The following is a 224,862-nucleotide window of genomic DNA, read 5'->3' as shown; positions in this document are numbered from 1 at the left end:
GCGGCCGGCTCACCTGTCGAGGGGCGGGCTGGGCCGGCGCCCCCTCCCCCGTCTCCGCCCGGCCGGCGGAAGGACGTCACCGGGCGGGCCCCGCCGCGCCGAGCGGCCGCCCCCCTGCCGCGAGAGCCGGGCCCCCTGCCGCGGGCCCCGCGCGCGCTTGGGGGAGGCGGCGCGTCCCTGCGGAGCGAGTCTCGGCGGAGGCCGCGGACCGGAGCCCCCGCCCCAGCCCCGGAGGCGTGGGTGCCGGGCCGTCCGCGCCCCGAGGACGCGGTGGGAGAGGAGAGGTCCCTGCGGGCCGGGAGCTGGGGCGCGGGGGCGGCTGGGGGACCCGAGACGGGGCGCGGCGACGGGGGGCAGGAAGCGGCTGGAGGAGGGCGTGGCGAGGCCGTGTTTGTGTCCAGAGCACCTGCGTGCACGGGGGGCATTTCCGACGGGGAAGACTGGCTTGGGTCGGAGCTGGGGGACGGGACAGAGCTCTGACCGGCAGGATCTGAGACGCCCACCGAGGACGTGTGCGCAGGAGTGTGAGGAAGACAAAGGACCGCAGCCTTGCGGGCCCTGGTGGGCCACGGTCACTCGGCTCAGGGCGGGATGACGTCGAGAGTTCGGGGTGGAAACGCAGAAGCCTGGCCTAGCGCTCCAGCAGAAGGACCGGGGCTTTCAGGCTGGAAGGACTCCCCTGGGCCGGGCTGCGGAAAGGGAGGTGCCCGAGGCCCTGGAGGGCCAGCAGTGTGCGGCCGGCAGAGCTCCCCGCCCGCCTCGCCTGGGATTCTGATGTTGGGGGTGTGGGGGGCCGGCCGATCCGCCACACTTAAGACATTTCCCTATCAACACCAGGCAAGTGGAGAGTTCAGGGTCCCGGGGGAATGGGGAGGATTGTGGGCAACCCGTGAATGGCCGATGTCCACAGCAGAGGTCAAGAAGGGAGTGTTTGGGGAAGGAGTAAGAGATTGTGTTGGCTGCCGCTGAGGTGAAGTAAGCGACAGAAAATGGTGCCCCACACAGCCCTACATCACCCACCTTCCCTGTTCTGGAAGCCACTCTGTGCCCTTGCTTACACCATCAGCACAAAGGCCCTACCTCCCAACGTGCCCCTTTCCTCTTGCTCTCATGCAGCCCAGCCCTGCTCCTGGAGCCTCTCAAATGTGGATGTTTATCTTTTTTTTTTTTTAAGATTTTATTTATTTATTTGACCGAGACAGAGATCACAAGTAGGCAGAGAGGCAGGCAGAGAGAGAGGGGGAAGCAGGCTCCCCACTGAGCAGAGAGCCCGATGTGGGGCTCGATCCCAGGACCCTGAGATCATGACCTGAGCCAAAGGCAGAGGCTTAACCCACTGAGCCACCCAGGCACCCCATGGAGGCAGAATTTGCTGGGAGAGCATGGCCCAAGCCTTTATCGTGTCTTCTGTGAGAAGAAATGGGTGAGGCAGGGTAGGCAAGTTGGAGCAAGCTTAGGATCAGGTTGTCCAGTGGTCTCTAGTTGCCCAGTCCCTGGCCCTACAGTGATTCAGAATGGGCAATATCGGTGTGTGAGTTTGGTAAAGGAGTGTTTGGGGGGTATGGCCTCTGGATTAGTTGGTCTGCATGTGAAAGGTGTGGTCCCAGGCAAGTTGCTATCTTTAGGAATGAACTTAACCCTGGGAGGGGCAGCCTCTCCCCAGCCAGCAAGGCCCCCAAATGTCAAAGTATTGTAAGATACAGAAAATAAGAACATGACCAGTTATGCTCTTGTTCCCATGCTCCTCTCCCCCAAGAACCTTCCCCAGGTGATGTAAGCATCTGTGTCCGATGGCTTCCTCAGTTTGTCTGCAAAGACGTCTGGCAACAACTTCTCCCATCCCTCTGCGTTAGCGCTGCTCCTTCCGTCAGAAGGTAGGGTCCTTGCCCTCCTATCGACTCGGGGCCGGCCCCTTGACTTGCTCTACCCTGCAGAACTGCAGTGAGCGAGATGCCGCATAAGCGGTGGGCTCTGAGGAGGGCCGCTCGTTCTCATTCTCTTGGGGTCCCGAGCTCTCATTTCAAAACACCTAGTTACCGTCCTGGACAGATCAGAAAGAGAGAGAAGGCCAGCACGGGGGAATGAAACCATCTCAGACTGGCTGCCTCAGCCCCACACCCGGAAAGCCTGCGCCTATAGGAGTGACCCAAATCGCCCTGATTTATTATTTATTCTGAAAGTCAGGCTGCATTCAGCCAGGAGGCTTTTCTACTCAGTGTGAGATGCGTGGGGTGTGCTGAGGATAGAGTGTCCAAGATCTCTCTCTCATTTGCATGTCTGATGCCTTGACTGAGGCTGGTCAGGCGTCTCTTCCATGAGGCCTCTCCGCATGGCCAGTTTGGAGTCCTGCACACCAAGAGGCTCTCCAGATGGTGAGACTGATGACCCGGCAGTAAGTCCCCTGGAGGGAGGAAGGTGAAGCTCCCAGTCTGCAGGCCTGGACTCCAAAGTCCCAGAACTTCCCACCACACTGAGTGCATTAAAACAGTCACAGGACCAGCGTGGGGGGAGCACCACACACGGGGAGGGAACTGATTGTGACAACCTGAGACAATCTGCCAGCTGCAGAAGAACCAATTGCTGAACCCAAGTTAAATTACAGAGTCATGAGAAAATAAAGCTGTTGTTCCAAACCACTGCATTTTGGGGTGGTTTACTATGCAGCAATGGATAATTGGGGCCCAAACTGGTACTTAGAAGTGAAATGCTGCCATAATAAAATTCTAAAACCGGGCACTGACTTTGGAGCAGACAGCAGGTGGGCACTGGCAGTGAGAACCTTGACGATGACGGCTGGATGAGGGATGCCGTCCAGAATTGGTGGGCGTCCAGAAAATGGTGAGACCATGGCCCGGGATAACATGGAAGATCGAAAATGTGTCTAAGATCTGATTTTCCTGGCAGAAAACATAAAGGCCAATTGGCTTTGTTCAGTTATGCTAACGTGAAATAAAAGAGAAAGATGAATTAAGGAGGCTGCTGTCCCACGTCCCGGCAGAAGTCAGAGGACATCTTTCCAAGCCAGGCCTCGCTGAGTTGGAAAATCAAAACTCTTTCTCATTTCGAACCTTCCCAAAAAGTTCTGAAGGTAAGAAATGATGTCATGGTGAAGAGTAAATCCGGAGTGCTGCCAGCAAACGTGAGAGTGAAAGTCAAGGGTATGGTTGTATGATCCCTTCTGAAGACTTCTGAGGCTTTTGGGTGGGGGAGAGAGAGTCCTTGTAGACCCCCTCAGCCATACAAAAGGGCTTCTGAGAATCTTGAGGTCATTGTCCCACAGCACCTGACTCCTGGGCCACAGGAGAGAAAAGCCTTCTCAAAGACATTTGCAGTATAGCTTTTGTCCAGTGAAACAGGGTACAGTTTGTTATAGAGAAAATCCATTTTTTTAAATATTTTATTTGACAGAGATCACAAGCAGGCAGAGAGGCAGGCAGAGAGAGAGAGAGAGGAGGAAGCAGGCTCCCTGCTGAGCAGAGAGCCCGATGCGGGGCTCGATGCGGGGCTCGATCCCGGGACCCTGAGATTACGACCTGAGTCGAAGGCGGAGGCTTTAACCCACTGAGCCACCCAGGCGCCCCGAAAATCCATTTTTTCTTAAAGGGTTGTATCGGCTTGAGATAAAATGTAAAATGCACAGATTTTGAAATAAAAAAGTTGCTGGGCCCCTGCTTTCTACCGACAGGAAGCAGGCTGACGAAGGTACTCATCTGAAAACATAGGCCACTTCCTATGGAAAAGAGGGCCATTGCGAGTACAAGGCCCAGTGCCCGGGGGAGGAACCAAGAACCCAAGAAACAGTAGCCAAGGGGCACCTGGGTGGCTCAGTGGGTTAAAGCCTCTGCCTTTGGCTCAGGTCATGGTCTCAGGGTCCTGGGATGGAGCCTCGCATCCAGCTCTCTGCTCAGCAGGGAGCCTGCTCCCCACCCCTCCCGGCCAATTGTGATCTCTCTCTGTCAAATAAATAAAATCTTAAAAAAAATAAATAAATAAAAGGAAAGAAACAGTAGCCAATGGAGCCACGTGCAGGGAGCAGACCAGCCCTGGTCGAGGAGGATTGTGACGGGTGTTAGCCGAATTCCAGAATTGCCGTGGGCCGGTGACTAAGGGTATAACCCTCCTTGTTGGACAGGGTGTCTGTTCACTTGCACTGTGCTTTGCCACTGAATGTTGGCTGTTGGGGGGCAGATAATATGCCCTTGGGGCAAAAGGGGCCACACCCAATGTGCCTTATCCATCTGGCCCTGTTGCACATTACAGCATGTGAGACTCCAAGGCTAGCCTTGATGAGATGGTGTTTGTGGGATCACTTGGGAGATGCACTTTGCAAGAAGGAGGAGCATGAGTCGTTAGAGGCCAGAGGATGGACTGGGGGCAGGCTGCCCCACTAGCAGCCCCCCAAGTGGACCCCCCAAGTGGACCCCCCTACACTGATTTTGGACTTGCTCTGGTGACTAGCTCTGGCCAGTGGGATGCCAGCAAGAACGATTCAAGCAGAGGCCCCATAAATGCTTGCACATGGCTTCCATGCTGGAAGGAAGTCCGGCTATCCTGCCTGGCCACGTGGGGGGACTCTGGATAATGAGACATCACACAAAAACAAGTCACATGCAGACAAATAGGCACGCCAGTGAATTCCCAGCCGAGTGCAACCAGGAGGGACCCAGAAGACCCCAATCACATTAATTCCAAAAAATAATAAATCAATATTGCCTTAAGCCATAAGGTTTTGGAGTGGTTCTTTTGCACAAAAGTATACAGTCATCACCAACAGCCACTGCCCTCATGAGTCCACACATCTCTGGCTACTGCCTCCTGTCCTGCTAGCCCACTCTCTCTAGTGTCATGACTCCTGCAATCCTTGGGACTCCGCTGGGAACCCCAACCCATTGGCCCTGCCCCCTTTGTTGTCCTCTCTCCTTTCTTCATTCAGCTCTAAGGCCACAGGCAGCCGTCTGGGCCACTCTCCTTGAGAAACCGCTCCCCTTCCTTCTCAGCACAACCATGGTTTTAGCTAAACCCAGGCCTCCTCTTTCTCCTTGCCTTCTTTGCAGCAGCCTACATAGGCTGGAGAAACAGTCACACTGACAGGCACCGAAACATTGCTGGGCCATCCTGCTGCCTGTTTCTACTTCTCTCCTAGATCTCTCTCCTCGCTTTGCCAACATCTGCTCTCTTGTCCTCACTTTCAACTGATGTCGTTTTCTACTTATATGAGAAAGTAGAGAGTTCCCATCACCAGAGAACTCCCCCCAAATCCTGCCTGCACACCCCCTTGCCTTCCAGAGACTTTACATCAGACTCTCTCCTTTGTACAGAGCTGAACCACCCATGCTCCTACCTCCCTACCTAGTCCTCCCTTTGCCAGCAATTCTCCTCTATAGGATCACTCCTGTTAGAACCAACAATCTCTCCACTTCCCTTCTCTTTCCAGTTTTGGCCCCATTTCTCTGCTCTTGTTTTTAGCAAAAACACCTCAGAAGAGTTGTCTGTCTCACCGCCTTCAATCCTCTCCTATCATTCCCTTCTAAGCCCTCAGACGGACTTAGTCCGCCATCACTCCATCAAGAGCTGTACTTGTCAAGGCCATCAGTGTCCTCGTCTTGCTCAGTTATCAATTCCCCACCCTAACCTCACAGGACCTACCAGCAGCACCTGATGTGGCTAATCTTTCACAGTCTTACTTGGCTCCCAAGCTACCACCCTCTCCTGGTTTTCCTGACTTGACATCTCCCTCTCTTTACTGGCTCCTTCTCTTTTCAACCTCTTTTCCCCTTTTGTAAGGGAGTACCCAGACCCCGGCTCAGTCTTTGACCCCTCCTTTGCTATCTGCATTTTCTTTCTTTTTTTTTTTTTTGTTAAGATTTTATTTATTTATTTGTAAGACAGAAAGAGATAGAGCAGGAGCGAGGGAGAGGAGCAGAGGGAGAAGCAGGCTCCCCTGTGAGTGGGGAGCCCAACACAGCGGTGCATCCCAGGACCCTGGGATCATGACCTGTGCTGAAGGCAGATGCTTAACCGACTGAGCCACCCACAGCGTCCCTCTGCATTTTCTTCCAATGTGATCTCATCCAGTTGCAAGGCTTCAAACACAAGAAATGTGGGGCGCCTGGGTGGCGCAGCGGGTTAAGTCCTCTGCCTTCAGCTCAGGTCATGATCTCTTGGCCACGAGACGCATCCATCGGGCTCCCTGCTCAGCGGGGAGCCTGCTTCCTCCCCTCTCTCTGCCTGCTTGTGATCCTTCCGTCAAATAAATAAATAAAATCTTTAAAAAGTGAATAAATAAATACAACAAATGTGCTATGGAATGCCGAGTTTGCACCCCAGGCCGGACAGCCCCCCTGAACCCTATACTCATATACCCAATTCCTTTGCAACCTTAACATGAAGCATGAACCAGAAACTCATCTTTATTTTGCTGAGCCGCTGAGAGTCCGGGGTCGTTCCCGAAGCATGCAGCGGGCTACAGAACACTGGCCCCTTGTGTCCAGACACCCAGGATCCCTCGCGCGGCGGCTTGCGCTCCCTTGCTACGTTGCCTCGCGCTGCCGGTGCCCCGCTCTACGGCGCCCCCGCCGGGTCCATCCAGGGAGCAGCCGCTCTTCCATCTACGTCCTCCGACGGCCTCGGGTCTCCCGGTGTGAAAGTCAAAGTCCTCACGAAAGCCCGCCGGCCCCGCTCCGGCCCCTCCTATCCCTGATCTGGGCCCGCTTCTGTCCCGCGGCCCCGTCCGGTGACCACGGACGTCCGACGTTCTCACACGTGCCCCCTCCGGCCCACTCCGCTCGCGCCCACCGCTCAGCCGGGCGTCCCCCGCCCTCCCTCGGACCCCAGCCCCAGCCCCCGACCTGCGCGCGTGCCCTCCCGCGCCCCTAACCGACGCGCGGCCGGGGCCTCCGGCGTGGCGTGACAGCCCGCGAGGGCGGCTGCCGGCCAACGCGGTGCGAGCGCTCGGAGGCCGCACGCCCCGGGGCGCCCGCTCGGGAAGGAGCCGGACCCGCCGCCCCCGCCGCCGGCACGTCCCCGCCGCCCGCTCAGCAGCGGCAGAGCCGGGGGAGGCCGCGGGGCCTCAGGGCGCGCCGCGTGGGCAACCGCGCGCCGCCGGGGTCCTGCGCTCGGCCCGGGCAGGAGGGCGGGCGCGCGCGGGCCCAGGTCCCGGAGGCGCTCGGCCCCCAGCCCCGGCCCCCGCGCGGCGTCCTGCGGAGGCGGGGCCGTTTGCCGGGCGCCGCAGCGAGCCCCGCAGAAACCGCAGCGCGCAGGGCCCCCCGTCGACCCCTCCGCGAGGGAGGTCGCGCGCGCGGGCCGGGTCGCGGGGTCGGGCGTGGGGACGCGAGGCCGGGGGCCGCGCGCTGGTCGCGGGGTCGGGAGCCCGGAGCCGGCAGCGGGGAGCCGGGAGCCCGAGCGCGGCCTCCAGCACAAAGCTTCCCGCGAAACTGACGTAGCGCGGGGCGGCCGCGCAGGCGCCGCCCCTGGCCGCGCCCCTCCCCCCCCCGCACTCCCTCCGCTCCTCAACGCGCCGGCGCACTCTCCCTCCTCCCATTGGCCGCGGCGCGGCGGCGCGCGCCGGCCGGCGCAGTGCGCGCCCCGCGATTGGCGGGTCGGCGGCGGGCGGGGGTGTGTCCGCGCCCCGCCCCGCCTCCGGCTCCGCTCGCGGTGGTGCGCGCGGCGGCAGCGACGGCGGCGGCGGCGGCGGCAGCGGCGGCGCGTGGCAGGTCCGGCGGGCGCGAGGCGGCGGCGGCCCGAGCCCGGCCCAGCCTCGTCCCGCCTGGCCCCGACCCCGGCCCGCCGGCCCGGCCCACCCGGCGCCGCCCCGGCCCGGCCCCGGCCCCGGTCCCGGCCCGGCGCCTCCCGAGGGAGCGGCGCCGCCGGTCGAGCGCAGGCCCGGCCATGACCGACTTCAAATTGGGCATCGTGCGGCTCGGCCGGGTGGCCGGGAAGGTGAGCGGCGCGGGGGCGCGGGGCCGGGGCCGCGGGTCGGGGGGTGCGGGGCCGGGCGGGCGGGCGGGCGGGCGGCGGCGGCGGCGGGTCTCCGCGGGCCAGGACGGGGCTGGCGGCCGCGGGCAGCGCGGCGCCCTTCCGAGGCGGGCCGCTGGCTCGTTGGCGTCTCGGTGCCTGGCCGTCCGCAGTGGAGCTTCGCGCAGGGCTCACGCCGCCCGCGGTGGCCGGGGCTGGACGGGCCTCGGTGGGCCTCCCAGAGCAGGGCCTCCCTCTGCTTCTCTCCCTTACCGGGCCCCGCCCTCCGCGTGGTCGAGGCCGGGGCTTCCTGGCACCTGTGGGCATTGAGGCTTGGCTGTTTCCAGGAGCCGGCCGGCCGTGCAGCTGCACCAGCCACGGACCTTACCCTGGATGGGAACCCTGTTCCCATCACCAGCGGCGGAAGCTTCTGGTGGGAGAGAGGAGCAGAGGCAGTCAGATGAAGGTAAAACCGGCTTAGATCTTAGAAAAAGGCTTTCCGAGCAAGAATGCGACTGGTCCGTTTGGGGGACGTTTCCTGCGTTTCCTGCAAGAGGAACGTGGCACTTTGCCTAGGGAAGGGGGGCTCCCCGCAGCTCCGCGATCCCTCTGACTCGGGGCCGGGCGAGCTAACGTCCTGCCTTCAACTCACTCGGAACGTTTTTGTGAGCAAGCTAAGCGAGCAGCAGCTCGGGGGTACCGCCCCCCACTTAATAAACGCGTTCACGGAAGCCTTCTGGATGTTCCGCCTCCATCCAGGGCCCCTTCCTCTGTTCTGAGCAAGCGCCCTCTCGGGTTGGGCTTACCCGCGCGCTCAGACACACAGCCTAGAGGTCAGCCAGCTCAGTGGCCCTTCGGTTCTCGCACATGTGGATGGGAAGGGAGGCCTGATGTCTGCTCCTCGGCTACAGTCTCCTGCTGTAGGGGGTGGGCTGCCTCGTGCCCCTCACCTGCTGCACAGCCGGAAGGGCCAGTTTCTGTCTGAGGCTGATACTTGGCTGTGGCCCTGAACGTAACATGTTGAAACGTGATTGATTTCAGACCAAGTACACACTGATAGATGAGCAAGATATCCCGCTGGTGGAGGGCTACTCCTTTGAGGTAAGGGTGGCTGTTTCTCGGCTGACGTGCTTTCAGTCAGTGCCGGGGGAGGGTCGCGAGGGGCGGGTTTTATCCCCTGCGAGGGCAGCCTCGCTTTCACCGCCACCGCCACCGTGATGTGCGTCCTCTCCCACTTTCACCCTGGTGGCTGACTCTTCCCGAAAACAGATCAAATTGTGTCACGTTTGTGGTTGAATGCTCAACTGGACAAGCCCTGGCTGCCTAGGAGACTGTCCAGGGCCACCTCGCCTTCCCTCTGGCCGGGCCCCGCCGTCGCTGCTGGGCCCTGGTGCCGTCCATTCTCTCGTCTTCCTGAGCCCCCCTGCCTTCTGCTGTGCTCTTCTTGGTGAGCTTCGGCTCACCCGCCAGTCCTCCCCGACCGGCTCTTTCCCTCCGGAAGTCCTCCAGGGGTCTGTGGAGCCGCTACCCTGTTACCGCCGCACGCGTGCTTTCGCGGTGCAGGTGACCCCAGCACAACGCGAGTTTGAACTGCACGAGTTAACTTAGATGTGGGTGTGGTACTTTTGTTTTTTGGTTATTTGGGGGGATTTTTTGGATAAATACACCCCAGTACTGTAAGTATTTTTTCTCTTTATGACTTTCTTAAAAACCTCGTTCTTTCTCTAACTTTACCTTATTGTAAGAATGTAGCGTATGTTGTGTTTAAAGTACAAAGTATGTGTTAGCTGTCTCTGAGAAATCACACAGATCTTCAGCTGTGTGGGGTTCACTGTGCCTGACCCCTACACGTTCAGGGGTCAACTGTTAGTTACTTGTCCAAGCGTTTTTCTCACTGAATTGTGGGATTTTTCTAAAAATGAGAAAGTTTATTTCTCTGTGTCTGCAGTATTTCTCAGAGTGGGTTGTGAGTGCATGCTTGTTGGGATACAGGGCCGGCTTCTCATGTCGGGGAGCCCCTGCAGAGCCCTGGGTCCCAGAAACAGGCCTCATATATGTGCGCTGGCTTGTCTGTTTCACTTCACTTTCCTTCAGAGGAATTCGGCGTGGAGCTGAGAATCAGGCTTCGTAACAGATCCTCTCCTCATTCCCTCTCAGGCCCGGATGGAAGTGGACGCAGACGGAAATGGTGCTAAGATATTTGCATATGCCTTTGACAAAAACCGAGGAAGAGGGTCGGGGAGGCTCCTTCACGAGCTGTTGTGGTAGGTGTTCTCCGGCTGCTTGCTTCCTGTTTGGGTGCCGCGTGAGCCCTGTTGTGCACAGGGCACCCGGCGTCCGTGGAGCAACCTGCCTTGACACAGCCTCCTCTGGGGTAGGGGGGGCTCGGCTCCCTCCACTGTGTTCTTGCTGAGCCTGTGAGTGGGCCGTGAGGGACGACCTGCCTCTCCTTGGCGCGCGTGGTGGAGTTCCGAAATGCTTGCCGCTGCTCGGGTGGGGTAAGCTCCAGGCTCCGCGTGTGATGCTCGGGGTCCCATCCCGGCTTCTTGCCGCCTAGGTCTTCGGTCAAGGGGCTGAACTGCCAGCATGGTCCATCGTGTTTGGCCACAGTCTCGCGTAGTTGGATTCCTCGCAGCAGCCTTGCTCCTGACTGTCCCCGGCAGTGTGGCAGGGGCCCAGTTCGGGCCCCGGGGCTGCAGTTGGTGGGGGGGTGCAGAGGCGGCAGATGGCGAGAGTTGTCTGTTTCCTAGGGAGCGTCACCGGGGAGGCATCGCTCCGGGGTTTCAGGTGGTGCACCTCAACGCCGTGACCGTGGACAACCGGCTGGACAACCTGCAGCTGGTGCCGTGGGGCTGGCGGCCCAAAGCCGAAGAGACGTCCAGCAAGCAGAGGTGGGTCTCCCCAGGGCCTGCTGGCACCGGCGGGGGGCCTCCGGGGGAGAGCCCTCCTCCAAGCTCTCGTGTTGCTGTGTTTCTGTTTTTTAAAGATTTTATTTATTATTTGAGAGAACGTGTATGGGCAAGAGAGCGGGCAAGGGAGCACAGGGAGAAGAGCCCACACTGAGCCCGACGCAGGGCCCCATCCCAGGACCCCGGGGTCATGACCTGAGCCGAAGGCAGCTGCTGAACTGACTGAGCCGCCCAGGCGCCCCATCTTCTAGGCGCTTGTTACCAAGAGGGCCCATGTCTCTATTCTGTGCTCTGATCTGTGGGAGGGGAGACCTTGGTTATTTTCCTCCAAGTATGGGATCCTTGTTTACTTCATGGGGGTGGGATGCCGTTTTGATGGTGATCTTTTGGGTTGGTTCTCTAGGTTGGCTGTAGTGGGGAGAAGAGCTGTCTGGTGCTTGTACATGGGCAGGACTTCTGCTCCGTGCCCCTGTACACACTCGTGCGTCTTTTTGTCTAAACGTTTCATCTAAGTAGTTAAAAAAAGCAAGACATGGGGGCACCTGGGGGGCTCAGTTGGTTAAGTGTCTGCCCTTGGCTCAGGTCATGTTCCTTGGGGTCCTGGGATCGAGCCCTGTGTCGGGCTCCCTGCTCAGCGGGGAGTCTGCTTCTCCCTCTGCCTCGGCACCCCTCCCTCGTGCTCTCCCACTTGCTCTCTCAAATAAATAAATAAATAAAATCTTTAAAAGAAGCAAGGTAGTGTGGTTTGGGGGCTCTGCTGTTCAGCCTCCACCACTGTGTGGCCCTGCAAACACTGCTTCTGCTCAGGATAGCACAGGTAACCCACTTGGGCAAGTAGGATGCTGAGAGCAGTTACCATGGCCCCAAGAGCAGCCCTGGTATGAGCTTCATGGAGCCCTTGAGAAGAGCTGGGGAACCAGCAGGAGGGGAATTGGGAACCAAAATGAGCCAGGATGTTCTCAGCCACTGTGTACCATCTGTGGGCTCACAGGGGCTCTCTGGGGTTCGTGTATGCCCTCAGGCCTCTGGGAAGCCTTTCATCAAACAAAATGAAGGTGGTGTTATCAACAGAACAGTAAGGGCAACTCGGGAGGCCAGTCAGTGTCCACATCTCCCCTGGGTTGTCCAACATGGACACTTGTTCAGTGGGGGCACTGGGATCTGCCCCCACGACACTGGACAGGTCTTCCCACTGTGGGCCAACAGGGCGCTGTCTACCTCTTTACCCAGCAGTGGATCTGCTCCTTTTAGGAGCTCTGGGTTATGAAGTCTGTCGCTTTAGGCCTTTGTGTGACTCATGGTTTGGCCAACCTATGGCTGAATGTTACATTTACTCATTTGAACATTCTTTATGGTTATGAGATAAGAGAACCACAATTGAAAACACATTTTTGGGAAAGGGTCCTTTGCACCCCAGGCTACCCTGTGGAGTGGTCTCTGCTGGGTCGTGGCCTGGCTGTCCCCATGCTCCTCTAGGCTGCTCCTGGGAGGCCCAGGACTGAGGCTGTGCTCTTGAGGCTTTCTCCTTTGTGACCTCCCAGGAGACAATGAAGTGGTGCCATCCTTAGTTTGTTGTCTAGGGATGGAGACTCCCAGCAGCGGTCACACCGTGGGTCAGAGCTAGCCTGAGTGGTTGTCATGGGTCAGAGCTAGGCTGAGTGCAGCGTGAACTCCCAGCTGGCCTGGGCAGTGTGTGTCCTTCTCTTTCTCAGCTGGTGGCTTCCACATGGCTGGTTCTTGTGGTGGGAATCAACCTGTCTTTGAGGCCGGGAATATGGCCCCATGGATTCTCCCAGGCCTGCACATCCCGCCTGGCTTCCCTTCAGTGCAGCGGCCACAAGGGCGACTCATCTGGGGGCAGGGGTGGAGGGGCTCTTTGTCAAAGCATGTTTTCTTTGCTTTCTGCTTTTAAAAGCCATCTGGGGCCCAAGTGTGCCTCTGTCTTGTAGGATTTCATTGAAAGCTCTGAAGGCAGCCAGCAGACTCCTACATCCCAACTCTTCCCCTTTTCTTTCCTTTAGAAAACTTTTCTCATTGCGGTAAAATGCATGTAACATTTACCATTTTAACCTCTTTTTTTTGGAGATTTAAATATTTTAGAGAGAGAGCATGCATGCGTGAGAGTGTGCCCAAGGGGCAGGGAGGGCAGGAACCGGCAGAGGGAGAGGGAGAGAGAATCTCAGGCTTGGCTGAGCCCGAGCCCCACCTGAGCTGCACCCCACAGTCCTACAGTCACAGCCGGAGCCACAACCAAAAGTCAGACGAGCAACTACGCCACCCTGGTGCCCCCATCGTAACCATGTTTGAGTGGCCAGTTCGGTGGCATCGCATACACCCACCATCCCCACCATCCATCCACCTTCAGAACTTTCCCACTGTCCCAAACTCAGACTCTGTCCCATTAGATACGGACCCGTCCCCTCCCCAAGCCCCCACCTTCCCGTTCTCCGTTTCTGGATCTGACTCCTCTAGGGTCTCCTGGGAGTCCTGTCCTACAGGATTTGTTTTTTCGATACAGGCTTATCTCAGCACAACGTCCTCAAGGTCTGTCGCTGACGGAGCCTTTGTCAGGATTTCCACCCTTCTTAAGGCTGAATGATGATCCATTCTATTTCTCTACCACGTCTCACCTGCTGGCGTGTTGACAACGACCGGCACTTGCGTTGTTTGCACACCTCCGCTGCGGCGAATACTGCTGCGGTGAGCCCGAGAGTTCAGCTGTCTCTGTGAGACTCTGCTTCCGGCTGGTCGGAGTCTGTGCCCCGCAGTGCAGGTGCTGGGCTGTAGGGCGGTTCTCCTTTCACCTTTCTGAGGTGCCGCCACCCTCATTCCCGCGGCGGCTGCGCTGCTCCCGACCCCGCCCGCAGCGCGCGAGGGCTCCCGTCTCTCCGCGTCCTCGCCGGCACTCAGTACGCGCTGGGTTTGCTTTGTTTCCCTCATCCTAATGAGTGTGTGGTGATATCTATCTCGTGTCGGTTTTCATTTGTATTTTCCTGACGATGAGTAACGATAGTCATCTTTTCGTGTGCGTACTGGCCATTTGTACATGTGCTTTTAGAGGAGTGTATTCTGGTCTTTTGGCTATTTTTAGAGATTTATTCATTTACTGGTGGGGGAGGGAGAGAGAGAATCTCAACTGACCTCCCGCTAAGTACGGAGCCCGGTGTGGGGCTCAGTGTGACAACCCTAAGCTCATGACCCGAGCTGAAATCAAGAGTCTGATGCTTAACCTACTGAACCACCCAGGCTCCCCTTGCCTTTTTTTTTTTTTTTTAAGATTTTATTTATTTATTTGACAGTGAGAGGGAACACAAGCAGGGGGAGTGGCAGAGGGAGAAGCAGGCTTCCCGCTAAGCAGGGAGCCCAACGCGGGGCTGAATCCCAGGACCCTGGGTTCGTGACCTGAGCCAAAGGCAGATGCCTAACGAATGAGCCACCCAGGTGCCCCTCCTTTTGCCTGTTTTTAAATCTGGTGGTTTGGTGTTTTTCTTGTTGGGTTATGGGAGATGTTTGTATATTCTGGATGTTAATTTCTTATCAAATACACGATTTGCATATATTTCCCTCATTTTGTGGGTTGCCTTTTTAGCTCTGTGGATAGTGTCCTTTTTTGTTGTTCTTCTAAGTAAGCTCTAGGCCCAGTGTGAACTCTTGACCCAAACATCAAGAGTTACGGCTCTGCCATGCTGACTGAGCCAGCCGGGTGCCCGGAGGGCCTGCATTAAGGTCCTTGATCCATTTTGAATTAATTTTTAAATGTAACCGAGTCTCTCCAGGCCTGGTGCCCATGGGGGTGGTGGGGTGAAGGGGGTGTTAGCCTGCTCCTTTGCAGCCTGGCACCAGGGTGGGCTGCGGACTGCCTGCACTTTCCCCACCCACCCTGTGCTCCAGTGGGGCCCCTCGGGGAGCCTCAGGTCTCACGTCAGGTAGGATTCCTTAGTTGTACGCTTCTGGTCCGCTAAGGGCATAGAGCAGCTCACCGCATCAAAGGGGAGGTCGCTGGGGCAGAAGCAGGGAGGAGGACCGCCAGGCCTTGCTCTGGTGGCCGGGCTTGGCCGGGTCCCGGTCCTGAGACCACGTGTCCTCTCCCCCTGCCGTGTGCCCGTCAGTCCCAGATCAGGGGGTTGAGGAGTGAGGTAGACATAGCCCTGCCGTGTACCGTGTAGTGGGTCGGTCCCTGATGCCACACACAGATCAGCCCCGCAGCGAGTGCTGTGTGGGGGCAAAGAGAAGCCAAGCTCAAGATGTCGTGAAAACCGAGCAGGGCAGACAGTTTGTCCTGAGGTCGCGTCCCCGTCGCACCCCTGCCTTGGCGGTGTCTGGCGGGAGCGTGCTGAGGCGTCTGCTTGTCTTTTCCAGGGAGCAAAGCTTATACTGGCTGGCGATTCAGCAGCTCCCCACGGACCCCATCGAGGAGCAGTTCCCTGTCCTGAACGTGACCCGCTACTATAACGCCAATGGGGACGTGGTGGAAGAGGAGGAGAGCTCCTGCACCTACTACGAGTGCCATTACCCGCCCTGCACGATGATCGAGAAGCAGGTACCAGTGCGGCCGCGCCCCCCGCCCGGCCCCTCCGGTGGCTCCCCGGCCACAGCGGCTTTTCCGCGGCAGCTTCGGTGCATGGGCTCGCCCGGCCCTTTCCGATGGGGATGTAGCATCGGCCCCGCAGCCGGTCCCCTGGCGCTACGGTGAAGCCGTGGTTCTCTGTGTTCTTTCAGCTGCGCGAGTTCAACATCTGCGGGCGTTGCCAGGCGGCCCGGTACTGCGGCTCCCAGTGCCAGCAGAAGGACTGGCCGGCCCACAAGAAGCACTGTCGGGAGAAGAAGCGCCCCTTCCAGCACGAGCTGGAGCCCGAGCGGTGACCGCGCCGCCGGACCTTCCTTGGGCGCGGCAGACACAGACCGGCGGTCGGCCTGGAGGTGCCGGAGGAGCCAGTGGCTCGCAGCCTGGCGGCTGCCGCGGAGGCCACCGTCACGGGGACTTGGTGGGCTCAGTGATCCCCGCGGTGTTCAGCTCCGAGCACAGACGGCCGGGGAGGCTCCCACTGGGATGCTTCTCGTTATTTATATGTTAATACGTTTGTAAACTCATGTACAGTTTTTTTGGGGGGAGGCAGTGGGAGGGTTAGAAATTACAAATAGAATCATTTGCTGTAATTCTCAAATGGCAAACGGTCAGGACACGTGTTTAAAAAGTCTAAGAAGTGTCACGTGACGGAAGCTTCTCTGCGCGGCTGCAGCCCCGGGGAGCGTGGCCTGCCTGGGGTCGCGTCTACAAGGCACAGTAAAGGGGTGGAATCATCGAGTGCCTCGGCCGTTCTTCGTTCTCCTTTTTGCCCTCAATGCCATTGAGCTTTATTTCTGAGTGAATCAGGGTGGTCTAGGGCTGGGGGTGCAGCGTTGCCTTTCTTTCTGGGTTGAGAGAGAGAGGAGGCAGGTGGGCATGGAGTGGGAGACCCAGCCCCACGCTTGTCCTGTGGCAGGGGTGGCCGGGGACGCTGGAGCAGGTGGCCCTGTTTGGCAGGCATGGAATGTTCTCAGCCCCGGCGCAGGTAAACTCTCACCTGGATTCACGCACTGAGCGGCGGGGCTTGTGCCCGGCGGAGCGCCGGAGGTCCTGCCTGTGTGCTGGAGTAAGCAGGGGGATAGAGCGTTGCTTCCCCTTCTGCTCTGCTGGGCTCCCTCTCCCTTCTGGGAGCCCAGGGTCTGAAGGCTGGGCAGGGCCTCTTACACCTCGCAGAATCACTTTAGGACAATAAGCAGGGCTCCGCGCCTGGGAACCTACTAGTTTCCAGATCCAGCCAGCCCGCCAGAGGCTTTACCTCCTGGGAGAAGGGAGGCTGGCCATTCCACCTCCGAGCATGTGTCCTGGGCTGTCCCTTTCCCCACGTTGGTCCCAAGGGTTGCTGCCACTTTCCCTCGTGCAGGTCTTCTGCCTCTTCCGTGTGTCCCATCTGCCTTGTGTGTGCTCAGTTCCTTGGCTGGGGACAGACTCTTGGTGTCCTTGGTTTGTGAGTCGAGCTTCTGGTAGGCTCTTTTGCAGTCCTTGGGCAGTATGTCTTGGAGAGCCAGACTGGGGAAGTCAGGTGAAGGCAACATACAGGGAGCAGGATGGATCCTGAACTCCGAGGGGCTGCTGTGAAGGTGAGAACCCCACCTGGTCCCCCTGCCAGCGTCAGTGCTGCATGCTTTCTTGGTCAGGGACATCCTTGCTCCATAGGTGAGGTCTGCTCTAGGTCTCACCAGACCTTAGGCTGAGTGGTAATGGGGGATCAGAAACCTTCTGGGGAGGGGGATATGTGTGATCCTGAGAGACAGTCCTGCAGACAGCAGTTGGTTTGAGCTCTTGGGACATTCCCAGGGTTGGTGTGACTCCTGCTTCCAGAGGTCAGCTCTGGTCAGGACTGTTGGGTGGGGGGCACCTGTGTCGGCCGGCATGTTGGGTTTTGGGTGGTCTTCCCGGCACAGGACCTTGAGTGTGCTCAGGCAAGTTGCTTTCAAACAAAGGCTCCTGGGATGAGACACCAGACCACAAGCTGTGGTCTTTGCCCGTGTCCTTTGTGTCTGGGCACTTGGAGCCTGTCTGCATTCCGCAACCCACACACATTGTCCTGCGGGCAGCTACTCGTCAGAAAATTACATCGAAAGGTCCCAGCTGACCTGTCGGACACCACACCAGGTCCTGACACACCGTTGGTCTCTTCCATGTGGTGCGGTTTGTCTAAAATAGCACTGGCCCAGGGACTGCTGTCCAGTGTGGCTGCTTAAAGCAGGCGCCGCCCACTGGTAGCTGTTCCCTGTCCGGTGGGCTGTGCCCTGTACTGTGTGTTAGAGACCCCAGCCCCAGGTCTGTGCTGGTGACGGGCTCTGGGCTGGAGCTGTAAGGTTCCGAAGGTGCCTGTGGACTGACTTGTTCCCTATGCCTGCGTCATTGCCGTGGACGCTGTCAGGAAGGTGCTGTAGGATCCGTAGACAGCTCTTACCCCATGTGCGTCCCTTGTCCCTTCTCTGATACCAGCCCCTCGTTTCTTTCCTCCTCCGATGGCCCCCAATCTCTTGATCTTTATAGCCATACACCTGAGAGGAAGGTTAACATTCAGATGGTTAAAATAAGGGGCTTGTGTAGTGTGTGGAGCTGCTTGACTTGGCCTTTTTTGTTGTTTTTTTTTTAAGATTTTTATTTATTTGAGAGAAAGAACGTGAGCGGGGAGGAGGGGCGATAGGAGAAGGAGAAGCAGACTCCCTACTGAGCTAGGAGCCCAAGGTGGGGCTCGATCCCAGGACCCTGGGATTATGACCTGAGCTGAAGGCAGATGCTTAACTGCATGAGCCACTCAGGTGCCCCTTGACTTTGACTTTTTTTTTTTTTTTTAAGATTTTTTTATTTGACAGAGTTCACAAGTAGGCAGAGAGGCAGGAAGAGAGAGAGAGGAAGGGAAGCAGGCACCCCACTGAGCAGAGAGCCCAATGTGGGGCTGGATCCCAGGACCCTGAGATCATGACCTGAGCCGAAGGCAGAGGCTTTAACCCACTGAGCCACCCAGGCGCCCCTGACTTTGACTTTTTAAAATTTAATTGAATTGATTTATTTGAGAGAGGGGAGAGGGAACACAAGCAGGGGGAGGGGCAGAGGGAGAAGCAGACTCCCTGCTGAGCGGGGAGCCCCATGTGGGACTTGATCCCAGGACCCTGAGAGTATAACCTGGGCTGAAGGCAGACGATTCACCAACCGAGCCACCCAGGTGGTTTTGGTTTTGTTTTGTTTTGTTTTGTTTTAAGATTTTTTAGTCTGAACCAAATGTGAGGCTCAAACTCCCAACCCAAAGATCAAGCTTGAATATGCTACAGACTGAGCCAGCCAGGTTCCCCTGGACTATTTCTTGCACCAGGTGCAGGTGTGTGGTTCAGCCGTTTTGGACAGTCCTGTCACTTTTTGACCAGCCTCTTCTGTGGTTCTGCTCAGCCGCCCTCTGACCTGCTGGCTCACAGCTGTATTTCCAAACAAAGCCCTGCTTCCAAACCGCAGGCTGGGTCCCCAGGTATCCGTGGGGAGTGGGGATTTCAGAGTCAGCCTGTCCGGTTCCCTGGAGCCATCCCAACAAAGTATCACAACTACATGGCTCAGAACAACAATGTATCACCCCATTTGTGGAGGTCACAAGTCCCAAATCAAGGTGTTGGCAGGACCATGCCCCCTCTGAAGACACACGGGCAAGGAGTGCGTGTTCCAGACCTCTCCCAGCTTCTGGTAGTTTCAGGTGACCCCTCCTTGTGGATGCATCGTACCACCCCTCCGTCTTCACGTCATCTCCCTGTGTGGGTCTGTCCTTGAGACACCAAATCATCCCTTCAGAAGGATACCAGTCAGGGGCACCTGGGCAGCTCAGTCAGTTAAGTGTCTGCCTTCGGCTCAGTTCATGGGATCATGATCCCAAGGTCCTGGGATGGAGCCCCACATCTGCTCCTTGCTCAGCGGGAAGCCTGCTTCTCCCTCTCCCTCTGACTGCCGCTTCCCTGCTTGTGCGTGCTCTCTCTCTCTCTGACAAATAAAGAAATCTTTAAAAAAATAAGTAAATAAAGGGGCGCCTGGGTGGCTCACTGGGTTAAGCCCCTGCCTTCCGCTCAGGTCATGATCTCGGGGTCCTGGGATCGAGCCCCGCGTCGGGCTCTCTGCTCCGCGGGGAGCCTGCTCCCCCCGCCCCCCCCCCGTCTGCCCTTCTGCCTGCTTGTGATCTCTCTGCCTAGTAAATGAATAAAATCTTAAAAAATAAAGATACCAGTCCTGTTGGACTAGGGCCCACCTTAATGACCTCATTTCAACTGGACGACCTCTGTAAAGACCCTGTTTCCAAATGTCTGTTCTCTGGTGCTGCGGGATAGGACTTCCCGGCTTTCTGGAGACAGTTCAGTCCATCCTTCGCAACGTCCAAAGCTCGCGTTCCCCAAACCCGTGCTGCAGTATATACTGGTTTTCTTGACCGGCGGCAGCATCTCCTCAGCCTCCCAGATCAGATCGCGGCTGTGCGCGGGGTCCTCCCTTACGTCCTAAGGGGCCGACGGAGCCCTGCCCCTGGGGCCCAGACGCGGGCTCCCTTGCCCAGGCCCTCTGTCCAGCACCCCAGCCCGCGGCGCATCAGGCACCCCCAGCTGGCCCTGGCTCCTTCCTCCTACGTCCTGGCAGGCGGGTCTGCGTCCGCGGGTGCCCCGCGCTTCTCGCAGGCCCGGCAGCCCCCTCGGATGGCCGTGAGGGACAGAGGGCGGGCATGGCCCACCCCCTTTGGGGCCGACCCCGGACTCGGCTCCCTCAAAGTCTAGGTCCTTTGCTCACCCCTACTTCCGTGCCCTGTTTCCCTTCTCCCTCCGCCTGTCCCTCTCCCTCCCGCCGCGGTAGGAGCCCCCTCGAACGCCATTCCGTCTGGATACTGGGCTGTCGCCTCCAGCCCCGCGTGCAGCCCGCGGAGGTCCGCCGGCAGGGGGCGCAGGAGCCCGGCCTCTCGCGCGGCGACGGCGGCGGCCGGAAGTCCCGCCCCGGTGCCCCGGAAGTGGGGGCGATTGCGGAAATAAAAAGGGCGGGTTCGGAACTTGGTTCTCTCCTCCCCGCCGACCTCAGCCCCGACCCCGGGCCTCCCCGCCGACCTCCGCCCCGACCCCCGCTCTCCCCGCCGACCCCGGCCCGCTCTCCCCGCCGACCCCGGCCCCGACCCCCGCTCTCCCCGCCGACCCCGGCCCCGACCCCGACCCCCGCTCTCCCCGCCGACCCCGGCCCGCTCTCCCCGCCGACCCCGGCCCCGACCCCCGCTCTCCCCGCCGACCCCGGCCCCGACTCCGACCCCCGCCCTCAACCTGGCCTCGCCACCCTCCCCCCGCCGCCCGATGTCGGCTGTGTCCGGGTCTGACTGCTGCGGCCCGGGAGGTCGCGTCCGGCTGCTGCAGGCGGTGGACACGGAGTACACCGCGGACTCGGTGGAGTGGTGCCCGCTGGAAGGCAGCAGGCACTTGCTGGTCTGCGGCACCTACCAGCTGCAGAAGCCCGAGGAGCCGCGCGCCGACCCCGAGAGCAAGGTGTGCGGTGCCCTCCTGCCCCCGGCGGCCTTGAGCGCGGCTCTCCGGGTCTGCGCTCCCCGAGTGGCATCTTCAGTCGCTGAAACTGGGCTCCTCTTCCAGGAGACGTCTCAGGAAGGGCGGGGAAAGAGTTCAGGCGGGCAGAGCCTTCCACACTTGCTGGGACCTGTCGGGCCTGCGGTGGGGACGGTTGGAAGAGAAAAGTCTGTGTGGAGTCACACAGGAGGGGAAGATGTGACAGTGGCCTTCTGGTCAGAAGGCAGATTAGAGGGTTTTTTTTTTTTTTAAGATTTTATTTATTGATTTGACGGACAGATCACAAGTAGGCAGAGCAGCAGGCAAGGGGTGGGGAAGCAGGCGCTCCGTGAGCAGAGCCCGATGCGGGGCCTGGGATCGTGACCTGAGCGGAAGGCAGAGGCTTTAACCCACTGAGCCACCCAGGCGCCCCAGGGACTTTTTTTTTTTTTTTTAAGTTTATTTATGTAAGTAATCTGTGCACCAGCCCTGAGAGCAAGAGCAGCATTCTGCCCGGACTGAGCCGGCCTGGCTCTGGGAACGGGTGTCCTGAAAGTCCCTTATACACGGGTGTGGCTCAAGTTTCTAGGTGAAGTCTAGAATAAAGAGAAACTGGGAATTTGAAGGAGCTATAGCTAATCTCTTGAAGGCATCTATTCATATGCAAACCAGGCTTTTAATAACGGTAAGTGGCGCTCCAGCGACCTGCCAGAGCTGGGACTTTTCAGGGCTGACTGGGTCCTGCAGTGACCCTGCCATAGCTGCTTCTTGCAAGTCCGCTTAGAAGGAGCGTTCTAGGGGCACCTGGCTGGCTCAGTCAGTAGGCCATGCAGCTCTTGATCTCAGGGTCATGAGTTTGAAACCCACATTGACTGTAGAGATTATTTAAATAAAACTTAAAAAAAAAGAAAAGGGCACCTGTGTGGCTCAGTGGGTTGGGCTGCTCCTTCGACTGGGCTGGTGATCTCAGGGTCCTGGGATCGAGTCCCACATCGGGCTCTCAGCTTGGTGGGGGGCCTGCTTCCCTCCCCCCCGCTCCCCCCCCCGCCTGTCTCTTTGCCTACTTGTGAGCTGTCTGACAAATAAAATCTTTTTTTTTAAATAAAATCTTTTCTTTTAAAGATTTTATTCATTTGACAGAGAAATAGAGAGCACAAGTAACCAGAATGGCAGGCGGAGGGGGAAAGAGAAACAGGCTCCCCGCTGAGCCCAGAGCCCAATGCGGGGTTCACTCTCAGGACCCTGAGATCGTGACCTGAGCCAAAGGCAGACACTTAACCCACTGAGCCACCAACATGCCCCAATAAATAAAATATTTAAAAACAAAAACAATTCTAGGGGCGCCTGGGTGGCTCAGTGGGTTAAGGCCCCTACTTTCGGCTCAGGTCATGATCCCAGGGTCCTGGGATCGAGTCCTACATCGGGCTTTCTGCTCGGCGGGGAGCCTGCTTCTCTGTCTCTCTCTGCCTACTTGTGATCACTGTCTGTCAAATGAATAAATAATAAGATTAAGATTTTATTTATTGAGAGAGAGAAAGAACGAGCAGGGGGAGGAGCAGACTCCTTGAGCAGGGAGCCAGACAGGGACTTAATCCCAGGACCCTGAGATCATGACCCGAGCCAAAGGCAGAGGCTTAACTTACTGAGCCACAAGAGTCCCAGAGTCTTGGCCAACCTTTTCCTTCCTTTGATTCCTTTTTCCCATCCCTCGGGTTCTTTGGTATCTATCAGAGTGATCAGATAGATTACTGCCTTTTCTGTAGAGTGGACTGGATGCTGATGAGCCTCAAACCCGTTTGGGTCGTCTCTACTTGTATAGTTTCAACGAGGAGAACTCTGCTCACCCCCTGCTCGAGGTCCAAAGAAGAGGTACTTCCGCAATCCTGGACATGAAATGGTATGATGTTGGTAAAAATCCGTCTTGTCTGGAATTCGTCGTGAGTATCTGTTCATTTCATCAGGGAGCCTGATGCCTGTCAGCATTCAATAAGATGGGGAAATGTCTGAACTTTTTCATTTCTTTATTGTTTTGCCCACCTATTGGCCCTGGGAGGGTACTGTAGACTGGGGCTCCTTTCAGTTGTCGTGTTCCAAGTCCTCGGGTTGGTGGGAGTCTGGAAAGTGATGCAGGGGAGTCTTGGAACAGAACTGTAGGCTATAGCCTGGCTTTGGAGCTGAAATTTTAGTAAGTTCCTGAGGTCCATAATGCTATCCCGTGCCCTGGGTACGTCCTGTGCTCTGACTGGCATATGAATTCTCCCCGCAGGTGCCACATCCCGGTGGCCGGCCATGCCCTCTTGGGCGTGGCAGACGCTGGTGGGTCCATAGAACTCCTCCGTTTGGTGGGGTCTGAGGTCAGTGACTAGGACCAGGAGTTGGGGGTGGGTGGGTTGGAAAGACTCTGACTGGAGACGGTTTGGGCGTGAGGGTGTGCTGCTGCGAACTTTTCTGTGGCATGATTTCTGTTCAGTGGCAAACTTTATCATAAAACATTCTAATCTAGCGTGCAGTCTGTTTTAAATTACGGGGTTCTGCATCTGACTCTGAGAAGAGGTCACCCGTGTGTCCCCAGTGGAAGGGCTGAAGGGACAGGGCATTCATTCATTCACCTGTCAGTGGGTCTGAAAGTTCTTCTGTATGGAAAGGCTGGACCAGCGTTCTTAGGCTGATGCTGCTGGGGCCAAGAACAGCAACGAACTTCCTATGGGAAAGTGGTACTTGTCACCCATAATCAGGAAGGGATGTGTCTCCCCTGTGGCTTTCTCAGACTGTTTGGTATTGGGCAGTGCCACGTGTTTGCAGAATGACTGCATCCGACGGTCAGAGGCTTGGGAGAACAGGGGATTCCTGTCGTCGAGGGAAGGCAGAGCCCACAAGACCAGCCCTGACTCGGTGGGAGGGACACACACCAGCACAGGTGTGCAGGCGGGACCGGAGCACTTGCTGTTGGGGCTATGGCGGCTGAGGGCTTGTGTGTAAAGGGCCGTGCTGCAGCCCTGTCTGAGGAAGGAGGGAGGAAATAATCCGGGGAAGACTGTGGGCCCATGAACCAGGTTCTGGCAAGAGCACATCACCCTCAGAGAGGACCCTGAGGAAGCCGCCTGCTAGGGGCCTTTTAAGGGAGGTAAGCATCGTCCAGCTTGTCTAGGTCATGAGATACTTACGTAAGTCTTAGAAAAGAGAAACCGCGTTTGATGGCTAGTTGCAGCTTCTGAAATGGAAACTAACAGAAAGATCCCGATGTCACTGTCCCTGAAGACAGAGTGTCCCAGCATCCCTTGAGGCGGGGAGAGGTGGCGGGTGTCTGTCAGTGGCGCTTCCTGGGCCGTGTCTAGGAGCGCACGGACAGCGAAGGGCAGAGACCTGCTTCCGCTCGGGTTGTGTGTAGAGTCCTCCTCCCACAGGTGTGGCAGCATCCGGAGAGCGGGGGCAGGGTCCACAGTGGTCCTCTCATTCTGTGATGAATCAAGGGCTCACACACTTTGTTCGTCTAGTAGTAGAGGAGGGAGTGATGGCCACGTGAGCTAGAGTACTCGGCTTTCTGGGGTTCTGGGCTATTTCCCTTAGATAGCGCTCTCTTCTCTCCGGTAGAATGCTTACACGCTGCAGCCGGTTTCCGGCTTTGCCCTGGGGAAGCAGTGTCTGGCCCTGTCCCTGGACTGGTCCACTGGGGGAGCCGAAAGGTAAGGCCGGCGCTGGTGAGGGACCCCAGGCTTTCCTCGGGGGAGTCGCCGCTCTTCTCGTGCAGAGAGATTCGAAGCCTCGTGGCAGCCGTGATTCCAGCTCCCCAGACCGGGCAGTGTCAGTACCAGTCCTGATCTAGAGAGAACACGTTCCGGCTTTTCAGATAAAAGGAACGGTGTTTTCATCGAGGGAAGCTGACCGGGTTTATTTTAACAAGCTCAGTGGTGGTTTCTGCCCGATGCCCAAACGACTTAACGGGCAGGTCCGCAGACCAGGTCCATGGGGAACCTCTGCCATGAAATGTCGCAAGGTGTCACCCGCTGGGAACCAGGAGAGGGTGATGAGTTTGGGTCAGTGCATAAATTCGGCTGGGTTTCTCCCTTGGTTCCCTGCGTCTAGGGCCAGTGACCAGCCCTTGAAAATCATCGGCAGCGACTCCAAGGGGCGGCTCCACCTGCTGGAGGTGACTGAGGCAGGGCTGCGGGCGGTGGCCACGTGGGCTGCCCATCAGTTTGAGGCCTGGATCGCTGCTTTTGATTACTGGCGGACGGAAATCGTGTATTCAGGTTGGTACTTCCCCGCTGGGTGTTGGCCCCATGAAGGAGGGAGTGAGCAAGTGTGGCTCGTGTCAGGGCGGTGACTGTGGACGCGTTGGGACCTTGAAGACCCTCTGTGGAGACAAAAGCTGTACCTGGTACTCGCGACTTAGCCGTTCAGGCTTCGCGGGGTCTTGGGTAGCGCTGACCGCGTGCTGGAGCAGCAGAGCCCGGCCTCCTGGTGCTCCTGGTATGTGATCCTGTGCTCCTGCTGCGAGAAATCCAGAGTTCCCACGTTTCCCACTGCTGTTTCTGTGTCCAGTATTGACTTTGTGACGCTGGGTTTCAGGCTTGTCTACTCCCTACTTGGATACAGTTTACCTTCCCAAAGAAAAGGCCGAGAGAGAGAGAGAGGCTGGGTTCCCTGGTATCGTGGGTAGTGTGTGCACAGGTCCTGATGTGAGGGTGAGAAATTCCTCGAACTAGAGTTTGCAGGAGCTGGGCGTCTGTGATCAGCCCCTTTCGGCCGAGTGGAGAGGACTCATGGGAGATGGGAGGCAGGGGACACTGGCCGCTGAGAGAAGGTAGAAGGGGGGCTCCTGGATGTGCGGAGAGGCAAAGAAAAGATCTGACCCTTGCTTCCCTCTGCGGCCAGTTGCCAGTAGTGCTCTAGGCTTCACAGCGCGCTCAGGGCAGGGACGTTCTCTTGGACTGTCAGGAAGCTGTGTGGTCCCCCGCCGTCTGCCGCAACCACTCTCACTCGGCGCCTTGGTGGTCTGGTCCCGAGAGCACCCTCTCAGCTACGTTCCTGCGCTGACCGGCGCCGTCTTCCTTGAGTTACCCTGGACGTCTCCTCTGCTGATTGCTCCTTGTTCTACTTCGGGGGCTCCTCCCGTCTGCTTAAAAGTTTTCCTGTCCTCTGGCCTCTGTCCGGTGCGTTTCTCTCTCTGCGTCGTCACTCTCCTGACTTCAGCTACGGGCCCTGTCTTCCAGAAACAACTGCATTTTGGTCGCTTAAGCAGACCTCTTTCTTTCCTTCCCTTCCCTTCCCCTTCCTTTCTATCTCTCTCTTTCTTCCTTTTAAGGAAATTTTTCTTAGTTATTTTAAGGCATCTCTGCACCGAGGGTGGAGCTCAAACTCACAACCCTGAGATCAGAGTCACACGCTTTTTTGACTGAGCCAGCCAGGCACCCCAGGATTTAATTTTTTTAGATCTTCTCGTTCTCGGATTAGTACTACCTTGAGGCTTAGCTAATTCAGAGCAAGGGTATCGTGGCGGCTACGATTTCATAATTCAGCACCAACTCATTTTTTCACCGAATGTTTATGGAGCATGTGCTGTGTCAGTGCAGTGTTCTAGGTGCTGGAGATACATGAGTGAACAGGACAGACAGCAGCCCCTGCTTTCACTGAGCGTACGTTGAGACGAGACACGCAGTGGGCGTGGCACAGTGCAGAGCAGCTCAGAGGTGATCAGTGCTTTGGGAAGAAGAAAGGTAGAGTGGGGGGGGGGGTACTGGGGTGTGGGCAGGTGCCGGCTGTCCTGTCCCAGAGCGCGGTCACTGGGGGCAGAGGCCTGGAGCAGGAGTGAGCCTGCTGCGTGGGGAGAGCTGTAGAACCGGAATGGTGGGAGGAGTGGCAGACAGAAGGTGGGGAGATCAAAGTCCCAGGGCCCTGCAGGCTACGGGGAGGACTTTGGCTTTTGCTCAGAATGAACTGGGAGCCACAGCAGGATGCTGGGCAGAGGGATGACATCTCCTGACTTACATCTTAGAATCCAAGGGGATCTTTTCCACTAAGGTGTTGAGTGTAGCTGCAGGGACGTGGGGGCAGAGCCCGGAGACCTGCCACGCAGGTGGTGGCAAAAAGGCCTCAGACCAAGTTGGGAGTAGGGCACGCAGGGGAAGAGCCGTAGGACTTTGGGTGTCTGTGTGCAGCGGGTCACCAGGGTGTCCTGGTGGATGAACGTGTTGTGAGACAGGAGACACCAGCGTGCGAAGAAGCCGCTACCGGCTCTCTCTGCGAGTCTGCCACCGGACGGCAGCCCCTGTCGGAGGCATCACGCCTGGTGCACCGGTTCGGTCGGTCTCCTTAGTTGTAGGCCGTGTTCATCCCGTCTCCCTTCCGTCTGTTGTGGGAGTCCGAAGCGTGCTCAGAGAGTGTGTGTTGATGGGCAGGTTGAGTGGAGGGGGGCCAGGTGGCAGGCAGGTGGGTATGTGGGAGGGTAGACAGTCGAGTGGATGGACACGGTGGTCAGACCCAGGTGTTTTCGCTGGCTCCCTTCACTCTCCCGTGGGCCTGTGTCCCAGTCCCAGCCTTGCTCCCCTTCCTCCAGGATAGCCACCGGTCCCCTTTACCTGTTTTTCTTTTTTTTTTTTTTAAGATTTTGTCTACTTATTTGACAGAGACAGTGAGAGAGGGAACACAAGCAGGGGGAGTGGGAGAGGGAGAAGCAGGCTTCCCGCTGAGCAGGGAGCCCGATGCGGGGCTCGATCCCAGGACCCTGGGATCCTGACCTGAGCCGAAGGCAGACGCTCAACGATTGAGCCCCCAGGCGCCCCAGTACCGTCTCTCTTGTTGCTGGATGATGGGGCCAGCTTCCCCTCTCTTCCTATTTTTTCAGTCCCTAAGACAAGCAGGGGTGCGTTCTTCTGTAAGGTTACAAAGGGCACTTCCCTTTAAAACACATGGGGGTGGGCGGAAGGTTCCAGAAACGCAAGAAGTGCTCCTGCTTGCCGCCTCCTGCCCACAGCTCCCGTTCAGAGTTCTTTGCTATGGTAGCTTGGGTTTGCGGCGCCAGGACCGCCGACTGCCGGAGCCTGCGGAGCGGCCGCTTCAGCCAGGTCGTGCCCCGGAAACTCACCCGCTAACTTCGTGGCCTTCCCTGTTACTCCTCTAGGCCGAGCCCCTCAGCCTCTCCTGTCTTCCCCGCGGGGCCCTCCCCAAGTCCGGAGACACAGTTCCAGCCCAGGGCTCTTCTGCCTGCTGGCCCCTGAAACCACGGCATCGCCCGTGGACATCAGTGCCCTCCCTGGCGGGCAGTGGCTGCCTCCTGTCGTCAGTGCCGTTGTCAGCGGGCCTTTCTGTTTCCACGCAGGTGGGGACGACGGCCTTCTGAAAGGCTGGGACACCAGGACGCCTGGCACATGTGTGTTCACGAGCGAGAGGTGAGCTACCAAGGGACCAGCCCTCGGCGTGTAACACCAGCGCCCCATCCCCCCTCTGTGGACGTTCCCCTGGGGTCGGGACCCTGCGCGGGCGCCGGCTCAGACCTCACACTTTTGCCCACAGACACTCCATGGGCGTGTGCAGCGTGCGCAGTAGCCCCCACCGGGAGGACATCTTGGCCACGGGAAGGTGAGTCCCTTCGGGTTGTCCCGGGCTCCGTCTTCCTCGTTTCACTTCTTTTCTCATGGTGACCATCGCGCTGCTGTTGGATGGGCCCAGCTGTTCACCAGAGTGTAGAGAGCTGGGCTTGGGAAGGGCCTCCGTCCCAGACGAAGGAGTGGCGTGGGTGTCCCTGGGAGGTGGCCCTTGCACCTAGGGGGCTGGGGGGAAAGCAGCTGTGGGTTTTCCTGCGTGCGCCCCGTGGTTTCAGCTACGACGAGCACGTTCTGCTGTGGGACACTCGGAACATGAAGGAGCCGTTCGCAGACATGGCCGCGCGGGGCGGAGTGTGGAGGCTCAAGTGGCACCCTCTCCGCCACCACCTGCTCCTGGCAGCGTGCACGCGCGGCGGCTTTCAGATCTTCAACTGCCAGAAGGCGATAGGCGAGTGAGGGCCCCGTGGCAGGCAGGCCTGGGGTGGGGGTTCCCGGCGTCCCTACTGCCTGGCTCTGCCAAGCTCCTCCTGCACGCTCTACACATTCCCCGGCTCACACCCTAGTCCCACCGAGGCCCGTAACTGGGCCAGGCCCAAACTCGGTCTGCGGCGCTCTGCTCCTTCGCCGCAGTCCTCACCTGACCGGCTCGGTCACCCGGGTACCTCCCGCTGGTTGGCTGTCCTCTGCCCTGTTAGGACTCCGCTCTGGAAGCGTCACCAGCTGTCTCTTCCGTAGCCGTCCTTGGCCCGCTTTCTGCCACGTCCCTCCTGCCTGTGCACGGTCTGGTCTGGCTTCCCCGTGCTTCCCACGCACTTCAGCTCCCTCCCTCCTGCTCCCGCTCTCTGGGCAGCACCCGGTTCCACGCGGGCCTGACCCACTTGGGGGCTCTCACTCTAGGTTGGTGTTACGGTGGGTTCTCGGAGTTGCCAGGCAAACCGTGTCCTTTCTGTAGCCGGTCATCCTTTCCCGGGAACTTTTGCACATTTTGTTCTCTCTTCTCAAGCCCCCAGCGCCCCCCTTTCCCTCCTCATAGTCTCAGTCTGTGACTCCTCCTCCCTCCTTGTCCACACGAGGAAGCGACTGAGAGACGCCACCTCTACCTCGTCCGTGTGGCTCTGCGGCCTGGTCTCCCCTGCGCGGGGCTGCGCTCCCGGCTTCCTGTTCTGTGTCTTCGGTCCCGCCGTCTGTCGCGCGTCCGCTCTGGCAGTTCCATGCACGTGCAGTTCTCAGCCACGTGAGGTCTTGTGTTTAATGAGACGTTGCTCTCTGAGACGTTGCCCTCTGAGCCCTGCTCTCGCTGCGTGCCATCAGTTTTGGGGTGTGGTATGTTTTCACTCATCTCAAAGTACTTTATAAGGGCACCTGTGTGGCTCAGTGGGTTAAGCCTCTGCCTTCGGCTCGGGTCATGATCTCAGGGTCCTGGGATCGAGCCCCGCATCGGGCTCTCTGCTCAGCGGGGAGCCTGCTTCCCCCTCTTTCTCTGCCTGCCTCTCTGCCTACTTGTGATCTTTCTCTCCGTCAAATAAATAAAATTTTTTTAAAAAAGTACTTTCGGGACGCCTGGGTGGCTCAGTTGGTTAAGCGGCTGCCTGCAGCTCAGGTCATGATCCCAGCGTCCTGGGACTGAGTCCCACATCGGGCTCCTTGCTCTGCGGGGAGCCTGCTTCTCCCTCTGCCACTCTGTCTGCCTGTGCTCACTCTCTCTCTCTCTTTCTCTCTCTCTCTTTGACAAGTAAATAAATAAAATCTTAAAAAAAAAAAAACTTTCTAATTTCCTTTGTGATTTCTTCTTTGACTCATTACTTATTGATGAGTGTGTTTAATCCCACATTTTTGTGACTGTCCTAAATTTCTTTTTTTTTTTTTTTTTTAAGATTTATTTATTTGTTTGACAGAGAGAGACCACAAGCAGGCAGAGAGAGAGAGAGAGGAGGAAGCAGGTTCCCCGCTGAGCAGAGAGCCTGGTACGGGCCTCCATCCCAGGACTCTGGGACCATGACCCAAGCTGAAGGCAGAGGCTTTAACCCACTGAGCCACCCAGGCGCCCCTGTCCTAAATTTCTGACACAGATTTCTAATTTCATTCCTTTGTGGGTTCCTTTAAGTTTATTGAGACTTGCTGCTTGCATTTGTGTGTGGTTGGTCCCAGAGAGCGTCCTGCGTGCCCTTCAGAAGAGCGGGTTCGGTGGCTGTGGGCGGAGCGCTCTGCAGATTCTCTTCAAGGGATCTGTTGATTTTCTGTCTGGTTGTACGTTAGTTTTTTATTTAAAAATATCTTTTTCTAAGTATTCCCTATGCCCAGCGTGGGGCTTGAACCCACCACCCATAACCAAGAGTCGCAGGCTCCACTGGTGGTTCGTTATTTTTTTTAATGTGTCTTTCATATTTTCTCATTTTTATTATTTATTTAAAGATTTTTTTACTTATTTGAGAGAAAGAGAGAGTGCGTGCATGTGTGCACACTGTGGGGGGAGGGGCCCAGGGAGGGAGAATTTCCAGCAGACATCTCCCCCGGCCCCGGGCGTGGGGTCCCCCAAGATCATGACCTGAGCTGAAACCCAGAGCCCGACTCTCCAGCGACTGAGCCACCAGGTGCCCCTGTTCGTCGTGGAAAGTGGGCAGTGAAGTCTCCGGCTGCTGTGCTTGTGTCGTGAATCTCTTCCCTCGTTTCTGTGTCCTCGTGTATTTTGGGGCTCTGTTGTTCGGCGTTTGTCTGTTTATGCTGTTTGCATTTTCCTAACGAACTGACCCGCATGGTGGTGAGGGTCCCTCCTGCCGCCTAGGGACTCGGGGGCTTCAGGGCGCCCTCTCGCGGCTGCCGTTGGCACGGCATGTCTGCGCGATCTTGCTTTCAGTCAGTTCCTAACCCGGAGTCTGAAGTGTGTCTCCGGGCCGGGGTTGTGGGTTTTTGTCAGGAACGTCACAAAAATGACGTTCTGCCTTCCTTAGTGGGCTTCATCAGGGGCCACGTGATGTCACTTTGTCTTTTTCCCGCTGATGAGGCTAATTTGGTCCCTTGGTTGAGGTCTCCCCTGGGCTTCTTCACTATAAAAATGCATTTTTCCTTGTGTAATTTGTACTAATTAGTCTGTGGTTAGTATTTGAACCTTTGTGTTCTTCATCAGACTTTCACTCAACACATGATGATTCTTGCCTGAACAAAATCATTACCATAATTGCGAAGATTTTCTATTTTCTTTTTCTTTTTTTGATTTATTTACTTATTTTAGAGAGAGCGTGAGCGAGCATGCATGCATGTTCAGGGGGGAGGGGCGGAGGGGGAGGGAGAGAGAGTCTTCAGCAGACTTTGTGCTGAGCACGGAGCCTGACACGGGCTCTCACAGCCCCGTGATCATGACCCGAGCCAGAACCAAGAGTTGGTCGCTTAACCGACCGCACCACCCTGGTGCTCCGGTATCAGTTTTTCCTCTTTTTTTTTTAAGATTTATTTATTTATTTGACAGAGATCACAAATAGGCAGAGAGGCAGGCAGAGAGAGAGGAGGAAGCAGGCTCCCTGCTGAGCAGAGCGCTCGATGCGGGGCTCGATCCCAGGACCCTGGGACCATGACCCGAGCTGAAGGCAGAGGCTTTAACCCACTGAGCCACCCAGATGCCCCAGTTTTTCATTTTAAACTTAGCTTTTTTATAAGGAAGAACCTTCTTCTCTCCCATATATCTGTACTTATTAGCTGTCCATATAGATTCATGGACTTTTATGTTACTGAGTGGGCCATAAAGTGTTGTCATTACTCATTATACCGTTCACATTATCGTAAAGCTTTCCCATGAAGACCTCCGGAAGCTGTCTCCTGTGTGTGTCAAGTGTCCCCACTGATTTTTGAGTACTTCCCTCGATTTTTTGGCCACCAGGCCTTCCAGGTGGGGACAGCCAAGGCCACACCCCCAGCTCACTGGCCCCTAGTTTTCTGGGGCTGGTCTTGCCATCCGTGGCCTTGTCCTGGACCTTAGACGACCGCGGGTTCGGCAACACCTTATCATTTCTTTTGCTGGTCACATGTTGCTTGTATACTTTTTTTTTTTTTTTTAAGATCTTATTTATTTGACAGAGAGAGAGAGATTGCAAATAAGCAGACGGAGGGAGAGGGAGAAGCAGGCTCCCTGCTGAGCAAGGAGCCTGATGCGGGGCTCAATCCCAGGACCCCGAGACCATGACCTGAGCCGAAGCCAGAGGCTTAACCCACTGAGCCACCCAGGCACCCTGCTTGTATACCTTCTGCAGCGAGACTTCTTTCCAGTCCCGCCCTCCAGCCTCAAAGGTGCCATAGTGACTCACCGTCAGGAAAACTGCCGAAACTCTTTAGTGACTCCTTTCCAAGCTGAAACCCAGACTTTATGGAGCAGGCACTCCAGACATTTGTCCCTGCTCCCTGGTGGCATTGCCTGGCCACTTGTTTGTGGTTGCCCAGACGTGTCCTGTTGCTTCCCACGTGCTTGTTCTCCTTGTTGTTCTTAGCATCCCTGTCGCTCCCCTCTAGCTAACCCTTTGTCCTTTGCTTTGAAGTCTTCACTGAGAGACTTCTGCCCAGTCTGCCTGCTTGGAAAGGCACCCTCGCCCGTGTGCTTCTGGCCGTGCTGATTGCTCTCTGCACACAGGGTGCGCTCACTGCAGGTGAAGGTCTGTTTTCTTCTCATCTGTCACATCTCAAGGGTTCCTTTGCGTGATGCACAGTGGTTGCTGACAAACGAGTGGCTGCTTTTAGCAGAGTCTCCCTTTGAGAGTGGGCAGGGGCCATGGGTTGGAAGTGATGAGATCAATCCTGGGTAACATCACATGTTTGGTCTTATTCCAGAGGAGAAGCAGGAAGCCTACACGGTCTGTGTGTCTCACACGTTGTCCAACTCATTGGTGTATGGAGCTGACTGGTCCTGGCTCTGTTCCGGCAGCCTGTCCCAGATCCACCAGCCGTGCTGCTTGGGGACTTTTCCCTGCGGCAACTCAGGAGCCAGAGCCGCACCTCTCTGTAGCCTGAAGGCTGTACACCCGTCACCAGCAGCCTCTTGTCATCATTTAGCAGAGGACAAGGAAGAGGGTCCTTCCAGACTCCAGAGTGGCAGCAAACGGAGGAGTCCTCTGCAGCCACTGGCAGAGGACATGACGGAGAGCGAGAGCTGGCGGCACACTGCAGGGACCAAGGTCTGTGACTGTGACCTCTGTCTGGAAGCAGCGACCTTGAACACTGACCTCCTAGCTACTTGCTCCTTCTATGATCATGTTCTTCACCTCTGGAAGTGGGAGAGCAGCTGAGCTAGGGAAGAGTTTGGTTGGTTTGAAGTCATAAAGGCCATTTCCACAAATAAAACCCAGTGTGACTTTGTGAGTGCACTTCACTCAGACCCTCGCACTGGGTCTTCTCCTCCGCAGGGGACCGCACAGGGCCCAGTGCCCTTCATGGGCTCTACAGCGCGAGGTCAGAGAAACTGCTGGCTTCTCAGTCCGCGGGGGCATTCCACGGCGGTGACTCTGCCTGGCGGCAAGCGGCGGAAGGGTCTTGGTTCCCAGCTCTGACTTGTCAGTTTCTTGTGTGAATTGGACATTCAGTTCTTCATACTTACTTAACTAAAGGAAAGTGTGCTTTTTTCCCCTTAACTTTATTATTTTTTCCGTGTTTCAAGATTGTTTATGCACCACACCCAGTGCTCCATGCACTACGTGCCCTCCTTAATACCCACCACCAGGCTCACCCAACCTCCCACACTTTTTTTTTTTAAGATTTTGAGAGAAAAGAGAATGAGCACCAACGGGGAGGGAGGGTTAACGAGAAGCAGGCTCCCCGCGGAGCAGGGAGCCGGATGCGGGGCCCCATCCCAGGACCCTGGGGTCATGACCTGAGCCGATGGCAGACGCTTCACCGAGTGAGCCCCCAGCGCCCTGAAAGTGCGTCTGTCCTTAAGGCGACTTGACGGCAGTTTTCCGCGAACTTTTACAAAGACGCGGCACCGGAAGTGCTCACACTAGCCTCGGCTGCCGGCGGGCGCAGGCAAGTGTGTACAGAGTTGCCGCAGCGAGTCGTCCGCCTGAACGGGGTAGCGCGGCGGACCAGCCGCCTTCCCCCTAAGGAGCCTGGGACTCTGACTCCCAGGCTCCCCGGTTCTGGAAGAAGCGGAGCGCGGTGCAGGCGGGGGACCGGACCCGCGCTGCCGGGGCGCAGACACGCGGCGTGCGCTCTCCTTTAGACCTTTCTTAGCGTGTGCGCCCGCCCCGCCCGCCGAGCCGGGGCCCCAACACCCCGAGACTGTGCCTGAGCTCAAGGCAGGCACCGGGCCGACGGAGCCCCCCAGACGGCCCAGATACCACGTCTGCCTTTTGCCTTATTTCCCGACGAAACCCGTAAGAAACCGCCGCGCCGAGTGACGGGCTCCCAGCCGGCGGCGCGCTCGCCCCGACACAAGACTCCGGGCCGTGTTTAGGGTTTAGCGGCGTTTATCTAGGACTCGGCTCTCCCCGGAGCGCACGCGCCCGGGGCGACGGCTCCAACAGGCGACGCCAGCGGCCGCGCCGGACCCCGGCCTCTGCCCCGAGCCCACGGGGAGGACGCTCGCGGCTTCCCGAGGGGCGGCTCCGCGGCGGCCGCGGCTGCTAGCGCGGGAAGTTCCTGGGGTACAGCTGGAAGAGCCTGCCGTCCTGCGTCGGCTCGAAGCCGTACTTCTCCAGCCGCGCCGGGTCCACGGTGCCGTCCCTGAAGTCCTCCGCGACGGCCGGGGCCGCGGCCTCCCGGAACAGCTGCTCGGCCGTCAGGGGCACGTCCGGGCCCGCGGCGGCGCGGTAGCTCACGTACGGCCGCAGCCTGAAGCCCGCCAGCTCGGGCACCACCAGCTCCGGGACCATCTCCTTGACCTGCACGAACTTCCCGTTGCGGCCGTGGACGCCGGTGCCCTTGGCGCCGCGGCCCTTGTAGAAGGTGCGCGGGCCCCGCTTGCTGGTCCACCGGCTCATGCGGTCCGCGCCGCGCACCAGCGCGCGAGCCGCCCCGCTCAGGAGGCCCATGCCGAAGCCTGCACGCCGCGGGCTCCCCTGCCGCCCCACACGCGCCGTGACCTGCCGCCCCACACGCGCCGTGACCCGCCGCCTCGGCCCCCGCTTCCGGCGGCTCGCACGACTTCCGGCGGTTCGCGCGGCTTCCGGCGCCCTGCGCGGCTTCCGGCGGCCAGCACGGCTTCCGACCCCCGCGCCGCAGCAAGAGTAGCTCCGATTGGTGGCGCTGCGTCCAATGTACAGCCTCGGCCCTGCGAGTGGGCGGGACCTCTGGGCCCCGGCCAATGAGCGAGGAGGTGCGACCTTGACTGCCGGGCGGCGGGGGTAGTGACGGGAGCGCGGGCGTCGGGAGCGCGCGGTCCGGGTGAGTCGCCGCAGAGCGCCCGGAGGTAGCGGGGGCTGGTCTGGCTCTGCGAGGAAGGGTACCCGTCAGCGCCCCCAGCCCGTGCCGGGGCGCACACTGCCCCACAGGCCCGCCCGGCCCTGCGCGGTGGGAGGCGCAGGTGGGGGGCGGAGCCCGAGTCCTCCGGCCGCCCCGGACGTTAACCACCACCCCGAGCCCCCAACTCCGAGGTCCCCCCGCCGTCAGGCCCGACCCCGACGCCTGTCAGCCCCCAGCCTCCAGCCCCGACGCCAGTAAACCTCGAGCCCCCGGCCTCGCTGGTCCCAAACCCAAACCCCTCACTCCGACGCCCGTCAGCCGCGGCTCTCCAGCCCCGACGTCGGCCAGCCCGGGCGCTTGTCCACCCGAGGTTCCCCAGCCCTGGTGTCCACCGACACCGACGCCCCCAACCCCGATGACCCCCTAAAATGACACCCCCCAACCTGGACGGCCACTCACCCCGGTGCCTTCCCGACCTTGCAGCCCCCCTGCCCCCGCTTCTGTCGGGCCGTGTGCGGTCTGTGCCCTCGCCGGTGCGGGCCCTGAGCTCTGCCCCGCGCAGACACGGAGCGAGGGGCGCGTGGGGAGACTGCCTGGTCAGGGCACCAGCAGGCCTCCCCGGACTCCCAGGTCAGGGCTGGGGGCGGGCGCTGCCGGCCCTTCGGGAGATTCGGCGGAGAAGGAAGGGTTTTCCATGTGGGTGGCAGAGGACACAGGACGTTTGACCCAGGAGCAAATGCACTATGGCCCCGCATCTGCCTTCTGCGCCTGACTTCTCTGGTTGGGATTTTGGGAGAGACACGCTCTGGGTTGCTGCTGCTTTTCTGAGGGGCCTGGGACACACGGGGGGCGGGGGGGGGGGGACAGCCCCAGACCTGGCTCCTCCCCACTGGATAGGGGCAAGGTGAACCAGCTCCCCAAGCTCATCCTCTTAAGGTGACACATCCACCTCGAGGACTCAAGCCCACTGGCTAGAAACCCCCCTGAGGCAGGCCACTAGGTTGTCTCACAGTTGCCCTGTGGGAACCTGTGCACCCCTATCCTGCCCCCAGCTACAGCCCCATCCCTGTGGTCCTGGGAGCTCCTGGCCGCACTAGGCCTTGGCTGAGCCGCCCACGCTTGCCCTTGACCTGCTGGGCCAGGAGCGGGACTTGGCTGCAGTTGTGGGTTCCTGGGCGGCCGCAGGAGAGCAGCTCACGGAGATGGGAGTGGCTTTGGTGGAGAGCGCAGCTTTCCATCAGGGGTTTCCTTTCAGTACAGACAGACTTTGAAGAGAAAAGGAGCCCAGCAAAAAAGCCTGAAAGCGTTGCTCTGCCCTGTGAGCATGAGTTGGCGGGACAGTTGCCCTCCTTTGAACCAGTCTTTCTTCTTTTCACCTTGACTGTTTTTTTCATTTTTAGCCATGAAGCAAGAGGAGGATGCCAGCCCAGAGGTATGGAACTGGAGGGTTCCGGGGATGCATCAGAGCCGCAGAACTCCCAGCGAGGGGCTTTTCTGGACCCGGAGAAAGGGTCGTTTCCACATTTGCATTGTGGGCTGCTCTTCCAAGTCAGCTGAATGGGAGTGGCAGCTTGGGCCCCTTTGTCCCCTTGTCAGAGTCGAGACTCTGCCTCTGCCGCTTCTTCCCCTGAGGTCACAACTGTCAGTCCCCTTAGGACTTCTGCTTGCTTTGACTCGAGTCTTTTCTCCGTGGAACATCTGTAGCCGTATCACAAAGCCTTTATTCCTAAAGCAGAAAAGTGGATGCATTAAAACAACTCTGAAACGCCTGAGGCGCTCAGTACGGGAGATTGCATAACTAGGTTACGGGCCGCCTGTGTGACCCTTTCCTTGGTTATCCTTGGTTGTCCTTGACGGGGTGGCTGAGCTCCAAGGGACGCACCTAAGTGAAGAGTGGGTTGTGGGTCCCGTCCTGGCGACAGCTGGGCACCACTCTAGGCCAGGAGAGGCTCTGTGTCTTGGCTCTGGAGGAGCAAGCTCTCACTGCTTCCGTGTGTCTGCTGAACCAACCTCAAACACCTGGTTTTCTGGGCCACTTGCTTATCCTGGTTTGCGGCACCTTTCTGCTTTTGAGCCTTGCTTCCAAATGCCCTTCCACTCCACTGGGTTTTCTGGCCTCCATGCTGCGTCTGCTGCTCTCTCTGAGCGTGGGACAAGCTACTTTAGTCCTTGGCACTTGGGGCTTGAAAGGATTAGCAGGTGCCCCTGCCCCAACCCGTTCCTGGCTGCCTGGGGTGGGGGGGGTGGTATGTGGAAACCAGGAGGAACGTGGAGTGGCTGCTTGTTTGGCTGCTTTTTCTCGTTCGTTTTCATCTTTTTGGGGAATCCGCCAATATCCATGTAGGTGGCCCCAGGCATCTGCCCATTCACCATCCTGTGCTTGTTTTCATCTCTTCCTCCTCCCTCCCTTGGGTCTGGGCTTCTGAAGCCGCACTGACTCCTTCCCTGGGAGCTGGGGGGGGGGGGGGTGGGCAGGCACATAACCTTTCCCTGCTATGAGCTGGTATTCAGGGTTCTCAAAATCCAGAGGACTCCTCTGGGTTTCTGAGCATTGCTGTGGTGTCGGCTCCCATGTGCCCCGTTGCCAGCAGCACACACACAGTCCTGTTGGTCATCGCAGGGCACTGAGGGATGGCCTTCACGCCCCCTGCGGCCAGCCGGCCTTGCTCCTCTAGACTTGGGTGTGAGGAACCCGAAAGCTGAAGATTAGGGTTCACATGTGATAAAGATGCCTGTGATTTGTGGTCGACACAGCACAGCTCCTGGCCCTGCCCAGCTGCCTGACTGTCCCCGTGTCCCGTGGGTCACCGTGCGAGACAGGTTCCTCTGTCTCCTGAGCAGCCGTGCTCAGAGGACCTCAGCAGCCGAGAAGATCACTTCTTCCCGGGCTGCCGGCTCCCTACCCAACCAGCAGCTCTGTCCTTGCTGCCCTGTGCAGCCGAGGCCATGCCTGTGTTGGCCCTTCCTGACCACAGCGCTCTGCCCTAGGCTGACTTCTGTTTGGGTTCTGCCCTACAGTCCTGGGGCCTGCAGTTGACGGAGCAGCACTCACAGTCCACCATGGTAACCACCCCCTGTGCTTCCTGGTGGCGGGGGGCCCTGGGGTTCATGGTCCCTTGCGCTCCAGGCTGCTCCTTTGTGGCCAGGGTGGGGAGGGGCTCTTTGGCCGTCTTGCTGATGGGTGCTCTGTCTTTGACCTTGCCCAGCTGATGGGGATTGTGATTGGAGCCCTGCTGGCCCTGGCCCTCGTTGGCATCACTGTCTTTTTTGTGTACAGAAGGGTTAGCCAAGTCCGTGAGTATCTCGCTGCAGATTTGAGCTCTAGGGGTAAGAAACAAGGGCTTGGGAGGGTGGCAGAGGTTTGGGTGTCTTGCCCATGTTTGGAGCTCCTAGGAGCAGCTCTCAGACCTGTGGTAGCTGTTGTTGGGAACTACTGGCCTGTCCCAGCTGAGGCTGTGCACACTGGACCCAGGGAATTTGCATATGTCCCCAGCTTTTGTGGCTCACGTTTCTGAGCAAGACTTTGGTAAGAAATGACGCGAGTCCTGCTCCCTGTGAGCCGGCCTGTGCCCGCCCGGGCCCAAGAGGCCACGTGCGTTTCCCCCACGCTGTGTGCCACGCAGGGGCAGAACAGGCTCGGTGTGCACACCCTACGGGTTGCCCGGCAGAACCCTCCTGCCTCTCTGCGGCTTAGCAACCCCCTCTCTCCCCTTGCAGGGCAGGTACAGCCCACTCCTCAGTACAGGTTCCGGAAGAGAGACAAAGTGATGTTTTATGGCCGGAAGATCATGAGGAAGGTAACCTGCGCCGCTTCCCACAGGCCCCGGCACAGTGCGGCCCCCAGCAGCCGGTGGCTGCCCTCACCCTGCAACGCCGCGGCCTCTGTACCCTCAGAGACTGTTAGCCAGTGTGGGGAGACGGGGGCCTCATCAGCCTGTGTCCTGGGGCACAGCAGGTCCTGGCTTTCATGCTGAAATCGGGGGTCCTGCCGAGATTGGACAAGGGAAGGCCTCCCTTGTCAGCATCAGTCCCCGCGTGGAGAATAGATGGCCTGGTCCAGTCCTTCCCGGTCACCCCCAGCCCCCTCCCACCCCCTGAGGGCAGGAAGGGACTCAGCACTGCCCAGGGCTTGAAATACGAGTAGCTGCTGCCATTTTAGAGCTGCCTCTCCTTGCCACTTGCCCTGGGTTCGCCGCTGCTGCGCGTTCTCTGTAGCGAACTCGAAATCCCACAGCAGGGGCACCTGCGGGGCTCCGTGGGTTAAGCCTCTGCCTTCGGCTCAGGTCATGCATGGTCTCAGGTTCCTGGGATCGAGCCCCACATCAGGCTCTCTGCTCAGCGGGGGGCCTGCCTCTCGGCCTACTTGTGATCTCTGTCTGTCCAATAAATAAATAAAATCTTTTAAAGAAGAATAAAGAAATGCCACAGGGAAGGCCTGTGAGTCCTTGTGTGGACTTCACGTTCTTCTCAGCCTCAGGCGGTGACACGGAGGCGCACCGGCGCTGCCGACAGGCCGTGGCACGGGCCTCGAGCCTAAGCACGGTCGCCTCTGCCTAGTGAGGGCCACGTGCGCTGACCTCAGGCAGGTCTTGAAGGCAACTGCACGGGCTCGAGTTGGGAGGCAGTTAACCAGTGGTTCCACTGAGGACTGCAGTGGCCAGACTTGGGCTGAGGAGGACAGGAGAGTGGTCCAGTGGTGCCAGGTCACCCGGAGGGAAGGAGGAGTCGTGACCTCACATCTCGAGGCAGGTGCCGCTCGGGGAGCAGAGGGGCAGTGGCTGCCCACGGGGGGTTGCTGACATCCAGGAACCAGCGCTCTCCACTCTGACTGCCACGCTTACGGAGGGACAGATGAGCTAGCCTGGGGGGTGGTGAAGGGGCAAAGACTTTCTAGACCCAGGATGATCACACAGGGACTCGATTCTGGGGGAGTTCGGGGCTGGGACAGGCGTAGGACAGGACGGGGCTAACTTTATGTATGTATTTGTTAGAGAGAGGTGGCGTGCGTGCATGAGCAGGAGAGGCAGGGAAAGGGAAAGGAGAATGCCAAGCACACTCCATGACGAGCACAGAACCAGACACGGGGCTCGATCTCACAACCCTGAGGTCATGACCGGAGCCAAAACCAAGCATTACATTCTTAACCAACCATGCCACCCAGCCGCCCTGGGGCCAGCTTTCAAAAGGCTGTGGAAAGGGGCTGCTGTGTCCGTGTAACAGAGGAGAGGCTGAGCCTCAGGCTTGCCCGCAGGGGGAACACAGGCCTGAGGACCTGGTGCTCTCTCGAGGGCTTCACTGTCCCCAGTACCAGGGATGGTCCCCGTGTGCTGGGCAGGTAGGCAGGCAGGGCCGGATCCTGGGAGCTGATGCCATGCCTGCAGGCAGCCCCCAGGGCAGGTGCTGGGGGCTGAGACTGAGGCCAGGTCCATTAGGTCCTGGCTCAGGACTTGGCCTCTCCTTTTGCCCTGCAGGTGACCACGCTACCCCACACGCTTGTGGGTGGCACGGCGATCCCCCGGCAGCGGGTGAGGAAGAGGACCAAGGTGCTGTCTTTGGCCAAGAGGTACTAGGAGTGTCCTTCGGACCACACGTGCCCCAGCTGCCCTCCCTGGAGGGCACTGGTGAGCCTGCTGGCCATCGCCGCTGCCCCTGGCTGCCCTGCCTCTGCGTCCACCGTGCTCATGCCATCTGCTTGGAATGCCCTGGGGCTCCAGATGCGAGGATCTCTGCTTTGTAGGATTCTGCGTTTCAAGAAGGAATACCCAGCCCTGCAGCCGAAGGAGCCCCCACCCTCCCTGCTGGAGGCTGACCTCACGGAGTTTGACGTGAAGAACTCGCACCTGCCGTCAGAAGTTTTGTACATGCTGAAGAATGTGCGGTAAGACAAGGAGGCCCGCTGCAGGAGGGCCTGGGCCGCGCTCCCTTTCCTGGGGCCGCCCCTGCAGCCCCTCGTGCTGCTCTCCTTGCCAGCATTTCCCTGTTCAGGAGGAAACTCAGAGCAGGTGCAGGGAGCGCGAGGCTGTGTTGAAGCTACAAGCCTTCAGTCTCGGGCTCCCTCCCGTCTCTGCCTGGAAACCCTGTTCCTCTTTCTAGCGCTGCTTTGCCGTCCTGGGCTTTTGTGCGCGCCTCTGGCTCAGATTCACAGTCATGGCTCAGGAGTTCTTTAAGCTGGTGGCAGAGCAGTTTATGGAAATTCCCGAAGTTTCCGCTTCGGTCCTGATGTGGATCGGGCGGCTAGTGCTGACTGGCGGAGGCGAACCCCTGCTCTGCGGATCTGGCCAGTGCTGACGGTGGCAACGGCCATACTCCATCAGCCTCCTCCTGTCCTTCCTGGAAGGTCTCCCACACGTGCTGTGGTTTCGCAGGGTCCTGGGCCACTTTGAGAAGCCACTGTTCCTGGAACTTTGCAAACACATGGTCTTTGTGCAGCTGCTCGAAGGAGAACATGTCTTCCAGCCAGGGGAGCCGGATACCAGCATCTATGTGGTGCAGGATGGGCGCCTGGAAGTCTGCATCCAGGACGCGGTAAGAGTGCCTGGCGGTTGGGGGGGGGACCCGAGGGGGAGCAGGGTGAGGTGGACAGTGTGGGTCTGCTGTGTTGTAATTGTTAAGTCAGCTCTGTACGCCATGTGGGGCTTGAACTCATGACCCTGAAATCAAGAGCTGCACCCTCTACCATCTGAGCCAGCCAGGCGTCCCCGTTGTGTTTTTACTAATATGTCTGCCATGTAAAAGGTTCCTACTGAAAAGTTAGTATAAAATTTTAAGTTTCTGTTCTTTGGGGGAAAGGCATACTTTGCTATCACAGGCGCTGGCGCAGGGTCGGTGTGCCCTTGACATCGGTGTGCTGGCTTCACTCGCGCGTGGGGCGTGCCCGTCACTTACTGGGCTCAGTGGCGTTTGGGGGTTTCCTGCACTCCAGCTGTTCCTGGCCCTTGGAGGCGCCGCGCCTGTCTCCTTAGAGTGCCCCAGTGGCCACCCACTGTTGTTGGAGCAGACTCTTGGGGGCCCCAGACCGCACAAGGTGGCCCCCTGACCTTAAGGAAGTCCCTACCTGCCTGAGCCCGGGGGGTGGGCTCTGAGCCAGCAGGGCTCCCACAAGTCCTTTCTAGACACGATGCTGTCTGTGTGTGGCTTTGTCTACGCTGGACTTGGTGGGGTGATGAGAAAGGAAATGGTCTTCATCCAGCCCTCAGCGTCCAGGGCTGTCATCAGCCCAGCTGGTAGGCCTTTCCTGGAATGGAGCCTTTGGGCCAGAAGGAAGGGTTCTTGGAGGCTGACCTGGGCCAAGTTTGAACAGGTTCAAAAAGGGTTTTCCCGGGTCAAGCTGGGATGAAGTTCTTATACTAAATAAACCACCAAAGTTCTCACTTCTGTTTTAATGCAGTGGGAAAGTATATCAAAACACTATGATTACAGACCGTTAAGAGACTCTTTATCTCACAAACGAGGGTTGGGGAGGTTGGGTTATGGACGTTGGGGAGGGTGTGTGCTATGGTGAGTGCTGTGAAGTGTGTAAACCTGGTGATTCACAGATCTGTACCCCTGGGGCTACTAATACATTATATGTTTATTAAAAAATAAAAATATTTTAGTATATGTGCTGCCGAAGCGAGCACTAAAAAATAAAAATATTTTAAAAACCCACTATGATTTATAGCAGTAAGAACTGAATTTAGGCCTCACAGCCTTCTGTTGAGATCAGCAGACTCCTTGGGTTTTGTGAAATTCAGTCTAAGTCCTCCTAGGCCATGGCTTGAAGGGCCCAGCTCCGCCTGGACTTCCTGACTGCTCGTACTCAGCCTTGTGTTTTCTGTCCTCTGCTTTGGACATTATCACATCTGGGATTGCCGGAGGTCCACTAGGGCATGACCCAACTCTCAGGACAGGAGGTCAGGTGGCCCAGCTGGCCCGGGCTGGGCGGAGCCTCCGGTCAGCGGATGACTCTGCTCTGCTTCCCGACCGCAGGACGGTGCTGAGGTGGCGGTCAAAGAGGTTCTGGCCGGAGACAGCGTCCACAGTCTCCTCAGCATCCTGGACGTCATCACCGTGAGTCCCCTGGGTCCACCCAAAGTCACCAGGACAGCAGGTCCCCCACGCCAAGGCCGGTTCTCCCCAGTGGCGAGGGGCTGGTGTATGGACTGGGGTGCGTGGGACTCCCCATAGGCCGAGGGTGTGTGTAGAAGCAACTTTAACTGTGTGTTCACGCGGAACTGGCATTTGCTTATGCATTTTGACTGTCTTTTCAGCGATGGTTTTTTGGACTGAGTGGTGTATGCACGTGGTCTGCGATTCGAAAGGGACAACCGCTGTGTAGTGAAAACATTCCTCTCATCTCTTAGGCCCCAAGGCCCCTTCCTGGGAGGGGTCCTCCTGTGGGCTTCTGTGCCAGCGGGTATCTCTGTTGTCCCCCAGGCTTCTGCTGAGCGTTGTGGTGAATGGTTTTGTGTGCACACTCTTTCACGTATCTGGCTGCGGAGACGACCTGGGTGTGAGGGTGTGCACGCTGCCCCACGCCTGAGCCACAGTCCTGTGGTAGGACGCCGTGTCCTCACCCACCAGCCAGGCAGTCATCTCGTATTTGATCTTCGTCAGTGCAATTACAAAATAACACCTCGTGTTATCTTGTGATGTTTAAACTTAGTGGCCTGGAACTTTTTTTTTATTTTTTTTTTTAAGATTTTTTATTTATTTGAGAGAGAGTGTAAGCAGGGAGAGGGACAGAGGGAGAAGCTAACCCTCTGCTGAGCAGGGAGCCCGAAGCCGGGCTCCATCCCAGGACCCCGGGATCATGACCCGAGCCGAAGGCAGTCGCTCAACCCACTGAGCCCCTGCAGGCGCCCCGTCGTCGGACATCTCAGACATATGCAGAAGTAGACAGGATAGTAAAATCAGTTATGTGTGCGTCACTAGCTGCAGAAAGTCTCAGCTCGGCAACCTGTTCCTTTCTCACTGACTAGAATTCACTCTGATTTTCTCCTCCAGTGTCAAATCTCTACACAGTGAAACAAATCTTAGGCGTGCGCCGCCCGAGCTCTGATAATGCACACGCCTGCGTAGCTCTAAAGGTGTACTTGATTGTCTCCTTACCTTCCAGGCTCTACTTCCTGCTTTCACTTTTAGCTGTTCACCAAGGCCACGTGTACCTCGGTTTCCCCCAGACACTGCACAGAGGGCTCTCCAGAGTGGTTTAACAGGCCTTGGCAAGGATGCATCCATGTGGGGCCAGGAGTTTCGGTATTTGGGTGACACTCCTGATGGGTGGGGCCCTGGGTGGGTACCCTGTGATGTAGCCCGGGCGCTTGTGTACAAGGGGGTGACAGACTCGAGGCTTGGGGGTGTTTGTGGTGCTCCCCCCTCCCTACCAGGCTGGCACAGACATGCTTTGAGCTTTGCCAGGGCCCGGGGTGGGGGTGATGCCAGGACTCCAGCATCTCGCTCTGCCCCCAGGTCCTGGTGTGTCTTCATAAGACGCTTGGCCAGCGCTGAGAGAGACACCGCTTCCTCTGAGCGAGGCTAAGCTGCCTCGAAAGGCCAGTGCCTTTGCCTAAGGCGCTATGCTGGGAAGGGGCTCCCAGGTGTGCAGGGCGGGTCGCTTGTGGCTCTGTGGGACTCTGGCTGGTTTGTGTCAGAATCTGTGAGGTGTACTGTGAGTCTGAGATGCCCAGGAGGTGTAGACGGATTGTGTATCTCCATGGAGACCAGCCGGGGCGTCGTGCAGCTCTGTGGCCTCCCTCTGCCCTGGTGAGGGTTAAGTAAAATGTAGCTTTGGTGGAGGCTCTTCCTGGTGCTTCTTGTCTCACTGTGATTTCAGGCGTGGACAGGAGATGCGCGCTGTGACCAGGCCTCCCCGACCTGCTGCGTCCCTGCCCTCCTCCTGCGGTGGGAGCCCGCCTCCCTTCAGTGGGGCAGGGTGAGGAAGCAGGGCTGATGTTTGAGAGAAAATTATTCTCTGTTGTGATTAATTGATCATCTGGGGGGACATCATTTTTGCCTAATCAAATATTTGTGTTTGTCACTTAAAAAAATTAATTCTATCCAAGTAACAGATTCTTTTCTTTTTTTAAAGATTTTATTTATTTATCTGACAGACAGAGATCACAAGCAGGCAGAGAGGCAGGCAGAGAGAGAGGGCGAAGCAGGCTCCCCACTGAGCAGGGAGCCCGATGTGGGCCTCGATCCCAGGACTCTGAGATCATGACCTGAGCCGAAGGCAGAGGCTTCACCCACTGAGCCACCCAGGCGCCCCAACAGACAGATTTTAAAAACAGTTTCAGTGTTTTATGAGTCCGTCCGGCTGCCCCCTGCCCACGTCTTCTAGGGCGTCTGGGGCAGTGGGGGAGGTTTGGCCCTTGGCTGAAGTTTGCTGTCCTGGACAGTCAGTGTTACCTGTCAGGACTAGGTTGATCGGGCTCAGTGGGGGCGTAACATTCCTTTGAGTGCTGGATCTATGGACTAGTGATAAAAAGAAAAGTAGCGCGAGCTCCTTGGAAGCCGGCTGTGAGCCCTGTACTCAGGGTTTGTCCTCCGGGGTTCACTCGGGAAGGCTGGCAGGGGGCCCACAGGTCACCATCGGCAGGTTTTCTCCTCTAAAGCCAAGTCTCAGACAGGAGTCTGCCAAGGTCCCGCCATCGAGGAAGTGGCTTGGGGAAGGAGCGTGGGCTTGCCCCATGCAGGCGGACACTGTCCTCCCGCCCAGGCGTGAGATGGTGCCCTGCCCTTGGCTCTGCTGAAGGTCTAGGTGCTCTGACCCGTCTGCTTCACCTTCTGCAGGACCCCCGCGGCCCGCTGCAGGGTGGGGAGGGGGCTCAGGCCTTCCCAGGAGGGTGGGTTTCACCATCTTGGCTCTGTACCCCCAAAGGGAACGGTTCAACTTTCATCTGACAGTTGGGTCAGCTGCCACTCTGTCACATACTTTGCCCTAGCTTCCAAAAGGCGGCTGACATGTCTCGTCTGCTCTTAGCTTTTGTCTTAAATCTTGGCGGTGTCTGTCTCCCCCCCCCCCCGCCTAAATATTTTATTTATTTATTTGACAGACAGAGATCACAGGTAGGCAGAGAGGCAGGCAGAGAGAGGGGGAAGCAGGCTCCCCGCTGAGCAGAGAGCCCGATGCGGGGCTCGATCCCAGGACCCCGGGACCATGACCTGAGCCGAAGGCAGAGGCTTCACCCACTGAGCCACCCAGGCGCCCCCTTGGAGGTGTCTTTCTAACAGAGCAGAGATCAGTGGGCCTGCCGTAGAGATGCACACTCCCCTTCAAACTACCCTCTTTAATGGGAGGTGGTCTTTGTTATTATTTTTTCCGACTGAGGTAACAACATATTCTTTGGATACCTAGGCAGTTTTGGTTCTTTTAGTTTTTTTTCCATTCCACTGAGAAGCGGTCGGCACGCGTGCCTGCGTGTGTGTGGTGCGTGCAGGGCGTCTTGGTTTACCTCTGCTGTGACGTGATCCCCACCACAGGTCCAGCTCACACCCATCATCTCCCGGAGACGCATTTACACGAGCTGTGATGAGCTCCTGAGGCCCCTGCTTCCCAGCGTTCCTCCGCGCCCTGCGGCAGCCACGGGCACCCTGGTGCTCACCGTCCTGACGCTCGAGCTGGAACTCGGAACTCTGACCACGTCACTCCAGCTCCCCTTCCCTTACTATGTTAACTTCTACCAATGTTATGGAACATTCCACAGATACAGAAATGGACGAGGTAGTAAGCAGGCGCGTGAGCTGTCACACAGGCATGTAGCCATCGCCAGGCTGCCTAGCTGTAAACCCGCCCTCCAGCGTCCCTCTCCTTTCGTCAGAGGACAGCTTCGCCCTCGGCAGCACGTGGCACGGAGGCTCCCGCCCCGGCCCTGCGTGGCTTTATGCTGCGCGTGGCTCCTTGGCTGCCGGGCCTCTGCGGGTCGGTGGGGCCAGGCCCCCGCGGGCAGGCCGTGTCCCGGTCCGGCCGTGTCCCGGTCCGGCCGTCCGCACCGCCGTCCCGCCGCCCACTGTTCAGCTTGTTTACGGTTGTTTCTCGTTCTGCCTCTGCTGCTGAGCACGTTTGGAAAGCGGGAAGCGATCCTGGGCGTCTGCCCCTGCGCCTTGGGCACACTCTCAGGTCAGGCTCTCTCTGTGGTTCACACAGGTTTTCGATCTGAGGTGAGGTTGGAAGTGTTGTTTTTCTAAATAAGTCAATTTGGAAATAAGTAGCCCACGAGCTAATTTTAGCAACAGTGGCTAATGGCCATTCCCTTTCCCCACCTTTTCCCCAAACGTATGCACCTGCTTTTCTCTCTGATTCTTGGACAGAGATGAGAATTGCTGATGGGGTTTGTGGGGTCCTCCCTTGGCTCTCCTGGGACCTCCTAACTGCTTGACTGCTTGTGAGTGGGAGACTGGGTGAGGCCACATGGAGGATACACCCTCTACCCGCTGTGTGCCGACAGAAACAGTGCCCACTCTCTGTAGGGTGGCCGAGTGGTGCGTAAGCGATGAGGGGGTGTGCGGGCACCTTTGGCCTCACGAGGGGGCAGGGAACCCAGAGCCGGCCTGTACTTTCTGTCCTTTAATCCCTGGCAGGCGACTGCTCTGTGGTCCTGTTTCTTGTGGTGTAGTTGTGGTCTCCCGGGGACACTTTTTTTTTTTTTTAAGATTTTATTTATTCATCTGACAGAGATCACAAGCAGGCAGAGAGGCAGGCAGGGGGGGCGGGGAAGCAGGCTCCCCGCTGAGCAGAAAGCCCGATGCGGGGCTCGATCCCAAGACCCTGAGATCATGATCTGAGCCCAAGGCAGAGGCTTCACCCACTGAGCCCCCCAGGCGCCCCTCACTTTTCTTTTTATAAAGGATGTGAAATGAGCAGAAAAGGGAAGAAACATAACGGAGTCGCAGAGCTCACTTAGAGTGTTTTGAGAACCACATGCCCGGGTTCCCGACGCACAGGGCTTGGTCAGGACTACCGCAGCTCCCCCGCCGTGGGCAGCCTTCCCGGCGTGGCCAGCCCCGTCCTGGGACTGCCAGGCCTCCCCCTGTGAACACAGACGTCACTAGCTGGGTGAGAGGCTCCCCCCAGGAACCAGAGCCAAGACTGGCCACGTTCCTCACCATTCAGCCCTGGTAGTGCAGCCGTGGTGTGTGTGTGGGCCACAGAAACCCATCCGTGGCTGGGGCGTGGCGCAGCGTGGTGCAGCCACTGTGGAAACAGCGTGGTAGTTTCCTGGAAGTTAAAGATGCGTATACTGGGCGGCCCAGAAGCCGTATGTGAACATTTATGACAGCTATCTGTATAATTGCCAAAAACTGGAAACAAGCCAGGCGCCCTTTAGAGCAGTATGGCAGGCCTCAAGCTGCCGTCTCAGGGAAGGGAGCCAGCCCTGTGTGATGCCATTTATGGGACGTTTCGACAAAGGCAAACCGTCAGGACAGATGGACGCCGGAGGCTGCTGGGAAGCATCGGGGCCGGCTCGGGCGGTGTCCTGGCGGGAGAATCGGGCTCCGCGTGCTCCTGCTGGGCGGGGGCCCCTTGAGCGCGGCGAGGGGCAGTGGGGCCGTGGCAGGCGCTTCCGTGTGCGGCCACGTGCTGCTGTCTCGTCCCTTCTGGGGACGGGGGTGCTGGGAGCGGCCTGACCTTGGTGTCCTCGCAGGGCCACACCGCTCCGTACAAAACCGTGTCTGCCCGCGCTGCTGTCCCTTCCACCGTCCTCCGACTCCCAGCGGTGGCTTTTCAAGGCGTGTTTGAGAAGTATCCTGAGACCCTGGTGAGGGTGGTGCAGGTGGGTCCCGTGCAGGAGCCCCTTCTGGCCCTGGAGCCGGGGTGCCAAGCGCTTACCACAGCTGCGGCGCTGGTTCCGAGGGCCGCACACCCGGGAGGGCACGTCCGCTGCAGGTGCAGCAAGGACTAAGGGGGTTTGTAGCATGTTTTAGAGTCAGAGTTAACACTCGTGACCTCAGAGCGGCTTCAGAGCTCCCACTTGCCCCCCAAAGAGTTGGTTTTTTGTTACTAAATTTGTTGTTTTGAAGTAATCTTAGATTTATTGACAACCTGCACAGTCAGTGCAGTTTCCCTGCGCGCCGACGGCTGCCGTCCTGGGTGCGCACGGGGCACTGTCAAGCCCCGGGGGCTTCAGGTCGCGCTGGGGCCGGGGCCCGCGGGAGGCCTGGGCCCAGCACAGCCGGCTGTCCCTCACAGATCATCATGGTGCGGCTACAGAGGGTCACCTTTCTGGCTCTGCACAACTACCTGGGCCTGACCACAGAGCTCTTCAACCCAGTGAGTGTGGCCTCGCGGCCTCGCCGTGGCGCCGGGACCCTGGGCCTGGGGAGGGGTTGGCGGGGCTGTGTTTACTCCTCTGCCTTGAAGCCGGGGCTGGCGGGTGAGTCGGCAGCTCGATTCTCGCGAGGCCGTGCGCTGAGAACTGGCCCCACCTGAGAGATTTGGGGGATGGGGCCCCTCCAATGCCCATTCTGGGAGAGCCTATAGTTTGGCCTGAATGTGGCTCCTTCAGTCACCTCGATCCATAAGGTCTCCTGCCCCTTTCCTGTTGTGCACTGGGCACACGCTGCCTGCCTGCCCGTGCAGGCAGCCCCCTCCCGTCCCTCGGGGTCCCTCCTGTTGGCACTTGGGGCGGAGGGGCCAGCTTGCTCCCCGCAGAGCTGCTGTGAGCAGTTGGTGTAGATGAAACCCTCGTGGCTCCTGCTTCGAGGGGACCTGGATGCTGATCACTCATTCCTGGGGTCAGCCCTGCACGGGGGGGTTCTCCTGGATCTGACGGGTTTTAGGGTCTATCGTCTTCCTTCACTGGTATTTTAAGGCAGACCCTTTTGTTTTCTGCATTACCTTTCTTCTTAATGAAGGGCGTTAAGGCGTCTGAACGGTGTTGACCACCATTTAAATTTGATAGAGTAGCCAGGATAAAGCCCACTGGGCTCCTGTAGCCTCAGCACACGGCTGGTCTCTGTGCTGGTCGCCACCCCTCTTGTTCTCCCAAGTGTGGCTGCTGAGAGCGCTAGCTCAGGTGCGACCCTGGAGCACCGGCTGCTCTCTCCCATCCCAGGAGAGCCAGGCCATCCCCCTGGTGTCTGTGGCCAGCGTGGCTGCCGGGAAGGCCAAGAGGCAGGCGTGCTGCAGCCCCGAGGATCGTCTGGAGGGGCCCCTGCGGCCCCAGGAGACCTGCGACCCAGGTACAGTCCCCAGACTGGCCTCCAGCCTGAGTCCGGGCCCCCTTCCCACCCCAGCCACCCCCCCCCCGTCTCCCCCGTCTCTGTGGGAGGACTCGGCCCCACGGAAAAGCCGTCGGGAGCAGATTCCGAGCCTCCTGCTGCTCTGAGCTTTTGAGAAGGTTCCAGATCTGGGGGAGAAACTGTCCATTGAGGCTTCTTGGCTACGAGTCACCTTCAGGGTGACTGTGACGCACAGCCACGCTGACGAGTGCGGCGTAGCTCACCTGTGTGTTTACAGACTCATGGACCAAAGCTGTGGTACGCAGCTCAGAGCCTTCCCAGAAGGTGGTTTTCAGGCTCGTTCACCTGAGGAGCCGGTGGAGCACCGACGTGTGCCAGGCTCATGCCGAGTGTGCCGAGATGGTCCCCTCAGCGAGGGCCGCCACTGGGAAGGGGACCCGCAAGTCCTCAGCCTGGTGGAGGAGGCTGGCCGCGAGGGGCAAATCAGTTCAGGAAGACCTAGGAGAGGCAGGGCAGGGCCTGCGCCCGAGGCCGGCATCGGCCCGCCATGCCTCGGGCAGGCGGGTGCCGACGCTGAGGCCTCGGGCCTTGAGACGTGAGCTCTGTGTGCCACCGTGAGAACAGAGGCCTGCCTTCCTACCTGTCCCCTCCCAGCGGGTCGAGGGGGCAGCCGTGCAGCGGGCTCGGGGCCGCCGCTGAAGAGGAGCCGGTCCTTCCCGCTGCCTTCCGTCCACGAAGAGACCCTGGATGAGCTCGGCAAGGCCCAGGCGGGAGACCAGACGCCTCTTGTCCCACCAGGTGAGGCACTGGACGCCCTGAGCTTGGAGCATTTATGGGTGGGCAAGCTCTGAGGCCCAGAGGACCCCGTGCCCACACTCTGGCTCAGTCAGGTGCGGTGGTGAGTGTCTTGCTGCCCCGAGCATCCTGTGAGCTCCTCTCTACACTGCTCTGTTTGACCCTTGCCTCGCGTCTGTGTCCCAGGGGTCCTCATCCCTGAGGCTGCGCCGGGCCGCCGTGGGAGCACCTCCCCCAGGGCCATCCTTTCTCCCCTGTGCTGGGCTGTGCCCGCCAGCACACCGCTGTGTGGCATCCTCTGCTGAAATGGGTCTCCTAGGCCCTCTGTCCCTTCAGCTGCCACCAGGACCTGCTTTCATTAAAGCCAAGTTCTCAGGGCGCCTGGGGGGCTCTGTCAGTGAAGCGTCTGTCTTCGGCTCGTGTCATGATCCCGGAGTCCTGGGGTCTGGCCCCGCATCGGGCTCTGCTCTGCGGGGAGCCTGCTTCCCGCTCTTACACTTCCCCTGCTTATGCGTTCCCTCCACCTCTCTTTCTGTCTCCTTTTGTTAAATAAGTAAATAAAATCTTTAAAAAACGAAGCCGAGCTCTCCAGGGGCTGTCCATGCGGGCTCCTCCCTGCTCTGCCTCTGCTGCGCTGTCTCGGAGGCTCTCTGCCCCTCTCTGGGCCCCTTGCCCACAGGGACCTGGTCATGGGCTCCGTGTGCTGCAGCCTGGACGCTCTCCCGGGGCGACCCACGGTGCTGCCAGGGATTCTCACGCTCACCCCACTGTCTGCACAAACTAGCTCGCTCCTTCTCACCTTCTAATTTTGCTCTTACGTTGGAGAGTCTGTCTTGTTTTCGTGCGCTCTCTGAGCTGTTGGCAGGTTTCATCGTCTGGTGTGTTTGAGACCCATTTGGGTTCCCTCTTCAAGAACTGTCTGTTGGGTGCGTGGCTGGCTGGGTCGGTAGAGCGTGTGATGCTTGATCTCAGGGTTGAGCTCGAGCCCCACATTGGGTGTGGAGACTACTTTCTGCTTATATTCTCTGCCCGTTTTCTGCAGGGTTTCCTGACTCTGTTTCCTTGGTCTGCATTAATTCTTCATGTGCTCTGGATAGGGCCCTTCCGTCACTTGTAATTGTTGAGACGCCTGTTTCTGGCTCCTGGAACAGGAGGCACGATGCCGGTGTACTGCGAACCGGCCGCTGCACACCCTGTGATCGGCGTCTGGCGCCTTCCTCCTTGCTCTCGCCTCATTCACTGGGGCGTAAGCGCGTCCTCCCAGGGCCTCTTCTGCAAGCTGCGCGGCCCGTCTCCCGCACAGACGGGTCCTTCCTTGGCCATTCCTGCTTGTTCGAAGTCAGAGATTCAGCCTTTCCTTACTTCGTGTGGTGATAATTTACACGGCGCCATTCACGAAACAATCTTTTGTTTCCTATTGCCTTTTTTGGTGCCATCTTTCTTTGGTGTCAAATTTCTGAATATACGTTTGTTTTTGTGTTTTTTTTGAAGATTATATTTATTTGACAGAGACACGGTGAGAGAGGAAACACAGGCAGGGGGAGTGGAAGAGGGAGAAGCAGGCTTCCCGCTGAGCTGGGAGCCTAAGGCGGGGCTCGATCCCAGGACCCTGGGATCATGATCTGAGCCAGGCAGATGCTTAACGACTGAGCCACCCAGGTCCCCCCCCCCCACTTTTTTCTTTAGTAATAGTTTTTTATTTTTTTCTAAAGATTTTATTTATTTATTTATTTGACAGACAGAGATCACAAGTAGGCAGAGAGGCAGGCAGAGACAGAGAGAGGGGGAAGCAGGCTCCCCGCTGAGCAGAGAGCCCGATGCGGGGCTCGATCCCAGGACCCTGAGACCATGACCCGAGCTAAAGGCAGAGGCTTCACCCACAGAGCCACCCAGGCGCCCCTAGTAATAGGTTTTTGGAGAGATATTTCACATACCATTGAGTTCACTTTTTTAAAGTGTATCATTCATTAGTATATTCGCAAAATTGCCTCGATCCGCACTACGTAATCCCAGAACGTTTTGCCAGCCAGCAGAGATGTCCCGTCAGCTCTGCCCCGGCCCCAGGCGGCCCCAGGTCTGCGTTCTGCCGCTGCGCCTCGCCTGCTCTGGGCGGTCCATGACTCGGATCTACTCTTCAGGCGCCTTGTGTTCTCCTGGGATGTTCGCCCGCTGCTGCCCGGGCACCAGGTCGTTTTCAGTTCTCACCGACCGTTTCTGCCTGGGTAACGCTCGCACAGGAGGTGTAGATGGTCAACGGGCCGTGGGGCCGTGGCTCCCAAACGGCTCACCTGTGAGGCCGACGCCCAGATGCAGAAAGCAACCGCTCCGGTCCCCAGCGGCTGAGACGTCAGGCTCGCCCCCTGTCCCGCCGGGCTCCCTGCTCTCCCGAGTCCCGGCAGCGCGAGCTGGGGCCGGGTTGCGCTGCTGCCGTGCAGCTGGTGTCTCGTGCGCATCCGCATCCGTGTCGTGTGCAGCGACACGCACCTGTTCTCAGCGGAGGGTCGTGGGGTGTGGTGCGAACGCACTGCGTTTGTGTGTCCGTTGAGCACACGTCCCTGCTCCCGTGGGAAGGGCTGGTCAAAGAGCGCTTGCCCTCGGCTCAGGAGACGTGGCGCGCGGTCTTCGGGCACTGCTCCGGTGCGTGCTTCCCCGCCCTCCTAAGGCTGTGTCGCCCAACACGGGGCCCCAGCACGTGTGGCTGTCAGCATTCGGATCTGGGCAGTTCGGGCCTCTGTCCCACTCAGGCGCTCTTGGCCTTCTGTGTCAGTGCCGCTGGCAGGAGGCCCCCACCCGCCCGCTGGCTTCTTCCTGTCTTCCTCACACCAGCTCCTCTGGCCCAGTGGGCCCCGCGGTGGCCGCTGCCTGTCCTCCTGACCACTCCTGAGCCCTAGGACTTGTCACCTCCATTGGGATTGACTGCATGGTCTTTTGTGTGCCCTCCTCTCGGATCGTCGCCACTCCTGATGGGTTAATGGTTCTTTAGGTCTCTGTGCGAGTCCGTTTGGGGACGTGCGTGGAAGGTATTTTCTGCTCTCACGTTTCACGTGCCTCAGAGTGTCTTTTCACGGATAGAAGTTTGTAAAATTAATGGAGTCCAATTTATCAAATTTTCTTCTTCTGTAATTAATGCATCTTTTGTCCTGTTTAGGAAATCTGCCTGTAAGATTTAACATTTTACCTTTCATATTTATCTCTCTAGGGTTGGCTCTTTGATCTCAAGTGCGTACAGGACATGATACACTTTTTTCCATATGGCTATTCAGCTGACCTGCCGCATTTTAAAAAATGTGTTTAGCAAATTTTTCAAATAAAAAAACTTCAGTGACAGATAACTGAGAGTAAAAGCAGTCCACCTGTCCTAAAGTTCAACTCTGGATCACGCAGTTCTGCAAACACGCAGGCACATTCGCCTGTCCTCGGGCCCTGCAGGCGGTGCCCTGTGTGAGACCTGAGTCTGCAGAGAGCGGAGGTTCTCAGCATCTTACGGGCTGTCTGCACCGCATGCGATGTGCGTAAACTGACGTTCAGAGCAGCACCGTGTAGAGCTGTGTGACCGTTACCGTGCGCATGGGTTAGTCACAGGGACCGTGATACAGTTTTATTTTTAACAATATTTTTTTTAAAGATTTACTTATTTAAGAGTGAGAGCACAAGTTGGGGGGCAGAGGGAGAGGGGGAATTTCAGGCTGACTCTGTGCTGAGCACAGAGCCTGACACAGGGCTTGATCGCCTGACCCTGAGATCACAACTAGAGCCGAAATCAAGAATTAGACATTTAACTGACTGTGCCACCCAGGCGCCCCAGCTGGGTTTAATTTTTTAATTTTTTAATTTTTAAAAAAATATTTTACACATTTATTTGACAGAGAGAGAGAGCGCACAAGCAGGCAGAGAGGCAGGCAGAGGGAGAGGGGGAAGCAGGCTCCCGGCTGAGCAGAGAGCTGGATGCAGGGCTCAATCCCAGGACCCTGAGATCATGACCTGAGCCGAAGGCAGAGGCCTAACCCACTGAGCTGCCCAGGCGCCCCAAAACAATAACATGTTAATAAGATACGTAACATGAATACATTGTCACATAATATAATGATACAACAGCAAATACTGGGAATGCACAGTGTCTTGGGATTAAGAGTTGGTTGTGGAGGCGCCCAGCTGGCTCAGCCAGTGGGGTGTAGGTCTCTTGATCTCAGGTTTGTGAGTAAGAGCCCCACGTTAGGTGTAGAGATTACTTAAAAATAAAATCTTAAAATTTTTTTTATTTAAAAAAATAAAATAAAACTTGGTTGTGGGTCACAAGAGAGCATGCGTGCCCGCACGGTGGCTGCAGTCCAGGGACCCGAGTCTCACCTCTCAGGGTCTGTGCTGCTCCGCCTGCGGGGGGAGAGCTCAGCCTGCCCTCCGCCAGTGTGTATGGACCCACGTGTCCGGCGGGTCAGCACAGTGTCCTGAGTCTTCCCTCCATTTGTAGGGAACATAGCAGGGGCTACCTCAGACCTGAGGATGGCATGTGACCGTGCCAGGGTCCTCCTGCAGGCGGAGGAACGCCCTGGGAGCGCCATGGCCGGCAAGGTAGGTGGGGACCCTCTCTCCTCTATCAGGCTGTGCTCTGCCTTGGCGTAGTGCTCCCTGCGGGAACCTTCTCCCTGCCACATCCCTCTGACCACGCTGCCTGTGCTCTTTTCAAGTCCAAGAGGAACGTGACTGTTGCAGACGCTCCCTCTGCAGTCTTCCGCTACTCGGAGACGAACTCCGACGAGACTGTCTGCGGCAGGAAGACGGACGCCATCTTCAGAGCCGCCAAGAAGAACCTGCTCACTCTGATGAAGCTGGACGTAAGTGGCTGCCCTCCCGCCTTCTCTCCAGCTGCGGTGAGCGGGGAGACTCGCACAGTCTCTGCAGGGGCGGGTGCCGACTCCCACAAACTGTTCTTTAAAGAACCCACTGCTTTTGGGCGTTGTGTCCTGGGTCGGGGCTCCCTCTGGGACTGATCAGGATGGCGTCCTGCTGCTGCCGGCTTTGCACACCCTCTCCCTGGCACCGTCTTCTCAGCACCCCTTACCCTCCCCTGCGTGCTTGCAGGGGCAGGAACGGGCCGAGCATCCTGTGTGCTCTGCACACTTCGGACACCCCCAGGATGCCCTGTAAGGGTTAAAAGTGACCCTCTCCTGACCAGTCTTCATCACGCTCCCGTTTTCTCTTTATCCTTTTCTCCCCTCACATTTTAAAAAGAGTTGTGGGGGGACGCCTGGGTGGCTCAGGCGACTGCCTTCGGCTCAGGTCATGATCCCAGCATCCTGGGATCGAGTCCCACATCGGGCTCCTTGCTCAGCGGGGAGCCTGCTTCTCCCTCTGCCTGCCGCTCTGTCTGCCTGTGCGCGCGCACTCTCTCTCTCTCCCTCTCTCTCTCTGACAGATAAAAAGAGTTGCGGGTACCCTGCATACAGAAGAATGTGGGTGCCCACGGAACCACCATGCCAGGGACCAAACTGGGTGCCCTCTGTGGCCCCGGCCCCTCCTCTCCAGGAAGCACTGCCCAGCGCCCGCGTGGGGACTCCCTGTGCATGACTCATCCCGTGTGGCCCCTGCGCCTGCTGTTCCTTGCTTGGTAGCCCCTCTGTGACTTGCTCACATGGCTGCTGGTCCGGGAGGCTCTGCCAGCCAGGACTGAGTGTCCATCCCTTGTCCACGCTGTGGAGGGACATGAGTGGACATGTCTGTGTCCCGGGGGTTGTGCGTCACCTCTCGCCCAGATCGGGGGCTCCTGTGGCCTTGCACGCATGACAGCGTCCAGGTTTTCAGCCTTTTCCATTTCAGATACTACGGGCACAGTGTTGAGTACGGCTTTTTTTTTTTAAGATTGTATTTATTTATTTGACAGAGATCACAAGAGGCAGAGAGCCAGGCCGGGGGGTGGGGGTGGGTGGGCAGGGAAGTAGGCTCCCCGCTGAGCAGAGAGCCCGATGTGGGGCTCGATCCTAGGACCCCGGGATCACCACCTGAGCCGAAGGCAGATGCTTAACAACTGAGCCACCCAGGCACCCCTAGATATAAATATTTTTTTGAAAGACTTTATTTAGGGCGCCTGGGTGGCTCAGTGGGTTAAAGCCTCTGCCTTCGGCTCAGGTCATGATCTCAGGGTCCTGGGATCGAGCCCCGCATCGGGCTCTCTGCTCAGCGGGGAGCCTGCTTCCCTGCCCACCCACCCCTACCCCCTGGCCTGGCTCTCTGCCTCTTGTGATCTCTCTCTGTCAAATAAATTTTTTAAAAAAATCTTTTAAAAAAATAAAAGATTTTATTTATTTATTTGACAGAGCTAGAGAGAGAGCACAAGACAGCAGAGCAGCAGGGAAAGGGAGAAGGAGAAGCAGGCCTCCTGCTGAGCAGGGTGCCCGACGGGGGCTCGATCCCAGGACCCCAGGATCCTGACCTGAGCCGAAGGCAGAGGCTTCACCAACTGGGCCCCCCGGGGGCCCCTGATTATACATGTTTTTGCTCATGGGTTCTTGGTTGGCCCGGCATCCTCGTTGGAAAGTCTGACGTTCCCTGCCAGCCAGCTGCGCCCCCGTCATAAGCCTGTCTGTAGGGCTCTCCGTCGGGGCTTCTGGGACTGCTCTCGGTGGGCGCACGGCAGTGCTCTGCCCCTGGCTGCCCTCCTGGAGGCCTTCCCCCCGCTGCAGGAGCTGCCTTTCCTGGCCCTCTGGTCCGAGAGGATGTTTTCATGACGTTTTGTCCCTTGCGCCCACAGCTCAGCATAGCATCTGACTGGGTCAGATTTCAGGCCAGAGTTGGGGCTGAAGGAGGGCAGAAGCCAGGAGCCTCCCGCTGTGCCTCGTGCCGCTGTCTGCAGCGCCGTCGGCCGGTCCTGGCATCGCGGTAGTTTGGCGACTCTGGGACAATGGTTGGTAGAGAACAGGCGACGGTGGAGGGTTCAGGAGCACCAAACAGTTTGCTGGCCAGGGCGTCGGTGGGGACTGCAGAGAGAGAGAGAGCGGGCCAGTCGGCGGGGCGGCCGGGGCTCTGCCTTCTGTCCCCAGCGACACGGAGGCTGTGTGCGCGGAGTCCCTGCGGCTGCCGGCCTGTTCGAGGACGCGGCGCTGAGGTGAGCGCTAGGCGACCTGCTGGCAGCCGCACACAGTCCCTGGGCCCAGTGTCGCCGTGAGAAGTCCTGTGCTGGAAAAAAAAAAAAAAAAAAAAAAAAAAAAAAAAAGAAAAATAACTTTTCTCTTGCTGCTGTGAAGATGTTTTGTTTGTTGGGGCGCCTGGGGGGCTCGGTCATGTAGCCTCTGCCTTTGGCTCCGGTCCTGATCCCGGGGTGGTTGGATCGAGCCCCGCGCGGGGCTCCCTGCTCAGCGGGGGGCCTGCCCCTCCCTCTCCCTCTGCTCTTTCTTGCTCTGTCGCGCAAATGGATAAAAAAAAAAAAAAATACTTGTTTTTGGCTTCCTGCGGTTGCGGAACCCGGCGCGGATTTTTTTCTTTATCTTACATGAAAGGCTTCGGGCTTCCGTCTGGGCCCCTGAATTCCTTTTGAAAAATTATGAGCATTTTCTCTTCAAATACTGCCACGGCACGTTTTCTCTTCCGAGACTCCACGGGGCGTGTGGTGTCCGGTCTCTTCTGCGTGTCCCAGTCCCTGTCAGTCCCCACCCGGGGCGCGCGTTCCGCTCCGCGGTCGCGTCCGTTCCCCGCGGCCGCCTTCACCTGCGCCGCTCCCCGGGCGGCCTCGTTGGCCGCGGCCTCGCTTCGTCCGCGCGCTGTCCGTGTGGCGCCGTCTCGGGTTCCCAGCCGGCCGGAGAGGAGCGCCGGGGCCGCGCGCTCGGGGCCGCCGGGGACCCCGCAGGGACGTGTCACCGTCCCCAGCGTCCGGAGCGTTGGCTCGGGGCTCGCTGGGGCGCGCTGTGGGCGGCCCCCCGCGGCGCGGCTCCCCGGAAAGCCCCGGTCCGGCCCCTGTCGCCGGCCCCTGTCGTCCGCCCCTGTCGCCGGCCCCCGTCACCGGCCCCTTCCGGCTTACGGTCGCTCCGTGTCCCTTCGGGCCGAGCAGGCTGCTGGCGCCCAACAGAGCCCGCTGCCGGGCGGGGGCCCCGGTCCGCGGCGCACGCGGCTCGCAGCCCCCAGGTTTGGCGGCTGCACTGAACGTCCCGGGCTGCCGTTTTCAACTCGTTGGCGGAACAGTAAGAGCCGAGGGCCGCCCTTCATGGTAAAAGTAGGGTTAGTTTTGCAAGACACCCCCGGACTGCAAGCCCCCGGCCTCGGGGCAGCGTTGCGCGGCCCCACGTCGTCGCCGGCGTCCGCGTCCGGGACTGTCCGTGTCCCTGCGCGAGGGCACCCGGCGGCTCCCCGAGGGGCACGGTGGCCCGTCCCTGCTCCGGTTTGCGCTGCCTTGATGGCGCGTTTGCCGGTTGCCCTCTGTGCCGAGGAGTCTGTTAAGGTCTCGGCCCCTTGGCAGCCAGGTCGTTGGTTTCCTTACTGTCGAGTTGTAACACCGGTGTGTTTGGGACAGCAGCCTTCGTCACCTGTGCCTTTTGCAAATGTTTTCTTTTATCTGGGGCTTGTCCGTTTACTCTCTTGACCGTGTCTTTCACAGAGCAAGACTTTTTTATTTTAATGAGGTCCAGCTTATAAATTTTTCCCTTCATGGATTACGCCTTTGGTGTCATATGTAAAAAGTCATCGCCCGACCCAAGATCATATGGATTTTCTCCTGTGGTATCTTCTACCAGTTTTATTTTGCATTTTGTTCTTAGGTCTGTGATCCATTTGGGGTTCCTTTTTTTGAAGGGTATAAGGTCTGTATCTAGATGCATCTTTTTTTTTTTTTTTAAAGATTTTATTTATTTATTTGACAGACAGAGACCACAAGTATGCAGAGAGGCAGGCAGAGAGAGAGGAGGAAGCAGGCTCCCCGCTGAGCAGAGAGCCCGATGCGGGGCTCGATCCCAGGACGCTGGGATCATGACCTGAGCTGAAGGCAGCGGCTTTAACCCACTGAGCCACCCAGGTGCCCCTAGATGCATCTTTTTTTAAGATCTTATTTATTCATTTGTGAGACAGAGATCACCAGTAGGCAGAGAGGCAGGCAGAGAGAGAGAGCGGAGCAGAGAGCCCGATGTGGGGCTCGATCCCAGGACCCTGAGATCCTGACCTGAGCCGAAGGCAGAGGGTTTAACCCACTGAGCCACCCAGGCACCCCAGTATTTCCTTTTCTTGCCTATTGCACTGTCAAGGACTTCCAGCACAATGTTGAAAAGGAATGGTGAGGTGACATCCTTGCCTTGTACATGATCTTAGCCGGAAAACGTCGAGTTTCTCATCATTAAGATGAGGTGATGTAAACTGTAGGTTTTTGTGGATAGTCTTTATCAAGTTGAGAAAGTTCCCCTCTGTTCCTGGTTTACTGAGAGTTTTTGTGACGATTGGGGGTTGGGTTTTGTCGCGTGCTTGTCTGCATCTATTGATATGACTGTGCGATTTATCTGTTTTGGTCTGTTGATGGGATGAATTACATTAATTGATTTTCAAATGTTGGACCAGCCTTGCATACCTGGGACAGACCCCACTTGGTTGTCGTGTATTAATTCTTTTTATATGTTGTTGGATTTGATTGGCTAACACTTTGTTGGGAATTTTTGCACCTGTGTTCCTGGGAGGTGCTGGTCTATTGTTTTCTAGTAATGTTTTCCTCTGGTTTTTATGTTGGGGAAATTCCAGCCTCATCGAATGAGCTAAGAAGAATTCCATTTTCTGAAAGAGATTATAGAGAATTTTTTTAAGATTTTATTGATTTATTAGAAAGGGAGAAAGAGAGAGCTTGAGCAGGGGGCAGAGGGAGAAGCAGGCTCCCTGCAGAGCAGGGATCCCAACGTAGGGCTCGATTCCAGGGTCGTGGCCTGAGTGGAAGGCAGAGGCATCCCCGACCAAGCCCCCCACATACCCCTATAAAGAACTGTTACAATTTCTTCCTTAAATCTTTGGTAGAATCTGCCAGGGAACCAGCCCATCTGGGCGTGGTGCTTTCTGTTTTGGAAGGTTATTGATTGCTGATTGAATTTCCTAATAGATAGAGGCTTATTCAGGTGGTCTCTTGTGTGAATTTCGGTGGATTGTGTCTTTCAAGAAATGGGCTCATTTCATCTCAGTCACCACGTTGTTGAACATAGAGTTGCTCATAGTATTCTTTTATTATCCTTTTACTTTGTGTGGTTTCTGTAGTGTTGACCTGTCTTTCATTTCTGGTATGAATGATTTACTTTCTTTTCCGTTTTTCTTAGTCTGGCTACGGGCTTGTCAGTTTTACTGATGAGGGCTCTGCGCTCAGCAGGAGTCTGCTTCTCTCCTTCTGCCGACAACCCCCACCCCTCACTCTCTCTCTGAAATAAATAAATAAAAATCTTAAAAAAAAAAAACAAAAAACGGAAAGGTTTGGGGCGCCTGGGTGGCTCAGTGGGTTAAAGCCTCTGCCTTCGGCTCAGGTCATGATCCCAGGGTCCTGGGATCGAACCCGCATCGGGCTCTCTGCTCGGCGGGGAACCTGTTTCCTCCTCTCCCTCTGCCTGCCTCTCTGCCTACTGGTGATCTCTCTCTCTGTCAAATAAATAAATAAAATAAAATAAAAATTAGACTGACGTAATTAGAAATAGATGCACTCGTCTCTGCCCGCAGCTCCTGACAGCCCGAGGGGACAGCAGACAGGGCTGGTCACACTCCAAAGCTCGGCACTGGCGGCCCGACCCCCACCCTCCAGAGAGCGGAGAGGGGCTGCGGACCCAGTTAACAATCTGCCATGCCGCCACAGAAGTCCCCGAGCTACGGGGTTCAGAGAGCTCCCAGGTGGGCAACACACCCACGTGGGGAGGGCGGCGCACCCCCAGAGGGCACAGAAGCTCCGCGACCGTCCCGCTGACACCCGGCCCTGTGCCTCCCTCCCACGGGGCCGCTCCCGACTCGGGCCCTCCGTAACAGACCAGCGACAGCGCGTCCGCGGTTCCCTGAGTTCCGTGAACCCGAGGAGGGGGCTGTGGGAGGCGCCAGTTCACAGCCAGGCCCTCGTGTAGCAAGTCGCGTGCGCCCGGGGACCCTCGACTTGGGACTGGGGCCTGGTGGGACCGAGCCCCTAGCCTGTGGGTTCAAAGCGGAGCCGGCCTGCAGGCTGCCCGGCAGGCCTCGCGGAGAGCGGGAGACCCGCCCGGCGTGGGGAAGCCCGCCGCAAGGGGTCGGACGCCTTCCGTATGTAGCGAAACGGAGTTTTCCTCGTAAACACTGTACTGCTTTGTAGAGTGTGGGAACTTGGACCCATAACCCTGACCCGCCAGGCCTTGGGTCACAGGAGCTTGTACAACCGGGTACAGCATTGCTGTTGCCGTGTGGAAGGTCAGTTAAGAATGAGAAAAGGGAGGGGTGCCCAGTGCCTCCCTCGGGAGTGTGGGACTGTTGTTTTTTTTTCTTTTTTTAAGATATTATTTATTTATTTGAGAGAGAGAGAAAGCACATGTTGAGGGTTGGGTCAGAGGGAGAAGCAGACTCCCTGTTAAGCAGGAAGCCTAATGTAGGGCTGGATTCTGGGACTCCAGGATCGTGACCTGAACCGAAGGCAGATGCTTAACTGGCCGTGGAGCACGTCACTCTTAATCTCAGGGTTGTGAGTTCAAGCCCCACACTGGGTGTAGAGAGTACTTAAAATCTTAAAAAAAGCAGGGATACCTGGTGGCCTCAGTTGTTAAGCATCTCCCTTCAGCTCAGATCCCAGGGTCCTGGCATCGAGTCCCCCATCGGGCTCCCTGCTCGGCGGGAGGCCTGCTTCGCCCTCTCCTTCTCCCCCTGCTTGTGTTCCCTCTACTTGTGGTCTCTCTGTCTCTGTCAAATAAATAAATAAAATCTTAAACAAACAAACCAAGAAGGACAGTGCAGGTGTTTGTTTTGCACTTTGATGGATTCGTGTCCTGTACTGTTTCTCTGTGGAGGTCCGGGGCCCGGACCTGGACCGTCTTCCCTCGGACGGGGTTCTCTGCACGTCTGGCGAGGCAGGTCTGCTGCAGCAAGGTCCCCGGTTCTCCGTCATTAGGCAGCGTCCTTGCTCCCGCACTTTGAAAGGATGGTTTCACCGGGTACCGAATTCTAGGTTGGTGTGGTCTTTTCTCTCAACATTTTAAACATTCGACTTACTCTTTTCTTGCTCACGTGCTTTCCTGAGGGACGTCGATACCATTCTTGTCTTGGTCCCTCTTTGGGTCGGGTGTTTCTTCCCTCTGGCGTCTTTCAGGATCTTTATCTTTGATTTTCTGTAGTTTGAAGGTGCTGTGTAGGCCTGGGTGTGGCTTTGGCGTTTATCCTGCTCGGTGTTCTCGGACATTCCCCGGCGTGTGGTTTGGTGTCTGACATTAATTTGGGGGGACTGCTGGCCTTCCCGCCACGTGTGTGTTACGGGTTCGGCGTCGTCCCCCTCGAGCGTCCTCGTCTGCGTTCGTCAGTTTTGTTTGCTTTTCAGGTTCAAGCTTTGTGTTGCTGTGTCCGGTCCGCAGACGAGCTCGTCAGAGGCGCATTCCTGCCCTTCTGTCTTACCTCCAGCTCTCCTCTCTGGTTCCCAGGAGACCTGCTTCCGTGTCGCGCGCTACTTTATCCTACAACCCTTAGCCTGTATTAGCCACAGTTGTATAAAATTCCGGTCTGAGAATTCCACCACCCCCAGCAGGTCCGAGTCTGATTCTGATGCCGCTCTCTCTCTTCCGTGTGCGTTTGTGTTCTTTGTGTGCCTTGTGGCTGTTTCTTGATAGCAGGACACGACGTCCCTGGTCAGAGGAACTGCGGTCTCCCTCCACTTCACTAGCGTGATCCAGGCAGGGGATGGCTGGGGTCGGGCCCAGTCCCTTCTCGGCCCCAGAGCCGCTGCCGCAGAAGCCCCCGCGGGGCCAGATGGAAGGGGAGCTGAGCAGCCAGCCCCTGCCCAGCCGGGGTGTGGAACCTGGGGTCCGACATGCGGCTCCTGCTTGGCCTCTGAGGGTACAGCAACCTCCGGGGCCTGCTGTCTAGGCTTCGGGAAGCACAGGCCGGCCGGCCGCCGCACACCCACACCGCCTCTGCTCGTGCTTCCCAGGGGCTCTGGGCTTGAAGAGGGCCAGTGGGGGAAGGAGGCGTCTTCCTCACTTGGGCCGTCCGCGCACCCTGACTCCACACCCCAGCATTTCATCAGTGCCGGCTGGCCTTGTGATAACCCTCTGCACCTCTGAACAGATTCATGGTTTTGAACTGTTGCTTTGAACAACACTGGTTACATTAAATTTATCATTGATAGAGAGAAGGCACTGCAGCCAACAGAACTTGGGTCCCACAGCGGTGAGGCATGGGGAGCAGGGCACGCTGTGACCCCTCCGTCCGTCTGTCTGCAGTGAGGCCCACGCATCCGGGCCGCAGTCCTGCTTCACCCCGACCTCCCCTTCCCCTGGTTAGCGAAGGCCTTCTGGACTCCAGCAGCCTAGGCTCTGCTGAAATAATTTACCCCAAGGGCAGGCCTGTGGAGCAGAGAGTGCTGGGTGGGTTCAGAATGTTCCTCTCCTTCCCGCTGCTGGAGGCCCGAGGGCATTTTCTCCGCTTCCTGCGGGAGCCCGGGGAGCCCGCCGGAGCTCCTGGAGGTATAGCCTATGAGGCGCCAGGGCCCCATGACGGGGTGTCCTACGCCGAGGGCGCCTGTTTGCCATGGGCGGCTGTGCAGAGTGCGGCCTGGCAGTGGTCCTCCGCACGGTCCGTCTGCGTTCCTCGTGGGGGCCGGGGCCGCCTCCTTGTGTTGACCCCTGCGTTGTTTGTAGGACCCCTCGCTCTTGGATGACCGGGTGTCGCTGCTCCACGTTCCGGGGGGCACGGTGGTGTCGAGGCAGGGAGACCAGGTGAGCCAAGGGCCGCGGTCGGAGGGAGCGGTCCCCAGGGCTGCCCGGCGCTGGTCACGTGATGCAGGGCCCATGGCCCCTGGCCCCGGGGCGCTCCTTACCCCGGGCTGTGGGGGTGTCTGCGGACATGGTGCCAGTCACCCTGCCCGTCCTCGAGGGGGAGGGTGCGTGTCCACGCTCACAGACGCGCGTGTCCGCACGTTTGTACGAGAGTCATCACCGATCTCACAGTCTGGTGCAGAAGGGAAGCTTTTGTTTTCTCAATTCTCAAATCCAGATACAGGTGGAAAACAATTTTTTTTTAGTGAAATGAACCTGATTTCTGGTTCTGAAAGCCACATTCTGCTGGGCAAGCAAAAATAATCTCCACAGCTCCTGCGCTCCTCCTGCCCTCCACTGCTCCAGCTCGTCTCTGCCGCTGCTGGCATGGCCGGGGCGTCTCTCTCTGTAGGAGTTGCGCTTTCTCTGGCCCCTGCACTAGCCTGGTGGACAGTGTTTTGTCTGGTTCGCTTTGAGAGCAGCTTGGATGAGACGACGGGTCCCTCTTGTTGGGTGAGCGGGCCGAGCCTGGGCCCTCCACCCGTCTCAAGGGGTCTAGGTGATGGCAGCCAGCTGTGCGGACCCAGGGGCAGGACTTGGGGACAGACGTGCCCAGGCACAGGCGCCTGTAAGCCCTGGATGGGGAAGGCTTGGAGGGCCAGCCCGGGGGCGGGGTGGCATCGGGCCCCCAAGGGGGTGCTCTGCAGGTGTCCGAAGGCATCAGTGTCACTGCCTCCCTCTCCCCCCCTTCTTCCCTCTGGTCTGTGCCATGACCAGGAAAGGCTCTTCCTCTCCCCAGAGGAACCACACTGCTGGCTGACTCTCTTGTGCCCGGTCAGTCAGGGCCAAGGGTTAGGAGAGCCCTCGCCTGCTCACAGGTTCAGTCCCTGCTACCGCCTTCTGTGGCACCCGGTGCGCGGGGACCCCTCAGAGGCTGTTTGGGGGGTACGGGGTGCGGAGCCGGCCCGTCTGCCCCTGGCCTCCCAGACCCTGAGGGCCAAGCCTTGCTCTCAGGCCTCCCAGAGCCCTGCACTGCCCCTTTCCTGCTCAGACCAGAGAGGAGTGGTCTGACCAGAGCAGGGGTGAGCAGGTCTGGAGATAGGCAGGTGATGGACACAGTGAGGTTGGCCTCGGAGTAGTCTCACGGGCACGCCTGGCAGACGTGTGATGTGTGTGGGGTCAGGGAGACTCAGCAGGGCCACGTGGGGAGAGAAGGGAGCACATCTGGAGGCCTCTGGACGGCTGTCGCCCCGGCAGCAGAGCCGCGTGGCTGCATAGGCCAGCTGATGTGCGGGGGGGTGTGCGTCTGGGGCCAGGCTCTCTGCCGCCAGAGAACTGACCCCTGTGATTGGTCATCAAACGGTGAAACCATGGACCCTGCTGACACTTCTGGGAGAGCCCAGCCCAGGATCAGTGACGTGAGACGGCACAGGCGCAGGAGAAGCGCCGCCCGCAGCCAGCCCCGTGGTCTCCAGCCCACACCCCTTGTTTGGTCAGGACGTGAACATCCTATTTGTGGTGTCGGGGCTGCTGCACGTGTACCAGCGGAAGATTGACAGCGAAGAGGACACCTGCCTGTTTGTTGTGCGCCCCGGGGCGATGGTGGGCCAGCTGGCCGTGCTCACGGGAGAGCCTCTCATCTTCACCATCAAGGCCAACAGGGACTGCAGCTTCCTCTCCATCTCCAAGGCCCACTTCTATGAGTGAGTCCGGCCCGGCCTGGGTGGCTCCTGGGCGGGTGGTGGCCGTGGCAGGGCCCATGTCGGGCACCTCTCGGGGTCCTGCCTCTGGCCCTTCTCACGCTGGAGACAGGAGTTCCGGGGACGAGGGCGAGGCCCGTAGGGTGAGGCGGCAGGAAGGGGCTGTGGCACTACGGGGTTAGCCCCGGAGGACTCCAGCTCCTCTTCGGGAAGACACAGTCCACGTCATCGCTAAGCCTGGGTGCGGGCAGGCCCTGCTCAGCCCCGTCCAGCCTGCCCCGGCCCAGCGGTGTCCTCAGCCTGACTCCCTGTGCGTGTGTCGGCGTGCACGGGCCGGCAGCACGAGTCTCCTGCCGCCGGCAGCTCCCGCCCTGTAGACACCGTCTGGTGGGTGTCCTGGGTGAGCTCGTCCGGTCCTGGGCCTCCCCCCGGACTTCGCTCCGGAGTGCAGGCTTGTGTGTCGGCCTGCTGTCCTGACACCCGTCTGGCGCACCTCAGGGATTCCTCAGGCTGTCGTCCGAAGCTGAACCGTCGACCCCCCCCCCCCCCACCTTGCTCCTGCTTCCACCTTGCGTCTACTCGGGGACTGGTGCCTCTTGCCTGCCATCGCTCGGGCCGAGTCCTGGAGTAGCCCCAGTCCCACTGTGACCCCTGAGCTGACCACAGCCCTGCTGCTGCTCTCCAGAAGCCTCCACAGTCTGGGGCTGCCCTGCTTCCGCCCTCGCCCCCAGCAGCCTGTCTGTGCACGGCGGCAGGGAACCGGAGCCGTCGTGTTCCCGCTGGCCAGAGCCTGCCAGGGACTCCATTGCGCCCGGGATCCTCTCAGCGCCTTTCCTGACCTAAGGCCCCGCCTGGTGGCTGCCCTCCAACCTCTCAGCCTCACCCTGTCTGGTGCCCTTCTCACCTCCTTTCCCCACCCCCTCTGGAGTTCACGGCACATTGTCGGGGGGCAGGGACTTCACATCCCACTACCGGGTCGGGCCCCCACGTGAGGTCTGTGCTCAGAGCACATCTGGGGGGCAGATGGCAGTGGGCAGGGGGCCCCGCGGCCTGTCCCAGGGCTGCCAGCAGCTGTCCGTGGGCCACGAAGGAGCAGGCGGCTGAGAGGGCACTGCGCTCTGTCCGAGCCCTGGGCCCGTGTCTCTGTCACTTGCGACGTGGCAAGTTTGATGAACAGGGTATGGGTCCTGCCACCTCTCAAGTGCTGTGGCCTGGAGTGCAGGGGTGGCACTGGCGGGAGTGGCTGCCGGCCGTGGTGGGGCGGGCGTGACTCTGGGCTCGCCGGCAGAATCATGAGGAAGCAGCCCTCCGTGGTCCTGGGTGTTGCGCACACTGTGGTGAAGCGGGTATCGTCCTTCGTGCGGCAGATCGACTTTGCGCTGGACTGGATGGAGGTGGAGGCCGGGCGCGCGGTGTACAGGTGGGGCCCGCGGGGAGGCAGGCTTGCCCTCTACACGTGCCCTCCGGGGAGGCGGTGCCGCTGACGGACTCAACTCTGCCCCCTGCAGTCACCACCCCGTGCGTGTGCACACTTGGACACACACGCTTTCTCGCGGGCATCTCCCCGCATCATTCCCTGCACGTCCACGCTGCCCTTGGAGGTGGCCCAGCGGAGGTGACGCTAAACGGCGCTGCTGAAAGCACCGGTGCACTTGGTGTCCCTGCGATCTCGTCCGGGCGCCCGCAGCTCTGTGTCTCGGCTGCCGCAGCCAGGGACACAGATAGGGTTACAGCTGTTGACTTTCGTGATAACTGAAAATTCAAACTAAGGAGATTTTAAGTATTTCGTTGTTTATTTAAAAACCATAATAAGCCATTTACGTATTAGCATGTGTGTTTTTATTTATTTATTTTAAAGCCCTTTATTTTTTTTTTCAAAGATCTTATTTGAGAGAGAGCCTGCTCATTAGCGGGGGCGGGGGGGGCCAGAGGGAGAAGCAGACTCCCTGCTGAGCAGAGAGCCCGACATGGGACTCAGTCCCAGGGCCCAGAGATCATGACCTGAGCCAAGGCAGACATTTAACTGAGCCACCCAGGGGCCCCGAGCATTTATTTTTTTTAATGTGAAACAACTGTGTTTCCCAAAACAAAATAATTCAGTGAGAAGATTGCATTCTCCACCCTCCCACCAGTGGTGGAGGGCTTCCTGGCCTTGCCTCTCCAGTCCAACAGCCTCTGTCCCCGCAGGCAGGGGGACAAGTCAGACTGCACCTACATCGTCCTCAGTGGCCGGCTGCGCTCCGTGATCCGCAAGGACGATGGCAAGAAGCGCCTGGCGGGCGAGTATGGCCGTGGAGACCTCATTGGTGTGGTACGGCCGGGCTCCCTCCTCACCATGCCCTGCCCTGCGGTGACTGCTGGCCCACTGCCTGGGTGGGGGGGAGCCCTGGAAGTGACCTGTGGAGGACTCTCCCCCCCACCTGGGGCGCACCTTTCTTGGGGGGCTGACACGCATGCGTCCACCCAGGCTGCCGCACCAGGGGTGGGACGGCCCCTTCGCCCCATCCAGGAAAACATGCCTCGAGGTGGTTCCTCTGAGACTTGCGTGTAGGATGAGGCCCTGGCCGGTCTCTTCTGGGTGCCTGACCCGGGTCCCGGCGCTGCCGGCAGCACGCGCTCTTGCCAGCTCTCACTGATGCTTCTCCAGCCGCACTAGCCCCTTTTCCTCCCGTTCCCCACCATACACCGCATTCCAGGAGGGTTGCCGTGTGCTCTGCCTTCTGGTTGGGTTCGGAGTGCGGCCAGCTGGGCCTGCGGGGCTGGCGCGCGTGGGCAGTGTGGCTGTGCCTCCCCAGCCTCTCTTCTTCAGGTGGAGACGCTCACCCACCAGGCCCGGGCGACCACAGTGCATGCTGTTCGGGACTCGGAGCTGGCCAAGCTTCCGGCGGGAGCCCTGACCTCCATCAAGCGCAGGTACCCACAGGTGAGCACTCCTGTTGCCGGCCGCCTTCAGGGAAAAGCCCGTGAACTCGGCCTTTTCAGGCACAGGACTGCGTTCTTCTCAGTACCGAGGGAGGTGCGGATTGGAGTGACCCGGAGCAGGCAGGTTGCACATTTTAAAGGAAGTGTCCATGTGGACCAGCACGTGGGGGAAAGGGCCTTGGGACAGGTGACTTGGGCACTGCCAGGAGGCAGGAGGGGGACGCGGGGATCCAGCGAATGAAGCCTGCCTGGCCCATCCCACAAGTCGATAGATGTCCCAAGTGGTGTTTAAAACCATCAAGGACTCCCAGGATACACAGGAGCGAGCCCAGGGAGTATGCGGTTTCCGCAGCACAGGCCTTTCTCTGCACTTCCTTACGAAGGGTGAACTCGGAATTCGGAGACGGCAGATGGAGCTTGGGCCAGCGGCCAGCCGCAGGGTGAGGGGAGTCTGTTCTGCTCCGGGGCAGTCAGTGTGGCTGGCTCTCCGGCATCGGCCTCCCTGCTCTGAAGTAGTAGGTGTGCGTCTGGGGACAGGGGAGAGCCTTTGAGCTCAGGGCTGGAGAAGATTAGCAGCAGCGAGACGGCCTGTCCTTCCCCTCGGCACCGCGTGCGCCTGTCCAGTGCGCCTCTCTGCTCTAGAACACGAGGAAAATCCCCCAGTTCATTTTATGAAGTCAATTTTAATTTGAAACTTGATAAAAATACGGAAAAGCATTTGGGGCATAGCTACAAATACTCTAGGTTTGAGTAAATCAACAATAAAAAATGCTATTTAATTAGGGTACATTTAAGGAATGTTAGTCCAGTGTCAGAAAATTATTAAAACGTAATCAATTATGGAAAAAAGTAAAAGGAAGATCCTTAGGATTATATCAGGGCTTTTGGCAGAATTCAGCCACAGGTAGTAAACACTCGGAGTAGAAGTGAAGAAACCTTCAGACTAGAACAGACGATTAACTCTGGAACTCCTGAGTCCAGGACGGACAGGCCCCTCCTCCCCTAGCAGAAAAGGTTGAAAAATGAAACGGCCGGTGTCCACTTGGAAAAGGGGTACTCGTGACATTTGCAGAGAACGTGGGTCTTGTTAGCGGAAACCTCCAAGGGAACGGATCAGGAGAGTTTACGGGACGGCAATAGAGCTGAGACCCCTGTGTGCCCACGGGGCCTCCCGGTCAGAGTGGCAGGGCTCCTAAGGGCACAGCCAGTTGGGAAGCCACACTTTGCAAGCAGGGCTTGGCCGGAGGCCCTGATGCATCCCCTGTGGGCAGGCCCAGCTCCATCACAGCGTGGGTCTTTCCAGTGGGAAACCAGGGACGGGATGTCATTTTGTGAGCCGTTTAGAGTGCCTTCCGGGGGCCCCTTGCACGCCAGGAGTCTCACCTGTGGGCTGCCCAGGCTCCTGGGCACGCAGAGCTGTCCCGGGGAGAGGGACCCCCTGGCGGACCGCCATAGTTCCCGTGCTAGCTGGACGGCTTGTAGTCCTTTCCTGTCATCTTCCATCTGGGTGTTTGTGCCCCAGATACGGTCCCTGGGGGCCCCTTGGAGTCTTTCTGATGTGTCCTGTGCGTTTCTGGCCTGGAGACCCTGGTCCCTTCGGTGGAGCTAGGCCCGCCTGGGGGCCCAGCACAGGGGCCCTCCCTTCCCATGCCAGCCCCTCCCTCTCCAGCGGTGAGAACATCTGCTCCGATCCTGAGCCGCTCAGCAGTGTGTGCAGCCCCTCGGTCAGGACCACCCCCTCCCCCATTCCACAGTGTTACCCCCCCAGGCTGCCACCATCCCCTCACACCCTGTCACTTCCAGCTCCCCAGGACTCTTGCCCCTGCTAGACGTGGGCAGGGAGTCCCCAGCCTGGCCCCAGACTCACTGTCCCGAGAGTCAGCTGGGGAGGGCCACCCCCTTCCTCCCTCCCTCAGGGAGCAGCACTCCTACCACGCTCTGGCGTGTGGGGTGACCTGGGTTCAAATGGGAGGGCTTGGATCTAAACCCCAGGAGACCCCCGAGAACAGCAGGACAGTTTGGAGGTGGCTGGGGCCAGTCTGCCGGCCACCAGGAGCTGCGGGGTCGCTGGGAGCAAGTCTAAGCCCGGCCACTGCCTCTCCTGCAGGGCCGCTCCCTGGTGAACCCACAGAGGGATGCTCTGCTCATGCCCACGGCCCCGGGGTCCGTAGACTTCTCCATGGGCGGCTCCCAGGGGCCCAGGGCCTGTCCTGATGCTTGTCCGTCACACTCGGGCTGCTGTGGGGCCCACGGCCTCTCTGGGCAGTCAGGCCCCATGGGCGCTCTCGCACAGGCACAGGCACCGGCCTTGCCCCAACCCCAGGCTTGCTCTGTGCCCTAGAGCACAGGGGGCCCTGCCAGGGTGCTCTTGCCAGCCAGCGTCCCCCGCCCCTGACCGCTGCCCTCTCTATCTGTTCTGGAGTTCCACGTCAGCGAGGTGGCACAGAGCACAGTGTTCTCTGGCGGCTTCTGTTGCTTGCCGTGGTCTCTGAGGCCTGCGTCTCATGGATGTGGTCTCTCTTTTTTTTTTTTAAGATTTTATTTATTTATTGGACAGACAGAGATCACAAGTAGGCAGAGAGGCAGGCAGAGAGAGGAGGAAGCAGGCTCCCTGCTGAGCAGAGAGCCCGATGCGGGGCTCGATCCCAGGACGCCGAGATCATGAACTGAGCCGAAGGCAGAGGCTTAACCCACTGAGCCGGCCAGGCGCCCCGTGGGTGTGTTCTCTTTACCGCAGAGTGAAACGCTTGCTCACCTGTCGTCCTGACGGGCACGTGTGCTGTTCCCAGCGTGAGGCTGCTACGGAAAGGCTGCTCTGCACGGGTCTGTGGCCCACTTTCCGTCTCTCCTCAGGGCTGCCGGAGGGTGGCGTGGCAGGGGCAGGGGGGAGACAGATGCTGAACTTTTTCAGAAACTGCCGACCATCCCCTGTGGGCTGGTGCCAAGTGACAGTCCCAGCCCCGCGCAGCCCCAGTCACTGGGCAGCTGTCGTGCGCTCGGACCCCCTTGACGTTAGCCGCTCTCGTGGCAGGACGTGCTCGTGGGATGGGCGTTTGCGTTCTCCTGACGACTGGAAGTGTTGAGCGCCTTCTTGTGTGCTCATGGGCGTCTTTTGGTTTTTTTTGTTTTGTTTTCTTTTGTTTTTTAAAGATTTTATTTATTTATTTGATAGAGATCACAAGTAGGCAGAGAGGCAGGCAGAGAGAGAGAGGGAAGCAGGCTTCCTGCTGAGCAGAGAGCCCGATGCGGGGCTCGATCCCAGGACCCTGGGATCATGACCTGAGCCGAAGGCAGAGGCTTTAACCCACTGAGCCACCCGGGCACCCTCATGGGCTTCTTTTGAACCTTTTCACTTGATGTAGAATTTTTGAAATATATTTAATTGTTAAATTATCTTTAGGATTATTATAAATCTGTAATTTGACAACTATATCACGAGTATGTTTTTGAAGGCTCTGATATTGACGGATTAAGTGCTGTGTTTCGGATCAGCCTGAAACTCTTGACAGTGTAAGCGAACGAAGCTTTCGGGGGGTGTGTGTGAAGCAGGTGGCTGCAGCCTGGTGAGGGGGCGTGTGGCCACTCGCTCTCCCCTCACCTGTTGTGCACTAAAATTTTCCATAATAATGTGGGGGTTTTTTATTAGCTCCAATGAACAGTTTAATGCTAGATTAGTTAAAAAAAAAAACCAGACTCCTTTTTAGCTTCTGTTTTGGACCACTCCTCAAACTGTTTTTGGTCTCACATCCTAAAATGAGGACAGTCTCACTTGCCTCCTGCATGGGTGTTTTCACTCCAGCGTCCTGGGGGTAAGAGAGGCTCTCCGAGTCGGTTTGCAGGTGCCGCTGGGTCCTGGAGCCGGAGGTCTCAGCCTGCTCCCTGCACAGTCAGCCCCAGAGCTCCGGGCCGTGGGCAGTCCGGAAGCCAGCCTGACGCTGGGGTCTGGGGGCCGAGTGCAGGAGAAGCAGCCTCCGAATTACCCCATCTGTGCTGCCAGTGTGCTCTCTAACACAATTTAGGTTTTACTGAGGCTGACTCTCTTCAAAGCAGTGATGCGGAGTGAGGCTGCCCGGACAGTACGTCCTCTGTCACCTGTAGACCCAGCCAATCAGAAAATCTAACTCACTTTGTTTTTATGCAAAAGTATTGAAGTAAATTACAGATATCTTGGCGTTCCAACCTTAAATACTTTGTGACTCTAAAAATTCAGTATTAATGTGGCCATGTACTACTTTCTAGATACGATGTAACACCAGCCCATGTCCTGCCCAGGCCAGGCTCCCTCAGGAGCGCCTGGAAGCCCTTCCTGGTTCACCTGTGGGGTGGTCCTGGCCGCCCCTGGTGCTTCCCTGCCCTGGAAGTAAAAGGAGACCCTGGCCTGGCGCCAGGTCACAGGACATGTGCCCCTCACACCTGCTGGGCCCCAGTGGGCTCTCTGTGGTGCAGACCCTCATCCCACAGAGTGGGGGCCACTGCCCGGTGACCAGCCTGCCAACCGCACCACTGCCCTCAGCCCCGAGGGGTCTGCAGACACAGTGGCTTTGCAAATGGGGACCCAAGGTGCTTCTCTTCTTGGTTTCAATGTGTGGCCTCCTTTCCTTCTCTGCCCCCCAGGTTGTGACTCGGCTGATTCACCTCTTGGGTGAGAAGATTCTGGGCAGCCTCCAGCAGGGAACTGCGACAGGTGTGTCCTTGGGAGCTCCACCCTCCTGGCCCCGAGGCCGCACCTGCCCCGTGGCTGCCACAGACGGGGGTGGGCGGTGTGGGAGGGAAGCCCTGGTCCCTGTTGGACGCGGACTGGAACCGAGCATTGGGGCACTTATGGGCGGCCGCGTCTGCCCCGTGCCGAACCAGTGACACGGTTCTCCAGGCTGGGACTTTCCCTGTCAGCTTATGTGTTCTCTTCTGGTTCTAGTTCAGAGAGGGTGCTCTGTGAGATGCTCGCTGGCACCTTGTCCTGGTCCGCAGTGGCGGGAACCACCCGCACCTGCCTTGGCCTGTGGTCCCCTCTGCCAGAGCCCCTCATCAGAGCACCACACCCTCCTGGCTGCCCCAAGCCCTGCACCCCTCTGCTTCCCTTTTCCACTTCGTTTCAGCCCCTGACTTATCCTGCCGCTCCCTAGTCGGCCCCTGTGCAGTCTGTGCCCCATGCCGGCTCGGGCACTGTGGGAGGGCAGCCCTGTGTCTCCTGGCATCGACCTGGACACAGAACTGTGCTTTGTGGAAGGACTGGGGTGGCCAGCGTGCCCAGTGGGACCACAAAGTGTGGCGGTGCCCCCCTGAGTCCGCTACATCTCGTCTTGATTGACTTTGTCTGCAAAGACCCATTTCCAAACGAGGTCACACTCTGAGGTCCGCGGTGGACATGGAGGCACAGCTCAACACGTGCTGTGTCTTCACGTCACCTCTGACCACCTGCATGGTCTGCTTGACGCGGGTTTCTTGTAGAAAGCACATAGTCAGATGGTATTTTTATCATCCCGCGTGACAACTTGGTATGTGTTTTTTTAAGATGTTATATATTTATTTGAGAGACGGCCAGCACAAGCTGGCGGAGGAACAGGGAGAGGGGGAAGCAGGCCCCCCGCCGAGCAGGGAGCCCGACGCAGGGCTCGATCCCAGGACCCCGGGATCCTGACCTGAGCCGAAGGCAGACCTTCACCGACAGAGCCCCCAGGCCTCCCCGCCTGACCGCTTGTTCAGTCGGTGTGCACACGTCTGTGTTGAGCACGATTACTCCCGAGCTGGGATCGGGGCCTCTCCCTGCAGTGTTTCCTGTCCCCCCACCTCGTCGTCTTTCTCCTTCCGTCCACTCTCGAGTCCCTCAGCCCCTCCGAGCGTTCCAGCGTGCGTCACATGGCGCTCTCCGTAGCCGCTGTGGGGTCGCAGCTCCCCTCCCTCACCATGACTCCCAGGGTTGTGCTCGGTGAGCCCCTCCCACGGCCCGGGAACTGCTGCCTCGGCCAGAAAGCACCGCCGCCCTTCATCCCGGCTTCCGGGCGGTCCAGGGACGCGCCTTTCACGGCGGCCCTCCCGGGCCAGGTCTGCTGGCCGCCGACTCTCTGAGCTCCCTTCTCGCAGCCGTCCGCGTGTCACCTCCATCCCCAAGACGCGTTTGCCGATGCGTGGCCGGCCCCGGGGAGCGGCCGCCTGTGGCCGCCACAGCTTCTGATGAGAAGCCCCGATGGGGCTCTTCCCACGTCCACGTCTCGCCCTTTCTCGGGCCGCGTTGAACACTCTTCGTCCTTAGTGTGTAGAGACTACGTGCTCGTCTGCTGGGATCCGTAGATGCGTGTCTTTCGGCAGATGGGGGACGTTTTCAGTGTTTATTTCTTAAGATACTGCTTCAGTTCTGTCCCCTTTATCCTTCCGGAAGTCCAGGGACACAAATGCTAGACCTTCTCTTACTGTTTCTGAGGTCTTGGGGCACCGCCGGCTTTTCCCTTCCCCCAGTGTTGAGATCGCAGGCCTTCTCGTGATCTGTCTTCTGTCTCCACCGCGACTGTGCACCTGTGCTACTGGTCGTGGCTGCTGTGTCGCCGCTGCCTTTCTGTCCTTGTCAGTAATTCCAGATTCTGTGACCTGTTGTCACATTTGTCCGTTGTTGTAGGCGAGGTTTTCCTGGCTTTTGGTATAGCTGCTAATTCTGGATTATATCCTGTATTTCGGGCATGATGTCATGATGTCATGGGACTCTGGTCCGGCCTCTTCTGTTCTAGCCGACTGTCGGTGTGCTCACGCCCCCAGAGCATGTCCTGGCCCTGGCTGTTCGTTAGTTAGGTAGGTAGTTAGACTGTTTCTTAGGATGTTAGTTCGGTTCTCAAGGCCTTTGCGGGGTTACCCCGGTCTGCCCTGCCACGTGCTCCTCAGAGCCGCTGTGCGGTCCTGGCTGGTTTCACGCGTGGGCCGCGCGGAGGTGAGTGAGCCCAGGACTGCTTGCTGGGGGTGAGAGAACTGTTTCTGCTTCTTCCCTCTGGGATTTCCCTGTGCTGCAGGGCCTGGAGAGTTGGGGGGCTCCAGCTCCAGCCCACTGTGTCTGCAGCCTGGCCACCCTGGGAAAGAGCCCTGGAGGCGGCCCCTGGCCCGGGGGAGGGGAGCGGGGGAGCCTGCCTGGCTATAGCGGGAGAGGGGCAGGGGCACCGCGGCCTCGGTGGCCTCGGTGGCCTCGGTGGCCATGGTGGAGTGCTTCCCAGGGGTGGAGGCCCCAGCCTGGCCGCTCTCCTCTCTGTGCCCTCCAAGCCGCCTCGGGACTGCTGGCAGCGGTCCGGTGGCGTGTGCCTGCCCCGTCTCCCTCTTGGGCAGAACCAGAGCTCCCAGTGCCCCGGCGAAGGCTGAGGGAGAGCCGTGTGGAGCTGGCAGGAGAGTCCCCTTTGGCTCTGCCTCAGATGGAGGGTCCTGATATCAGAGGTCGCTAGAAAAGACAGAGAGGAGGGGAGCCAGGAAGAGAGCCCTCGGGTGTCCAGGCTGCTTGAGACCAGGGTCTGTCTGGGGTGTGGCCGGCAGGAGGGTGAGGCTGACCCCGCCCCCTGCCACTTCCGTGAGAACAGGTGCTGCTGGCCCAGAAATGACCATTGTTGGAAATAAGCTTCCAGGGACCCTCTGATGGGTGACCTTGTGGGTCAGCGGGTCTGTGGTTCCTTCCCTGCTCCGTGGGGGCCCCAGGGCCGCACGGAGCTTCCTGGGCCTCGCATCTAGAGGACGGAGACTCTGTGGTCCCAGGGACAGGGGCTCTTACCGCACTGGCTTGTCGCCCCGAGCTTCAGGCTGCCGTCCCTCACAGGTCGCACTTACTGGTTCCAGAGCCCATGGTGGGAACACCGTAGGAGGCCTCACCCGGCAGAGCATTTGGACTCTCCGAGGCTTCTCTGGGTCACAGGGTCTTTCCCTCGCGCCACGCCTTTCTCATCAGTGGGGCCCGGGGCCCGGAGTGTGTGAGAGGCCGGGTGCTCGCAGTGCGGCCCGCTCCTTCAGCGGGAGGGGCCGGCTGATCTGGTGGGCAGACGCGGGGCACTTGGGTTAGGGAAGCCGGGAGCGGACCCTGGGGCCTTTTCCTCTCTCCCAGGCCCTTGTACCCTGGGGCATCAAGAAACAGAGACACTGTGCAGTGCCAGCCCAGCCCCTTAGGCCGACACACGACCCTGTGCTCCACAGGTCACCAGTTTGGGCTGCACGCCGCAGGCAGCAAGTGGGACTCAGGGAACCCCGCCAGCAACCTCTCCACGGTGGCTGTCATGCCTGTGTCAGAGGACGTGCCCCTCACCGCCTTCGCCCTGGAGCTCAAGCACGCCCTCGGCGCCATCGGTAAGTCCTGCCCAAGGCCAGCTGGGTCCTCTGCAGCCTCCTCTTGCCCCGTGGTCCTTCTGGTTCCTTCTGCCGGTGCGCCGGCGTCCTTCACAGCTAACCCTTGTGGGCGCCGGGGACAGGGCTGCCGCGGGAGCAGGAGGACATCTGCATCTGCTGACGGTCCTGGTGCTGGGCACGTCTTGTGGGCCGAGGGCTGTCCCTCCTGCACCTGTGGCTCAGGGAGCCTCCTACCCGGAGGGGACGGTGCGCGGCTGCAAGACCCGGCTGACCGTGTGGGAAATGCCCTTGGTTGGGCTCGGGGGGCTTGGGTAGTATTTCCGAATCCCTGACAGCTGTTCAACTTTGGAATTCAAGAACAAGGAATTGAAGTTTTGAGAACTCTTAGAAATTCCCCAAATCATGAAGTGTTCTGTATTCTCTTTTTTTTTTTTTTTAAGTTTTATTTATTTGAGAGAGAGTGAGCGAGCGAGGGGGCAGAGGGGGAGAGAGAGAGTCTCAGACTCCCTGCTGAGCACGGAGCCCGACCCGAGGCTCGATCCCCCCACCCTGAGATCATGACCTGCGCCAAAGTCGAGAGTCGGACGCTCGACTGATGGGGCCAGCACGAGCCCCAAGGCGCTCTGTGTCCTCAATTCTTTACGAGTTCTTCTAGAACCGCGAGCGACGGTAACGGCAGCGTGTCAGCCTTCTGTGAGGCGGGTGTACTGGAGATTTCAGGGCTTGTCTTTTGAAAACGCGGCGCGATAGTAAACCCAGTGAGTGTTCTGTTCCTGTCGTGAAACAGCGTGAGAAGAGTGTATATTTTCACAGTTTCTACTTGATGTAGACATTCGATAATAGAAAGCATTAAATAAATACCAAATAAAAATGATTTATAAAATTGGAAGATACTGCTCTAGGTCCTTAAAACATATTCTGAAAAAATTCTGCAACACAGAAGGCATCATTGTCCCGTCCGTCTTGATCTTTGCCTCGTAACAGCCACGCCCAAAGCCGGGCTCGTGCTCCTCTCCTGTGGGCGCCACTCATGCCATCTGGGGCCGACAGCGCATCTCTGAGTCCTACAGCACAGATGTGTCACTTTCATAAAAGCTTATTCTGTTTAAAAATAAAACAACAACTTTAGGGGCGCCTGGGTGGCTCAGTGGGTTAAAGCCTCTGCCTTCGGCTCAGGTCATGATCTCAGGGTCTTCAGATCGAGCCCTGCATCGGGCTCTCTGTTCAGTGGGGAGCCTGCTTCCCCCTCTCTCTCTGCCTGCCTCTCTGCCTACTTGTGATCTCTGTCAAATAAATACATAAAATCTTTAAAAAAAACAACTTTATTCTGTAGTAATTACAGATTCACAGGAAGTTACAAAAATAGTAAAGAGAGGATCGTGTCCCTTTTCCCCCAGTTAAGCGACTGCAGCATGCTGTCGAGGTCAAGAGGGTCACTGGTGCGTCTGCAGAGGTCCCTGGTGTCGGTGGGCGCGCTGTGCCATGGTGACTGCCAGGGAGGTTCCTGCTGCCACAGCCAGGCGCAGCGCCCCGCTGCCCCTCTGGCAACCCTAACCCTGTTCTCCCGGGTCGTCTGGTTCCGAGGGCGCCCTGAGAACGGAGTCCTGCGTGGGTGACCCTGCAGACAGGCGCACTCGGCTCAGACGACGCCTGTGTCCGTCGTGTGCTCCCCTGCACCGCGGGGCGACGGACCGGACACACCTGGTTTCTTGAACCTCTCGCCTGTGGACGGGCTTTCTTTGCTTTGGGGGTTTTATGAACGAGGCTCTGTGACTCTCTGGGCAAAGGGTTCTGTGTGCACGTGTGGGCATGGGGTGCGTGTGGTCGCGTGCCTGCCGTCGTCCTGGGGGACCACCCCCCGCCCGCTCCCGCCAGCACGGCGCCGCCGCCCCACGCCTCCTTGTCCTCGCGGCCCTCGGAGCTGTCGCTGTCTGCTGTTAGTTGGAGGAGGTGCCACGGCCGGTGTGGTACCCGGTGCGGGCCTCGAACTCCCGACGCAGAGATCAGGATCTGAGCCGCAGCGGAGAGGCAGGCGCCCGTTTCTGCCGTTGTGGCGGGTGGGCAGTGAGGGCGCGTCGCGGCCCCAGCTGCATCTCTCCGTGGTGGACGCAGCGGAATGTCTCCTGTCCTTTCCGCCATCTGTGCGTCCTCTCCGCTTTTGCTCTTTTTCTCACTGGGTTCTTTGTTTTCTTACTGTGGAGGTTTGAGAATGCCTCGCCCCGAGCGGACACGGGCTCTTGGCTGGGCTGCGGGTACGGCGGCCCCCGCGCTGCCCCGACGCGTCCACGGGGCCGACCGCATGCCATGGCCGTGTCCAGCTCACCCTGGTGTCCTCGTACCTCCTTTTAGCTCCTTTCCCCTCTTCGGTAGCGTTTCTAAAAACTCTGCACCCAGCCCTAGGGCCTAGATTCTCTCCCATGTTTTTTCAAAAGGCCTGAAGTTTTATGTTTATTTTTTAAAAGATTTTTTTGTTTATTTGAGAGAAAAACGTGCGTGCTTGTGGCGGGTGGGGAGAGACAAAGGAGAGGGGACATCTCAGTCAGGCTCCACATCAGAGAGTCAGACACTTAACCGACCGAGCCGCCCCGGGAACCCCCTGAAGTTCCGCATCTAACGTAATTATCTGTTTGGAGGCTCATTTTTGTAAAAGGTTTGAAGTTTAGTAGAGATTTATTTTTTTGCTTATAAATACTCCGTTTTCCCGCTATCATTACTGAGGAACCACCCGCCTCCCCCCGAGTGACGCCGGCACCCGCCGCCGGGAACCGGCTGCCACCGCCGCGGGCTCGTTTCTGGGCCCCGCTCTCCGCAGTCCGCGGTCCGCGCGGCCGTCTCCAGGCCAGCGCCGCGCCGTGCTGACCGCGAGCGTCGAGGCGGGTCTGGAGTCAGGAAGCGGGAGGCCTCCGGCTCCGTCCTTCTGCGGGGTGGTTCTGAGCGCTCAGGGTCCCTGAGATCCGCAGGAATTTCAGGACTGGTTTTTCTCCATCTCTAAAAATGGCACTGGGACTCCGACAGGGGTCGCGCGGACCCCGCGGGTCGCCCCCCGTGTGCGGACGCTTCGGCGACGTTCCGTCTTCCAGCCCGTGAGCACGGGTCCCGTTTCCACACACTCACGTCTTCTTTCGTCTCTTTCAGCGATGTTCCGTGGTTTTCGGTGAACAAGTCTTCTGTTTCCTTGGTTACGTTTATTCCTTATGTTTTGCTGATCTTGATGCTATTATAAATTACTTTCCTTAACCTCTTTTTTTCCAGATGGTTTATTGTCCGTGTATAGGAACGTAACCGACTTCTGTGTCGTATTTATGTCCTACAACTTCATTTATTACTCGTGCCAGTTTTTGGTGGACTTTCTGGGTTTCTTTACATGTAAGATTGTATCGTCTCCAAGCACAGATGCTACTTTTCCCTTTATAGTCTGACACCTTTTGCATCTCTTTTCTTTGCCCAAGTGCTCCGGCTGGACTTCCCACACGCTGCCGAACAGAAGCGGCGAGGGCAGCGTCCTTGCCCTGTTCCTGATCATGTGGGGGAATTCTTGGTCCCGCGGCGCTGACCGTGATGTCTGCTCAGGTGCTCGTGTGTGGCCTTTAATAGACGGAGGAGGTTTCTTCCTAGTAAGAGTTGGTGGGGTTTTTTTTAAGGTTTTGTTTTTTAAGGAACCTCTACACCCCACGTAGGACTCGAACTCACAACCCCAAGATGAAGGGTCACGTGCCGCACCGATGGAGCCACTGGGCGCCCTGCACTTTGCTTCTGCCACATCAGTAATGTTCCACTCTCGTTTCTGATTTTAATCGTTTAATCTCCTCTCTTTTTTCTTTATTCGTCTAGCTTAAGGTTTGTCAGTTTTGTTGATTCTTTCAAAGAACCAACTTTTGTTTTCCTTGATCGCCCGCATCGTTTTTCTGTCCCGTCTTGTTTCTCTCTGTTCTGACCCGACTGTCTCCTTCCTCCCATCTGCTCTGGGCCCCGCGGCTGTTCTTTTCCCACTTACCCAAGGTATAAAGTTCCGTGCTTTGCAAAGAACTTCGAGTCTCAGCACACAAAGACCTGGGTGCACGGCGAGAGAAGCCAGTCCGAGGAGCCGCACACCGCGGGGCTCCCGCTCTCTGGCGCTCTGGAAAAGGCGGAGCCGCGGACACGGTGCCGAGATGGCGGTTGCCTGGGGCCAGGGGACCGGAGGCGCGGAAGCGGGGCGTGCGGAGGACTTTTAGGGCAGTGAAAATCGTCTGTGTGATAGCACAGCGGTGGACAGGTGTCATTCGCGTCTGTCCAGACCCATACAGGGTACGACGTAAAGGACCCTGACGGGCTGACTTTAGTTCGTCTCGATGCGTCAGCCTTGGCTCGTGGACGGTGACAACGGACCAGATTCCTGCAGGAGGCTAGTAGTGGGGCGGTAGGGGACAGGAGGGTGTGTACGGGAACTCTCTGTACTTTCTGCTCAGCTTTTCCCTAGACCTAAGTACATTTAAAAAAATAAAGTCTATAAATGGTTGAAAGAAAGAAAGAAAGCTGGGTCCCTGATTTGAGACCTTTCTTCTTTCTTTGAAGCCCGTTGGTAGCTCTGGGCTCCTCTCCACAGCCGACGGCTCCCTCCCTGCGTTTGGGATGCTGTGTTTCTGTTTCCCTTGGTGTCCGGGTTACTTGTTTGACCCCTGGGAAGTTCAGGAGGGCGTCACTGAATTCCCACACGTTTGTGAATCTTCCGGTTCTCCTCTTACTGATTTCTGGTTCCATACCGTTGTGGCCAGAAAACGATACTTTGTATGGTTTCACTCCTAAGTTTGTTAAGACTGGTTTTGTGGCCCAACATACAGTCTGTCCTAGAGAGCGCCTTGGGTTATGTTGTTGTCGGTGAAGTTCCCTGCCCGTTGTGGGGCTCAGACTCACGACCCCAGCACGAGGTATGGCCCGCTCCCCAGGCAGAGCCAGCCGCGCGTCGCGGGATGAAGTCGCTGGGGAGGTGTGTGGCGGGCTGCTCTGGGGGGCACTCTCGTCTCTGTGCGTTGTGGTACGTGTGTGGCGGCCTCTCCCTGCGGCTTCGGTTTCTATCTGCCAGGGACCAAGACGCTGGTCGCCCAGCATCTGTCGGGTTGCCGTCTTCTCCTCGGTGGTGGTGGTGGGCGTGGTTCTTTACGTGACCCGGACACAGGCCCGTGTTTGGGTGCCAAGACTGCACGCATCTGTCTCCCTCTCTGGTTTGACTTTTTATTCTTCTGATGATGTCCTTTGAAAACAGAAGCTCCTAACCCTAATTCAGGCCAGTTTATCGACTGTTTGCTTCCATCATCACTGCTTTCGCGTTTTCCTGAAGGAACCGCGCGCCGCCCCAAGCATGAGGATGTTCTTCTAAACTCTCCAGTGTTGCCGTTCCCGTTCAGTTTACGGTCCACTGGGGATGGCTTCTGGGGATGATGGGAGGTAGGACTCAAGATTCACTTTGTCCGCAGTGATGTTCAGTGACTCAGACCCGCCCTTCGAGAGACTGAACTTGGCCCACTGCTGTGCTGACGCATTTGCCGAAAGCCCAGTCCCCGTGCTTATGTAGGTTGCTTTCCCTCGTGGAGGAAGGTTCTAGGCTGATATCAAGCCATCCTCTCGCAGCCCTTGGAGGTGGTGGTCCGTTTCCTCAGCTTCCGGTATTTGGGAAGGAGGCAGCCAGGCAGCCAGGCCAGAGCAGGCTGGAGCAGCATCCCGGCCAGAGGCCACTTCGGCTGTGCCCCACGGAGCCACAGACGCAAGTGTGGGGGAGCCGTCTTGTTTCTCCTCCCTGCCCTGGTCCTGCCTGCCACCTGGCCTTCAGCAGAGCCCTGCTAGGGACAGGGCTGGTCACCACAGGAGCTGCAGCCCACCTTTGCTGGCTCCACACTTCCCTAAGGGGTCCCTCAGGGCCCCCCTGAGTCTAGGCAGGGGTGTCTACACGGGAGACACACGCCAGTGGGCAGGGAGAGCCCAGCCTGGGGTCCCTGGAGGGCCTCAGGGCTGGGCTCCCTGGTGTTCCTGCAGCTAGACACAGCCTGCCAGTCCCATCGCATCCCATATGACGTCCCAGAGAGGTGGGCAAGACACATCACTGTGGTGTCCAGCAGGGCCCATGAGGCAGCCCAGCCCTAAGAGGTCTCCCTCCCTCTGTAGGAGCCCTGCCAATGACCAACCGAGCTTGTAGCCAGGAGTGCAGGCCCCAGCAGGACGAGCCCCCTCACCGCAGTCCGTGGGGGGAGTGGCTTCCCTGCTACTTAAGTCTGAGGCACCTGTGCGTGTGCACCGGTTGGACCAGATACACACCCCTATTCTGTGTGCCTCTAGGAAAGCAGATGCTGCCAGTTACAATACAAGGCAATGATTTCTCATGTCTCCACTTTTTTTTTTTTTAAGATTTTATTTATTTATTTGACAGACAGATCACAGGTAGGCAGAGAGGCAGGCAGAGAGAGAGAAGGGAGGAAGCAGGCTCCCCGCCGAGTAGAGAGCCCGACGCGGGGCCCGATCCCAGGACCCTGGGACCGTGACCTGAGCCGAAGGCAGAGGCTTAGCCCACTGAGCCACCCAGGCGCCCCCTCATGTCTCCACTTTTAACTGAAGCTCTTGGAGAGCTCTGTACAAGTGTGGGGGTAAGAAGGAGGCCCTCAGGACTTCTGGGTCCTCTCCAGCCCAGGGTTGTGGGTGCGCCCCTGGGGACCTGTCTGCCGATTCTGGTGCTGGTGCTCCTGGCTGGGCAGGCCCCGGCACCTGTGTCCCTGTAGGCATCATCAGACACAGGGGATGTGAAAAGATGTGCATCTCCACATGGCTGAATACGCCAGTACACATGTTGGATCCAGCCAGCCCTGCTCACCGGGGTTTGGGCCCCCAGCACACACACAGTCTCAGTGTTGCAAAGATCTGAATGCTTTCTGTGTAGCCAGGAGACTGGGGGTCAGAGAGCCCCGTCTGGAGGCCCTGGGGCTGCTGGTCCCGGGAGGTGGGCTGCCAGGGCAGTTTTCTGTAGTTTGGGTTTGTGTTTTCAGGCCCCGTCCTGCTGCTGGCCAGTGACAATGTAAAACAACGCCTCGGCTCTGCTGCCCTGGACAGGTGCGCCAGCCCTTGTGTGGGACAGCTTCCGGCTCCCTGGGGGTCCAAGCACAGCCTTGAGCTGCACCGTCCACGCGCACCCCGCCGTCTGCGTTCCCCTGACCCCCTGGAGTCTGTGGGCCCTCCTGCCCCGTCTGCTACACCGGGGCCTGCTCACCCCGTCTGTGCTCTGGCATTGGTGTCCCTCCACGTGTGTCTTCCAGTGTCCATGAGTACCGGCTGTCCAGCTGGCTGGGGCAGCAGGAGGACATCCACCGGATCGTGCTGTACCAGGCGGACAGCACGCTCACACCGTGGACCCAGCGCTGCATCCGGCAGGCTGACTGCATCCTCATCGTGGGCCTGGGCGAGCAGGAGCCCTCAGTGGGCGAGGTGCGCCGGAGGGCGGGGGCGGGGCCTCGGGGCGGGGCCTCGGGGCGGGGCCTCGGGGGCGGGGCCTCGGGGAGCGGCCGGCAGTGCCCCCCGCGAGGCAGGGCTGCCGACTGGGCAGGTCCTGGCCCTGGCCCGCTGCTCTTCACACCCCTCTGTTTCTCTGTCTTTTCCTTTGAATGAAATATTTCAAGAACTCAGGAAGAGACATCATAAAAGCCGACACCCGCAGCTCTGGCCTGCATGTTTTGGAAACATCTTGCTGCATTGACCTCTGGTGGTTTTAGCACAAAGCAGGGCATCTGCTCTGAAGTGGCCCCCGGGGGGCCTCTTGTGAAGTGGAGCCTTTCCTGTTCCACTATGAATGTGTTCAGCGCTGGTTTTCAGGTCTAAATTTGATAAAAATCCTGTCCTATTTTATATCACTTTGAAGGGTCCTTTTTTCTCAACACTTAGGGGTTTAAGCTTTATCCATATCGTTTCCCTCATTTTTATGACTGTTGAGTCTCCTCTGTGTGAGCACCCGCCATCTGTCTGTTCTCCGCTGTGAGGCGACATCGCCGGCCCACTTTGTCTCCAGCTTCAAGGCTGCGGGGTGTCGGCTCCTTCCGTGCACACTGCGCTCCCCGGCTCCTTCCTCTCTGACCCCGGGGCAGCTAAAATTGCCCGACTCTGAAGCAGGTTCCTCTTCTGCGGGCAGAGCCGCAAGGGAGCGTGCCTGCAGGTAGTGACCTTCACTGAGAAGGTCACAGTGTGTGCCCACGAGGTGCCGTGAGAGCCACAGACAGGGAGGAGGCCCTCCCCTCCTGGCCACTCTCACCCAGCCCAGCATGAAGCAGTCACGTGGCCAGGCAGACCCCTGGGTCACAGCTTTGACCGCCAAAGGGCAGAGCACCGCACAGCCGAGCTGGCTCCCAGGACCGGGCTGCCACCTGCCGGGACCCTCCTGCCTATGGGGGCGGGTCCATCGGGCAGGGGCTGGAGTGGGGGCCTCCGTGACTGCCCACCTCTGGCGGTCAGCTGCGTCCTGCCCGAGCCCTCAGGCTGTGCTGTCCCGCAGCTGGAGCGGATGCTGGAGAGCACGGCCGTGCGTGCCCAGAAGCAGCTGGTCCTGCTGCACCGGGAGGACGGGCCGGCACCCTCGCGTACCGTCGAGTGGCTGAACATGCGTAGCTGGTGCTCCGGCCACCTGCACCTCTGCTGCCCTCGCCGCGTCTTCTCCAGGAGAAGCCTGCCCAAGCTGGTGAGGTCTGGGCGGTGGGCTGGCCCCCCGGGAACTCCTGGCCTCCAGGGCAGCCTCCCTGACTTGCTCTGTGACGGAGGGGTGCGGTCCTACACGCTCCCTCTTTGGGTCCCTGTAGTCTGAGCTCCCCGGGCCACTATGAGGCTGGCTTGCCTCTCTGTGAGCTCACGTTTTCCTGAGCTTGACTTCTGGGGCCTGTACCAGGGAGAGGGACGTGGCCCCGTCCGGCAGCAGGCGTCTGTCTCCGGGGCCGCAGAGGGGAGGCATGCTGGCACGCACGTACCTCCACAGGAAGGCAGGGGGGAGGTCACCGGAGCCCGCCAAGGGGCGGGAGGAGAGCCTCCTCAGCCCTGGGGGCTTGGGGCCTGGGCGCCCCAGAGGCTGCCCACATGCCACAACTTGCCTGGCCCCACGGCTCAGTGGACGGTGTCCTCATAGCCCTTGCCCAGCGCAGCCTCCATTTGGGGGACTCGGGGTGAGGGGCGCTCGGTGGTCTCCTGCTGGGCCCTGGAAAGGGCTTTGGGTCTGGAATAGAGGAAACCACCCTGGTCAGGCCACAGCGTGTGGGACTTGGCCCAGCCCTCCCTGGCCCCTGGCCCCTCTCTCAGGTGGAAATGTACCAGCGAGTCCTCCAGAGGCCCCCAGACCGGCACTCGGACTTCTCCCGCCTGGCTCGGGTGCTGACCGGCAACGCCATTGCCTTGGTGCTTGGGGGCGGGGGGGCAAGGTGAGTCCCCACGTGCAGCTGCTGTGTGTGCGCGCGCGCGTGTGCATGCTGATGAGGAGGGCGCTGAGCTCGTCCTGGCCACAGGCCCCGCAGGTCAGCCCCCCGCACGAGCAGGCACGTCTCCGCGCCTGGCTCCGCCTTGCCAAGCAGTGCTTCCCGCAGGCTCTCCCAGCTTTTCCCGGTTGCCAGTACAGTAGAAGATTCCTGTCTTGTTCTAACAGTCTTTGCTGGAATGTCTGCTTGTCTGTTAGCCATCCGTGCCTCCCCTGAAAACTCTGTTCTCACCGTTTGCCAGTCTTTCCGCTGGGCCCCGGGTGAGTGTCTTTCCGTTTCAATACACGCTTTATAGCGCGCTGGCTTCATCTGCTCGCCAACCTAGCGCGGCGTCCCCGAGTTCTGTGGGCTGATGAGTTCCTCAAGTGACCGATGCCCCTGTTTGTCACTCTGGCCCTCGCCGCCTTTCCCCTGAGCTTCAAGAGGGATCCGCACCTGGAGCAGCTGTGGATCCGGGGCCGCCGTCAGGAGGTGCAGTGAGGCCCAGGCCTTCTGCTGGCGAACGAGATGCTCACGGAAGGGCAGAGCAGCGCCTGCCACACCCGTGCTGGGCCCTTGCCCCTCGGAGGGGGTGGGGAGAGCAAGGGGCACCCGGCCTGAGCGCTGGGCTGCGGGGTGCACGTTTAATGGAAATTTAGTTTAGTCAAAGTAATACTTAGTTTAAAAGCCCTGTGGCCGTTCCCTGAGGCAGTCCTCTGCCCGCCTAGCCCTGACGGCGCGTCCGGAGGCATTCCCGAGACTGTGACCCGCAGCGTGGCGTTGGCTCTCGCTCATCTGCATTCCTATTCTGTGTGTTTGGGTTTTTTCAGTTTTTCTGTCCATCCATCATCTACCGATCACCTGCTGTCCATCTACCTATCACGGCTCGCTTATCTGTCTGCCCGTCCGTCTGTCCTTTGTCCTCTGTCCTCTGTCTGTCCGTCCCTCTCCCTGCTCACCACTCCCAGTCCCAGTATGGTTCCCACACTGGTCCCGCTGGTTGTCCCTGTGTCTCTTAGTCTGACGACGTGGCATGCGTCCTTGCACAGGTGGGGCTGTCTGTCCTTCCTCGTAGCTGCTGTGGGCTGGGTGTCACGGATGGCTGCCCAGGCCGCCCCCGGAGCACCCACCGCCTGTCAGTGCGCTCGCCACCATCCTGGACGGCTTCTGCTTCACCATGTGTGGGAACCACACCCCGCCCAGGCCTCCCACCACCTCTGGGCTCTGCTGGTTGCTTTCCAGTCTGGCTGATGGGACACGGTCTTGGAGTTTCCCTTCGCTGTCATCGTGGGACACCTGCCTTTGTCCCTCCCGCGTTCGGCTTATTTTCTCAGTTCCACGGCTCCCCCTTTCCTGACACGTTCCTGATTTGGGTGGCGTTCCCGCTCTTCACATTTCCTCAAGAGAAGGAGGAAAAGTTTTAAAAGGCTGCATAGCCGAAAATGTCTTCCGGGATGATTTGGGTCTGGAATCCAAGCTGGAAGTAATTTTCCCTGAGAATTTCTACAGGTGCCGCCATTGCCCTTGGAGCTCCCAGTGTCCCTGCTGGGACTTGGCCATGTGCCTTGGGAGCGGTCCATCCATCCACTACCCTGGCTGGGCTCAGGGGCCCTTCCACATTTGGAAATCATGACCTTTGGCCCCGAGGAATGTTCCGTGTGTTCGCCCACCTGGGCTCTGTCCTCTGTTCTGGCGCTTCTGGCGCTCGGTCAGGCGTCTGAGATGGGCCCCCAGCCCTCCTGGCTTTCATCTCCCTTGTTTTCCATCTGTCTTTTTGTTCTGCTTTCCAGGTGATTTTTCTCAAATAGGTCTTCTGCTAAAATATTTCTAATCCCTGGAGCACCTGGGTGGCCCAGTTGGTTAAGCGTCTGTCTTCAGCTCAGGTCGTGATCCTGGAGTCCCAGGATCGAGTCCCACATGGGGCTCCCTGCTCGGCAGGGCGTCTCCTTCTCCCTCTGCCTGCCGCTCCCCTCTGCTTGTGCATGCGCTTTCTCTATCAAATAAATAAAATATTTTTTTGAAAACCTTCAAAAACCATTTCTCATGTCTGAGTGCTCTTCCGTGGTGTCTTCTCTGTCCCTCAAGTGCAGTGCTGACTCGCTCCGAGGATACTCACGCGGGCATCTCACTGGCCTCACTTCCCTGCTCCGTGCAGGCTCGCGTGTGGCTTTGCTCGCTCAGCCCTCGGAGCGCAAGGCCACATCAGTGGTCCTGCTGATCGCGGTGCACCGTCTGCCACACTGCTCACCCCGGTCCTGGCCGTGGTCACCTGAGGGATTGAGGGGGAACGGCTGTGACTTCTTGCCGAAATCTTCCCGCAGGCACCGCTCTCGCCTCTCCTGCTTGCGGGGCTCAGCGTACGCTCCGCGCCCCCACCAGCGGCGTCCGGCGTCCACGCTCCCGCACTTTGCCGGCCCTCGGTGTTATCAGGACTTCGAACTGTTGCAGTGCACACGCTGGGGGGGGCTCTTCCTGGGGACTAACGAGGTCATGTGCTTGCTGTGGCCCTTCCTGTCCCTTGTTTTGTTTCGTAGCGTTTGCCTCCCTCGCGCGTATCTCCCTGGTGGCCTGTCTTTGTTACTGATTCAGGGGACTCGTTCATGGAGTCTGAACTCTGTTAACTTTGTCTCTCAGTCTTCGACTTCTCGTTTTCTCAGTGGTGTCTCTTCGATGAACGGGTTTTAATGTCGATGTATATGAGCTGCCGGAGCGAGCCCAGTGTTTAGTTTCGCTGAAGTGTGGTTTTCCATTTTTACGGTGATTGCTTCTGGTGTTCTGAGTGCCCTTGCCTGTCCCAAGGTCACAGAGGCTTGCTGTCCTCCTCCGGGAGCTCCGTGCGTCCGGCTTGTACGGGTCTGTGGCCCACCTGCCGTGGCCTCGTGGCGGCCGAAGCTGTTTTGTAGCCGCTCCGGTGAAGGCCTCCCGGCCCCTGAGGTCACCGTGTCACCCGCATGGCTCTGTCGTGTGTGTGTTTTAGGACGCCCCACACTGTCTCGACAGCCTTGTGGTAAACCTTGACTTCAGGCCCTGCACGTCCTTCCGTTTTGTTTTTTGTTTTTTTCAAAATTGTCTTTGTCTGCTCAGGTGCTGGCACACACAGCTAAGCGTCTTACGGGCTACTTTTTCCCGTGGTAAATGTCATACTTTGAATTTCAGGCTCACGGTGTCGTCACCAGCGCACAGAAGCACACAGTGGGTGTGTGTACCTCGCAGCCGCATCTTACAGCCTTGCTAAATTCACGAATTCTAGTGACTTTGTTATAGGCTTTTTTTTTTTTTTTTACATTTCCTGTATACAAGTTATATCTTTTGAGAATCAAGGCAGTTTTTCTCTTTCTTTCTGAAATATGTTTATGTCTTTTGTTTCTTCTTCTTCCTGCCTTGTTGCCGGGGGAGGGAAAGCGCTGGCTTCTGTCTCGAGTGTGGTCTTGCCGCAGGCTGGGTGTCGGACGGAGCAAGTGCCCATCCTTAGCCTCTTGCGGAGGGTGCGGCGTGAAGGGGTGCTTTGGGTGTCTGTTAAAGTGCTGAATTACACTGATGTTTAAACAGAAACTAACACTTTATTCTGGGGAGAGACTCACTTGCCCACGATGTGCCGTCCTCTTTAAACCCTGCTGGCCTCCCTGTGAATCTGGGTGCGCTTGTCCTTTCTTGAGACATGTGTGGGTTTGTTTGCTGGCTTCAGAATTGAGTTGGGAAGTGCTTCTTCTTTTCCTATTTTCTGAAATTTTTATATAAGATCTGTGTTACTCTTCCTTACATGTTCAGTAGCGTTCACTAGTAAAACCATCTGGACATACGATTTTCTTTGTGAACATTTAAAAATCAAAGGCTCAGTTATGTTGACGGTTATAGTACGATTCAGATTTTCTCGTGTCAGATTTGGCAAGTGATGCTGTTCTACGAACGTGTCCTTTTCATCTCCTCCCACCTCGTGAGACTCACACCTGCTTCTCACTGCGCTAACTGGGGCGTCTGTGCAGATGTGCGCTTTCTCGCCCCCGACAGCCTCCCCCCGAGCAGGCCCCTTCCGCCGTGTGTTTGTTTCCTGGTTCCTTAATTTCTGCTCTTCTCTGTATTATTTCCATAATTTGACTTGGTTTAAACCGTTGTTCTCGTGCGAAGTGGTGGCTTGTGGATGTTGTGTTGTGACCTCAGAGGACAGAGAGCCCAGTCCTCCTGCACCACACCCGTGGGGACAGCCTTCTGTTCCTGGGCTGCTTGCTGCTGGAACTTTCTTTCTGTCTCGGGTTTCCAGCAACGAGCAACGGTTTTCTTTTGATTCATGCTTGGAGTTCGTGGTGCTCCTTTCACTGGAGCCTTGAAGCTGATGGTCAGTTCTGTCCAGACCACCGTCTGTCCCTGCAGATACTGCTTCTGCCCCACCCCTTTCTTCTCTTTCTGGGCTCCTCTGCCGGATGGATCCCATGCGAACTCTAGGCGCTTGGACGTCTGTTCTGGGGAGCGGTCTCCATGGTCGCCATCCCGGGGTGTCCTGTGACTCAGTGAGCATCTTCTTCTGCCGCGTCTGTGGGGGGGCTCTCGTCGGTGTGCCTGGCCCACTGCCCGACCCACCGGTTGCGTTCTTCACATCAGACGCTGGATCTCCACTTCTTTTTTTTAAGATCTCATTTTTATTTATGAGAGAGAGAGAGACAGCGAGAGCAGGAACACAAGCAGGGGCAGTGGGAGAGGGAGAGGCAGACTCCCCGCAGAGCAGGGAGCCCAATGCGAGACTCAATCCCAGGACCCTGGGATCCTGACCCAAATCAAAGGCGGACGCTTAACCACTGAGCCCCCCAGGCTTCACCCCTTCTCTCCACTTCTATTTTTAGTATATGTGCTGCCGAAGCGAGCACCTTCTCTCCACTTCTAAAGTTGCTGTTTGGCCTTGTCTTACAGTTTTTCGGTTCTATGCCAAATTATCAATCTTGTCTTTAATTTCTGGAAAATTTTTTTAGGCTTATACCGGAGTGTTCAATTTTTTTGTGGTGATATTAAATATTCTTATTTTTTATTTTTTAAAGATTTTATTTATCCATTTGACAGAGAGAGATCACAAGCAGGCAAAGAGACAGGCAGAGAGAGAGGAGGAAGCAGAGAGCCCGATGCAGGGCTCGATTCCAGGACCCTGGGATCATGACCTGAGCTGAAGGCAGACGCTTTAACCCACTGAGCCACCCAGGCGCCCCTTAAATATTATTTTTAATAGTGTTAAAATATGCATCCCATAAAATTTACCATCTTAAATATTTTTGACTGTGAAATCCAGTGGCATGAAGTTCATCCGGGAGGTCGTGCGAGCAGTACTGTTCATCCCCAGGATGTTCTTCTTCCCGCACTGAGCCCTGTTCTCCGCCATCTGTGTGTGTGGGCGTGACCCCTCCAGGCCCCTCCAGTGAGGGACCCTCGTCCTTCCGTGTCTGGCTTCTCTCACCAGTGGGAGGCACTCGCGTTCGTCCACGTGGTACTTTTCTGAGCCAGGCCACGTCCCTCTAACGCACGGGCAGTGCTCCTCCGCTCCCTCGTCCACCTGTCAGGCACACAGACCCCTTTGGGCCCCGGGGCTTGCTGGGCCCAGCTCTCTGGAGCCTGTGCCGCGTCTCTGTTGCCCAGCTCCCTCGCGGCCCACCCATCTTGCTCGTCCCCTCCTGGCTGGGGTCCCATGGCCTGATCTCCTCTGTGACGGGCGACTTGCAGTGGGCATCACCGAGGAGAGAGGAATGGTGGTTGGAGGCTCAGGGCGGCGGCTTCGGTCCCACACTGGCTTTCCTGTTCCTGCACGGGCTCGTCCGTGTCCACCCCACCCTCATCAGGAGCCCCCTGTGGGGGGCCTCTGGGTGTCTCGCATCCTCCCAAGTCTGTGCAGAGCCTGTTCAGCTTCACATCCCAGCAGTGTCCATGGGGCCGTGTCTCTGCCCATTTTCTGTGACTTACGCAAGGGGCAGGCACTGAGGAGGAGGGGGTGGCCCGGGAAGACCATTTCTGCCGCCTTTGCTGGCGCACGGCATGGTGCCGTGCCCGGTGACGGTGCCCTCCGTGCTCTGTGCTCCTGGTGGGTGTAGAGGCTGTGCCCAGGTCGGCATCATCCGGGCCCTGACGGAGTGTGGCATCCCCGTGGACATGGTTGGAGGGACGTCCATCGGGGCCTTCATGGGCGCCCTGTACGCCGAGGAGCGGAACTACAGCCAGATACGGATCCGGGCCAAGCAGTGGGCTGAGGTGAGGGGCCTCGGCCCTCCCTGGAGCTCAGCCCCAGGTTCCCATAGTGCCACAGGGGCAGGAGGACACAGGGAACTCGGGCTCCTGCTCGCGGCTCTGCGGGCTCTGGCCTCAGAGCGGGGTTTATGGGGTGGTGGGGGAACGGGGAGCACAGAGCAAGAAAGGACGTCAGTGTTGGGGACTTGGCTCTTCATTTATCAAGGTGACTGAGGTCAACATGGAGAGGTCAGCACCATTGAAAGGAGAGTTTCATGTTACCTGTCGTTCAGCTGAGGGTCTGGTCACAGGCCAGGCAGACGTTTCCCTTCCCTGCTTCTGCTGGTCTGCTTCAGCTGTGGGAACGGCCGCGGATCTTTGGGTCTGCTGCCCTCCTTGTCCTCAGTGTGTGTTGGGTCATGGGACCCCCTGGGAAGCCGCTCTACAAGGCCGGATGGGCTGGATCCCGTCCAGGCTGTCCTCTGTCCCTGCCTTTCTGGGGGAGCCTTCGACCTCCTGCCGCGATGAGGGAGGTGGGGGGGGGGCCTCCAGGCTCTGCAGGCTCTCTGGTGCTAGACGGGGGTTTCTTCAGGAGTGAGGGCCTTGCTAACCACGGACGACCCTGGGGGTGCCACGCTGTCCCGAGTTCCTGCCCTGCAGCAGCACACTTGTGCCCTCTGCTTGTCCCAAGGCAGGGTCTGCGTTCTGTTCATCTCCGTGGGAGCACACTGGGGGGCACCTCACCCTCAGCTGGGGCCCCACATCACACATGGCCTGTGCTCTGGGTGTTTCCGCCTCGGCTCTGGCCACCCAGCGGCAGGTCACATCTCTCCTCTCCATCCCCAACCCTTAAGAAGTGAGGCAGCCTTGAACCCGCGCATTCTGGGGCAAGGCCAGGGCTGCCTGCCCAGTCACGTGTCCTGCTCCTTGCAGGTCGAAGCGGCCCCCGTCTTCATTGAGGAAGGATGGGCCTCAGTCCCGCCAGAGAGACAGGGTTAGGGAGTTTTGGCAGACAGGGCCCTCAACAGCGCCACCCTTTCCTGGACCCCGATGGGGTGTCTGCCGTGGTAGCGGTCAGCGGTGGTGGAATGTGAGGGTCAGCCCCAAGCACGCTGGGGCAGGGCAGCTCCCCCTCCAGGGGAAGCCTTGATGGGTCCTACTTACCGCTCTTGGGGACCCCAGCAGGGAGCTCTCTTACACACTCACCTGTTGGCGTCGGCCCTGGACGGGGCTTCGTCCGGAACTCCCTGAGCAGGCAGTGAGAGCCAGGTGTCCGCGGGTGTCCTTGTCGGACCCCCAGGCCCTGCTGCTCATGCCCTGGCGCTAGCCCCCTCCCCAGACACCCTTGCTGTGCTCACAGGGAGCACACGTGTGTGCTCCGGCCCCGCTCCCTTCCCAGACTGGGGCCCCGTGGGATCATCCACTGCCTGTGCCAGAAGGTGGGGTGAAGCCCTCACCCTCTGCGGGGCTGTCACGTGTGCCTTGCCCACTCAGGATATGACGTCGATGGTGAAGACTGTGTTGGACCTGACCTACCCGATCACGTCTATGTTCTCGGGCGCCGGCTTTAACAGCAGCATCTGTAGCGTCTTCAAGGACCGGCAGATTGAGGTACCCCCCCCAAGCAGGGGTCTCCCTCATCTCCTTGAGCCTCCGGGGCTGCAGGGTCGAGGGCTGACAGCGGGGGAGGATGGCCCTTCTGAGTCGTGCCGTCCCCTTGCAGGACCTGTGGATCCCCTACTTCACCATCACCACGGACATCACAGCCTCTGCCATGAGGGTCCACACGGATGGTGAGCACCTCCTCCTTGGGTCCCCTGATAGGGGCTCAGACATGCATGGGGGCCCAGGCCCCCTCCCCCCACCCCGCCCCCACCCCTGAAGCGTGGGTTGGGGCAGGGGTGCTGAGGAGCTGCTCAGGGGTTTGGGGGGGCGGGGGCAGGCAGAGAACCTAGAAGCTGCCTGAGCCAGGGGAAGCGCCGAGATGACCCGAAGGCGGCCGCTCAGGGAAGTCTGGACCCAGAGAGGATCCTGCCGAGAGCGTGTGGGACGCGAGATAGCAGTGTGAACTGAGAGCAGGGACGGACAAGGCAAAGGGCACTCTTGTACGCGGGGTGGGGGGTGGCAGAGGGCACATGGAGGGCGTGTGTTTTGTGGGCTCCAATCAGCAGTTGCGGGGAGACTGCTGGGCCGGGGACCGTGAGGTGGCCAGTAGGTGGGTGGCGGCTGCGGGCCCTTTTCTAGGGCAGGGTGGTTTGTAAGCTGAGCGCGTGTGTCTCCTTGGAGGTGAGTGGCACCATGGGGCTCACAGAAGGCTTTGGCACACACGGCACAAGGTGGGGAGCCTGCAGAGCCGGCCGGGCCTCCCCTGGGCCTCTGGCCCTCTCCATTCTCCCTCCGCGGAGAGAGCCTCTCTGGGGGAGGAGGGAGAACAGGAGGTGTGTCTGTCTGTCCAGGCCTGGTGCCGTCCACCGGACGTCAGACGTGTAGACTTCAGGACCCCGCGCTGTCAGTGCTCTTGGCCAAGGGTCTCGGGCAAGAACCCGGTGTGGGCAGCGAAAAGCTCCCCTCCTATCCCCTTGGCAGGCCCTGGTGGCAAGCCCTCCGCCCTCCCTCTCCCCCAGGCTCCCTGTGGAGGTACGTGCGTGCCAGCATGTCTCTGTCAGGCTACATGCCTCCCCTCTGCGACCCCAGAGACGGACACCTGCTGATGGACGGGGGTTACATCAACAACCTCCCAGGTACCGTGGCCGCCTACCCTCCCGGGGAGCCGGAGGCACACAGTTTCCTCCACGTGTGCTCCTGGAGCCCGAGAAAGCGCACAGACGCGTGCAGACACAAGCCCTTGTGCGCACACTGGGCCGTCGTGTGCTCCCAGCATTTGGCCGTTTGGCAGCTCAGCCGTACCCGGAGCGAGGGCCAGGCAGAGGCGCTGAGAGCAATGATGGCCCATCTGCATCCACAGTCAGAACTAACAGCCAGGAAGTGCCAGGGCTGCCGTGGGTGCGTCCCCTCCTCGGGCACACCTGTCACCTGTTGGATAGTTCTGTGCATTAGTCCGGGAGGGACACTGGACCCCAGTCCTCTGGCCCCTGCAGGCTCTGCCCCGCCCCCCAGCCCTACTCCCCTCTGGGGCTCTGCAGGCCTGTCCCAGGCGGTAACCACGGCTGTCTCCTCCCCAGCGGATGTGGCCAGGTCTATGGGGGCGAAGGTGGTGATTGCCATTGACGTGGGCAGCCAGGACGAGACAGACCTCACCAACTACGGCGACGCACTGTCTGGGTGGTGGCTGCTGTGGAAACGCTGGAACCCCTTGGCCACGAAAGTCAAGGTGGGGGCAGAGCTCTGCCCGGGGCCCGGGCGGCCAGGGGCTCCTTGTGGCTCCTCTGTGCCTCTGTCCCCGAGATGCCCAGCATGGTGCTGTGGGCAGAGGAGGGCTGCAGTGGTCTGTGGCTCCAAGCCAGCGGGGGTGCGCTCACTTGCTCCCTGCCCGTGTCAGGAAGCCTGCCTGGACCAGCGCTGGGGAGGGGGGCAGGCCCGTTACCCGCCAGGACCCCTTCCCAGGAAACCTGGCTGGGCACCGCCCTCCTCCCAGGCCTAGCAGAGACATGTCTCCCCTTGGGAGAGGGAGGGCAAGGGTTGGGCAGGGGGCCGTGGGGCCGGGGTGGCCCGCACAGCCCGGCTCAGACGCCGTGAGGGCAGCAGGTGTTGAACATGGCGGAGATCCAGACGCGCCTGGCCTACGTGTGCTGCGTCCGGCAGCTGGAGATGGTGAAGAACAGCGAGTACTGCGAGTACCTGCGTCCCCCCATCGACAGCTACGGCACTCTGGACTTCGGCAAGTTCGACGAGATCTGCGTGAGTGTGGCTGGGGCGCGGTGCCCACCTGCCCTCCTATCCAAGCCCAGAAGTGGGGCCTCCTGACTCTTGGTCCCCGGGTCCCTGGTGTGTGTGCAGGAAGTGGGGTACCAGCATGGCCGGACGGTCTTTGACATCTGGGGTCGCAGTGGTGTGCTGGAGAAGATGCTGCAGGACCGGCAGGGGCCGAGCAAGATGAAGGCCTGCGACGTGAGCGCCCGACCTAGCGCCCTCCCTCCCTCCTGGGACCAGCCCTCTGCCCGGCTCAGCGGGCCTGAGCGGTGCAGGGCTCCTGCGGCCTGCGGGACTTTGGCACGCACCCCCACCGGGGCCAGAGGATGGGGGCACGGGTGCGGCCCTGTGGGAGCTATCTCTTGGCCTCTGCCCCGACATCCCTTGTTTTTCACTGTGGCGCTGCTGCTCCTGGTGGGAAGGGATGGGGATCTGCTCAGGCCTCTGTGCTTCTTCTAGGCCCTGCCCCGCCCCAACTCCAGGGGGCTGGGCACCTCAGCAGGCTGAGACCACAGAGGGTTGCAGAGAGGGCCTGGGGGACCGGCCAGGCAGCCAAGGGCTGTGGTCTGGGGACCAGGGGAGCTGTGGCCTTGGCCACATGTCCCTTCCACCTCCGCCCTCCAGGTCCTCACCTGCCCCAACGCCTCCTTCACTGACCTCGCGGAGATCGTATCGCGCATTGAGCCGGCCAAGGCAGCCACGGTGGACGGTGAGTCGGGGCTTAGGACACACACCCGCATAGCTGAGGGTGACATTGGCAGTGTCCCCTTCTATAACCTTTGGCACACCCCACAAGCCGCCCTGGCCGCCAGGCCCTCCCAGCAGCCCCGGGGCCTGATGACCGCTGTGGCACGGCCCCTGCCCTTGTGGGGACCAACACAGCCCTCCCCTGTCCCCAGACGAGTCTGACTACCAGACGGAGTATGAGGAGGAGCTGCCGGACGGCCCCAAGGATGCATACGCGGACTTCCAGAGCACCCCGGCCCACGCAGGCTCGGACTCGGTGAGCTGTCCGGACCTGCCTGCACGCCTGGGCTGAGTCAGCTCTGAGGGCTCTGGGCAGGCTAGCTGCTCGCTCCCTGCTGCCCTGCAGTGCGGAGCCAGAGAAACCTGGCCCAGGGTCAGCCGTCCAGGGTCACCCCCACCCTGACGTCGTGCTGTCTGCTTCCAGGACGACGAGTCCTCCCTCCGGCATCGGAACCCCCATCCGGCTTCCCAGAACTGCCCCCGGGCTGCTGCTACCCTTGGCACTCAGACCGCGATGGAGAGAGGTCTCCCCTCCCATGCACCCTAGAGCAACGTCGGTGGAGGGCCTCTCCCCCAGCCTGCCAGCGAGACCTGGCAGGGAGCCCCCTAGTCGGCCTCCCCAGTGCTGGAGGCCCAGCTGCGTGGGCTGCCTCTGGCCCCTCTGCACTGGCAGCTTCTGGTGGGGCACTGGGTGCGGACAGCAGTCCCTGGGCTGTGCCTGCCACTGTGGGGCCCGGTGCCTCGGAGAGGTATTGGAGTACCCCTGTGCACCTGCTTAATGGGTCAATAAAGGTAGATCCGACTGTGTGTGGACGTATGTCTCCCCAAGTCCCTGTGGCGGATAGCGGCCCATGGGCCAGGGAGCAGCCTGGCCCCGTCACTGGTGCAAGGGGGGGGGGCAGGGAGCATAGCCCACTGTCCTCTGAAGTCACCACGGGAGGGGGGACCCCAGGCACGCCGCCCCCCCCCCCGTGACCAGGCAAGCAGGACGCCCAGGGTCCTTGCAGGGCTGGGGAGCCCCCCAACCGAGGAGCCCCCTCCTGACCTGTCCGGCATCCTCTCCCGCAGAACTATGCCGCCCACAGAGACCCGGGAGCCCTTCTGTGTAGGAGGGACAACTCCGGCCCCGCAGCCCTTGCAGGTCTCCGGGGGCACGGAGCCCCCTAGCCCGAGGGCCTAGGCCCTTGCCGTCAGGGGACCGCCGGCCTCAGTTTCTCCGCGTCCCCGCCAACCTCCCCCCGCCGCCCCCCCCCGCCCCCAGGCCGGCACGGTGGGCGGAGCCACCTCCCCAGTCCCCTCCGGACGACCCCGCCGGGCACCGGCGTCACGGGCGGCCACCCCCAGGCGTGACGTCGCGGTGGGCGGAGCCGCGGGCCCGCCCCGTCCGTGACGCCGCGGTGGGCGGAGCCGCCGCCCCCGGCCCCGGCCGCGCTCTCCGGGTGCGGCGGGACTCGCGGACGGCCCGGCGCGGCCATGCGGGGCCCGGGCCCGAGCCCCAGCCCCAGCTCCGGCCCCGGCGCGGCGCGGCTACCCCGGCGGAGGCGGCGGGCGCGGGGCGCGCTCTGAGGCCGGGGGATGCGCCGCCGCCGCCGCGACCATGGGCGCCGCCGCCTCCCGGAGGAGGGCGCTGAGGAGCGAGGCCATGTCCTCGGTGGCGGCCAAAGTGCGGTGAGTGCGGCGGGCCGGCCGCGGGGCCCCGCGCCCGCCCCTCCCCCGCGGCGCCCGCCCCGCGCCCGCCCCTCCCCCGCGGCGGGGCTGCTCGCCGCGTCTCCCTCCCCCCGCCCCCCGCCCCCCGCCCCCCAGCTCGGCGCGGCCGCGCTCCCGAGACCGCTGTGGGCGACGCGCCCGACCTCACGACCCCCGCCCGCGGACCCCGCTCGCGGAGTGACGGCGGCCGGACGGAGCGCCCACCCCGGCGCCGGCCACGTTGCCCCGGGACCCGGGGCGGGGGGGGCTCCCCGGAGCTGCGCCCTGCCCGCGCTGGGTTTTCTGGGGGCGGGACGGCACGGCCGGCCGTGAGGGACCCCGGCCCTTCCTCGGCTGGTGCCCAAGGGCTGGGTGGGGGTGGGGACCCCAGGTCCCTTCTGGGGAGCGTCCAGAGTGACCCGGGTGCACTGAGAGCGCACCCCGCTGTCCACCCTTCAGAGCAGCCCGAGCATTTGGCGAGTACCTGTCCCAGAGTCACCCTGAGAATCGGAACGGTGCAGGTAGGGGCATTGGGAGAGGTGCCCGGACGGGGTCGGTCCGCAGCGCACCCCCCTCCCCCACCACCCCCACAGCCTGGGATGCTGTCCCCTGCCCCAGGCCTGGCCCAGCTCCAGGGCCGGGAGCAGGCAGCAGGAGCTACCCTGCTGGGCTGGCTTCCTCACGCCCCCTGCCCTCCCTGGCCCAGAGCCCCAGGAGGAGCTCAGAGTCACTCATCACCATGGCACCCACCCAGCCTGGGCCGTTGGCATGGCAACAGGCCTCCTGGCACCCCCAGGGTTGGCACCGCTGTCTCTGGGGGCCAGCTGGTGGGGGGGAGGGGAGAAGTTGGCACTGGGCGCATGGGTGCAGCGGCAGGCTGGGAGGTGGCATGTTCATTCCTGTCTCCGCGCGCCCCCCCCCATCAACCACAGGTAGCATAGCCTGTCACCCCCACGCACACACACCCAGGGCTTGGGGCCCAGGTAGGAGGAGGGTGGGAGCCCCTGAGAAGAGTGCGCAGGTCACAAACACCTTTTCTGAAGATGGCGGGGGCTTAGAACTTGGTCACTGGGGCGCAGCCCCAGTCGTCCCCCACCCCCCCACCCCGCCACCCAGGCCAGGCACTCACTGGGAGTTCTCTGCCCTCACCACACCAGGAGAAGGGGAGGGCAGGGCCAGAGGGCTGCCGTTTACCTGGCACCTCTCCCCCAGACCACCTGCTGGCTGATGCCTACTCTGGCCACGACGGTTCCCCCGAGATGCAGCCAGCCCCCCAGAACAAGCGTCGCCTCTCCCTCGTCTCCAATGGCCGCTACGAGGGCAGCCTCTCAGAGGAGGCTGTCAGTGGGAAGCCGGCCGGTGAGGGCCCCCAGCCCCGCGTGTACACCATCTCCGGGGAGCCGGCCCTGCTGCCCAGCCCGGAGGCCGAGGCCATTGAGCTGGCCGTGGTAAAGGGGCGGCGGCAGCGGGAACGGCACCACCACCACAGCCAGCCCCTGCGTGCCAGCCCCGGGGGCAGCCGCGAGGACGTCAACAGGCCGTGCCAGAGCTGGGCAGGCAGCCGCCAGGGCTCCAAGGAGTGTCCCGGATGCGCCCAGCTGGCCCCTGGTCCCAGCCCCTCCCCTCGGGCCTTTGGGCTGGACCAGCCACCCCTGCCTGAGGCCACCAGCCGCCGCAAGAAGCTGGAGAGGATGTACAGTGTCGATCGTGTGTCTGGTGAGGGCAGGCTCGGGGGCAGGGTGCCGATGCTGGGGTTTGCCGGCAACAGCCACTGTGAGGCTTGGACAGGTGGGGGGTGTGCAGGTGCCCAGCGGCACCAAGTCAGTCAAGGAGTGCTTCCTGGAGGAGGGGGATTAGGAGATTCTCCAGGGTGGAGCACCCAGAAAGTGTGGCTTAATTAGAATATCGGGCTGCCTCTGGGGAGTCCTGGGGATCCGTCTCTGCCCTGGGCCCCAACAAACAAAGTTCCCAGTAACCTCGGGAAGGCGCAGCGTCTGGGGCCTGGCCGGGTACTGTGGTGCGGTGTGGGCGGTCGGCGAGCCCCGGAGGCTTGCTGTGTGGAGAAGAGGCCTCTCTGGGACACCTGAGCAGCCCCACGCCTCCCGGCTCTGGGGTCACCTCCTGAAGAGCAGCGTGCCGACTAGCTGTGCCCTCACGTCGTCTCAGGGCACCTCCTGGTCTTCCCAGGCTGCAGCCTGGGCATCAGGGCACAAGCCGGGGGTGTGGGCAGTTCACCTCCGTGACCTCATGCTCCAACGATGGACGGAGCCCAGGGGTTGGGGCCGGGGTCAGGGTGAGAAAGTAGAGCAGATTCTCATCCGCCCCGGGTAGGAGCTGCAGGGGTCCTGAGAAGGGGCAGCCCCCAGCAGGACCGTCTCCACACCGGGTGAGGGCCTCCCCCTCCCCCTCCTGGAATGGTCCAAGGGAGTGGAGTGGGCGGCCTGCAGAGAAGGCCCCGGAGCCCCCAAGCGAGGCTGCAGCCCTTGTCCCCGGCCTGTGCCTCCTCTCCGAAGGGCAGCGAGGTGAACCCTCTCTCTGGGCCCCTGGACACAGGCTGTGCTCGCAGAGGCGCGCTCTTCCGCGGTCGGCAGCCCCAGGGGGAGCCGGGCAGGGACCGGCCGTCACGAAGCCGCTGAGCTGTCTCGGCGTGAGCCGCTGAGCCACGTTACCGTACAGCCTCCGGCCAGCATCCGCCCCCCAGGAGAGGGCTAGGGGACCCCACTGGCTTGGGCAGAAGCATCCCCTTCCCTGGCAGCCCAGGGAACCCCCAAGCCACCCTCGCCCCTCCTCCTGTCTTGCAGACGACACCCCCATCCGTACGTGGTTCCCCAAGGAAAACCTCTTCAGCTTCCAGACCGCAACCACAACTATGCAAGCGTGAGTCGTGCACCTGCCGGGGGTCCACGGCGTGGGGCCTGGGCCTGGGGCTTCTTCTTGGTGCTCAGGAACTACTGCCAGACCCTCTCCCGCCTGCGAGGCCCACCCGGGCGGCTGTTTCTGAGCAGCCCCACGTGCCCCTGTCCTGCCGTGTCTGCCAGATGTGACAGCAGACGGAGGGAAGGCAGGGCTGGCTGCTCTCCTCCCTCAGCCTCCCACTGCCCCTCCCTCGCCCCATCCATCATCACCCCTCCCTTCCCCACTGCCCTGCCCTCTGCTCTCCTGGCCCTTCCCTGTCCTTCTTGGTCCTCTGGGGACCTGGCCCCGGGCTGCAGCTGCTGCAGTCTCCGGTTGGGGTGGTCCTCCTGGGGCACTGCCTCGTCTCAGCTCCCGAGACAGTGGCCTCCTTGTATTTTGTGCACCTCGGGGGGTCACACCCCAGGCGTCCCTGCGGGGGCCTGCTCTTCTCTCTCTATGACACGTACCTGGGTTTTCAGACGCGGAGTTCCTTTCGGAGAGGCACTGTTGGCTGCAGTGTCCCCCTTATGCTACTCCGGGGCACCCATCACCACCCTCAGGCTGGCTGGGGGTGGTCACCTTGGCCACCAGGCCCAGAGCCAGCAGAAACAGGCCTCTGTGCCCGCCTGACCGTGTCATGGCACCTGGTAGCATGGGCCCATGACCTCCTCGTCCACCACCGTTGCGCGGGCTTCCCAAGCATAGCTGGTACCCTGCTCGAGCCTGGAGTATGAGTGAGGGTCCCCCGGAGTCAGTGACGAGGGCAATACCAGGGAACCTAGGGGGCCGTGGGGTCGTGGCTCACTATGTCTTCTTTCTCACGCTGCCCCTTCCCGCCGCTCCTCCAGCATCTCGTAAGTACTCTGTGGGACCTTGAGCCTAAGAGCACTGGGGTTGTCCCTGGGGGACCCTCCCACCCCCAAATAGGTTTGGGCAGGCCAGGGACCTGGGCCTTGACTGTGAGGGAGTGCCACATACCAGCAAGCACCACGGCCACAGCAGGGCCTGCCAGGAGCCGGGCGGAGGACAGGGCGAGACAGGCCAGGGTCCTTCTGCCTGGCCCGGCGCCCTGGATGCCCCTCCAGGCCCTGTGCTCACGCCTCTGTCCCCACGTCTCAGTCCCTCCTACCTGCGGCCAAGGGCAGTGCTGACTCGTGGTGGTTTCTCAGGGTGTTCAGGGGCTGCGCGGAGAGGAAGCGCCGGAAACGGGAGAATGATTCCGCGTCTGTAATCCAGAGGTAGGGCCTGCCAGCCACTCGCCACCAGGGTCCGTCTCTTGTCTGCGCTGGTCTGGTCTGGGCCCACTGGGCCCTGGCAGACCTGATGGGGGAAGGGCGGTGGCGACCACTGGCCTGGCCCTGCTCTGGGGACGCAGCAGGCAGGAGAGGTCATGGAACCTGGGCCCCCAGGCCTGTGTTTTGGGGGTATATTGACAGTGGAACTACAGGCAGCTAGCCCACCCATGACTCTCTCTGACCCTTGAACCCCAGAGCTGTGGGGTCAACAGCAAGGCTTATCCTCCCCGAGCCCCACCTCAGAGACGTGGCCAGAAACCGTGTCCGTCTTGGACCCTGGACCTTGGTAGGGCACACATTTGGGGGTAAAGACGACCTGTCTCTGAGGTGGCCCAGGGCCGTAAGAGCAAGGAGGGAGTGTCCACAGGCCCCAATCCTACCTGGGGTTAGTGCAGACAGTTGCGCTGAGCACAGGAAGCAGGAGCCCTTGACCACTTGGCGAGGGAGGCTGGTGGAGTTCAGAGTGGGCCCAGAGAGGGAATGGAAGGGTGGGCAGTGGGGGTGGGTTCCTGAAGGCAGGAGGGTCACCAAGGGCGGGGTCCTGTCATGGGGCCAAGGGCAAGAGAAGGTTTGATCATTGTGCCTTTGTCCTAGCAGCAAAGGGGAGCCCTGCAAAGGTGTCAGCATGAGGGACGGAGTGGGATTTGCTTCTGAGTGGGCGGTGGGCGGTAGGCGAGTAGGGGAGCGCAGGGGCGTGACGGCACACCCGCCGGCTGCGGGCAGTAGTGCCAAGCAGGGAGAATGGGGGACTGGTCCACCGCCCACCCACTCTGGCGATCCTCACCAGCCCCCCGTGTTTCTTCCCCAGGAACTTCCGCAAACACCTACGCATGGTCGGCAGCCGGAGGGTAAAGGCCCAGAGTAAGACCCAGGGCAGGAGGGTGGGCAGGCGCGTGGCGCTGCTCTTGGCTGGCTGGGGCTTTGCGGGCTGCTCGCTGCACCAGAGAGACCGGGGTCCTAAACCCCCACCACAGCCCCACCAGGGAACCCTGGACTCTGGCCCTGCCCCAGCCTTGCGACAGAACCCCTGCCTCAGGCTCAGCTCCGGCTCCAGGCCCCACCCCGAAGCTTGCAGCACAGCCCCGCCCCAGGCTCTGCCCCTCACAGATCGTCGCAGGGGCCCCGCCCCCAACCATCTGCACAGATCCGGCCTCCACCGGTCCTAGGGTCCAGACCCTACTCTTCCCTCCCCAACACCCACTGGGGTCTTGGGGCACTAACCCCTGCCCCAGCACGCCAGACTTGGCCCACGGGCTCCCCGGACTGACGCCCTCCAACCTCCTAGCCACGGACCCTTCCTCCCGCTTTCCCAGGTGGTGCCCCAGAGCCAAGAGCCAGCCCTGTCCTGGGTTGCCGAGGCCCAGGGTCAGCTCAGGCTCTGCCCCTCCCACCCCCACCCCCCACCCCGGTCCCAGTCCCGCTGCTGACCCGCTTTGCTCTCACTGCAGCGTTCGCGGAGCGGCGCGAGCGGAGCTTCAGCCGGTCCTGGAGCGACCCCACCCCCATGAAAGCCGACACTTCCCACGACTCCCGAGACAGTAGGTGCCCGGCACAGGCCGGCCCACCTGCCCCCAGAGGCCCCCCCCAGGCCCCAGCTCCCGCGCTCCACCGGGCAGGCCTCCTGCCTGGGCGCTAGGCTTCTGCGCTTCTGCTCTCCAAGCCTCAGCTTCCCCATCTGTGAGGTGGGGGCGCCTGGCCCCTTATACTTCGTGGGCAGGGTGCTGTGTGCTGCGTTGGGAGAGCTGAGGGGCCAAGGGCTGCCCTGCAGGGCTCCTGGTTCCAGCGCCCCGGGGGGCCTGCCCCGCTGACGTTGTGCGGGGGTCCACAGAATGGCCACATATGGTGGCAGCGGCCAGTGTTGCCAGGCTGCCGGTGGCCTGTATTGGTCTCTGTCGTCCTCCCTGGGTTACTTGCTGACCTGGAGGACCCTCGGGAGCCTTTGTTGTGGATTCTGTCTACTGCTCATGTCTGCGGGTTCCAGCTGGGACTGGAGGTGCTGCTAGGGGTCCACAGCCCTGGTGACCCGTCCTGCCCCTCAGGTAGTGACCTGCAGAGCTCACACTGCACCCTGGGTGAGGGCTTCGAGGATCTGGACTGGGAGACCGAGAAGGGCCTGGAGGCAGTGGCCTGTGACACCGCGGGCTTTGTGCCCCCCAAGGTCATGGTGAGGTCGGGTGTCTTTATGATCTTTCTGTTCCGGCCAGTCGTAGGCTGGTGGGGGGTTCTCTTTCCTCCAGGAGCCCAACAGGCTCTACCTGGAAATGATGTAGCCATCCCAGGCTGCCCAACAGTGGGGGGTGACCTCCTGGGGCCTCCTGCTGCCCACTGGGTCTGAGGCAGCTGGGCCCTGAGCCGCCCCCTGTGCCGTCTCCAGCTCATCTCCTCCAAGGTCCCCAAAGCTGAGTTCATCCCGACTATCATCCGCAGGGACGACCCGTCCATCATCCCCATCCTCTACGTGAGTCCCTCTGCGCCAGCCCCGGGGCTGGGGGTGGGGGGCCGCGGCCTGAGAGGGGCCCTGACCAGAGTGTGGCCCGTGTCTCTCGCAGGACCACGAGCACGCAACGTTTGAGGACATTCTGGGTATGTGCCCTGTGGCCCCACTGTCCTCTGATCCCGTGTGGGGCTTCACCTACAGGCCGCGGGGGGCGAGGGGACACGGGGGGGAAGCTCACACTCCTTCCTCCCTAGAGGAAATAGAGAAGAAGCTGAACATCTACCACAAAGGGGCCAAGATCTGGAAGATGCTGATTTTCTGCCAGGTAGGGCTCAGCCCCTTCCTGCGGGGGGGCGGGCTCTCGACAGAACGTGCAGCCTTCGCGCACCAGTGAACGGGCACGTGTCTGTGTGATGGGGGCCGCGAGCGGACGCCCTCTGTGTGCACCTCACGTGGCCAACCCCATCTCTGACAGGGCGGCCCGGGACACCTGTACCTGCTCAAGAACAAGGTGGCTACCTTCGCCAAAGTGGAGAAGGAGGAGGACATGATCCAGTGAGTGGGCCGCCCGTGGAGGCGGCGTCCGTGTGCGCACCCCGTCCCTGCAGTCCCTCCCCCACGATGCTCCTGTCTCCGGAGCCGGGTCCTGGGCCCTGGCCTGCCCCTCCTCACATGCGGGGCCCTGGGCTGGAGGCTGCTGGTGACCCGGCCCCTCCCCCACCAGCTTCTGGAAGCGCCTGAGCCGCCTGATGAGCAAAGTGAACCCGGAGCCAAACGTCATCCACATCATGGGTTGCTACATTCTGGGGAACCCCAACGGGGAGAAGGTACAGGGACCCCCCAAGCCCTGCTCCAGGCCTCTGGAGACCCTGGACCCACTACAAGAGTTGACAGCCTTTCATTCTTCCGTTCTGCTCTCCCTTCAGCCCCTAGAAGCCCCTTGTGCCTGAGCCCAGTCAGTGGTCGGGGGTTCCTGCTCCCCGAACACCATTCCCCCACACCTCCCCTCCCCCGCCCTGAACTCACGGCCCCGCCCTGCCCTTTCAGCTGTTCCAGAACCTCAGGACCCTCATGACCCCTTACAAGGTCACCTTCGAGTCCCCGCTGGAGCTGTCGGCCCAAGGTGAGCTTGCCAGGGCCAGGCTGGCTCCCCGCCTGAGCACCGGGGTCCGGGGGTGAGGCCTGAGCCGTGGCCTTTCTTCTCCTGTCCCAGGGAAGCAGATGATCGAGACCTACTTTGACTTTCGGCTGTACCGATTGTGGAAAAGCCGCCAGCACTCGAAGCTGCTGGACTTTGAGGATGTTCTCTGAGGGCCGGGACCCCCACCCGGCTGCTGCCGCGGACCAGTGGCTGGGGCTGGGCCACTCGTGTGCGCCCCGGGACCACGTGGGTCCCCACTTCAGGGCACCCCCAGATGTCGCTCAGGTTCCCTCCTGGGGGTCTGGCCCTCCCTGCACCACAGTCCACTGAGGTCAGAGCCCCTGCGGCCCGGGACCAGCCTCGCCCCCGTGGCCAGGGCTTGCTTGGCGGCCGGGCGCCGATGGGGCCTCGGCCCTGCCCCCGATGGGGCCTCGGCCCTGCCCCAAGGCGCCTGCTCTGCTCGGGTCCGTAGACATAAGTGCAATTTCCACAGCCCCGGAACAGTCGGGAGGGAAGCAGCGCGATTAGTTGAGTAGCCGAGTGCTGCGTTACCAGTTGCGGTGTAGACGACCTAGCCCCGTGTGCGTCCAGGACCTCGTCTGCTCCCCGCTCCTCTGCCCTGCCCTATTTGATCACCAGCACCAGGGCGGCCCGTCGGGGGAGCAGTGTTGCCCGGCTGCCCGGCCCGGCCCCGGCCTTGGCCGAGTCCCCGACGGTGTGCGCTTGTACCCTCTCGCCGCCCCTGCTTCCTCCCACCTCAGCCGCGCCAGCCCGGCGGGGGTGCCTGGGCAGCAGGGGAGGGGCGCACCTTCCCTTGTCCCCGAGGAGGCTCTGGGTTGAGCTGGGCCCCCCCGGCTCCCCGTCCTCCAGCACCCGCCCGGCCCCCTGATGCCGTGGCGCGGCTCAGCTTTTGCCAGCCTGGGTCGTAGCCCTCTTCCAGTGCAAAGGTTCGCCAGGGGCGGGCCGGGGCTGGGCCCCGGTGGGTGGGGACCCCGCGGCGGCGCTGAGCCACGATGGACTTGGGGCGTGTGGCCACCTGGGGCCCAGCGGGGCCGGCTCTTGTATGTAGCTGGGGCTCGGGGGCAGGCCCCCCTCCGCAGAGCCTGGGTGTGAGGACACCTGGCTGTGCCCTCAGCTAGGGGAGGAGCAGGGGCACGTGCTGGGCTCTGAAGGATGTACGATACCCCTTAGAGTGACCATTAAACCCGACCCTCCGCTGCGGCCGCCTGGCTCTTCTCTCTCAGCACCGCCCGCTACCTTCCGGGACCCAGAGACCTCCAGGCCCGTGGGTCCAAGTTTGCCACAGTGGCCCCTGGACAGAGAGGCCAGGTGGGGCCCCTAGGCCTTCCCTGCCAAGGTCACGCTCGGTGAGAGGGTCTGGCGGCAGCGGGGATGGAGAAGAGCAGGTTCTAGCCAGCGCCAGGGGGTGGAGGGTTGTGCTCCCACAAAAGAGTCAAGAGGGCTCGGAGCTGCGAGCAGAGGGACCCCCGTGTGGGCTGCCGCAGGCTGTCGGGAAGCAAGCGCGGGCCCGGCCGGTACCCTCTCCCGCACGAGCCCGCGCTGCCGCTCCGCCGGCGGCAAAGCTGCTGATGCTGGGCCCAGCTGAGCCTGGCTCCCTGGCCAGCCCCTGGTCTCCGGTGGTCCAGGGAGGGGCAGCAGGTTCGGGCTGGGCAGGACAGGAGGCCACCAGTGGACAACTTGGGAAGAGTCTAGGAGTCGTGAAGCCTCAGGTGCCGGGAGCCCGGAGGTCAGCGGCCTCTCCTGGAGTGGGCGTGCCGGCTCTGGGGGCGCCCGGCCCTGCTGCCTCCCACGTGCCCCCAGGGCGCCCCCTGCAGGGCCGGGTGGCAGAGGGTCGGAATCCACAGGAATGGGTAAGCTGGTAGATCAGATGCCCGTCCACGTGCTCTTGCGTACAGAGTCGTGTCACTGGGGACTTTGAGCGCTCTCGGGGCCTGAGCCTGACGCGTCGCCCCCGTTCCTCACAGCCGCGGTCTGCGCAGGCTGCCCGAGTGTCTGTGGGCTCTTGTTTGACACGCGCGGGCCGGGAGGCTGGCTGTCCCCAAGATGCCCGCCCACCTGCACACCGCGGCTCAGAGGGCACGTTAGCTGTGCTGTCCAGCCCTCAGCCCGGGGCCAGCCAGGAGCTCGATCATGTGCCCCCTCCCGCACCTGCCACCTGGGGGTCTGGCTGGGGCCTCAGGGGCAGCTGTGCCGGAGGAGGGCTGGGAGGTCCGCCGGTGGGAGGCTCAAGGCCTTCGTGTCTGGCTCGCAGGGTTCTTGGCCCCGTAAGCCCTGGGGAGGAGCGCGGTGGGAGAACCGAGGTCGGGTGTGGGAGCACCTCCGCCCAGGAACAGGCCCAGGACGCCGCGGATGAGCGTTGGGGGAAGGTGGTGGCAGACGTGGGGGCCGAGGCTGGCCGGGGCCGCTGTGGCCCTGACCCATGCACCTGCCCCAGTAGCTAGAGGTGGTGGTAGAGGCAGAAGATCCTCGGCAGGTGAGGAGTCATTGTACATCAAGGACAGCAGCCGGGAGGGGAAATGAGTGACGGTCTCAAGAGCTAACGTGGGAGAAGAAGCCACAGAACCTTCCCATTAGGGACCCCTGAAGGCCAGCAAGAGGGATGACCTGTTGCTTCTTGCCTGTTGTGTTTGGCACAAATACTAGGACATTCGTGCCCTATGTTGGTAAACGTGTGGGGAAAAGGTCACGTGAATTGTTACAGCCTTTCAGGAAGAAACTCTGGCCGCGGCTCTTAAAATCGAACTGATGTGGCCGCCTGGGCAGCCGGGCGGCCGGGCATCTGCCTCTTGGTTTCGGCTCAGGCCATGACCCAGACAGAGCCCCGCGTGGGGCTCCACACTCCGCGGCAGTCTGTCTGAGGGTCTCTCCCTCTGCTCCTCCCCCAGCGCTCACACACACACTCAAATAAACCTCGAAATTGCACGTACGTTTATCTGATAAACTGACCTGTGTGGAGCCAGCCCCTCCCTCCGGGGAGCTGTCCACTGTCCCCGTTCATGCCATAGTCAGGGCAAGGCCAGACCACAGGGTCGGCTCTCCCGGAAGGAGCGGATGGTTCAGAAGTTTTGTCATTTAGGGGGAAGTATGGTCAGGCGTCTGTCTATAGGGAGTAGGTAGGTGAAGACGGGTGGGAGGTGTCCCGCCCGCCGCTGTGACAGGTACACCTTCGTAACTCCCCAGGAGGCCAGGCCTGAGCGCAGTCCTTGTCGCCCCAAACAACACGGGCCCAGGTGGTCCCAGCCTGCCCAGCTCCCCCACGCTGCCCTCGTTGTGCCCCACTCACCTGCCGCGGGCTCTCCTTGGCCCCAGATGGATGCCCTGCTAGGGCAGAGCTGGGCATGATGCCCGGCAGGGTGTGGGAGCGTCTGCCATCCCACGGAGCTGTGACTCCCATCCCGTAAAGTGGAGGAGAACAAGCCCTCTCGGTGGGGTAAGTCCGCGCCGTGACTGCAGGCTGGGAAGGAAGGTTCCTCTCTCCCGGCAGTAGGTGTCGCGGGGGGCGGAGGGGAGATGACGCGCAGCCCGCCCCTGAGGACGGCAGAACGGGCCGGGAAGCCGCCTCCCACATCTCCCCGCGGGCAGCCTCCAGCCCTGGCACTGGCCTCCAAAGTGGCCGCCACGTCAGCCCCCTGGGCATCTTCTCTGCCTAGGAACACAGGGGCTACGTCGGCCTTGTCTGGAACTTTCTGATGCTCCCTCAGTCTGAGAATGAAGCACCTGCCGCCGTCCTTGCCCCCCTGCTTCCGGAAGGGACACCTAGTGCCCACAGCTTCTTACTAAGTCTGTGCGAGCGAGGGACAGAGCTTCCGCTTGGAGCGGTCTCCGGAAACCGGGATTGATGGGGGGGGCGGGGGGTGTCGAAGCCCCTGTGGGAGTGGCCCCTGCCGGTCCCACCCTATGCAGCCACCACCAAGCAGGGCCGGGGTCTGTCCTTGGCTCGGGGAAGGCCGCCATGTGGGCTGGACGTGGAAGAGGCCCCAGGAGTGAGCCGGGCGGCAGCGATCTAGGAAGTGCCAGGAAGCCGCCAGCAGAGCCGTGTGTGGACCCTGCACCCGCGGCCGGGCCGGCAAGGAGGCGACCCTGACCGATGTCCCGTGCGTGGCCTCCTCCCAGACTGGAGGCTCGACCAAGCCAGGTGATGCGGTGAAGGAAGATGGGGTGACAGGGACCGAGGCTGCCGCGGACGCCCCGGTGCCGTGCACGGGCTGGAGGCCGGACCCGTGTCCCGCAGCGGCCCTGGGGGTAGCGCCCCGGAGGTGGGACAGCTGGAGAGCCCCGAGAGGACTGGCCAGCGGGGCGGGGGCCTCGGGCGCGGGGCAGCCGGAAACCCGGACGCGCCGGTCGTTCCCAACGAACCAGCAGGACAGACCACAAAAGTGCCAGCACGCGGCCGCCCGGTGGCCACGCAGAGGACACTGGCCCGGCCCGAGAAGGCCGGTGCGGCCTCGGCACCCCCCCCGCCCCCCCGCTGAGGAAGCTCACGTCCGCGGGGACCGGGCCACGGAGCCCCACACGCCGCAGCTGCCGCCCGCACCGAGCTCGGTGGCCGGTGACCCAGGCGCGGGGCCGGGAGCGGGGGCGGGGCCGGCCGGGGTCCCGCCGACAGCGACAGCGACAGCGGCAGCGGGGCTGTCGCAGCTGCGGGGCCGCTCGGATTCCTCGAGCCCACGAGGGCGTCAGAGGCTCAGCGGCGAGCGACCTGGGGACCGACCCCGACCCCCGACCGGACGCGCCGGCGGCCAGCGCCGCGGACCCCACGCTCCTCTCCGGGGCAGACGAGGCCGCAAGACGGGCCTGAACCAACTGGAGGGGACTGAGGTCGGACCACGAGGGTGGGAAACGAGAAATTAATTAAACAAAGGAAACTGGAAATTTCAAAAACAATGTGGAGATTAAACAACGTGGTACTGAACGACCCATGGGTCAAAGAAATCAAAGGAAAATGTTTAAAAATACCTTGAGACAAGTAAAAATGGAAACACAACATACCAAAATTGATGGAACGCAGCACAAGCAGTTCCCGGAGGGAAGTTCATCATGGCAGATGCTCCCTCAAAAAGCCAAGAAAAGGCTCAAGTAAACCACCTAACGTTACACCTCGAGGAACTAGGAAAAAGAACAGATGAAAGCCAAAGTTAGAAGGAAGGAAGGAAATCGCGATCAGAGCAGAAGTAAATGAAATAGAGACTGAAAAGATAATAGAAAAGATCAATGAAACTAAGAACTGGGTTTTTTAAAAGATAGATAACATTAACAACCTCCAGCGAGATTTAGCAAGAAAAAAAGAACTCAAATAACATGAGAAATGGAAGAGAAGTTACAGCAGATGCTGCGGAAATACCAAGGGTCCTAAGAGGCCGCTGGGGACAATTACACACCGGTAAATCGGAAAACCAGAAGAAAAGGATAAATTCCTAGAAACGTACAACTCACCAAGCCTGAATCCTTGGATTCAATGGAAAATTAATGGAAAATCTGAACAGACAGGTTACCAGCAAGGAAATTGAATCAGTCATCGAAAACACCCCAGCAGACAGCAGTCCGAGATCGGATGGCTTTCCAGGTGAACTCAACCACACGCGAAGAACCGTCAATACCGATCCGTCTCAAACCCTTTCAAAAATGGGGGGGCGACTCTTACATTTTAGGAGACCCTCATCACCCGGACACCAAAACCAGGTGAGGATGCCACCAAAAAAAACTCAAAACAACGAAAACAATGTCCCTGATGAACACAGATGCAAGAATCCTCAACGAAATTTTAACAACCCAAATCCAACAATACGTTAGAAAAGATCATACGCTGTGTTGGAGTGGGATTTACTCCAGAGACGCAGGATGGTTCAGCATCCCCAAATCAGCCCATTTGACATACCACGTCAACAAAACAAGGGATAAAAGCCACATGTCCATCTCAATAGATGCATAAAAAGGGTTGGAAAAAGTTTCACATCCACCGAAGATAAAAATTCACCAAAGGAGGCGTACAGAGGATCCACCTTGACGTAACAAAGGTCGTGTGTGACAAGCCCCCGCCAGCTTCACACTGGGGAAAGGCTGAAAGCTTTCCTCTAAGAGCGGGAATAAGACAAGAATGTCTACTGTTCCACTCAGTTCAACATAGAATTGGGAGTCTTAACAAGAGCAATGAGGCAAGAAAAAGAAATAAAAGACTTCCAAATTGGAAGGGGAGAAGTAAAACTATCACTGTTTGCAGAGGGCGTGATGTGTACAGAAAACCTTAAAGACTCCATAAAAAAAAACAAGAACAGAACCAGAACAAATTCGGTAAACTTGTAGGATACAAAATCAACCCACAAAACTCTGTTGCTTTTCTTTACACTAATAATGAACCATCCGAGAAATTAACAAAACAAACCCAATTACGATTACATTGAAAAGAATAAGGGGTGTCTGGCTGGTAGTCGGTGGAGAACGGGACTCTTGTCAAGGTTGTAGGTTTGAGCCCCATACTGGGTGTACAGATGACTTAAAAATAAATTCTTGGGGTGCCTGAGTGGCTGAGTGGGTTAAGCCTCTGCTTTCAGCTCAGGTCATGATGCTGGGGTCCTGGGATCGAGTCCCGAATTGGGCTCCTTTCTCAGCGGGGAGCCTGCTTCTCTCTCTGCCTCTGCCTGCCACTCTGCCTGCTTGTGCTCTCTCTCTCTGACAAATGAATAAACAAATCTTTGAAAAAAAAAATGCAGCAGCAAAGAGGAATGCAGGCCAAACAGAAAAATTCTGAAAAAGAGTAATTTTAATTTTTTCTTTTTTTTTTAAGTAGGCCACAGGCCTAGTGTGTAGCCCAGTGTGGGGCTTGAACTCACCACCCTGAGATTAAGACCTGAGTCCAGATCAAGAGTCAAACACAGGGCGCCTGTGTGGCTCAGTAGGTTAAGCATCTGCCTTCAGCCCAGGTCATGATCTCAGGGTCCTGGGATCGAGCCCCACATTGGGTTCCCTGTTCAGCAGGGCGTCTGCTTCATCCTGGCCCTCGGCCCCTCTTCCCTGCTTGTGTTCCTTCTCAAATAAATAAATAAAATCTTAAAAAAAAAGTCAGATGCTTAACCGACTGAAGCATCCAGGTACCCCATAAAATCGGAGGGTTTTTTTGAAGATTTAACTGTATTTTAGGGGCAACTGGGTGGCTCAGTTGTTAAGCGTCTGCCTTAGGCTCAGGTCATGATCCCGGGGTCCCGGGATCGAGTCCCACATCGGGCTCCCTGCTCAGCAGGAAGCCTGCTTCTCCCTCCCCCTCTGGCCCTCCCCTGCCTCCTCCTCTGCTCTCTCTCTCTCTCTCAAATGAATGAGAGTTTAAAAATAGACAGATAAATAGATAGATAAAATCTTTTAAGAAAAAAAAATAAAATACTTGGGGATAAATTTAACCAAAAAGATGAAAGACCTGCGTATTGAAAACTCAAGACATTAATGACACGAATAAAAGATATTTCATGGCCATGGTTTGGACGAATTAATATTGTTAAAATGTCCATACTGCCCAAGACAATCCACCCTGTCATTGTGATCCTTATCAAAATTCCAATGGTATTTTTCACAGAAATAGAACAGTCCTAAAATTTGTATGGAAGCACAGAAGATCCTGAAAAGCCAAAGCAATCTTGAGAAGGAATGAAGCTGGAGGCATCGTGCTTCTTGATTTCAGATTATTTCCCAAAGTTAGAGTAATTAAAACATTATGGTACTGGCACAAAAACAGATCCAGAGATGAACAGAACGGAACAGAGAGCCCAGACAATCCCACGCACGTACGGTCAATTAATTTACAACTGAGTGGGCGAGAATATGCAGTGGGAGAGGCCGTCTCTTCGGTAAACGGTGTCGGGAAAACTGGACACTGCCCTACACCACACCCAAAGAACACTCGAAATGGATTACAGACTTGAGTGTAAGATCTGAAACCATGAAACCGTGAAACTCCTAGGAGAAGCTTCCTGACATCTGTCTTGGTGATACCAAGAGGAAAAGCAACACGAGCAAAAATAAACAAGCGGGACGACATCAACGGGAAGTCTGCCCAGCAAAGGAAACGGTCCGGGAGCTGGGAAGAGCACCCGCGGAATGAGGGGGCCTAACCGCAAATCCTGCGTCCGCGAGGGTCTGGCGCCCAGAGCTCACAAGCTGCACAGCAGAAAGACAGGGAAGCTGATCCCCACACGGGCGGAGGACCGGGACCCACGGAGCCCCGGCCCGTGGTGCGAACGGCTAAAATGAACAAGTCAGGCAACGGGCAGGTGTTGCCGACGGTGTGGAGAAAGGGGAGCTCTCGTGCGCGGCTGGTGGGAATGCGAGCCGGTGCGGCCGCTCTAGAAAAGAGTCTGGAGGGTCCTCAGGAAGTTAAAAATAGAGCTGCCCTAGAAGCCACGATTGTACTGCGTATGTATCGGAAGACGACAAAAATACTGATTCAGAAAGATATATGCTCCTTCGTTGCAACGTTACTCACAACAGCCAAGATACAGAAGCAGTTTGTGTCCACCGATGAATGAATGGGCATAGAAAAACGTGGTGTGCGGGGCGCCTGGGTGGCTCGGTGGGTTAAGCCTCTGCCTTCGGCTCAGGTCATGGTCTCAGGGTCCTGGGATCGAGTTCCGAGTCGGGCTCTCTGCTCAGCAGGGAGACTGCTCCCTCCCCCCATCTCTGCCTGCCCCGCTGCCTGCCTCTCTGACCACTTGTGACCACTCTCTCTGTTTCAGATAAATAAATAAAATCTTAAAAAACAAACAAAGCTGGGGGGGGGGGCTCTGGGTGCACAGCGGCGAGGCCCACACGGGCGGCAGCGGTCAGCACGGACGCACGGGGAGGTGGACGCAGCAAGGACCCAGAAACAGGCCCACACAGGGGACCACCATGCCGAGGTGCACGAGAGTTCAGCAACGGCGGCAGCGATGGGACGCAAGCCTTGACCTAAGCCGCGCGTCTCCCACGAAGATTAGACGTACTGTAGCTCTAAACGCACATCATGGGACCAAAAGCTTTTAGGAAAAAGAAATCTTCAAGGCCTGGTGTTAGGTGAGAAGGTCCCAGCAATGACGTGAAAGGAGCCGTCCGCTGGAGAATACATCTATAAACCAAATTTCATCAGAATTCAAAGTTTTGCTGTGAGATGCACCGTTAACAAAGTGAAAAGACCAGCTACAGACCCAGAGAAAAAATTTGCAAACACGTGCATGACAGGGGGTTAGATCCAGAATACGTAAAGCACTTGTGGGCTCTAAACGTGGTGTCTCTCCCGACCGGATGGGGCCCAAACACGGGGCCGCCGGCCGGGATGGAAGCCGGTGGAGCAGGAGGCGCACGAGTCCTCCTGACCCCACGGCAAGGGACGGCGGCCCGGGCCCCAGAGGGGAGGCCGTCAGCCCCGCGGCCGTGGTGAGGGCTGTCTTGAAAGAGGGAGGACCGGGAGGTCTGGCTGCGCACAGAATTTTCCCGTGTTTGGTGACGGTGACTGGTTGTGAGCAGCCCGTTGGGCAGTTCGGCCCACGGATACTTTGAGGGGGTCTCCTGATGGGCTTGGCTGTGCTCAGCCAGGGGCCGCTCAAGCCTGTCGGCCTGGACGCCGCCTCTACAGGACACCCTGAACTTAACACGAAGAACACAAACAATCGATTTTAACATGGGCAGAATGTGACGCTTCATCAGGGAGGATATATGTGGGCAAATCAGCGGTGGGAAGGTGTCCAGCACCCGGGCCATGGGTGCAAGTTAAAACCATAACGAGGTTTCTCTGTGCACCTATCAGATCGGCCAAAATTAGAAACCGCGACATCAAATGCCGGGGAGGGTGCAGGGAAGCTGGACGTCACTCAAGAAACCGGCAGTTTTGAACCCAGTGAGACATGACTTGGCCACACGCTCAGCGGTCTGTCCCCGGGTGAGACCCAGGCGCCGAGGTCCCCGGCCGCTCCTTGCAGCCAGATCAGGAAGCCCCGGATGCCTTTGACAGGGGCAGGCCATGCACACTGAGGCAGGTCTATACGGACTGACCGGGACTGACGCGGGCCGGAGGAGGGACTGGGGCGCAGGCGGTGGCTGCCGGGCCTCGTGCTTCCCCTGCGTTGGGGAAGCCATGCTCTCCCCATCCCCGGGGCCTTCTCCCCAGACGGAACGGTGACCAGAGGCCATCGGCAGTGGGGCTGGTGGGGGCAGGGCGCGACCCCAGGGGGCACAGGAGGGGTGCCGGGTAATTCTGACTGGTGGTGTTCCAGGGAGTCTATACATGGGCACAAACATGGGGCAATTTTATCGTACGCTTGGAACGACTGAAGACAGCCGCACTCGGCAGCCACATCTCTCCGTCCTGCCTCCTCCAGCCTTCGCTCTAGCCAAGCCCTGGGTCACCAGACTCCGACCTGCCGGGAACCGGCTTCCGGTGGGGAGAGGGCAGGGTTCAAGGGCAAAGTCTGCTTAGCTTTTGGGAGGGTGGAGGCCCACCTGGACACACACCAAGTGGGGCCACAGGAGAGGGGATGACTCTGGGTGGGGGGGTGCGCAGAGTGTGACCCTAGGTAGTGGGGGGTGGCCCCCCGGCAGGGGCCTGAGCTCGACACCCCCTGAACCGCTGTCGGCCGTCTGTGAACTGGGGGTGGGCAGGACCGGCTCACAGGGGTACCTCGCCCAGGCTCCGTCACTGGCCGGGTGAGGTGCAGGTGGAGGTGGGTGGTGACTAGCTGACGAGGAAGAAAAGGCAGGAAAACACCTGGCAGGCGCCTGAGCGACCGCAGTCCACTCTCTCCTTTCTGCAGCCGGCTGTCCAGCAGCCCAGGTGAGGGGCCGCTCTCAGTCTGGGGGGGCTGTCCTGGTCAGGGAGGGGCTGTCCTGGTCTGAGAGGGGGTGTCCTGGTCAGGGAGGGGCTGTCCGGGTCTGAGGGGGGCTGTCCTGGCCAGGGAGGGGGTGTCCTGGTCAGGGAGGGGCTGTCTGGGTCTGAGGGGGCCTGTCCTGGCCAGGGAGGGGGTGTCCTGGTCAGGGAGGGGCTGTCCTGGTCTGAGGGGGCCTGTCCTGGTCAGGGAGGGGCTGTCCTGGTCAGGGAGGGGCTGTCCTGGTCTGAGGGGGCCTGTCCTGGCCAGGGAGGGGCTGTCCTGGTCTGAGGGGGCCTGTCCTGGCCAGGGAGGGGCTGTCCTGGTCAGGGAGGGGCTGTCCTGGTCTGAGGGGGCCTGTCCTGGCCAGGGAGGGGCTGTCCTGGTCTGAGGGCGCCTGTCCTGGTCAGGGAGGGGCTGTCCTGGTCTGAGAGGGGCTGTCCTGGTCTGAGGGGGCCTGTCCTGGCCAGGGAGGGGCTGTCCTGGTCTGAGGGCGCCTGTCCTGGTCAGGGAGGGGCTGTCCTGGTCTGAGAGGGGCTGTCCTGGTCTGAGGGGGCCTGTCCTGGTCAGGGAGGGGCTGTCCTGGGGGGTGCTGACCAGTCTTGAAGGGGGTGTTCTAACCATGGAGAGTGTGCCCACCCTCCTTGACCACCCACTGGGGGCCCAGGCTGGGGGTCTCACAGTACTATATTCCTTGGAGATGGGGTTATGAGGTGGGGTTCCAGTGTCCTGAGCCCTGCCGTGCCCTGGGTGCTGGTTGGGGGCACAGGCTGGGCCCCCTCGGGGCTGGACTGACTGGCTCAGACCGGTCACCAACCCTCTGAGTCGCTGCCTTCCAGCCGCGGAGTGGGGCCCGAGCCCCCCAGCCTGTCCCAGAGCGCGTGTGTGCTTGTGAGGCTCCCGGAGGGCTGCGGGGACCCGTCTCCCGTGGGCCGCGGCACCGAGGCTCCGGACTGTTGCAGGTGCGGCCCTGTTCGGGGACGTTTGGGGCCTGCAACAGGCCCTACGGGGACCCTGCGCGGCCCGCATTCCCGGCTCTGCCTCCGCCTGCTGCCCAGAGCCTGTCTGGAGGCAGCAGAAAACCAGATCAGAGAAAGAGGTTGGGTTTTCAAACAGAAACCGGTGTCTTTGTTAAGAACCCCCTGACCTCAAGGTCCTTTTTCATCAAGAAAATGTGCTCCTCGGGGCCCCGCCGACCTCACTCACTAGAGCCCACGGGAGGCGGCCTGGCAGGAAGCAGCCGTCCGCTGGTCACCTGTCCCCACGGCTCAGCCTGCCCTCGGGGCTCCCGGAGGGAACACGGTGCCCTGGGCCGCAGAGCGGGCGGCAGGCCGGCGGCCAAGGGAGGGTCCTGGGGTCCCCGACTTCGGTCTGGATCTGACCTGCCAGGCGGGGGCTCCTTTTCCTGGGAGGGTGGGGGGAGCGGGGCTGCGGGAGAAGGTGGTGGGCGTAGCTGCGCCGGTCCCCGGTGCGGCATGGGGACGGGGCTCTTCCGGGCCCCATCGCCGCTCGCTGTGTGTGTCTCGGGCTAGCCCTGCTGCCTTCCTGGGCCCCGACCCCTCTGCGGCCCATGGTCCCCTGGGCAGGCCTGGCTCCTAGTGTGTGGTCTGCGGCCCTGCCCCCGACCCAGCAGGGTGTTCAGTGTCCCAGCGAGGACTGGGCACCTCTCCAGGTGGCCGTGTCTGCAACCAAGGAGTCTGGGTGCCCCCTGCTGCCCCCCTGCAGGTGCCGGCCCCTCATGGGGCTGACCTGGAAGAAGCGGGTCCTGGCGGCCCTGCTGGGGGCTGCGGTGGCCTCAGGCCTCACCACGCTCATTCTCATCCTGGTGGAGGCCACCAGTGTCCTCCTGCCTTCGGACGCCAAGGTAGGCGCCAGGCCCTGAGCAGGGGGAGGTGGGGCTGGCGGATGCTGGCTGGTGCCCGCCCTCCTGACCTTGCTGTTACCCTCAGTTTGGGGTCGTGTTTGACGCCGGGTCCTCCCACACGTCCCTCTTTGTGTACCAGTGGCCGGCGGACAAGGAGAATAACACGGGTGTGGTCAGCCAGGCCCTGGCCTGCCAGGTGAAAGGTTAGTCGGCAGCTAGGTCAGCGGTGGGAGGGCTGTGCGGGAGTCCCCGCCGGGTGCGGGTCTGGGGGTGGCACGGGCTGGAGTGAGGTGGGAGCAGCACTTAAACCCTTAGCATATCGGCCAATCGGCCTAAAGGAAAAGTGGCTCAGAGAGGTTGAATGACTTACCCCAGGTGGCCCGGCTGAGCAGGGAGGTCCCGGGCCAGGGTGTGCGTGGGCCTGCAGAGAGCAGGCACAGCGCCTGCGCAGCCCTTGCTGCCTCTCCCATCTTCTGGAGGCTCCGGGCACTCCCGGGCTCGAGGTCCCTTCGCTCCAACCTCTCGCTCCAGCGCCGCGCAGCCTTCTTCCTCGAATGTCCCAACGCCTCCTCTCCTCTCTCACAAAGGACCTGGGCCATCGAATTTAGGGCCCACCTGGAGAATCCAGGCTGACCTCATCTTAAGATCCTTAACTTTATATCTGCAGAGACCTGTTTTCCGAACAAGATCCCACTCAGAGGTCCCAGTGGCGAGGGCGTGCTCGTATCTCCTGGGGGGACACGGTCCGTGGCGCCGCGGGCCCTCCCAGCCCAGCTGGCCCTCAGGCCTGGAGCCACGTCCTGCAACGCTGTGTTTCAGGGCCTGGAATCTCCTCCTACGCCTCGGATCCCGCCCGGGCTGGCGAGAGCCTGGAGGACTGCCTGGAGGAGGCGCTGGCGCTGGTCCCGGAGACTCGGCGTCGGGAAACGCCTGTGTTCCTGGGGGCCACAGCCGGCATGAGGCTGCTCAGGTGAGGTGGGCTGGCTGGGGGCATGTCCAGGAGGAGCAGCTGGGAGAACGGCGGTGTGGACCCCTTGGGCCGGTGGGCAGGGTGTGGGCTGCGGGTGTCCCACCAGCTCCGGCCCTTTCTGCCCAGCCAGAAGAATAGCTCCCAGGCGGGAGACATCCTCGCGGCGATCAGTCGGGTCCTGGGCCGGTCTCCCCTGGACTTCTGGGGTGCTGAGCTCCTGGCTGGGCGGGATGAAGGTGCCTTAGGTTGGATTACCATCAACTACGTCCTGGGCATGCTGGTCAAGGTGCCATGGGCAGCCTGCGGAGGGGGCTGGGTGACGAGGGGCTGGGGGTCCATGAGGCTGGTTTCAGGACTCGGTGCTGCCTGTCTGTCCTCAGTATTCCTTCTCTGGAGAATGGATCCGGCCTCTGGAGGGGCCCCTGGTGGGCGCCCTGGACATGGGTGGGGCCTCCACCCAGATCAGCTTTGTGCCCAGAGGCCCTATACTGGACAAGAGCACCCAGGCCACCTTCCGCCTCTACGGCTCTGAGCACAGCGTCTACACCCACAGCTACCTCTGTTTCGGGCGTGACCAGATGCTGACCAGGCTCCTGGCTCAGCTGCTGCAGGTCAGCTGGCCCCCAGAGGAGGGAGAGGGGCGGTGGGATGCCTGTGGCCCTGGGCTGGGCTCAAGGCCCCCTCCCTGTCCTCCCGCAGAGCAGCCCCGGCCCCCTGATCCGCCATCCGTGCTACCACAGTGGCTACCGGGCCACGCTGTCCCCAGCGACCCTGTATGAGTCACCCTGTGTCCACACCACACCCCCCCGAGGCCTGGCCTGGAACCTCACTGTGGAGGGAACAGGGAACCCTGGGGCCTGCATCTCGGCCGTCCGGGGCCTCTTCAACTTCTCCAGCTGCGAGGGCCGAGGACACTGTGCCTTCAATGGGGTCTACCAGCCCCCTGTACGGGGCCAGTTCTACGTGAGTGGGAGCCCTCTACACTGTCCTCCCCAGGCTCCCAGGCCCCTGCCGGAGCCCCAGGGGCCTGATGCCAGGCAGGCCCAGGGCGAGCCCTGGATGGGTGGGGGACTCTGGGTCCCCAAGTGTGTGGGGGGGTGGGCGGAGACTTTGCCTGGTTGGTGCTGGGGCTCCTCTGACCCCGGCCGACCTGGGCATCGCCCCAGGGCAGGCACGCCCAGCTTCCTTCCCCGCCCCCAGGCCTTTTCCAACTTCTACTACACCTTCCACTTCCTGAACCTCACCTCCAAGCAGCCACTGGCCACCGTCAACGCCACTGTCTGGGAGTTCTGCCAGAGGCCTTGGAAGCAGGTGGGTGGACCCTGGGACCACCAGTCCCCGCCAGTCCCCACCAGCGCCTGCCCAGCATTCTGGGCTGCCGCTGCCCCAGGCACTGACCTCTGCAGGCAGGGCCTCGGCAGGACCGCACCCCGCGGGGTGTGGCCAGCAGGGCGCGGGGGATGCCGAGAGAAGGGAAGACCCAGGCAGGGGACCCAGGGGCCCATCCTTGGGTGGGATCTGCCTCCGGTGGGCCGGGAGAGGCGGCGTCACCTGGCTCCTCACCTGCCGGGCCCCCAGGTAGAGGCGAGCTCGCCCGGGCAGGACCACTGGCTGCGTGACTACTGTGCCTCGGGCCTGTACATACTCACGCTGCTGCTCGAGGGCTATGGGTTCAGTGAGGACACCTGGTCCAGCATTGAGTTCCGGAAGCAGGTGACCACCTCCCGGGGTGAGGCCATCCGACGCAGGGCAAGGGGGGCGGTCGGGGACTCTGGGGCAGCGGCCACAGCCCTGACCGGCCTGCGTGTCCCACAGGTGGGCGGCACGGATATCGGCTGGACGCTGGGCTACATGCTGAACCTGACCAGCATGATCCCAGCCGAGCCCCCCGCCCGCTGGCAGGCAGAGAGCTACGGCGTCTGGGTGGCTGGAGTCGTCTTCGCCGTGCTGACTGTCGTGGCTACCCTCGGGGCCGCCGCCGTCCACCTCCTCTGGCCCCGGGGCTGAGCTGGGCTGCCCCCTGGCATTGGTGGGGCGCGGGGGTGGGGGGGCTGCCCCAGCCTGGACGGCTGCACGGGCCAGAGCCTTCCAGTGAGCCCTGCCGGGTCTCCCTGTGTCGTGGGCTCTGGCCCCGTGGTCAGACGGCCCCACCCAGCCCTCAGTGTCACTCTGGCCAAGCGGGCTGTATTGTGGCCTCCCCATCCTGACCCCCCGCGTTCCCTTCTCCACCGCGCTTCCCAGGACGGCAGGTGACTTCCTGCACAAACGCTGGGACACAGGGCCCCGCAGCACTCAGGGCTGTGTGATCTATGGTGTTGTGGGACGTGAGGCCCAGTGACTGCGGGAGCAAGAAGGGCTCCGGCTCCCTGGGAGAGGCCGGCCGTGGGGGGTCTGGGAGCGCAGAGCTGGTGGGCCCCCTGCTGTTTCCCGGCCTGAGGGACCGTCTCCAGGATCCGTGGCTTCTCCTGGAGTGGCCGCCCCACCCCCACCCTGGACGCCTTCGTCAGCCCTCCCAGGGGACAAGCCCAGATTACAGACCACACCTTCGTGGGGCGGGGGAGACTGCTTTATTAAAACCCTCCTTGCCACGGGACGGCTGGTTTCTTCACCGGGGCTCCGCGGGGTGTCGGGCTCCTCACACATCCTGTCCAGCCGGGCCCACAAAGCACTTGGGGAAGATGCCGACGCGGCCGTCGCAGTGACCCTCCAGCCAGGCCCGGTCCACTGTGTGTGAGGGGGCCAGGGTCCCTCAGAGTGTGTCAGGCGGTGTGAGCTCACACAATCTCCTCGTGCCCCAGAGGCCCACTGACCTTCACACAGCACGTCCACGACGTCCCCCCGCCGCAGGGCCAGGTCCTCGGGCCCCCGGGCATAGTAGCTGTGCTGGGCCACCACCTGGTAGAGGGCAGCTCGGCCGCCTGCTCCCTGTGGCGGGAGGAGGGGGCGCAGGGCGGGCAGGGCTGGAAAAGGGCCCTGGGGGTCCCTCGTGCCCACCCCCACCCCCGGCCACCCGCGCCCTCCCGAGGCTCACCCGGCACTGAAGCTGCAGGGCCCCGGCGCCGGCCGCCGCGTCCCGCCAGGCCCTCTGCAGCGCCTCCTCCCCGGGGAGGGGGACCCAGCGCCCCTTGTTGCTGGGGTCTTGGTAACTGCAAAGAGACTCCTCAGAGTGGCATCGAGTGGGCGGGGCATGCTGCTGGCGGGCGCTGACCTCTGTGGTCTGCAGCGCCGCCCCCGGCCCACCCGCTCACCTGAGCTGCGCACGCTGGGCCTGGCGACCGAGGGCTTGGCTCAGCAGGCCCCGCAGGCCGGCCAGGTCCACTCCTCTCGGGACCCTCAGGGCCAAGGTGAAGGCACACTGCGCGGTGACGGTCACCAAGGACGCAGGTTCCTCCATGGCCGCTCCCTGGGGCAGAGCAGCAGGCAGTGTCGGTCATGAAGCCCCAGCCCTGCATGCCCAGGGACCGGCTGGGGTGGCCTTTGAGCCACGAGGGTGGGAGGGGCTGGCGTCCCCAGGGCCTAGTCTCTGGGCCCCAAGTCCCTGAAAAGTGGGGGTGACATGAAGGCCTGTGCCTCTTACCCCAGCACCCAAGGGATCCTCCGAAGGGCGGGGGTCCGGTCCCCCGGCCACCGGCAGCCCTGTGGAGGGTGACAGAGCAGGGGCTCAGGTGGCCCACACCCCGGCTGGGAGGCCCAAGGTAGCCAGCTGCCTCCCTCGGGGGCGAAGAGGCTGCTCCCAGCTCCCCAGATGCCTGCCCAGGACTCCCACCACCACGGCCTCTGCCCACCACCTGCGGCTCAGGGGGTCCTTACCTGGAGGATCCTGTCTGCCGACCTGCTCCACATGGGGCCTCTGCAGGAAAAGCCACAGGCTGGGAGCAGGGGCCAGGGGTGGGGGCCCCTGAGGTCCGGGCAACTTTCCCCGGCCTGGAGTTTGTTGCAGCAGACCCCGTGGTGAGGTGTGTGGCCGGGGAGTCAGCCGGCCAGCAGGAAGCCGTAAGTACAAGCTGGATGGGGGTGCGTTCAGGGCAGGAACCAGGTCCCTACAGGCCTGGAGCCCATACTGCCTGGTAGGGGTGTCCTCCCAGCACTGTGGCCCCTGCACCCCCCTCCCCACGCAGGGCCTGGGCTCATTCACCTGTGTCCCCGGTCCAGAGCCGACCTCTGTCTCTGCCTCAGGAGGCATCCTGGGACCGCAGGGGCTGGCCGTTCTGCAGGGGCCTGAGTCTCTGGCCCTGGGGGGCAGGGGGAGCCCTCATTGTGAGGACTGGCCCAGCTTGTGCCTGTTCCCCCCAACACAGCCTGAGAGGAACCCCAAGTGTGGAGATGAGGGGCCGTGGCCCTGGGTGGGGGCCTGCTCGGTGTCCCCACACCCCGTGTGACGTTGAGCTGGGAGGGCCCCACCTGGGAGGGTCCAGTCTGGCAATGCCGGCCCACAACCCAGCAGCACCCTCCTTGAGCCCCTCGGTTCTGAGCCTCGGTGCTGTGTGGGGTCGTGGCGACCTGACGTCTCAACTCCCCTCTGGTGCCCACCGAGGCCTAAGTGACGGTTCTGTGGGAAGGGGGCACAGGGCTCTTCGTCCTGCAGCAGGACAGGCTCAGGACAGACTAAACCCAGGGCCTCTGGACAGAGGGGGTGCAGGGAGGGCGGAGAGAGGCTCTTTCCTGGCCTCAGGGGCCACGATGCAGGCCTTACTCCTGCCCCAACCAGAGAAACACGCACACGGAGGGGAGACCCACTCCTTCCTACCATGGGGCGGCTCCAGGTCTGCCTTTGCTGTCCGCACCCCGAACCTGTGGGCACAGAACAGCGCGCTCTCTCAGGAGGCAGGTCCCCGGGGCAGCGCCAGGGCAGGGAGCCCCAGCACTGCCTTCCCCAGGTGAGACTCTCGCACTCAACAGGCCTGCCACTCCCAACTTTAGATCAGAGGGATGTTGGGAGCCCCTGCGGAGGGCTCAGGGCATCTCCCTCCCTTCACAGGACAAAGGTCTGAAACGCCCAGGCCTGCAAATGACAGGTGAGAAGTCTGGGCTGGCTGGGAGGCGACCCGCCCACCTGGGGCTGCTGAGGCTGGTTGTCCTCACGTTGGTCATCGGGGATGGCGGAGGAGACCACCTGGTGAGGGACAGCAGAGGGACAGCTGAGCTAGGGGCCCTGCGATGTCCGCTCCCAGCCCCTGCTGCCCACGCCACACTCCGGAGGGGCCCATCCGCCGGGGACTAGGGGGGCTGCCCATGCCTGACCGGGGGCTGTCAGACCACCACAGTGGGTGCTGGAAGGCAGAAAAAATAGGTCTCATCGAGGAAAATCCCTGTGCTGACAGTTTTAAAAATTTTTTGAAGATTTTATTTGTGTATTTCTCGGAGAGAAAGCGAAAGCGTGCACATAAGCACAAGCCAGGGCAGAGGCAGAGGGAGAAGCAGGCTCCCCGCTGGGCAAGGAGCCCGATGCGGGACTCGATTCAGGACCCTGGGATCCTGACCCGAGCAGAAGGCAGCCGCGTAACCGACTGAGCCACCCATGTGCCCCTTAACTTATTTTTAATACAACTTTTTAAATGTCTTTACTTCTTAGAAGTTTGTACTGTGACAAACAGACTCTAAACTCACAGATGCACGCAGCTCAGGGCCGCCCGGCCCCTGCCAGCGATGTCTGCAAAGCCCAGGTGTTTGGGGCACATGACCTCACCAGCCCTGTTCCTGGTCACACCAGCGCACCGGCCCTCGGTGACCTCGGTGGGTGCTGAGGCTAACGCAAGGGCCACCAGCTTGGAACCCAAGTGAATTTTCCTTTGTGAGCCCTGGAGTCACTTCCTTGAACCCCAGCCCTGCTCCCCAGTGTTCTGTGATTTTGGTGGTGCTGCCGGGCCCTGGCCAGCCGACCTCGGCCCTCACTGGGATCTCACTCTCTGTAGCACAGATGCAGGGAGACAAAGAGACAGAAAAGCACAGGGAGAAACTGAGGCCAGAGGAGTGTGGCTGAGGTGGAGGGCAGCGGGGAGCACTGCCGAGAAGCCATGAGCTCCCTCGTCTGCAGCCAGCCTCCGCTGGGGGCTCTGCCTCCTGGTTCCGAGAGCCCAGGATCTGTGAGCTCCACGTGGAGACACGGCTCCTGACCCAGGAAGCTCAGGCACTCTGCCGTTTGGGGGTGGCCCCGGGCCCACTCTCCTCCCACCCACCGAAGCCCTTCTAACGACACAGACCACACCGCGTGTGCCCCTGTGAGCTCGGCACCTGCTGGCTGCTGCCAGCCCCAAGCCCCTGCCGCAGGAGGTGAGAGGCCGCCCCCTTACCTTGGCCTTGCCCAGGAAATCCACTGGTTCCAGATGCTCCAGGTGCCGCCTGTGGGGCCGAAAGACCTCACCCCTGGGGACCTGCCGAGGCTGCAGGGGGACCTGCTTCTGGAGGGGGTCCGGCCAATGCAGACCTGAGCATCTGACCAGGGCTGTGGCCTCACCCTCCACCTACTTCTCAGGGGACCCGGGAAGTCCTTCCCCAGCCCCCACACCCGGGCACACGGGGCCACCTCCCTCTAGAAATTCCTTCATCGCGTGGACTGGGTCTTGGGAGCCTGTGCAGATCGCACGCCAGGACTGTGGGCCACGCGCCCAACAGCGCTCACGGGGGGCGGGGTGGGGGGCGGCCTGCTCCCCCCTTGCCCCCTCACCTGCAGCTGGCCCAGGGCGGCGCGCAGGTCATCGCCGGCCCCCTGTGGCCCCTTCGAGAGGGCTTCCTCTAGGCTGCGGGTGGCCTCAGCCCAGAGTCCCAGCCGGCACTGTGCCGCCCCCACGTTGAAGAGCACCTGGGAGCGAGGTGGGAGACGACAGCCTCGCTCGGTTCCCCGGCGCCGGCCGCACCCCGGCCCCACCCCTACCTCGGCCCTTCAGGCCTCAACCTCCCCCTCTGCCCTCCAGCCCTCGCCCGCCTCTGCTCCGGATTCCAAACCAGGCCGCGCCCCCAGTCCCACACCGGGTCCCCCTGCTGGCCCCGCCCCCAGCCCCACCACCTGGCCCCGCCCCCGATCGCCTCTGGCCCCGCCCCCGCCCCTCCCGCCCCTCCCGCCCCTCCCTCCAGCCCCGCCCCCGCCCCTCTCCGGACCCGTCGCGCCTCAGGCACCGCCCCCCCCCCCGGGCCCTCGGGGAGCCCAGGCTGAAGCTGCGGGCGGCCTCACGGTCCAGGCCCCGCTGCGGCGGCTCGTCGCTCTGGCGCTTCTCGGCTCCCCACGTCGGGGGCAGAGGTGCGCGCTCCGCGAGCGTCCTCCCCCCCCGCCTCACCCCCTTTCCGCATCCGGCCTGACCCGTCGTGCGGCCCCTTCCCCGGCGTGCGGCCCTGCTCGGTGCCCTGCTCTGGGTGCCGTCCCAGGAGCCCTTTCTCCGTCCTGTCCCCTCCCTCACGCCCAACCCGGCTGGGTTAAGGCCGTCGCCGGCGGGACGCGCTGGGGGCAGACGCGAAGGTGCCCGGTGCCCCTGGGAGCCGCCGCGGCCCGCTGACCCCTCCGCTGCTGCGGGGACAGCGGGGGCTCGGCCGGCTCGGCCTCCGTCAAGAGAAACCAAGCCGCTCTTCCCGCGGCGTCCGTCCCCATGGCCTGCCAGGGGACACCACACTCCCAGAGCCGGGGGCCACCCTCTGGAGATGCTGTGGCACGGCTGGGTGGGGGGCCCCGCCCTGCACTCTTCCGTGCCCCGGGCAGAGCCGGGGGCCCTGATGGGCTGCGGACCCCAGCCGCAGGGCCTTGCCCACGAGTTGCTGGTTGCAGTACAGATGGTTTGGAGAAGGCTCCAAGGCAGCATGTTCCGGGGGCGCTGGGGGTGTCCTCTTGATCCCCCTCCCTTGGTGTGGCTGACACACGGGGAGCCCAGGGTGGGGGCCCACAGGCAAGCCGCGTGTCCTTCTGACCCCACCGGCCTCTCTCTGCTGACTCTGACCCGCCCCAGACCTTCTCCTGGCGGCCTCCCACCTCTTCGGCCCCTAAGCTTCCTCGGGGTGAAAGTGTGGTCAGCAGGAGTAGTGGGGTGTCTCGGGCCAGAGGGAGCGTATCAGCCAATATGGCCCCGCCCGTGACAGTAACAAGACAATGGGACCCAGAGGGCGAGGCCTAAAGGGGCACCTGGGCCTTCTGCGCCCAGACAGCACCCCCAGGGCCCCCAGCTGGTGCCCCACCTTGGAGGCCAGCTCCCTGCCCAAGTGTGGCGCGCGCTCACCTCCCAGGCCTTCAGCCTGAACCGCAGGCCCAGCGGCGCGTAGTCGATGGCGGCGTTACCCCTGAGCTGAGCCAAGGCCAGCTGGAAGTCAGTCAGGGCCTCCTGGAACCTGCAGGCAGTGAGGGGCTGTAGGGAAAGGGCCAGCCCTGCCCCAGCCCGCCCCCCCCCTCCCCGCACCCAGCTCCACGGACACCTGCTAGGGGGCAGTGGTGGCCACCCAGGTCCTAGCACATAGTAGGCACTCAAGTCCCAACCAACCGGTCAAGGAATCCATCAAGAGACGTGACTGTGGGGGGTGGAGAGGGCACCACGCCTGAGGTGTGAGGTGACACCAGCTCTGATCCAGCTCTGCCTTCTGGAAACTCCCTGCCTAGACTCCCTGCCTCGAGCCCCTGTCCACATCCCGGACCCTCTTCCGGCCCTGGCTGCGTAGAGAGCCCTGACACTTCCCTCCTGCTTCTCAGGACTCCCGTTCCCTGCGGGCCTCCCTCTGCAGAGACCTGCCGGAAGCTCCTCAGGCCCCGCTGGACTCCCCATCTCCCGCAAGCAGGGACCCCCAGAGTAGGCCTGCTGGGCATGGAGCCATCTGTGGGGCTTGTCCTGGGGGCTCGGTGGGGGAGGGGCAAGATGAGCTTGTCCCCCAGAATGTTTCCTTCTCTGGGAAGGACCACAGTGCAAAGAACCCGGGCAAGCATTGAGGATCCCAACCACCTCTGTGTCCCAGGACACACCCTTCCTGCAGCCCTGCTCTCGGTTTCCCCGTCTGCAGAATGGGTGTAATCACACCATCCCCGCTACAGCAAAAAAACGGAGAGGAACAGAGGAGGGGATGCCCATGAAAGCACTCAGAACCTCAGCACAGAGACAAACCTCCTCATGTGGCCCTGCCCGTGTCCTGCTCCAGCACGAGCACAGGACCCTCTCCAGGCTTCCCTGGGGCTGCAGAGGAGGGGGTTGGCAAGAAGAGGTGACCCAAGGGAGAGAGGGGGAGGAGGGGCCTAAGAACAGACTTCGCAGAGAAAAAGGGCCGTCAGAGAAGAAACAAGGCTGCCCTGTGCTCACCTCTCCAGCTGGAAGTTGGCCACTCCTCGCTGGAAAAAGCCAACAGCCAGGCAGGCGTCCTTGGTCACTGCTTGGTCAAGTGCCTGGGGACAGAAATGCCCATAGATTGCCAAGGTCTGCAATTCTATCACTCCTGTGTCACAGACACAGTCCAGGCAGACGACCAGTGGCAGGGGGCCAAGGAACTCCATGGGCCCCAGCCCAGCCAGCTGCGGATGGAAGGTTCCTGCCCTGGTCCTGGGACCTCCAGAGCTTGTGCCTGGGCACCTGCATCACCATTCGGTCTCCCTTGGTGCCACGAACAGAATGAGCCCGAGTTCCCGAAGTGCAAAGAGCACAGTGAGGTGTCGTCCCAAAGCCACCTGTCTGCCACGAGGACCAGGGGGAAAGGCAGCACATTATAAGTTACCTCTGGGGCATGGATTACATAAGATTTTTGCCTTTTTAAAATCCTATTTCTGATAGTTCATACAGAATGACACGCTTCCTCTATTAGAATCAGAAAGATGGGTGCCTGGGGGGTTGAGTTGGTTAAGCATCTGCTTTCGGGTCAGGTCATGATCCTGGGGTCCTGGGACTGAGTCCCATCAGGCTCAGTGGGGAGTGGGCTTCTTCCTCTTCCTCTGTCTCTCCCCCCACCCCCCCGCTCATGCTCTCTAGTAAATAAATAAATAAATAAATAAACTCTTTTAAAAAGTATTAGAAGAAGAACACAAAAGTCTTAGTATGTGTGTAAAGTACAGCTTTTCCCTTAACTTCATTCAAACGCAGTCAGTCGACCATCAGTTAAACATGGGTAACAGGAGGGGCACCACAGTCTTACAAATCTGGGCAAATGGGAGGGTTCCTGCAGAACTGGGATTGACCTCAGGTTGAAGGTGCGCGCAGAGGCACTGGTGGGGGGCACTGACGGGGGGGCACTGGTGGGGGGGCACTGATGGGGGGCACTGGTGGGGGGGCACTGATAGGGGGGCACTGATGGGGGGCACTCAGTGCCAGAGAGACCCATTTGTTTGCTATCCTACCACGCAGAGCAGCCAAGTCTAGGTCACATAGGGTTCCTACCAACAGACTGCGGCTCTGGCTACAGCCCTGCTCGCCCTGCCCTGCTCCCTCTGCCCTGTCCTCAGAGAGTTTTATTAATCGTAGCTGTTCCACCTGCTTTTAGAAATCTCCATATTTCCAGCTAATGTGCCCATGCTATTACTTAATTTTATTGACTTTGGACAGTCTTCCCTCTTCTCTTAGGGTCAAGGATTTAATACCATATTCTTCTGCTCACCACCTCTGTCCCCTCTCTAGTTAAATCACAGTTTATAGGGGCGCCTGGGTGGCTCAGTGGGTTAAGCCTCTGCCTTCGGCTCAGGTCATGATCTCAGGGTCCTGGGATCGAGCCCCGCATCGGGCTCTCTGCTCAGCAGGGAGCCTGCTTCCCTTCCTCTCTCTCTGCCTGCCTCTGCCTACTTGTGATCTCTGTCAGATAAATAAATAAAATCTTTAAAAAAATAAAACTTAAATTGTTACTGAGAATTGTAGATTCATATGCAGATGTAAGAAAGGACAGAGGAGCTCTCTTGTACCCTTTACCCAGTATCCCCCACCCCCACTCCCGAGGTCAAGTTTTCCAAGATGCTAATATTGTTGCTCTCCTACAACATCTAATTCTCTTTGCATTTGTGTCATCTTCCAGGCAGCTGCCTGATCGTCTCAAACACTGAAGGATCCTGGTTCCTTCTGTTGGAGACATTTGGGGACCGGGGAGATAAGCCGGGGCTGCTGCATTTTTGTATGCACCTGGGGAATGTGCATCACTTTCAAGAACACGAAGTGTTTGAAGGGAAGAGAGTGGTTCTGTGCTACCCTCTCAGCAGAGGAGCTGTGTGTTCATGCCCACGTGCACTCTTAAACTCCTGGTTCTGTTTTGGGGGACAGACTGGGAAAAAGGTGAGTACTTGGATCTGGGGTCTGGGTACCAGCCAGAGACACCTCATCTCCTTCCCATTGCCACAGGTGTCTGATGAAGTCCTGGCTCTGAACTCCACACCCTGGGAGGCAGCAAGCCCCTTGCAAGCAGGATCCAGCCTCCAGCCGATCTCCAGGTGTCACGACGAGGAGCACCTGAGCCAGTGGCACCCCAGTCCTTCCCCGTGACCAGAGAGTCTGGCACAGGGTCACCATCTCGAGGAGATGGCGAGGGAGGCCGCACCCCCCGTCATGCCCCGAGTTCAGGGTGGGGTCCCCCGACTGCACAGCTCCTACCTGCCTTCGGTGTCCACTGAGGCAGAACACGGCGGGGGTGGGGGGTGGCCATCCCCAGATGACCGTCAGGAAGAAGGGACCCGGGGCCCACCCCTGCGGCTGGGTCGATCGCACGGTAAGTAAGGTTCCCCAGAGCCACAACCCAAGGGGTGGGGTCTCTTCGACCAACCCTGGGGGCCGGGCTGTCGGGTCCCTGGCTCACCCGCAGCGCGGCCTCCGGGTCCCCGGCCAGCAGGTGCACGCAGCCCACGTTGAAGCACATCCTGGCGGGCGGCTCTGGGTCACCCGAGAAGAGGCGGAGGGCGCAGCCCCAGTCCCCGCGCGCCACCGCCTGCACGCCCCGGTGCCAGTCGCGCACCAGGTCTCCCCGAGAGGGCATGGCGGCGCGGACGCCCGCCGGACCGTGTCTGCTTCCGGGCCGGAGCGCGGCGGGCGAGGCCGACGGCTGTAGGGGCCCCCTGAGGGGTCCGGCGGGACCACCGGGGGCCGAGGGCCCGGAGACCCGCGTGGGGATGTGAGCCCCCCGCCCCTCGGAGGCCGGCAAGGGGTCCGGACCGAGGGGGCGCTCGGTTGGAGCGCGTGGACTCCGCGAGCCGCCGGTGCGCCACGCCTCCTGCCGCCCCACGGCGCCCCCTGGCGGCGGAGCGACCCCGCCCCCGAGTCGGCTCCGCCCCGCCAACAGGCCCCGCCCCCACGGGGACCGCCCCCGCGGCATCCGGCCCCGCCCCTTCCGCCGCGCCCCACGGGACTTCCGCCGGGAGCTCCCGGAGTTGGCCTTTCCGCCTCCCGCAGCGCCTCGGGCCGTGCGGGTCTCGGTGCGTCGGGGAAAGCCGGCCGGGCCCGCCGCTGCCGCTGCTGCCGAGGCCGGGCCAGGGTTCCGGGCGGACCCCGCGGGCTCAGGTGAGCGGCTGCCGGGGCGCGGGCCGCGGGGGGCGGGCGCGCGGTCCCCCGGGGCGCCGGCGGGCAGGGCAGGGCGAGGCCGGCAGGACTGTGGGCGCCCGGCCCGGGCTGTGCCCTGCAGCCGCGGTGGCCCCGAGGACCTCCTGCCCCGAGAGCGTGGACGCTCCGGGGGCCGCGTGCCCGAGCCCTCCCTGGACGTCCGAGTGGCCCGGGCCTCGGCTTTCCCCGAGCGCGGCCCCGCTGACACCCCGCGTGCGTCCTGCCTGTGCTGGCCGGCCCGGCCCTGTACCCCGTGTGCGTCCTGCCTGTGCTGGTCGCGCTCCCGGCCCTGCTGACACCCCGCGTGCGTCCTGCCTGTGCTGATCACAGCTCTCGGCAGAACAGACCCGGCAGGTGCACTAGCAGGTGCGCTAGATGGACAGCCTGGGAGCGGGTCCCCAGGCCAGACCCGAGGACGAGCCCCTGCTGCCCTGGAGTCGGGCATACAGTCCCTCCTGTAGGGACTTCAGACCCTCAACGCCCCGTCCGCCCTCACCTCCAGTCCTGGTGCCGGGGTAGGAAGGGTCGCCGGCTTCCGACAAGTCTGCCGTTGCATCTGTTGATGTCATAAAAGACTTTCCGTGCCTGGGGGGCTCAGTCGGTCGACTCCAGCTCTTGATTTCCCCGCAGGTGGTGATCTCGGGTCCTGGGATCGAGTCCCACCTGGAGCTCCGTGCTGAGCAGGAGTCGGCCTCCCCTCCCTCTGCCCCTCCATTCCTCCCCTCCCCCCCATGCTCTTGCTGTGTCTCTCTCTCTCTCTCTCAATTCAGTGAATAATACTTTCCCAGCAACCCGTGACTGTTTGACCAACTCTGTGGGCACCTGGCCTTGCCAGGGTGACACGTGAAAGGAGCCATCACAGCCCCAGCCCCAGAAACGCTCCCGTAGACAGGCTCTGCCCTTTTGTTTCCGCACGAGAACGTGCAGGGGCGGCTTGTGTCCTCCGTGGCTGTCAGCCGGAGCTCAGCTGTGAGCGCGACCCGGCCGGCCTTCTTTGTTGGCCACCTCCTTCCCCGGTTGGGCCTGTGGGTCCTGGGACCTGGGAGCCACTCCGCTCTCTTCTGGCCGAGTCTCCTCCCTGTGTCACCGGGACCAGCTCTCTGACCCTGCAGGCTTCCTTAGCTGAGGAACAGGGGTGCTGAGTGCTGGCCTGGCGCACCTGTCAGGGCTCACGCCTGTGGCACGCCCGGGACGGCAGCCTCCTCAGTAAACGTCTGGGAGCCTCTGCCCTGAGGACCTGCTTCCCCACCAGTGGGGCCTGGGTTTCCTGACCTGCTGGCCTGGAGGTGTGTGGGGACCCAGGGCGGGATCCTGTCCTTCCCGAATCCCCCCCTGTGGACATCCCTCCCACTCCCCACTCCCCATCCTACCTACCTTCCTGACAACATTCGCTCAGGGCCAGTCCTGCAGCCCTGCCCTTCTCAGCCCACCGGCCCACCCGGGTCCCCCCTGGGGCTCCTCAGTGTTGACAGCTGCAGTCCCCACTCCCCGCGCATCCTGGCAGCTCACACCTTCGACCTGATACCCCCTCACCACCCATAGCTCCAGTCCCACTTCCTTCATCGGGGCTGCAGGAGCCTGGCCGAAGTGCCGGGTCTCTTTCCATCCTCAACACAGGCCTCAGGTGGGTCTACTGACTCCCTCCTCCTATGGTGGCCTTCCTTCCCCCTCCCGTGTCCTCAGCCCCACTCTGCCCTGTCCTGCCTCCCAGTCCAGGACCTGGCTACCTGCTTCCACAGAAAATGAAAGCAGCTGGAAGGGACCCCCCCCCACCAGGTCTACACCCACAGATCTGTCTCCTCCCCCACCCTATCATTGTCTCCTCGCTAGGGTCAGCCTATCAACATATTGTGATTCTTTCCATCTTAAACCCCTTTCCGAGCTCTCCCCCCATTTCTTTACCCCCATGTGCCGCAGGACTGCCTCCAAGGGTTCTCAGTGTGTTAGCACCTTTACTGTGCACTTTTTAGGAACTGAGATGTAATTCGAGTATCAGGAAATCCAGTCCTCAAGGGTGCAGCTCACTGTTTTTCCGTGTGCGCAGTGTTGTGCAGCCAAACCCAATGATTCTAGAGTGCTTCTTCACGGTCGCTGGACGCCGGGGCCGCCGCCCCAGCCCCTGGCAGCTGCTGGTCCTGTCTTTACGGGCTTGCGGCTTTGGGGTGTTGGTGTTAATGGCCCCGCACGGCACACCGACTCTGCCTCTGTCTTCTCGCTCAGCATCACTTTTTTTTTGAGGTTTATTCATGTGGCCTGTGTCAGAATTTTGTTCCTTTTGAAGACCGGGAACGTTCCGTTGCAGGGGTGGCCCTGCTTTGTGTACCCGTCCACCCACTGATGGGCAGCGGCCACTTTTTGGCTGCCACGAAAAATGCTTCTGTGAACATCTGTGTACGAGTTCTGTGCGGACGTGTTCTCAGTTCTCTTGGGTACACACCTGCGCGGGGCCGCTGGCTCCTGCCATCACTCCGTTCCAGGTGGCTGCCCGGCCCCATTTCCATCGTGCTGTGGTCCCTGAGCCGGCTCCAGGCGGCCTTCCCGCTGCTGCTGTACCCAAAGGCTTGTCAGGGTCACCAGCAGCCTCCCCTGGGCCTGGGGCCCTGGGCCTGGCCCGTCCTCCCCACTCAGCCCTGACCTCCAGGACGTGACCTCCTCTGGGTCCCCTCTGCCCCCAGCCGGCCCTCCTGCCTCCCCTGGGGCTCTGTCCTCACCTCCCTGTGCACTCCCTGTCCGGTGCTCCCGTAGTCAGGGCGGCCGCGGGGGCGCCTGCTGCCTCTGCTCTTAGACTGGCTTTATTTCCCTAACAGGAGGGTGGAGGCGGCCCGCCCCCATCACCTCCGTCACCGGACGCTCTGGGCCGTGTCACCTCTGGTAGAGCCTGGACTGGACGCCCCCAGACATCCCGCAGCGGCTGCGTCCCCATGTGGAGGACGCTCCGCGGACGACGGGTGCAGGGCCCGCGGGCCTTGGGAGCAGCAGGGTGAGAGAAGGTCACATACTCTGACTCCGTTCATGAAACTTTCTTAAATGACAAGTTATATAAGTGGAAAACAGATGCGCGGCCGCCGGGGGCCACTGACAGATGGACGCTATGAACGGGCAACGCTGCGGGGTCCCAAGGACAGGCGCTCTGGGTCGCGGTGGGATCCATGTCAGGCCCTGCTTGTGACGTTGACTACGGTGACACCTGAGGGACCGCGTAGAGCGCATATGGGGCAGCTCTTCTCTCTCCCAAGTGCGTGTATCTATCTTCAGTTATCTCAGAATAAGTGTCTAAAACCATTTTTTAAAAAAATTTTATTTATTTATTGGACGGACAGAGATCACAAGTAGGCAGAGAGGCAGGCAGGGGTGCGAGGAAGCAGGTTCCCCACTGAGCAGAGAGCCCGATGCGGGGCTCGATCCCAGGACCCTGAGACCATGACCTGAGCTGAAGGCAGAGGCTTAACCCACTGAGCCACCAGGCGTCCTGTTTAAAACCATTTTTAAGGACGTTTCAACGATAAGTTTTTCTATTTAACGGACGTCCTGAAGGTTGAAACGATTAATGAGCCTAAGATTCTTCCCAGCTCTGAAATTCAACTGCTTAAATGTTGTGCAGAAAATTTCCTTCTGTCTGAGCTAAAATCTGTTTCCAAGCAGGTGTTGAGGCGTCTGCAGTGGCCGCAGCCCACGGCCGACCTGAAGCTGGCCTTTACAGACGGGCGGCCCGCTGTCCTGAGGGTGACCATGTCAGCGCTCTGGGGAGGCCCGCCAGGACCGTGAGGCTCCCACAGTTGCTCCATCAGTGGGAGAGTCCAGAAAAGGGAGTCATTTCTAAGGTAAGACTGTGACTCAGCTAGCGGTCAGCGTAGTGCTGGCACTTATTTTTAAAGGAACGTAATAGTTGTGGTTCATTCTGGAGCACAGATGTCAAAGACATGGCAGGAATTGGGTTTAGCCCAATACAAAGAAGTGTGTGGGTTTTTTTTTTCTTTCTTTTTAAACAACAGGCACTTTCAAAGAAAAAAATAGAATGAAAATAAGATTTTTCTCTCAGGAAGTAAAAATAACCTTGGTGTGATGGAAATGCTTGGTGTCGGAGACCAGCTTCCGGAGACCTGGCCCCGACTGGGGCTGCGCCTGATTCAGGGCCGCAGAGCGCGCTCCGTGGAGGGTTCCGTGGGGAGGCGCCTGTCGTCAGCCACAGCTCTGAAACCCACCGCCACAGCCGTTTCACAGGCTGCTGACCGTTGACTCGGGTGCTTATACATCTGCCGCCCCGGGGAAGCTTCGAGAGGAAAACCAGAAGGACGCAGAAGGCAGCTGTGCAGACAGGAAGTGGCCCACGATTCATCCCCTTTCAGGTTCGGAGCCGGGACTGTAACCCTGGGAGAGCTGCAGCGCACCGCTGCGGGCCTCTGGTGGTCCGGGGCTCCCTCCTCCGTGGGCACTGGGCCGGCAGCGCCTGGCTCTCTGCGCTCCCGGACCCAAGCCAGCACCCGTTACCTGGCCTTGCAGCTTCGAATGGAGAAACGTCTTGCTGCTGGTCCCTGAGCTCGTTTCTACACGCGGCCCTTCCAAGGTGGGTGTCTGTCTGGGCCAGGACCGGCAAGTCAGATAGAAGACGGTCCCTCAGCCGTCCGGGGCCCTGCAGCAGGCCACTCCGAGCACCCGGGCGTGTCCCCGCGCGCGAGCCGCGGGCTGCAGGGGACGGCGGGGAGCCGGCCGGGCTGAGAGCCTCGGAGCAGACCCACAGCCTCACGTGACGTCCGACGAAGCCGGTGAAACGGCCCGCGAGCGAGGGGGGAGTGCGCCTTGCGGAAGTGAATGCGCAACACCTGGAACATGCGGGGTGCGTCCTGAGCGCCAAGGAGAACCCGGAGAGCGATAGCGGGTCATTTGCCAGGGAGGGAGAAGCGGGCCAGCACAGCAGCTCTGGAGGGCGGAGGAGGCAGAGCGTCTCTGAAGGACACACGACCCGGGGAAGCCCGACTGCAGCCAGAGGGAGGAAATCGCGCCCAAAGAAGTGAAAAACAAATGGAAGAAGAGGGAGTTGATAAAGAGAAAAGCTTAATTCAGTGAGTGATTAAATCGGGAAGTACAGAATTAGGAAGACTGAAAAATAGTCCTTTTTTTTTTTTTTTTTAAGATTTCGTTTATTTATTCGATGAAGAGAGCGTGAGCACAAGTAGGGGGAGGGGCAGAGGGCGCAGCAGGCTTCCTGCTGAGCAGGGAGCCCGATGCCGGGCTTGATCCCAGAACCCTGGGGTCATGACCTGAGCCCGAGGCAGACGCTTCACCCACTGAGCCCCCAGGTTTCCCTGAAAACTAGCTCTTAGAAAGACCAGTGAGGGGCGCCTGCGGGGCTCAGTCCGTGAAGCGTCTGCCTTCGGCTCAGGTCATGATCCTGGAGTCCCCGGATCGAGTCCCGCGCCAGGAGTCTGCTTCTCCCTCTGAGCCTGCCCCCCTCATGCTCGCTCCCTCTCCTTCTCATTCTCTCAAATAAATAAACAAGATCTTTAAAAAAAAGACCAATGAGACACACTTCTGAGGAGGCTAAGGAAAAACAGGACCGGGGGAAACGACACTCAGTGTTAACGGAGGGGCCCGCGTATTTGCCCCATCCGCGGTGACACTGCCGTCACGGCGGGACAACTCCTCGAGAAGCGGGACGACCCCCCGGCAGTCCAGCCTGTCCCAGCAGCCCGGCAGGCGACAGGAGATCGGAGCCGGACGCTGAGCATCAGAGACCCACAGGCTGTCGGGCGCCAGCCGCGCGGGCGGTGGGCGGCCCCCGGCCCCCGCTGAGCCTGGAGACAGCACAGGCCCGCCTCATTCTGGCTGCGACCCCCAGAGACCCGGAGCAGGACGCCGCGGTCAGGCCGCTCCCTGCGTCTGACCCCGCGCGGGACGGTCAAGGGTCGTTCTGCTCTAAGCCGCCGCGTTTGGGGCCACGCGTTCGGCGGCAGCGCCGCGGGCCGGATCTCGAGGGCAGAGCCGGGGCCGCGGGCAGCCCGGGGCAGACCACGCGATGGCGAGAGCGCCTGGTGTCCGTGGGGCGGGCCTCCTCCCCACAGCCTGGCGGGGCTCTCGGAGCAGGTGGCCCCATCTCCTTCCCGCAGCTAAGGTTTCCTCGGAGTATAAAAATCTTTAAAAGGTTGTAAACTTTATTTGAGAGCGCGTGAGCCCAAGTGAGAGGCACGGAGGGAGACTCTCCCAGGCTCCGCGCTCAGTGCAGAGCCCACCACGGGGCTCTGTCCCACCACCCAGAGACCAGGACCTGAGGCGACGCCAAGGGCCCACGCTGACCTGACCACGCCGCCCACGCACCCCAAGTTTAACTTTTAAAGTATCATTTGTGATTTTCTTTTTTCATGACTACGAAGTGGCCGTGTGTTCGATACATGACATGTAGCAAATACAAAAACAAGAAACAGAAAACGGAAAGGGCGGCCTGCCCCCCCCCCCCCCGCCGGTGCCTGCGTGGCTCCGTGTCCATCTCGTACTGACGGGGCCGGGGTGTCCTGCGGCCCACGCTGTAGTGCGGTGGCTTTCCATCAAATACAACTGTGTGCCACGTTGTGAGGTCCTTTTTTCCCAATGACATTAAATGTTTTTGTAGAATGTTTTTAAGTAGCCATTCATCAGTCACGTGATTTTACCCCATTATTGGACAGTGGGAGGCCTGCAGCAGAGCGGGCAGGGGGCTGGAAAGCCCGGCTGGACGGTGGGGCCGGTGACCTCTGGCTCGTGCCCTCTCCTGCTGACCCCTGCACCTGGTGGGAAGAGGCCCAGGAGAGGCGCTCCACCGAGGCCCCCAGACGGGGCTGAAGCCGACTTGGCCAACCGGAGTGACCCTGACAGTGTGCGTGCCGTGGCGGGGTGCAGCCCAGAAGCAGTGGGGCACCTCCCACAGCTGCTCCAGAGGGACCCCCACCCCCCACGTGGCATCTCTGGAGGGTACTTTCTGGTGTTTTAGATGGTGATCCTAATGTTTAAAGACAGGAGCAACTCTTAGGTCAGTAAGTTAAAAATCCCTCCCGGGGCGCCTGGGTGGCTCAGTGGGTTAAAGCCTCTGCCTTCGGCTCAGGTCATGATCCCGGGGTCCTGGGATCGAGCCCCGCATCGGGCTCTCTGCTCCGCGGGGAGCCTGCTCCCTCCTCTCTCTCTGCCTGCCTCTCTGCCTACTTGTCATCTCTGTCTGTCAAATAAATAAATAAAATTTAAAAAAAAAATCCCTGCCACTCGGCTGGGTGAGATGGAGAGGGACAGACGCCGAGGAGCCTGTGTTGGCAAGGCCATGCGCGGTCGGGCCCTTCGTGCGCTGTGGCGGGAAGCAGTGTGGCCGACAGCGTGGTGTCTTTTCCACTCAGCCCAGCCCTTTCCCCCGGGAACGGGCAGCTCGGGCCCACGGGAACATCGGTGTGCGACTGTCCACGGTGGCCACAAGGCAGAACCCAGATGAGTGTGGTCCAGCCGTGGGAAGGAGTAGATGCCAGCAGGTGCCACAACGTGGACAGACCCTGAAAACAGCTGAGGGAGGGGCCGGACACAGACCGCATACGGTGGGGCTCCGTGTGTGTGAGCGTCCACAACAGGCAGGCCCCCGGAGGCAGAAGGTGGGCTCGTGGTTGCCAGAGAGGAGTGTGGGGAGCAACAGTTAGTGGGTACGGAGTCGTCTTTTTGGGGTGATGGAAATGGACTGGAAATTGGCAGTGGTGATGTTCTCCATACCTAAATATGCTAGAAGTGCTGTGTTGTGCTGTGTGTATTAGATCAATAAAGCTTTTAAAAAAAGCACTGAGATGTGTGCCCAGACATTTAATTCAGTTTGCAAACCAACTGAAACAGCTTTCAAATTAGCATTCTTGTTGAACCAGAGACACGAGTGGCCCCTGTTTTCAGGGGTCCAGGCTGTGCCCCCCCACCCTGTCCCTTGGGTGCAACCCCATTCCCCCTGCATTTGGAAATTGGGGGCAGCAGAGGGAGTCCCTGACGCTGTTGTGCAGGGTGGTGGCTGTGTGGGTCTGGGCGCAGCTCCTCCGCTGGGCGTGTGGCTAGGCACCTGACGGCTGGCCGGCTGCTTTGTTGAGGCCAGTGTGCCCAGCAGAAATATGTGACCCCACACGTGACTTTAAATTTTCTAGTATGAACACTAAGAACGTAAAAGGAGAAGGTGAGGCGCTGTTGGCTGGCTCAGTTGGTAGAACGCGTGTCTCGATCAAAGGGTCATGAGTTCAAGCCCCAGGGTGGCCATAGAGCTTACTTATAGAGAAGTATAAAAAAATAAAGTTAATAATATATCTTAACTGCAGGGGTGCCTGGGTGGCTCAGTGGGTTAAGCCCCTGCCTTCGGCTCAGGTCATGATCTCAGGGTCCTGGGATTGAGCCCCGCATCGGGCTCTCTGCTCCGAGGGGAGCCTGCTTCCTCCTCTCTCTCCTCTCTCTGCTTCCTGCCTCTCTGCCTACTTGTGATCTCTCTCTCATCAAATAAATAAATAAAATCTTATATATATGTGTGTGTGTGTGTGTGTGTGTGTGTATATACACACACATAGACTTATATATATCCTGACTCCAGCATTCCTTGAATATCTTCGTTTCCACCCATAATTGATATAAAAAACCGGTACTGAGACATTTTATGCTCTTACCCCAGGTACATTTTGCACTTAAGGCAGGACGTGGCTGACCATGGGATGGCGCAGGGCGAGGAGGAGACAGGGCCTCCCTGTGGGGGCGACGGCATCTGGAGTCCGAGGCTGCTGCCGACCCCCGGCTGCCCGTGTTCCTGCCCCGCGTTCCTGTGGTGCACGCCTTGTTGGTCACATGGGGTGGCCCAGGAGGGCTGGGTGCGGGTGCGGTGGCCCGGGCAGGAGTCACACTCTCGGAAGGGCTCTGGCACGCTGAGGCGGCAGCCCCCCCTCACTCTCTCCTGGGCCTCGGCCACCTGTGATGCAGGGCACAGGAAGCACCTGTGGGAGTCACACAGCCGCCACCTCTGTACTTGCAGGAAACAGCGTAGGACAGCGGTGTAGGAAGCACGACCTGGCGTCCAAAGGAGAATGCTCTGATGACCTATTTAAAGGTCGCCTCCGTGAACCGGAATGTGGAGGAAACTCCATCCTGTGCCACGGCCCGCTCTGCTGGGACAGGTGGACAGCCGGGCGGAAGGCTGAGCCCCGGCCCCGCTGGGCTGCTTACACCCTCAGCGGCAATGGAGCTTCTTGTGGGTCCTTTAATTTCTGCTCTTTGCCTTCAATTGCCAGCTTTCTGGGTTATTCGTCGAGGGGCAGCTTTATGTCCGGAGACATCTTGAAGCACCTGGGAGCCTGGTCCTCTGGGCCTCTGGCAGGGTCCCAGGCTTGGCTGCTGTGTTCCTCCCGCGCACGAAGCCTGTATTGGGGAGACCCCGGGCCCTGCACTTCTTTCCCTCCCATGGAACAGGGGGACAGCCAGATCGCAGCCAGTGCTGGGCAGGCGTCGTGAGCCCTTGCTCTGTGGTTCTCAATGCCCTCGCTTAGCCCACAGGGCCCGCTTCACGGTGTGGCTGGACCGGGACCCCAGCCTGGGTGGTGCCGATGCTGGGGGCTCTGTCTGGAGGGTGACCCTGCTGAGGTGCCCTCTTGCCTCCGGCTGGGCCTGGTTGAAGGGCTGGGTTCCAGGAGGCCTTGGGTCCGGCTTGGTCAGTGTGCCGAGCGGGAGGCCGTGGGGCATGGGGCTGGAGCATCCCCAACCTATAGCAGATGCCAGCCTTGGCCTGGGTCAACCTCTGAATTAAAACAGCCAGTTATTTTACCAGCAAAATGGGTTTGCTGGGGGATGGTACGGGAATTGGAATTCAGGACAAGCAAGCTATGGCAAACCCCCAGGCTGGTCTGGAGAACACAGAGGAGGTCCCTCGGAGGGAAGTGAGGGCTCGGGGCGCCCGCAGCTTCTCACTGAGTTTGCAGGGCAAGGACGGAGCCGTCCCTCCTCCTGCTGAGGGGGGACGTAGTGTGGACGGTCATCGGGTCCAGCCAGGGCAGCACGGCCAGACGCTCGGGCAGAGAGCTCCCCCTGCTGGCCGCCTGGCTCCATGGAAAATGAGGTTTCCTTTATTGGGTTTGAAGCCGCCAGGGGTCTGGCTGGAGGGCACCGCTCCCAGGTGAGCACCCAGTTAAGCTCCCGGGGCCCAGCTGTCAGAGGAGGCAGTCTGTCCTGCCCCCTCCTGCAGGTGGGGGCCTGGGGCACCCCGCTGCGGGGCAGGGGCAGGGGGCGGGTGGGCTCTCTGAGGCCCGCGTTCCGATGTGTGGCTCGGTTCCCGGCAAGAAAAAGTCGTGAGGCCTGAACAAGTTGTCCGTGTTGACCGTTCATTGTAGACGGGAGTTCCAAGGTTTCCAGGAGGCCGTCCCGGTGGGCTCCGGAAGGCCGTCCCTGGGGAGGCCTGGTCTTGGTGTAGCCTCCAAACCCTGAACTGCATTTTCAGCTCAAGACAATTTGGACTCCAAGCAGATTTTTTTCTCTTTAAAATGAGGTCAATTGAAACAGTCTGCCATGGGCTGAATTTGACTCTGGTCTTTGCCGTCTCAGAAGCCCGTGGGCTTGTGGATTTCGGATTCCAGGCTCCGGGGCAGAACAAAGCTTGTGTGAGGAGAGCTGAGCTGGGTTTCCCGTGGCCTCGCCCTTTCCCAAGGAGGAGGGTCTGGGTCTGTCTGCCTGCCCTGGGGCTCGCCCGAGGACACAGCCCAGCGCCCCCGCCTCTGGCTGCCACACTCCCCAGAGGAAAGGGGACGGTAGTCTGGGGCGGATCTTGGAGTTGTAGGGGTTTCTCCCCTGAAGTTAGAAAAAGCCCCTCTCGCAGAAAAGAGCCATGTGGTCCTCTGACCCCTTTGCAGGCGGACCAGCAGAGCGGGTGGCTGCCGTGCAGAGGAGGTCATCAGGGTCATGGCTGTGTGGACAGAGTCTGGCCCCAGGGGGTGAATGGACCGCAGGGCAGCGTTCCTTCTGGGGCGACCTGACTTGCAGGGCTCAGAGGGACCTTTGCCCTGCACTGATGCTGGTCGTTACTGTAAGTCTGATCAGAGCGAGGCTCCCTTTTGAAAGAAGAGCCCACAGGCCCACACAAATGTGGGGATGGCCAATGAGATGGGGGTGGCCTGGGGGTCTGGCTCTGCTGGGGGGGCTCTGGAGGGGGCATGTCTGCGGGGCCACTGCTTCCACCTGAGCCCCTTTAGCAGCCCCCCAGAGTGGCCTGCAGCTCGGGGGAGCATAGGGTGCCTGCGGTGGGGCCCAGAGACGGAGGCCGGGAAGAGCCACTCTGAGGGGGCCCTCCGTCAGCCCTGCAGGAGGCGGACGCTTGGCCCTTGTTTGCGGAGAGCCCTCATCGGGCTGTTTGCTCTTCCTCCGCCCCCACCCCCGCCTTCTGTCCAGGCCCCAGCATGCCTGGGCCTTTCCCCACCCCAGCCAGGAACTCACTGCCCCCGGGGGTGGACCCTGCCAGAGGGGCTGTTCGGGACCCCTTTGCACCTGCTGTGAGGTGGCAAGGGCTCCAGAAGTGCTGAACGAGGGCGCCGGCACCGTGGGGCGCGCAGGCCAGGCTCTGGTCTTGCCGAGGCTCGTAGGCAGCTCTAAGTCGGCCGCACGAGGACCCGGGGTCTGGGTGAGGCATGTCCGTCGGGCTGAAGGAGGGACTAGAGGAAGGAATGGGCAGGGCTCCTGGCGGCTTTTCAGAGAGGGACCCATGCGACGGGGAGTGTGTCCAGCGTCCCCTCCTGGGGATGCTCTGGTGGGCCCAAGAGTCATCCTCTGACCTGAGGCCAAAGGAGCCAGAGGTCTCCTCGGCATGGCCCACGGGGGGCCTAACCCCCAGCACCTCAGAATGGGATCGTGTTTGGAGATGGGGTCTTTCCAGAGGTAACTAAGGTAAAATGAGGTCAGTAGGATGGTGTCCCTTGTGAGAAGAGGAGAGTGGGCACAGACACAGGAGGAGACAGCGTCTGTACACGGGGAGAGGCCTCAGGAGCCGCCGACCCTGCCAACACCTCGATATCGGACTTCCAGTCTCCAGAACTGGGAGAAAGTGAATTTCTGTTGTTGCACCTTCTTGTCTGTGGTGCTTTGCTTTGGCTGCCCTAGGAGACCCCTGCTTCCCTCCAGGGGCCCAGTCCGTGGGCTGGGTGGGGTCGAACGTGCACTGCGGGGACCACCCCATGCCACAGCCCCGTCTCTTCGGCCGGGCGCCCGCAGATCCGGGCTGTGGCGGGTGGAGGTGTGCAGAGCCCCGGGGCAGGGGGGAGTGATTTCCAAGGAGAGAACAGTGCAGGCCAACAGCCGGGATGGACTACGGTGCAGAGCTCCTGCAGCGGCGGGCCGCGTGCCGTGCGCAGGGCGTGTGTCCCGTGGGAGGTGTGCTCGTTGCCAGGGCGCCGGGACGGCGGGCGCTGGCTGGGGCCGCTCCCCCCGCTGCGCTTGAGACCCATTAAAAGGGCAGCAAAGACATTTTAAAAAGACAGCTTTGCCTTTTTCATAAAGGCAGAAGCTCGTGCAGGCAAAGAGAAGGAAAGAGGTGCAAGGCCCCGTGGAGACGGAAGGAGACGGATGGCCGCCGCCGAGGGTCGCCCTCTAGCCGCCTGGGGACCTGGGGTGCGGGGCAGGGGGTGGCCCCCAGCCTGGCCACAGCTCCCAGAGCAGCTCCAGACTGCAGACAGGGTCTCAGGAGGTTTTCAGGGGGAAGGGTCGGACCCCGGCCCCCTGGGGACCTGGGCTGTGGCCGCCCAGTGCCCACCTGCAGGTGAGGGTGGGGGCGTCTCTCCCTGACAGATGGGCCGAGGCGCGACCTTCGGGGCCCAGGCCCCAGGTACCTACAGTGAGCCCCCCCGTTCCCAGGGCTCCCCCTGCCCGGCACCCAGGCAGCTGCTCTGTGTCCCTCTCGGTCTCCAGACGCTTGAGCAAAGCTTCTGAGAGGAGAGACACACCGGGTGGGCAGGAGGCGGGCAGAGTGTGCAGGAAAACAGACCGAGCCGTGAGGTCCTCCGGGGCGAAAGGAGAAACTGATTAATACAGTTTCGATAGCAGAAATGAGTGAGTCGGTGATCGTTCTGCAAACTAAAGTTCAGGAAATCCCTGCTGAAGGCGGAGAAGGGGACAGACCCGGACACGCGAGGCCCTTCCCGGAAGCGCGGCATCAGGAGACGCGCACCGCGGGGCGCCGGGGGCTCAGGGACGTGGCTGCCTTCGGCTCAGGTCAGGACCCTGGAGGCCCAGGATCGAGCCCCGCGTCCGGTGCCCTGCTGGGGGGCTGTCTGTTTCCCCTCGCTCTCTGTGCTCTTTCTCAAATAAGTAAGTAAAATCCTTAAAAAAAAACACCACTCACGAAACAGTCCTTACAGCCCAGGGTGGAGAACAGGGAGGCCAGGACATTATCAAGGAAAAATAAAAGACACGTCCCAGCACCGCGGAATGTAAGAGCCCCTGGCAGACCCCACGCCGTCCCGCCCTGAGACGTGGTGCTGTTAAGGGCCCTTCGTGAGGAAAAGACAAGCATCCCGTGTGATGTTGGGAGTCAGGTGGCTTCAGACCTCTGGGCACCGACATGAGGGCCTAGAAGACAACGGGGACCATCAGCGTCCCACATCCGGGGGCTGGCCTGCAGCCGAGAGCTGCAGCCCAGTGAGGACACCTCCCGACAACCGGACGCTTGGTCAGTGTTCCTCCCGGGAAGATTCGGGAGAGTGCGCCCCTCTGGAAACAGGAGGAAAACAGAAAGGTGAGGACTTGGAAGTCAAGAAATGCAGGACACACCGAGAAAGAAGAGAGAACGGGGCTGGAAGAGCCTCTGTCCAGACGGAGACGGTGGACAGTGGCTCGAGACGGGATGTCGCTAAAACCGAGTGCTAGGCTTCCCAGCTTGTTCAGACCCGCAGAGAGAGGGACCGCAGTGCTGTCCGAGTCCCATCAACCACAGCAGCGCCGAACAGCCTGCAGTGACGGGAGCGCGTAACGTGTTCCCTCTTCTCCTCCCTCCCCCACCCTCTAGAGAGGACCATCTCCGGTGATCTGTCCTCAGATTCACTGACTCATCTGCCATCTCCAATCCAGTGATCTCTTCATTTCAGTTATTAAACTTTTAAAAATATATTTTTTACTTATTTATTTGACAGAGAGGGACACAGCGAGAGAAGAACCACAAGCAGGGGGAGTGGGAGAGGGAGAAGCAGCCTCCCCGCCTGGGGTCATGACCTGAGCCGAAGGCAGACGCCTAACAACTGAGCCCCCCGGGTGCCGCTTCGCACACACTTGTAGTAGTTGTGTTTATCTTTGATAAACCCCACATCTGAGCCATTTGGAGTTGGTTTCTATTATCCGGGTGGGTTTGTTTTGTTTTGTTTTTTTTCTGGCTTGATTACGGGTCATAGTTTCCTATATCTTGGTAGATCTTGTGATTTGTTTATTACGTGTTGCATATTGTGAGTGAAGCAGGTGGCAGCCCTGGATTCTGGGTTCTGTTATGTTCCTGTGAAGAATGTTGATTTTTATTCCAGCAGGCAGTTAATTTCTAGCTGATCACCTTGAGCAAGTGAGCATGGCTTGACATTTCGTTAGGGTGGATCTTCGTCTTGCAGGGACCCGACCTACAATGTGCCCCAATGTTGATTTTCTTGGGGCTTGGTTTGATTTTCTTGAGGGCAGGTCAGAGTGGGGCTCAGTCTAGGCATTGTCCTAAGGCATGGCCTTTCTGGAGTCTTGGCTGGTGTTGGCTGGACTGGAGTCTAACACACCCGGCAGGCTGGAGTGCTCGTGTCTCTGTTACCCTCTCAGCCCTGAGGCCGCCGTTTCTGGGGGCCCTGGGCTCCTGCTTCGCTCGTACGCACTTGCGGCGGCTGCGGTCGCCCCTCTTAGGGGGCCCTGTCCCACAGAGGCTCGGCTGCCTCCGTCACCTGGAGGGAGGCTGTGCTCTCTGGACCCCGGGTCAGTGGTCTGGGCCAGGAGCTTGTCCCTAGGTGGGAGCCGGTCACCCCGGGGTGTTGGGCACTGTCCTGCTGTCAGGAGGCGTGTCGTGCCCAGTGGTTCCCAGTGAGGGGGCGGCCCAGCCCGAGCGCCCTGCGCGGCCGGAGCAGAAGTCCGGAGCGAATGGAGCAGGAAAGGAGAAACCACCACGGCACACACGGCTCGGCGTTGGGAGGTATTTCTGCTCGTGTCTTCTATTAATAGTGAGCCAGAGGAGGGCTCTCGCAGAACGGCTGTAGGTGGGCGGCCCTGGGGTGCGAGAGCGAACTCTTCCCTTCACGTTGGTCAGTCACACGCCGGACTGGAAGCTGAGCCGTCAGCACACGGTTTAGAAACATGAATGGGGCGCCCGGGGGCTCTGTGGGCCAAGCATCTGCCTTCGGCTCAGTCCTGAGCCTGGGGGCCTGGGATCGAGCCCCACGTCTGGCTCCCTGCTCGGCGGGGAGCCTGCTTCTCCCTCTGCCTCTGCCGCTCTCCCTGCTTGTGTTTCCTCTCGCTGTATCTCCCTTTCGGTCAAATAAATATATAAACTCTTTAAAAAGGGAAAGAAACATGAATGTGCTACCTAAAGGGACACCTTAAGAGGGCTCCTGGAGTTTCGGGGGACGAAGCTGAGCGGCTGCCCTGAGCCTGTGCTCCGGGTTTACATGGGGGGCCCTGCCCGTCTCACGACGGGGCCCAGGAAGACCACGTCCAGGAACAAAGTCTTCCCGAGGCCTCGCGGAGCCCATCAAAGGAGGAGAACCAGCCGTCCCCATCAGCGTAGAGAAGCGGGTTGGGGAGGGTAGACACTCGCTGGGCCCTGGGCAGAACTGCCTGACCCCACCGGGGTGTTTCGGGGCCGGGGCGCTCGTGTGGATCGTCACGGCAAGCCCGCCTCTGCCGTCAGCTCTGAGCACCCCCGGGCCGAGGCTGCCTGGGCCCCCGCGCCAGGACAGCGTGGGGACAGAGTGTGAGTATCGCTCGTGGGACAGAGTATCGCTCTCCACCAGGTCCTCCCTCCTCGAGCTGCCTGTCACCTCCCTGGCCCCGCCTTGAGGATGGACCAGCCAGACACAGCTGGAGACCCCACCGGCGACCCTGTTGGGACCGAGGGCTGTTCTGCGGGTGAGTCTGTGTCCCCGATGGGCACCCGTGGGCAGGGCCGGGTAGCGGGGACGTGTGAGGAGTGCAGGCGTGTGTGCCGGCTGTGTGGACCGTGTGTGTACGTGGGGCTGTCTGTGCATGGGCACCCCAGGCGGAAGGCGTTCCCGTGCTCCAGCCTCGTGTGGGGCGTGGACGCAAGCATGCAGGTGACACAGCCTTCCTGGCCTGAGGGCTGCAGTACGCACTGCTCTGTGCCCTGTGAAGGGGGCCACCGGCTCCCAAGGTGCACGCTGTGTGGTCTTGTTGTCCCCAGGTGGGCTGCCTGCTGGCCACTGGCTTGCTCGCTGCCAGAGGACTGTGTGACTGGACCAGCACCACAGGGGAGGACAGAGCCCCCCATGGCAGCGGGCGGGGACTGGCGGGAGGGACGGGAGTTTCTCCGAGTCCTGGCACAGCCCCGCTCACCGCGTCTCTGGGCCGGACTCCGACGTTGTGTTCATCTTGCCAAGAAGCAGCAAGGAGGGGAGCGGGGTGTGTCTGAGAAGTAGGGGCCTGGGTCAGCTGCAAGCGTGGGAGCCCAAAGCCGCCTGTGGCACTCCTGCCCTATGCCCAGGCCTGGGGTCCTGACCGGAGATGAGGGGCCTGTTTGGGCACAGAAACCTCCTCGGTGGGGAAGGGAGGCATTTTCGCTTTGGTGGCCGTGGCTGTGGTCTTGTTTCTACCCTAAGAACTGGTCCCACATCCCAAGACACGGGCCCCCCTCCCCGGGGCATGCCGTCAGCAGAGCTGGCCCCTCCCGGCATCAGGTGTTGGGGGGAGGGTCTCCCCGGCCTCTGGGGCTGTGGAGCCATGCTCGGGCTGTGACGCGAGAGAGCCCGTGAACCCAGGCGGCGCGCACACACTTTGCTCGCTGTGTGATTGTGGGAGAGCTGCTCAGCCACTCTGTGTTTCCTGGTCTGAGAGAGACGGTCGTGCTGGTGGGCTGCCCGTACCTCCCTGTGTGAGCACTGAGTCCAAACCTGCCTGGGAGGCGTCCGGGAGGGGTCCGCTGTGGTCGTTTTGGTCCGGGATCCAGATGGGATCGATTTTGCTGTGAGATAGGAGGTATGGGCCCGACTCACTTGTATTTCTAGAAGCCCATTCAGGGGACAGTCGTCTCCCACCCCCCAACGACCACATGCTGGGCTCCCCTGTGTTTTGGGTTCGGCTCCAGCTTTCCGCTCTGGTCTCCGTCCGCTCGTGAGCCGACAGTCGCAGTGACCGCGGTTTTACGGCGCTTCTCCCGCGGGACCGGCAGCTTCTGCCCTCCGTCCCTCCCTCCCTCCCGACGTCAGAGTGAGCTTGTTTGGTTCTGAAAAAATCCTGTAGTCTCACTGAATGTCGCTGCGCTGGTGGGTGGCCCCGGGGTGCAGCAGCTCGTCTGCGGTGCGGACCGACCGGGGCTTCTCTGCCGTCCTGCCGCAGCGGTTCCTTCCCTGAACGCCGCTTGGCCTTGGTGGCTACTTCTGATGAGTCGAGGTGACCGTTCCCTGAGCCCAGGCGCCCGCCGTGCTCTGCTCCTGACCTGCAGGATTGGGACCATGGACATGACCCGTGTGTGTTTTGGGTAGAAACGGGAACACACCTCAAGGACAGCGTTTGCCTTCCGGCTTGTTCTTTTGTTCTTAGCTGTGCTTTTTACCGAATCGATCTCCCACGTCGTTCCTCACTGTTTTAAACCTTAAAGTCCTTAAAGTCCTGTGGTTAGTAGGATCCTTTCTTCTAGCAGATTTTCTAACTTGTCCTTGAAATTGGGCGGTCTCCGTGTTTTCACGGGCACGTTCACCTGCGTGGGTGCCCGTTGCTGGAGGAGCTCTCCAGGTGTGTGGTGACGTCGCCAGCGGCGGGGGTCGCCGGCAGTGGGGGTCGCCGGCAGCGGGGGCTTGCCTCTGTGTGGACGCCCCGGCTTATCAGCACTTCCCACAGCCGGCCTGTTCCTTCGGGGCGCCTGGGCTGAGCGGGGGAGGGGGATCCTGTCTTGGGGGCTTGTGATTTGTTGGAGGAAGCAGGACGGCAAGGCCTTCTCTTCCCACTTCCCAGATGGGGCGGCCCCCACAGGAGACCTCATCCTGCCTGTCGGGTGGGGGTGCTGCTGGGGGGCCTCTGCAGGGTTTGGACTTGGGGGCTTTGAGGAAGGCCCTTTCTCTCTGCCTGCCACCTGTCCTCACCACGTCCTGCTCGGGAAGGGCTGAGCCCACCATCATGCCCTGAGGAGGGTAGACCCTGGAACCCGGGACCGAGAGGGACAGAAATGTGATCTGGAGAGAGTGGCAGTCCCCACCTTTGCCAAGGAACCGCGTGCCTGTGTCCCGGGAGGCAGGACGTCGCCGACCCCGCAAGTCATGTGGACTTTCCCGCACTGGGCGCTGCGGAGTGCGGGGCGGGAGACCGCATCTGGGTCTGCAGATGCGACAGTGGCTGGACACCGGCGCTCTGCAGCTGCCCGAGGGCCGGCGGGGTCAGGATGGCCGTCCCCGGGGGTGGAGGTGGACACAGCAATGCCCAGCAGAGACGGTGGGTCTGGATGGGCAGCCGGGCTCGGCGCGTCTGGCGCTGCCCCCGGCTCGTGCCGAGTGGGACTCCAGCCTGGCCGAGGGAGCCTCTGCGGGTCCTGGCCCGGGTCCCTGGAGGAGGGCGGGGGGCCTAGGCGAGGGGCCCGCACGGAGACCGCGTGGGGGAGCGGTGTGCCCCGCACAGCTCAGCCCCACCTGCCACGGCCCCTGCTCCCCTGAGAGGAAGGCCCGCTTTGTTCATGTTCCCTCTAACCCCGGATTCCAGATGGGAAGAGGCAGGTGGTCGCTGTGCTCGCCTGGCTGCTGGGTTATTTTCTAGAACGCATCTGTTTCGTGGAGTGAGGGCCACCGAGTCAGCTCAGCTCTCTCCCCCCTGTCAGCTCCTCAGGAGCCCCCCCGGGCTGCTGGCAGCTCTCAGTGTCCGGTGGGCACTGGGGAAGCAGGAGGATGGGGCGGGGGCAGGGCGGGGGGTCACCCTGTGCCTCCTGGTGCCTGGCCCCGCACGGCGGGAGCCTGAGGCCCCCAGACCCGTGTGCTGGAAGGCTGCTGGCGGAGACAGCCTGTGAGGCCCACATACTGGACAGAGAGGAGCAGCCCAGGCTGTGGGTACGGAGGTTTGACCCCTGAAACCGAGCTGCTTCTTGGTGTCCCCCTGCACAGAGCCTCCTGCCCCGTCCCCACCCTCATGGTCCTGGGATGGGGTCAGGGACCAGGCACAGACCAGAGGCCATCTGACTCCGGCCCCCAACCTGCTGTCTGATCCTGTCAGCAGGTGCAAGATGTCAGGATGGGCGCTAGCCTGGGAACTTGGGCTCGGCCCGGCTCCAGGCCTTGGGGGAGAGGTGAGGGCCCTGCCAGGCTACGGGCATGGCTGATGTCCATCCTATGGACAGAGGCCCCTCGGCACCAGGCTCCCACGTGCCCTCCTCAGCCCGGCCTCCTGCCAGAATCCCTAAGTCAGAGCTGCCGGGCCCCAGGCCCTCCAGGTCGCTGCATGGTGACACTTAGCTTGCTTATCTGTCCCTTAAGACAGACGCCTCCCGATGCCCTCCTCTCTGTGTCTTTGGCTGGGGGTCTGCCTGGGAGCCCTGCTCAGCCTAGGGGTCCTCCCTGCCCCACCACACGCACCCCACCCACATCTCTCTGGCTGCCAGGCCATGTCCTTGCCGTGCCCCACCGTGCCCAGCCCTGCCTCAGGTCCTCTCCAGCTGCCCCTTGGGCTTCCAGGGGTCTTTCTGAGGCCACTGGAGCTGGTGACCAAGTGTGGGCACGCACAGCTGCCCCAGGCACCGTCCCCAGCTCACCGTGGAGCACCCGTCAAGGCCCAGACCACAGCTTCGAACAAGGCCAGTGTGGTCACTGCCCAGGAGGGACAGATGGCAGGTCCTCGGCTGGCGGCAGTGCCCCGCTGTGGGGGCCGGGTAGGGGGCGCGCCCAGGGCAGAGCTGTCCGGTGGGTCCGTGGTCTCAGACAGCCTTCGACGGCGGGCCGACTCTGGATGAGGCCCAGGCAAGACATGTCCTGCAGTTTCCTGCAGATCCTTTTAATTAGTGGGAATCTTGTCCGAAGTTGTATTTTTGGGGAGACCTCTCTGCCCGGAGGTCATCAGGATGTTCTCCCAGAGGCTCTCTTTGTCTTTCATGGTCAGCGAATGCAGGCGTGAGGCCAGCGATGCTCGGCGCCCTCAGTGGGGGCACGGAGTTCCTGTGCTCCGCGGCCGCCCAGGTCACGCATCAGGATCCCTTGAGTGCCCACTCTGGCCCTGGGTCTTTGCGCTGGCCCGTGGCTGCCCCCTGTAGGCCGCTCAGCCTTAGCGAGGCGGTTCTTGGTGCCAGGTGGGGTAGTCTTGGCGGACCTGGGACGGGGCACATGTAGGCACACCCACCCAGCCCGCCGCTGGGGGTACAACAGCACGAAGTCTCCTGACCAGCTATGGGACGGGCGACAGCTTCTCTTCTTTAGTGTATGGAGCGGCTTTCCTTCATTAGGTCTTTTAATTTTTTTCTCAATGTTTCATGGGGTTTGGGGGGGTTTTTTTGCATGAATTTCTTTTGTTAGGTTTATCCAAAGAAATTTGAATTTTTTTGCGCTGTTGTAATTGTTTGTAATGTTTATTTCTGTCTGTTACTTGTATACGGGGGAACAGTGGGGTTTTAGCATTGGCCTTGTGTTCCGTGTCCAAGCTACAACCAAGTAACCCTAACCCTCCCCTTATTTACTCTTCACGGTCGCACTTGGAGCAGGGGCGCGGCGGAGGGAGAGACGGAAGCCCAAGCAGGCGCGGGGCTGAGCGCGGAGCTCGACTCAGGGTTCGACCTCACGACCCCAAGACCATGACCTGAGCCGAAGTCAAGAGTTGAACACTCAACCGACTGAGCCCCCCAAGCGCCCCTAATACCTTCTCTTCAGATTCTGCGTGTCCTTCCACAAAATCATGTTTCCAGTGAGAAGTAATGTTTTACTTTCTTAAAAGATTTTGTTTCTTTGTCAGAGAGGGAGCACAAGCAGGGGGAGTGGGAGAGGGAGAAGCAGACTCCCCACTGAGCAGGGAGCCCGATGCAGGGCTCGATCCCGGGACCCTGGGACCACGACCTGAGCTGAAGGCAGAGGCTTAACGACTGAGCCACCCAGGCGCCCCTTTGCTTTAATTTTTAGAGACTTACCCTTTCTAGAGCAGTGTCAGGCTGACAGGAGAATCCAGAAGGCACAGCAATTGCCCGTGTCCCCACCACGCACGGCCTCTCCCACCAGACACACCCCCTCCCGCGTGCGCGCCGCATGGCCCCCTGCAGACGCGCCGGCACCCGAAGCCCACCGTGGCCGGCGGGCGGTCCTGCGGGCAGGGTGCCCTGTGTGGGCGCGGGCAGGGCGCGGGGACACGCGTCTGCGGGGCGGCCTCGCACACTCGGCTGCCCCGGCGGCCTCTCCCGGGACGGCCCGGAGCCGGGGTCCTGCCGCGTGCGGCCCGTCCGGACGGCCCCGTCCTCTCGGGAGAGCAGGTGCCTCCGGACCGTCTCCCGGCCCGGCCGCTGGTTCCTTCTGAGCGCGGAGCCGACTCGGCCTGTGGACCGACCAGTTTGTTGGAGTGGAGCGGGGTGCGGGCTCCGAGCTGCCAGGGCCCCCGGGCCGTGCTCCGCGGGCAGCGGGCGGCCTCGGGCTGGCCCCGTCTCCCGGGGAAGGCTCCCGGCTGCCCGCGTCAGGGTCTGCGTCTGCCGGGGTGTTTCTCACAAACATCCTCCATCTGGGCGAGGGAGTTGTCTCTATTCCGAGTTTGCTGGGTCGTTTCCTAAGTCAGGAACAGAAATTCCTTTTACGAGATTTTTCTTCTGAGGCTGCCGAGAGCTCCCGATTCTCGCCGTGCTCCTTCCGTGAAGCACGCCGGCCCCCCGCCCGGCAGCCCTGCTTCTGGAACGCTCCCGGGGCGTCACTCCGTCTCCCGCGCCGTGCGTCAGTCTCCGCCGCTGTCTTGTCCGGGTGTCCAGGTCTGCGTCCTCAGGGGGGCGGCCGGCCCTGCAGGGCGTGGTCCGGGTGTCCCCGCCTTCCCGGCCCGAGCGGCCGGCGGCTGGCTGCCCTGCCTGTGATTCTTGGCTGGACTTGCGGGTGAAGTGCCCCGAGCTCCCGAGCCCCGGTAGGACCTGGGGCATCTGTTAGGGACCTCCCCTCCCCCAGTGTGTGGGCTCCGGTCCTGACTCTGACGGCCGCCACGTGACGGGCACGGCTGGGTCCTGAGTCAGAGCACGGCTTCTCCCAGCTCCCTGGGCTGGGGCCGAACTCGGGCTGGTCTGGCAGCCCTACTGGGCCCTGGGCCCTGTAACACCCTCATGGGCTCTTAGGTCAGACAGTGACTGGCCCTTCACCTCAGGACTCGCCGGGTGAAGAGGGTTTTCTGCAGCCCTGAGGCCTCGGGGCAGGTGCCCACGGGGGTGGGGCGGGCCCTCCCGAGGCAGCCAGGGGGCGCTGGTGGCTGTGGGTGACTCCGAGGCCCCGTCCTTTCCCAAAGCGCAGAGCAGGCCGCAGGCACCCTCCCAGGCCAGCTCCGCCACCCCCCCCACCGCCCCCAGCCCTGGCATTGACCTGAGACCGGGTCTGAGGGCACAGTTCCTTTTCCAGCATGAGGGGGAACCCAGCTTTCCCTGGCGCTGGTGTCCCCGTGGGGTCCCCATCCTGACCAGCTGTCCCGCACCGTGCTGGGGCCTTGAGCGAGCAAGAGAGGACCAGGGCTGTGGGTGGTCAGCCTGGGTGCGACGCCCCAGGGGCCGGGGGAGCAGGGCTGGGGAGGCAGAGCACGGGACCACTCTAGGGCCTTGCCAGGGGCTGCAGGCCAGACTCGGTGGGCCGTGGATGGGGATGGGCTGTGACATGACACGGAGGGTGGCACCCGGACGGTCAGTGCTGCGGGCTTGGCCCTTCTGTCCGCTGCCCCTTTCCTGCTCACACGGTGTGGCCAGTCCAACCTCCAGCTCACCCCCGCTGAAACATGAGGCCTGGGCATCCCCCGAGCTGGGGACAGAAGCCCATCCCAGTGAGCACGGCAGGTGGCCAGGCCACAGGTCCCAGGGAGGGGGCAGAGGGAGCTCTGGCCAGAGAGGGCCAAGAGTCCACAGACACCAGATGGCATCAGTGGGGAGCCCCCCGCCTTGGTCAGGGCGGAGTTGGTGGGCTCTGCATAGCCCTATCTTCTCCCCCCAGGCCCGGACCCGCTTCTGTTCCTGCAGGCCCTGCAGACGCTGTGGTCCACGCGGGAGCTGCGGCAGGTGAGACAGCGCGGGGGCTGGGCCCCTCCTCCGGCCTCAGGGGCCGCCCTGTCTGAAAGTTCTGGCAGACACGTGGGGGCCGGAGCCCTGGGCTGACACCCACTGGACACCGGTACACACAGGCCCCTGAGGCTGAGAGCACGAGGCAAGGGCCTGTGGCCACCACCTGGCTTCTGCACAGCACGGACCCAGGGGCCCGTGACCACCTATGCACCCCGTGAGGCCGGGGTACTCACTGTTCACACTAGCCTAGGTTCGTGGCCTCCTGTCCCGGGGACAACCTATCTGGCCACTGAGGGATGCGTGTGGCCCTGGAAGGGAGGCTGTAGTGGTCTCTCATGGTGCTCGGTGGTCCTGCCGTGGCCTTGGCCTGGAGGGTGACTTTGCCTGACCCGTGGGCACCCCTGCCCTGCACTTTGCTCCCAGAGGCAGCAGAAGGATGAGGTCACCCTAGTTCCCAGGGAGAACGGACAAGTCAGGATAAGGCCCGTGTCTTGTGTCTTGCCTCCTGCTGCTGTCGGAGGGTGGGCAGGGTGCCCAGACCCGGCCGAGCTCCCTGGGGCGGGCATCCCGTGCAGGTGCCTTCCAGGAGGGGCTGGGGGCTTGTGGACGAGAGGCGTCTGTGAGCTGTGGAGGCTGAGGGTGCTCCCACCAGGCCCAGGGCTGGCTTTGTGGCACGGGGGACCACCGTCTGGCTTGACAGGTCCCCGACGGTGTGTGAAGTGGGACAGGCCTGGGCTCTGAGGTAGCCATCAGCTCTCTCTCGACTGCACACACGGAGGCTCGGAGTGGATCCCCCCTCAGCTGGAGAAAGCCAAGGCTTTTGCAAAGCCCAAAGCTCTTTTTAATGTTTGTCTCCCGTGGCTTTGCGCTAATGCGGAGGCACCGCGACCGTGTTGTTTGGTGAACCAGCTTCACGGATTCTGCGTTTCCACGGTGTGTCCCCTGTCCCGGTGCGCACGCGGTGTTGGCGAGGTTTGTCTCTGCCCCGGGGTCAGGGTGAGCTGACCTCATAAACTGGGTTGAAATCCTTCTTTCTGTTTCCGTTCCCTGGAGCCACTGGTTCCACAAGAACTCCTGGTTCCTGGAGGGTCTGGAAGGGCGCAGACTGTCCTGCCTTGCCGGGCTTGAGCCGGGGTCGGGGATGACCGTTTTGGGGGCTTTCTGCTTCTGGTTTCTTGCCCTAGGAAGCGGCCCCCTCTCCCGTGTCCTCGTGTCTGCCGGCTGGAGGCTCCTCATCCGAGACTCTCAGATGTGGGGGTCGAGGGCCTTGGGCGTTCCAGCCCCCTCTGGCTGTCTCTTCCTGCCCAGGTGCTCGCTGACAAGTGTGCCTGTCCCGCTACAGTCCCGCGTCACAGGTCTCTGCGGGTAGGGCTCCGTGGCCCGTCTTCATGACCCTCGTGATGGCATCCCCTCAGACCGGCGTGTTACTTACTTCCAGTCACGCGCGCGGCTGTCTGAGATCTTCCACGACCGGCTTCTGTCCGTGAAGGAGCACATCTGTGTATTCTCACTTTCGGTGCCACAGAGGCCTGCGGGGGGCAGGTCCCCGTGCGCCGAGTGAGTGTGCAGGGCAGGGGCGCTCTCCAGCCAGGAGCCAAGCTTCTGCCCGAGGGGCACGTGCTGTCTCCCCGGGGTCCGCTTGCCAGAATGGAGCCGGGTGGGCGGGCTGCTCAGTGTCTGGGCTCGGACCGGGTGATGCCCCGGGGCCAGCGGCAGTGGGCGGAGGGTCCCCAAAGGAACCACGAGGCGGTAGGCGGGCCGCGAGGGGAGCCGTGCCCTGAAGGCCAGCCGTGCACAGGGAAGTTTCAGGGTCCCCCACAGGACAGGACAGGGAAACCGGAGGCCGGATTCGGAGGGTCCTTCGGGAGCTTGTGAGATCACGAGGAAGGAAGTGGGATGGTGGGGGTGCGCGGGGGGCTGTGGTCCCTCCTCTAAACCCAGAGGGAGCCGAAGCAGAAGCAGCGGGCTGGGGGACCGGTGCGGGGAGGGAGGACAGAGGCTGCAGGCGGGGGAGGTGGGCCGGCGTGCTGTGGGGCCTGGGAGGACAGGCAGTGGGTCGGGGACTCCTCAGAGCCCCTGGGGTGGGGATAGCCGGAGAGATGAAAGACAGGAGAGGCGAGCAAATGGGCAGGATGGGGCTCCCCAAGGTGGCACGGCCCTGGCAGCTTGTGTGAAACCCCGGCCCCGCGGGGGCCGCACCAGGTGTCGGAGCAGGGCCGCGGGGGCACCGGCTCCGGCCAAGTCCCAGAACCACCAGGGTCCCCTGAAGCCCGGATGGGGCGGCTGACTCCCCTCTGGAGCGCGAGTTGGGGGGAGCAGTCAGAGGGCAGGCGGGAGGGAGGGAGCAGCAGTCAGAGCTCTGGGGCCAGGGTCCAAACGGCAGTCAGCGCAGGGCCCGGACCGCCAGGCCACGGGGCGGAGCAGCCCTGGAGATGGGGCCATGGCGCCCGGACTGAAATCTTCCAGGACGAGGGGCGGCAAGTGGCCAGTGCGTGCCAGAGAGTGCGCGAGGCCCGCCCTGGCAGCCGCAGGGGCCGGAGGGGCTCTCGGACCGCGGTGGGGGGCGGCAGCACGGGTCCAGCTACTCCTCGGGGCCCCGTGGTCATCACTCACAGTGACTCGAACGTTCCTGTGTGCTCTGCGGCCTCTCGCTGAGCTCCCGTTACCGACGCTGTCTCCCGCGGGGCCCGTGCTGTGGCCAGGAACACACGCAAATGCTGGACGGCTGTGATGTCCCAGCCCCAGGCGGCCCCCCTGTGCCCCGTGTGCCCCACGGCCTTCCCGTTCCCCGCAGCACCCCGTGGGCCTCCTTGCTCACGGCCCCCTCTCCTTTCCTGGGTGTTTGCCGAGGGAGACTGGCCAGGTCTCCTGAGCTCACCTGCATGCTTGAGGGGAAAGCCAGCATCTCACTTCTGGGGAGCAGAGGCCAAACCGCTCGGCACAATGGTTTGGACTGAGGGGATCGTGCTCTGAGAGTCCCGGGGAAGCATCAGCCACACGGGGTGCCAGGGCCAAGGCCCGTGTTCCAGCTGTGCACCCTGCTTCCTGCCCACTGCTCTGTGGGTGGGGGCCCTGGCCTAGGGGTGCCGGGCGCTCTCCGAGCACAGCAGGGGCCTCTGTGCGGAAGGGGGCGCACACGGACAGGACGCGGTGCCTCTCCGAGTTCCAGACCCAAGAGGTACTGTCCAAGGAGAATGTTCTGGCCTGGCCTGGCCCCAGGCTGCTCCCAGGGCAGAGACGCAGGAGGGGGCCATGGGGAGGGGGCCGTGGGGCCACTAGCAGAGGGGTCTGTCCCTCCCTGATGACTTCCCCTCCACAGTCCCTTGGTCACTGGCAGTGGGGAGGCAGTGCCTGTGCCCCGGGCTTGGTCCGCAGAACCCTGGGGAGGTCCCTGGGGGCTGCTGGAAGGCCTCCTCTCTCCAGGGACGATGCCAGGGGGCAGCAAGGAGCTACTCCTGGTGGCATGGCTCTCAGCAAGGCCCGCAGACCCCCACGGGGTCTTGACTCCTTCGGGGCTGCACCTGCCTTGGCCCTGGGCCAGGTGAGTGTCGCCTGCACACGGCGGTCCTGGGGATGGGGCAGGGCCATTCCTGCTTTGGGCGCTGGAGCAGAGATGTGCCACGCCTCAGCCCCCTTGACTCTGGGGGCCTCAAGCCATGGGCTGAGACGCTCCCAGAAGCAGGAGGAGGCCCAGTCAGCGGCCATGTCGGGTAGGTCAGGATGAGCCCCCGCGCTTTGTGCTCACAGAGGGGGACAATCCAGTGTCCCGGGGACCCTGGAAGTTGACAGCCATCCAGCTGCACTCCTGAGCCTTCCCCTAGGAGGGGACAGAGTCGCCACGGCTGCCGCTGCACCAGCAATATGCAGTGGCCATCTCGGAAGGACGTGCCCCCTCGCTCCCCTTCTGCTGGCCGCCAGGAAGCGTCCCACCGTGAAGGGCAGCTGGGTGACCCCAGCGGAAGGAGCTGGCCCCACAGTTGACCGCGGAGTGGGTCTGGGGGTTCCAGGGGCCGTCCTACTGGGAAGGGGTCTGTGTGGCCTCTTGGGCAGGATTTCTCCTTCCTGCCGCCTGCCCTGGACCACGGCTGGCTGCACGCCCTCTGCCCGGCTGGTGCCCAGGGGCCGGGCAGGTGGGGACTGCCCAGGGAAGAAAGGAGACAGGTGTTTACCTGAGCTCACCTTCCAAGGAGAAGGGCGGGCTGGCTGGCCAGTAGGTAGGAGCCACAGGTCCCAAGCACACGGCCTCCCCGCTCTGCTCTGAGCCTCTCTGAGCTGCTCTTCAACGGCCCTGAGCGGGAGCCGTGCACACATCAGGCCCCAAGACCAGAGCCGCATCTCTCGAGACCTTTCCCTCCGTGAGCAGGCGGTGGTGGCGGCTCAGCCTCCGGTGTCTTCTTTCACACCTTCCTGGCAGGCGTGGGGTCTGGTGGAGATGGGGACAGTGGGCCTGTGGGCCCTGACACCCCCGTGTGGGCTCTGCCCACCTGTCCCAGGGCATGGCAGCGTCACGCGTCGGAGGCTGTCCTCAGGTCCGCCCGTCTCAGGTCTGCAGGGGCAGCTGGGGCCTCAGCCCCTCGCTCCCCGCAGAGTGGCCCCGGGCGTCAGGGTGTCTGTTTCTGAGCTCGCACCCCACAACCTGCAGCTCTGCCCTCGGGGTGGCCGGGCGAAGAGTCCGGGGCTGCCAGCAGACCCGTCGCTGCAGGGTGTTCCAGGGGACAGCGGAGTCAGGCAGAGCGAGCCGCGCGCTGGGGGCCGAGGTGGCACTCGGGCGACACCCTGCTCCCCCGAGGGAGAGGTCTTTGTTCCTTCGGCTCCCACGTGTTTCCAGACCTTCCGCGGTGCAAGAGGTGGGAAAGTCAATCAAAGGTGTTTTTCAGTTTGCGTTTTTTCCTCCTTTTTTTGGTTTCTCATTGCTTGCTGGGCCCCGCAACCAGGTCCCTGTGTCTGAAGGACCCGCGTGCGTCCCCCGGGCAGCACACAGGTCATGGGGCGAGGCCCAGCGGCTGGAGCCTCTCAGAGGGGCCCCGGGTCAGACCAGACCGGAGCGCCGGGGAGGGGAGACAAGGAGATGAATGGCACCGGAGGCCCGTCCCCTCTCTCTGCCAGCGGCGCTCCCACAGTGCAGGTGGGGAGGCTCTGCAGGGAGGTGGGGGGCAGGACCTCCTGGGGCCGCAGCGAGGTTCCATGTCTCCGCAGCTCCGGGAGGAGGCCCGGCGGGGCTTCGCAGCCCTGGTCGACCCGCGGACGATGCTCCTGGACGTGCTGGAGAGCAGCGGGGGCTGGCGGCGGAAGGGCCGCTCCCTGGAGGCCTGGCTCACCTGGGAGCTGGCGCACTGGCTGCCCGCACAGCCGCTCTCAGGGCGGGCCCAGGTGAGCCCTGCCCACGGCCCCACCGGCTACGTCCCTCTCAGCACCATGGGCTCCCGGCCAGCCTGACCCGGCCTATGTAGCCCGCTGAGCTCCGGCACCCCAGGTGGGCAGGGCCTGGCACCTTGGGATTGACTGGGCTCCTGCGTCCATGGGCGTGACCCTCGGCCCCCCACAACCACACCTCGCCCTCGCCTGTGCCTCTAGGCCTGGCCTGTCTGGAGCGTCCACTGTGGACACAGGGTTGCAGGTGCCGGACTCCTCAGCCAGGTCTGCCCGGCCCCGTGACCCTGGCTGCAGCGCCCTTCCCGCTCCCCGGCTGAGGGCAGCTCTCTGGTCTCCCAGGGCAGCTCGGGGCTGAAGCAGCTGCAGGCCCGGGCAGTCAGGGTCCTCGCTGAGAGCCCCCCTGGTCTCGTGGAGCCGCTGATCAGCATCTTCCAGCTGCAGGACGCAGACCAGGGCCCCCTGCTGACTCACGTCCACTGGCTCCACCAGGAAGGCAAGTTCAAAGAAGTGAGTGTGAGCCCCGCGTGGACCGGGGACCGGGGACCGGGAACTGGGCCTGCATGTGGGCTCAGGCAAGGGCCAGGCTGAGTGGGCTCACAGGACCCCCCTGACGGTTTCCTCTGGGCCCTCCCCTGTTGGGGGCTGCCCAGGGCTGAGGGGCATCGGGTCTGGTGCAGAGGGTTTCAGGGACCAGCCCCCCAGCGGCCCAGCTCAGGGCTGAGCCAGACGTTGGGGCCCTAGGAGACACTCCCACGCACTGAGCTGGAGGATTCTGGGAGCGGCCCCCGCACCTGCCTGGCTCTCGGCCCCCGCACCTGCCTGGCTCTCGGCCCCAGCACCTGGTGTCCTTCCTCTTGAGGTGCCACCGGGTCCTCAAATGGGGTCCACAGCCCAAGGACACCCTGGCTCTGGCCTGGTAGCCCCATGGGCCAGCCGCTCGCCCAGCCTCATTTGTCACTTCCCAGGAACACCTGTGGGGGACTACGAGGGTCAAGGGTGTGGGGTCCCTCTGCACACAGTCCCCACCCCTTTGGCCACCCCTGCCAGCCCAGACCCTCCCAGGCCAGGGAGCACCCACATGACTGGACGGGGTTGGAGGCCCCCTCGCACCCACTGGCAAAGTCACTCGGCCTCTGTGTTGTCGTGGCTTGGGGGCGAGCAGCCTGGTTCCCTCTGGGCCCAGCTACTTCCAGCTGCTGCTGACCGAGGACAGAACTGTCCCTTTGTGTCCTGGTGGGGGGCCCACAACTGCACCAGGCCTGGGGACTGGCTGCTTTGCTGCTATTCTCACAGCAGGGTCTGGCCACAGGCACAGCCCCTCAGTGGCCCTGCCTGCTGGGCCTGCCACCTCCCTGGACCCTTCAAGAGGCCCTCCCCCCACCTGGGATGGCCCGACTCCTGCTGTGTGGAGGCTCACTTGGGTCAGCTCCGACCAGTGGGGGCGCCCCTGTGAGGGTCGGACACCTGGAGCGTCCTGCCAGCTCCTTGCTGGACCAGGCTGGCCGGAGCCTCATCCTCACTGTGCCAGGGATCCCCGGGACCGGCCCGGCCTGGTGCCCGTGTCCGTCTGCGGAAGTTCGGTATGGGGCATGGGTTATGGGTCGTGACAGCAGAGTCCTGCAGAACGTGCGGTGCTCCTGGACGCGGGCTGTACTGCGTCGGGTCGTTCGGCTCCTCTGTCCCGGGAAGGCCTAGCGAGGGCAGATGTGGGGACGTGGGTTCAGGAGCCTCACGGTGCTGGTGGGGCTCTGGAGGTCTTGGAGGTGGGCCAGGAGTGCCGGGAGTGGCTCGGGTCTGCGTGAGGCCGGGGAGCAGGGCTCCGCGGTGTGGAGGGAGGGGCGGCTGCGAGCGGTTGCCGCAGGCCCAGGGGTCCCCGTGGCATCTCTGTGTCCTGAGACCTGAAGGCCACCCCCTGGGGAAGTAGGTGGTGGAGAGGTCCTGGGGCGTCCCGCTCAGGGGCACGCTCTTCCCGAGTCCTAGGTCTGGTGCTCTGGGGTGTCCAGAGGCTCGCTCCTGACTCACCTCTACCCACTGCCCCATCGGGCCCAAAGTCGAGCCTGACTGGGGGACAGCGCTGCTCACGGACACTGCTCCCCATACCTGTGGCGGCTGGGGCTTCAGTGGGCCCTGAGGCAGGATCCTGGGCCCACCCCACGGGGACCTCCTTCCCCGAGGGGCAGTCCCCGCCAGGAGGCTCATGGCGAGGTCGGCCTCACCTGGACCGCCAGTGCTCGGTCCTTGGAGGTTGGGCCGTGTGTTGGCGGCTGTCATGCCCCGGCCCAGGCTCTTGTCTTGAGGCTGGTGAAGGGCGCTGAGAAACCAAGATGACCACGCCAGGGACAATGTGGCAGGGGCTCCGCTCCTGGGGCGCAGGGCCATTCTCCGCAGGCTGAAGGGGCGGCCGGGCTTGCAAGAATGCGGGAGGCAGAAGGCAGGCTAGTGTTTCGGCGTCTTCTGTTACACCCGGGCCTTTCAAAGAGTGTCTAGGGCCGGCTGAATGCACCTCCCTCGCGCTCCAAGGCAGGAATCCCAACACAAAGGGGGCTCTTGTCCCGCACAGGCCCCTTCTGCGAAGAAAAGCCATTGTCCCCAAGCGGGGCGGCCCGGCAGGCGATGCACGCTCCAGTGCCCACCGCCGCGCCCGGCGAAAGGGGCCGCATTCAGGCCTGTCCGCTCGGATTAGCAGGGACTCACGACTTAATGTGCGCCGATATTTCATGTCCAGGGCGGCGGCTGGCTCCGGGCAGGATGAATGCCCGCTTTTGTCTACTGAGTTATTTTATTTACATTTTTTAAACAGCTTATCAAGGTAAAAAGATAGCTTTGCTTCGGGGGAGTGGGGGGGAAGGCCCCTTGGCTCCAGGCCGAGCTGAGCTGTGGAGGTAGGAGGCAGGCCCGTCCTGGGTCTGAGGCTGCGGAGTCTGGGCTTGGCTGCCTGGGCACCTGCCTGGAGCCCCTGTCCAGCGGAGTGGGCAGCCAGGGGGCCCGTGAGCGCTCTGTCCGCTTGGCCGCCAGGCCCCCCTGGGTTTCCTGAGTTTCCCCCAAGGCAGCAGCTCTGGCACTGTCCAGCCAGAGGGGTCCACAGCCTCGCTCTGCCCCAGCTGCTGATCAGCCCCATGTCCCTCTTGTTAGTGGCCCCCATGCCAAGGCCAGGAAGGCTCGGGAGGGGCCGGTTCCTCACAGTTTCCTTCTGTGGGGCCTGAGCCCCTCCCGCCCCCCCGCCTGTCCCACAGGCCTGAGTCGGCAGGTGACCTTCCCATGCCCGCTGGGGCCCCGTGCGTCCAGGCAGTAGGCAGCGGACAGCTTGGTCTGCTGTCCCCATAGCAAAATCTCGGGCAGAAAAATGACCAGAGACGGATCCTAAGCCGGGCCTGATGACAGTGGCTGATCTACATGGACACCCCCCTCCAAAGACAGAAGCCAGCCCAAGGGTTCTGCTGTCAGCCGTCCCCCCAGGGCACCCACCCCGGCTGCCCCCTTCCTTGTCCTGCGCCACCCTGCCCGCCCCACCCCAGGGCTGCTGGTGTGGAATGGGGGCATGTCCCAAACTGTCCCCAGGATGTGGGTGGTCACCCGGCTCTGGGCACGCTGGTCGTGCCCTGCAGCACCCACGCGGGCTGAGAGAGGTCACCCCGAGCGCCGGCTGGGTGGGAAGCTGGCGACTGTGGAGGAAGGAGAGAGAAGAGAAGGGCCGTGGGAGCCCACTGACCCCTGTCGGGACAGAGGCACTGTGTGGCCAGGTGGGGTGTGTGCCCACGAGACCTGAGCTGCCCACCTGGGGTGCGTAGGGCTGGGCTCCAAGCACAGCCTGAGAACCTCCACCCAACCCCCCCCCCCCCGAAGCCAGCGGGCACCACGGACAAGGACCCTGAGGGCTGGGATTGGCAGAGGGGCCCTTCACTGGCTCCTGGAGAGAGAGGCCGTCCCCGTGGACAGAGGGAGGTCGGGGACTGGGCAACAGGCTGCCGTCTATGCCAGAGCTCCTCGTGCTGTGGTGGGGGGCAGTGCCCAAGCTCCCTTGGCCCCGCCCTGCCCCCCTCCACCCAGGCCGCCAGTCCCCCACACCCCAAGCCTGATTCACCCAGGCCCCGCCCCAGGATTCAGAGAGGTTGTTGGATGGGTAGGGGGCAAGGGTCCCCCCACGCCCTTCTGAGGGCTGGGGCCTAGAGCACAGAGGAAGTCTTGTCCTTGGGGGAGCAGAGGTAAGGACGGCAGAGGCTGACACCCCAGCAGAGGCAGTGAGGGGCGGGGGAGGCCGGGCCCCCCGGGTCCTCTCTGCGGCCCCCTCCGGCCCCTTGCGTTGTGGCTCCTCCTGCTTCATCCCTCCCGGGGTCACTGGCCCCCACCCGCCGCTTGGTCTGGAGGGTGGGAGGGTCCCAAGCCCCCAGGTACCCCTCCCACAGCCCCTTCCCCGACAGTGGCCTGGCCCGACCAAGCCCAGCTCAGGTGTTGACCCCAGAGGAGCCCAGGAGCGAGCCGCACGGGGCGGATGCCGGACTCGTCAGCGGGGTCGTGACCACCCCAGTTTCTGGCCATACGGGGCCATGCAGGGGTGGGGGACTCCCGGATAAAGGTTGGGTGCTCCCTTAGCTTCTCAGGGGGTCTCCCATCCAGAAGTGATGTGGTTCCCCCTCCTCCAGCCCTGGCCCCGCCCCCTCTGCATCCTCCCCTGGCCCCGCCCCCTGTCCGGCACCCCCACCCCCACCTCTGGGCCCCCGGGGGCCTGGAGGCCGAGGAGCCCTGGACCGCAGCCAGGCTGTGGAGGCACTGGGTCAGCTCCACGCAGGGAAAGGCCCCTGGCCCTGTGCCCCCACCCCGCGCGGTCCGGGCCGGAGGCCGGAGCGAGCCTTTCCCAGGCCGCTATTTTGGTCCTTTGTGTGAGCTGCGTGGGGCGGGGCGCCCGGCCCTCTGTGGTTATTTTTGCTCATAATGGGAGCACGATGTATGGAAATTATTAATAGTAGCCGGGCCTGCGCTACGTGCGGGCACTCAGGGTCCCGGCACTCTCTGCGCCGAGTGTGAGCGAGGCCCCGCGGCTCAGGGGTCTCAGCACCCACGTCCCGTTCCTGGGGCCGCTGCGCTCCCTGCCTCACCAGGACGCAGCTGGGGCCAGAGCCTCTTCCTCTGTGGACCCGAGGGGCAGCTCTGTGTGTCCCCCCAACACACACAGACCACACCATGTCCTACTCCAGCCTCTCCCCTTGGACAGACAGCTGTGCAGTCATTTGTGGTTTGGGGGTACACGCAGAGCAGGCCTTGTGCAAAGTGCTTGGAGGGCTCTGCACCTCCGACCCTCAGGGAGGACAGCCCTGGCTCCGGGCTGGAGCACCGTGACTGCCCGTGCCGCCTGCAGGTAGAAGACGCCCTCCTGGGAGGCGTGGGGCACGCGAGAGCAGGTGTGGGGGAGGCACAGTGCGCCGGTGTCTGGGGAAGTGACAGAGCTCCTGCCTCTTATCCGCCCTCCCTCTGCGTCCTCAGTCCACTCAGCAACACCCCTTGGGCAGAGCCACTGCGGCCCAGGGCCCAGCCTGACGCCCCATCTGGGCCACACCCCAGCCTGGCAGGGCCCCCCCAGCCGGGTCTTTCCCACCTGCCCCCCTCCTGGAGCCTGGCTCGTCTGCTGGGAGGCTTCTGGATTCCAGGCCCTTGGGCCTGTGCCCGCCATGACTGGGAGGTGTGGAAGGATGGGAGGGCCCCACCACGGTGCCGCCCGCTCCCCACCAAGCCTGGTGTGACCTGCTCCGTTGGTGACCGCCAGGCTGCTCTGCTGGGCCTGAAGCTGAGGCTGCAGCCGCTACTCGATGTTGAAAAGGTAAGGGTCCTTCTCACGGAAATCACTTGGGTTCCAGCTCAGATAAAGCCTGAGTCTCGAGAACCGCGAGTGGGGGGAGGGGTCCTCCTACCACTGAGCCCTGGCCTCTGCTCCTGGGGGGGGGGCTCCCCTGGGAGCACCTGACCCTGCAAGGAAGGCCCATGGGGGCGGGGCCCTGGAGGGCGGTCGCTGGACTTAGGTGGGACGGGCTCCAGAGCCATGGCGGGGGGCTCTCAGGAACGGGGCTCCCCATGAGGACCACCCCGAGGTCCCGACCTAGGAGATGGGTCCCTGAACGGTCTGGGCTCCAGGCAGCCTGACCTGTGTGGTCGCATGGAGAGGAGAGGAGCTGAGGAAGGGTCTCCTGTGGGACCACTGGGAGGGGCTTTGTGGAGGCCTGGCTTGCCGTGGAGATGGCCTGAGCGTCCCGAGGCCGCGTCCCTGCCGGGGCCTTCCTCAGAGCTTCCTGGTGGGCTTGGGCAGCTCAGGGCCTTTCGGGGCCCATGCACAGCCGTGCCACCTGTGCCAATGAGGCCACCGGGACTGCTGCCCGTGGTTGGTCTCCCTCACGCCTCCCACCACAGCTCAGTGAAGACAGGGGGCAGCTGATCTTTCCCGGGACCCCCCTTGCTTCTTGGGGCCTCCAGTCCTTTGTAATGGAGACGGGGATGACCACAGAGCCCCAGGGAGCCATGGGGCGGGTGTGTATGGGTAGAGTATGGGTGTGTGGGGGGGTGTGGAGAAGTGCAGGCCCGGGGTGTAGGCTGGGGTGAGGGCACCATGCCCTGGGAGCCAGGAGACATGTGGCTGGGCCTCTGCCCCCCCAGCAAGGGAGCCAGGGCACATGGACGGGCCTCTGGTCCGCTCCGTTCTGAGGCTCTGGCTACTCCCTCCCGTGGGCTGGAGGAGAGTCCGGGGTCTCGGCTGGGGGTGGAGGGGCCAGGTGCCGCAAGGCTGTGACCTGAGGACGTGCCCCCTCACAGATGAGCGCCCCGCTGCTCCTGCAGGACGAGATGGCCCTCGCAGAGCGCTACGTAGCTGGCTTCCCGGACCTCCAGAGGAGGCTGCTGGCCCTCCTGGACTCCTGGTGCCAGCCCAGCTTTGACATCAGAGTCGTGGCCAGGTGAGCCCCGTGGGGGCACAGGGTGGGGCACGGGCGACAGGCCCTCGGGAAAGCCACGTGTGTGGCCCGCACGGGTCACAGCTCAGGCGGCCAGACAGAGACCTGCTTCTGGAACCCAGAGGCTGCACCTGGCTGGAGCCGGACGAGAGACCGTTAGGTCCCTTCAACGAACAGAAATAATCTTCCACGTCACGTGAACAATGTGTTACACACGGAAGTCACACTGTCCCTTCGCCTGATAGGTCTCATCTGTGACACACGTGGAGCCCGTGGGGGTTTCAGCTGTGCGTGTGTGTGAGGCGAGGCTGTCACCCGGGCGCGGGGCTGGGGGCGGCCGCGGGCTGAAGCGGCTCCCAGAGGACCGTGGAGGCTCCTCGGGCGCCGGCCTCGTGCGGGCCGCGGTGGCTTGATCCCGCGCCACGAGCCGCCCAGCCCTGGGACCACCGCCCTGAGATGCGGGCCCTGGGCGCTGGGGTGGACCTCCTGGACCCGGAAAGTCCTTTCGCTTCCCGAGTTTATTTCCTTTGCCCTAAAATAGCACGAAGCTCGCCTGTCTCACAGGGTTGTGGGACTCACCACAAGACGAAGCTGACACGGCGTGCGCGGCCCCCAGCCCAGCCCCCCTCGTGTGGCGTGTCATCGCCGTTACTATGAGTCTGGGAAGGGACATAGAGCAGGACCTGACTGGCTCAGTGGGTGTGGCACGAGGCTGTCGATCTTAGGGTCTTGGGTTCGAGCCCCATGCTGGGTGCGGAGGTTACTTACAGATAAAGTTTTGGTTTTTTTTTTTAAGATTTTATTTATTTATTTGACAGACAGAAATCACAGGCAGGCAGAGAGGCAGGCAGAGGGGGGCGGGAAGCAGGCTCCCTGCTGAGCAGAGAGCCCGATGCGGGGCTCGATCCCAGGACCCTGAGATCATGACCTGAGCCGAAGGCAGAGGCTTCACCCACTGAGCTATCCAGGCGCCCCCAGATAAAGTATGTTAAAAATTGAGAAGACAAGGGGTGCCTGGGAGGCTCAGTCATTAAGTGCCTTCAGCTCAGATCATGACCTCAGGGTCCTGGGATCGAGTCCCGAGTCAGGCTTCCTGCTGGGTGGGGAGCCTGCTTCTCCCTCCTCCGCCGCCGGCTGTGTGCTCATGCTCTCTCTCTCTGTCAAATAAATAAATAAGTCTTTTAAATGAGAAGACAAGGGTAGAGTGGAAGAAAATATTTGCAAAAGATGCAACAGCCTCCTTCCTAGTGGCCAAAATGGAAACGTCTGGCAAACCCAACGTTAGGAAGGATGTGCAGGACCTGGAACCCCTGTGCCGCACTGGGGACAGTGAGCGCACCATGGCCACTCGAGGAAGCCGGCCACAGCAAAACGTGTGCTCGGGCCACCACCTCAAATCCACCGTTGGAACGAAGCCAGGAGACGTGGGTGCGTTGTCTCTGAAGAGACTGGAATGCTCGCAGCAGTTTTATTCCTGGTCCCCAAGCACCAGACGGATCCCAAGGACTGTCCACAGCCCCACGGCCGAAGCACACACGTCACACACGTGACATGGAGGAATGTTGTGCGAGATGGTCCTGACCAAGCGCCCAGACCCCACGAAGCCATCTGCAGGAAGTTCAGGGCCTGGCACGTGGTCTCTGCTGGTCAGATGCGTGGCTGGGGGCAGGGCTGCGCACCCCGTGTTGAGCTGTGGGCGGTGGGTCCTCAGGTGCGAGGACGCCCAGGGTCCCTGCTCCTCACGATGGGTCAGTTACACCTCGATGACACTGGTTTGCGGAGAGTGCTTCTGGCAGAGAAACAAACATGCATTATCATCTGCTGGACAATGAAGACGACGTTTTGGGAGAATGAGCGAGGCAGTGACTGCAGGGGAGTCTGGGCACGTGGCAGGGGGTCAGACCGTGGTGCTCCGCGCTGGAAAGCTGAGCCTGCAGCCCCCAGGAGCACGTGGGGTCCGGCAGAGAGCCCGAGGAGGGCCCGGGAGCCGAGGCCCCACACTGCTTGGCCGTCAGCCAGACCCCGGGGACCGTGGGCCGTGGTGTGTGCAGGCATAGCTAGGACAGGGCTGAGGCTCAGTGCCAGTCAGGGGAGCTCAGAACACAGAACAGAGCTCTCGTCAGTAAAATGCACAACGACAAAGAGAAAAGCTCAGTAAAGTTTTGGAGGGTCAATTTGATGATGTCTTCCAAAAAGTGCAAAATGGATGAGCAACGAAGGGAGAAAAGTTGGAAGATTAGAGATCAAGAAGGGCCGACATGGGCTGCGGGCCCAGAAGGCGAGAGGAGAGGGCGGCGTTCGTGCCCGAGGGGCCTGGGTCCCGCGCAGCCAGCGTGCGGGGCGGCCGCAGCCGATGGGACCCCCGCTGCAGACTCAGGGCAGAGCAGGGACCACACGGGATTCTGGGAGCATCGTCGGCCCCATGCGAGGGGCGGGTTCAACCCCAGAGCCCGAGCTCAGCCAAACCGTCCAGCCGGCGTGAGGCAGAGCCCAGGCCTCCGCGGACCCCATTTCCAGCTCATCTGCGCACATGCGGGGGGCGGCCTGCTCACCTCCTCATGGGCTCGGGGTGAGGGTGGTCGGGTCCTGAGGCCTGGAGACCAAGGAGGCGATAAAACCAGACAAGCACTAACCCTAAAGAGAAGGGGTCTGGTCTGCGCTGGCCGTGTCTGCCACACGCGATGGCTTAAACACGGTGTGTCCTGACTTAGGTGGGAACGTGGCCACTGCTGGGGGCGGAGGGGCGGCGGTGGAGGGGTGATGGGGGGCGGGGGCGGAGGGGTGATGGGGGCCGGGGGCGGGGCGCCTTCTGTGGCGAGATGTCCGTGCGGAAGGCCTGACGCTGGAGAGCGAGAGCACACGTCCAGGCTCGCTACTTGGAAACCGAGGCAAATACCGGACGTGACGGAATGGACGTGCGAGTGGCGGGAGCGTGGCGGGCGGGACACGGTGACGGGCTGCTCTTTCCGCGGGGCTCAGAGAATGACCTGCGTGTCCGACCATGCGCGTGTGCGACGCCAGGCAGCAGCCGTGTCTCTCTCCGTGCAGGCAGCTCCCGCAGGTGACCCCGCTGCGGCCGGAGAGGCTGAGCCCCGGAGTGCTAAGTCGGCAGGTCCTGAGGCTGCTGGAGCGGCAGGGCCTGGACCCAGGTGAGCAGGGCCCCGTGCCCTGGGTGCCCCCGGGGGTGCCGGGGCTGACTGCCATCCACCGACGCCCCTTCCTGTCACCTGCCCACCGCCAGGGGCCCTGGGCACTGGGCAGCGGACAGAGGTCTGCCAGCCCTCTGCCACCTGCAGTGACCCCTGGGAGTAGGGGCGGAGGCTGGTCCCCTCTCCCTTCCCCTGCCCCTCCCCGCTCCTCTCATTTCATGTTTTTGTCCAGTGGTCACCCTTCTGATCTGCATCTCCCTGGTCATTAGTGACGCCTGGACCATTTCAGGTACCGGCTGGCCATCTGACTGTCTTTAGAAAATGTCTATTCAGTTTCTCTGCCCGCTTTTAAATTGGGCTATTTGGGTTTTTTGGTTTTTTTGGGTTTTTTTTGCTATTAGGTTGTGTGAGTTCCTTATGTATTTTGAATATCCACCCCTTATCAGAAACGTGGTTTGCCAGCATTTTCTCCCACTCCGTAGGTCACCATTTCATGTTGTCATGAATTCTTTGTCGTGCTGATCTGTCGTCTGAGGGAGTGCGGCCGGGGACCGGACGGCTGCTCCCTGCCCTCGGCTTCCGGTTCTCTCTGCCGTCCGCCTGCCCCCCCCCCAAGCTAAATGTCAGCCTTCTTTCTCCGAAAATACTCTCCACATTCCACGTTTATGTTATTTCTATTACTGCGCAGCTCAAGATATTTTCTAATTTCTACTATAAGTTTTTCTTACTTTTTTTTATTTTCTTAATTTCCAAGCCAAGTGACATTTTTCTTCTGGGTTTTCGTTCGTTTGTTTGCTTTTGTTTTTTTGTCTTGGTGTGAGCTCAGTCTCACCGTGATCAGAGATCATGCCTTGTACGATGTCAGTCCTTTGGGTTGAAATGTGTTATTAGGAAGAAATCTCCCCTCTTGTCTCTGAAAGCTCTCTCTTTTTTTCCCCCTTTGGCTGTTCTTAGGATAATCTCTTTGTCTTTGATGCTCTCGGCCTCCCCGAGAGGAGCCTAGGAGGCGAGCCTAGTTACAGATGCGTCCTCCTCGCCGGTATTCCCGGTATTCCCGGGGCTTTGTGAGTCCGGGGCTTGCTGTCTCCAGTAAGTCACGATCTCACACGTGGCTCCTCCTGCTTCCTTGCGCTGTTCTCTCGACCCTTATGTGGATGTGACCTCCTCCCCCACCCTCCAGTGTCCTCCTCGTCATCCCCTCAAGTGATGTCTCCTCTTTCCCACTTTGCCAAGCCTCTCCTCATCCGCGTCCCTCGGAGGACAGGACTCGCCCACCGCTTACCTTGCGATTGTTGTATCTTCCGCTCTGGAAGCTGCCCCGTGGCGTCCTCCAGATCTGCTGTCCCACTTCGTGCGCCTGTCTGATGCTTGCACGCGTTTCTGATTTTGTCTTTTCTTCGGCTGTCTTACCCACCGTTGTTCTGGGGTGTGTACCCACGTCCCGGCCCCGGCCCTGGTCAGCATCTGTTTCTCTGTGTCCCTCGGAGGCTCGTCATCACGCTTGTTTCTGTCATTCTGGAGAAATTACACGGGCTCTCTGGCCCTTGGATGAAGGTGCCCGCCTCCAGAGAGGAGGGCCGTCTTTGGGGCTTTTGCACAGAGAGAAGCACATCGCCAAGAGGCTTTGGTTTCTGATTAAACAGCCCACCTGGCTGCACCGGGGGGGTACATGGGGAGAGCAACAAAGTGTGTGGACGCCTGTGGGCTGCCGTGCTGGGCAGTCAGGGTCAGCGAGGGGGACCCCACCTCTGAAGCGTATGAGCCAGGTCTAGGAGGACCAGCCAGCCGGAGGGACCCCGGGGGCCCTGGGGAAGCGCGGTGGGAAGGAGCCGCCCTCAGCCACAGCATGAGACCTGGCGGGTGTTTCAGGTGCTCCAAGGAGGGTCCCAGCAACAAAGACCTCTGGGGGTGTCGGGGTCTGGGGAACTGGGAGGTCTGGAGTGTGGGGCACCTGTCCCAGCATCTGGAGAGCAAGAGCACTGTATTGACACAAAGGAGCGGCCCCCCCGGAGAGCCCCCCGGCACAGGGGCCTCCAAGGTCACCTGCGCGCCAGCCGTGGGTGCTGGGTGGGGGAGCCCTGCTGGCGTCCCCCCAGTGGGAACATGGGCGGTCACCCAATTCGGGCTGCCTGCCAGTGCAGCTCCCACGGGCTCTCCCCATGGAATCACTCACGGAGTCGGTGGTGGCCGCTGTGAGGCTGTCCCCATCTCCCTGGGGCTCTTCCCACCCAGGACTCAGGACTGAAAGGAGCAGCTCGGGGAAGTCAGGGCTGGTGGGCAGGTTGCGTGGAGGTCTGAGGATGCTCTGGGTGAGGCCGTCCATCCTCCCAGCACCTTCCTCCCAGCAGCCCTGCGGTGCCATTGTTGACCCCCAGGGTCCCCACCTGAGGGTCAGGTCATGGCTGTGGTGGGCCCAGGGCTTGGGGCCAGAGGAGTCTTTGAGGGTGCTGGGCCAGCCTTAGCCCGGCACCCCTCCGTTCAGGGTGTGTCCCTTTGAGGTCCACCCCACCCCACAGGTCTCGGCTGAGCGCGAGGCAGGAGCAGATCTGGTGTGCAGACACCCCTGCACCATGGGGACATCCCCCACCTGTATGCACAGTCTGGCGGGCTGTGGGACAAGAGGGGAGTGGCAGGTGCTTTCTGGGGTGCCTTGCTCAGGGTCCCCGCTCAGGAGTGCGGAGGACACCCACCCTCCTGGGTCTCCCGTTCCTCATGACTGTGCGCTGTCAGGCCCCGTCTGTGGCCTCCCGAGCTAGCCCCAGGTCCCCCCCACACCAACGTCAGACCCAGAAGGCAGGCTGGGGAGTGCTTGCCTCTCCACGCCGAGCTCCCCACCAGTTCCCCCCCAGGCCCGGGTCCCGGGTGGAGCCCGCCAGGGAGTCCTGGCACAGATGAGCCCTCTGCATGCTGTCTGGCTTGTATTTGGATTTTGTTACATTTTCGGGTGTTCGGCGTGTGCCGTGTGGCCGGCCTGCTTCCCCTGTGCCTTTCCTTTAAAGGTTTGCGTTCGGGTCTGGGCCGGTTGGCCAGGCCGCCTTTGAGGTCCATCCTTGGGGGGGTACTGCCTCCACGAAACTTTTGGACACAGTACCCACTGGCAGAGTGATGCTTGAAGAACGTCCGAGAGGCCGGCTTCTGTCTGCAGATCTGAGCCTGAGCGGGGCCCAGAGAGCACGTCGGCTACCCCGTGCCCCGGCCGGGCGGCTGCAGCTCCTGTTCCCTGCCTGCCCACCCGTCCGTCCCTCCCTTCCTCAGGCTCTGTCCCCCTCGCTCTGCAGTGTGGCCCCAGGTTCCCAAGCGGCCTTCTGGGGCCTGGAGCCCTCAGGTCCCGGGCAGAAAGGAGGGGGAGCAGTGCGCCAGAGTCACCGGCTGGCCAGCTGTGTGTGGACAGTGGCCCCACCATAAGGGCACTCCCTGTGCTGGAAGTGGGTGCTCGCGGGGCAGGCACTCCCGTGGAGGGTCCTTAGAAGACCAGGTCCCTGGCTGTCCTGTGGCCAGCATCCCATCTGCACTGCCAGGCTTCAATGACAGCCGGCCCCGGGAGCAGGGAGCCGCAGCCGGATGGCTGGACAGCGGGATGGGTGGACAGGGGGTGCCCTTCCTGGGAGCGAGGCCGACTCGTAGGCATCGGTGTGTCAGCACATGAGCGAGACGGCCTCTTCCTGGAGGACTCGCAGTCCCATAGAAGGGTGGGACGGAAATGCACCAGCCCAAGGGTCCTGCCTGGAGAGTGTGGAGTGGCGCCTGGAGAGACCGGGCTGCCCTCCCTTGTCCCCAGGGTGGAGGGAGGGGCTCCAGGAGACCCCGGAAGTGGTTGGAGGCTGGGAGTCCGGCCACCCGTGGCAGGGCGTAGGGTGCAGCCCCTGTCCTGCCCTGAGCTCTGTGGTCTTTCTGCAGCGCTGTGTCCCCACGCCGTCGCCCAGCAGCGCCTGGCTGCCCTGCGCCACCTGTGCCATGAGCATTTCGTGGAGGTGCGTGTGTCCTACTTAGAGCCCGCTCCAGGGCGAGGAGGAGGGGGCGTGCTCCGGGCGGGACAGTGTCTCCGGCTTCTAGGCTTGTCCCTCACTCTTGCAGGGCAGCTGGTCTCAGGAGAACTGGACTGAGCACGTGCAGGTGAGTCTGGAGGGCACTGGTGAGCTGGGTGAGGACCTGGCCCTGAGAGCGTGCGTGCACACGTGCGGACTGGGCGTGGGGTGCACACTTGACGTGTGTGTGCTGCGGCCCAGACAGCTTTCCCGTTGGCCCACGAGCTGGGTCAGGTCCCCCGGTGTCCCTGGTGGGTTGGGGAACAGATGGTATAGAGAAAGGGCTTCTCCCTTCCTGACGTAGGTTCCTGGACGAGGATCCAGACACGGAGCCTCAGGGCCGCCCACCCCACTCCGAAGCTCCGAGAGGCAGATCCTGACGGGTCAGCTTCGTGTGAGGGCCCCATCCGGGTGAGGCAGGGCCAGAGCGGCCAGGGGGCCTGGACCCTCCTTTAGCCCTCAGTGGACAGAGCCCCAGGCGGTGGAGGACATGAGGTTTGCTGGAGGCACCACAGTATTGCCCAAGGGAATATTCTAGACCACCTTTGAGCGCTCTCCTGGTCCAGGGCTCTGTGCCCCCTGAGCCCCAGCCCCGAGAAGGAGGCAGCTGCCCCTCGGGGTGCTGCGAGGGTATGGAGGAGGCTGGACTGCAAGGCCGCTCCTGGGCGTGGGGACTCCAGAGCCCACCAGGACGGCAGCCTGGATGGAACGGTCTAGTAGCTTCCGTCCTCAGGCATGAGCTGGAGGTGTGGCTCGTCGTGGACAGAGAGCTGTCCCCAGCCCTGGGTGAAGCCGCTCTGCAGGGCAGTGGGGGTGTGAGGGGTCCCGGGGGCAGCACGCATGGCGCCATGGGCCATTTGGTGGGCAGGGGGCCCTCCCCCCAACCCCCCAGGGATAGTCTGGCATCGGGCATCCAGCGGGGGGCAGCCCTGAGCCAGCCCTGGAGTGCTGGGTGTGTGGGGTGGGTGGTGAGTCACCGGAGAGGAACGTGGACCCCCGGGGAAGGCCCGGAAGGCTGGTCCCCCCTGGGTGCCAAGGCCGAGGCAGCCGGAAGGGCAGCGGACATCCTGAGGAATGCGGAGGTTTCCGCATATTGTCCGCGTGGGAACCCGCAGCCTTTGGGAAGCGGATGGCCTGAGGCTGCTGAGGCGACGGGCTCGTCTGGGAGGGGGCCCGGCCTATCAGCCAGCAGGGGCTCCTCAGAGCCGGAGATCAGGAGGGAGAGAGGCTCGGCCTCCGGGGAGGACGGGGTCAGTCCCCTCCCACCTGAGTTACAGCAGCCTCTGACCTTGTGGACCCAGGGACAAAGCCAGGACAGAAACCCTCCTTCGGGGCCCTGTGGTACAGGTGGCCCCTGGGTGTCCCGAGACTGAGCTGACACATGTGGGACACCCAGGGGCCGCCTGGGTCCCTCTGCGTCTGTGCTGGCCGCTGGTGTGGGACACACAGCCTGGTGAGGCCCCCACGTCATTGCTACTCCGAGAGCTGCTCGCCTGCCTCCACTCTCCGGACTGTGGATTCAGGAGTGTCCCACGGGCCCACCCTCCCCTGAGAATGTTGGCCAGCCCCGGGGCGGGGGCGAGGAGACCTGAGGGCAGCCCCAGGCTCAAGAGCAGGCCCCACCGCGCGAGGGTGGAGAGGAGCAGGGCCAGGCAGCGTTCTAGAAGGACAGGGCAGGTCCCAGGTCTGGGGGCAGGACTGTGTGGGACCAGGGCCTAGAGACGGACAGATGGGGCGAGGCCGTTGGGCTGGGCTGTGGACACAGGACGGCGAGTCTTCAACCCAGCCGTGCAGGGGCCCTCGCTCAACAGCGGGGTCGGCACAGAGCCACGGGCGTGGGCGCTTCTGCGGCCTTCCTTCAGGGCACAGCCCCCTGTTTGGGGACTTGTGAGGTCTGGCAGAGTGGGGGGGCCTGAGGGACTGTCCACTCCCCATCAGGGCAGAGCCAGGCTGCACAGCCCCTCCCGTGTGCCCCGCAGGCCCTGGTGGGACGGGACGACCGGCTGCAGGACGAGCTGCTGCGGTGGCTGGCCTCTGCCGACAACCAGGCTGTGGCCGCCCGGTGCGCCCTGGACCTCTCGCTGCCCGAGGCGCAGCTGCCAGCCTCGGTGGCCGCTGAGCTCCACCGGCTCAAACTCCAGGGGCGGTAAGCACCCCAGGCTTGGCAGGCCGGTGAGGGGAGCAGGCGCTTGGGCCCCCATCCCTTGGCAAGTGGCCCGTGAGGCCTGTATGTCAGCAGTTTGGGGAAGGACGCTGCCAGCCCCCCACATGCCCCCAGAGAGCCCCCCCCCCGCCTCTCCGAGGTCTGCCCTGGGCCCGCTGGGCCGGAAAGGGCTGGGCTGGGGGGACGGGTGCAGGGACCCGCAGCCGCGCTTCCTGCAGGGCTGCTGAAGCCCGTTCCGAGAGCCGGAGGGATGATTACTACCAGCTGCCCATCGCCAGCGGGGACGTCCATTTCCTGGCCTCCTGGGAGGACCTAGCCAGGCATGAGGAGGCGCTCCTACAGGTGGGTGGCTGGCTCTGGGGGCTCTGTCCACACCGTGAACCACGAGGCTCTCCATCCCAGCCCCCCAAGCGCCCCCGTAGAGCCGGGCACCCATACCAGACCATCTGGGAGACTCCGGGCCTAAAGCGCCAGCACTGGGCACCTGCCCATGGCCGTTTGGCACTGGACCCCCCTTGCGGCAGCTCCACACCTGTGCCATGGCTGGTCTGCACCTGAGACCAGGCCGCCCCAACAGACTGCCTCCCTTCGACTTCACCCTCAGTGGGGCCGTACCCTCAGCCCCAGCCCTGTGGCCCCCGGGTGGGCCTCACCTGCTCATCCCAGCTCTCTATAGCCCGGCCAGGTGCTCGCTGTGGACCTGGAGTGGCGACCCTCGTTTGGCACAGGGGGCCGGCCCCAGGCGTCCATCATGCAGCTGGCCGTGAAGGGCCGTGTGTTCCTGCTGGACCTGCCTGTGCTCTCACGGCCGGTGGGGGGGCAGGTGTCCCAGGCCTTCTCCAGGCTGGTCTCCCAGATGCTCTCGGATCCCTCCATCACTAAGCTGGGTGAGCGGAGCTCCTGCCACCCCGGGGGAGGATGCTGGTGCGAGGCCGGGGCCCCTTCCTTAGGTGCCCGTCGCACGGCCCGCCCTCCCCGCAGGTTACGGGATGTCAGGGGACCTTCGGAGCCTGGGTGCTTCCTGCCCTGCCCTCGCTCACGTGGAGAAGCGGCTGCAGGGCGGTCTAGATCTGCTGCGGGTGCACAGACAGGTCAGCGGGATGGGGGGCGGGGGCGGGGGCCCTTAGCACAGGCCCGTGTCTGTGGAGCGCTCGGGCCTTGGAGCATCTTGCGGTCGCCGAGGTCACCAGGGCCCTCCCAGGAGTGGGTGTCCCCACGTGTCCCCACACTTTCCCCAGAACCAGCCCGGCTTCGGGCCTCTCTGAGTTCTCAGCACATTTGGGGGACTGAGCTGTTAGCCCCAGAGCTGACCTGTGGGCAGGTCACCGCGGTTCTGAGTCCCTGCGCCCACCCGCCGGGGCATCCGTGCCCTTCCTTCTGTGCGCGGTGCCTGTGGAGGCTCAGAGCCTTCCCCAGGCAGGGTCCCCGTGTGCGACAGTGATGGCACAAGTGGGGGCCATCCCTCCTCCAGGGCAGGCCCCTCACCCCCTGAGAGGCTCTGTCTTGGCAGATGCGGGTGGCAGACAAGCCAGCTCTAGGCAGAGGTAAGGCCAGGGGGCTGCGGGGCCTCAGCCTCCTGGTGCAGCAGGTGCTGGGCAAGCCCCTGGACAAGGCGCAGCAGCTCTCTAACTGGGACCGGCGGCCGCTGAGCGAGGGGCAGCTGGTTTACGCAGGTGCGCACCCTCTCCCCTCCCGTACACGCCCCCTGCCCCACAGCCCCGCGCCCCACAGCTGGAGGCTGAGGCTGCCCCGTGCCCCCCCAGCCGCCGATGCCTACTGCCTGCTGGAGGTGTACCAGGCTCTATGCAGAGAACCTGCCCGGTTCTGCCTGTCTGAGGACCTGGCCAGGAGCCTGAGGCCAGCAAGCAGTGAGAGGTCAGAGGCCTGGGAGCCACCCAGCCTGCGGGAGGCCTCAGCCTCGGCTTGGCTGGTGAGTGACGCCCCTCAGGTGCCTTCTCTCAAGTTCTCAGGGAGACTCACTGTCCTTAGAATGAGGTCCTTACAAGGGAGGAGGCCTGGGGTGGGGGTGGTCAGCGGCTTCCAAGAGGGCCTGGGTCCCTCCACCCGGAGAGAAGCAGGGCCCCAGGCCAGTGTCCTGCAGGAGGAGGAGAAGTCCCCAGCCCTCTCCTGACGCCAGGCCCGAGCTGCTCCCGCCGAGGCCCAGGGCAGTATCTGGCATGCACCCCGAGCCCCTTGCCCCGCTGTGCCGTGCACAGGCCCCCCACCCTCCAGACCCGTGCGAAAGCCCTGCTGGGGCCCCGGGGGCAGTGGTCGTGCATCATTGTGTTAGTCTGTCCTGCTCTCTCCTACACTGAGCACAGCGGCTCCCGATTCTTCTCAGGGTCGGCCCTCAGAGCTCTCACCCCCATCAAGACCAGGGAGGGGGCCAGGGGCCCGCGGGCTGCCGAGCCAAGCCGCATGGCAGGAGCCTGTAGCTGAGAAGCAGGACGCCGCCCCCGAGATCCCTGTGAGGGCCTTCCGTGCCGTGTGCGACAGCATGCTCCATGGGCTGGCCCGGAGCCTGCGCTGCCTGGGCGCCGACGTGCTGACGCTGGGCACCGGCGAGGACCACCGCAGGGCTGCGGAGGTGAGTGGGGCCTCGTGCCCACCCACCTGGGGTTCCGGGCCCTTCTGTCTCCCCGTCCTTTGGGAGCAGTGGCCGTGTCTGAAGTTTTTGGGGCGGAGGATGGGGCTCCCCTGGGTCCAGGGGCAGAGATGTCTGTGGCTGCCCGGCCCTAGGGTCTGCCAGCGGGAACCCTCTCCGCTCCTTTGGGCAGGCCCCCACCGTCCACCCCTTGTCGTGTGGCCCCTGGAGACACCGCACAAAGGGGTCTGTGCTCGCAGCCGCGGTGGGGTCCTGCTTGGGGGGACACCAGCCCCCGGGGCCACGGAGAGAACCTGGGTGGGGGGTCTCAGAGTGCTGGGGTTGGGATGTGGCGTGTGGGGGCAAAGCCACACACGGGTCCCCCAGCCACTCTGAGGACGTTTTCTCGGCCACGGTTGCGGTTCTGCCCGCGCTGGCGCGCGATCTGGAAGGCTGGCCTCGCTCATTCGCCGCCACCTCTCGGGGCTCACGGTCATTGTAGTGTGTGTTCGTGCTTCGTTCCGTTGTGGGGCCCCGTAGCGCTCTGTTCACAGTGGACCGTGTCAGGGTCCCCGCCCTCCCCGCGCGAGGGACAGTCACCTGGGCTGCCTCCAGCGACGCTGCTGCGCGCGACACACGGGGCTGCCGCGTCATGGTTATCGTTCCTGTGTGGTTTCTTTTATGCGTTTGCAAACATGCTTCTGACAGAGGGTCCCCCAGCTCAGCAGACGGCGGGCTGCTGCGCCGAGACCACAGAGCCGTGGGCCTGGTCTGCCACCAGGGTCCTGCGACAAAGGGGGCCGTGGCTCTCGCCCGACCACACAGGGCCCAGGTGCCCTGATGCCGCCAGCCCATGTGGGCGGGCACTTCCTGCCGCCCACCCCCCACTGATGAAGAGGCCAAAGCCAGGAGAGTAGCGGGAACCTGCCCTGTGCTGGCCACCGCCACCCCCCGCCGCCCGGTGCTGAGGCTGCAGGAGGGAGGGCCAGAGCTGGGAGAGAACAGGCCCCGCCCGGCCAGCCACGGACACTCAGGACAGGATGCCGGCTCTCCCCCAGCTCTGGCCCCTCACGGGCTGTCTCTCCCACGGGCCTGGTCCTGGCGTCTGAGGGAGGAGGTGGTTGTGCCGAGCTTAGCCTCTGGCACAGAACACCTGCTTCCAACCCCGGCTGAGTTGAGCCTGCGGGGGGCTGAGACCAAGGCGGCCAGCCTGGCTTCTCGGGGACTCCACGCCAGGCCTTTTGGGTCACGGAATTCCGGAGCCGGGGGGCAGGGGAGGTGCCCTCCCGCTGGCCCCCGAGAGTTCACGGGGCTTCCAGCGGACCAGGGGCAGGGTTCGGCTTCCCTGCTCCTTACCCTGCTGTGTTGCCCGTGACTTTCTACATCGCATGACAAATGGGATTTAAAGACATAATTTACTAACCAACTGACCTTAAAATAGGTTATTTTAAATGACTCGGGTGGGCCCAGCGTGGTCACGTGAGCCTTTTGAGGAGAAGCAGGAGGCAGGAGTCGGGTCAGACCTGGGAAGGTGCCGGTGCCCGAGGCCCCGTGTCAGGCAGGGGGCTGGATCCTGCCGGCCCCTCGGGAGCCCAGACTGGGTTCTTCCCCGGAGTGCGGAGTGCGGCTGCCAGCAGCCGGATTTTGGCATGAGCCCTCAGCAGGGAGCCGGCGGGGCCAGCGGGACCAGCCTGCCGCAGGGCGGCGCCGAGGATTAGCAGCGGGATCGAGTAGTGGCTGCGGGCTCGGGGGGCTGGGGTCTCCCCAAGAGACGTCTGGCCAGCCTTGGGGGACTGCGAGTGGAAGGCGCTGAGGTGTGAGACGGGCAGGGTCTGGAACGTGCAGCGAACCCACGCGGGACTAAAAACGCAAGGACCTCCCCGTTCCTAGGGGCCCAGGAGGCGGTACCAATGGGTGGTCATACTTGGTGCCACACACCGGGGAGGTGTGAGCCAGACCTGGGCCGTGGGCCGGTGTCAGCCATAGCTTCCAAAATCCCTTTAACTTGGTGCAAGTAGGCCTTTTGATCCAAGCTTTTAAGGAATTCTGGTTTTCAGTACATGTCTCCAGAGTGGGAGACTTCAGGCGCTCGTCAGCGGGTGTAGACGCTCTGGGCGGTGGAGCAGGGCTGTGTCCTCTCGCAGCCGGGCCCTCGGGCACCTTCTGGAGAGAGCACTGCTGCCGGTGGGAGCTGCTGGAACCCTTCCGCTGTCTGGTGTCCTCCTTTATGGATCTTTCCAAATCATGTGTTTCCCCATCAAACCTCCTGGGTCGATGAACCCTGTGTTTTGTACAAAAGTAGGTTGTCGAGGGCACGTGGGTGGCTCCACCGGATCTGTGTCTGGCTTGGCACCGAGCGCGGAACCTGCCTGGGGTTCTCTCTCTCCCTCTGCCCCCGCCCCATGTGCACACAGCTCGGTCTCCACAAAAAGAGAGAAAAGCAGGTTGTACGGAAGAGTGTGCCACGTGCTATGCCGTTCGTCTCACGCGTGCTGGTACACTGACAAGCACGTTCTGGAAAAGAAAGGGCGCTCTGCCACTGAGGCCCAGGGACGCGGGGGGTGTGCTCCCTGCAGGGAGGTGGGCACTGAGGGGGCACGGTGGCACTGTGTCCCTCGCTCGCCGGGCAGGCTGCCCACAACGGAGGAGGTCTCCACACCCGGTGCCTCGAGTGGGAGAGGACAGGGGTCAGCCGGGGGAAGGTCTCGTCAGGCGATGCGGGAAGTCTCAGTCTGGTGCTCGGCGAGAGATGCCGAAACCGAGTGCTTGATTCCAGAAGCGTGGTCTGTTGGGGGCTGGGCCTGGCCACACAGAGGACAGAGAATCAGTTTACGGAAGGCTAGCGGGGACTTGCTGGTCTCCCCCAAGCCTGAGCCCGCAGTCCCTCCCTGGAAGCCAGAATGCACAGAGGAAGTCTGTGTCCGTAGCGATCCCACGGCTTGTGACCTGCCCCGACACGCAGTGGACTTCAGGTGCACCTGGCCAGGTCCCCACTTACACCCCCGACGGCTGTTGCTTCCTGGGGTGACCCTCACTGACCCGCGGGGGCCGGAAGTGGCTCCCGAGGACGGTCTTGAGGGTGCGGTCTCTGCGTGGGGTCTGGGACCTCTGGCTTGGTGCTCGAGACCAATGAGGCGGGAAAGCACTGTGTCCCATGGGAGCGGGGGCCCCAGTAGTCTGGGGCCCGCCCGTGGATGCCCGTGGCCGAGTGCCTGTAGAAGGAGAGATTCGGGTGAACGTGCGTCTGCCACCTCCGGACATTTTCGTCCAAGTGACGAGGATGTGGGCTCAGCGGCCGCTCTGACTGCGCCGGGCAAAGTGGCAGAGGAAGGAATGGGTGTGGGCGCCACGTTTCCCGCTCACGGTCGCATAGGGACTGAGAGCTTCCGTCTCTGCCCCAAGAGCGAGCCCCGGGCCGTCCCGCTGCGGGGAGCTGAATGACGGCACGAGTCCCCTTCGCCACGGGGGCCCGCCCGCCCGCCCGCCCGTCTCGGGCATCTTTTGCCACGTTCACCAGCTGCCGGGCCTCCAGTTCCGTGTGGAGCTTCGTGAGGAACTCGCTGAGCCCGATGCGGTCCTTGGCCCGGCCTGCCCGAGAGGCGGGACCCTGGCCCGAGGCGGTGGCTCCCGCGCGCGGGGTGTTCCTCTGGGAGTCAGCGTCTGGGTGCCTGCGGGGGTGCCTGTGTGCCCAGCGCCGGGACGGGCCTCTGGCGCCCTGTGTCCGCGGCTGTCCCCGGAGATGGCGCTCCCTGTCGCGCGGCCGTGTAGGGGCAGAGCGGGAGGGCAGCACCGCCCCGGGGGGCTCCTCGTGCCCCTGCCTCTCACCCGCACACTGATTGTGCCCCGTGAGTGTGACTCCACGCTGAGTCCTCCTGGGGACCCTCAACACGTCTCCCCGAGTCTTGTCTGGGGCCTCTGGCTTTCCTCTTCATCTTGGCCGCCGACAGGGTGAGCCTGTGGCCTGTCCTATAGGAGCGGCCGGGGCGTGGGCCTTCGCTCCGAGCCCCGTTGACCATGACCCCCGGGGGGAGAAGGCGGCGTGCTCACAATACCCTGTCTTCCACCCACGAGCGTGCGTCTCCGTCCTCTCCCGTGGCCTTCAGACACGGGTCGCGACCCTCTCTACGAGCGCCTGTGCCTCGTTGGTCAGAGCTGCCCCAGGAACTTGGCCTAAGGGCTGGTCTCCCACCCAGAAACCTAACGAAAGTGTCCTCAGTCCTGCCAAGCGGCTGCCAGCTCCTCGGGGACGCGCCACCCACAGACAGCGACGCTTTTCTTCCTTTCCAAACCTTTCAGTTTCTGGGTCTTCCCTGTTCCCATCATGTTCACTCAGACGTTGGCTCCAAGACAGTGGCGCCCAGGACCAGAAGGGGGGCCGTCCTCACCCTGCTTCCTTGGGCCGAAGTAGGGTGACAGCTGCAGACCCAGGCCAGCCAAGGATGCCTTCCCGCCGCCGGTCCCCACAGCCACTCAGATAACCACAGAGGCCTGTCCCCTTTCCTGTGACACTGTGACCGCCGGCATTCTCCATTCCGGCCTGACCTTGCACGTCCAGGTTGAACCCATCTCGGCCCGACCTGTGACCCTTTTCCGACACCCCTGGCTGTGGTTTCAATTTCTTTTTTTTTTTTTTTAAAGATTTTATTTATTTATTGGACAGACAGAGATCACAAGCAGGCAGAGAGGCAGGCGGAGAGAGGAGGAAGCAGGCTCCCCGCCGAGCAGAGAGCCCGATGCGGGGCTCGATCCCAGGACCCTGAGGTCATGACCTGAGCCGAAGGCAGAGGCTTCACCCACTGAAGGCGCCCCTGGGTTCAAGTTCTTCTTTGGGACGTGTGGATGGCTCCTGAGCGGTGTCTGACGTCGAACTGTCCTTTCTCATCGCCACCTGCTTTTCTGGCTTCATCCTAAACAAGTGGAGGAGCTTTTCCTCCTGCAACTTCGGGTAATGCCGGAACCATCTTCTCCTCAGATGCTGCCTGACGTCCTGCAAGGCTCCCTGGCCTGATGTTGGAGGGGAGGGAGGGACTAGTGAGAATTCTTTTTCATTTACTAAAAGTACAGGATTAGTTAGTTGTCCGTATCTTCTTGAGTCTCTCTGGCAATTTCCGCCTTTTTCTGGAGCGCGTCCGTCCCGCCGCACGTCCCAGATGCGCACGGATGGTGCTGCTCCTCGTGGGGGCCCCGCCGCGTCCGCAGCCGCGTCCGCGCTCGCTCCGGTGCGCGCTTGTGCCGCCTCTTCCGTGGCCGGCAGGGTGGTCAGCCCGGGACGCGCTTCCACGTGACCGGGGTCTGGTCCGTGTCCTGTTGGTCTGTGTCTTCTGTCTCGCCGACGTCTGTGCTCATTGTCATCGTCGCCTTCCTTCCGCTTTCCCGGGGTTATTTCCCAGCGGAGTACTTACCTCCTTCATTTTTAGCCTTTTACTTTTACGATGTAAACATTCAAGATCATAAATATTTTCTTGCAATGCTGTTTTCCCTGCATTCTGTCAGTTTTGATGTGTAGAACTTCTATTAGTTTGTGCTTCTAATGATCGTTGAGCGCCCGTGATAATTACTTCTTTAGCGCGTAGAGGACTGGCTTCCAATGTCAGAGAGCTTAGAGTTTTGGAGCTTTTAGGGACTCTTTTAAAGATGGGTTTCTAGCCTAACTATGGGGTGGTCAAGGGGCAGAATCTGTATACCCCCGCTCAGGTATTTGTGGGAACTTGCTTTGTAGCCGAGCAGATGACCCTGTAATGGTCCGTGTGGGCTTTAAGAGGAGACAGATTCTCTTATGCTCATTTCCGTCTCTCTCTCTCACAGACATACACTCTCTCTCTCAACAGATCAAGCTTAATTAACGTGTTTCTCAAATCATCTGTATCTTGTTTGATTATTTTTCTGCTTAATTCTCTGTGCCGAAGTTCCCTAGGGTGGTGGGTTCCTCTTGCGGTTGTGTCAGAATTTGCTTTATATGTTTTTTAAATGTGTTATTACGTGCGTATGCATATATTTTTTAGAATTATTGTATCTTCCTGTTGAGTGAAGTATTTTATAATTATGAGGTAAACCTCTTTGACTCTAATAATGCTTTTTGCTATGCCGTCTGTTCTAACCAACGTGGGTCTCGTTTCTCTAGCATTCTTCCGTTCGTGTTTGTATAACATTCCTCACCTTTTTACTTTGAATCTTCCTTTATGCTTCTATGTTAGATGCATTTCTTATAAACTGCTTCTAGCTGAATGTAAGAAAACGTCTAGTCTGACAGCATTTGCTTTTCAAATTATTAGTTTAGTCTGTTTACCCTCAGCGTAGCTGCTGACGTACTCTGGGTCCAGTTGGACTAACCCTGACATGTGCTCTCTGCTGGTTTTACATCTTCTGTTATATTTTCCCTTTGTTTCTTACCGTTCTTCTAGTTTGTTTATCCTTTTTATGTTTCCTCTCTATTAACTTGAAAGTTGTATTTCCATTCTTTTAGAGATTGTCCTAGAAATCTTACCGTTATCTGAAGTTAAAGTTAGGGCAGGGAGCTCAGAACAAGTCAGTTTTCTTGTTCCTTCCCAACTTACTTACTAGCATTTTCTAGTGTTTTAACACAATGTTGTTTTTCTTAATTCTACAAATTAGACGTTATCATGTTTGTTTTACGTAGTGGATGGTTTTTGGAGTTTATGATGTTAGATGTGCGTATGCGCGGGAGACCCTGCTCTAAGGAGAAACAGCTCTTTCTTGCTGAAAGAACGGCTTTTGCTACGTCCTTTCATTGGGGCTGTTTTCCCCTGAAAAATCTGTCTTTTCTCTTACGAAAGAGAACGTTGCTGGGTTTGTAATTGCAGTGTGACAGAACTCCGAAAATAATACGTTGTTTCCCGGCGTCCATCGTCACTGCCGGGACGCCTGTCGCCGGCCCTTGGTCGTTTCTGTGTGACTAGTCGTGTTTTCTCGCGACCATCGCTCGTTTGGTTCCTTCCTCACCTTGACTTCAGCTCCGTGTGTTTACTTTGGTTTTCATTCATCCCATAGATGTGTGTTTGTTATCACTACAAAGTAACCACTTTATTGCTTCTTTTCTTACTTTTAGTAGTAAAAGATGCAAAACGTATCCTTTCAGCCATGTTCCAGCGCAGTTTAGTAACATTCCGGGCACTCACAGTGCTGTGTGCCCACTATCCGGCTCCGAACATTTTTCATCACCCGAAACAAAGGCTTCGTCCCCATTAAACCATCCCTCTCGACCTGCCTCCGGCACCCACCGTCCCACTTTCTCGCTCTATGCATCTGGCCTCTGCAGTGCCTCGTGTGCACGGAATCGCTCGTTGTTTGCCTTTTTGTGTCTGGACGCTTGCGCTCCGCGCGATGTCGTCAGAGTTCATCTACGCTGTGGCGTGTGTCAGAATTTCCTTAATTTTTAAAGCTGAATGAATTCCAGGGTGTGTGTGTGTGTGTGTGTGTGCGCGCGCGCGTGTTTGGGCCGGAGTTTCGCCCATTCGTCTGGTGATGAACACGCGGAACACCGGGTTCCTTCCACCTGTCGGCTGTCGTGAGCAATGCCCTGTCCGCCTCGGTACACATGCATCTGTCCGAGGTTCTGCTCTCGGTTCTTGTGGGTAAACGCCTACAAGTGCAATCACCAGATCATATGGTAATTCTATGTTCAACTCTTTGAGAAACTGCCACTGTTTTCCAAAGTAAATACACCATTTGATTACAACTGGCAGTGCACGAGGGCTCCATTTCTCTGTATCCTTACCAATACTTCTTTTCTTTTTTTTTTTTTTGAAGATTTTATTTATTTATTTGACAGAGAGACACAGCAAGAGAGGGAACACAAGCGGGGGGGTGGGGAGTGGGCAGCAGAGGGAGAAGCAGGCTTCCCGCCGAGCAGGGAGCCCGATGCGGGGCTCGATCCCGGGACCCTGGGATCATGACCTGAGCCAAAGGCAGACGCTGCCTAATGACTGAGCCACCCAGGCGCCCCCCAACACTTATTCTCCTTAAAAAAAGAAAAGCCATCCTGGCGGGTGTGACTATGTATCTCACTGTGGTTTGGTTTGCATGTCTCTAATGATGAGTGACGTTGAACGTCCTCTCGTGTGCTTGTTGGCCATGCGTATGTCTTCTTCAGAGAAACGTCTGCTTAAGCCCCTTGCCAACATTTCACTGGGTTATTTGCTTTTTTGTTGTTGGGTTGTAGGAGTTCTTTATGTATTCTGGATATTAATCCCTGAACAGATACATGATTTGCAAATACTCTCACTCACTCTGTGGGCTGTCTTCTCACTGTTTTGGTGGTGCTCTCTGAGGTACAAGAGTTCTTTATTTCCATGAAGCCCAACTTTTCTATTTTTAGTTTTGTTGTCTGTGTTTTGGGTGCCATGTCCCAGAAATCATTGCCATACCCAACACTGACATTTCCCCACCACGTTTTCTTTTAAGATTTTTGTAGTTCGGCTCTTACAGTTTTGAGTGGCCTCTCGCATTCTCCGGAGGTAACCGGTGGTTGTTTAGAAATGAGCCGAACGCATCGATGGAGCCTTGTTGGGCGTTTCCGTGCGCGGCTGCTGTCGCCACATCCCAGCTCCTTTGCCCCTGCAGCCTGTGACAGCTGTCATTGCATCCCGAGTCCCTTTGCTAGGACACTTGTGGGCTCTGATAACTTCTTTGTTTTCTGACACGACGAGACATTCCAGCTTCGTTGGGTGCATTTTCTGCCTCAGACCCGGAATCGGCTGTTTCTCAAAAAAGTGCTGACCCCTCCTCCCTACATGGAAACCAGTCTGGGCACAGGCTGCTCCTGGCTCTAGGGTGGGTTCTTACCTCTAGGCCCATACGGTCGCCGGACTGATGAAGTACTTCTCAGTCTACACGTGTAAGAAATTCACACGGAAGCTTCCATTCGGGCCTGAAGCCCATTTCCTTAGTTTGAACTCGCACCCCCTCTCCCAGCCGAACCCCACCCAGCACCGGCATAACGCGTCCATTTTTGTCACAGCTCCCACGTGCACGCTTCTGAGGGACGCCGCCAGCACGGCCACCAGGAGTGCCGCCGCAGGGTTTGCATCCTCGGTCTGTGGTGGGCACCTGGACACGCACAGACGCCGCGCTGGGCTTTCACGTCCCTCAGAATCCTCCTCTCCGTGCCGCTCATTGTTTCATCTTTGGATCTTTAGAGATGGCTTTTTAAATTGTAATTTTGTTTGCAATGATGCAAAATGTCTGTAGGATTCTAAGACCAAATCTCTCCAACAAGGCAATGCCCCACGACTCAGGCTGTGGGACCTGCTGTTTGCTCGGGTCCCAGACAGGGGCAGCCCTGGGGGAGGGGCGGGAGGCGCCTGGGGAAGACGGGGCAGGGGGGCAGAAGCAGCCCTAGTGGCCGGCACCAGTGCGCCCCTCACCTGTCCATCTGCCTCCCGCACAGGTCGCCAGGCAGGAGGGAAGGATCGTCTTGACGTCAGGGCTGCCGTACCACAAGGTGAGGGCCCCGAGGACGGCTCCCATCTGAGCCTCCTCTTTCCAAGGGAGCCTCAGCCCGGCCCTTGGGCCACCCCCACTTGGGGTCTTACATGGGGCAGATGGTAGTGGGGGCTGACCTGACCCTGCGGTCCCACCCTGGGTGGGCTAAGGGGAGGCTCTTGGCCCCTGCGCTGGGGGAGGGGAGGTGCCGGGCCTGCAGCCCAACTGCCCCACTCGCCCGCAGCTCCGGGCCCAGGTCGGGGCTGGGCGCTGCCTGGCGGTGGACTGCTCCCTCAAGGCGCGGCAGCAGGCAAAGGCCGTGCTCAAGCATTTCAACGTGCGCGTCACCCCTGCTGACATCTTCAGCCGCTGCCAGGTGAGTCCTGTGCACCCCGGGCCTGCCTTGGGCTGCTGTGTGAGCCCGGGGCTGTCGGGGAGCCGCTTCCGCGACGGGCGGGACCCAGCACGTCTCTGGCCGGCAGCCGGAGACCACGTGCTTTGGGGTTTGTGTTCCTGCCAGCCGCAGCCACCAGGACCCCACGTTTCCTCCTCTTCCTCCCACCCCCACTGAGGCCAGGAGGTAGCAGATGCTGGGGCGGGCACGGCCAAGGGGACAGCTCATGTGGGACACCAGGCACTTCCTCCCCGTACAGGGCTGGGCTCTCACCGGGCTTCTAGGTGAAGGGAAAGGAGCCTGTGGAAGTTGCATCTGGGCGGGGGGGGCATGTTCGGAGGGCAGTGTCCACGGCCACAGATGGCCACTGGGTCTGTCTCAACATCTGGAAAGTTCTGGGTGAAGAAATCGCCAGGTCTGGGCAGCCGTATCCAGGGTTAAGTTCAGGGTCTGGGGCCTGGGTACCATCTGCTGATTGGGCCAGGGAGGGGGCACCTGGGAGCTCTGCACTCTTCTAGCCACCCCCATGCCGTCCGGCTGAGCGGGAGGTGATGATGCACGCTGGGGCCTCCATAGGCTACAGCCAGCAGAGGGCCTTGGGGTCAGTCCTAGCTCCCGTGGCTCCTGGTGCAGAGTGATGGCTAGTCCCAGGATATTTTGGGGCGGGAGCCACGACAGAACGCCGTCCTCCCCAAGCCTCGTGGCTCGGTGGACGTCGGGCCTCCCGTCCATGGTGCAGGAGAGGGACGGCCTCCAGCGAGGCCCGTGGCACCTGAACCCACGGGACTGAGTCAGGAGATCCGCAGCCCCTGCGGTGTCTGTGTGCCCCCCAGGACAGGCATGCAGCGGAGTGGGAGGGAGGGGAGAGGGCCTGGACCCCCAGAGCCAGGCCTCAGGAGCAGTCTGTGCAGATCCCCCGGCCCCCAGCCCGCCCGCACGGACAGCGGCTGACCCAGTGGCGGGAAGTGCGCCCTGGGGGCTTTTCCTTCAGTGAGCTCTGGGAGGACAGGAACCTTGTCTGCTGCCTCTCTTTGTCTGTGCTCAAGCCGACAAGTGTTGTAAAGACCCCAGGACGTCCGGGATGCCTGGGAGGCATTTTAATGAGCTTTTCAGAGCCTCTGCTGCTAAGTGTTCTTGAGAAAACAGGAAGTTGGGTAGTTGGGAGGAAACCCCCACCGGCGCCCCGGGAAGCCTCGTGCTGGGGAGCAGCCTGACCTCCTTCAGGCCTGTGAGGGCAGCAGGCCACCACCCTCCTGCACAGGGAAGAGCGTCCCCGGCCTCGTGGCCCCGTCTGTCCTGTGCGTGCTCTGCCTCGTGGCCCCGCAGTCGGCAGCCCGCAGGCCGAGGTCCCCCCTGCCCTGTCAGCCAGGAGGCTTGAGAACGCCTGGGGGGCTGCCTGCCGTCGGCTCAAAGGCCAGGGCACAGAGCTGCACCACCCTGATGGGGGACCAGCCGGCGCCCAGGCCAGAGAGGCGGCACTCAGCCACCCCAGGACAGAGAGAGCCTTGGGGGGGCGGGGCACACGGAGGTGCTGGGGTCTGTTCTGGCTGTCGCAGGTGGGACACATTCGGGGGGCTCTGACGATCGGGTAGGGAGGTGGGAGACCTGGCAGCACCCGCTGGGTCTAGAGCACCTGCTGGCGCCAGAGCAGAGGAGCGTGACCAGATTCAGAATGCGGCGTGAGGCTGTGCTGGGCTCCGAGCTTGTAGGCCCTGCCCCTAGCCAGTGGGTCTGGGCTCCCTGGGATCTGGTCTGGAGGCAGATGCACCGGGCTGGGGAGGGGCATGGGGAAGGGGAAGGCTCAGCCCCCAGCTCCCTGCTCCTCTGGGGGCTCTGCCCAGCAGTGTCCCCACGAGGCCAGCCGGTTAGGACGGAGACAGGGACCGCAACTTGGGACCATGCAGCTACGCTGGCCCAGGTGCAGAAGGCAGCTTCCCTAGTACCGAAAGGCGCACAGGGCTGGAGGGGTGCGGTGGGGTCCCAGGCAGAGACCTGTGTGTGTGGCCACAGGCAGGGGCTGGCCACCGCGTGGGCAGCCAGCAGGGGCACAGGTAGGAGGCTGTGTGTTGGCACCTGCTGGGCTCTGTCAAGAAAGGGCCCGGGAATGCCTGGGTGGCTCAGTGGGTTAGGCCTCTGCCTTCGGCTCGGGTCATGATCTCAGGGTCCTGGGGTCGAGCCCCGCATCGGGCTCTCTGCTCAGCGGGGAGCCTGCTTCCTCTTCTCTCTCTGCCTGCCTCTCTGCCTATTTGCGATCTCTGTCTGTCAGATAAATAAATAAAATCTTAAAAAAAAAAAAAAGAAAGAAAGAAAGAAAGAAAAAGAAAGGGCCCTGGGAACCTTCCGGTCCTGGGGTGGCCCATGGCCTCCATCTGAGCTCAGCTCTACAAGAAAGTGCTCTGGCTGTGCCCCAGGGCAGGATCCTCCCTGGGCCTGTGAGTGTGCATAAGGACCCGAAAGGCCAGCATTACTGGGCCCGGTGGGCAGAGAAGGGGTCTCTGAGAAGCCAGAGTTTCTAAATTTGGACCCAGCCGTAGTCACCAGGGAGGCGACTGGGAAGGGTAGGAGGGCTGAGCTCACTCGGGGTCGGTGAGCTGGTAGAATTAGTGCCTGTTCTCAGGCCAGACACCCAGGTGTGCGTGCCAGTGCTGTGTGAGCCCCAGGTCCGGGCAGGCGTCCGGCCACATCCCTCCCACGTGCCCCCAGAGCCCCTCTACCGTGGCATTCCCAGCTGAACCCGAGGAACTCGCCCTGAGCAACAACCAGGAACGGCTGGCCTCCCCGACTCCCAGCCCCGTGTTGGGGTGGAGGGGATGCCATTCTCGGGGACGGGCAGGGTGGACCAGTAGCAAACCCCAAGAGGCACAGAAGAGGTGCCCCACGGACACTCCACGGTGATAGCCTGAAGCTCAACACAGTGACGAGCCTGGCTCTGCGGGCTCCATGTTGTTCCGTGGGGTTCCGTGGGGCTCTGTGTCATTCCGTGGGGCTCCATGGGGCTCTATGTTGTTCCGTGGGGCTCCGTGTCATTCTGTGGGGTTCTGTGGGGCTCTGCGTGCTTCTTTGGGGCTCCGTGGGGCTCCGTGTCGTTCTGTGAGGCTCTGTGTCATTCCATGGGGTTCTGGATGTTTCTGTGGGGCTCCATTTCATTCCGTGTCATCCTGTGGGGCTCCACGGGGCTCTGTGTTACTCCGCAGGGTTTCATGGGGGCTCCGTGTCATCCTGTGGCGTTCCATGGGGCTCCGTGGGGCTATTGGCTTGCAGGCCCATCTAGGCGTCTGAAGGTGCTGTGCACTGACCAGCAGAGAGCACCACATTCAGGACTGACCCCGGGAGGGCCTCTGTGCAGTGCTTGGCCTTCAGGGCCCTGTCCCATGCTCCGGTGGGCCTGAGCCCCAGCTGGTGGCTCAGAGCCTCTGCCGCCCCTGGCCCCGGCTGCAGCGGGCGGCCTCCCCGGAGACCTGCCTCTGCCAGGCTGACTTTCCGCTATCCCTCCCTTCTTCGTGCTATTTTAGTGCCGTTCCCAGAGGGAAAACCCACTTGACACACAGAGCATTCCCAGAGCACGCCCGGCCACTCCGTGGGCTGGTGCATGGGGGTACGAGGCTAGACGTGCAGAGGGAGAAGGCCCAGGCCAAGGTTGGCCAGGTGTCTGGCCAGGGGTCTGTGGCCACGCCTCACCCTAGCACCCCTGACCCCAGGCTGCGTGGACGTTCCACGCGGCATGTGCCCTGGGCCCCACGGTCTGCCTTCTGGGGCGTCCGCCCGTGAGGACAGAACGTGCCAGGGCCAGAGCCAGGTGGTGGAGGCCCAAAGTGGACAGGGAGATCGCCCACCTGCCCACACCAGGGATTTGATGGGTCTCACATGGGGGCAGGATCGTGACCCCTGAAGCTGGCGACCTGGGCCCGGGATTGTCCATCAGGAACATCCGCCAAAAGGACATTCCCAGTGCTGTCCACCATGGGAAAATATTTTATCAAAGAAATATGAGTTTAAAAAAAAAAAAAGCCTAAGTACGAACCCCTGACATGGCATAATGTCTATTTTTACTGTCCCTCTGGTCCCCCTCCGCTGTGGTGGGGAGCAGGCTGTGGCCCCGTGTGGAAGTGGGGGAGGGTTCTGGGAGCCAGTGACGTTGGCCTCCAGGAGTGGGCACCCGGGGGGGAGGCCTCTGCGGACAGTGACCCTGCCTTAGGGAGCTCTAGGGCGGTGCTGCCCACAGGATCCCCGGGAAGGAGACAGGCCAGAGAGGGGCCCACAGCTAGGGGAGGCCGCACCTTGGGCTGCAGCCTCACGGGCACCCAGGAGGCAAGAGGGCTGGGCAGGGACCCTGGGACAGAGGTGGACAGCAGCCCAGACTGACCCATGACAGGGGAGGGAGGCAAGCAGAGGGCTCCCAGGGCCTGGGGCGGGGGGGTGAGCAGGACTCCAGGGCGGCCACCCCCCAGCACCCACGCCTGGAACCCAGGGCCAGCCGCGGCACCTGTGCCTGGGCCTGTCCCTGGGCCTGCAGACCCTCCCTCTGTCCCGATGACCAACTCCAGACCAGGGACCAACAGGAAGAGAGGCAATGGCCACTGACCCCGCCCCTCCCCAGCCTTTGTGTTCCGTGGCCCCCAGCCCCGTTCCCACGCTCGGTGCCCTCAGGGTCACACAGGCACAAAGGCTGGGGAGGGGTGGCCACCACCTTCCACGGGGAGAGACCCCGGCCCGGCGGCTCTGAGGCCGCAGGAGGAACGGCCGCGGGGACTCTGGAGGAGGGCGGGTCGGACCAGCTGGCGTCGGGTCGCCGCGCTGCCGTGAGACTCGAGGACGGTGGGGTCCACCGGCAGGTTTTGGCTGGGACTGAGGCCAGCCCCAGACTCCAGAGTTAGCCAGGATGATGTTCCGCAAGCCAGCGCGGTTCCCAGGGGAGGCCGCCTCCCGGCTCTCCCCACAGCTGGTGGGGCCACCCCTCCGGCTCCCTCCCCTCCAGAGAAGCCGTGGGTCTCAGCCAGAGCCCCAGCCTCTGTTCCCACCACATGGCCCTGGGGTGTTGAGGACTTGGACCCCATTAGTGCCCTCGGTCTGACCCCGGCCACTTCAGAAAGGTCCTGGGCCTGCCTGACAGCCACACCTGCACCGCCGACCCCGAGGCACGGCCGCCAGTCCGTCTGGCAGCCGGCGTCACGCGACACCGTCACCCGCAGGGGCGCCTGGGTCATGTGTCCTCACCAGGCCCTCTGCCCCCTGCCCACCCCTCGCTGGGCCGTGTTGTCCCCTGGAGTGGCCTGGGCTGAGAGGAGGTCTCAGGGCTGGTCCCGTGCCTGTGGCCTTGAGACCTGCTGCGGCTGCTCCGGGCAGGCGCCTGGGGAGGCTGGTACGAGAGTCCCCAGCCTGGCCTCTGGCAGGTGCCCAGCCCAGCACCTAGCTCCTTTCTCCTGCTCCGTCTGCCCGTGTGGCGGGCGCCCCAGGACCCAGCCGACAGTGATTCTGTGGTCCTGATGGCCCTTCCCCCCGGCGGTGTGGGGTCCCCTCTGGACAGGGCTTCTCCGGCTGCACCCCCGAGTGTTGACACATGTCCTGTCCGTGCTCAGAAGGGGTGGACAGGCTTAAAGTTGGACTTCAGAGGGCGCGATGCACCGCAGGTGGGACGAACCCCCGAGCCAACAGTGCTCCCAGCTGCACGGCTGGTGGGAGGGGCCGGAGCGCAGGTGCGCAGACATTCAGGGGGCGGGTGGAGGGTGGGTGGCCTGGACAGTCACAACCATGGCCCCACGTCAGGCCACTGGGAGTGTGGGCAAAGGACAGCAGGAAGGCTCCCCAAGCACGCACTGACCGCCTCGGGCAGGACGGTGCAGGCCCGGCCACCCGGGGCCAGGGTGTCATCTGGGCTGGTCAGCTAAGGTCAGAGGTGGAAGAGGCCGGGCGAGGCCGAGGGGGCCAGCTGGGCACCCTCAGCGTCATCCTGTTGGGTGACTGTCCCAGACTCCTCCAACAGGAAGACAAGGCCTGGCCCCCAAAACATAAAGTCTGGAGGTGCGGCCATGTCTCTGGGGACCGAGGTCCTTCCCCTCTCTGCTCTGTGCCTCCGAGGGCTACTGTCACGGTCCTACTGCCTGAGCCATGGCACTCTCCAGAACCTCGAGGCAGCCGTGGGGAAAGCCAGTCCCAACCCTGCCACTCACCAGCCTCTGGCAGTGCCTGAGCACCCACCTGTGAAGAAACAGAGGAAGCCGGACCCCCTGGTGCCGGGCCTTCCATGGGGCGAGGGGCCCCCGCACAATCTGGGAGACCTGAAGCTTAGGGAGAGAGCAGCACGGCCCCCCCCAGCCAGGGTGGGGGTTAGTGGCAAGTTGAGACACATGCCCTGATGTCAGCACACCGCAGCCTGCGGCTAAATCATGAAATTCAAATTTCAGCGTCCATAAATAGTTTTCTTGGCCACAGCCCGCCTGTGTTCCCACATTGCCCACGGCTGCCTTCTTGGGGACTGACATTGCCCACGGGCCCTTGCAGGGGACTGACCCAGGCCATGGGCCCCGGCTGGCATCTGATGGGGGGAGGTGAGCACTCGTCTTCATTTTGAGCAATTGCCAGCCCCGAGCAGAAATGGGGCCCAGGAACCAGGGGACAGTTAGCGCCTTGGTGGGCCGCCACGGGGCCTGGATGAGGACAGCAGGCCTGATTTCCACAGACCCACTGTCCACTCAACCCAGGATACGGGAGGCAAGACAGGTCTGGCTGGCCTCAGGGCTGCAGATAAAGGAGGCCACGGGTGGCCGTGGATTGTGTCTGGGGGGTGGGGGGGTCCGCCAGGCAGTGACTGCTCCTTCCGTGTCCTGATGGGGCAGGGACCAGCAGGTGGATGGCCGGTGCTGCGGGGCGCATCCCCTGCCAGGGCTGGGGATTGGGCTCTGTTCCCCTCCCCCTCACCTCGGGGTAGCCCGTTCACTGCCCACCCGCTGAGGTATGGCCTCTGTGCATGGAGCACATTCGTGACAAACGTAGACCGCAGAGGTGTCTGAGGGGAGATGGGGCATCAGAGAGCATGAGACGGGGCCGGCCAGAGACAGGAGGGGCCTCCGGATAACCCTACAGGGAGACAGGCCTGCCCTGCCCAGCCCTGCACCCCTCCCTGGACGGGGGGAGTGGGTGGGGAAGGGTCTCCCAGAGTATGGGGGAGGCAGGCTCTGGCAAGGACAGCTTCTTCCTCCCCCAACTTGGAAAACCCATTTCAAGGCACAGGTGGTGGTGGAAGGGGCCACCTTTCCTGGCCTGACTCAGTGGCCCTGGGAGGAGGCAGGAAGGAGAAGGGCCAGGGGACCCCTGCCCTGAGCTCAGCCCCCTGTCACGCTGGCTCCCCACCATGCTGAGCTCATCATACTGTAGCTGCTTGGCACCTGAGCTCCCACTCTCTCCACCTGGTCTGCCAAGCCCCGGGTTGGCTGTCACTTCCTCCAGGAAGGCCTCCAGGCTCCCAGCCCCATCCCTGGAACATAGCACTTCCTTTGGAGGAGTACTTTGGGGCTCCTCTCTCCCTTGGCTGGGATCACAGTGGGGCAGGGCTACTGGGAGTGAAAGACAGGCCCCGCAGGCGCTCAGGCAGGTTTAGACCCCGGGGTACAGGGCTTGGGGTCCCGGGGCGCCGCCTGCTCTGAGGGCCTGGCTCCACTTGGCTAAGGAAGCGGGACGAGCAGGGCTGCTCCCTAACTTTCTTAGCCCGCCCCCGCTGCCCCCCGCGGCCCCAGGCACGAGGGGTCCCCCAGCCCCCCTCGCCCTGGGTCCTGGAGCGGGAAGGCAGGCACAACCGTTTGCTTTTGAATCTCGCCGGTGTCCTGAGTGGCCCTTTCAAAGGCCGGCCGGGGGCGGGGGCCGTTCCCAGGCGCGCCCCGCCCTCCCCGCCCGCCCCTCCTCCCGCTTTCCCACGCAGCCCGGCCGCCGGCTGGTTCTCACGGCCCGCTGCCCCTCCCCCGTCTGGGAACGGCCGCGCTGCGCCCGCCGCGGCTGGGGTGCCCGGGAGCCCCGGGATGGGCCGGGCGCCGAGCGGGGTTCCTGGAGGGGGTGCCGCCCCGGGCGGCCGAGGTGGCCCGAGGGGGTCGGACGACAGCCCCCTGACCCCCCGGCCCTGAGGCTGGAGGACATCCTCTGGCCCAGATTCTATGTGATCTGACCCAGGGCAGGTGGCGACAGCCCCCCACACCTCACGGAGGGACCTAGGGGGCCCTGGCTGTGCCTGCCTTTTGCCTGGGGACGGTGAGCACTGACCGCTCCCTGGGGTCTCCCTGACCCAGGAGCGGGAGGTGGGGCCTCTGTTCCTCTCCCGATAGCCTGGAAAGGCTGGGCGCCCGTCCTCGCAAATGCCCGAAATGTGACTTCGGGAGACAGCGATGGCCTCCTCACACAGAAACGTGTCCCACGCTGTGTCTGAAATTCACATTTAGGGCCCGAGTTCTCCCCGGCCCCTTGGGGTGGGGAGGGGCTGCTCCGACCTTCCCATGTCAGGCTGGAGGAGGCGGCAGGACTTGGCCACCTGTCTGGGCCCCGCCGCTCACACCACTTGGTTTGCCCACCCGAGTGAGCTGGAGCGGGGGCTGCCACCCACCCGGCCATCGACAGCCTGGACTGGGTTGTCGATCCCACTGCCCCCGACACAGTGGGGTCTGCACGTCCGGGTTCTGAGCGGGCCCTGGGCTGTGGCTGGCGCAGGGGGAGGAGGGGCTCCCAGGAGCTAAGGCGCCGGGGTGGGGAAGGGACCCCCAGCTGGAAGCCCACCGGCTCATCCTGCTTGTGGCCACCTTCCACGCTCGGGCCTGCAAGCCCCCGAGGGGCCTGGGGGAAGGGCTGTGACCCTCCCATGTGTCCCTGGCCGGAGTGACCTGGGCAGGCAGTGCTTCCCGGGCACGCCCTGCTTGTCATGCGTGCCGTATCCTGGATACTGTGTCTGTCCTGCCCGGGGCTTTCTTCCCATTCCACCCACTGCCCTTTCCTCTTCCCTCGCCATCAGAGTGACCCCGCAGGCTCAGGGATGTCCGGGACCTCTTAGGAGCCACGGCTGCAGGGCCCTGGCCGCTGGTCTCCGGCAACACCCCCGTCCACCCTGCAGGCCTGACCACAGCGCTGGGGGCAGGTCCTCAGGAAGTCAACGTGGCCCTCCTGTCCCGGCAGCAGGAGGCGAGCCCGGCGGGAGGCTGGAGGGTGGGGGGGTCTGGCTGCAGAGGCCAGGTAGACGCCTCCCTCTATGGCCAAGGTCCCAGACCGGGACTGGCGGCCCGGTAAGGCTGCTTCCGTCTGAGCCTGTGCTCTCCGGAACAGTCTTGTCCTCTCCCCACCTGCTCGGGAGGTCCCCTCACACCCATAGCAGCCCCGGGAAGGAGCTCGTGTGCTTCCCAGCGCGGGCACACAGCCTGCTGGCTGCGCATACACAGACACACTCCTGGGGCTGGGGAAGCACGGGACGTCCCCTCCACTCACCCTGAGACACCCCATCACACCAGACCTGTGTCCACACCGCGGAACGCCCAGTCCCACGCACTCCCACTCGCGCCTCCGGCCACGGCTCACGTGCAGACACACGCTCAGCCGCTCTGGGCTGGGTGCCCACGAGAGGGACACCTGCGGACCTCCGGCCCAGCCCACAGGCCCCGTGCGGACCCTCGCGGGGGCTCGATCGCGCCGCACGCTTAGCCCTGTAGCCCCTGGCCCCACAGAGGGGAAGCGCTGGGCCCAGGGGAACGACCTTCCTGGACCCGGGGGCGGGGCAGGAGCTAGAGCAAGGCCCCCCGGAAGGCCGCCGGCCCAGGTCACGGACATCCGAGGTGGCGGCCACCGGAGGGCCACAGCCGAGAGCTGTTGCTGTCCTCGTTTTTACGATTTTGTTCATTTGATAGAGCGCGCCCACCGAGCCGGGGTGGGTAGTGGGCAGGAAAGGGAGAAGCAGGCTTCCTGCTGAGCGCGGGCTCCATCCCAGGACCCCGGCATCCCGACGCCTCACCCACGGAGCCCCCCAGGCGCCCCTGGAGAAGGTTTTAAAACCCAACGATAAGGAGCGCCTGGGGGGCTCCGTCGGTGAAGCGTCTGCTTTCGTCTCCGGTCGCGATCCTGGGGTCCCGGGGTGGAGCCCTGCATCGGGCTCTGGGCTCAGGGAGCCTGCTTCTCCCTCTCCCGCTGCCCCTGCTTGCATTCCCTCTCTCACTGTCTCTCTCGCTCTCAAATAAAATCTCTAAAAAACCAAAAACTTCCAAATGGTCCCAAGAAGACCAGTGCAGCATTTGCAGCCACGCACTCCCCCCCACCCCCCGGCGCCTGGGGCCTGGCCCTTCTGCCCCCAGCACGTGCCCCCGGCCAGTGGGACGGCAGTGACCCCCCACGGATGCCCTGTGCTCCTCAGCTGTGGGCCGTCCACGACTCTGCAGGCCCCCGGCCCCTTGGCCTGTCCCCAGTGGAATATCGGGCAACATCCCAGGCCAGGGGCCGGTGGGGTCTTCACGGCAAAGCTGGCCGAGGCGCTCATCTTGGAGGAGGGTCGCAGCCCCAGCAGCCGTCTTGTACTCGGAGCGGGGGGCGGGGGTGTGGGGGGCCCCCCGGGGTGTTGCCGGGACAGTGTGGGAGAGCGAGGTGTGGAGTGGACGCAGGCCTCAGTGCTCCCGCCCCGTCCGGAGAGGTGTCAGGCCAACACCCCGGGCCGGGGTTCTTTCATCCCAACCCTTTGGCCATGCACCCGGCACCATTTGTTGGGGTGGCTCTGGCTGGGTGGGGGGTCGGGGGTCCAGGGCAGACAAGCCAGCCTGGGAAGGCCTCAGGACCTGCCCATCTCAAGGCAGCGAGTGTGGACAGTGAAAGGAGGCGGCACCTGGCAGGGGCCAAATGGGCAGAAACCACCGTGGGAACAGGGACGCTGGTGTCCTGTGGCTGAGCCCTTCTGGGCCCCACCCCCGACGTGAGCCTCCGAGACGCCAGCGGCCCGTAGGTGGGCTCTGGGAAGGCGGTGGTAGGTGGCAGGTGCCCTTCTCGGTGGCAAGCTGGCTTTTCCAGGTGGCGGGTTGAGGGGACGTCGGTTTTCTTCCGCTTTTTTATGTTTTGCCATTTTCCTAATTTGCTCTAAAGCCCCAAGAGATGACCCATGACTCTAGAACATGTCACAGCTTCTGAGCCGAAACCCCCATTGGCCCTGCCTGTGGGGTCAGAAAATCCCAGACCGCGGCCTTCCAGGGCCTGCGCACCAGACGGACTGACCCCTCTATCCGGGCGGGGCTGGGAGCCGCAGGCGCTGGCGGGACCGTCTGGAGCTGGAGCCCGAGCCTGGGCAGCGCTCGCTGTGAGGCAGAGGCAGGGTTGCTAAGAGCCCAACCCTTGCTCGGAAGAGTGGTGACCGGTGACAGCGGGACACCAACGTGGCCCCGGGCCCAGTTCCCAGCTGCGCCAGGTGCCCCCGGGGCAGGGACAATGTGGCCAGCCTGCAGCGGGGAGCTCAGGTCACGGGCCTGGCTGCTGGTTGAGGCCGGAGCTTCCCCCACAGTCTCCTCAAGAGTGGGTCCCTCCGCTGGGCTCCCAGCCGGGGCAGGTGCCCCGCACCCTGGGGAACGCGGGCTCCCTCTCGGGCTCCGTGCCCTGAGGAGCCCCAGGTGTGGCTCCTGTCCCACCCTCCTTTCTCCCTCTACGCAACCAGCAGAACGCAGCCCTGAGAGGGGCTGGCAGGCTCCGGGCAGTGCCGCCTCCCAGCTCCTCTCCACTGCGTACCTCTGGACCAGCTGTCCTCTGGTTGTGCACACCAGACCCCTGCAGGCCCACACACTGCGGCTGCATATGTGTAGCCTGTGCGCCCGGGGCGGGTGGGTATTCAGAGGAGGTGGGTGCCCAGAGCAGGTGGGCATCTGGGAGGGGTGGGCGCCCGGGACGGGTGGGAACACAGACATTTCCAGGGACATAGAGCTTGGGATGGGAGCCGTGAGCCTGCCTGTCGCTCAGCTCTGCTTCTGCCGGCCACGACCACTCCCATGGGTGGGTATGGCTGTGATTCCTGGGCTTGGAGCGGAGAGTAGACCCTCGGGCATGGCTTCCCACACCTGGGAATGGACCCCTCAAAGCCCCCCGCTGCCCCCTGCCAAGTCATGTCAGAGGAGTGGACAGCTAACCCAGGTGCCTGCTCTAGCCTTTCCTCACATGCCCGAGAGCCCAGAGAACAAGCCTCCTGGAGGAGTGACCAGAGCAGGCCTCCCCCCCACCGACCCAGGCCCTAGCCGGGAGCAGGGGGCTGCAGAGGGCGGACCAAGAGTTCGGGCCTAACTCCACGCCCGTGGGCCCCGCCAGTCCCCAGGACCAGTCCCTGCTGGCGGCCCAGCCCCCAGGAGACAACGTCCCAATTGCGGTTTTGTGTCCCTGCCTGAGGCGCACCCCCCCCGACCCCCTGGCAGAAGGAGTTCCCCGAGCTGGCGTGGGTTCCGGGCAGCTGTAGGAGCTGTGGGAAGCAGGCAGGCAGGTGGACCCCCGGGACAGGGAAGCCAGAAGCCTTCCCAGCCCCTCCTGCCCCTCCCACCCAGCCGGGCTCCTGGGGTGGAGGCCAACCCTGCCCTCAGGCTCCCAGACTGAATGGGATGCATGGGACCACCCAGCCCCTGTCCAGGGCCTCCCCCAGGACCCCCACTGCTGTCTGCCCAGACCCACGGGCATCCCAAAGCTCGGGTTTGTATGTCCCCCAAGGGGGAGTGGGCGTGGCTAAGGCCACCGCACCCCCCTCTCCTGGGGTCTGTGTGAGGACCTTGGTGTGGGGCCCTCCCGAGCCGAGGGCCCTGTGACCGGGAGCAAGTTACTCAGCCCCTCAAGAAGCCCCCTTTCCGCAAAATGAAAGGGCAGCGGCTCTGCCTCTGTGGTTCGGGGGCGGCCTCTGCTGGACTGGCACCAAGTCCCTGACCAGACACGCGCTAGGCCCTGAGCCCCAAAGGGCAGGGTGGGCCAGCAGGCGGTCAGGCAAGGGTCGCCGGGCCCCACGGTGGATAGGAGGTGGATGGAGAGGCCCTCGGTGCTGGCCCTTCCTGCAGATGGGGGACGCGGCGCAGAGAGGACGAGCAGAACCGGCTTTTCCAGGTGGAGGTGGGGGGCGGGCAGGGCCTCCCAGGGCCCTATGGGGTGACAGCAAGGGCCCCGACAGTGGGCAGCGGCCGTGGGAAAACCGGCCCTGGTGGTTCCCGAGGGTGGGGCCAGGTCCTGGGGATGGCACCGGCCGTTTGTCTGTGCGCAGTGACTCAGCACATGAGCTGGCTGCCCCGCCCAGGTGTGCACACCAGGCCAGGTCCCGGGGAGGCTGGCAGAGCCAAGGGGGTCCCACCCTCCTGCCGCTGCTCTGTCCCTCTCACACCTGCCAGCTCCAGCCCCGGGGAGGCCTGTGCAGGGAGAAGGGGGGCCTCTGTGGTGGGCAGCCCAGGGCAGCAGCGGAGGCTCTGCTGCCCCCTAGTTCCCGCTCCTTCCCTAGGCGGGCCCCCGACCCTAGGAAGGCCCCTGGATCCATGACCAGGAAGCCAGGTGCCCCCCTGTGCCCCCCCCAGTCTCCCTGGGCCACAGGCCGGCCCAGGCTCTGGTTGGCAGAGGCGGCCAGGGGGGACAGGAGGCCCCCCAGGGAGGCAGGAGGAAGGGTCCTGCCCGGGATCAGCCCTGGCCCTGCCCCGCCCCGGCCTCCCAGCCGAGGCCACCGCACCCATGCTGCGCTCCCAGGCCCGGCTCCTGAGGCCGGATGTGGAGCCGTGAGGCCACAGGTAAAGCCAGCTCAGTGTCGAAAGGCCCGTGGGAAAAGGGCGTGTGGGGGTGGGGGGGCGCCGCCTCTGACGTGGGCACACCCTGAGGCTGCAGGGGCCCGTGGTGCCGCCTAACCACCCAGCCCTGGGAGCCATGACATCCAGGGCACTGGCCCGGCACCTCCGGGAGGGGGCCGAGAGGGGTCCCGTGAGTACAGGTCATGGCCCCCTCCCGCCCGAGGGCGGGGGAGCCCCCAGGCCCTGCTCTTGGCTCCACTTCGTCCAGCTCTGGCGTCGGGACGGGCTGTGACCGCTGTGCATGTCTCCACGGGCACCTGTGCCCACCTGCCTGCGAGCCGGGTCTCCAGGGACCTGGGTCCTCCTGCTCTCCCTCAGGGCCCTGCCGACCTCCCGTCGGGAGCCCTGGGGTCCTTCACCCTGTCAGGCAGGACCCACCGGAAGGCGAGCCTGGGGCAACTGTGTGGGGAGGGCAGGATGGCCCCCCAGAAGCCCCCACCTCCGCCAGGGTCACTGTAAGGTCAGCGGGGCTGGGCTCAACTGACAGGGGCCTGTGGCATGTTCTAGACAAGGACCCCAAACAGAAGCAGAACTGGCTTCCTTCTTGGTCCCTCACAGATGCGGTGCCCCGTGGGGACCGTCAAGAAACAGGCAGCGTCGGGAAACGTGGACACTGAAATGGCCTGGCTCACCCCAAGACCAGTGGAGGGATCAGCCATAGGGCTGTTTACCCCGACCCTTTAATGCTGGGCCCTGTGTCCCCCACCATGCGGAGCCAGCCCAGGGCTGCCCAGGCCTCACTTTGCCCTCGAGACTCGGGGGTTTGGGGCAAACAGCCCAGGTGGCAGCAGAGTGCCACGGGGTCTCAGGAGCTAGAAGAAGCTATCCAGGGTCCACTAGGATCCGGAGCAGTCAAGGAGGGGTCCCAGGAGGTGGTGTGCCCTGTCTTGCGGAGACGGGAAGGGATGTGTCGTTGGTGTCTGGGAAACCCCCTAGCCAGACCCAGAGCTGCAAGGGGCATACCCTGTGGGTGGGAGGACAGAAGGAGCCCCACCTGACCTCGGCACCCCCTCTGTCCCCAGGCCTGTAACTGCGACCAGTACCTGAAGGTCTCCAAGGAGATGATGAAGCAGCTGGTGTGGCTCGGCAGCCACCGCGAAGGCCCCAGCAGCGCAGGTGTGTGCGCCCCACGTGGTTGGCCTCGGGCCCCGTGGGGGTCTGTGGACAGGGGCCCAACAACGGGTACTCCCAGGACCAGAGTGCACGTGTGGCCAGGGGCTGGGGAAGGACAGCACACGACGAGCTAAGGTCACAGGGACCGGGGAGCTCCGACACTCAGCGTCCCTCTGGGGGGGCCTCCCCACCCTCTGTCCAGGAGGCCCTGCACGGGGAGCACACACGCACCCACGCAAACCTTTCGTGCAGAGACGCCTGCACCCTCGCAGGCCAGCGCACACGCACCTGTTCCCTCGCACACGCTTGTGCACACATGGGCATCTGCTTGCACACCTCTGCACCCCGGGCGCTCGCTAAGCCATGTGAAGGCAGTCTAGCGTGGACAGACAGCAAGGAGGGCAAACCCCAGAGGTGCCCCCCAACGCCCAGCCAGAGGCCCAGCCTCAGTTTCCGTGTTTGTGAAACGAGAGAGGGTGCAGAGCAGCGGGAGACTTTGAAGTGGCTGCAGGGTCCTGCGTGTGCCCGGCCATTCCTATCACTGGCACCTCCGCCCTCTGGAGAGGAGGGCCCCGGGGAGGGGGCACCAGAGGGGGCCTGGCTGCTGCTCCCTAGGCTCCCGGCCCTTCCTCATTGGAGGGCAAGGATGGGATGGGTACAAGCGCATCTTGGGACCCTCTCTGGGGGCTCAGCCTGAGGCCCGGGGCCTCTCCAGGATGCTGACCTCCCCACTTGTTCTTCCCGCCTCCCTCTGAGGTTTGGGGCCAGAGCGGGGGGCCACCCACTCTTCAGGTGAGCCATCGTGATGGCCTGGGTCGGGCCCCAGCAGCTGTCCTCTCTCCGCTGGGGGCCCAAGGCCCGGGCGGGCAGGAGCCGAGCGTGCGCAGTGCCGTCCGTTGGCGCGGGGCTCCGGTCCCCTCTGCGCCTCCCGCCCTCCACCCAGAGGGCCATCCCGGCGTGTGGTGGTGGGCAGCCCTCCCGCGGGCCCCCTGGTACCCCGGGGGCCTCCAGGTGGAGGCTGAGACCGGCCAGGGCAAGCTAGGGAGGTCGTGGCCTTGCTGGGTTCCGGAGGGCCGTGGGGCTGGGGTGAGGGGCTCATCCCGTCAGGCCCCCGCTGCCGTTGATCTGGAGCCAAGTGGGAAGGTCAGCGGGACCCGGGAGGACCCTTCTCCCACCCGCTGGCCAGTGCTCCTCGGCCATCACCGCCTCGGCCTGGCCAGCTCCCCGGCATCTCCCTGCGCTCCTACTGGGGGTAGGAACCCTCTCGCGGCGTCAGGAGGTCGCATCCCAGGGTCTCTGCTAGCACCCCGAGCTCCAGCAGGGCCCCTGGGCCCCCGCCCCGCTGAGGGCTGTTAGGAAATGCGCTCCCCTGGCAGGGGCTTATCTGCTCATCGCTGGGGCGGACGGTATGCCCCCGCCCCTACCCGCCAGTTCTCAGGCCCCCAAGTGCCCTAATTGGCCAATCTCACGCCCAGAACTTGTTTCCCAAGGACCTTTGAGCCCCAAGAACATTCCAAGGTGTGCGTTCCCATGGGAGGGGCCCCGGCTGGCACCAAAGCCCCTTAGCCCCCTGCCCTTTTCCCTTTCTGCTAAGGGTGGGGGGAGGGGCCGGGTGCCCCAAGGTGCGTTGTGGGCCCTCGGGCTGCCAGGCCCCATCCTTAGGACGACCCCTGATGTCCTTGGTTGATTGGCAGGTGATGAGGCCAGCCCCAGCGCAGACTTACAGGAGGCAGGTGAGTCCTGGGACCACTCCCTGAGGACACAGGGCCCCACCCCAAGCCAGGGTTCGTGCCCTGGCCCAGTAGAGAGGATGATCCTGTGCCCTAGGTGAGGGGCGGCGGCCAGTACCAGCGGGGAGGGCCACGGGCTCACGGGTAAGACGAGGCAGAGGGTTGGGTGGATGGGGCAACACAGGGAGGAGCCGACGGAAGGAGTGGGATGGGGGCCGGACACCCAAAGGCTGCGGGGTGTGAGTGTGCTTCCCCCTCTCCAGGCTCAGCCCCGGAGGAGGCCCCAGGGAGCTGCACCCATGACCTGCCCTGCCGCTGGCTGGAGGCGGCCGACCTGCAGTCCCACGCGCCCGCCGTCCTGGGCAACGGCACCCGGCTGCGGCTGGCGGGGGTCCCGGAGGGCGTGCTGCGGCGGCCCGGCCCACGCCCCTTCTACTGCTGCACCGGCTGCGGCAAGGTCTTCTGGGAGGGCTCCCACCTGGGCCGCATCACCACACATTTCCGCGAAGTCCTGGATGGGGTCTCCAGGCCCTGCCCCGCCAGCGGCCCCTCCTGAGGACAGGGCCCCGGGCCCCGCTGGCCTGCATCGCCCTCCCAGGCTCCCTGCACACACCCCAGTGCTCCCCACCGGCGTGCCAGCAGGGTCCCAGCCCCGCACAGAGGCTGGAGCAAGGTGGAGGGATCCAGGTTTTCCACACGGGCAGGACGCTCGGACCCTGAGCCGAGAGCCACCTGACATTCAGGAATGAGGCCGGCGGAAGGTGGGAAGGACACGCCTGGCAGAGGAAACCGCACAAAGGCCCGAGGGTGGTGACCTAGTGGCTCCCGGAGTGCGGGGCTCAGTGGGCCGGGGGGGGGGCACAGGCCCCCCACCGTGCTGGTGGCCCAGTCCCTTTGCTGTAGCAGCCCCTACCCGCCCCCCGCTCCCGCCACTACCCCACTCTGCGGGCATTCTCAGGCCAAGGGCCAAGCCTCCAGGCCAAGCAGGACAGGACCTTCCCCCCGTCCCCCAAGTAGTTCCCAGCCAGGCTGGCCCTCCGGGGCCCTCCGATTCCTGGGGAGTAAGATGGTGGGGGGGAGCTTCCCGGGGACCGGGACCCAGTCCTGCCTGGTGCCAGGCGCAGGGCAGCCACCCTCTAGGAAGACATCCGTTGTGTACTGGAGCCGTGGCCTGGAGGGGAGGCGGCCCCTCTCAGTCCGTGGCTCTGGCCCCCTTGCTGGCCTCCTTCCCCCACCCCCGGCCCTCCCCTCCCCTGCCACATGGAGGCTGGGTGGCCTCCTCCCGTAAAAGAGGCAGCAGCCGAAGTCAGAGGGGAGCCTGCACACAAGACCCTCTCCCACGACTGCAGGAAGCAGCTACTTCTTCACCCGCTCGGGGGGAAACTGAGGCGCAGGCACCCGTGGCTGGCACCCCGAGGGCCCATGGGCACTGGTGCCAGGTGGGCAGGGAGAGGAGCCTAGACAGCACCTTGCCCTCGCTGCCTCCTCCTGGCTCACCCCCCAGGAATGTGCCCCCCACACACATCCCTTTCCTGTCCTTCCTGCCTTGAGCGGAAACTGGCTCAGATTTGGCTGAGGAGCCCAGGCGGAAGCTTCAGGGCTGCTGGGGCCCGGGAGCTGGGGCGGGGCTGCCGCCTCTGCCCGGAGCAGGGCGCACCTGCAGGCCCAGGTGTGATGGCCTCAGGTACCAGGTGGGCACTGGCCATGCCAGGCCTGCCCCCACCCGGGCTGGGGTCATGCTGAAAGGCCATGCAGACGACCTGCCACATGCCCCAACCTCTTCTTTCCCTGGAAGTGCCCCCTGTGCACCAGGCGCTCAGCCCCCAGCAACTCTGGGGTCACTGCACAGACGGACGGAGAGGCTCCGAGGCCAGGGCCAGGCTGGGTGGGCTCTGTATCAGGGCCAAGTCTGAAAACTGGCCTCCCCCACCTTTTGGTCACTGCTGAGCCTGAGGGTCGAGCTGGGCTGCCAAGGTGAGCGGGCAGGCCAGACCCCCACCAGGGGTGGGGGACCCTCTGTGGTTGGGGTGATGCTTCCAAGAGCCAGACCGCCAGTCCTGTCCTAGGCGGCAGCCCTGAGCCTGCTCTCCTCCGGCAGGGTAAGGAGGAAGCCACCGGGGTGCTGGCCCCGCTGCCGGCCCCAGCTGCTTTCTGGAAGCTCTCCTCCGACCCAGGGCCCTGCGGTTGGTTGCAGCTGGCCCTCAGCAGAAAGAGGCCAGAACAAGGGACAAGCGTGGGGAGACAGGAGACCAAGTGTCTTTGCTCTTCCTCCGGGCAGGCCCAGCCCCAGCACCCCTCTGCCCTGTGTACCTCTAGAGGGAGACGAGGACGGCCAAGTGGGGTCCTCTCAGTGCGCCCCTCACAGCGGCGCTGGTGCCACCCAGCCTGCCCTCCCACCTCCCACCCCTCTGCTGCCCAGGCGGGCTGTCTCCCACCGGGGACGCTCCGGGGACCCTCCGGGGCTCACGTGCTCGCTGCCCTCCTAGCCTGGCTCTACGGCAAACCCCCGGGGCCTGAGCCATCAGGGGGTCCGCCCAAAGAGCCTTCTGAGGCCCCCGGACGCCTCAGGCCCCCTCCCAGGCCAGGGGGTCAGGCACCATGCCCCCAGGGTGGGCTCCAGTCCTAGTGCCAGGCCGTGCCCCACAGCCTGCCCGGCAGGCCGGAGCCCAGCACTGACTGTCTGCCACGGTTCCTGCCCTGGGCGTCCTTCCTCCGCTCTGGCTCTGGCCGAGGGCTGAGTGTTTGTTATTTGATCTCTATCCTCTCTCGGCCCTTCCACCAGGTGTCTGGGCCGCTGGGAAGAAACGCTCTCCTCTTTCCCACGCTCCCCGACACATTTTAATGAATTAGCTGGAAGCCCCGCCCCCGCTGCCCGCCTGCTTGCTTGCCCTCCCTCCCCCGCCTGGTGCCTTTAAGGTGGCCGCAGGCCTTGGCCCAGCTCTGGGCAGCCGCCTCTTCTGCGCGGTCCTCCCCGGGCCGCCCCACCCAGAGCTTCCCGGCCGTAGCCCAGAAGGCTCCCCAGGCCGCCCCGCCCCTGCCCACACTGCTTCCCCGACGCCCACTGCTCTGAGTCTGGAAAGGAAGAAGGGGCCCTTTGCGACCCCAGCCTCCGCCCCTCCATGGCCCTGTGGGGTGGCGCCCCTGGGCCAGGATCCTCAGAGCTGATGCAGAGAAGGACGGGGCACAGCTGCGTGGTCAGAGTTCAGTGGGTCTCCACGGATCCCAAGTCGGGGGTTTCTCCCTCCCAGCCAGGGAACCGCCGGCCTGTTTGTGGAAGTGACACCACCAAGAGAGCCACAAACACCAGAGGGGGGTTTCTCTGAGCCCCTCCCTCCAAGGCATTTGGAACAAATGTCCTCCTTCTGGACTGCCCCTTCAGCAAACAGGGGCGAGGGCCCTGGGACCCCTCTTCTCTCCTTTCCTCGGCCGGGGCAGCTCCTAGCGTGTAGGGCAGACCGGCTCAGAGTGAAACGACCCCCCCCCCCCAGTCACGGTGGAGAATTCCATCTGCCCCCCAGGGACACTGTGACCGTCACCTGAACCCCACAACGGCAGGCCTGGCTACACCTGTCCGACCCTCACGCAGAACCCTGGGTGTGACAGGAGACAACCTCTGCCTAGACTCTTATGGCCACGCTGGTCCAGCTGGGGGGCACCCAAACCACCGATTTCATGCCCCGTGGTGGCGGCCGCACGTTCCCACGCGGAGCTCACAGGGCCCCTTTGTCTGCCCTCCCTGAAGCCCGCGCGGTGTCAATGGGGCTTTTCTCCCAGGCTCTGCTCCCTGGCACAGCAGGGTCTCCAAGATGCCCTTCTTCGGGTCCGGGGACCTGAGCCCACCTGGGCTAGGGCCTGTCTTTGAGCCCACTGCCTTCCGGGGGCGGCCCCGGGCCCCGTCCAGAGCTGAGGATGTGTTCTCAGAGGGCCCTGCCGTCCACACCCAGCCCTGTTCCCGGGAGAAGCAGGGGGCCACATGCCTGCCTAGCAGGTCACAGCCCTGCACGGGGTCTCACGCTCGCTCACCTGGTCTGAGAGTCACCATCCGGAGGGAGTTACAGGCCCCGATGGACAGGGCCTATACCCTCTTTCCTGGTACTGGGGAAGGGGGTGCCGGAGGTGACCAAGGGCCCTGCCCTCCAGGTGTGCACACTCCAGCAGCATCTGTTCCCAGGCCCCCTTTACTGGGCCCAGGGACATTTGCGGGTAAGATGAGCGGGACAAGGGAAGGGTTCCTGATACCAGCAGCCCCCAGGTCCCAACCACAGCTGGACCTAGCACAGAGCTCCGCCAAGCCTGGGCTTACCCAGCTGCACAGTGGGGAGCTCCTGCGGGCACCAAGTCTGAGCGGAACAGCTGGACCACCAGGCAGACCGCCAGCCTCGGGGAGACCAAAGTGAGGGACTCCGGGAGCTCCGGCCGACCGGAGGACCCCACAACTGGCCGCTGCAGTCAAGCCTGAGGGTAGCCGACCAGAGGCAGCCAGCCCTGGAGTGGCCTTACCCAGTTTTTCCTATGGTTTGGCTGTGACTCCCCCAGAGCACACAGCAAGATGGGGGCACCCCACTCACGTGTCCAGACCTGGACCACCAGGCAGACACCCACGGGAGCCCATCCCGAAAGGAGGCCTAGCAGGGTGGTCTCCCCTGATGAGGCCTGGCTGCCTGGTGGGAACTCCCAGCGGCTTCTGTTGGAGAGCAGGCTCCTGGGGGCTCCCCGGCGGCCCCCCGGCTGCCCCAAGCCTGCTGCTCTGAGACCATTCCTGCCCGATTCCCAGCCACCGCAGCCCAGCTATAAACTGTAAAATCCTAATGAGGAAATTTGGCGGCAGTATTAGAGCATCAATAAAAAATGGGTTTACAGTTTGGAAATGAGTCATTTCTGGGTTTCCTTTCCCAGCGGCCCTTGGCGCCTTACCTGGGGCTGCTCACCTCCGCCCCCCCCATCCCTAGTCGTGCTAATGGAGGTGGTCCCGCTGACTGGCCCTACCCCTCCCCTTGGAGGAGCTTCCGAGCGGAGTGGGGTGGCGGGAACCAGCCCCAGGCTTGCTCAGGTAGAGACCCCTGCTTCTCGGTCGGGGCGGGGCCGCGGAGTTCGGCTCCTCAAGCCAGCCAGGCTGGGGAGCGAACGCGGGATGACCAGGCCGCCAGAGGAGCGGCCCGCGCGCGGGAAGGACCGCGTGGCTGTGGTCACACGCACGAGCTGTTTGTGGAGTTGGCCCCCGCCTGGAGCTTGTGTCCCGGAGGCCAGGCTGGGCCGGTCTTGTCGCCACGCCCCCGGCGTGTTGGGGACGCGGAGGGTCTAGGGCTGGCGCTCCGGGAGCGCGGAGCGAGACTCGGGTCTCTACCCGGGCCTCCCGGGTCTGAAACGCCCGCGAACCCACCACGGGAGGCCGCCCTCGGATCCACCTCGGGGCCGCGCTCGGCCGGGGATCAGGCCCGGGTCTGTCCGAGCAGGGAGCTTGGAATTCCCCGGGTGGCCGAAGGGAGCGTAGGCGGGACGACGGCGGAGACGCGGAGAGCCCCAGGGCGCGCGGAGCAAGGACTCCCCCTCCACCTCCCCCCACCCCCAGCCCTCCAGGCCCCCTCACCGCCAGCCACCGCCACCTGGCCCCCCGCCGGCGACCAGCGCCCCCTGCCGAGAAGCGCGCTGCCGCCCAAGCACGCCCCGCCCCCGCCCCGCCCCGACGTGGGCGCCGCCCAATCGTAGGGCCGCCGGCGCGCGCGTCACGGGTGCCCTATTGTTATGCAAATATAAAGGGGGTAAAAGGCGGCCCGGCGCGGCGGGCGGGCGAGTGCAGCTGCGCGTGGGGAGGCGCGTGGGACCCGCGTGGGAGCCGCAGCAAGCCGGGACCGGGAACGCGCGGCGCCGCCGCCGGGCCCACAGGCCCCCGCGAGCGCAGTGCCCGCCCCCGTCGCCCGCCCGCCCGGGCGCGGCTGGATGCGGCGGGGGCCCCGCGGCGGCGGCCCCCGGCCCCCAGCGCCCGGAACGCCCAGGAGCGGCGTGCGGGGCCCGGGGGCTCCGCGCCCTCCATGCGCCGAGGCGCGCCCCGAGACAGCCAGGGGCCCGCGCCGCAGCCGCCGCCGCCGCCGCCCGCGCTGAGCCCCGGCACGGCCCGCGGCCCGCGCCCGGCGGCAGCATGAGCCAGGCCGAGCTGTCCACCTGCTCGGCGCCGCAGACGCAGCGCATCTTCCAGGAGGCCGTGCGCAAGGGCAACACGCAGGAGCTGCAGTCGCTGCTGCAGAACATGACCAACTGCGAGTTCAACGTGAACTCGTTCGGGCCCGAGGGCCAGACGGCGCTGCACCAGTCGGTCATCGACGGCAACCTGGAGCTCGTGAAGCTGCTGGTCAAGTTCGGCGCCGACATCCGCCTGGCCAACCGCGACGGCTGGAGCGCGCTGCACATCGCCGCGTTCGGCGGCCACCAGGACATCGTGCTCTATCTCATCACCAAGGCCAAGTACGCGGGCGGAGGCCGGTGATGCCCGCCCGGACCCGGACGCGGGCCTCGAGCGTGTCGTCTGCTGTACCTTCCCGCCAACTACCTCGGTGCGCACCGGGCTCCCCGGCCCAGAGGCCACGACGAGCCTGGCGCGCGCGTCCGCGTCCACGGGGGCCGCGCGGCGCCCTCTGCCAGGGGTCGACGCCCCCGCGCGGCCGCCCGGACCCGGGCCGAGGGCTTCCCACGGCCCCGCCCGCCGCCTCGTGGTTGGGGGGGGGGCGTTGTGCGGGAGGTGGGGGCGGGGCGCGGGCTGCAGCCCCTTTGAAATTTGAGTCTCGCTACCAGCAAGTTCGGAGTTCCCGAGACACCGGATCCTCCGGGCAGAATGTTTTCTCCCGAAGGTGGAAAGCGGGCGGCGGGGACGCCGGGCTCGGGACGCCCCGCCGCCCGCAGGACCCGCGGCCGAAGCCCGCAGTCGCCTAGGGGCCACGGCGGGGCGTCTGCGGCCCGGACGCGCGATGGTGGAGACGCTTCGCTGTTCCTGGGGTTCTAAACTATTTATCATGTGTGTGTATATTTGTGGGTGAAGTTTGTGCGCCTGATTTTTTTTTTGTTTGTTTGTTTGGAAAATACTGTGCGTGGTCAATGCGGTTATAGGGGAGATGCATTTCTGTCCTAGTCTTAAAACTAAAACTTGAGTCTGTCGTTTCTTGGTTGCACTGAAAATACCGCCCAGCCCGATGGTTCTCCCGTGCTAGTCCCTCTGCCTCCGTTCTCTCTCCCCTCCCCCCCCGCCCCCTCCCGTCTCTCCTTCTTACACTCAGACACACAACTCCGAGGGAGTTTTGGAAGCCCCGGGCCTCCCTCTGCCCTCTCCTGGGGAGGCCACCATCCCCAAACCTGCTGGCTTTGCAGAGTCTCCTCGGCAGCATGGGTGCTCGGGTGTGGCGGTGGGGGGCGGGGCGGGAGGGGATCATACCTTTTCTAGTGAGTTCTATTATAGTTAGTCGGTTGATCACTTTTTTAAAAAAAGTAAATGGATTTGCCACGATTGAATGTCATAACATTTATGACAGAATATAAAATATTAACATATTTTAAGCCAAGTTTTAGGTGTATTTTTTGAATCTTGGTTATAAACCCAATTTTAAAGGGCGTTGTATCCAGCGTTGTGAAGGCAACAGTGTACCCATATTTATATTTTTATAAAATACCTATAAGACTGTGAATCTCTTGTGCTAATTGCTGAGGGAGTTGAAGGACTGTTTTGCCCCTCTTCAGTCTCCCGGAGCTTCAAGGACCCGATTCGAATCCGAAAAATCCTGTCATGGGGGAGGGGCCGCGCGGGGACCTGGGCCGGAGGCGGGGCTTCTGCGTCACTTTCTGTCCCGAAAGGCGCCCTTCCTGGTCTCCGAGGTTCCAATTTTCTATGCAACCCCACACCCCTTGTTGTTTTGATCCTGAGAAAGAAAAGGGAGGCTGAATTATTCAAATTTAAATGAGGCTTCCCCTGGGTAGAAGTGCTGCTGACCCTTCGTGCAAAAATGGGGAGCACTTGAGGACACAGGTGGGTGGAGGCCCTTTGTGCGTGGCTGGTCAGCCCCGGGCAGTCATCTGTGGCTTTTTATAAACCCTTGTGTGAGCAGAATATATTGATAATGTCAGTGAAACAAGCAGACATTGAAACTGAGGCACAGATTACTCCAAAAGGAGTTTTTCTGTATATTTTTTCTAGATGCAAATACCTTTTTAATTATGTTAATTAATGTTAAGACTTTCTAGGCTTATATGGAAGCTGTGTGTGGGTCCTGGTATGATCACTTCTAACTGGATAAAGTCAGCACATTCCTGAGTGTACGAAATAGACTTGTAGCCCAGCATGAAAAATTTATGAATAAATTTTTCATTGATTTTTTTAAATTAAAAAAGTTTGTTGGTTCTTCTTGGTCTTGGCACCCAGGAGGAGGGTCAGGCTGCAACATGCTGGGTGCCATCTACACAACGCCTGGCTTGTCTTCACCAAAGACAGCCTGGCTCTGGGCTCAACTCAAGGGCCAGCCCCAGTTGGCCCCATGTGGGATTTGTGAGGTGCCCGGGGAGGACCCTCTCCCAGCTGGGGGGAGCCTAGGCCACCCTGAGAGCGCCCAGAACCAGCCCACAAGCCGTTTCCTCAGCTACCTGGCAAAGCGGCTGAGGCCTCTACGTGGAAAGTTCTTGAAGCTCTTCCCACCCCCCAGGCAGCCGGAGATCCCGCAGGCCCTCAGATGACCGGGCCCTCCTGCCCACCACCGCTTTCCTTTGCTGTGGGTTTATGCTGGACCACGGGCTGCACAACAGGGGTGTTTCTTAAATCTGGGGAACATCCTCGCTGTTCCCTCCTGACCACTGAGAGTCCTGCTTGTTCTCTCCGCTGGTGGCATCTGGGAGCTGGGGACGCCAGCCCGCCCCCAGGAGCACAGGCCCCAGGGTAGACCGTGCCCTGGGTGTGCGAGGGGAGCGCAGAGCTGGGCGTCTGCTCCTCGTGCCTACAGCACGAGCAGAGCCTCTTGGCGCACAGACCTGGGATGCCCCCAGGGCCCTGGGGCCTTATGAGAACGGAGTGCAGGGGAGGTCAGCAGTGGGTCCCGAAGAGGGAGAGCCAGGGAAGGGAACAGCTTTTTCTTGTACCTCGGAGCCCTCTACAGCAGCCGAAGGCGTCGGCTTCCCGTCCGCCGGTCCTGGGTCCCCGTCCTGCAGACACACCGCCCCTCCCCCCCAGGCGGCTTCAGGGGCTGCGCCTCCCATTTCCTACTCTGCACACCCTGCGCTGTTCTGGCCCCCAGGGCTTTCTGAGCTCGTTCTCCTGCGGGTGAGATAGGCATTTGCTGTCCCCTCCGCTGGCCAGGAGACCGGCCTCGGACACCCGCAGAGGGGAGGGGAATATCCGATGCAAACCAGCTCCCAGGGGAGGCGGTGCCCGCTGCACTGGCGGGCAGAGTGCACGGAGGGTGCCAGGCCCGCCTGGCCTCGAAAGGGGGAGTTGCTGCAAGAACGTGGGTTTTGCGGGGCGTCCCAGAGAATGCAGTCAGGCCTGGGCACTCTGGGTGGCCCGCGGGCAAGCAGGACCGGACCTCCGGCTCCCTCGAAGGCACTGTCACCCACGAGAGATGGAGGAACCCGGCTCAGAACCCGCAGCTAACGCTCGGTCCCAGCCTCAGCTGCCAGGGAGGGGTCTGGTTCCCAGGCCCGGTGGAGCAGGAGCACTGGGACACCTCCCAGGCACCAGCCGCCACCCTGGGAGACTGTCTGCTGTCCGTGGCTCCGAAGGTCCTCCCTCTGAGAGACGCATTTGACTGAGAAAGGCTTTGTGCTGCTCACAGAGCAACCGTTTTCTCTCCAGCACGACAAAAAGGAGGCCAGGCCCTGCCCAGCCCCACAGCTGTGGAGGAGGCCTGGTGGGGTTTGGGGGCCTTTCTTCCCTAGGTGCTGTTCTGTGCACAGACGCCCCCGCCGCCCGCCTGGGCCCTGCTGCTGGCGAGGGACCCTGGGGTGCTAAAGACGCGTATTCAGGGGCGGTTCGTGGCCCTTTCACTGGTGGTGGCCCCAGGACACAGACGCACATGACCACCACATCCCTCCTTCCGCCGTCTGGGGTCAGAGCCGTGAACAAATGAGCAAGCCGGGCAGGGCAGCTTCTCAGCCCAGAATGTCTGTGCCAGAATGTCAGGAACCAGTGCCGACCGGCCAATGGTGTCACCTGGGAGCCCCTCCCCAGGTGGCCCTTCGGGGGGCAGAAGCCTCCTCTCCAGCCTTTGGGGCCAGCAGAAGAGAGAAGTCAGAGCTGACCTCTCTGTCTGGCTCCCAGGATCCACAGGTCCGCCGTGGAGGCCAAGTGCGGGTCCCGGCCAGGAGCACTGAGGACACCCGGGGCGGAGGGGTACCGTCGGCAGGGGCTGGGCCGCTGGGAAGTCCTGGGGTGCCTGCCAAGGAGAAGGGGAGACAGACCAGACGGACAAGGGTAGGGCCTCCCCCACCACCCCCAGCCAGGAGTGATGGCGGCTCCTGTCCAACTGTCTGTCTCTCTGACCTGACCCCAGCCAGACGCAGGAAGTGTTTACTGTTGGAATGGATGCCAGAGAGAGACCAGGAAATGCAGGAAAATGGTCAGCCAGAAAGAGTGATGTCTAAAGTCAACAGGCGTGGGAGCCAGGACAGAGCCTCAGAGGAGGGAGGGCAGGATTTGGAGGCCAGACCAGGGGAGGGGGGGTTGGGAGAATCAGAGGGAAGGGGCTGCCCTCTGGCGCCCACCCCCGAAGGTCTGGGGGCTCGGCGCAGGGCCCACATAGGCGGCCTGGCAGCTCAAACAGGGGCTGTCCACCTGGGAGGGAGGGAGGGACGGGGTGCCAGACACAGGGGGCAGCTGGGGAACAAAGCCTGGGTCCGGGGCCTGAGGGCCTGGGCGAGAGGGGGCCGTGGGAGGTCTGGGAACCTCCCAGACAGCTCCTCCCCGAGGCCTCCAGCACAGCCTCCTCCTGGGGCTTGGGGTCTCTGGAGGCCGCCCTCCCCCACCTCCCACTGCACGCTCCCCTCTGTGGCCTGACTCCCAGCTCCCCCTCCAGCACTCCCCTCCCCTCCGCCGTCGTCGGGCGCATTCTTCTGCTTGGCTGTACGTCGAGCCGTCCCTCCGCGCGCGTCTGTCTGTCTTTCTTCTCCTGCCCCCTCCAAAGCCATGGCCCCCATTCATTCTCGAGGCCTCTGCCCTTTCCTCCTCGCGGGTCCCCGCTCGGCAAGCAGCTGCTATGCTAATGAAGGCGGAGGGAGGTGGGGGACCGGCGGGCAGGGGGAGGCTGGGGGCCCCCCCCCGGGAGGTGGGGGGGGCAGCAGAGGCGCTGGTGGGGGAGTCACGCTGGAGGGCGCGGCTGGGGAGCGGACTGCGGGGACCGGGCGGGCGGGGGGAAACCGGCGTGGGGAGGTTGCCGGTTCTGCCCTGGGGGAGGGGGGGCTGGGCTGGGCAGTGGAGACCTTGGCCCGGGATGGGGGGCGGGCACTCACAAAGGCCCGGGTTGTGTGGGGGCACGGGGGCTGCCCCCGCCGCTCCTGACTCAAAGCCCGTCCTGCGCACCCACTCGCCAGGCGCGGGGTGTCCGGGGTAGAGACCAGCTGTCATCTCTGTTCTGGGGTCACGGCCTGGGATGCGCAGCCCCTTCGGAAGGTCCCTGCCCCCACCCCGCGCCCCGCAGACCCTAGGGCGCTTGCGGGCCGCAGTGCGCCCTCTGCTCGAGGGGGTCTGAACCGAGACGGATGGTCGGGCGCTCCCGCCCGCTCCAGGCCTGGAGGGTTGGACACTGAGAGGGGCACGGGGTGGGGGAGCCCCCCAGAAGCGCGCCTGAGGATCCCAGGCCTCAGCGAGACTGGGGAGGGGGCCGAGCGGGAGACGGAGACCCTGACCACCGCCACCCCGCCCCGGCGTCCGAGGGGCTACGGGGGTGGGGTGGGGAAAGGCCCCCCTCCCTGCGAGCCTGGCTCTTGGCGCCCGGTAAGCCTCTGCCCCTTCCCGACCTCGCCCCCCGGCTCAGAGAGCACCCACGAGTGGAGGCTGCGGGGAGCGTTGCCAGCGGGTGGGGGCTGTCGCGAGGGGCGTCCCGCGCTAGGGGCCCCCGGGAGGGCCCAGCTCCGGCGGGGGCGCCGGCCCAGAACGGCGCGGCGCGGGCTGTGCTGCCGCCCTGCGGCCGCGGCGCGCACTGCGCCACAAGCCCCGGGGTCCCAGGGTCCCCGGCAAGCACTACCCCGCCCGCCCTTCGCCGCGCCCACGCGTGCACTCCCGGCCCGCTGAGGACACCCTGGAGGCCACCCCAGGTCTGCGGAAGGGGCAGGTGGGCGGACCCCGTGGTGGTTCCCCAGAGGAGGCGGGGCCTGGGAAGCGAGCCCAGCACGGTCGTCGGGCAAGTGACCGGCTGCGGTGTGCTGGTCTGCCCTTGGGCCCAGCAGGGAAGAGGGGCACCCCAGGGCCCTGGGGCCACAACGAGCGGATGGGCAGCAGGACCCAGGATCTGTCGCAGCCCTGTGGACGTGGCCCCGTGGGGCCTGTCACACTTCAGGACCCAGACCACGTCTCAGACCAGCCATGGGGGGTGGGCGAGGGGGGCGCCCAGATCGCCGCCCAGAGCCTGGAGCCTCGGCAGAGGGGGCTGGCGGGGTGGGAGGGGGGAGGGTAGAGCTGGCACTGGAGTTGACACCCCTGCTGTCTCCGCACCCCATTCCAGGGACGTGGTGACGGTGGGCAAGTGAGAGGAGGGAGCGTCTGTTCGGACTCCCGCCTGCTTAGGGCTGGGGGCTGGAGACCCGGTTCACGCCCGGCCCGGGCTCCCCCAGTGCATAAAACCCGGTCTGCAGATCTGTGGGCCTCCCCACGAACACCCTGGGAACAAGGACCCCCAAGGAAACCAAGCCCGAGACACCCCATGAACCGTCCAGCAAGATCGGACAAAATCCAAAGCCGCAGTGGCCTTAAGTAGACACAATGTATCTCTCAACGGAGAAGTCGGAGTGGGTGGTCCGGGGCGGGGTGCGGCCTCACCGGCCAGGCCCCTCCGATGCCCTGGGCTCTGCGGGGTTTCGACCACACGGCTGGGACCGCGGCCCGCCAAGTCCGCATTCCTGCCAACAAACGGGGAGAACTAGGGCTTCGATCCTCTCCTCCAGGATCACTTCCCGGGAGAGGAGCCGGCCTCATCTGCTCACACCCCATTGGCTAGGGCATTGTCACATGACCAGCCTCGCTGCAAGGGAGACTGGGAAATGTAGTCTCTAGTCAGTGCAGCTCCCTGGTTAAATGGGGTCTTAGAGAAAGAAAGGCTGGTAATTTGGAGGTAGGTAGGTGGGTAGCAGCCAGTGCCTGCCTTGGTGACATCAACATCCTGCAGGCCAGGTTGTCAGGTGACAGGAAACAAAGGCAAAAGAAAAATTATACTTCCTTACTGATGTAGGAAAGACGTTAGGGTTCAAAACCTACGGCCAAGAAAGAATTCTTGAGATGTCTTTGGTGCAAAAAGGTGATTTTTGTAAACCATGGGGACAGGACCCATGGGCAGAAAGAGCTGCACTGGGGTCATGAGGATTGGCCCGTTACATACTCTCAAGTTGGGAGGGGGTTATAGAATAAGACTCTAAGGGATTTTGGAAGCAAGATTTTCAGGACATTCAGAGGGCTCGCTAATTGTGGGGAAAAGGTCATTTATTACCATCTAATAGAACCTTAGTCATGAGACCCTGGAGATGTCTATCGGTGGGCCATAGGCTTGGGGGATGATTGACAAAACATATGTTGGGGGTTTTAGAGATAAAGGAAGTTTCCAAAGGAATTTTTTTACTTTAAAGTAGACTTACAGGATCGTGGGCGGAGAGGGAAGGGGAGTCAGGCTAGGACTGCCTTTGGCCCTCAGCAGAGTATTAACATGGAGGCAGTTGAGTCCCTAGAGGAGGGTCACTCTCCTGTTTCAAGGACTTGTCAATGGGCCGTAAGCAATTTTAATTTTTTCTTCTGCCTTTGTTTCCTGTATCACTTACTACTTTACAGTTTGCTCTGTGAGCAAGGCTGCTCGTCCCCCTGCCTGCCACTCCCCCTGCTTGTGCTCACTGGCTCTCTCGCTCACTCTCTGACAAATAAATAAAATCTTAAAACAACAACAAAAACACCTTTCTGCACCAAACACGTCTCAGGAACCCTTTCCCGACCCTTTGCTCCGAACCCCAACATTTCCTACCACAGGCAGAACCGTCGGTGCTTCGTGCTGTGTCTTGTCTTTCCCAGCTGCAGACACACCCAGCACCGTAGGCTTGCAAGTCTGTGCGGCACGACCTTCTAGGGGCTAACACCTTCCCGCGATGGCCGGAACAGAAGGAGGACAGGGGCGCGCCTGAGCGCGGACAGAACCAGCCTTGGGCTGCACTGGGATCTCCGCGCCCAGCCGGGCCCAGCCTGCCGCGCGCCGGGGGGCCGGGAGAGGCAGGATGCTGGGGGCGTGCGCACCGACGGGTCTAGGGAGGCTAGGTCAAGGGCGCCCTCTGGTCCCATTTTCCACGGCAGAGCCTGCGCTACGGAGGCGGCAGACAGTGCAGCTCTTGGGTAGCCGGCAGGACAGCGAGCCCCCTTCAGAGGCTCAGGAAGGCTGCGCTGCGCGCCTCGGAGAGAAAGGACAGCGCGCAGGTGTGCCCGGCCCTTGGGCCCACAGGCCCCGTGTCCGTTCCCTTCGGCCCCGCCTCCCTCTCCCTTCCGGGGAGGAAAGGAATGACTAACCCGGCACGGTGACTCGCCAAGGTCATGTTGTTGATAAACGACTCCTTCTCAAGGCTTCCCGCGGTGTCCTTCTGCGGGTGGCTTCTTTTCATTTTATTCTAAGCTGAAAGAAAATCGTTAGGTTTATCATGATTCTGCAACGGCAACTTTATTGCGGCGTAATTTATACACAACAAAGTGCCACCATCCGGAGTGTGTAAGGGCCGGCGCTGTGTGTGTGACTAATTCCACAGAATATCTCCCTCACGCCCACGAAGCTCTGCGATGCCCCCACCCCGAGGCGACTCCTCCTCAGCTCAAGCCCAGATCACTGCCCATCGGATTTCTGTCACCGTGATCGGCTGTGCCTGTTCTAGAATCATATATAAAAGGGTCGTGTGGAATGGGCGTTCTTGGTGTTGCTTCCGACACTTGGCATAATGCTTCTGAACCCCAGCGTGGTCAGTAACTTCTGGGGGGTGTTAGTCTTTTTTTTTTTCCTTCCTATTTTTCCTTCACTAGAAATGTCTGGCTGGTACCACACCAAGCACAGGTTAGGTCTCAGCAGTAATGTTTCATTCGACAGAATCATTGTCCTCGGCGTAGGTGCCGGCATCACAAGGAGTCCCAGGAACTCCGGCGAGCGCAGGCACGGGCCCACCCACACGCGTCCCCCACGGGCCCAGCGTTGCCAGTGCGGGTCACTGCAACCTCCTCCTGGACACTGAGCCCTAAGAACTGAAAATCCGACCACAGAGTGTCCAGAGAGCCAGCCTTCCCCGGGAGAACGTTCTAGTCTGAAAGCATCGAAGGCTGTGCCCCCAACACCCAGGCTCTCCTCTGCCAGAGGTGAGAAGAGGAAGCTGCCTCACTGTCACTTCGCAGGGACAGATCTGGGAGCGGCCCTTTGTGCGATGCAGTCAGGAGACAAAAATCAAGTCTACTGCCGCGTCCTATCCATTCACATGCAAAAAGCAAGACTTTAAAAATACGATCACAAATAAATAAATAACACCACCATTACCGTAACATCACAGAACATAAAATGAAGGATGCGTGAGGCCTCCCAGAGGAACACTCCAGAACGTTGCTAGGAGGAATCTGTAACTGCCAAAATTACACAAGAACTGTATCATGTTCATGGTCTGCAAAACTCAGTGTGGTGAAGGTGTCCAATCCGCCCAAACTCATCTACGGCGTCATTGCAATCCCACTCAGAATTCCAGCAGGCGTGCGTGGGTGCGCGTGTGCGTGAACTGAATCCTCTCCTCCAGGCTCACTTCCTAAGTGGCTCCCGCCACATCAGCTCCCATGCTGCTGGGGGTGAGGACACTTTTCTTAAAGACAACACCAAAAAAGCAAGAAACATAAAGGGGAAGAGCAACACACCCGTGACTTCCTTCATCGGATGCTGTTAGGAGAGAAGAAGACGCCTCCTACCCTCCTACCGGGCACGAGAGGGTATTTGCCATCTGCATGATTAACAACAGGTTCACACCCAGAATTTACAAAGGACTTCTACAAATCAGTAAGAAAAAGACAACCCACTCCAAAATGGGCAAGAGAAGCGAATCAGCACTTCAGAAACCACCCAGGAGATGCGAGTTAAAACCACAGT

General features: G+C 61.6%; 9 protein-coding genes across 27 annotated transcripts; 7 read left to right on the top strand and 2 right to left on the bottom strand.

Moving 5' to 3' along the window:
• Positions 1–7,887: 7,887 nt before the first annotated feature.
• On the top strand, positions 7,888–16,169 carry ZMYND19 (zinc finger MYND-type containing 19; the record flags this gene model as incomplete). The annotated part of the gene is given in 8 exon segments (XM_080819303.1): positions 7,888–7,938; positions 8,301–8,390; positions 8,393–8,419; positions 8,995–9,054; positions 10,111–10,217; positions 10,704–10,844; positions 15,222–15,402; positions 15,582–16,169. Coding segments are annotated over 8 exon segments (801 nt in total). The 3' UTR covers positions 15,726–16,169.
• A 4,237-nt stretch (positions 16,170–20,406) lies between these two features.
• DPH7 (diphthamide biosynthesis 7) lies at positions 20,407–34,090 on the top strand. Of its 5 annotated transcripts, none has more exons than XR_013967694.1 (10): positions 20,407–20,924; positions 22,703–22,836; positions 23,206–23,293; positions 24,531–24,622; positions 25,023–25,189; positions 28,258–28,327; positions 28,452–28,517; positions 28,759–29,380; positions 29,557–29,806; positions 33,296–33,433. XR_013967694.1 is itself a non-coding variant. In XM_080819295.1 (9 exons), exons 1-9 carry the CDS (start codon positions 20,736–20,738, stop codon positions 33,748–33,750), a joined length of 1,434 nt encoding a protein of 477 aa, XP_080675421.1. In that variant the 5' UTR covers positions 20,407–20,735; the 3' UTR covers positions 33,751–34,090. The 5 variants fall into 5 exon arrangements, 1 of the variants encoding a protein (XP_080675421.1); XR_013967695.1 differs by adding an exon at positions 30,379–30,447 and having other exon boundaries at positions 28,759–29,806; positions 33,296–33,422; XR_013967696.1 differs by adding an exon at positions 30,358–30,447 and having other exon boundaries at positions 28,759–29,806; positions 33,296–33,422.
• A 304-nt stretch (positions 34,091–34,394) lies between these two features.
• On the bottom strand, positions 34,395–36,449 carry MRPL41 (mitochondrial ribosomal protein L41). Its single transcript, XM_080819307.1, has 2 exons — positions 36,320–36,449; positions 34,395–35,888 (listed from the first exon to the last, which is right to left on the bottom strand). The coding sequence occupies exon 2, from the start codon at positions 35,488–35,490 to the stop codon at positions 35,083–35,085; it is 408 nt and encodes a 135-aa protein (XP_080675433.1). The 5' UTR covers positions 35,491–35,888; positions 36,320–36,449; the 3' UTR covers positions 34,395–35,082.
• PNPLA7 (patatin like domain 7, lysophospholipase) lies at positions 35,742–99,714 on the top strand. Of its 6 annotated transcripts, none has more exons than XM_080819248.1 (36): positions 35,742–35,842; positions 37,261–37,292; positions 38,849–38,923; positions 39,067–39,154; positions 39,578–39,657; positions 41,332–41,423; positions 41,598–41,738; positions 42,226–42,385; positions 43,829–43,909; positions 49,486–49,614; positions 50,031–50,111; positions 50,896–51,022; positions 51,677–51,820; positions 56,286–56,386; positions 56,503–56,649; positions 65,611–65,688; positions 67,225–67,430; positions 68,716–68,847; positions 69,615–69,738; positions 70,237–70,350; positions 74,964–75,033; positions 78,501–78,650; positions 85,661–85,724; positions 85,928–86,096; positions 87,154–87,336; positions 87,945–88,063; positions 94,162–94,318; positions 95,789–95,905; positions 96,018–96,087; positions 96,919–97,035; positions 97,477–97,625; positions 98,000–98,152; positions 98,252–98,362; positions 98,789–98,873; positions 99,064–99,167; positions 99,336–99,714. In XM_080819248.1, exons 2-36 carry the CDS (start codon positions 37,263–37,265, stop codon positions 99,456–99,458), a joined length of 4,071 nt encoding a protein of 1,356 aa, XP_080675374.1. In that variant the 5' UTR covers positions 35,742–35,842; positions 37,261–37,262; the 3' UTR covers positions 99,459–99,714. The 6 variants fall into 6 exon arrangements, with proteins under 6 accessions (XP_080675374.1, XP_080675370.1, XP_080675373.1 ...); XM_080819244.1 differs by having other exon boundaries at positions 98,252–98,502; XM_080819247.1 differs by having other exon boundaries at positions 35,807–35,842; positions 38,879–38,923; positions 98,252–98,502.
• Positions 99,715–99,968: 254 nt separating this feature from the next.
• On the top strand, positions 99,969–111,305 carry NSMF (NMDA receptor synaptonuclear signaling and neuronal migration factor). Of its 2 annotated transcripts, XM_080819289.1 has the most exons (15): positions 99,970–100,579; positions 101,057–101,118; positions 101,810–102,313; positions 103,399–103,474; positions 104,662–104,730; positions 105,596–105,648; positions 106,236–106,329; positions 106,831–106,951; positions 107,162–107,245; positions 107,337–107,370; positions 107,479–107,549; positions 107,700–107,779; positions 107,949–108,051; positions 108,272–108,347; positions 108,438–111,305. In XM_080819289.1, exons 1-15 carry the CDS (start codon positions 100,509–100,511, stop codon positions 108,533–108,535), a joined length of 1,596 nt encoding a protein of 531 aa, XP_080675415.1. In that variant the 5' UTR covers positions 99,970–100,508; the 3' UTR covers positions 108,536–111,305. The 2 variants fall into 2 exon arrangements, with proteins under 2 accessions (XP_080675416.1, XP_080675415.1); XM_080819290.1 differs by lacking the exon at positions 106,236–106,329 and having other exon boundaries at positions 99,969–100,579; positions 106,827–106,951.
• A 7,511-nt stretch (positions 111,306–118,816) lies between these two features.
• ENTPD8 (ectonucleoside triphosphate diphosphohydrolase 8) lies at positions 118,817–124,624 on the top strand (the record flags this gene model as incomplete). 8 transcript variants are annotated; one of them, XM_080819285.1, is made up of 11 exons in its annotated part: positions 118,817–119,172; positions 120,043–120,165; positions 120,929–121,067; positions 121,153–121,270; positions 121,887–122,037; positions 122,164–122,323; positions 122,418–122,648; positions 122,737–123,000; positions 123,238–123,348; positions 123,616–123,750; positions 123,853–124,624. In XM_080819285.1, exons 3-11 carry the CDS (start codon positions 120,942–120,944, stop codon positions 124,042–124,044), a joined length of 1,488 nt encoding a protein of 495 aa, XP_080675411.1. In that variant the 5' UTR covers positions 118,817–119,172; positions 120,043–120,165; positions 120,929–120,941. The 8 variants fall into 8 exon arrangements, with proteins under 8 accessions (XP_080675411.1, XP_080675412.1, XP_080675410.1 ...); XM_080819286.1 differs by lacking the exon at positions 120,043–120,165 and having other exon boundaries at positions 118,824–119,172; XM_080819282.1 differs by lacking the exons at positions 118,817–119,172; positions 120,043–120,165 and having other exon boundaries at positions 120,684–121,067; positions 121,207–121,270.
• NOXA1 (NADPH oxidase activator 1) lies at positions 124,345–134,173 on the bottom strand (the record flags this gene model as incomplete). Of its 2 annotated transcripts, none has more annotated exons than XM_080819278.1 (14): positions 133,759–134,173; positions 131,298–131,380; positions 130,236–130,344; positions 128,702–128,836; positions 128,328–128,435; positions 127,091–127,150; positions 126,785–126,828; positions 126,173–126,269; positions 125,848–125,887; positions 125,615–125,673; positions 125,286–125,440; positions 125,069–125,183; positions 124,848–124,997; positions 124,345–124,761 (listed from the first exon to the last, which is right to left on the bottom strand). In XM_080819278.1, the coding sequence occupies exons 1-14, from the start codon at positions 133,933–133,935 to the stop codon at positions 124,345–124,347; spliced, it is 1,749 nt and encodes a 582-aa protein (XP_080675404.1). In that variant the 5' UTR covers positions 133,936–134,173. The 2 variants fall into 2 exon arrangements, with proteins under 2 accessions (XP_080675404.1, XP_080675405.1); XM_080819279.1 differs by having other exon boundaries at positions 124,592–124,761; positions 124,848–124,962.
• Positions 134,174–134,318: 145 nt separating this feature from the next.
• EXD3 (exonuclease 3'-5' domain containing 3) lies at positions 134,319–209,240 on the top strand. Its single transcript, XM_080819255.1, has 24 exons — positions 134,319–134,456; positions 138,138–138,316; positions 150,458–150,572; positions 157,793–157,857; positions 163,054–163,230; positions 163,573–163,740; positions 168,992–169,045; positions 170,029–170,168; positions 173,214–173,314; positions 173,547–173,603; positions 177,212–177,285; positions 177,389–177,427; positions 179,319–179,485; positions 179,722–179,845; positions 180,180–180,390; positions 180,485–180,594; positions 181,014–181,176; positions 181,267–181,433; positions 181,845–182,090; positions 191,494–191,547; positions 191,773–191,904; positions 206,729–206,822; positions 208,514–208,552; positions 208,813–209,240. The coding sequence occupies exons 3-24, from the start codon at positions 150,506–150,508 to the stop codon at positions 209,103–209,105; spliced, it is 2,742 nt and encodes a 913-aa protein (XP_080675381.1). The 5' UTR covers positions 134,319–134,456; positions 138,138–138,316; positions 150,458–150,505; the 3' UTR covers positions 209,106–209,240.
• A 5,445-nt stretch (positions 209,241–214,685) lies between these two features.
• Positions 214,686–215,030, top strand: NRARP (NOTCH regulated ankyrin repeat protein; the record flags this gene model as incomplete). The annotated part of the gene is made up of 1 exon (XM_080819309.1): positions 214,686–215,030. The coding sequence occupies one exon, from the start codon at positions 214,686–214,688 to the stop codon at positions 215,028–215,030; it is 345 nt and encodes a 114-aa protein (XP_080675435.1).
• Between the last annotated feature and the right edge of the window lie 9,832 nt (positions 215,031–224,862).

This window comes from Martes martes (assembly GCF_963455335.1).
Source record: "Martes martes genome assembly, chromosome: 12".
NCBI lineage: Eukaryota > Metazoa > Chordata > Mammalia > Carnivora > Mustelidae > Martes > Martes martes.
This window is presented reverse-complemented; position numbering and strand designations above follow the sequence as displayed.

What these genes read in the sequence shown, in the direction of transcription:
- DPH7 (XM_080819295.1), top strand. Translation starts at nt 20,736, where the DNA reads ATGTCGGCTGTGTCCGGGTCTGACTGCTGCGGCCCGGGAGGTCGCGTC. An exon ending in TCCGTTTGGTGGGGTCTGAG is followed by an intron (nt 23,294 to 24,530) that starts GTCAGTGACTAG and finishes TCTCTCCGGTAG; the next exon opens with AATGCTTACACGCTGCAGCC. An exon ending in GACGGAAATCGTGTATTCAG is followed by an intron (nt 25,190 to 28,257) that starts GTTGGTACTTCC and finishes GTTTCCACGCAG; the next exon opens with GTGGGGACGACGGCCTTCTG.
- MRPL41 (XM_080819307.1), bottom strand. Translation starts at nt 35,490, where the DNA reads ATGGGCCTCCTGAGCGGGGCGGCTCGCGCGCTGGTGCGCGGCGCGGAC.
- PNPLA7 (XM_080819244.1), top strand. Translation starts at nt 37,263, where the DNA reads ATGAAGCAAGAGGAGGATGCCAGCCCAGAG. An exon ending in GTGGAGACCTCATTGGTGTG is followed by an intron (nt 69,739 to 70,236) that starts GTACGGCCGGGC and finishes TCTCTTCTTCAG; the next exon opens with GTGGAGACGCTCACCCACCA. An exon ending in TTACATCAACAACCTCCCAG is followed by an intron (nt 97,036 to 97,476) that starts GTACCGTGGCCG and finishes TCTCCTCCCCAG; the next exon opens with CGGATGTGGCCAGGTCTATG.
- NSMF (XM_080819289.1), top strand. Translation starts at nt 100,509, where the DNA reads ATGGGCGCCGCCGCCTCCCGGAGGAGGGCGCTGAGGAGCGAGGCCATG. An exon ending in TCGGTGGCGGCCAAAGTGCG is followed by an intron (nt 100,580 to 101,056) that starts GTGAGTGCGGCG and finishes TCCACCCTTCAG; the next exon opens with AGCAGCCCGAGCATTTGGCG. An exon ending in CCATCATCCCCATCCTCTAC is followed by an intron (nt 107,246 to 107,336) that starts GTGAGTCCCTCT and finishes TGTCTCTCGCAG; the next exon opens with GACCACGAGCACGCAACGTT.
- EXD3 (XM_080819255.1), top strand. Translation starts at nt 150,506, where the DNA reads ATGGACCAGCCAGACACAGCTGGAGACCCCACCGGCGACCCTGTTGGG. An exon ending in GGGGCAGCTGGTTTACGCAG is followed by an intron (nt 181,177 to 181,266) that starts GTGCGCACCCTC and finishes GTGCCCCCCCAG; the next exon opens with CCGCCGATGCCTACTGCCTG. An exon ending in ACCACCGCAGGGCTGCGGAG is followed by an intron (nt 182,091 to 191,493) that starts GTGAGTGGGGCC and finishes CCTCCCGCACAG; the next exon opens with GTCGCCAGGCAGGAGGGAAG.